Source organism: Sceloporus occidentalis, unplaced genomic scaffold (genome assembly GCF_023333645.1).
Source record: "Sceloporus occidentalis isolate IW3139 unplaced genomic scaffold, rSceOcc1.0.p SCAF_3, whole genome shotgun sequence".
In the NCBI taxonomy this organism is placed as follows: Eukaryota; Metazoa; Chordata; class Lepidosauria; order Squamata; family Phrynosomatidae; genus Sceloporus; species Sceloporus occidentalis.
Window position 1 is genome coordinate 61,440,342 of NW_028316983.1, and position 288,358 is coordinate 61,728,699.

Sequence of the window (288,358 nt, forward strand, 5' to 3'; positions counted from 1 at the left end):
AATGGCCCAGACTTGTAGGAAACCTGTCCTCCTCAACCCTTAATCACTGGAGATGGGGGATGTTTATTATTTTAGACAATTAATGTATCTCATGACTCATCTGAACTGTACAAAATTCCTCTGCTAACCAAACATTTCCTGTCGCTCGGACAGTAACTGTTTTCCCTCCTGTCTTTCAGTACGGGGCAGGCATGGCTTGTAAGGAACTTTGCACAGGGAACCATTTTGTTCCATTTCAATCTATTTTTTGTTCGTATGTTTGTTTTGATGCTGAGAATTCTCCACATAATTACATAGTATCAGGTCGGGACACCCCACTAGAAACCTTGCTCTGCAGCATATTTAATATGATGGTCAGTGTAAAATGAGCTCCTTAGATCGTGGCAACTGTAGGAATTCTTCATTCTTCTTTCAGAACCTTGAGGTATATGTACTTCCTAAGGGGTCCCTAGGTCCCAAATAGTGCTTGATGCCATTACTAATCCTCAGCCTACCACCTACAGATGTTTTGGATTTCAGCTTCCCAAATCCCTGACCATTGATTATGCCTGCTGGGCCTTCTGGAATTTGAAGGTCCAAAACAACTGGAGAAGCAAAGTTTGAGAATCAGCAATGTAGAGGTAGATCCTGTACCACTGGGAGGCGTACTTAGGTGGCATCTTCCCATCAAAGTGAGCACGCATGATGTAATGGTTTGAAAATTGGACTATGACTCTGGAAATCAGGGTACAAATCCTGGCTCTGCCATGGAAATCCACTGGGTGACCTTGGGCAAATCACACTCTCCCGGCCTCAGAGGATGGCAATGACTAACTCCCTCTGAACAAATCTTGACAAGAAAAGGCTATGATAGGTTTGCCATAGGGTTACCATAAGTCAGAAATGACTTGAAGACACAGAACAACAACAACAACAAATTTCCTATCATGATGCAGTGAGGAAGAGAATAGGTACAGAACTACCATCAACTCTGCAGAGAAAAACAGCTTCATCAGCCTTCTCCTTTCATCAGCTGTCATGTAGCTGCAACCATTTGAACAGAGGGAGGCTTAGGAGGAAAAATAAACAGGGCCAACCTAGTTTTTGTGGGGTTTTTGGGCGATGTGACCATGTTCTAGAAGAGCTTATTCCTGATGTTTCACCTGCATCTGTGGCTGGCATCTTCAGAGAAGAGGCCCACCCTACTCTGTTTGGCTCACAGACTAACAACCAGTGGCTCCTCCCTTTTTTGAACTCTTTCTGTTTCATTCACTAACCCATTAATTTTTTCCTCATATATTTTAATTATTCTCATATGTTTTATGTAATTATTATTTTCATAATTGTTTATTCTAAATTAATTACTCTCATGTAGTTTTACAGAATCATTATCCATTATTCTCATAATATTAATCATTCTCATTTATCTTTTTAGGCTGCCTTTAAGAGGAAACTCACCTCAAGGAGGCTCTTAAGAATTTCATAACGGGGAACTAGTCAAAGACTGATGCTCAACATCACTTATCACTCCTCTGTTGTGGATGGCTTCAGCAGGCCAGTATATTAATTCCCCAAAAAGCCACTTTACTAAACTCCAGTTCAAATAGGTTGGATATAGGTTAGAGTTTAGTGACTTAGGCCTGAAACAGATGGGCCAAAAGGAGTGGCTTCTGGCCACTTCAGTGGCATGGCATGCAGATGGTGCACACCCCCATATTAGCTGGAAGCCACTCCAAGGCTGCCTCAGGCGGCCTGAAGCTGCCAGCAAAAGGAGTGGTAAAAAACTGCTTCTGTTAATGGCTCATTTGGATCATGGCAGTGGCCTGCTTTGAGAGTGAGCCATCTGGTCACTGTGGTCCCTGACCAATTGGGGCCTGACTTCAAGCCGCCTGTCTGCTTCACCCCTTAGTGTTTGTAGATTTTAGTCAAATTAGCCCACCGAAAACTTAGAGGTTTATCACACTATACTCTTAACGAGCTATGATTCCAGTGTGACTCCTCTAGCTGCCTCCTGCTGCATTCTGGGATTGGCAGTTTTAAGGAGGGGTATTTAGAATTCTCAGGCAGAGAGCTCTCAGGCCTCACCAAACTACAAACCCCAGAGTGCCATGGAAGGCAGCCATAGGAGTTAAAGTGGAATAATAACACTAACAGTGTAGTGCAGTATTGTCCAATGTCTGCCAATTGTGCTGTTCTTTCACTGTTGATACAGGCAGTGGCTTCACTAGCTAGAGTGTCACCTGGTGTGAGGGGTGTCACCTGGGAAGTTTTCATGTTTCCACCTCTTGCTGCTCCATCATTAGCCTTCCTCCCCAGGAAGGAAGCTCAGTGACAGTGCAGCCAGGAAGGGTGTGCATTTGCCCCTCCTGCACCAAAATGGGGGAGGAAGGCCCAACTAGGTGTCACCCCTTCTCTGGGATATCACCCAGTGTGGTCAGCATCTCCTGCACCCCCCAGTGATGCCACTGGATACACATGATAGGTTCCTCCTGAAGCAGTTCAGATATGCAGGCAGTCCCATGGTATGACTCCCCCTCTTCCTAATTCCCCCTTGTTATTCCCAAGCAGGTTATTTTTCTTTTCTTTTCTTTCAGTTTCTTTTCATTTCTTTCTTTCTTTCTTTTAATTAATAGATGGCTGTGATTGGCCAATTGGACAAAAAGTAGAAATAATTACAGACCAAAAGGCATACCTGGGAAGGGCACCGGGCATGGAGGCAGCACTATGGGACTCAATAAGCAGAAGACAGAGGCTGGGATAGAAGCAGCACCATGGTGATTTAGGAGAGCTGTGCGATACTGATTGTTCACAGCCCTGTTCTCGATGTTTGCATTTCCTAGACTAATGTGATTGTAGTACCTTCTGAGTCTGGTGTGATAAAATTTCAAGAGAAAAAGAAATTTGTAGCATGAGTTTTTGTGGACTCCACTTCATTAAAGGATTCATTTACATCTTTTAACACAGAAACAGACTAAGGACTTTATCACACAAAGGAAAATTGGGGGCAAATTGGTTAAATCCCGTGCTGAAATGGGATTTAAAAGTCCACAAAACATCTGCAAAAGTGGATTGTTTTTCAGATGCATTGATGTCAATGAGAAATAACGTGACATTATGGAATGGAAAGTCAACAAAAACCCCTCCCCGAAGTTCCCCGAAAGTAAAAAGGAGTGGGTTTTATTGACTTTCCGTTCTAATTAATGTTGTGTTATTTCCCATTGATGCCAATGTCATCTGAAACACTACCCGCTTTTGCAGGTTATTTTTACTTTCTGTTTGGGTTAACCCTGAATGTTATGTGAAAAACAACCAACTTTGTGGTTTGTTTTCACTTTAAATCCAGTTTCTCCATGGGATCCCTCCTGTGTGATAAAGTCCTATCACTGGTATGTCTTTTTAAAAAAGCCTGATCCATCTTTAAAAAGATAGCTTTCCAAATCTTGTCTGTATGCAATATTTTTGTAGGCCTGTGGGCTTTTTTGCATGTATGTGCTACTGCAAAATCTTACATCTATCAGAATCTCAAACCTAACATGAGTGGCAGCACACTCTCCACTTTGCATCTTAGCACAAAGCACAGCTGTAAAGTGTTTGACTAGGGCAGGAGCCACAACTTTCTCATCTGTCTAGTATAATTACCATCTCTTACTGATGCACAAAAAAATCACTTTAATAAAAAACAGGATCCTCAAATCATTCTGTTCACGGGGAGGGAAGGGATAAAACCTGGTGTGGTTTTCAAGTTTTCAAGTGAATGGCCCCAGTGTTTTACATTTTCAGCTAAAAGATTTGATGAGTCACAAAATATTTCCATAAATATTGAAGAAGAAGGGAGAGAGAAAAGAAACAGACATCACCATCAATGGTTTGGAAAGGACTTTTTTTTGGTAGTGTCCCAGATAATATCGATCACCGAAAAGGTTTTTTTAAGCTACAGGGGAAAAGGACAAATTTATGCTCCAGTTACAGTTAAAAGGAACATTTTTTTTCTAAGTCAGGAAAAATATAATACATAATATTAATGTATTTGAACTCAAATTTGATTCCATTCAGATATTTTTAAAAAGAAAAATCTCATTTAATTCAATGTGTCAAGTCTTATTAAATGAAAAATGGGCATGACACTGGATGTTCAGAAAATACAAGAGAAGTAAACAAGACTTTGTCATTTAGGAAATTTTGCTTGTATAGTTAGCTAAAGTGGTTACCTGGAGTTCTATTCCCGGTTTGGCCACAGAAACCTACTATGTGACCTTGGGCAAGTCACAGGTTCTCAACCTCAGGGGAAAACAATGACAAATGTCCTCTGAACAAATCATGCCAAGAAAACCCCATGATAGGGTCATCATAAGTTGGAAACGACTTGAAGGTACACAACAACAACAAAATGTATGGCGAGCCTATGTATGGCACAGGTGTGCTGTATTGTTCTGTTTTAAATTGTAATCTGCCTTGAGTCCCAGTTTGGGGAGAAAGGTGGGATACTAATAAACATAAACAGAATAGAATAGAATAATAAATGAAATATTACAAAACAGAGCATATGAAAAATAAATAAATACAATAATATATCAAGCAAAGGAAAAATTAATATAAAAGTGTATGTAGGGTCTTGTAGCATACCCACCACTCTACTTTGTTGCTGTGTGTCTTCAAGTCATTTCTGACCTATCACAGCCCTAAGATGAACCTGTCATGAAGTTTTCTTGGCAATATTTGTTCATTTGCATTTCTTAGAAGCTGAGAGTGTGTGATCTGTAGGTTTCCATAGAACTCTGGTCTCCTGGAATCCTAGTCCAACACACAAACCACACTACACTGCAGCAGAAATGGTGGGTAAATGTTAGAAGATACAGAACTGTACAATCTCAAAAGAAAAAGCAAACAGGTATAGTTGCCAGAGAATCTCCTAATGCAAAATATGGAGTGAGAGTTGTATAGTGAGGTGAACACATTTCCTGATGACAATAAATTATCTGGGATGGTGAGAACAAAAAGAGATTGTAAAAAGCCCCAAAAGATCTCTCTAAAATGGGACAATGGGTTTTAAAGTAATAAATGAAAATTAAGTGGAAAAAATAAAATGATAGTATTAGGACAAAATCAAAAAAATTAAAAGCCAAACTTTATGTATACATTGATGTGAACTTTATGTATACATGAGATGTGAACTAGCGCCAACAGACCAAGTGATTTGGGTGTTGTGGCTGGAATCTGAAAATGACAACCCAGCACATCAGACATCATTATAAAAGGAATAAAAAATAAATCTGCCAATATCATACTGCACTTATATACAAAGCGATGGTGTGACCACATCTGAAATGCTATGTCCACTTTTGGTCATTGCACCCAGAAAAAGAAGTTTATTGAAGATAGGGAAACGTTGCAGAAAATGGCAACCAAAAAGACCAAAGGACTGGAGCAATTTCTCTATTAGGACAGACTGGAATGTTTAGGGCTCTTCAGCTTAGGAAAAGGGAATCTAAGGGGAGACAAGATAGAGATGTACAAAGGTATCCTAGAAACTGAATGATGAGAGATTCAGGAAAGATTAAAAAAAAAGTACACAGACCATAGTTAAACTGTGGAATCCATTGCCAGAGGATATGATGAGTGGATAAATTAATGGAAGATGGGTTCATCAGCGGATACTAATCAGGACTGCTGCATATTACGTCTGGTAACAAAGCCAAGAAATAAGAAGAAAACTAGGAATGGGAAGGGCAGCTAGGAAAAAACTAGACAAGAGAAAAGATAGACAACTGAGCAATAAAGTTAGACTTGTTCGAGGCTATTGTATACTCCATCACCATCTACGGATGTAAAAGCTGGACAGTGAAAAAAGTGGATGAGATGAAAATCAACTAATTTAAAATGTGGTGCTGGAGAAGAGTGTTGAGAATACCGCAGACAGTCAAAAAGACAAACAAATGGGTCCTTGAAGCCTGAAATCTCCTTGGACATCAAGATGATCAAACTGAGGCTGTCATACTTTGGCCATATCATGAGAAGACACAGCTCATCAGATAAGACAATAATGATGGGAAAGGTGGAAGGTAGTTGAAAGAGAGGAAGGTCACATGTCAGATGGATGGAATAAGTAAGGGAGGACACAGTATTGAGTTTCCAGGATCTGAGTAGAGCAGTGGATGACAGAGGATCTTGGAGATGTCTCAGCCACAGGATCACCATGAGTTTGGGTCAACTCAAGGACAGTTAACAACAACAACAGAGACAATACGCCTCAGTGTATCAATTGCTGGAGAGTGAAAGATGAGGGGCATAATTGTACTCATCTTTTGTTAGGGAGCTTCCCATAGTAAACAGGATGACTGTGTGAATAGATTGGTTGACTTGATTTATTTTGTTACTGTTGTTGTTTAACCACCTTTGAGTCAATCTTGACCTATGGTGAACTTGTGAATGACTCCTGTTCTCTACTGCACTGCTCAGTTCCTGCAAACTTATACTTGTGATCTTCTTAATAGAGTCTATCTATCTAGCGTGTGACCTTCCTCTCTTTCTACTTCCCTCCTCCTTTTCTAGCATTATTGTTTTTTTCCAATGAGTCATGCCTACTCATGATGTGTCCAAAGTACAACAGTTCCCAGTTTTGTCATCTTAGCTTCCAGGGAAATGTCTGGCTTGATCTGTTCTAGGACCCATTTGTTTGTCTTTTTGGCTGACCATGGTATCCTCAGCACTCTTCTCCAGAACTATATCTCAAATGAATTGATATTCTTTTCATCCGCTTTCTTCACTGTCCAACTCTCACATTTGTACATGGTGATGAAGAATATATCTCAAATGAATTGATTGTTTCCCTATCTTCTTTCTTAACTGTCCAGCTCTCACATTCATACATGGTAAGAGGGAGTCAATTTGTCTTTTTGGCAATCCACAGTATCCATAGAACTTCTCCAGCACCGTATTTCAAATGAGTTGATTTTCTTCCTATCCACATTCTACACTCTTCAGCTTTCACAACCATACAGAGAAATGGGAAATATGATGGCATGGACAATCTTAACTTTGGTGTTTAATTATATATCTTGAAACTTCAGGAAACGTCTAGTGTCTTAATAGTTGCCCTTCCAAGTTCTAGCGCACTCCTCATCTTCTTCTGATTTCTTGACTGCAATCTCCATTCTGATTAATGACTGACCTATGGTGTGGGCAATGTTGAATTGTTTCACTGTCTTCATCATCTACTTTAAAGTTATGTAAATATTTTGTGGCCATTATTTTTGTACTAGAATACAGGGAAGTAAATAAATTCAGGGACCCTTTCACAGTGCCCAGTTCCCCTTCCATCACACAGACTCCTAGGATTCGCAGTTTAGGGAGGGGCATTTAAAATTCTCTTCCAGAAAGCACTAGTGCCTCCTCAACTTTAAATCTCAGGATTCCATACAGTACAGTCATGGCAGTTAAAGTGGGAACATGGTGGTACAATTATATAGTGTGAGAAGGTGTCTAATAACCATTCATGATACTTTGGCAGTTCATGTTTAGCATAGAAAGGGAACAGTACAGAATTCTGAAAGTTACATTTAAGGAGAATAAATATAATAGCATTGTGAAGCTATCCAAAGCTGATGAGTAGTAGGTTGGATGATATGCTGGATCCTGATTATGCACAGTTAAGCAGATCTTCAACATGTCATTATATCCTTTCGTCTTCAAATAACTTTACAAGCTCTGCATTTCTTGTTAGGTCCCTTCTGTTTCTGCCTTTATAAAGAGCAGATGCCTACAATTGGTGGGTCCTCACTCATTGCTAGTATCATAACTGGGAAAGACATAAGAGGTGTTGTTTTTTCCTCCTTCCCATCCCCAAACACTCATGTTTATGGAATTTTACAAGATGTAGCCACTTGGCTGCAAAACACACAACTTTCACGCATTTCCCACATGCTCAAAGTGAGAAATTTCACTCCAGAATGAGACCAGCATTCCACACATTCACCCCTCCTCATTTCAGCTAAGAAAACTGTATTGGCTTTAGGGAGACAGCTTGCAGCTGCTCCAGGCCCAGCCCTTGCCAAGAGTAGTGATGTAGTGCATCAAAGCCTGGCATAAGAAAATGCATGCTTTCCAACAGGGCAAAAATGGATATATTGCTTTTACATTTAACTTATGAGGTTGACTGATAGTGTGGCTATGAGCCAACAAGAAGAGAAAGTGCAATTTTCCATAGCTGCAGGTGTTAATTTCCTGTCAATAATAATAACAACAACAAAGGTTGAAAGATTAGTTATAGATTTAACTTTTTTCTCTGGATAGTGCTTTTGTCCTGTGGAGAAGCATTGCTTGACATGCAATATTCCCAGTGTCTCCAAGCTGCACTGAGAAATACTGCTTTCAGAAAGGGGTCTTTCCCAGTTCAGCTTGGAGACAGGAAAATAATAATAATATTTATTTATTTATTTATTTATTTATTTATATCTTGCCTCCCCCTGTATTGGATCGAAGCAGGTAACAAAATATCAAAGACAATAAAATCAAATAAAAACAAAACAAAAACAAAAAACAAAACATGGAAACAATAGTTAAAAGACATATTACATTTCAAGTTCCCAAACTCCCTCCCACACTATAAAACAATAAAACAATTCCCAACCGATGGCCAATAAAATGAATCAAGATTATTCAATCCAATAGGAACAATTAGGTAAGTGGGAAAATTGGAAGTCAATTTGGGAAGGTTCGCTGGAAAAGATCCATTTTTATTGCCTTCTTGAAGGCACCTAAAAATGTTATTTGGTGGATCTTGTCTGGTAAATTGTTCCAGAGTTTTGGAGCGGCAACAGAAAATGTCCTCTGGGAAGTGGTTAATAGTCTAGTTCTTTCTGATTGCAATAGATTCATCCCAGAGGACCTGAGAGTGCGAGAAGGATTATATGGGAGGAGGCGTTCCCTCAGGTATGTTGGACCCAAGCCATTTAGGGCTTTATAAGTAATAACCAACACCTTATATTGTGCCCAGAAGCAAATGGGGAGCCAGTGTAGGAATTGTAGGTGTAATGGATTCAAATTTTGAACTCCCTGTTACCAGTCTGGCTGCCATATTTTGTACCAACTGCAGCTTCTGAGCATGGCATGAGGGTTGCCCCAAGTAAAGCGCATTGCAGAAATCGAGACGAGAGGTTACCAGTGAGTGTACAACCATTTCTAGGTTTTCCCCTTCCAGGAAGGGTCGCAGCTGGAGAATCAGCCGAAGCTGATAACAGGCACTCCTGGCTGTCGCATCCACCTGAGATGACAGCTGAAGAGATGAATCCAGGAGTACCCCCAAGCTACTAACACAGTCCTTTAGAGGAAGTGTGACCCCGTCCAGAACTGGGGAACAGATCACCATACCCGGATTGGGATTGCCTATAGTGAGTACCTCTGTTTTATTTGGATTCAATTTAAGTCCCTCATCCAATCCATTACCGACCTCAGACATTCATTCAGAGGGGAGATGCCATCCTTGGTCACTGAAGCAGTCCGAGACATAGAGAAGCCGATTTGGGTGTCATCAGCATACTCATAACACTGCGCCCCATGGTTCTGGATGATCTCACCCAACGGCTTCATGTAAATGTTGAAAAGCATCGGTGACAGTATCGTGCCCTGAGGGATGCCCGATGTGAGCTCCTCTTGGCTGAACAACTGTCGCCAAGCAACACTACCTGGAATCTGCCCGAGAGATAGGACCAGAACCACTGCAGAGCAGTGCCCCCAATTCCCAATTCCCTCAGGCGTTCCAGAAGGATAGCATGGTTGATGGTATCGAAGGCCGCTGAGAGGTCCAAGAGCACCAACAGGGCCACACTTCCCCTGTCGATGCACAGACGGAGATCATCAACCAAGGCGACTATGGCGGTCTCCACTCCGTATCCTGGTCTGAAACCGGTTTGAAATGGAGCAAGATAATTGGTGTCATCCAAGACTGCCTGGAGTTGGTTGGCAACTGCCTTTCGATCACCTTACCCAAAAATGGTAAAAATGATACAGACCGATAATTAGATCTTTCAAGGGGGTCAAGGGAAGGCTTTTTAAGAACTGGTTTGACCACAGCCCGTTTTAGACTGGCTGGAACACAGCCTTCTCTGAGGGAGGCATTAATTATGGATCTTAAGAGATTCCTAGTAGCCTCCCCTCCCTGGATGGCTAACCATGAGGGGTGGGGGTCGAGAGGGCGTGGTCTTTTTGACCTTTCCAAGCAGCTTGTCTACGTTATCAGTACTCAGAGATTGAAATTGATTCAAAAGAATCTCATTAGTGGAGTCACTGAATACCTCTCTTGTCATTTCCGTATTAAGGCTGGTGTCTAAGCTGGCCCTTATCCGAGAGATTTTATGTGCAAAGTAGTCATTGAAAGTGTCACAGCAGGGCTCTGTAGGTTGCAGTAAGGTGGGAGGAGTCTGAGTTAACTTCTAAACCACCTTGAAAAGCTCTGCTGGACGAGACATTGCAGACGCAATAGATGCAGAAAAGTAAAATTTCTTTCCTGCATTTATTGCCACTCGATAGGCTTTAAGAGAAGTCCTATGACGTGTCTTGTCGGATAATTAACACCTGCAAATATGGAAAATTGCACTTTCTCTTCTTGTTGGCTCATAGCCACACTATCAGTCAACACAAGAAAGCCAATGTGTTATCTAAATTGCAGGGGGGCTCCTGACAGGGCACCCACAAATTGAATTTAAAGGGGAAATGAATTTATCTCAGTAGGAAGCAGTGAGAAGGCTCTGGTAACATAAAGCTGGAGTTTCAGCTTTATGAGACCCCCAGAGGTGGTTTTCCAGATTAATTGCCCAGAGACCTCAAGAGGTGGGTTTTCCGGATTAATTAATTATTTTAAGGGAATTTACCCACACAAGCACACTCTCTTACACACACAAATAAAGCCCTAATGATGCAAAGGTAGAAGGTAATAGCAAGTTGCAGGGTAGCTAAGAGGCAATGCTGTACCTATCTGAAGCATAGCTCCAATTGCAGGGTTACTGGAATGAGGATGGCTCAGCAGCCACCTGTGACACATAGGTGTCAGCTATTGAGATGTCTAGCTGAAATTGAACAGAGATTCTGTCCAGCTTCAAACTAGACTGGTTTGGTATTGTCTGAGCACATGTATATATACCAAGAAACAGGTCGTGAAGGAGATGAAAGGCTTAAGTGATTTTCCCAGGGAAAAAGACTGGAGTGTGATATGCAAGAATGTCTGGACAATCAGCGTGAATGTCCTCAGGCAAAACGAGTTTCATTCTCAGAAGGAAACTCCCTTTGTCTGCTGTATGCAAACTATCTCCACGTCTAGCTCACCATCATCACTCTCTTTAGTGAAGGAATTATGCAAATTCCAATCTTAAGTGTCTCTGGCTAAGTGCCTCTGGCTTCTCCCATGCTGAGCCATCCAGTGCCTTTATAGTATAGCTGGCTTCCTGCGCTGGGGAACCCCTAGAGGCTATTCCTGGCAACTTCCCTTCTTGATGCTGATTTGATATCAAGAGTCACAGAGGTGTGACTGAGGGCTGAGTCCTGGAGCAACAAATTCTGGTTGGTGTAAGTGACACACAGTTAGATAAACCAGTGTCTGACTTTGTATAAAGGTAATGTTCACAGCCTATACTAGAGAAGAAAACACTTTTGAAACAAATTGGACAATCAACTCAGTGTCAATAAGGCTCACTTTTTAAAATCTACTCAGTATTGAGCTTATCACCAGGGAAAATCATCCAAGGCCCCCTTCCGGATGCTGCCTTGAAATGAAGGGAAACAGTAGGGTAGGTGGGTGGCTCCAGTGTTACTGGATAGTGCATTCATCCTAGGTTTTAGTCTCCAGGGTCCTAAACTTACCCCCCACCCAAGCAAGCTTGGTACTTCGGATAGCTCTTTTAAAGTTCACACAAAAATCTGCAAGTTCTTCCATGGGGCATGAAGTAACAATGTCCAAAGCCAAAGCGTACCTTAAATCCAGGGAGCTGTACTGAGAGAAGGAATTTTGCCATTCTGGTGAGTGTGGCACTGAAGACTGATGTGTCCAGATGCCACTTTCCAGTGAGCTGTGGTGCAACAAGCAGAAGCAGGGACCTCTGTAGGGTCCTGTTGCAGTTCCTCGTACCACCACTTACTAGCAGGAGGTGCTGGATGCATCATCCATCAGTGCCCTTCTCACTAGCACTACATAATTCCTTTGCTCATTATAGCTGCCTTGATCTTGGGGTGGGCTTTAGGCGGTCAGACATCATAGCAACATGTCCATGCAGGATCTTGGTCTCTTTAAAACATTTTTAAAACCTTTTAAAACTAAAAATGGGGTGCGGGGGATGACTAGTATAGTGGCCCCTTAGTATCTGCTAGGGTATGGTTCCAGGACACACACACACACACACACACACACACACACACACACACACACACCAAAATCCATGGATGCTCAACTCCCATTATTTACAATGTCATAGTAAAATAGTGCCTTTTACATAAAATGGTAAAATCAAGCTTTGCTTTTTGAAATATGGGTGGTAGGGAGGGGAGAGGTATTTTCAAGCCATGGAGGGTTCAATCTGGGCATGCAGAATCTGGAGAATGAATAGAATTTTTCTGGGCTCATGTACACACACTCACCTCTACAAAACAGATGTGCTGAGGGGGAGTCTTGATTGGAGGTATACAAGCAAAATTAATATGAATATAAACCTCACATTAATATAAACAACAAAGGAGACAAATAAAGGCACAATATGTTAGAACATTTGAAAGCTTGAAAGGTGTTTTTGTTGTTGTTGTTTGCCTAAAACTCCCAGAGTTCACCAGTCATTGTGGCTCAGTACGCCAAAAAAGTAATTCCTTTAAACTCTGCAATATGCCTGCAAAGAACCAGGATCTCCCTCTTCCCACATCTCCTATATAGGAAAGTCTATCAGCTTTTCAAACACCAGAAGAATTTTCCCAGGTAGTCACTAGGGAGAATGTTTCACACTGAGACTACAGAAGTGATCAGTCATTTTAGCCTTTTTACAAATTCCAAACTAATCTAGCTGGGCAATGCACAAAGCAGAGGGTGTTGCCATTTTAGATTCTTCCATATGCACATATGGTATAAGTATATACAAAGCATCTAAGATGGTAACACCCATCAGATAAAAACAGGCATACTGTCTGGGAAATTTAGGAATAGGAAAGTAAGAGCAATGGAAATAACAGTGAATCCATATTTGAATGCAAGCATTTAGGTGTTCAACCCTTCATAGTCATGAATAATTTAAAGTTAAACACAATCCTGTTTTCAAAGACTACCTTTATTAGAATCTATGACTTGCTGGAGGTGAGAAATATTTGGCCCTCCAGATCCTTCCAGACTGCAATTCTCATCAAATTTAGGCAGCATAGGCAATAGTAATGGATGATGGGAACTGCAGTCCACACACAGCTAGAGTGTGAAGAAATTATCCACCATTCTTGGTGTGAAAAAACACCTTGATACAATGTTAAATTTAGGGTGGGGGATTGTTTCTATTGTGCTTTTCTGTCAACATGGGACCTAAGCCAGCTCACAGTATAGAGGTTTGGTTGTATTGACTGACAAACTTCAGTGGGAAAGTTATCAAATATTCATTTAATATAGCGTGCAGCCCATAGTGTTTGAATAGCTGCAAACCTACAAAATACGTATGAGGGGAGCCAATAGAAAATATGATTGTACACAAACCTCGTACTCTCACAGAGCATAGGTTAAAGATAAAGGGTTTTCTTTGACACAAATGTCTAGTTGTAATCTACTGTAGGGGGTGGTACTCATCTCCATTACTATGCTGAAGAGCCAGCATTCCCTGAGGACTGCTCTGGTGGCCATGTGGCCAGCATGACTGCATCAAACGCTGTTACCTTTTCCCTAAGAATTGGTACCTATCTATCTACTTGCATTTGCATGCTTTCGAACTGGGTTGGCAGAAGCTGGGACTAGTGACTGGAGCTCACCTCATTGTGCAGCACTTGGGCCTCCAACTGCCAACCTTTCAACCTTTTGATAGTCAGAATTGGCATCTTAACCACTAAGCCACTACATCCCTTACCCAAACATCGTATGCTCATAGACCATAGCAGCCAATATTTCACAGATGAAAAATGGGAGCATGTGCAGCCAAGAAATATCAAAATGTGGTGAAGATGGCAAAAGTTATTAACGAGGAAGAACACAGGAGCTAGGAGAGGGTGCAGCAGCTTGATTTTGCCTGAATCTACTGGGAAAGGCAAGATTCTGCCCCCTCCTCTTTTTCCCCCTTCTATTGAGTTAATTGAGTTTTCTCAGTTTGAACTCAATTTGCAGCAACTGAAGTAAGCTGATGACCAAGGGGGAAGTGGGAGAAGGAGAAAGAAATGTGGACATTTTAAAAGCAGCTGAAAAAGTTGGACAACAGTAAATTGACTGGGATTGTCTCTGCTAGTTCAGAAGAGTGAGAGCATGACAGATTATACAAGGTCTCTCGCACCTATGACAGTGATGAGTTGCCTACCTTTCTTGTTCCTATGGCTGCTTGTTCATACAGCTCCTGCTGGGAGCAACTGGGACAAATTCAATAGTAGGCCACTCAGTTTTGATATGAGGTGTCTCTGTGGAGATTTAATTTGGCAATTTGTTGCAACAGGAGCTTTCCTGTCTTTTGTTTCCTCAGTAAAAACTGAAAGAATGTGCTCAGAAGGCCCTAGAGAAAAGACAGCAGGAATCCATGCAGATTTGCTCATAGGCCTTGCAGTCAATGCCTCAACCATCTGTGAGAGAACTGGATTTGGCTGCATGGAGCTGACAGACGCTTTTTTTGGTCTTCAGTCAAAAGTATTCAACAGAGAAATGAGGCTAACAGCCCCTTCTGTGAGTGAAATGGAAGGAATTAAGCAAACCAATATTTGACTCAGGAAATACCTTTGCAGTGTAAGGTAGGGAGGAGGATTGGGACGGAATGCAACAGGGCTGGGGGCTTCCTATAATTTGGGCCCATTCTAGAAAGGAGGAGCAGGGTCCTTTGTGCGCTGAAGGAACCACAGCTGCTCTGCTCTTCTCCTAGTTAACATCAGGTCCCAAAGAAGCATGTTTGATCCCTTTCCTGCAACAATAGACACCCTTCCATGCAGTCTGCCCTGTTGCACCTGGCTCCTCTAAACCCATTAACAGCACAGCCTGCTGGGAGGTCTAATACTAATCTAAATTTTAAACTACATCTTGGCAGTGTTTGGAAGTGGACCATTTTTAGGCTCATCTGGATTTTGAGTGTATTACTTCTCATGGACAAGAAACTGCTTGTTCTCCAGCTCTTTGCTATGTGTATTATAATGTGGCTAGTACTGCTAAAGTTTATTTTTGTAGCTTGCCTTACTTGTGCTTTTTGTGAATGTTATACTTTTGAAGTAGGTTTGGTAAACTAATGTGCTCCCCCGTTTACATCTTTTCATTTCTCTGTCTGTATGTGTGCATATGCACACACACATTTAACCTAACTGAAAATAGTGGTTCTTCTTTTGCGGAATCTTTCTGCATCTAAATATTACTCTGTAAATGTTATGAAGAAGCCAATTAGATTCTTCAGAAAGCAACACTGAATAGTAGCTGAGGGATCTGATGTCAGTGAGGTGATCAATCTACTCCAGGTTTTAGCCTAGAAGAATCTATCAAAGATGCTAAACCTGTTTTAGAGATAGGGTTCAGCATTTTTGATGATTACTCGAGACTAAAACCCAGAGCCGATTCCCCACCAGACTGACTTCTGAGCCACTAACTGCCCATAACAGAGTTCTCCCTTTCTATTATCCTCCGGCAGCTGGTATTCAAAGGCATGAATGGGAAGGTCTCATTTAGCAATTAATGAATTAATTCATGAAATAATGAATTAAAAATAATAAAAGGTAATTATGTGCTTTGTGATATCCTTTATTTTGTTGCTCCTTAATTTACTGCCAATCAGTTTCATTGGATGACCTCATGTTTTAGTATAGTAACAGAAGGAATAAAATGCTCCCTGTTCACTTTCTCTGTAGCAGGGATAATTGTTGCGTATTCCACCATCTCTCTCCATCCCAAATCAGTTTCTTTCCCTCTTAAACTCATATAATGCCCATATAATGTCTTGAGAATGAACAGGCTCAGTAATGCACTGAGTAAGGGATTTAAAAGTGTGGCCTATGGACCATGTGCACACTCTACTTTAATTCTGGACTTCAAACTCTCTTCCCCCACAGAATTGGAGAAATCCTACTCCAATCCACAAAGAATCCCAAAATTCCATGTGGAATTGCAGTTTGCTTATTAAAGCCCATCCCTGCAAATTACCAAATCATCCTCAAATTAACTTGAAACCCCAGAAGCAGAAACTAGAAGTAGGCATCCCAGGCATAGGTTCGGCTGATTTCCAGCCCCAAATATGGCAGTGTGGTCCACTAAAGGGATGAGAATTAGCCCTATCTCCTGCCATATTTGACTACCCCTGTACTAAGTTTAAGTATCCTTATAAAATACATTAGTTGTATTGTACTGAGCCGCTGATGAAAATGCATACCCTCCAAAATTTCACAGATGTAAACTGGGACACATGTGGCCAAGCAACATTAGGATGTGGCCAAGATGGCAAAAGGAAGGACACACAAGCTAGAAGAGGCTAAGTTGAGTGCAAACTACATTTGCAATTTAAACTCAGTTTGTAACAATGGCATTAAGATGAGCACAAAGGGGGAAAGCATCTGAAAATATGGGATGACAGAAGATTAATCAGGACTGTCCCTGCCAAATCAGAGTAATTTCAGAGTATGCAGATGTCTTCAGTGACTATGGAGTTTTTACACGGGAGGAATTTCTCTTAATTTTGAATGAAAAGTTCAGTGAATTTACGTGAATTTGAATTGCGTTCGAACTGACTTGCCATTGCCTGAAAATAGCTTGCCATTGCCTGAAATTGCATGTGATCACCTCTCAGGCAATAACGTGAAACCCCATGATTGCGTTCGGACTGACTTCCCATTGCCCAAAATTGCGAGTGGTAGTCTATCACACAATAACATTAAACCCCATGATTGCGTTTGGATTGCCATTGGATTATACTTCCAATTTTCCTTGTCTGATAATGTCCATGGAGAAAATACCAGGATATATCATACTGCTAGAAAAAGCTCTATGGACACCCATGAATGGCTGTTTTTGGTTGCAAAGTTTCATTTCCCAAATAATTAACATTTACAGATCTGAGCCTAGAAATACTGAACTCTGAAAAGAGTGCCAATATTCAGCTTTGGGTGTGGTTGGGATTTCATCTTTGATGTGTGCTGATTTGAACAGTCTTATACATGCTGGAATGCTTGTGGGTGAGAGAGAAAATTCTGAAACATGCATCCTACTAAAATATTTGTTCTCATGATGATCTCAGTTTGCAGCCGGGGACCTAGAAAATGAAATTCTAAACTTCACAGAAATAATTGACCATTAATCTTCATTTCAAACTGAGCTCAAAAATACAGATTAACAAATAATGTCACAAAGATGCAGCCACCTGAGGGCAGCAAATGAGTGTCACAACAGAGCCTGTTGAGAAACTTGAGGTGAATTCTAGGCTATGAGATAAAGTATTATTTGCACACAGATAAGTCTGTCTTTTTTTCAAAGGGTAACTTATTGTTCCTGTTCCCTAAACAGGAACCAAAGGGGCACAAAAAGTGATAATAAATCTTGCTGGAGAAGTTGGAACAAATTGGAACCCATCAACCAGATCTTGGAAAGTTAATTTTTAAAAAAAGTTATTTGTTCCTATTCCTTGTTAGAGTATTGGAGAAGAAACATGTTATATTCTTCATTTCTCTATTGGAGAAAAGTAACTTCTGTAGTACTTGTGCTGCTTATTGATCTTCTAGTATGTTTGGAGAGAAAACCACTAAGGACTGTTAGAATGGCATAAAACACCTTTTTAAAAAATTGGACCAAACTGCTTCTAAAATGACTTTAAAAGTAGCTTTAGAAGGTAACTAGAAGGCTTTTCTAATTATAGCAGTAATGTAATCTCCCTGATTCTTGCTGGTTTTGTTAGTTTTTGAATTGTTACTTCTTTGTACTTACCCTCCAAAGTTAGCTGCAGGTATCAACTTGTGACTTCTTACATCCCGTGGCATCCACAGTGCAGAAATAATCCAGGTTGACACCACTTTGGAGTTTATCACATGGGAGGAAATTCTTTTAATTTCGAATGAAAAGAAAGTGGGGCCAGAACGCTTCCCAGAATTCTATAGCATTACTCCATGGCAGTTAAAATGATGTGAACCTGGATTATTTATGCAGTATGGATACAGCCCAAGCTCTGCTGCCAACCTGCATCTATTTGCTCCTCAGCTAGCAGAACCGGTGTCTTTGTCATAAGCCTGGTTTCTCTTATCTGCACAAAGAAGAAACTGGGGACAGTTGTTTCTATATAGAAACTTTATCCTTTTGGTTATAGTTCCTGTTTGCTTTTGACAGAAGCCAGTGTGTTTATTTGTGGGCTTGGGAGGATTGATGTGGAGGTATTTAAAATTGTCAAAAGAACATACTGGCAACACTTTAGTTTTAGCCTGGGCCCATCATGATATAATCTGCTTCAGGATCTGTCTAAAATGTGATATGAAGTGATGATAAGTCCATCTGACTCCACACAAGTTGCATTTCAATCTCCATGGAGAAACTACTGTGCAGCAGGAAAAAGGGAAGGGCTGAGAAACATATAGCCTTCCAGATGTTGTTGGATTGCAATTCCTATTAGCCCTAGCCAGCATTGCCAATGGTGATGGATGATGGAAGCTCCTCCCTAATTCCCATTCTACTTAATACTGCTATCTGTCATCACTTCTTCCACCATCAATCTGATGAAAACAGTATTTATAATTGTACTCAGGAGCATCAGGTTGAGCAAGATCTCTTTTCATGAATGTGAATGTAGTAAATAGCTACATGGAAATGTTTGCAAGCCTACAAGGACACTTTCCAGAGTGCCAGGCTGCACATGTTGACATACAGGGAGATTTCCCAGGGAACTGGTTGTAGTTCCTTGTTTAATGTGCACATAGAATATAGGAAGCTGTCTTATAGTGAGCCAAGACATTGGTAAACTTAGCTCAGGTCTGTCTACACTGCCTACCTGGAGATGTCAGGGATTGAACATGTGACCATCTGTGTGAAAGCATGTGTCCTGCTCAGAGCTTTGGGCTCTCTTGTTCTTATTCCTGTTTTAGTTCATATTGTTAGTTGTGAAGTTTAAAAAATAGGTTTTTCAAGGCTAAGTATAACTTCAAAAAATAATAGACAAAGAATTGGCCTGTAGGGGTTTGGATTGGGGTAGTATGTGCTGTTACACTCACTGGTGACCCAGGCCTTCCTTTACTGATGTTAAACTTTTGTCTCAGGACATCAGCCAGAGGGGTGTACTTTTGATGTTTCCGTTCTCTGGCCTCCCTCATGGCTGGCTTCCTGTTTTCAAAGGGGATAGTGACATCCACAATAGTAATCTATTTGTTGCTATTGGATGCTATTTGTTGCTGAACCTGCCTACTGAAGTTTTCTAACATTTTCAAGAACATTGTAATTTGACATCTTGCCATACTGGGTACTTGCAAAAGAACACATAGGCGGGTTACAGACCGCCCTCAAGTGGCCATTTTCCCGCCGCCGCCATTCGCTGCGGAGGGAAGCCCCAGGGGCCAGACCGCGAGGCTTCCCGGCGCAGTGAAAAAGGAGCGCCGAAATGGCGCTCCTTTTCAAAACGCGGAAGTGGTGCTGTGAGGGGCGAAGCGCGCCCTTGTGGCGTCACTTCTGCTGCAACACATCTGGACACTATGTGTCCAAGACATCAAAATGGCGGCGCCCATGTGGATGGGCGCTGCCATTTACAACGCGCTCTGCGCGTACTACGGAGAAGGGCCGTGAGGAAGGTAAGACTGTTCCTAACCCTAATACGGGCCTTCCTAACCCTAGTATGCACGGAGCACGTACTTTATGGTGGTCTGTAACCCGCCTTAGGGACAGAAATGGGGAATTCTATGGCCCATCAAATGTTGCAAAACAGATGTCGTATGCCCAATTACCCTGGAGAATAGGTTGGTAGTATACCAGATAGGGCCTTCTCTATAGCAGCAGCTCAGTTGTGGAACTCTTTCCCTAGGGAAGTAAGACCAGCTCCATTCCTACTGAACTTGTAGCCAAGACTACTGTTCCACATGACCTTTAGTCCCTATAACCAGTTTGGTGATTGACTTTTGGAACTGTTTTAAGTGCATGGATTTTACAAACTGATTTTTAAAAAATGTTCTAATTTTTAAATAATGTTTCTATCTGTTGTGCATCTTCTTGGGAACCTTAATGGGCTGAGAAGCAATAAACAAATACTTTTAAGAAACAAAAGGCTAAAATGAACTACACATTCCCAATATTCCTAAATATACACTGGCTAGGAATGGTGGTAACAGAGGTCCAATAAGAATTGGAAGGCCATGGGGTTCCCCACTCCTGCTTAAGGGAAAAAGAAAACAAAGGAGTAAGTCTCCAGCCATGGATGTCTATCTTCTCTCAAAATAAATGGCTGTAATGAAGCCTGGACTTAGAGGTGTTCTTGGAAGAAAATATCTGTCTCCTCTTGCCTACGGCACAAAGGTGCACATTTGTACAATGCAATTTCATGGCAGATTTTAGGATAAGAGCAGACAGGCTTCTTTCATGAGGCCATTGACTGTCATGAAAGGAATATGATTTGGATTGCTTTAACACTTGCAGAACAGGCTGTTCAACTGCTTCGAGAAACCGTAAAGCCTGACCTTGCACATAATGTATACTTTATGATTCTTCTCCATGATCTCTGTGACTAACACAAATGGGTTATCTGCACCTGTGCACGGCATCATTTGGAACCTTCTAGAGGCAGGAAATAAGCATTTTGGTGCTCCCCTCCTTAGCGTGCCTGACCAACGTGATTCTTGCACAATCCCTAGTTCCTTTTCGTCTGCCACCACAACAGCATCAATTGGAATTTGCTCTTCTAGGTGTTTCTTCTCTTTATGTACTTTGGATTAACAGAACTGATTGCAAACTTATTTGACTTCACACTTCAAGCTTGTCACCCAGACTTCACTTTTCTTGGCCAAAACACACCCCCAAGTGCACTTATAGTCTTAGGGTAAATTGCCAACCCAGACCTAGTCCGCTTCCAACCTCATCCTTGAAGAGGTCCTCCTCAGCTAGCAGATACAGGTCTCAGCCTGTCAGGAAAAGACAACATGACTCAAGTAAATGGTGCCTTTGACTTCCATGTCACTAGTCACAACACCTTTCCCCCACCCCTTCTTCGTGACATACTGGAGTGGTTTCTTCATATGTAGGTATCCTTCTGTGTCCTGCTCTTCTTAGGTCCTTTGCTTCCACTTCAGCATCCAGGGAACTGATCAGGAATCACGTAACCATGCTCAGCAAAGAGGGGAAGGGTTCCTGACAAAATGGTTATTTCCTAGGTCTAGCACATTCTGAATGATGCATTGTGCAGGTGCAGATAACTAATTTCTGTGAGTTCACAGATGACCACTTAAAGAACTGCAGTTATAGATAAACAATCTGTTGTTACTAAGCCTCAGACAAAACTGCAGACTATGGCCGGTTACAGACTGGCACTTTAGTGCGTGACGAGCACGCACTAGGTTACAAAAGGGCCGTGCTTCCGCACCGCCCTAACCCTAGTGCGTGCTCGTCACGCACTAAACGGCGGCGGCCCTTCCATAAGGCCGCCGCCGTGAGGACGTCACGGCCACGCCGCCTCTAGACAGGGCGGCGTGGACGTGACGTCCTTGCTCCGCGCCAGGGCACTTAGTGCACCCTGAAAACGGAGCAGGAAGGAGCTCCGTTTCGGAGCTCCTTCCTGGTTTAGTCCGCTGGGCGCAGCCTTCAGACGGCTGCACCCAGCGGACTAAAAGAGAAAGGGGCCAAGCGGCCCCTTTCTCTTCTCCCCGCCGCCGTGGGGTGTCCTTGGGGCTTGAAGCCCCAGGGACACCCCTTTTCAAACTGCGGGGAAGCGGCGTTTTGCTGCTTCCCCGCAGCCTGAAAGGGGCGGATCGGGGCCTCAGCGGCTGCCGCTCTGCACACTGAGGCCCTGATACACCGGGGAAAGGGGCGGGTGCAGACTGCCCCAAATGGGCGGTCTATAACCCACCTTAGTGCAGTTCCATTTTTGCTGCTTGTGTCCACACTCATGTCTGCCATCACTAATAAACAAGTGGAATCATATGTATGAGCCCACCAGAGTACTGAGATCATCTGGAGAGGCCCTTCTCTCTGTCCCACCACCCGTCAGGTGCTTTTGGTGGGAACAAGAGAGAGGGCCTTCTCAGTGGCTGCTCCCAAGCTTTGGAACTCCCTCCCTAGAGAGACCAGGATGGCATCATCCTTACTATCTTTCCAACGCCAGGTGAAGACGTTCCTGTGCAGTCAGGCCTATTAAGCTGGGAAGGACTGGGTTTTTAATGTTGGGCTATACAAATTTTAATAGTTTGTATTTTAATATATTTTAATTTATAGCTGTTTTAATCCTTATCATTATTTGTTTTTTTTAATTTTATATTTATGTATTTTAATTTTGTATTGTTTTTAAATTGTATTGTTTCATACTTGATGGCTGCCTTTAATCCCTGTATTGGGAGAAAGGCGGGATATAAGAAAATATAATAATAATAATAATAATAATAATAATAATACGGTGTGGGGGATGATCATTGTGACTTTTAAAGAAATCTATCCTTTATTATAAAACAAAACCATATATTGTTGTTTCTACTCCTTTCTAATTTTATATTTATTTTTAAAAACTAAAATCCATTCCTTTTATTTTTAGTAATAAAATTTATTTACACATTAATTCAGTTAATTGTTTGTTACCATTACACAGTGGTCTGCTTTGTAACATTATCAAAACATCTGAAAAGATTTCCCCTGTTCTATTTCAAGCATCCTGTTCTTAACCAATTCAAATATTTTGAGATTTATTTTTTAAAGCATACTACTTCAACTATTCATATTTAGTTGCAGGTTTAGAAACCTAGCATAATGTTTCCAGGGCCATATTGTAGGTTTGCCTTTCCACCAACAGAAGGGCTCCGTCTATTCACAAAAAGGATAGAATCCAACGGAGATGCCTGCTGGGAACGAGGCTGAGTGATTTCCACCTGATTCCCCCCCACAAGGCATGCTATGATTGTTATTCCAGAGGGTCCACAACCCTCCAGAACAGACTTTGATGAAGCTGAAAAGAGGAGAAACGGGGGCTGGGGATCACTTGCCTTTCTTCTGTCAGGAGTGTACCATGACTGGCATTCCACTCACAAGAACACTGGATCTGAGTCATCATATACACTAGACTGCACAGTGCTTCAGTCTCTTTGTTGATACTCAAGCAATGCATTATCAAGCTGGCTACTAAACCTGCCCTAGTCTCTTTCAGAGAGGAGGTCCCCGTGCAGTCCATTTAAATTTTTTTGTTGAAAATACTATTACAAATATCTGATTATTAATATTTTATGGGCTCGTGTTAATTGAAAAATCATTAAATTATATAAAAATGATACATACAATGACATTAAAGGAGATTAAAATTAGGAATTTTAAAACAACTTTTTTTAGTTATGTTAAAATAATCTTAAATTAATAAAAATATGAAATCTGTTTGAGTGCTGATATATATCCCCAGTACATGAAGAGGCAGTGGTGTGATGAAGCCAGGACTCAGAAGGGTGATGTGCTGATACTTTTTGATTAGCTGGAGTGATGCTATCATCCTCTACTTTTCAGACTTCCCTGTTCCTTTTCAGCTCTTGACTGATGTTATCTATAGTTCAGGATGTCAGTATCCAAAAGGTACACTGCATAGTAGCATACATTTATAAGAATGAAACTGTTGCCAATGGTCCTCAAACCAGAGTCTCTTGAGGCATTATCAAGAACAAAGCATACTTCAGGTAGGAGTATCTAAAGAATTTGATTTTTGAATTTCATTATGAAAGGTGCAGACTTGCTCTTCACCTGTAGGTATAATAAGTTAACTATTATAGATCCATTTATTGAATGCTCTGATTTGGTACTCAGTTAAAAAATTAGAGTATTTTTTAAAAAAAATACATGTATGAAATCTGCATTTTTGTGTGATTTTTTAAAAAAGAAAATTGGAGATTTGTGTAGAGGTGAAACTAAAGAGGAGAGAAAAGCAGCAGTATGATTGAAAGAAAAAAAGGTCAAGAATATGGGATGAATATGATTCATTTGTTTGGGAGAGTTACATTATTGGATATTCATTTGAGGTGTGGTACTGGGGAAAAGTGCTGAGGATCCTGTGGACAGCCAAAAACAAACTAACAAATGGGTCCCTGAGCAGATCAAGCCAGAAATCTCCCTGGAAGCCAAGTTGACAAAACTGTGGCTGTCATACTTTGGACACATCATGAGAAGGCATGACACATTGGAAAAAACAATAGTGCTGTGAAAGGTGGAGGGAAGAAGAAAGAGAGGAAGGCTGAATGCTAGATGGATGGACTGAATTAGGGAGTTTATGGGTATGAGTTTGCAGGAACTAAGCATAACAGTAGAGGACAGGGAGTCTTGGATATGTCTCTTCCACAGCAAGGGTCGAAATCAACTCAAGGGCAGTTAGCATCAAACAAAGTACCCTCCTTATTCCTGTTCAGATGACTGGAGGCAGTGCTTGCTCATGACAGGAATCCTATACCTCCCTCTGGTGGCCAATGTTGGAGACATTCTGGGGTCAAGAGGAAAACATCAATAAGCTTTTTGGTAAGGGGGAGGCAAAGATGACAGATTTGAAACCTTCTTGTTTAAACTAATAGTATTTTTTTCTAAAGTTTAGCATATAATTACACATATATACCAGTATTTGCTATCAGAACAAGTGCCAGAATCCTTTATGACCTGTTATGTTACGTAACTTTGTTTTGTTACTGTTAATTGCCTTCAAGTAGATCTTGACTCATAATCCTGTGAATGAGACACTCCTAAGACATTCTGTCCTCAAGAGCTCTGCTCAGGTCCTGCAGACTCAGAGCCATGTCCGCTTTGTTTAAGTCTACCCCTCTGATATGCAATCTTCCTCTCTTCCTACTGACTTCTACCTTTCCAAGTACACAGCTTAGGTCCAGACTATTTGAGAGACCGTATCTCCCCATACAAACCACTTAGAGCACTAAGATCCTCAGGAGAAGGCTTTCTCTTGGTCCCACCACCATCCCAGGCTTGCCTGGTGAGGACATGAGAGAGAGCCTTCTCAGTGGCTGCTCCCACCCTGTGGAACTCCCTTCCATGTGCCTTTTAATTTTTATTAAATATTAAAATTAAATATTTTTAATTTTGTATGTTTTAAATTTATATTTGTAATTATTTATATTTTTCAATTTTAATCCTACAATTTTAATTGTTGTTTTAATGTGTTTTATATGTGTTGTTAGCTGCCTTGGGTCCCACTTTGGGAGAAAGGTGGTATAAAAATAAAATAAAATAAATGTAATATGATCTTTTCTAGTGAGTCAGGCTTTCTAATGATATGGCCAGAGCATGACATCCTCAGTTTAATTATCATGGCTTTTGTTGTTTTATCTTTTTAGATGTCCATGGTATCCACAGAACCCTTCTCCAAACCACAATTCAAATCAGTTGACTTTCTTTCTATGAGTGTTCTTCACTGTCCAGCTCTCACAGTCATACATAGGGATAGGAAATATGACGGTATGGACAATCCTAATTTTATGGGAGGGTTTGGGATATAATGAAACATTATTGTATTATTGTATTGTATGGACATTTTTAATGTAAGCCGCTTTGATTGTTGTAGAAGCGGGATATAAATAATAATAATAACCTGGTTATATAGCAGAGGCACAATTTCAAGGATGTGTAATGGAACACCACTAAGAGTGTCCTCTTGTGCATGCACTTTGCTGATTCTGCGTCTTAATAATGTAACATTAGCCCTCTACTGGATATGGACTTTACACAACTGTGCAATTCTAATTGCTGCATACATAAGCCCCCTTACAAAGACATAAGTTCCCCAACAGGATTCTGACTCTACTTAGTACTCAAACTAGAGAAATCTAAGTGGGTGGAAATGACATATTTAGACAAAGACAGTTAAACATTACAAGACGATTGATCTATCCATCAGCCTACTAGCCCTTTAGTAATGTGAACAAAAAATTAAGAGCAGCCCAGAGATGAAGTACATCTTGAATAGAAATGTCATCATACGTAAGTGCATTCCATTTTGGAAGTGAGTGGCTTGGTCAGGGAACAAGTAGAGCTAGAACCCGTGTATGGAGGAGTGGAAGGAATCATGGAAACATCCTTGTGAACCTTTAAACTCGTACATTTCCAGGAGGATCTTACTGGATGGAACCAGCCATTTACAACAATCTTGTGGGAGTATTGTGCTGTGGAATGTCTCTTGGCTGAAGGTACTGCAGCCTATTTTTGCATTTTTGGGTAGTGTTTGGGGATAAGACAATGTCGTAGGACTGTCTCTTCACTGCTGTGCATTTATTGATTTTGAATGTACTGTGCTTTGCTAATACAACTGTAATCAATATTTGCTACTATGTTGTTTTTTCTTACATTTTTGCTGGAAATATATGGGATTATAGGTTACATGCACCAATGTTATTCTGCCATAAACATCACAATTGGGGCAGAAGCAGTGTATTACCCTGTACATGGACAAAATGTTGTGTGAGGGTTGATACAAGCCTGGTGACCAAATGTACTACTGTTATCCCTCAGAAAGGGGACAAGATATAGATCCAGATGTGGCAGACCCTAGGAAGCTGCCTTATATTAGCTCAGACTCTTCTTCATCTGGCTCAATATTGTCCTCTCTAACTAGTAGCAGCTTTCCAAGGCTTCAAGCAGAGATCTTCCTCAACTTCTGCCTATTTGTCATGTTTTCATGTATATGAAATTCTTGTTCTTTACATATGATCTTTTAAGATTCATCTTAGAGAACTGGCTGAATATGGGGAGTGAAGAGGGGCCATTCAAGCAAGAGGTTTTAACTTGTAGTGAAAAACAGTAAGAAAGAACACTGTGATGCCTGAAAATATAGCTATCACCAAGGGAACAAACATGTGATTATCTCCTGTTCTTAATGTTGTTAGCTGGATCATTTATCTTACCTTTCAGACTATCCAAAAATGTTCTGAGCTCCAAAACTTCTTGTCAAGGTCCTGACATTTCTATCTTTTGAAAAACAATGTACTTCAGTTTAGCGGGAAGAGCAGCAAAACTGCTTGTAACAGTTTTGAATTTTAGACATGTAGATGACATTTTTAACTGGAACAGAAGCAGCTTGGGAGGGGAAGGAATTCCTCTTGCCTTGGAATCTGAGGAAGGACCAGTGGCTTTGCTGTGTGCTGAAGACTTTTTTGTTTTTGTTATACTTTGCTCAGGATTTATCAGTGAAGCAATATTATCAGAGGCACTATGAGCCTCCAATGCTCTTTCTTTGGAAGGAAATTAAACCTTTACATATTGTACCTCATAGTGCTACCCCTGGGCATCTCACTTTTGGGAAAAGTAGAAAGAAGTCAGGGAAAGTACCAGAGCAATCTGAAAATTACAGGTTACAAATACACAGCAATACTGTCTGCTGCACACAGTGGAAGCAAATAGAAGTTTTGTGGCAGAAATGAAGCATCCATGTGTGTACTGTACATACAGGGAAGGAATACATATTAGCTTGGAGAAGTCATAAGGGCAGGTGAAATATGAGGGACCATAAGGTATGTCAATACCTCAGGATAAAAAACAGTATACATTGGGGCCTTGTTGAATCAATAAATTGGGAATCAATAAAAAAGTCCCCAATGGTGGCACATGAATGCAGCCACATTAGTGGCTGCACACACATTGGGTTATCATTAGGGACAATGGTACTTGAGTCTTGTGTTTTTCATATCCATGGGGGATCTGGAACTGATTCCCCCATAAATACAAAGGTCTGATTGTAGGTGGTTTCAAAATTTTGTTTGCATCATGGAAACCAGGCTGGGATGTCCAGTTTCCATCCAGAATTTATGTTACTGATGAGAAGGTGACATTGAGCAAAAAAAGTAGTCAGAATGCTAACTAATTATATGGATGACAGTTTAAAAAGAGGCAATGAAACAAAAAAGCAGCCAAAAAGCACAGCTCATTTAACCTCTAAAAACAAATACATCAACGTCCATACGTGTTTTTAATGCAAGATGGCTGCTCTATCATCTATGTCAGGGAGGCTTCACACGTACCACTGTTTGCCTTGATGCAGTTTTCCAGAAAAAAAAGATCAAACTCTACAGACCAGTTGTTTACACAAAGCAGATCAACATAGGAAAATAGGGAGACACTGCATATGGGGAAAAGCAGTTCCTTGCTGCTAATGTATGCAGGAATGTTAAAAGTAACAAATGAAGGTGAGAATATAATCAAAATGCTACAGAAAAGCAAATGAAGCAGGTAAGAACTATATGGAGAAAGGAGGATGTAATTTTTTTAGATGAACAGGGTGTTGTTTTTTTCTAAAAAAAGAAGGCACAGCCACCTCATAGGTAATTTAATTTTATTGCATTTTATAATGCCATTGTCCATACAGATTACATGCAGCTAGATCTACTGTACAAGGGTTTACCGTCTGCCAAAGCAGACACACAGAAGTCCAGAGTACAAATACACAGCAATGCTATTTCCTTTATACAGAGTGGAAATACGGCAGTGTGAAGCAGTGAGAGGAGGATGGATCAAAGGTTTACAGACATCCTTTCCCCCTCCCTAATAACCTTTCCTTTCACACTGACTTGCCACCTGCTAAAAGGATGATCACATCAAACCAACAAATGTGAGGAAGAAAAAACCCACAATATTAAAGGTCACTGCATGTCTTGCCCCCTTTCTTGACCTTTCCTATGTACCAGGAGAAGGAAAAGACAACAGGGCAGAGTGCTGACATGCCAAAGTCCCCCACCCTCCCACCATATGTTGGGTACTATGATGAGGGAGAAGAGATCCATTTGCAACAGAGAAAATTTAATTAGAAGAAGCCCCTGAAGGCCAACACAAAATATTATAAATGAACAAATCAGGTCATGCCAGGAGACATGTTAACCTCCCATTTTTATCCAGTGAGATCAAATGACCTACCTGGCTCATGCTGAAGGGCTAAGCTGATATGGTTTGAAAGTCACTAGTCATTGGTTATTGGGTGTTTTCCTGCCACCTGAGATTCAGTGAGAGATTTGGAAGACAAGAATGCCAAGTGGTGAAAAACTCAGAGAAGCAGAGCCTCAACTCTTTGGGAGGATCATCAGGAAAACTCCACATAGCACATGCTCAACAAGAAAGGGGAGAGTAACTGATCTCCAATATTCAACTCCTACAGTAGCAGAGCCCCATTACAATGAACATTAAGAGAACTCAAAACTGATAAATGCTTCAGCATTTTGGAACCATCTAAATGTGGGGAAAAAAATTAAACTCCCAAACCAACAACCTTCACTTGCAAATTCTGGAGAGTTTCTATGTTTAATGTGGAGATGAACACCTGGAAACTCAGAGTATAGATAAAACAGAACAGGATTTTAAAGAATTTTCCAACTGGGATCTTTGTCTTTCTCCTGGAAAAATATCTATATTAAAAATTATGTAAACAACGTACAAAACTGAAACACACACACCTTTGGTTTCATACAATGTGTTTTGCTTCTGTTCCTACTGCTCTAACTGCCAGGAAGTGAGAAGGGAAGGGAAATGATTACATCAGTGTCTCAGTTTCTTTTCCGCAACCGTCTCTCTCCTCCCATCCTCACTGTTTCTACCAACCAATTTACAGAAAGAAAACAAACCAAAGACAACATAAAGAATTGGAACAGCATCCAAGTCAAGAGTTAGAGATACAAGAATGGCTTCCTAAATTCCAGAATAAGGGGAAAAAAAAACCTTTCTAAAATATTCCCTGCATTAGTTTTATCACAGGATAGTTAAACAGACAACAATAAACTAATTTTAGTAGGTTTTCAACCAGCATATAGATCAATATATACATATACTATCCTGCCATAAGCTGTGTTTGGTCTTTTCCTCACTACCCCTTTAAAAGCCATTTTGAGGTAACAAAAATAATAAAATATTCTTAAAGTTAAGTACTACACGGAGTTTGAGTGAAATAAAGTTTCATGAAAAGTTCTTTGTGCAAAAACAGATGTACCTAATGTAATTGAAATTCAGGGAAGGCCAGTACTGCCAAGTTACTTGTAGCCAAAGAAATGGACCCCTCTCGTCCAGACTCATAGCAGCCAGTGGAGAGGCATGAGGACAACTGATCAGAATCACAAGAACTTCCATTAAAACAAACAAAGAAAAACTCTTTACTACCCTTCTAGGTGACACATGGAATAACAATAAGCAGGCACCTTAATGTAGTAGGGAAACACCCCGCTCACATGCTTAAGTTGAAATAAGGTTTTACAGGTTCCTTCTCTGTGTATATAAGCATATAAAAGTGGATGTTTTGATTATGTATTTACTGAAAACTGAACGGAAGGAAAAAAAACCAAAAACATTCAAGTCTTTAAGTCTACCAACAACAACAATGGTCTAGAGAACCTTATCTGATATTTGAAAAAAGACCAGGGCATTTGCAATCTCAGAACAGAGAGCAAATGCCACAGATGAAATCAAAGTTTCGGTGCTCATTTGGTACAGAGCATCCAGACAGGGATCAGTTTTGTAGGAAGGAGGTAAGTGAAACACTATGGATGGCCCAAGCTTATTCTAAACACACTATTAACACAGATGAACTATTTCTTGGCACTGTTTGGACACCTCCTCCTGATCATTAATATTCTCTGGACTTATGCCAATGTAACAGAACAAAAAACTGACACCCACAACAGTGGTAGGGTAAACCAACTACTACCATTTGCCTGATAGTTGCTCACATCCTAACAGTCTTCACTAAGTCCATTGTTATCAAGGTTTAGAGATTCTGTTCTACACGGTTAGAAAGCCCCTTTGTAAAGAACGTCTCACAACAAAATGAACACTACCCTCATGGGAATCCTTCTCTGTAATTCAGTAAAAACAACAATAAGACACTCAAAGCCATGGCCTCGACATAAGATTGGACAGATCAGGGAACTTGAGCCAGATTTAAACAAAAAGCAGAGCTAAAGAAAATGTTGCTAACGGAAGTCTTAGCAGTTCAATCAATAAGGAAGATCAGAGCAAGTTTTACACTTCAAGCTGTTAAGAGGGCAAAACCCACCCCAAACTGAATAGCTTTAGCAAACAGCATATTGATTCAGTAATACTGAATTATGTTCACTCTTCAGTATCCTTTTAAGGACTGTGTCAGTGTTAGCCAAATATACTTTAAGCCCTAGGAAATAATAATCTACTGATTATTAATCAACCACAATGTAAAATTCTTACGGCTGTGGCTATAGGGAATACAACTAGGGCAGGTCTGGATCAATTGCCAAGTGAAGTTAGCGGGATCCTATTACTGGCAGGAATACATTTAGGATTTGCTTCTCTCTGTATAGCATCTGCCATTTTCCAAGTTACTACCTTTTCAACTTTATCCATAGACAAACTATGAGAACAATCCTCTTATTGAAATGGGAATTCTTTTCAAGTACATAAAAGATGACCTGAATTTTAAAGCAACAGAACCAGTCTGATGTTTTGGTGTCACTTCTTTCACTGGGATAGTGCAGTGTCACTGAACACTGAATAACTGTAGAAGTGACCAAATTAAATTTAAGAATTGCAGAGAAAGCTGGACAAGGACACACACACACACATGGTGGAGATAATAAGTTTTTTTTTTGAAGTTATGGAAATACCTACAGGGCATGCCACTTTGAAGGACAGACTAAACTTCCAAAATGTCATTTATTACTATTAGACCCTCAAATATGTGTTGGATCCCTGCAGGGCCAGGAGTAGATTCAACATCCAAAAAAGATTCAAAGCAATGTCAACAACACAATGACAAAAACACATATAAACCCTGTACTGGACAGCACATTCAATGTTTTAGACCTAGTGGGCTACAGTATGAAGCAGTGAGGAGAAGAGTCCTTCTGACCTCTGATCAGGCAGGGATCACTTGCCTGAGAAACAGAATATTGTAATAATATCTAACACAGATTAGCACACAGTTTCCCTTCAGTAATTAGTAACTTCCCAGAGGGTTTATAAAATCAACGTCTGAGGCATATCACGTTTGATTTTAGGTAACAGTGAATGTGATTTATATGCCCCACCATATTAAAACAAATGAATAGACAAAACTTCAAGGAGAGCCCTCCTTCCCAACAACTGTCTTTTTACAGGGAGAGAATAACTTGCTCAATGTGTATGAGATGGAATTCAATCACATGAACACCCAGACCTCAGATGCAGGTATATTATTTCAGCAAGAACTACAACTAAAACTATCCTGCAAGGATACACACCTTAATACTGTCCATGAAGAAAGAGAGGAACTCTAATTAGCAGGAATGGATTGGAGTGGAATACAATCCAGAGATGATCCATTCTGGGAGAAAATTGAATGGTACAGAGTATATCTTATGGCAAAGACTGAGCCCTACTTTCACTTGGGCCTAATGAAAGAACTTGTTCAGTTTTGGTTTTGCAACATGTTTTGAATGTTTAACACTCAGAATCCCTTGACCACTTGCCATATTAGCTAGGGCTTCTGAGAGCTGATATCCCAAACATCTGGAAGACCAATGCCAATGAATGAGAACCACTGGATCAGATGGTATGGTATGAAGAGAAAGTCAAAGTTCTAAAAAAAGACAGGAAGATTCCAGCACAATAGCAAGGCAAGCTACTGATGCTGTATTGTCTGCTCATAATCTAGAACATAGTGCCAGTTTATACATTTAAACAGGAGAATAGTTTAACTTTTCTTGGACCAAGTTGTAGTCATGGCACTATGATTGCCAGGCACTCCAGTTTGTGGATGGGGAGTTCTGGTATTGGGGGAAAACGCACAACCACTGGGAAGCATAACAGGAAAGTAGTTCAGTCCAACAACTTGACTTTTTCTACAACTGCTGTCTTAACTAAGATAGTACAGGAAAGGTTTGGTTATTTGACTGTACCAAGGTATGGGTTTGTTCTCATATACCCAACACTATGGCCATAATTTCATATTATATCTCTCTCTAAATTGGTTTACAATAGATGGATGATACATTAGCTGATGCTACTATGATCCCTTTTCCTAGGCTTCTTAATTTAAATGGGTCAAAGCAAATAAACCGCCAAAAGGAGCATTGGTTTGGGTTTAAACAGAGACAGTTATAATATCTTTCTACAAGCAAGGATGCTTACAGTTCAGATCTTGACTGTGCAGTACTAGGTGTAAGCACATTTAATACTGGCAGAACAACATATAACTTGGACATCTCAGGACCAGCTGTCGATGTCAAACACACAAAAATGGGTATTGTAGTGGCGGGAGACAGAGGTCAGTGAATCAGGGTGGTAGCATCTTCTTGCTGAAGATTGAACTGACAATAAAGCAGCTGCCTTAATAGAACTTGCTAGAAAAGAAAGGGTAAGGTTGTAACTACACAGTTCTGGATTTGTTTGCAAAGCAATTTGACACAATATAGAACATAGCTTGTGAGACAGCTCTAAGAAGCATTTTACTGCACACAAAGAGCTGAACCTATGTGTTACAAAGAATGTGGTGGGTGAATCCCAAAAGATATATTTTCAGAGTTAATGGGATCAGATTTTTAAGAAATGCTGCCCCATGTAAAAAAAAAGCCCTACCTTGCACATACTTATTCAGAAACCCGTGCTACCAAGAGATTGTGTCAAACAACATTTCCAATAATTTTGTAGGATAAGAATAAAGAGTTAGGGCAACAATCATTTAGAAATCAAAGGCAAGGGGAGGATAAATAATTCTAAAACCAAAGAGAAAAATCCTATTGTGTACAAACAATAGCTGAGAAGTTAAAAAGACAAAATGAGGGTAGTTATGATTTGAAAAAAGAGAAGATGGAACCAGTTCAAAAGAGATCCATGGAATGCAAACCTTCTCTGGATTCCATAGCGCACCCTCAGTTTGGCAAACAACAAACACAAAGCAGCAATCCATGATTCTGGTCTGCCTTCATTAGAAGTGTACAAAACAGCACCTGTAAACTTTGGTTTAAATAATAACTTAAAATCAAAAGAAAGTGACAAAAGGGCTAAGAGGGATGCAGGATCTTTGTGAATTTCTCTTTTTGGCCAGCGCAAGTTTGGAACACATCAGGATAAAAGCACCAAACAAAAATTAAAATAAAGTGTTTTGGTTTATGCTTCTTGTCTAAAAAAGGTCTTTGGTTAATGGTTAAGCCAATTGTAAAGCATTCTGTACTAGGGAGGCATTTAAATATGACCCCAACAGGAAAAGTGAGGTGTGGTGTGTCAAAGGATGGGAAGAGTTTCCCGAGCTGCTTCTGGAATTCAGCAGGGTCCTGAGGGAAGTACAGAATCAGAGGGATTTGAGGTATTCTCAGCTCCAGCAGTCCTCTTCTTCCTGCTTTTGTGAGCTTTAAAGAACCAGCCACTTTGCTCTTCAACTGATAGTTTTCTGTGGGGAGGATCTTAAAAAGCTCTTGTAGTTTGACTAACATCTCTTAGACATGAGCACTTCCAAATTACTGAAGTTTAGAGACTGTCCCTCTTTCCCCCACAAGTATAGTCTGCTTCATGTCAAATCAGAGCCATTCCCTCAAATCATCTAAATAATACACTTTGCAATTTTGCTCAGCCTGTTGAAATTAGAAATCTGAGCAAGGAAGCTACATGTTTAGTGGAGCCCTCTAGTGTAAACTCCAGGATCCAAGTATCAGTCATTTCAGAGTGAGAGCTCTGGCCTTCTTTTATTCTTTAGCCATGAATCACAAAGGGAGAGTATTTTTCATTCCTACTGACTGTTTGTCTAGATTTGAAACAATGTGAATTGTTTCACTTATGCACGCTATTTAGAAGGAAAGGATTAGAAACGAAGTATGATTTGTGTGCTACATTGACATCAGATAAAAGAACCTCTCAAGGTTTATCAAAAAAAGAGACAACAATATGTATGGAGGGATACAGTTCCTTCTCCACCACCACCATCAAAATGATTTGGAAAACACAAAGGGGTGTGGTCTAGACTGGCTAAGGTGGTGAGAGCTCATAGGGCACATCATATCAGAATTTAAGAAAAAACATGGGATTTGCTAGAATCACCCATCAGAGACCCTTCTAGGGGATACCTTCATTGGAAAAAGACAGGCTCAAAGCATTCTGACAGGTGACTTTAGGGTTGCTGCTGAGGTTAATCAGGGACCCCACTGCAAATCACTTATCACTTTGTTTCCCAAGAGAGGTGGACTTATATAAGAGAGATAAAGACACACACACACATAGAGGGAGACAGAGAGAATGAATTTGATATTGGCCATGAGACTAGATCCCAACTTCCATTCATATATAAAACAGAAATTTAGGGTTGCAGAGAAATAATGTGTCTTTTTATATAGTGCCAACTGATTTACTATAACCCTCCAAGTTACGTCTGGAAATTAAATGTGTGTGTGTGTGTGTGTCTGTGTGTGTGTGTGTAAGGGGATAATAGTTTGCCAGCTGGTGAACAGGGGACTTAATACAATTAGAATGCACTGTATTGGAGATAAATGGAGCAATGCTATGTGCCAGGGGGAAAGACAAGATTCTGAGTAGGTTAATGCCCTCCTTACCCAAAAGACTTTGGCCCTCACTTCACCCTGTTCCTTGAATTGCATGGTGCTTGGAGCAAGGGGTAGGCATAATCCAATTATGAAACACAGAATGGTGTGAAGAAATCCTAAAATACGTTAATCGTGTTAAATACAGTGCCATAAAGTCCCTTGGAGCCTTAATACAGAGATAGGATTTGGCAAACTCATGGATGTTGCACTTTATTCTTTAAGCATAGCCGTGGCAGTTTATGCTTCTAACACAAAGTGTAGGAGTACAGAAGAAGATCCGTTACTGTTTTGGAAATTATCCAGGTTGTTAAGGATGAGCTTGTCTTCCAAAATAACTGCCCTGCTGTTTATATTTTGGGAGCAATTTTTGTATCCCAATTAGGCCCTGTATATAAGCTACTAATATTTAATGATGGGAACAGGAAGCACACATTAGTTCGTGTCAAGAGACTCTTCAGAAGCACAGTATCCACCATCCTTGATCCACTGTATCTGTGGCCTCAAAGTGACCCAAACAATTTCTCTCACCAGCAACTGACAGAGTCTCAGTTCCTCAAGAGAGTTTTTGGATTGTCCTCTCATGGAAGAAGAGGCAAATACCCTTTGGAAACCTGTCTTCTGTTATCAGAACAGCCTATCATATATATTTTTAAATCTGAATTCTGATGTGAGGCAATGAGACATTGAGCTGACAAAAATCAAAGGATGTTGGAATGGTTTTTGGTTAACACTGTTTGTTCACCTGGAAGAGGTACACCTGTCACACTATAACATTTGGGAAAGTTATTGTTCCCTCCAAGTTAGCTGGCATCTAATAACTAATGACTAGCAAACCAGTTGTGGTATTTGAGTTCCACTGGGCAATCTAATGCCTAGAAGGAGCTGAAACTTCACCATAACTTTGCTGTGATTGGTGACAAAAGAAAAAGTGTGGTTGATCTCATATTTATCTATATTGCTTTTGAGTTTTTGCATGGTAAACCAGGTCTTGGTTTGTTTTCTACCACCACATAACACTGGTCTGTCCCCTTCCCCACCCCATTCCAAGTGCTTCAAATTTTGCCAGCTTTGTCAAATCAGCTTCATTCATATCTACTAGTTATTTTCATTTAACACATCTCTCCACCCACACATAAACAACCAGTGCTTTCTGGCCTCATCCACAGTTTTGTTAAAACAGAAGGGACAGAATATGACAAACTAGGAGGAACAAGCAAAGGCTTCCTTTTGTAGAAGTCACAGTCTTTCCTTGAATTCAGTCTTATGCTGGGCAGCATCAGCTTGCTTTCCAATTGCCCAGGTGTTGGCTTCTGGAATAAGTTTCACAGTATGTGATGGCACGGAATGGACATTCATCCCTGGATTTTGTGACAAAGTTTGTGGACTGAAGACCGGCTGTCAAGCATGATTGGTTAAACAGGAGTGATTCTTGAACTTGCAGGAGCAGAAACACAGGTTGGAGAAAGACTAACCAGTGGTTTTATATGTGGCAGTGAGAAACCATTTGGCTGCTTGCTGAACTACAGTGTATTCATTATATCCAGCTCAGTTTTTCCTTTCTTTCTCAGTCGGGAAATACAAAGAAGTTGGGATATCAGGACTGCAGTAAGGGTAATGTTTCCACCTGCTGTTCCAACTTGTTGAAATTGTGTTTTTGTGTGTGTGTTGTGTGTGCCTGAAAAGATTCCTCCTAGTGCAACATTCTCAGTGGGATTAACTGGCAGGTTATTGGAAATACTTTCCATAGGAAAGTAGGGGACATTCACAGAAGCCCACGGCTTGAATGCTACCCCTTGTTAGACTGGATGCTTCCAAACTCTTTTCTTGTGGAAACATGGCATTTAAGCTGAAAATGACAGAACACAGAGCAGACAATACGAGACACCGTCTTTTTATCCCCATGATGGTGGGGTGATGGAAAACCGGGGAGGCAACAAAGAAGTCTTCGGACAGAAACAACCTACCATCCTCGTTTACCAATTACAAAATAAAAAGAAATTAAGAAAAAGAAAAAAACTCAACTCTGGTTTTTGTTTTTTTTGCACATCCCCCTCTATGAATGTCTGTTAAGAGTCAGTGGGATGTAAGGAGGGGAAGAAGGGTGTGCCTTCAGCAATGGGTAGACCCAAGGAAACCCTTTTGCTTTGTAGAAGTGCCTTAAACAAGATAACGCTGAAGGTCACCTTGAGGAGGTGGGAGCCATTACTTTGTCTCTGGGGAAGTGCTGGGCCCAAGGTGAGGAAGGAGGGCCCTTAAGACAACTCTTCCACTGGCAGCTCCTCCTCCAGGTCTCTGTCATCAGGAATTGTCACATTCTGATTAGTTGTTCCCATAAGAGAAACAGGTCTGCTGTCATCTTCTGTCTCAGCTGGTTCTTCCTTCACATGGACTTGGTGGCTAAAGTTGGAGAGAACAAGTAGAGTCAGCACAACATTTTTCAATGACAATAAGAGCACTTGGGAGATGTAATGAGCTTTTTGGTCAACCTGCCTAACAAATTTCACCGCAGGAACTGAATATCTGGCCCATGTAAACACATTCTCATGTAACAGAGAGTTGGTAGCATTTGGGTCAGCTAAGTGAACTATGGGATTCAACAGATAGCTCTGAAGGGAGGGCTCTGTGCTGTCCCTTTCCTGGGCAGATCAAGCCCACAGCAATTGCACGCCATGGCCCTGATCTGGTCTTTCCGTGGTGCAAAAAGAAGCAGCAAAAAGTGGCTCCTTTTCACACCGCATAAAAGGTGCCCTAGAAAGGGCATCACAGTGGCAGCTTTTCAGCACAGCACGTTTAAATGCTACACCAACGGAGTGCTGGGAGGCTGCCTGCTGTGTGGATGAGTGTGTGGCGTGGGGGCAGCTGGCGTGCATACACCACACCCCCAACCGACGTATAATGCTGGTCTGTAGAGGCTCTATGTAGTATATTTTGTAGAAATTTTAATTTTTAAGTCTATTTTCTCATAGCAATTTCTTCCAACTGCCAAATTCCAATGAGGCAAAGTGAATTATTTCACCAAATAAAATAATCTTCTGACCACTGTTAACTGGAACCTCTTCTGAACATAAGTAATCCTACCATGTCTCCCCAAACTGTTATTTGGTGGCCTGTAATAAATGAATTTGTAGCTCCTTGTGATATTTACCCCATCAAAACATCTTAATAAGGCTCAGCAGGGCAGTGACCAGTCAGACTACAGCTGTATAGTGGTTTTGAGACAGTACTGTACCATTTTAAAAAAGACCTATGTGCACATTTCCACTGTACTGAAAGTCAAATCTGATAGGAAAATGAAAAAATGATTACCTTACATCCCTAATCTGTTAATATGCTTTAGTATTACTAAGAATTCCATTTAAGACATCAGTGTCTTACTAACAATAGGAGCAGGCCAACCTCAAGTTGCAGATTTATTTGTCAATGTGTTTATCAAAAATTCCATAAGGTACAGCCTTGTGTCCTACTGACTGGTATTTACAGTCTGCTGGTCATTCTTTTTGTATGTCACAGCAACCAAGAGCCAGGGAAAGTGATTCTGGGCTCACCTGTACTGTTGTGGTGAAAGCCGGGGGCTATTGCTGCCATTGCTGTTGACTTGTTCCACAGTGCTGCTCACGTCATCATGGCCAACATGTAGCATGCCACTAGTGGAGCTTGTGTTGATCATAGTGGGACTGTTCAGAAGCGGAAAGTTACTCTCAGCCAGGGCTGCCTACAATTTGAGTGCAACAAATAAAATTCGTAGATACTCTCTGCAGAGAATCATGACGGTTTACTAGGTAACACAAACACTGAGAAACACAACTTTATTTCCTCAAGTACTTTCCACAGGTTTCCACACTCTGTAACTATGTTATCTGCCTGAAAAGATTGACAAATTAAGGAAACAAATAATTTTTTACTTGATTAAGAATATTTGTGTTTCTTGCTCAGTGAGTTTAATAAAAATGCTTTTTATCAACAGACTTTATTAGTCTTGATTTTATTCCATAAGAATATTGGAAATACAATCCTGGTCTAACTGTTTAAGATACATGTTGGAAAGATGAGCTTTTCCATGAGTTCTGATAAAGCCTGTTGGCCACCCCCATCTTTGGCAAAGAGTGATCTGTAGCCTAATCTAGTGGGACTACTTTGATAATGCTAGATCACTAGCTCCCCCCACACTAATCTTGCCCATGCCTCGACTTCACCTCCTGTATCACTTTCCACATCTGAACCCTCTCCTCATCTTTCCCATCCTCCTGTTTAACCCAGCAAGAGAGAGGAGACTGAAAGGCTCATACTATGAGCAAGACTGCAAAAACACTTAGATGTAAGAAAGCCAATCTAAATATTTTGCAATTTGCCTTCTTTCATTTCTTCTCACCCAAGCCAAAACAGTCAGGGCTCCTGGATTATTATAGGAGATGGGCTCTATCAGGTTGTCCAGTACAACTTACGGAAAAGCTCTACTGTTGAAGTTTCAAAACGAATTACTGAATTGCTTCAACCACGATTGACCAATTTTGAATATTAATTCTAAACTGAAAGTAAAACTCAGAACCAAGGAACTGCATGCCCCCTGGGTTCCTGTATTCAGAGTTCTCCTCCCCTGAGCCCTTCCCTTGGTATTTTGAACTTTAAGCACTTTTCTCAAACAAAGATGGCACTCTCAAACTGCAGTAGGGTGCATGTAAACTTGTTCACTAGTGAAGTCATACCTGGTAGCTGGCATTAAGTGCTCCATAACTAAGGCCAGAAATCATATTTTTGACTAAAGTTGGACTCCTGCAAATAAAAAAGCAGCTAGTTATTGTTACTATCCAAGCACAAAGTAGAGGAATAATGATACAGGATAAGGAGCTGTAGGAGTCCCTCGTGATGTTCCCGATTCCCCCTTTGCCAATAAATTAAAAAAAAAAGCACAGACAGCTGTTGTATTGTTAGAGGTGGAAGACTTGAGTCCATGTTTGCATTACAGACTCCTATGTGTATTTTTGTGTGATAGTGCAAAAGTGATGGTGAACATTACAGAGCTATGTGGAAAATGGGAAAACTCTAGAAAACACAAGCAAGATACTCTATGAAGTAAAGCTGGGACAGCTAAAGTGTGGCCTAGGGGCCCCATGCAACCTTCAGGGGCCCTCAGTGATTAAAAACAATGTTTTTCAAATGCCCTCTAGTGGCCTTAGGGTAATTTTTTGCCATGTACCCCCCCCCCCCCCACCCTGCCTTTTTAGACTCAGGAGAAGCCATTTTCCCCTCTTCATAAAAGGAACTAATGTCTGGTCACTAACATATGGTTATAAATTATGCAGACCCCTCAGAAACTTCATAGCCTACACTAGGGATAGCAGATGGGGATTGTACCTCAGCCATTTTAAAAAGGATCGTGAAAGAGATAACTAATTTACAGAATTTGTACTGACAATGTGTGCCAATCTTTACTTATTACAGCTTGCCCTCCCCAAACGCGGGCTTGCCATCTGCAGATTTAAGCATCCGTGAATGGTAAGCCTATTGCCGCTTATGGCATGTATGTGGTTCCAGCAGAACAGCCTAGAGCACCAACATACAAAACCATGGGACTTGAGGTACTGAATTTTTTTCATCTGTGGTGGGGTCTTGGATATGGCCACTGTACATTCTCAAATACAAAATAAAACAATTCAAGGTTTTCCCTTCCCATGTCTTGTTTGAGATTATGAGTTTTTGCACATTTTTCTATACTTTTCAAAATGTTCAGTCTTTCCCCACATAATTTTGTCAAGTAATTTGGACAAAAACTTTGATTTGCTCAAAATATAACCTTTTGCATGCAAAAAACCTTTGTGCCAAAACAACTTTTTTGCTGTTTCTGATGTTAAAAAAGCATTAATCTTTTTGTTCTCCTACAGGAATGAAAATAATATCTCATAGATATTGACAACTTTTCTGGTACAATCTGTTGAGACATCATTCCTGCACAATGACAAAATTCATGAATATTCTTTACATTTGTAGTTGTACTAGTTCTTTGCAGCTGCAATTATCTGCTGTAAAAACTTTTTAATACAGATGAAGTAATAATGCTTTAGAGTTTGGGCATAACGAGGCATCATCTTATTGTTTTTACATATTTTATCTTTATACTATTTCATATAAAATGTTACAGATATGGCATTGAAAAAGTTGTTTGTTGATAACTGTATAACTATGCCAATGTTTTAACTTTTTTTCTAAATCTTGAAAAGGTTTTGAGGAATGAGGATGTGGTATCTGACTGTTGACTGTGCCAACGTTTTATAATATTTGACTATGCCAATGTCTTATAATAATGTGTGAATTTTGTGATGCTATGGGGGATGGGACTGTGGGCATTCTCCCCTCCTACTTGGCTATATAGAGGATATACATCTCCGTTGAAGTAGAATGTATATACAGTATATTTCTGCTACGGCAGTACACCTGATGTTATATGTTTTTTATTTTTGCTATATTTGGTGCTGGCCATGTGCCGTAATAAATTCATTCATTCATTCATAGTTGTACTACCTTATATAGTTTCTTAAGACAAATTTGGGGAGCAAACAATTCTAAACAGCTACTACCCAAAGCTTGGGAAGATTACTGGTTATGTTGGTAGGGGGATCATGGGAGGCTCAAAAAGGTAACTTCTCTATGCTTGGCAATTATCCGTAATTATAGATTTATGTGCAATGCATTATACAACGAAATATCTGATGACACCAGGAGGAACCTCTTGTCTTAACACTTGGCTTATGAATTCCCTAGAAATGTGTGGCAGGATATATGTGGCAGTAGAATGCCGAATTGGAAGGGCCATAAATACTATCCAGCTGCATTTATGGTTTTGTTACACTGAGTGTGGAGTCCACATAATACTCTTTCTCCTCCTCCCTTTCCATGATGTTCCTTCTGTTCTGCTCTGTTTGGCTCCTTTCCTTCCTCCTTCTTGGGCTTAGTGAAATGATATGGGTCAACTACCTACAGCTTTTGCTGCTTATCTGGTGATAGGCAGGTTTATTTCACTGACTGTTGAGATAGGTAGAGGGAAATAGTGGCTTAACTGTGAGGTGGTTGAATGCACAAGGTGACCACCACTATGCATTCAGTCTTCTCCTACTGTATTAAAAACGACTGACAACAGAAACCTTCCCCACTTTCCTAAGTCAATAATTGAATGGCAAACGCTATACCCATTTTTTTTCAAAGTCCCAGGTAGGACCCCTAGCTCATGGCATGGCCAAAGTCTTCCTGTCTGTGTGGGGACTGGTTGGGGTTAGCATTTGTACTTCTTGTCCCAGGGTCCCCAGGCACCAAACTATTCCCCAGGCATTTGCTGAAAAACTACATTCATCTTCCCAAGGGGGCTGGTGAACTATCAGACACACCCTGTCATCTTTGGTGGCCTTCTCTTTTGGTACTCGTGTTCATCCACAGTCCAGACAGCTCCCTTGACATTCTCCACTCGCACAAAGCACTTGTGCAGGCTCAGGTTGTGGCGCACGGCATTCTGAAAGAAAGACGGAGGGAAGTAAAATAATACCTTCAGAATGGTTGGTTGATGGTCCCACTTAGCAGCTCTGTTTCCCACACAATTCTCTCAAATGACTCCATTATTAGCGACAACTGACCTTGCAGCCTCTCTGCAGTGTGTTGTCAGCAACCTGCTATTGATAGCCTTAAAATCTGTTTTTCAGCATAACAACTGTCAAGGAGATAGTGCTTTTAGCTTACTATATGCTAAAGATAACAATATGTTGATTGTAATACCTGTTTTTGTTGTATTGTACAATATTGTATATGCTATATGATATTATTTAGTTATATAATACATCAGCTATCAGTCCTACCTCCAAATTAGGTGCATATATGTTATCACCTCTGCTGTATATTGCCTGATCTTAATCAGTTCCAGCTATCATGTATCCTTAGGATAGTGAATACACATGTATGTACCTGGGGACTATCCTACAGAAACATGAGAGGGGGAACTCATGTTAGCCAATGTCAGCAGCAGGGAAAGGTTTTGGTGGAACAGTAATGGGAGGGGAATAATATCCCCCCTCCTTTGGCAATCTACGGCATCAACAAGCACTGGCAGCAGGTGGAAACCGATTGTTGCTTTGAGATACAGGAGGATGGGAACCATCAAGTGACATTCCAATAGTGTACCTTATGGAGAATGCATCAATTCTGCAGTCACATTGAAAGCCAGCAGGAGTTCCTCCAAAGGGGAACACATTCAGGCTTTGGAACACTTCCAAACAAAGCGTCTATACAAGAACCATTTTGTGAACATGTGCCTTATTCTCACCTCCTAGGGATGTCAACTGAGAATGGTTGCTGGAGCTTCCACAAACCAGCTTATGTAATCCCTCATTATTGGCTAAATGTAGAGGAAAAGGAAGGGAGAGGGAAAGCAAGCTAAATATGAAGAGGGGCAGTATGTTTCCAACACCATCTTTTTGCTTGGAGCTCTTCAGATTTTTCTCCCTCTGAAACTCACAGCCCACCCCTCCTCTTTATCCTGTGTTGCTCATCTTTACATTTCTAAATGTAAAATAAAGAAAACGCACGTACACAGGCAGTTTTGCCCCGAGAGATACTAGTTCCCTTTCCCCCCTTCTAGCTCCCTGCCATTTGCTACTGCCCCTATTTCATTACCAATTTTAATTTGCCTCTAATTAAATCCTGTGTATTTTTCCGACTCACTTGCTAATCCATGAGGGAGGCAGGAGGCTGGAGTGGAATCTCTCCGAGCTATAATTACAAAGGGCCTAATCACGTCGGGGCTCTGCCTTTGAATAAATTTCCTTGCATTAAGGTTCTCAGATTCTCTGCCTTGCAAATGAGAATGACCCCAATTTCAGGATGTTGGCCTCGGAGGTTTTTTTTTTTTATTTCGAGTCCTGATTCGTGATGAGAGACTAATTCGTTACGCTAAAACATTAACAGCAATTTAAAAGGTCGAACGGGGGCCGTATAAACAAAAGAGCCGGCCAAGACAACAAGGCAAAAGAGGGAAATGGGAAATAAAGCCCCCGCACCATAGAAAGTCTTGCAGTTCTTGGAGACAGAATGAATTAGACTTGTTCCTCCAATTTTTGGTTACAGTTCATTTTTTCAAGCCCCTCCTTTCCTTCCCCCCTCCCTATTCTTTCTATTATTTATCCAATAGAATGTTTGTGATTTTCCCTCCTCTGTGCCCTTGTTCTCCAAACATGGGAGGAGAGGTCTTTCTTTCCACTCTTGTTATAATGGATTGATGTTGTTCAGACACTACTTGAAAAACTGTTAGCTACTACTACACTTTTGCCGCTACATTTAGCAGCGGAGGAATCTACTTTTCTAAAATTCAGTAAGACCATGTTGATTGACAGCAAGGCTAAAGACCCTCTTAAAGTAGATGTCTCTGAACAGGTTTTTTTTAAAAAAAGGAGAAAGAAACAAGCACTGCACATTTCTTATTCTCACCACTCCTATCACAACACTGCCCACATTTTAAAAAGCGAAGGGTTACGTCAGTACATTCAAACTGAAGGCACTTTTACATGGCACTGTTTTCTTGTTTCACAGGCCTAGGCTTTGTAACAGCCTCATGGAACTGACATGACACTATGGTTTGAGTACAATAACACATTTGGGGAGCCAGGAGAAATAGCTTGTATAATAGCTTTGCAGTGTATTGGTACTTTTACAGAGTAACAAACAGACCATATTTTCCTGCGCCACCTTTTTGATGACATCTGAAATGCTTATCACCCCTTCTCTTTCTGTGGCATTGATGTTGCTTGTACTATGAGGTGCAGATAAGCTCCAAGACTTTGTGGCAGATTGTCTGTGAGCACCAGATCTGCCTCAGGGTTTATCTGGGACATAGGTCATGTGTGTGTGTGTGTGTGAGAGAGAGAGAGAGAGAGAGAGAGAGAGAGAGAGAGAGAGAGAAAGAGAGAGAATGTAAAGGAACAAAAGCCTAAGAGATCCACAAAGAGAGTCTCAGGAAGTGATTTTTTTGTCTCCCAAGACAATATGAATGCAGAAATCAAGAGAATAAGGCCTGTTTCTCCCTGTAAAAACACTGCAGCCTGATGTTTTATTTTGGGTAGAGCAAACCCTGAACGGGATCAGGCGCTGCAAGAAACATCACATTTTCTTCTATTGCAACTTCTTTATTGAAACTAACTTGAAGGCAGATGCCCTCTGGTGCTGAAGTACACAGATTATCCAGAGGTTTAGCCTTTTGGAAACCTGTGTTGTGGGAAATTCAGCCTCTATTTCATCAGTGAAGTCCTGGTTACTACTGGCCAGACGACAGAGTCAGTCAATGGGTGGGAGTGTCTGCACATTTTACCCCTTACCACGTTGAATCTGAGACCCCATGCTGAATCTGAGAAATTCCTGGTGGGCTAGTGACTCCTAACCAGATGGCTGTCCTGCTATTATTTGCATTCACTTTTATACCATCTTCTGATCATCAGGGTCTTGGGTCCAAACTCAGGATTAGTACCAACTGGGAGTGCTACAGATGTTTATTTTAATTATTAAAATTTTTCCATCCCTTCCAATATAATGAGGTTCTGTGCAAATAAAATCCATTTAACTAATTAATACAATTTAAAACAATAAAAATAATATAAAGGGATTAACAGCATATTAAATAATTAAAATATGGTTCAAAGATTAAAACAATTTAAAACCAAGTACACGGACATTTTGGAGGAAGCCAGATATACCCAAATGGCTGTAATAAACAGCCATCTTTTTGCTTAGTTGGTAGACCCAACCAAGGAGGCCATGGGAGTTTGAGTCTGAATAATCTGAGCAGAGATAATAGATAGGGATTTTTGGAGATGTTTCATCCATAAGGTTGCCATGAGTTGATGTTGACTCAAGGGCAGCCAACAACAACAACAACAACAACAACAACAACAACAACAACAACATAAAGCCAGAATTGGTGCCAAGTGGGTCTCTAAGGAGATGGCATTCCACAGTTGGGGTGCCACAGCTGAGAAGACCCTTTCCCATGTCAATTTACACAGAATTGTTCCTATGGTGGGACACCAAAGGGGTCACCCACTGCAACCTTGGTCTGGGCAGATGTATATTAATGCTGCACTGCACCTCCCATAATTTCTTGTCACTGGCTATGCTGGGTTGGACTGACAGGAGTTGCAATTCAGCATCATCAGGAGGGCCACTCTTCCCCACCACATGTATGGATATTGCTGTAGCTGATAGTGTGAACTTATCTTGGTATATACAAAAAGCAGGAAAGGAACTGAGCACCAGAATTAAGGAACTTAAGCTTTCTAGCATTTTATGTGGGCTCCACAACCTTTTACCCACCCCAGTGGGTGGTAGCAGGGTGCTGCCAAGCATGTCTTTGCTTTTTGCTTCATTTCTGTGGTCCTTTGCTCCATGGAGCCCTTCTTGCATGATTTTAATGCAGCTTTTGTATTTTACAGAGTATTTATTTAATGCCAGGCTTGGCTGCTCTGTTTGCTTCTTATCTTTGTCTTTTCTAATGATGTTTGCTTTATGCCCCTGGCCCAGCATCTCTCCTCAGCTCCTACCCCAACCATTCAGCATCTCTTTTAGCTGTCTGTGCTGCTGCTGTCATACCAAAAAAATCCTCCTCACATCTGCCTCTTTACAGCTACCTCTCACTTTACCTCTTGGTCCTTGTTTACTTTTCACTCACCCAATGCCTACTACCTGAGTAGCTCAAAGTGCTCCAGAAGGATAGCTAAAGATTAAAACATCGTTTTTTAAAAAATTAAACAGCCTTTTTTAAAATCATTTTTGAAAACCTTTCTCTAAAGTACCATTAATTTGATCAGAGGTTTTCAATCTGAACAAATACATTTGTTCTTATTTATATTGAACGTAAAGAGTATAAAGAGTATAGCATCAATAAAGCATGCAGAAGTAAGCAGCTTTTGGCTAATGCATGCTTCATCTCCTCTCCTGGAGCAAAAAAAATCTGACTCTCAGCTTTTGCCCTAACAACTATTTCCCCCCCATTTTCCACTAGGTACACAGTTCTCAGTATGAGACACACTTACAATTTTGGTCTCATATTTCTCCAGGTCACCCCTCCCCTTTCCTTTTCTTTCCCTTCCATGAGACCTTGGCTATCAGCATTCACAGGACTCTTAGTGCCGTTGTTCGTGTCAGTGACTGTACAGGAAAAGCATATGTACTTGCAATATTCCACATGAACCATTAGGGGGACTCTATGATTGGTGCATGAACAAACAGAGGACCCTTGAAATGATTATGGTCCTCCATAGTTTGCTTAAAATTACCTATTCACTGACATCCATGCTGGTTAATATTGTGGCTCTTACTTCATATTAAGGAGGAAAAATAAAAAGGTTATCTATCCACAGATGGTTGTCTCCTGTCTTCCCCCACCCTAACACACAAATGTTCCCAGGACACTTGTTCAAAGGGTGATGCATTTAAACGTCAAAGTTAAAGACTCTAAATAGAGCAAAGATAATTAGCTTTATAATTGTCCATGTCTGTGGGAGAACAAGTTCTGCATTCATTTTACTGGCATGTACCAATTTCTCTGTTAGAACTACTATAGATTTTTTGCTTTGTTTTAAAGATTCAAGCACCTTAATTTTTATGTTAAGCCAAAGGTGCAACAAAAAGTGTGCCAAAGTCAATGTGCCAGTTTGCTACTGTTTTGTGTGTGTGTGTGCATGATTGTTTTTATTTTAAAAAAAATTCTCACATGCTGACATTCATACAAGTAACACATTTTTACCAAAACTATTTTTTTAAGGAACAAAACACAGTGTAGCTTTTGGAAGGTTCCAAAAGGTTAAGCAGACAACATACAAGTGGTCGAAAATTCAGTGATGCAAACACTACAATGAAAGAAAGGGAGATGTTACTGGAGCAAAGTTGCAGACAGAAAATGAAATTGTGTATGAAAGGACTTTATCAACCTTGCAAAGATCCCTCAATGATGGTTTATGCCTGGGGGGGGGGCACTTAAGGGAAACTTGGAGGATGTACCTAGCTGAAGAACTATAAACCCTACTAAAATAAAATACAAGCAACCCAGTGGACAGCAAGGCACTGGATCTCACGCTGTAGATAGTAAAGTAATAAATTTCCTTTCCCTAATATCATTATTCATGTGCATTTACTTACAGAACAGTAGGCATGCAAATCTTTGCTTTACTTCATTCTTTAATACAAGAATTAAAAAATCTTATTTTATCCCCACTGGATAAGATTATGAGAGGTTTTGTACATTGTTTGGACTTCAGGAATTATTTTGCAAAAAAATCCCAAACAAACCATACACGTTCTTTTGTGCAAAAATTAATGATTTTTGTGCAAAACACTTTTGGATTTTGTACAAAATCTTTCCTTTCTTTGCACAAAATATTTTTTTTAAACACACACCCACCCATGCATTTCCCCCCCCAAAAGAAATCCTAAAACACAAAAAATCTTATGGAAGCTTACAATTTTCTTGACTAAATGTCTTGAAATATTGAGGTACTCATTCTCACTGAGGATTAAAAAAATAGTGAATAGTTATTACATCCCATACAACAAGTAATTTGAAAGTAGGAATGTAGAGCTGTAATCAGCCTTCCCTGCAAAATGGGACTTGCCACATTTGCAGGTGAAAGTGCCAAAAATTAATAATAATACACAACTAGAAATCTCCTGATTAAGCAACTGTAACATCTCTACCTCTGCCATCAAATGTTTGTGCTTTTATGAATTGTTAGTGCCAGAAAAACATGACATAAAATAAGCACAGTTACTATGCATTCATGCAATAAGGCTAGATTTGATGAGTTTATGAAGGCTGTATGAAAGCTGAATATGGTGGAAAACACCCTGAACTCAAATGACTACATCCTCCTTCCGAATTAAAGATGTTAGTAATACATGAGCAAATGGTAAAAAGGGTGCAAAACAGATAAAATAGTTTATTCTATAATTAGCAAGTAATAAAATACTTGATTTTTGTTTAAAAAACAAACATTCCATGTCACTCTTATATTATGTATAATACAAGATATTATATTATACTGTCCCAGTGCGAACAAGTCAAGGGCACAATTCAGCCAAACATGCACATATGTGTGTCATAGTTAGCAATGGGACAGCAGTGTTAAGGATTATCTTCTTTAATGAGGAGCTAATAGACCACTGGCTAACATTCCTTTTATCAAATACTTGCTAAAGTTTTCTTTCTGGAGAATCCCAGCCAGTTCTTAATTTTTTCTTTTAAAAAAAGATACATTAATAAATTTTTCTACTGAATTTTAAGCAAACTGACAATCTTCCTCATGTGTCAAGCCACTGTGCATGCATTCAAGAGGAGTGTTTTACTATATTAACCACTGATGGGCATTTTTTGCCAATTTTAATAACTAGTATTTTATTTTCAATTAATTCTGTTTTGTTCTCATTATCTCAGATTACATAACCTGTTCTCTCTCTGCATCACTTCAGGTGTCTCAGCATCCAATCTCTCCCATGCCTTTCCACCAACTGCATGCTCAGATGTCACTCCACCTGCAGTTCCTTCTAAACCCCTATCTTGGCCATATATTTTACTCAAATCCTCACTTCTGTTATCTTTTCTTTCTGCTTCAGATATCAGTCTATTACCTCAATCTGCACTGATTTTTGTTTCACGTCAAGTCTTTCTGCATCCTCATCTGTTATTCCTTTTTTTCATTTGAGTCTTTTGAACCTCATTTCTGACCACCTGCCCCCCTTTGCTAAAGATGATGGTAACATGACATAAAGGGTTCACTACCGACAGCATTCACACTGGAAGAGTTTGGGAGATGTTGGAAAAGTAATATCAGCTCCCCTGACTATGTCCAAATCCAGAGAGAAGATGAACAATATTCCCAAAGTCATCTTTGTGTTTCATAAGTCTATGAGGTTCCTAGATGTTGGTTCCCACAATGAGCTGCAAACAATACATGTTTGGCATTCTTTTCTGCAGGGTTGCCTAGGGATAGGAGGATCTGTCAAGCTCAGTTTCATTGAGGTTCTCATGTTTTTTTTTTTTTTTCATTTTGAAGTTCATTCCATCTCATTTTACATTACATCATCTTTTCCATCAACACAGAAATATACAGATTTCTTTGTATATTTTAAAAGTACTTTTACCACATTTTAAATATGTGAAATTTGTCTGTACTTCTGCAAATATTTATTCTTAAACAATTTCCCATATATTAAAGCATCTATGTCCAAACTTCAACTTTTTTTTTAAAAAATGTATGTATTGCAAAAAGAAAAAAGAAAAAGGCAGGCTGGTATAGTGGTTTGAGCTTTGGACTACAATGCTTCAGATCAGTGCTTGATTCCCAGTGACCCTGGGAGTCACACATTCTCAGCTCCAGAAATCCCTGTGATAGGTTCACCTTAGGGTCGTCATAAGTTGAAAACAACATCAGCAAATGCATTGTGTGTGCATATTTAAAAACATACAAGTGTTGTGCAATTTTTCATTTTTTTCAGAATGACATCACAAACTTGGTAATGTACACATTTTTGCAGCATGCATATACTAGTTCGAGTATCAGGAAGGATACATTTGGCAATTTTACACTGAAAACCAAATCAACGAAATTTCTCATTCATTTTAGGAATGGAATACCTACACTGGTTTTCCAGTAGGATGGGTGTGTGTGTGTCTGCATTGTGACTTTTCCTAGAATCAAAGGCTTGCAGTAGAATTGGCAGTAAAATTTTCTCAAACTTTTGAAACCAGAGGGACTTTCTTCAGGTGAGAATAAAGAATTTCTATATTTTTCAATATATATACTTGGCCAATTTTTTTTAAAATGTGTAACCTAAATGCTATAATATGCACATCTAGAAAGGTAATGTGCCACAGTCAGACATATATTTTGACAGCAGTCATTAGGTGCTGTGGCTCCCTATCCCATATACTCAATCACAAAACCAGGTTTGCAACCATGTAATAAAAATACACACAGCAGTCATGAGGTACTGTGGCTCCCTATCCCATATACTCAATCACAAAACCAGGTTTGTAATACATAAAATGGTCTTTAAAAGTGTGGATTTGTTTGAAAAAACAAATGCCTTGGTTGCTCTTTGCTGTTTAGAGGATGGTGAGGATGAAGAGGACAACAGCAGGTAGGGAAAGAAACAGCATTGAAACATACTCCTTTTCTATAACCAAATCCATTTTGTTTCATTTTTAAAACCTAAATATGGCAAACAAGTGCTCCTAGTAGGGTGGCACAATAGCTCCACTATAGTTTCAACACTGCCACATAGGCGGGTTATAAACCTCTGCTTTGAGGCAGTCTGCTGCCGCCGCCGTTTGCTCCGTGCGGGAGCCGCAGCAGCCACACCGCGCGGCTCCCGCACGGACCGAAAAAGAAGCTCCAAAATGGAGCTTCTTTAAGCGGCGCCTCTATGACGTCGCGAGGTGCCAGGGGTGGACTCGCGATGTCATAGACGCCGCAACACGTGCGGATGCACAGCGTCCGATACGTAAACATGGCGGCCCCCATGTGGAAGGGGCGCCGCCATGTTGTACGTATGGAATACGTACTAGGGTTAGGGGGGTGCGGAAGCATCGCCCCTTCCTAACCCTAATACGTATTCCATACGTATTTTTTGGCGGTTTGTAACCCGCCATACTCTGTCAATGAAAGTGCTATTTTTGTACTGTAAGGGGAAAGATGGGAAGTCCGTTTGTTTCCCAAAGGCTAGAGATCAGAGGTAAATGTAAAGAACTATTGTAAAGAACGTGTAAAGAACTCTTACATTTGGAGAGCTGTATTCAATTTATGGGTTTTTATATACAATTTGTCCAATAAAAATCTCCCTTTCATTTATCAATAGTGTGAGTGCAATGCCATTTCATCCAATCAGATTCATTGCAAGCAAAGCGCTATACAGTCATGGTTACTCCTGCCACTAAGGTCACATACCTTCTTGTCCCACTGACCACAAATTAAGAGAAGGTGTCTACAGTGGAGATGCATGCAGGCCTTCCAAAAAGGTTTTCACATGTTCTGGAATTCTAACTGGGGCTGCAGAGTGCATAGACATACTCAGGTTTTCCTTCTGAGACATCTATGTCTAACGTGGGCACCACAGATGGGACAAGGAAGCTAGTGCTGGGGGAGCAGGGCTAATAGTGTAGCCTCGCTATCCTTTGATAATGTGGAATTCTCTTCATATGATCAAAGCATGAGTCAGGACTACACTCAGTTGACATGGTTAGGGAAATATATAATGGTAAAAGAAGGTCTATTAGTGGGGCACCAACTCACTTTTGGCTTTCTACTTGTAGCCTGCTCGACCAGAAAGTCCTTTTTGAGGTGCAGACAATAACATACATTTTGTATAAAACTATACAAATGTATAAATGTGTAACTATATAAAATATACATTTTTACAAGAACTGATTTAAATGACAATGGATGACTATTAAACTGAAGGCTTAATGTTCTCTCATCAGAAAATTTCTAGAAGTACTCCATCTTTGGAATAACTGACAGACTTTTCATCTACAAGTGACTGTGGATTACTGTAAAAAAAAGTAGAAGACAAGTAGCACAAGTGTAGAGAATTAATGTGGATCTCATTTTGCTAATAATGGTTTTTTATTTACATTATAGATATCAATGAATGCAGACCTACTGAAAAGGTCATGCTTTGTTTTGGAGGTATTTTTTGAAGTGCTCTGGACTGCCCTGAACACTAAGAAAAAGGACAGGACAGAAAAGCAAATGAGCATTAGCATCAGAAATAGAACTATGCTAATATATATGCCTACATACCTTTGAGTTCAACTGCATGCAAGCACTCTTTTGTACCTGTGTTCTGAAACTGTAAGCAAAACATAAAAGCACAAGGCTATATGCTGTTAGTATCATAGCTAAAGACATCACATGCTGCTTGGAAATTTCACAGCAGTTGTATTCCCTGAAGCACTTTCATATCTGGTGTTTTGAGAACACGATTATAGCATAGCATAAGCTATTATAGCTAGAATTTGTTGTATTGTAAATAATTACATAGTAGGAAAAATTCCTCCTCTGGCAGGTGAATTGACTAGGTGTCAGCTAATAATTGTTTTCTAGACTCTACTGACTAGGATTATATAATTCTTGAACAAGCAGGAGTGAAAATTCTTTCAAGTCTCTCATTTTGCACTTGAATAGGTTAACTATCTGCCTTCATCTATGGACAAAGCTTTGTGATGAGGCAAGCAAACATTGCCATCAGAGCTTCCAGCAATATGTTATACAAACACCCTACTGTACAAGGAAGCTTACATTAACCAGAAATTAAGAGATCTCTTTCCTCAGGTGGGTGGCAACCAAATAAAGGCGGAAGAGAAACTCTAGAAATGAATGACAAAAATAGATTCAGAGCTTTTAGAGACAGTGAGCTATTATATTCAATTGAATTACAAAGAAGAACTTCCATCAGGATTGGAGTGCAAAACCTAAGGCCAGACAACCAACTGCTGCAGTCCTCCTCCTAATCAGAAAACTAAGATCCTCCAACAGTCTGCACAACTGAAAAAAATTATTAGATATTCCTCTCCCTAGTATTAGAGGCACAACAAGGAGTTTGCAGTAAAGTCCCCCCCATGCAATAAGACACTCTTTATGGGTCTGTGACTCTGAGAGATCTACACACATTTTTAGATCACGTTCAAAAAGATTTTATTGAAGTGGAATCTGATCACTCTAAAATATACATTTAGAAATGTAATGTACATAAATGCATGTGTCATAACGCACACAGTCAAGAGCAAGGACAAGCTTTAGATTCCCATTACACATACAGACTTGCAAACCCAGGTTTGCTGCCGTTTAATACAGGAAAAGGCTGTTAAGTTGTGAAGTGTTTGAAAATGTCTTAGGTGCTCTTCACTGTTTGGGGGGAGGAGAGCTGGGGAGAAGGGGGAAGAGAACTGAAAGTGGGAATAGAAGCTGAATATTAAAAAGGAAAGAAGAAAATGGAAGGATAATAGAGATGGGGTGAAGAGAAACCTACAGGTGAGGCAACAGAGAAAGGGAAATAACAAATTAGAGTGACATGTAGGATGGTGAGACAGAAAGTAGGGAGGAGACATAGAGGGCATAGAGATACCTGCTGCAATTCAAAAGAAAAGTGCGAATGCACAGTGTATGGGGTAGGGAGTGATAAATGGACCAAAGTGGATGGGCTACAAAGGGATTGTGTGGGTAAACAAGAAAGAGAGCGAAGAGATTGTTATCATGCTGGGAGAAAAAGAGATGGAGCGTTAACTGAAATAGGGGTGCAGAGAGAAAAATGTGTGTTTCCCTGAGGATAGGTTTCAGGAGGAAACAGCCTGTGGCTCTCTAGAGATTTATAAATTACATCTTCTATCATTCCTGACCATGTGACCAGCCATGCGAGCTGGGGCTGATAGGAGTCCAACAACTTCCAAAATGCCACAGGTTCCCCATACTCGATAAACAAGGGCAGTGTTCAGGGGCAGTAGTTTTCAAGAGTAATTTATGGATAGTGATGCCCATCGCCCAGACACAAAAATCAGCCTACATGTATGGTTTCCAGTAATGATCCAGCACTTCTCAATTACGCTCCTCAGACCAATCTAAGTTGTGAATACTACCTAACTGTAAAAGAAGAACTGGGGTAGAGGGCTGAAAAGAATTAAACATATAGTGAGAAACAAAGAAAGAACTTAGCAGAGTACTATCAAAGCACAGAACCGTCCCAGGTTCCTGTTGATTTTAGCACATAACCAAAAATAGAGGCAATGTAATCACAAAAAAGGAACAGGTACTGTTCTGTGTGCAGGTTGAACACCTGTCTTCTTTGGATATTCTCCAACTGAGCGACAATTTTTTTTGACAGTGTCATACACATGGTGGGAAATAAGCATTGAGCACTTTGGGCACTATGTGGCTCTCAGGGATCAGCTAAGTCAACATGCACATTCAAAATAAAATAAAACAAATTAACTTCATCAGAATGTGCCCCTGTATATACATACTGTATGCTCACATATACAGTGCACCTCAAGGGACTTGCTTCACCTGCAAGTCACCCAGTTTTCTATCTACATGTAACTTTAGATAAACCATGGCCATATCTTCATATTTTTATGTCCACTCATTAGAGACAGATGACCAACAAGTTACACAAAGGATCCTCTTCTAATTTCCTTAGGGTCACTATAAGTTGGAAACGACTTGATGGCATACAACAACAACAAGTTACCCAAAGATCTGGCTTTTTTCCTACTTTACAATTCATTTTGTGAAACTGTAGTCTCTAATACAAATTTCACAGAAACTGAGGCATCATAAATGAAACCCATAAATGGTAACGGAAAGGCAAAAATGAATAGGCCATACACAATTCAAGTATTTTGAGATTCTTCTCTCTGTTTTTTCTGCAGGAGCTCGGGACACAGGCTGCCACCTAGCTTGATATCAGGAACAGCTGAAAGCAGAAACGATCAGATCAACCATAATTTTGTCTGGTACTCTCAGTCATGGGGAGCAACACATCAGAAATTCAAGAAGAGGTCTTTGCCTACTTTGCTATCCAAAATTTCCTAGTGGGGATTCCATTACTGAACTTGGGGGGGGGGGGTGTTAATTCTAGCCAAACATGTATATTACAACAGAAGGAATTTAAAGGAATTTTATAAGCAAGCAATGATTTCCAAAAGCATTGATCCAAATCTGTTCACTCACTGAACAGTTTGATGTCATTATTGCCTTTTTGCTTTCCAAACGTAACTTGCTTGTTTCAGGCTTGCACTTGCTTAATGGGCAGCAAGCATTGCTAGGCTGTTATCAGAATTTGAGGGCTACACAATGACTCTGGCTTCCCGTCTGAGGGGGTGATTGTATCAGAGCCTGCGTGTGACAGTAGCAGAATTATGTCATGTCTGGAGGAAGAAATCTTATCAGGACTCTGGCTGAAAGGCAGAGATGTCCAGCTGCAGGAACACAACACACACCCCACTCTGGAGATAGCACTGCTCTGCCTTCCTCTTTTTCCCATCCCAAGGAGGAAGCAGTTCTTTTGGTCTCCAAATCTCACTGAACACACAACACAAGGAAGATATGGGAAAACAGAAGCAGAGATAGCTTTAAATTCAAGAGAGCAAGTGAGGACTATCACACAAAGCAACACACATATAATACTCTTCAGTAGGAGGAGGGGTGAACACTTTGGGTGAAATGGCCTGCAAAAATGCATTCAGTATGTCTAATGCATTCATTGGAGTTGGGTCATTTTATATCAAGAGCAAGCAGAGGCACCTATGTTTCTAGACTCCTTCTCTCCTAAACACAGTGGAAAGCATGCTTATGCCTGGTTGAGGAACACAGAATGTAGGTAGATGCCTTGTGTCAACTCAGTATAAACTATTATCTGCACTGACAGAGTTCTCCAGGGTTTCAGTATTCATGGAGATGCCAGGAATTAAATGTACAGGTGGATAAACTCAACCAAGAAAGCCATGCCTCTGAGTTTGCAAGACCTGAGCAGGGCTGTTGGTGACAGGTTGACTTGGAGGTCTCTCATTCATAGGGTCACCATAAGTTGAAGCTGACTTGACAGCAGTTAACAAAAACTTCTGTATACTGAGCGTATGGTTAACCACCAAACTTCAGCACTTTCCCATTGTTTTTTACACTTGGAGTCCCTGTCCTCTTTTAGATCCTGACAGGACTGAAAAATTTCAAAAGAGTAACAAATGTGATGTCTCCCCATTTGTGTCAGAAATGTATCTAGATCATAATGATGATAGTAGCTGTCAAGGCCTCAGTTATTTTACATATAAAAGCATTTGCAATGGAAACAGACACCTCCCTGTTCTCACACTTTATTGCTGGTGAAACAGAGATACTCACCAATGGTGACCTAGCAAATAACATATGGAGCCTGAATAGAATAAGGATGAGTCTGACCAGGATAAGGGATGGGCTCTGGGTTCTTTGAACATGTTTCATCCACAAAATATTTTTTTGTAAAGATTAAGTTACCTCCTCATAGTCTTCTTTCTCAAGGCTGACAAACACTATAAATTCCCTCCCCCCTTACACACACACCCTTTCCTATCAGAAGACTCTACATCCTGGGGAGAACTCCCAATACTCAGGAAAGCCAGCTTGAGTAGCAGTAGCTGAGGCATCTATTTGCCACATGCAGCGAGATATCAGCCCCCAGGTTATCATTAACCTTATTTTCTATTTCTAGCATCTCTAACTCCCCTTCTGCTTTTTCTGTAGCCAAGCCACGTGCATGCAGATACAGACCTATTTCTGCAGCCTTATAACGGAACAGATTGGTCACATGCTGTTGTCACCCACCCACACTTGACTGCCCCCACCTCAGAGGCTGAAGCTGATTCTTCTGAGAGATGGAATACAGTTCTGTATTTTGTATCATCATCTCTGTAGCTTGACACATTTGAAGCTACATTCTCAATTTGTCAATTGTGTTGAGGATCTGTAGCTTTTCCATCAGGATAGCCACAGAGATTAGGACAAAAGCCATGGAAATCAGGGGCATTTTTTCAAAAGTATATATTGTGTTGATGGCATTTGCATCCACTCACCCCAACACCTCCTCCCAACAGTCCCATATTAACTGGGAGTCATTAAAATTGATATGCACAACATTCATGTATTTTCTCATTTGGATAATGACTGAATATGGGAATTGTTCATCTTACCTGTGAAAATGAAATGTTGCACTGCAAGGGTGACTAACATTTTCCTTTTCTCAGTTTTTTTGCAGGAAAGGTAAGATGTGAAAATTGATTATGGACCATTTTACCTGTTTCCAACAGCATACCGGAGGTTGGTGTCATCCGGTGCAGTGGGGGGGGGGGGGGGGGAGGCAGACTGCCTTGGCCCCCAGAATTTTGTTTGGGATCTGGTGTGGCTGCAACCATGCCAAAACCCAAATGGAATGGACTGCTTCCTAGCATCCACCTATACGGGAGGGGGCAGTACCAGTTCCCTGGAGGTCTGTTTGGGCTCTGGCATGGCTGCAACCACACCCAAGCCCAAATGGAAGGGAATGCCATGGTTGCTAGGTAAAAAGGGATGTGACACCCTTTATCACTCACCCAGCAGCTGAGCCGAGTGTACCACCCCACAGGGTAACACCCCCTCTGGGGTGTCATCTGGTGAAGTCTGCACCCCCCTAGTGACACCACTGCCTGTTTCGTGCTAGTATCTGAAGTACTCTTTCAGTATACAGAGCATAATATTATAGGAAACCTTTCTTTATGGATTTCTACTTTAATACAGTATCTGATAACCTCACTATTAATGCTATCTAACAGTAAGTAAACTTTCATCTGTAGGTTGATTTTATATAAAAGCTACTACAAAATTATCCTTCCTCCACAAACTTAAGCAGGATGTCAATATGTAGAATACATCTTGGACAATTATATCATATTGCAGACAATGAAATCATTAGCAGGTTGCTGATCCATTAATTCCTCCACAGGCCACCAAATATTTAATTTTGGCATAATTCCCAAGACCATCTCCATTATCAGGATATAGTCATATTGAACTCAGAAATGGGCATATAAAGTTGCTGAGCAGCCTGTCCCAACACTTTACTAGAGACCACCTTTGAACAAGTCATGTTGACATCAATACTGTTTTGTGTCCTCCAATTTTAGCACTTGAAACCAAGGAGAGTATTGTTATAGGGAAGCAGGATGTCCCGAGTGCATTTAAATCTAAGGCTAAACTTTACCTTCCAGGTAGCTGTGTTTCTCCTGAAATAGGCAAACATCCGTGTGAACCAATTGTAGATTTCATTCAATGTTAGCTGCCTGTCGGGCGTCTCAAGGATAGCCTGTATTTTAAGAACATGAAGTGTTACTCCCAAGCTTCAGTCCCATCATATCATCTTGCCTCAGTGTTAAGTCAACAATTATGAAAAGACACCAGAAGTTTTGCAAAATATTAATGCCCTGTTAGCACTTTTTTCCAGCTTTGTGTGTCAAACTGCTAAATGTAGGGCAAGTTAAGACATCCATATTTATTACATGATATGCACAACATCAGGAGAAGACTAGCAGCCATTAAAGAGCCATCTCCAATCCTACACTGGTTTCATGCTGTAAGACGTTACCATCTGTCTAGTACCAGAATTGGGTGGAGTTCTAGGCTTCTCCAAGTGTTCGCTCAGGGCCAGACACTGGCATACGTTACTGCTGTAGAGTAAGGCTTACTGGTGATAAATGATGCAGCAAACAGTACACAGCAAAGAAGTATTCCAATCATTTCACTGAGGGGGCCCAGCACCTCTCACAGTGGGTCCAATTGGGCCCCCAAACAAATTCTACCCAAGCTATCTCTTGGTCAGCAATATATGTGAGGGACCCTTGGGCTGGGGTGAACCCCTCCGAGGTGAGGCCAAGGGAAGATGAGTTCCCAAAGATTACATAATGCAGAAACTAACAAAAAAAATCAAAGTGTGCAAGTGTGACCCATCTCCCCCCAATAGCTATGAGAACTGTACAAGTAGGTTGGAAAAGTTAATTGTCCTATTTGTTCTTAGCCATCTTATCTTTTCCCTGCCACAGACTACAAAGCAAATGTAAAAAGTATCCAATAAGATCATTAATACAAGTTAATTATTTTACACCACTGCACAGCTATTGTTTGGCTGTGATGATATCAATGATTCTAGAGCCCATCTGCCTGGTAACAGAGACCCAACTCACTGTAGCAATATATTTAGCAGATAGTCCATGAAATCATTAAGAATCAAATGAGTTGGACTACTCTACACATCTTGCCAACTTCTGGTTCCTATGCTTAAAGTCAGTGCTAACATATTTCTCTCATGATGCAGAAAACAGTGTTGAATGACTGAGGGAAGTGCAATAACCACGGCTGAAAACCAGGAATTGTATAGGAACAGACCTAGACAAGTTAGTTTGACTTGAATTTTGTGGTTCTGATCCTATATAAAGATCACCATGAACTGGCTCATTTCTTCCTTGCACCATCTTTTTCAGGACCTCTGATTCAACAATGGTAAATGAAAAATGAGTTTCCCCTTTATCAACCTGACTCAGATTCAGCCATCTGGTGCAATTATAACTAGAAAAAGAATAGATAGCCACAGCGTCAACAAGTTATAAATCTTTCAAAAAGAGTTTGATACAACAGGGTTAGGCAAATTTACAGGATTGTGAGCTACACTGGACTCTGAGGATTCCAGCAGAGAGGAGTGTGAACTACTGCTGAATGTGACACCAGTAACACTGCTGCCAAAAAAAGCTGCAATTACTGTTGAAACAGAGGTATGTAGGGTAGAAGCATTTACAATTAAAAACAGTATAGAGAGAGTAAATTATTATCTCATAATTTGGGTAACTCAATAAATCTGGTAAGCAGTAGATTCTCAACAAGCAAAAATTAATGTAATATTGGCTGCCTGAAAAAACTATTTTTAAAATGTTTACAGGATTAACATGTGGACAATTGTTTCTCAGCCATGGAGGCCTAGAAACAAAGCTCAGATTCAGAGGTAACATTTTTCTGAACTAGCTGGCACAAACAACAAGCAAGTCTGGTATTTCATCACACTGTGCTTTATGAAAGCTCCAACAGCATCAGCCTGACCCCAGCAGGACATTAGAATATATGTGATTTGGTCTAATCCAGCATTTTTACAGCTATCACTTCATGTACCAGGATGCCTAAAACATGAGGAAGGATGGACAAGAAATAAGCACAAATGCATTCCACACCTTGGCCTGATTAATAGAGGTGACACATTTGCATTTGAATACATTGGCCATTGACAGGTTTTAGAAAAACTTGCCAGGTCTTGGGTATCTAGAAGAAGTTTACCAGAACGACCTGAAATAGCAGGAAGGGATCCCCAGAGTCATTCTAATTCAGCCTTTTTTGCATAGGCTGTGAAAGACTAGTGCCACCAAAGAGACAATAAGAGTAATAACCTTAGCATCTCCTCTTAAGCATATTTTTAGAAGCAGAATAAAGGCATGGAGAACAGGCAAGCAGGTCACACAGACAAGAGAATATCATAGCTATACACCAAGCTATAAGGCCTACTTCAATTCACTGGGAAGTGCCCACGCAATGAAGTGCCACAAGGGAGCAATAGAAGCCAACTACCCTAGGGAATTTAGCTTTTGTCAAAGATGTGCTTGTTGGCAGCTCTGGAGACAAGAGGCTGCAGTTCATCCAAGAAACTGTGACACAGAAAAAATCCACCTGCTGTGCCTGAAAGCCAAGGCTGAAAGGAGATTTCAGTTGTTATGGATCAGTAAGGCTGATATCTATGAACTCTACTGCTTATATACTGCTACAACAGGAAATGTGTAGTTAAAAGTTATACTTTGAAAATCAGGAATGAAGTAGTGCAGGGTGACCCCAGTGCTCCCCATACCATGTAAATCGAAACAGTGTATTTTAATGTTAAATGCAGTCGCCACCAGCCAATAATTTAATTACATCAAGCTATGGATGACCACTGATTCCCACAAAGACTACAAACTAGGAAGCGTTGTTAGTAAAGTAAGCCTTTAAATGGAGTCTTCTGTTATTAATTACTAGATTAGTGATTCTGCAGAAATTACCTCAAAATTACTTATTTTACTGGGTAAGTTTTGAAAATCCCTGAAGATTGTGAGATGGCAGATATGGTTGCCATTTTTGTTTCTAAAAATTTTCCCCACACACATTCTTTGTATTTGTGGTTAATACACCATTCACCCAAGGGTCTACAAAAGCACCACGTCAGTGCCCTTGTAATATGACTGATAAAAGTCACCCATGAGAGGAAGTCAAGGAGATGCTAACTTGATTATGTAAAGTAAGGTAAAAGCATTAAGTTCATAACACTGCCTTCTCTAGCCTGAAAACCCTCTAGAATTTTTAGATTTCAGCTTCCGTTTGCTCTAGTCAGCATAGCCTAAAGCCAGTCTAAAACATCAGGAGAACAGTAGGTTGAGAAAAACATTCTCATATCTTGGGGAAAAGGTGGAATATTTAATCAATCAATCAATCAAGACTGCCATGATGTTAAGAAATGATGGCTGGAAACAGAGTAAGGGAACACTTATCTCCAGGCTCTTCTCTACACAAAACAGGCTATAAAAAAGGGAACAAATATCCATCTGCCTTTCCTTTTACCTGTAATACTGTAATGCGTAGTATTAATTTTAACAGGCTGACTTGAAATGCAGATCCAGAGCCTACCCAGACATTCAAAACTACAGCAAACTTTTGCAGTTTAACAGATACAGAGCACCATGTTTTACAATAGATTGCCACCCATCCCCCCACCCCGATCCAAGTTGCACTTCCCAGATCAGCTCAAAAAGCAACATTCTAGAATGTACCACTGGCAACCTCAGGTTTATTTTTGCAGTTGCATTCCTGGTAAATGTAAACAATTGCTCCAACTGGCACTCTTTTACATGCCTCAAAAATATGGGACTTTCTCACCTGTCGGATAAGTGAGGCATATGTGAATGGGGGACGAACATCTGCATTTTTGTAAAACTCATGATTCTGTGCAAGTTCTGGGGAAAGACAAAAAAGTCATTAAGTAAATAAAGTGAGGCATCACCAGGGCAATGAAACAAAGCATTCTAATGCCACTATGGCCCTCCCCAGCTACTCTCACCTGAGGAGATTGGCGTGCAGAACTTCTCTGAGTTTCTCCTGCGAATAGGCCCTACGCTGTGTAAAGTGGATGAGCTGATGACAGAAGGACCCTGTCTCAATGGAGTAATGGGTGCAGTAGCAGAGGTGGGGGGATGAGGTAATCCATCAGGGAAGGTATCAGAAGTGCTCTTTGAGAGGGTGGCACTGGAAACCAGATTAAGCTGCACAAAGAGGACAGAGAAAATGACCATGGTTAGGACCAATTCAGAAGACAAAGATAAAGAGGTTAGGTTTTGTTTAGACAAAACAAAGAAAGGTGATCATAACGTCCTTATCGATAAAATCAAGTGCTGAGATCCTGCAGCAGACAGGCAGTCACAATGTTGCAGCTATACTACATCTCCAAATCTGATTCCCCAAATCCACCTTAAATTCCAGCCAGCTGCACCAAGGTGTGTGGTGCACATGTCAAGCCTGCTCCAGGTGACTGTAGGTTGAGCAGAAGCAAAGACCTCTGTGGTTCTGTCACAACTTGTCGGCACACTGCTGACTAGTGGGAGGGGGCAGAACGTGTCATTTTCAGTGCCCCTCTCATGACTTCCACATAACTCCATCCCTTGGTATAGATGGTTGGATTTTAAGCAATAGCAAGTACATTTCTACACCACTTATCAGTGAACTAGCACTCTCTAAGCGGTTTACAATGTGTAAGCCAATTGCCCCCAACAAGTTGGATATCTATTTCACCAAGCTACAAAAGGATGGGAGACTGAAAGGACCTTGGAGCCCTCCTCTAGGATCGAATTTACAATGCTGTGGCTGCAGTACTAGCATTTAACCACTGCTCCACCATGACTCCATAAGGATTTTAAAGTGGATTTCAGGAGCATTTACAATTGTGAAAATGGGACCATGGTTAGAAATGAGATCAGGAAACAGGTACGAGGTCGTAGGTCTAAGCCATGACATCATAACTGACAAATAGGATGCCAGTCCATATGTATGAGAACTAGACAAGTCTGGTTCATCTTTATTACGGTCATAGACCAGTACAGGTAAAAAGGGTATACAGAATAAAATAAGGTAATGTTAAAAAGAATGGTAAAATCAAGGTAAAAACAGGGTAAAAACCAGGTAAAAACACAGATTAAAAACAGTATAGACACAACATGATTCCCGCTATTTGCTGTTGGGGATACAGAATAAAAGAAGGTAATGATAAAAGCAAGGTAAAAACAAGATAAAAGCCAGGTACAAACATTATTTCTTTAAAAATCTGGTGTGGCAGGGCAACATTAATACTTGTCTTCTGCGGAAGTGATTTTAACTGCAGCGGCACAGAATCTAGGGACATTATGTGTTATATTCAGATTGGTGTCTGAAAGCAGTAAGGAAGAGTAGACTTGACTGGTGTGTCCTTGGTGTTTATACAATAGAGAAGAGATAAGGCTGACACGGATGTCCCTGTAGTATGAGCATTGGAGTAATATGTGCTCAGTTGTTTCTATTTGGCCAGAGTCACAGGGGCATAGTCTGTTTGAGAAGAGAATCTTCTTATAATAAATAATAGTAAATAAAAGCTTTATTTATAACCCGCTTCTCTGTCTAAAGACAATCGAAGTGGCTTACAGTTAAAAATCCATATAATACATACATGATTACCCAATTATTCCCTCCCTCCCCTTAAAATATCAATTAAACACAATAACAGTTAAAAACTATACATTAAAATAATCAAAGAGGGCTGAATGGGGTTTCAGAAAATTCATAAAGTGGTGGGTTCAATTGAGCGGCTGAGAATAATATTCAGGAAAGGCGTGCCGGAAGAGATCCATATTGATGGCCTTTTTAAAGGCATCCAAGCTGGTAATCTGATGGATCTCCTCCGGCAGGCCGTTCCATAATCTGGGAGAGGTTGAAGAAAGGTCCTCTGGGTAGTTGCAGTCAACCTGGTTATTATAGGCTGCAATAGGTTTCCCCCAGAGGACCTGCCTTCAAGAACAGCTGAGGGGGAGGCATGGCATCATGCCAAAGTAAAGGCTCCCCTGTCTTTAGGTATTAAAAGAACTGGCAGGAGTAATATCGGAGCCATTGGCAATGATCTTTGAGAACTCCTGGAGAACAGGAGAAGTCCCAGCAGACTGGAGGAGGGTAAACGTTGTCCCCATCTTCAAAAAGGGGAAAAAAGAGGATCCAAACAATTATCGTCCAGTTAGTCTGACATCGATACCAGGAAAGATTCTAGAGCAGATCATTAAAAAGAGAGTCTGTGAACATCTAGAAGGCAATGCCATAATCACAAAAAGTCAACACGGGTTTCAAAGAAAGAAGTCATGCCATACAAATCTAATCTCTTTCTTTGATAAAATTACTAGCTTGGTAGATGAAGGGAATGCTGTGGATATCATATATCTTGATTTCAGTAAGGCTTTTGACAAAGTTTCCCATGACATTCTTGTTAACAAGCTTATAAAGTGTGGGATAGACAAGGCAACTGTTACATGGATTTGTAATTGGTTGACTGACTGAAAGCAAAGGGTGCTGAACAATGGCTCCTTTTCATCCTGGAGAGAAGTGACCAGTGGGGTCCCACAGGGCTCTGTCCTGGGCTCAGTGCTATTCAACATCTTTATCAACGACTTGGATGACAGAATTGGAAGCATTCTTATCAAATTTGCAGATGACACCAAATTAGGAGGAGTAGCTAACACTCCAGAGGACAGGATCAACATTCAAGATGACCTGAATAAACTAGAAAGTTGGGCCACAGCTAACAAAATGAACTTCAACAGGGAGAAATGCAAGGTACTACACTTAGGGCAGAAAAATAAAATGCACAGATATAGGATGGGAGACACATGGCTGAACGAGACGATGTGTGAAAGGGATCTGGGAGTCCAAGTAGACCACAAGCTGAACATGAGTGAACAGTGTGATGTGGCAGCTAAAAAAGCCAATGCAATTTTAGGCTGCATCAATAAGAGTATTGTATCTAGATCAAGGGAAGTAATAGTGCCACTCTATTCTGCTTTGGTCAGGCCCCACCTGGAATAGTGTGTCCAATTCTGGGCGCCACAATTCAAAAAGGATGTTGAAAAACTGGAACGTGTCCAAAGGAGGGCAAGTAAAATGGTGAAAGATCTAGAAACCATGTCCTATGAGGAACGACTTAAGGAACTGGGGATGTTTAGCCTGGAGAAGAGAAGGTTAAGAGGTGATATGATAGCCCTGTTTAAATACTTGAAGGGATGCCATACTGAGGAGGGAGCTGACTTGTTTTCACTTGCTCCAGAGACTAGGACCCGGAGCAATGGATGCAAGCTACAAGAAAAGAGATTCCACCTCAACATTTGGAAGAACTTCCTGACAGTAAGGGCTGTCTGACAGTGGAACAAACTCCCTCGGAGTGTAGTGGAGTCTCCTTCCTTGGAGGTCTTTAAACAGAGGCTAGATGGCCATCTGTCGGAGATGATTTGATTTGGATTCCTGCATGGCAGGGGGTTGGACTGGATGGCCCTTGCGGTCTCTTCTAACTCTATGATTCTATGATTCTATGATTCTAGGTACTTCGAGTTTTGCTAAATATACCACAGGTGATGCCAAATATCTGTTGGAGTCACTGACAATAAACGTTGGGGCGCTAGCTAGGTCTAGTTGTCACTCTATATCTATCACCTGCTGTTTGATGGTCACTTTAGCCTTTTCATATCCAATGCTGATACTAGACAAGAGAAACATCACTGATGCCCAACTAATTAAGTCAGCTGTAATAAACTGATACAAGCATCCCAAGTAAGAATTTGAGGCCCATTGTTTGCTGAACCCAAGAGAAAAGTCTACATTTGGATGGAAAATGCCTCATGTTATGCAAAGCTACATCCTGAAGCTCTTTACCAGCTAAAGCAAAAACAGTTTTATGAAAACATATGTAACTATGTAGATATCCAGAATAAAATATAAGATAAACTACTCCCCGGAAAGTCCGAATTCCTGTTTCTGTGCAGTAGAAGTTTTTAAAGCAAGAAAATGTGGAAAAAATGAAGCCAAACTTCTGGATGAATAATTTTCAGTGAAGACAACTCCACTGCCCTGCAAGGTTATTCAGTATGATTAACCTCAAAAATGGGGTGATGAATTTATGAGACAGTGGCCTATATATTGACAAGCAAGCATGCACAGATATGACGCTCATGACTGAAGCAGGATTATATCTAAGGACTTTCTTGTCTATATCACATATTTTTAACCACTACAGTATACCATTTTCTAATGGAATGCCCAAGCTGTAACTTAACTATCCCCATGAAGTGCAGTTGGCTTCACTAGTTTTTCCCAGCTGCTAGAGCTCTTTTATTTTTGCAAGTTTTTGTTGTGTATGGCAGATAAAAATGTTGAAGTTTTAACAGCTTATCCTCAGTCCTGGGTTAATTTTTTATACTGTTCTTTTTATAAAATTGTAATTTTAAACATTATAAGCCTATGCTTCTCAGGTTATTGGCTGTTGTAAGGCACTCTATGGCACTTTTTCTAAATAAATACATAAATGATGATTAGAAATGAAAGCTCCAGTTTCTAAAAAAGTTGCTGTCCTCATAAATACGAAGGATTACCTACCTGGGGGAAGGGATGTGGTGGTGAGGAATACAATTATTATTAGTGATGCAAGGTCTTTCAGCAGGATCACAGACTGACATGAAATAGAACCCCAAGAGAGCACAGATTTAGCATGCTGCTATCAGGTTTTCTTGCTATATATTTATCTTAAATGAACTGGAATGGTTGATAAGACTGTCAAATGGACAAAGGATCAGGAAGGAGCCAATGGCACACCCTACACAGTAGGAGAATCTGGGGTGTGTTTGTGTCAGTTTTTTTTTTTATTTCAGGATAGTGTGTACTGTTTCAACACTTCCAAATTTCAAATAGGTAGTGTTTTTTCAGTAGTTGCTAGTCCCACCAGTCCATGGCTGACAGGAGCAGCACAACAGTTCCAGTCTTTCTATGTGGCTGGTTTTTCCAAGCTGAAAAAAGTTAGCACAAGTATGGGTTGGGCATGGCTAGCTTTAGCTGTCCAGACATACTGTATGACCTATCAAGGCTTCTTCTATCTGACTTAATTTTATGACTATGAATGATTCTACATATCTGAGGAATCCACCTGATCTGTGCAGTGTACGTCTCTGTTATCTGACATATGGAAATGAAAATCTAAGCTCAGAAGAGGAACTGGGGACTGAAGAAGGATATTGTTATTCTAAGAGAAGAATAACAAAGTGGTAGTCTGTGACACTTTCAGGCCAGTGTTATGATTTTTCCAGTGTTCCATGATTTCATTTATAGAGAGTGATTTTGTGGATACACAAACAAGAGTTTTACTACAGGAGAAAGATATGGCAAGGTGAAAAATTAGTAGTTACTTTAGCAACTTCAATACTTTGGCTTCCTCATATCATCATGCTCTCTACTCAAAACCTGATGGTTCTTATGTCCTCCTTGGGAATAACCTCTTTTACCTTTAGCCTAGCAATGACATCAGTCAGGGGCTTTCCAGTCCTAGATAATTCTGCCAGGATGATAGGAACCCAAGGTTTGGGAAGATGGTAATCCATGTTACAAAAAAAGAAAATAAGTTAAAGAATGTAGGTGGTGGATAGATAAGGTGCTACTTACAGGCTGACTGAAGGGCTTTGGCTCTGAAGGTCTCATATGGAGATGGGCCATCATTGCCTGGAGACGTTCACTCTCTTTAGCTAGCTGTGGAGAGAACCACACAGAAAATCATTTGTCTGAAGGATGTCCCCCTCCCCTTCAGTGGTCAATTCACTTGGCCTACATTTCATCAGTAAGTTGACCCAGAAGATCAGTTGATAATCTTGCCCTTGAATAGCTTCTTCTTTATCCAGAAGAATCTCCCCCCCACACACACACCTCCTTTCACTTGCACAATTGAGCCTCAGTGTGCACATGCCATCCTCCTGTCTTGACTAATACTTCCTAAGTACAGTAATGTGACAATACAAGGCTGTTCCCTTTAGCTCTCGCTGTGGTGCTTAGCTATAGCCCTCCTGAAGGAAAAAACTGCCATCTTCCCTAATTCTACAGTAACACTGACTTTTTCTGAGAGCCACAAACCCAGCCAGGATATCACATTTCCAAGACGGTGAGAAGTGCCTTTTCCTATTGGATATCAAAATCTGGATGTATGGTTATGTTTTCTACTCTAGTGCATCTGCTGTGCACTAATATTAGCTGTAACACTGACCTCACTATAAGGGCTTTGGGCATACAGAAACAGAAGAAGCTACTATTGACAAAAGAAGCCACAATGTACATACAATCCTGAACATCCAAAAACATATTTCGTCCATTGCCTTTCCACTCAGCTCTTCTTCTTTTCATCCACTATGCTACCTAAACCTTATGCGATGGTCTCTTTACACATCTGAGGTATCAAGGTCGTCATCCCCCAAGTGGAGCTGCTGGATCACTTGTACAAGCTTTCTTTTTTTTTTTTTTTTTTGCAACTGTCTCAGATTAGACCCTTCCTTATGTTTTCCTTTGCACATTCCAACTTGTCCATGTTTTGCATCTCTTCTTCCCCCAACCACAGCTTCCTCTCAGCCATCTATCATGCTTTTCCCAACCCACCCACACACCTGCCCATCCATCTTTCCAGATGTGCAACATTGGTTTAATTGCATGCTTCTGGGGTGTGTGTTTATTTCTCAGTGTGCGGAGAAGGGTGAAATATTCGCTGTGGCACAGGGAGAGAGTTTGAGTGCTGCAGAAGCAATGGGATCTGACACCATCTCCCTTTGTGTCACCTTCTCTTTCTGAGTCCTCCCCTCAAACTTTGCCTCAGTTCCTCCCTGACCTGATTGGCCCCTGTGCAGAATGTAGGACACACCCAAAGAGGGTATTTCTCTCCTCTCCCACTGGGTTTGGAATCCTTGCCCACAACAAAAGGAAAGGGCCAGTGAGGCAGGAGTTAAAGGCAGCAGCCAGAGTGGAGTTTGCTGAAAGTTTGAGCAGCTCTGACGCAAGGACGCTCTGGCACTGTCATGGCTCTCATTAGAGATGACAGATCCACTCTCGTGATGCAGACACTCTTGCTGCCGACACAGCAGGAGCTCTGTGGTGAAAATGTTATAATTGGGAGCTCTGGTGGCAGGTTCTCCTTTTCATGCATGGAGCTTTCTGCTCTCTTAAAAGATTCTCTCTCCCACATTCCCTCTTTTAAGCTTCAGTAATTGCTTTCAACCTTTTGCTTTAGTGAATGTTTGGGAACAGGCTAGAATCACACGGTTTGACTCAGAGTATGTAACAATCTTAACTCTGATCTTTTGAGTGCTGTATTCCTTTCTAATTTAATACTTCTCTTCTGGCATGTCTCTACATTCATTCTCAGGCACCCATCTGCAACTACTGACCAAAGTTTAGTTTCAACAGAGACTGCCTGTACTGTGTATTATAGCTGGCTGGCTCTTCGGTACTCTCTTTCCTCTGCCACTAATCCTGCTGCTGCAGAGAGTCATGTTCCAGGGAACACTGGTCTTTTCAGTCATGTGCTCCCTTATACTTATCAAATCTAGTAACACAGATGCCCCTGCCACACAATCCCTCCAGAGTCCATCAGACCAGAATCAGTACTAGTAATCGCAGAAAGCTGGATGGTAATGAAATAGAAAGTATTCCCTGTTTATTTCCCACTCTGGGCAATAATTATATATTACAGACCATATGCTGCATTACCTGGCCCTACACATTATACAATCTTTTATCAGTATCACTTAGGTACCAAAGTAAAATCCATAATTCCTTTAGATGTGCCTTCCAATTGACCAATGTGTATTCTCATGTTAAATATACTCAGCTTCTCTGTGTGCCTTACCAATTCCTATAGGAGATATGTGATTGCTACTCTGATCACAAGCAGCATATAACCCCACTCTTACTCCTGACAGCATCTGTTAATACAGGGCTGGGGAAGGTGATACCCACAGGCTGCATGCAGCACCAACCCTATTTTGTGGCTCCCTAGACACCCTCAAAGCTCTAGACACTCTGAAAAATTAATTGGAGGAATTAAAAAACCACAGAGACTTTGCTTCCCTTACCCCTTATGACCCACCCACCATCTCCCAAATGGCCTCAATGAAACTGAAACAAATGGAAGTGACATCATGCCATTCTGATTTGGGGAAAACCCAGTATTGCCCTCTGCCAGTGTGTAGGGGCAAAGAATAGTCCCACCCTTAGTGCAGTTGCCTAACCTTGTGTTAATAAAAACCAAATGTTATAATGTCAGCATCCTGGATGTTTTTTCTGCTCCTCCACTACTTCACTATCAAAAATTCTACTTATGGTGACTTATCATCATGATTATTGGATATTTCCAGAATAGAGGCAAAGATGCTCTACTATTATTTTTAGTAGTATTCACATATTTCTTGTTAGCTCTTGGCTGTAAACTAATTCAGTGATATTCCAGAAATATTTTCCAACCACAGAACTGAAATCTTTGTTTATGGAAGCAAGGTACATCTCAGCTGATTTTCACAGTGCTTGCCAATTTCAGCAGCATCACTGGATTCATCTATGATTGATTCGCATGTCCAAGATACTGTCCCAAACTGAGAGTTGGAAATATCAACACATGAGAACACAAAATGGGAACAATGAAAGCCATGAAAAGTTCATGGTCTGCCTGTGTTCCTTGGCAATGGTCCAAGGATACCAGATAAATCTATTCACTAAGTTTTTAGCTTTCTTTATTTTAGCCTTCTAAAACCACCTTTTTCCACTGCAGGCCCCTTTGTGCCTTGACAAGTGAACATATGGTGAGAAAACCTGCTGCAACAGAACAGATAATAAAAGCCTTAAACCACTAAGAGTATTTTCTCCTCCATCTCAGTTGTTCTCTAACTCATCATCAGGTACATATTCACTGACAGGTGGAGAAGTGAAATGTGAACTTAGTTGTACACAGATAAAAGTTGTAGTGATTGCTGTCCTTGCAACAATAAAACAAATCCTGTGGTGACTGTGGAAATTGGCACTGTCAGTATTCAACTCACACTTCTATTCATCCAGTTGTGGGGATGCATATGGCATATTCCGCTCAAAAATTACTTCAGGAAAAGTGGCTGAGGGGGAGGGATATGGGAAGCAACCCTTAGGTATTCCGTAAAATAGTGTAAAGGAATTCTAAATTAGTCAGTAAGGTACACAAACACCAAAAGAATATAGTTCCTTGATCTTGCTATGGTCAAGAATTTTAACTTGAACTAAATATTGCATACATTGACACTCACCTGTATTTCCAGCTGCTGTACCACTTGCATTTGAACTCGACACTGAGCCGTGCTCCGGTCATCAAGTGCATGTTCTGTATTGAGGTGTCTAAAAAACAGAAGACATTGTTTTCCCCTCTTAGTGAGTTAACATGAGCAATGCTTGAAAAATCAGAGCTCCTTTTACTTTTTTCACCAATTTATTCTAATTCTCTAATATGCTGGTTTAAAGCTGAAATCCAGTCTGTGATGGCCTAGACAATGATTTTTTTTTAAAAAAAAAGATTTAATTGTCCTATTTCTATCCTGTTCTTCCTCTCAAGAACTTAATCCAGCAGACATTCACTGAACATCACTGCTACACAAGGACTAGAGATTAGGGTTTCCTGATCCAACTCTTAACATTCTTATTCACTCCTCCATACATATCCACAGCAAATTGTCCAATGATATTTATGACAGTCTATATTATCATAGCATAACAATCAAAAGATTGGGTGAATATCCTGAACTATGAATGGTGAATCATCATACTCATCAACTAATTAGAAATATAGCTCAACATTCTTATGTTCCTATATTCCCACAGATTTTGTTTTCACTCAGCAAGGATGGGTTATAAGGACAGAATATCTATCTCTCTTTCACCCATTACATCCTCAGTATTCCCACTGTGGGCTCATGGTTTTGCCTGAAAAAACTGTCCTGCCCTTCATTTTAAGCCCAGTTCCAGTGGGCAAGTGACGATTTGAGATAGAAATATTTTGCTATATCAAGTTTAACAAAACCAGAGCAAGTCTGGGCTTTAACTTACACTGCAAAGCTTGTGCATTTAAACTGTGTGTGCTAGGTTTTTTACTGTCAGCCAAATGAATTAGACTGGCATAGTGTGGAGAACGATATCCATTTTATTTCAAGAGCCTTGCTTTAGTTATTAAACAACATCCAATGTAATCTTACTATTTTAAGCAATGTCAAGACATTTTCATGTGAGTGGGTAGTTGGGCATGGCTGTCTAATGCTAGGAGGCTCCATTTGGGCCAGAATTACATATGGTAGTGCAGGTGGAGGAGATTTTACCTCCAGCACCTTCGCCTATTTGCATGCAAAAGACTAGGATGGGCTCTGAAGGAGCATACAAGTGGCCCCTCCATCTGCTTCAGGTCTGTTTGTTTGGCACCTGTTGGCTAAGAACAGTGATCTTTCGGTAGCAAAAGGCAGGTGGGGCTGGCAACATTTGCTGAAGTGCTTACAGAATAAAGCTATACACACACTGATTAGGCACACAGCCTGTGTTTCCTAACTTTGCCATCCCTTCCAAAACGTCATTTCAAACCCCCACAACATTCTGTTCGAAGGCAGTGGAGTGGGAGGTTGAAGCAAGCATGGTGGGGGGAGAGGAGAGAAAATGAGGAGAAGTATATATGCATGTGGAGGGATGTAGGGAGCATGTTTAGTAGAAAAGCATAGAAGGGTGGTTGGGGGGGGGGGGGAATCCTGAACAGGCAAGAAAAGAAAACCCGTCAGTTTCATCTGATGTCTTTGCTAAAAATCTTGGCTACAAAGAGATCTAATTGCAAATGAACTAATTAAGTAAACCTCTGACGAAGCGTGAAAACAATTTGTTTGACCCTGACGCTAGCAGAGGGCTCTTAGACAGCGGAGTTAATCAGTCAGTGACAGAGCCCACAAGCAGTGTCAGCAGGCTGCCGTACTGCCATCTGTTTCTCTCTAGTTCTCCTCCCCCCACCTCCTTTTTTCCTATCATGGGCAAGCTATAAACTTTACTGTTATGTCTCCTCTTTCCCGCCTAAGCCTTCACATTTATGTAGGTCTCAGTCAGCCTCTTTCTCTGTTAGCATATTCTTGCCTGCAATCCCCTTGTTCTCCTTTCTTTCTACACGCTGCATAGTGCCTGGCACCTTCTAAGCTCTTCCCAACAAAATCAATGTCAGGGATACAGTTGTATTTTGCAGAAATGTAACAGAGCAACCTAGCTCCATTTCACAGAAGGGGAAGTAAAGCACAAGTATTGTGGCCAATGTTTCTAACTCTAACAACTCCATATGTCTCTGCTTAAGTTTTCTAGGATGGGGGAAGAGGTGTTAAATATTGTGGGTCACATATTCTATAGAATGAAATTTATTTTTGAAGTTCCCAAGCTCACTATGCACTATCCCCATCCCTAGTGTGGTGAGAATGCCTCTAGAAATAAAGCAAGCTATCTTTATGCTCCAAAGCATCAGTAAACAGTAAGAGGGAAGACAAGGGGCAAAGAACACAGTTGCAGTAGAATGCTTTTCACAAAGAAGGGGGTTACCTACTTGATAAACTGTCCCAAGTCCTCACAGAGGGTTTCACAACCAGGCCACTTGCACTCTCCATGTCCATACAGAGGATGAGAACCAGGGGTCTCCTCATGAGAAGAGCTGTGAAGGAGGGGGCAAAATAAAATAAAATAAAAGGCATTAGCATCAAGCTATTAAAGGCAGCTCCAGACATGTCTCCTAGATATTTTCACCAAGGCCTGATGTTCTAATGAATGGTTGGAATAAAACTGCAGAAGGGAGATTCACCTTATATAGACTTTCACATCTCTCCTCTCCAGACCATAAATACATTATATTGTTCAATAGCACTGTTTGGTCAAAAGGCAAACCCATAAGGGAGTTATGGTGGATCAGATATGCTCATTCAGAACATCCAACCTCTATAGAATCTCCATTACCTGCAGTGTGCACATTGGTTTCCCACCCATTTAAACACATTACTAGCATGGGCAGCCTGATTCTAAATGGCTAAACTCATAATAACAGATACAGACTAGAAGAATGACATGGTTCATCTTCATTCATCTTTTTGATCCTTTTTGCAGCTGGATACTCAAATGTCATTAGTGGCACAAAACATAAACTGCTGCTCTGAAGCTATGAAATGACCTGCCAGAGAAGATCCGCCACATTTCTACTCTTACAGCCTTTAATAAGGCTCTTAAGATGGATCTCTTCCAGCAGGCCTTCCCTACCTAGTTCCTCTCCCTATTTACTGTGACTTACGTCGCTCTGTCACCAATTTTTCTCTTAAATTTAACGAGAAGAATTAAATTAAAATTAATTAAAATAAAATTCTTGCCTCAAGAAGATGAACCCTCCCTCCGTTCTTACTGTCATCATCAGACCTGGGAGGGAGTGAAAAAGACAGGCCCAATTCCATCAGGTCTAACTGTGAATTCTGTAACTCACATCACTCTCTTTTATTTTATTGTATTGTATTTTATTTATTTTTTGTATTTTATTTTATTGTGTTCTCTGTATTTTTATTGCTGTAACCTGCCTGGATTCCTTATGACTGGGCGGGATATAAATAATAATAATAAAAAATAATAAAGTAGATGTGAATCTTCTTGGGAAAATGTGATTTGTCATAGTTAGCCACGTCCCTTTATCATCTAAGATATTACAGTGGACTGTAAATGGAACTGCTTATGTTGGTTTGGAATACAGTGGCCAGTGAACACATCTCAACAGTATTTAAAGCCTACTAGATTATTTCTCAACATAAGGTACTAAAAAGTCTAGAGTCAACAGAACTGATAAAATGTCTCTGGAAAGCTCAACATTTCTGTCATTTGCAAAGCTTCCTTTCCAAAATATTTTATTTAATTTTATTTTATCCATCTTTCTTCCAGTATGGGACTCAAGTCAGCTAGCACCTACTCTGTTTAGCACCTACTCTGCTTGTCTTCATTTTAGTACCTTTTAATGTAACTGACCAAATAGTTTCCAAACTTTTAGTGGATGACCAATCTGTTGCTGTTTCATTTGGGTTATGATTTTGTAAAGGTTTTAGTAAAGATTATCTTTTCCAATATTTTTTAATATGTGACAATCTGCCCAACTGAAACATAAATACAGTGGGCCCTCAGTATCCACGGAGTTTGGTTCCTGACCCACCCACCCCAGATACCAAAAACCATGGATGCTCAAGTCCGCATTTAACATTTAAAATTACCTGGGTGACAAGCACCAGGAAGGCATTCCCCCTGCACATTCCCATCACAAAGGCTCTGCCAGAATTTAAACCTTTTCCTGACTCTATTTCCCACCTTCTCAACCTTTTCATCAGAAAGCCTCTGCCAGATTTGCTACTGGTCCACTTCAGGGAGAGGAGGCAGAAGGAGTTGGGCAAGGAGGTATATTGGCAGGAAAGGGGGTTTAAATTCTGCCAGAGGCTTCCTTGTGTGGAGGTGGGAAATAAAGTGAGGCAGTTTAAATTCTGGCAGAGGCTTCCTTGTGAGAAAATGAGAGTGAGGCAGGAGTTTAAATTGTGGAAAAAAGAGGCTTCCTTGTGAGAAAAGTGGGAAACAAGTGACTTTAAATTCTAGCACAGGTTTCCTTGTGTCAAAGTGGGAAATGAATAAGGAAATTTAAATTCTGGGAAATACAGCCTTGTGAGAGAGTGGGAAATGGTGTGAGGCAGGGATTAAATTTTGGCAGTAGCTTTGTAATAAGAAGGTAGGAAAGAGTGATGAAGAGGTTTAGGTTCTGATTGTAGCTTTGTGCTGGAATTGATTTTCATGGGGGCAGGAGGCACTGACTTGCCAGGGTCTAGCCTCAGCCTTTGCTAGTGTCCTGGGATTGCTTCTCAGCCTGGTCATTGCAGCTTAAAAAAATAAATAAATGTTTCTTCATTTCAACCCATGGTTTCTCAAATTCAATCAAATGACTAGAATGTAGTCATAGAGGGGTATAACCTTTTTAAAAGTAATAAGCCAAACCGGAAAGGAGGAGGAGTAGCATTATATGTCAGGGATGTCTACACCTATGAAGAGATCCAGGACTTAAATCCTGGAAGCCAGGTGGAGAGCATCTGGATAAAAATTAAAGGGAAAGGAAACAACAAGGATGTTATTGTGGGAGTCTACTATAGACCCCCAAGTCAGATGGAGGAATTAGATGATGTCTTTCTAGAACAGATGACCACTCTCTCAGATAGGGGAAACAGAGTAGTGATGGGAGATTTCAACTATCCTGATATTCATTGGAAATCATATTCAGCCAAAACATTAAGGTCTAGCAAATTCCTCACTTGCCTGGAAGACAATTTCATTGTCCAAAAGGTGGAAGAGGCAACAAGGGGATCAGCCATTTTAGATCTGATCCTAACCAACAGGGATTACCTGGTTAATGGGGTGCAACTGGTGGGATCCTTACGTGGGAGTGACCATGTTCTCCTGGAGTTTGTTATTCAGTGGAAAGGAGAAGCCAGGCATAGTCAGAGACACTTTTTAGACTTTAAGAAAGCTGATTTCAATAAACTCAGGGAAATACTGGGGTAATCCCACGGTAATCCCATGGTTAGGAGTAGTAAAAGAGAAGGGAGTTCAGGATGGATGGGAGTTTCTCAAAAGGGAGACACTGAAGGCACAATTTCAAACAGTTCCAATGAGGAGGAAAAATGGGAGGAAACTGGGATGGGTGACTAAGGAACTTTCAACTGAGCTAAGTTTTAAACGGGACATGTACAAGAAAAGGAAAAGGGGGGATCACTAAGGAGAAATTCAAAGAAATAGCTAGCACATGCAGGGGTAAAGTCAGAAAAGCGAAAGCACAGAATGAGCTCTGGCTTGCTAGAGAGGTTAAGAACAACCAAGAGGGCTTTTTGGGGTATGTCAGTAGCAAAAGGAAGGAGAAGGATATTGTGGGGCCACTGTGTGGAGAAGATAGTGAAATGCTAAAAGGGGACAGAGGAAAGGCAGAATTACTCAACACCTTCTTTGTCTCAGTGTTCTTAGAAAAGGAAAAGGGTGCTCAGCCTAAGGAAAATGGAGCAGAGAACACAAAATGAGAAATGCAGCAAAGAATAAATAAAGAGGAAGTACAGTAATGCCTGGTTACAAATTTAAATCTCAAGTACCAAATGACCTACAGCCAAGGGTTTTAAAAGAATTAGCAAATGTAATCTCAGGGCCATTAGCAATAACTTTTGAGAACTCCTGGAGACCAGGAGTAGTCCCAGCAGACTGGAGGAGGGCAAACGTTGTCCCCATCTTCAAAAAGGAAAAAAAGAGGATCCCAACAATTATCGTCCAGTTAGTTTGACATCTATACCAAGAAAGATTCTAGAGCAGATCAATAAACAGAGTGTCTGTGAACAACTACATGGCAATTCCATAATCACAAAAAGTCAACATGGGTTTCTGAGAAACAAGTCATGCCAGACAAATCTGATGTCTTTCTTTGATAAAATTACAGGCTCGATAGACAAAGTGAATGCTGGATTTCGGTAAGGCCTTTGACAAGGTCCCTCATTATATTCTTGTAAACAAGCTAGCAAAATGTGGGCTAGACAATGCAACTGTTAGGTAGATTTGTAATTGGCTGACCGGGTGCTCCACAATGGCTCTTCTTCATCCTGGATAAAAGTAACAAGTAGGGTGCCACAGGGTTATGTCCTGAGCCCACTGCTATTCAACATCTTTATCAATGACTTGAATGAAGGAATAGATAGTATCTTATCAAATTTGCAGATGGCACCAACTTAAGAGGAGTAGCTAATACCCCAGAGGTCAGTATCAAAAGTCAAAATGACCTTAATAGATTAGAAAGCTGGGTCAAAACTAACAAAATGAACTTCAACAGGGAGAAATGCAAGATACTGCACTTAGGTAGCAAAAATGCAATGCATAGATATAGGATGGGGGACACCTGCCTTAAGGACACTACGTGTGAGACAGATCTAGGAATCCTAATAGACCACAAATTGAACATGAGTCAACAGTGTGATGTGGCAGCTAAAAAGGCCCATGTGATTTTAGACTGCATCAATAGAAGTATAGTGTCTAGATCAAGGGAAGTAATAGTGCCACTGTATTCTGCTTTGGTCAGGCCCCACCTGGAAAACTGTGTCCAGTTCTGGGCACAATTCAAAAGGGATGTTGACAGACTGGAGCATGTCCAAAGGAGGGCCACCAAAATGGTAAAGGGCTTGGAAACCATGGCTTAAAAGACTTAGGGAGCTGGTTATGTTTAGCCTGGAAAAGAAATGGTTAAGAGGTGATATGATAGCCCTGTTTAAGTATTTGAAGGGATGTCACATTGAGGATGGAACAAGCTTATTTTCTGCTGCTCCAGAGACTAGAACATAGAACAATTGATGCAAGCTACAGGAAAAAGAGATTCCACCTCAACATTAGGAGGAACTTCCTAACAGTAAAAACTCTTAGACAGTGGAACACACTTCCTCAGAGTGGGGTGGAGTCTACTTCTTTTGAGGTCTTTTAACAGAGGCTGGATGGCCACCTGTTGGGGATGCTTTGATTGTGAGTTCCTGCGTGGCAGGGGGGTTGGACTGCATGGCCTTTGTTGTCTCTTCCAACTATAATAATAATAATAATAATAATAATAAATTTATTTATATACCGCCCTTCTACAAAATCAGGGCTGTGCACAACATTCCACAAATTACAATAATACATATAAACAAATTGTACATTCAGTTAAAATCCAATAAAATAATAAAACACTCCAGCCAGCTTGCCATTGCTGACGAAGAGAAGAGGGTAGGGTTATTCGGGGCTCATATCAGGGTATGCCTGTGTGAATAGAAAAGTCTTCAGCCCCTTTTTAAACTGGGCCAGGGAGGTGGCCGAGCGGAGCTCAATGGGCAGAGAGTTCCAGAGGTTGGGGGCCGAGATGGTGAAGGCCCTCCTAGAAGTGGAAGCTAATCTAGCCCCTGGAACCCTTAGCAACTGCTGCCCAGTTGTTCTGAGTGTGCGAGGCGGATTGTATGGAGAGAGGCGGTCCTCAAGGTACCCTGGGCCCAAGCCATTTAGGGCTTTATAGGTAATAACCAACACCTTGTATTGCGCCCGGAAGCGAATAGGCAGCCAGTGCAAATCCTTAAGCACTGGTGTTATATGACTGGCCCTGGATATGCCAGTGACCAGTCGGGCTGCCATATTCTGCACTAGTTGTAGCTTCCGGGTATGGTACAAGGGTTGCCCCATGTAGAACGCATTGCAGAAATCCAAGCGAGAGGTTACCAGAGCATGTACTACAGTTTCAGGGTCCTTCTGGCCCAGGTAGGGGTGCAGCTGGCATATCAGCCGAAGCTGATAACAGGTGCTCCTGACCGTCGCATCCACCTGAGATGTAAGGTGGAGCGACGAGTCAAGAAGCACCCCCAGACTGCGTACTGAGTCCTTCACAGGAAGCGTGATCCTGTTCAGGACAGGTGGAACCACCACCTTCCCCGGGCCAGGAGAACCTATCACGAGCACCTCCGTTTTCTCTGGATTCAGGCTGAGTCTGTTTTCCCTCATCCAGCCCATTACCGACTCCAGACAGGCCACGAGAGGAGAGATGCCATCCCCGGTCACTGCATCAGTCGGAGACATAGAGAAAACTATTTGGGTGTCATCAGCGTACTGATAACCCCACGCCCCATGTCTCCAGATGATCTCTCCCAGCGGTTTCATGTAAATGTTAAAAACTATATGATTCTGTCCATGGGTACTGAACTTCTGGATACCACGGGTCCACTATATTTCAACATAAAAATGTTAAATAAATAAATAAATAATTTTTATCACCCAGTGGCATAATTAAAACTCTTTTATTGTGAAACTTACTTATCAGCAAAGTTTTACTAGAGCTATAAAATCATTTTATATGCACTTAGGTCTCCAACAATGATTTGTATGACTCTAGTAAGCTGATATTTGCAGATGCCTTACTCAAAAAGGCTCTCTATTTGGAGCTCAAGGAATGCTGAGAGCTCACTTTCATAGTTTTATATCCAATTTTGAGGATAATTCTTTCAGAACAAGAGTACCTTTATGAATATGGTACCTTTGGATTAGATAATAAACTAACAGTGATACACAGCATAATCATAGGTCCAAAACACATTCCAGAAAAAAATGTGGTTTCAGACTGCTTTAACTGCCCTTGATTAGTGCTGGGAAATCCTGGGAATTCTAGTTTATTGTGGCACCAGAGGTCTCTGATACAGAAGGCTAAATGTCTCATAAAACTACAGTTCCCAGAATTCCCTAGCAGTGAGCCAGGGCAGTTAAAGTGGTCTCAAACTGGATGCTTTCTCCAGTGTGTTTTGGACCATAGTTCAGAATTCCCCTGTACTGTATGACACCTGCTTTTTTCCTCAAGTGGATGTTCTCCAAATTCACCAAAAAGACAGAAGTAGTAGTTCCTGTGCATATCAGCCTGAATGAACAGTGTTACCAGGTGGCTGTAACTGCCTAGACTGGAGGCACTGATGCAGAGCTTCCTATTCCTATAGCACAAGTCTGTGTAATATTTCTTATTGGCAGACATACACACTGTGTGTTTAACACAGCTGCCTTCTTGTCATTAATGGGTGGGGCTGTCCCAAGGGAAAATCTCAACCATTCTGCAAGATCTTTTATGTTCCTGGCAGTTCATGCAGGAGTGTGGGAAGTTACTGACTGGACATTCTCCAACACTGCAGCATCAAAGTCTTTCCCCTGATGTTTGTAAATATGAAGAATTCATGTTTTATTAGTAAGGTAAACTGAAAAAATCAAGGTAGTTTCTGCACCAGCACACCAAAAAAGAGCAGCTGAGCCAACATGAAAAAAATCCACTTATCAGAAGCTAAGTAGTTATGCAATTCCATTTTTCCATCAGCTACTATGCTGTACAAGTAACAACAATTAAGCTTAGGCTGTAGTTGACTGGGCCTGACCTGAAAGAAGCCAAGTCCCCCCCCCACACACACACACCTTCCCATTGTGGCTTCAGCAGCATCATGTTACTGAAAGCAGGAGTAGCCATGAATCTGACTCCTAGAAAATGAACCTTGTGTCAAACTGCAGTAGCAGAGTCATAGGTCTGAATGTAGGAGAGGAGAGCAGAGGCTAGGGCTCTCCGAATTATCACTGTAGAATTTATCCAGTGGACTACTGCACCCTCCTCTGGCATAGAACCTCAATTCTTGGCAAATTCCATACGTCTTACACATATAAATGCCCATCAGCTTCTACCTGTCCCTCCTTTGTGCGAGCATGGCGTTCTGTCCATTGGGGAGAGGGTGATGGGAAATTGGAGGAGAGACCTTGGCGGCCGAAAACGAGGTAGAATTGGAGGTGTTGGTGCTGAGGTCAAGTCCCTCTTGCTTGATACTCTCTTCTACAGGCTGAGTAGCTGTAACCTCTTTCCACAGCTGCTGAAGGTCTGAGGGACACACAGCTTCTCACACATTGGAAAATGTAAAAAGAAAAAAGAGAAAGGGTAAAAAAGAGTCAGAATGCATAGCAAATGAGCCTTAAATAATTGAAGATGTGGTTTTCCAGTTTAGTTTAGTGACACAAAGAGATAATTTATGTAAGTCTCCAACCCACAGATAGTTCTCCTCACAACTATTTATGTAATGTTCTTAATTGTGGCATCCAAGTATCTCACAGGGCTTACTATGTTTCAGAGCAAGACTGGAGATATTTGAGAGTTCTGTGGTCTGTAACTAGAATCTCCATTGTCCTGGGGGATTTGTACAGTGGACCCTTGTTATATGCTGGGGTTTGGTTCCAAGATCCCCTGTGGATAACAAAACCCATGGATGCTCAAGTCCCATTAAATATAATGACATAGCAAAATGCTGTCTCTTATAAAAAATGAAAAATCAAAGTTAGATTTTGAAATTTATACTTTTTTTAACATTTTCAAACCGTGGATGCTTGAATCTGTGTATAAGAAGGGCTGACTGTAATTTATGATGCAAAATGTATATTTAGGATCACAGAACAATTAAGGTGAAACTAATCTCTCTTGCTGATCACAATTGTACACCTTTGCTTAAGAACACAAGAAGTGCCTGACAGAGTTGAAACAAACTAAACTTAGTACACCATTATTTAAAGCAGGGATGAGTTTTGTTGGAACCCTCACCTATTGTTGGGCTGCCATTCCTAACTGTTCTAGCCAGCATAGCCAATGCTGAAGAATGCTTGGAGCTGGAGTTCTACAAATTCTAGAGGGCTGTACAGTTTCCACTCCTGATTTAAAAGAATAGTTAGGGGAGACATACTAGAAATTTCTTGGTGTACTGCTCTCTGCTTTCTACTCGTTCCCAGAGTGGATGTTATAGTACTTTTACATGGGGGGCAGGGAACTAAAGGGATATACAAGCCAGATGTTCAGAATAAATTTCAATGCTCATCAACCCTAGCTTGACAGATGATGATGATGATTCTGACATAGCTAAAGTTTTAATTTAGCAAAAGATGGACACTGATAAATTAGCAGATGACAATGTTTTTATTTCCTAATTTTACATTATATTCTGTTTTTCCTGAATTGTTGTTTTAATGTTTTTTTGTGGATTTTTTGGGCTATGTGGCCATGTTATAGAAAATTTTCTTCCTGACATATCGCCAGCATCTGTGGCTGGTATCTTCAGAGAAACATTTTCTCTGAAGATGCCAGCCACAGATGCTGGCGAAACGTCAGGAAGAAAATTTTCTAGAACATGGCCACATAACCCAAAAAACCCATACAAACCCATGGATGCCGGCCATGAAAGCCTTCGACTTCACACTGTTGTTTTAATATTATCTTGTTTGCTTTGGGTTATTACATAGCTCTGATTGTTGAGCATATGACATGCTGGAGCGTGTCATAGAGGACGACAACCAAAAATGGTGGAAGGTCTGGAAACTATGCCCTAATGAGGAGTGGCTTAGGGAGTTAGGTATGCTAGCCTGGGGAAGAGAAGTTTAAAGGGTGACATAATAGCCACGTTTAAATATTTGAAGATATATCTTACGGATGATGGAGCAAATTTGTTTGTTGCTGCTGCTCCAGAGACTAGGACACAGAGCAATGGATTCAGACAACAGGAAAAGAGATTCCACCTAAGCATCAGGAAGAACTTTCTGATGGTAAGAACAGTTCAACAGTGAAATAAACTGCCTCGGCATATGGTGGAAATCTTCTCTGGAGACTTTTAAAAATGACAGACAGACATCTGTCAGGAGTGCTCTGATTGTGTATTCCTACACAGCAAGGGGTTGGAGTGAATCTCTCTTATGGCCTTCTTCCAACTCTATGATTCTAATCATAGAGTTGGAAGGAGCCCATAGGCCATCGAATCCAACCGCCTGCTCAATGCAGGAAATCCAGCTAGAGCATCACCAACAGGTAGCTGTCCAGAGCACACTTTATCCACTTCATGTTACAGTACTATGGAGGTATAATATCTGCCCTCTCCCTGCTGTCTTTCCATGGGCAGGCAAGAACTTTTTATTCAGGCAGTCCTTTAGCAATTGGCTGACTGCTGAGGAAGGGGCATTTAATGAGTGTGCGCTGAACTTTTAAAATGTTGTGCTATTAATTCAACTATGCTTTAATTTTATAATGTGCTTCACTGTGCTTTAATGTAATATCTTTTTGTGGTTTCATCTCTACATTTTTCATTCCTTGTAATTCCTTTATAAGCTACCTTAATTCCCTGTTAAGACAAAAGTAGGGTATAAATAAGAAAATAAAGAAATACCATTACTGAGAAAGGAATGGTAAAGCTGGGAAAGTGCTCACACCCATTTATTAAGAAAAGGAATACATGGGCTTAAACTGCAGCTCCAACTATTTCTTGCATTTATAAATATGTGGATGTGGTAAGTACTCTAGATTTTAGCAGAAATATGAAAGTCAATTAGCCTATTCTTTTCTGTTTTAAATGTTACTTCAAGGGATGACCTGAGTGGCAGGGGTCAATTTTCAAGTTGATCAGTGGTCCTTTCTTTTTTTTTTTAAAAGATGTTTATAGTTAAAAATACATAAAGTCAGCTACAAGTAGATAGAAAATGAACCTAAATTAATTCTTCATTAAATATTATCTAGTTCATTAGAAATCCTCTCAGATAATTAGCAAATAAAATTCCCCACTCATACTTGATTCATTATTATTTAACATATATAAACTGATCTAAAATGTTCTTAAACTGATTTTAATAGGACACTGACTATGATACTGACTACTGAATATGAAAGAAAAAGAATGAAATTGACAATGATATTGATTATAGTGTGTTCAGCTCCTTTTCACACTGATTATAAGACATGCTGGGATTTGCCACTGAATTTCCACAGCAAACTGTAATGTCAGTTCTTTAAAAAAAAAAAAAGTTGGAGGAGCACAAGGATTCCAAAAAATAGGGAGGGCCTGGGGCTACTTATAGCCTGTGGGACTGAATTTGCTCACCCCGATGTAAACTGTAGTTATCTAATAATGATCCCTCAGTTCATGGAATCTGGTAATAGTGTTCCCTCATCTCTTTGGTATGAGAAGGCCTGAAAAGAAGGTCTGAGATTTACTCAAATCCAAAGGGCGCTGGATTATTCTGTTCTATATGCATGTCTGATGTTATATACTATGAGTACCTTTGATATCATTTAGAATTCAAGGTCTTTAATGCAAGATGCATTCATTTTTGTATTTATTTTGCTACCTAGATTATCACACTACTTTTCAAGTAGGTAGGATTGTTGAAGTTTATGACACAGTAACAGACTGCCTTTGAAACTGCTAAATAATTCAACTATATAATTACTGGTAGTTGTTCATTCTATATTTTCATGTAGTGATTTCTTCTGCAAAGGATGAGACTGGGCTTTGTTCTCATCATCGAGTCAAATGCATCTAGGATGTCAGACTTAAAGGGAGCACCCAAACTACTTCTAATTTGCTATCCCAAATACCCGTGGGCAGTGTGGTGTAGTGGTTTGAATGCTGAAATACAACCCTGAGGATCAGGGTTTGATTCCCCACTTTGCCATGGAAACCTATTAGACTGGGTCACCTTGGGTAAGTCACACACTTTGAGCCCCAGAAACAGTATAATAGGCTCACCTTAGGGTCAACTTGAAAGCTCACAACAACAATTCTAATAGAAAACCAGACAAGCTTGGATAAGGTGGTAGTGTTAGGGCCATAAGCAATATCTAAGCATTCCTTTCACCACAATCCCTGCCCCCCACCGAATCCTCCCATACAAAATCAGCTTAGACCAAGTCATTTAGGGGAGTAGACCTCAAAATGTTCAAAGGATGCTGCAACAGTCAGACTCTGTTGCTTTCTTCAAGGATAATCTCTGGTGGAAAGGAGCATAAGATGTCTACATAAAGCAAAGCTACTTTATGTACACAGCCCCTCCTTGAGACGGAAAGCATCATCATCACATTGGAGTGTCTAGTGTCAGGCAATTACTGTGTTTTGCATTGAAGATGAATAATGAAATATTAAGCCCCCACTCTTTCACATTAACATCAGCAACACAGCTCCAAGGCATTCCTTGAACAAGAGGTGGATCAGGCACATTACATTCTGGTCTAATAATGCTTTATTGATGTCTCTTTTATAGCAAAACCAAAAGCATGCCAAATGTTAGGCCCCAAATGCACTGAAAACATCCAGCTTTTTAAATTAACAGACAACCAACTGGCTATGCTAATTGCTGCTGGGGGGGGGGGGGTCAGTTACCCCCGACTGCACTTAAAGAGCAAGGAAGCTTATGTGCATTACCTTGTGGAAGGGTCTGCAGAGGAACGGTGCCTTGTCCTGGCTGTAAACTGACCAGCCCTTGTCGCTGGAGGTTTAACAGGTGCTGCTGCTGCAGCTGCTGCATCTGCAGTAGCTGTTGTTGGAATGCCAGCTGCTTATTCCCTAATGGCTGCTGGAAGACAAAAGGAGAAAATCAAAACACATTATTTTCAACCCTGTAGCACAGGCCTACGGGATTCTCCAGGGTCTTGCATAAGCAGCCCAATCCTAGCTTTAGCCTTGCTTGCAGCCAACACAGCTCACAGTCCTGATCTCTTGTCCTCAGTGGCCACACAGCATATAACCAAGACAGAAAAGCCTTTGATCTATCAGAGCAGCAAACGGAGGGAGGGTGGCAGAAAAGAAGAAGAGAGCGAGCCTGCTTGGCAGAGCACTGAAAATGCTGAGTCTCACTGTCAGATGAGCATTTCCACAAAGTCTGGGCGTTTGATTTTGCATAAAGAGACAGAATTTCATTTCTTTGCTGAATCTACCTTCTCTAAACATACATGTATCAAAATACAGCATGTAGAGCTTGCGCAAATGTGCATGGTAACCTGGGAGATCTTTAAAGGAAATATGTTCACCTTCATGAACTAACTCAACACGTCTTGGCAATGTCTAATCCAGAGACCTCAATACTCAGGACCTGAGGTCTCTTACTGCTCTCAATGCTGGTTTTTTAAAAGTATAGTTTACTGAATTGGTAAAAGGGATTATACACTTATATGACATTATTTCATGCACTACTTTCCTCCCACAAGGATTTACACATCTGATGGTTATGTAATGCTTCAGGGAGAACAAGGTAACACATTGGATGGGCTACATTTTAGTGAAGGTTTTGCAGAACTTGTCACGGATACTGAACATGATTATGGACAGGAAACAGAAATAGCTGTCCATCCAATTCCCCCCGCAAAAAGGGTTATGTTGAATAACATGGTTATAATTCATATCTTGGTCCTGCAGAAATTAACAGCAACAGAATTCATTTTATAATTAAAGCACTGTAACTTGACTGGCTTTGTAGACAATCAAAGTAACATTCATTTGCAACTGTTCATTCTTTCTAGGTATCCTTAGCCCATTAATTTCTGTGGGACGAATACTGGGTGCGATTTGCCCTTGTTTATATCCTTTGCAAATATGCTTTTTGGTGTTGTTTAAAGGGGCAAAAAGGCAAAATAAGGGGTTTAAAGTCTAAGGCACATGGTTGTCATATCAAATTATTATAACAATAAAAATGTTATAAGACTTGTATAGTACAATAATTAGTACATTGATTTTCCAAGAGATTATTATTACTTGGAAGTTGGTTTGTCCCCCCCCCCCCCCAATCTGATGAAGATTTTATTATCTAAAAATCTCTAGAAAACTCCCAATAGACATTACATTAAATAACTTAATGCTGACTGAGCAATGATGAAGTATCTCATCTGCCACCAAAAAAGACAAATTGATAATTGGCCCCAAGGCATGGTCTGAGGATACCTGATGCCTATACCTTGGAGGACCTGGTCTGGTCTGGATCTTCTAAATGAATGGAGCAGACGTCTCCTAGGATTCTTATATATGCCACCCTGAGTTATGTAACAGCAAAACATAAATGCCCTAAATAAGAAAGATACAGCTATAATACAGTACATAGCCATAAACACAGCTCTCCTCACTTCTGTCAGTTATCACAAGCTAACACCAACAGGTGTTCACTTTGTTTACATTTATATATTTGAATGTTATAGGTCTGGTGCAAATCTATTTATCATGACTTAATTCAGAATTAAGACACACTCAGTTCAATGACGTTTACTCTGGTAAGAGGTATATAAACTGCAGCCCCAGACATGGGAAATATCCAAGGAGACCAAAACAGGCTAAAATGGCTACTTTTTCATAGCAAAAGAGAAGAGAATTAAGCAGAGTTGAGCTATGAACGAACCAGCAGACTGTAATAAGAGGATAGCAGTGGTAATCTTCACATTGTTTTTTTTTAAAATCAGTAAAGAAAACGTAATTCTATGGGTACATCCCATACTTTCTCTTTCTATCGCTTTTGTGATTGTTTTTTATCAGACTTTTTTTATCAGGTTAGGGGCAGTACAGACTGGCACTTTGTGCCGGTCTGACTGCGTACTAGGGTCGAGCGTTTACATGCTCAGAGCCCTAGTTCCGCCGCACGTGCGCCATAATGGTGTGTGCCCATCCACACGGGCATGCCATTATGACGCAAGGGCGGCAAAGCGCCCAAACGGCTCTGGCTGGAAGTGGCATCATCATGGCACATAAGCACCACTATTCCAGGAAGCTGTTTACAGCAGCTTCTTTTTGCTCCCAAGAGGAAGTGGATAGTTGCCGCAGTGTGTGGTTACCACGGCAACGATTCAGGGCTAAAAGGGGTGGCATTTAGCTGCCCTTCTGTTGAGCCCCTGATCATGTGCCTTCCACACATCCCTATTTGCACCCTAAAACATTTCCCCATCTCCTGTCTTGCAAAAAAAAAAAAAAAAAAAAAAAAAAAAAAAAAAAAAAACCCTCATGTAAATTGGCTGTTTTTCTACTGTGACAATTCTACAATTGTCACCACAGTTTGCCACAAAATTTTGCAGCAAATCATGGCCTCCACTACATGCAGCTTCTAAAAACCTGAATCTTAACTTTAGAACAGTTTAACCCATCCTCTTTTAGTTGAAACCTCCTACTTTTTGTCATTTCAATTGCTTCTACCCTTTCTTCAGCTCTTCTTAATCAACTTTCAATTCCTGTGGAGGATGCTCTTTCCAAAGTGCTCCAGTGTTCTAAGGTCTCTTCTTTGCCTCAATTTTCTAGTTCCTGTGTATTGCATGATGGTCTTGCTTATATTCTCAACCTGTTGGCGCAAGTCATGTGCCCCTAGGCCACTGGGCAAACGGAAAAAAAAAACGGCCCCTGGAAACATGAAACATGCCCTCCTTTGCACAAACAAAAGGTGCCAAATCATCATCACCTCTACATATCTTCTATTGTTATTTCACTTCTACACCCCAAGTGGGGTAATGGATGCTACTTCTTATATTTAAATATAAACTTCATCTTTTTCTATTGGAGCTCTTTCCTTGTAGTCTTATACTCTCTCATTCCAGCCACTGCTAAAACATAATAATAATAATCATAGACTCATAGAGTTGGAAGAGACCACACGGGCCATGCAGGAAATCCAAATCAAAGCATCCCTGACAGATGGCCATCTAGTCTCTGCTTACCTCCAAGGAAGGAGACTCCACTACAACAACAACAACAACTATTATTATTATTATTATTATTATTAACCTTTATTTATAAAGCGCTGTAAATTTAAAATAATAATAAAATGTAAATAATAAAATGTTATTTCTATTTCCCTCCTCTCCCTACGGATCGAGGCAGGATTACAGCAATCAGCAAATTACAACAATAAAACATGTCAAATGCATAGCATAGAAATACATCACTATCTATACAATACAATACTATACAGTTGGTTGACTCCATGAAAGCATGCAATGCTGACTGGGTAGGTGGATAGGCTTGCCGGAAGAGATCCGGCTTCAGTGCTTTTTTTAAAAGCGTCCAGGGTGGTAATAAGATGGATCTTTTCTGGCAGATCATTCCACAACTTGAGGGCCACAGCGGAAAACACTCTGTGGGACGTGGTCACTAGCCTGGTATTTATGTAGTCTAGTGATTTCTTCCCAGATATTCTGAGGGTGTGGGGCGGATTGTGTAGGGAGAGGCGTTCCCTCAAGTAATTTGGGCCCAAGCTGTTTAGGGCTTTAAAGGTGATAACCAACACTTTGTATTGCGCCCAGAAGCTAATCGGCAGCCAGTGCAGAGATTTTAATATTGGTGTTATGTGGACAAGCCTTATAATAAAATAATAAAATAATAAAATTTATTTGTATCCCGCCCCACTGAGAACAATCTGGGCGGCTAACAAACAAAGTTAAAAATACAAAGTTAAAAAAGCCTTGATGCTCCGGTGACCAATCTGGCTGCTGCATTTTGAATTAATTGAAGCTTCCGAACTTGGTACAAAGGTAGCCCCACGTAGAGCATGTTACAGAAATCTAAACGAGAGATTACCAGTGCAAGTACCACTGCTTCAAGGTCCTTTCAGTCCAGGTAAGGGCGCAGTTGGTGTATCAACCGAAGTTGATAGCAAGCACTCCTAGCCATTGCATCTACTTGAGATGACAACTGCAGAGACGGATCCAGGAGTACTCCCAAACTACGCACTTCATCCTTTAGGGGAAGTGCAACCCTGTCCAGGACAGGTTGACAAAATTCCTTGCCTGGGCCTAGGGATCCTATCGCTAGTACATCCGTTTTCTCTGGATTTAACCTGAGTTTGTTTTCCCTCATCTATCCCATTACCAACTCGAGGCAGGCATTTAGAGGAGAGATGCCATCCTTGGTCACTACAGGGGCGAGAGGCACAGAGAAATAAATTTGGGTGTCATCACCGTACTGATAACACTGCACCCCATGCCTCCGGATGATCTCTCCCAGCAGCTTCATGTAAATGTTAAATAGTGTGGGGGACAGGATGGCGCCCTGAGGGATGCCAGATGTCAGCTCTCTCTTAGAGGAGCATCTGTCCCCCAGCCTCACAATCTGGGATCTACCTGAGAGGTAGGACACTGGAGCGCAGTGCCCCCGATACCTAACTCCCTCAGGCGTTCAAGAAGGATACCATGGTCTATGGTATCGAATGCCGCTGAGATGTTCAAGAGTACCAACAAGGTCACACTTCCCCTGTCGATGCCCAGACGGAGATCATCGACCAAGGCGACCATGGCAGTTTGAACTCCATAGCCCGCCTTGAAGCCGGTTTGAAATGGGTCTAGATAATTGGCTTCATCCAAGACAACCTGGAGTTGGAAGGCGACTGCCTTCTCGATCATCTTGCCCAGAAATGGTAATAAAGAGACCGGCCTGTAGTTGTTTCTGATCAGAGGGTCTAGGGAGGGCTTTTTCAAAAATGGATTAACCATCACTTGTTTAAGCTTAGATGGAAATTTCCCCTCCCTGAGGGATGTGTTAATTATAGCCTGAAGCAAAGTTGTTACTGCATCCCCTCCTTGAGCGGTCAACCAAGATGGGCAGGGATTGAAGGGGCATGTCATCTTCCTTACGCAGCCAAAGAGCTTGTCAATTTCATCGGTATTTACATGCTCAAAGTGATCCAGTCTAACATAGTCCATGGAGTCACTGGACATCTCTCTCATAGTTTCTGTTGTAATATTGGCATCAAGATCATCCCTTATCTGAGAGTTTTTAGCTGCAAAAAAGTCATTGAACATGTCACAGCAGGCTTTTGATGGTTTTAAAAGAGGGTTCTGGGAGGGAACCAACTGAGTTAACTCTTTAACCACCCTGAACAGCTCTGCTGGACGGGACTGTGCTGATGCAATACGGGCAGCATAGAATGAATTCTTTGCTGCATCGATTGCCACTCCATAGGAACCAAGAAAGGTCCTATGGAGTGTCTTGTCAGATAAGCGATAGTGTTTCCACCAGTAGCACTCTAGTCATTGCGTGGCTCACTTCATTTTCCGAAGATCTTGGGTGTACCATGGTTTCTTATTTGAAGCAAGTCGGAAAGGAGCGATAGTGTCTATAGCCCTGGTAAGGTCGTTATTCCAGGTATCAACCAGGGCATCGACAGAATTGCCGTCGTTCCCAACCATAAAACCCTCTAGGGCTTCTTGGAACCTTTTAGGTTCCATCAGTCTTTGAGGGCGGACCATTCTAATAGGTCCTCCATCCCTGAGGGGGGTATCGGTAATAACCTTCAGTCACACCTTGACCAGAGAATGATCCGTCCATGACAGGGCAAAGGTTAGAGTTATGTCTGCCCATGGATGTTCCTGTTCCATACTGAAGACCACATCAAGTGTATTACCCGCACAATGTGTTGGACCCAAGACCAATTGGGACAGGCCCATGGCTGTCATGGAAGTCATGAACTCCCGAGCTGCACCTGACATAGTCTAATGAATTTAAGAAGCTTTGTTTTATGGGCAGCAAAACAAAAATACTGTATATGTATGGTCCACCAAAACTCCTTTGTTATCTCTGAGAATCTATGTGTATTCTAACTGACAGACAGAGTTTAAAGGGATGGGAGAAAAATGCTGCTAGCTAAATATGAAGGGGCTTCTGAGAAATGGGCAATAGGAAAACATGGGGTAGATTCAACATTCAAAATGTTAATTTAGTTGTCCATCTAATCTTCAAAGCATTGACTCAGTAGCCTTTTATAGAGACGAATACATCTTTGAAGAGCAGGCCTGTAGCAAGACAAGTCCATTCATTCTGGGAAGAAGGGTAGGAAGAATTCCTGACTAATGAATCACCAGGGACTCTGGCTCAGCTATGGGACATCAAAACTGGGAAGAGTCATCTCCTACAGACTGTACTGCCAGCAGAGGAGCAAAGAAGGGTTAGTCATTCATGTTAAATCATTTTATGGGTGTGAGAGATGCACTCTGAGTGGCCTGCAGGGGAGGGAGGGATCCCAGAGCTCTCTTGCAAGAATCTACAGCATCATTACACTGTCTAGGGTTTGCTTTTTCTCTCCCTTGCTTCCTCCTTTCCCAATAGGCCTTTTTGTGAGCACAGGTTTCTGCCTGTTACATCAGGGCAGTTGAACACTGTCCTATTCACTCAATTTCCAGCTGTAAAACAGAAGGAAATTAGGGAAGGATTAAGTCATTAGACTCCCCAGGGCATATTGTTTTCACATCATAACTCAACAGTGCTCTATATCTTTGCTCATCTACTTGTTGCTGAACCCTAGCAGTAGCTTTTGGGAATCTGAAGTACAAAAGATGAAAAGAAGGGAACAGTAGGTGAAATGTCTTCAGCAGCGCCGACTCACTATAGGTCCTCTGCAATGGAATTTTATACCACTAAAAGCTAAATGACTGAAAAGCGTAGCCATAATACAAGTGGTGATACACTGAAGATACAATAAAGGCCATGGTCATGTAAGGGAATGGTTAAATAGGCTTGTTACAATCTCTCCTTAGAAAATGCACTGGTGCCATATAGCAAATATCACATCAACATACTGTTTTTTGGAACTCTTACAAAGGCATGGGGGGAAGAACATTCCCATCATATACAGTGGACCCTTGTTTGACATGGCGATCCGTTCTGGGGACACACACACACCCGCGTAAGGGAAACACAGTTCACAGACCTCAAGTTCCATTTATTTTAATGGTAGCATGCTCGCATGCCATGAAAAGGGCCAGGGCTCGCCGTCTGGTGCAGGCACACTGTAAAGACTTTTTCACCACTTGGAAGAAAGCTGATAGTTAAAATGCTTGTTTAAACCCTACAGCTATTTTTGTTTCTAAATTCACAACAAAAGTCTGGATATCAAAGTCCTTGTTGTAGTAGGCAAGTCTGCAATTCAGGTTCACAAGAACTACCCTACCCCAGCCCTCAGACACCTTTCAATTCAGGGATCTGGGTGTTTTTGAAACCAGAGGAAATGGAATTTGAGGTGTCACAAGTATCATCACAAAATGTCCAGCATGGGTGTCTGCTGCGGGGTATGTAGCCTGACGAAAACACCAATTCCCCAGAAAGGCCAACTGGTGAGCATACAAGACAATTTGTTCAAGAATCAGTGCAAAGTAGAGGTGGGATCTCCGCTACAGGATAAAAAAAAAATCACTCCTTTGAATTTTCCTGTAACAAACCACTCATTTCACAGAGAGGCAAGTGAATTATTTTCCCTAATTACCTCTTAAGCTAATTTATTATATCAAGTGCTTTTCTGTGAGTATGAAAGCCATCCCAAACTATACACTGAACACTACAAATACACAAGAGCCTCTATCTTTCTGTATCACTCCTGAAACACACAGTGCTCCTCCTGATCAGTACAACTTTCACTTCCATTCTCTCTTTCTTTTAGACATATGCAAACAGCCACAAAAATTATGCAAATTCATGCGTGCGCACACACACCTCTTCTTCTCCAACACAAACCATTTAAGACCTGACAAAAGTTTAAAAAGAGAAAAAAAATGACAAGGGTCAGGAGTTCTTGGCCAGGATCTGACAGTGGCAGTATGCTTTGCAGCCCCTAGTGGTATGAGCAACTGTACTTTTTCAAACATCACACCAAGGAGGTTTTCAAAGGCCTCTTACCACATGCTCCTGTACAACCTCAGATATCCACCAAGAGTGTCCCCTTGCTGATGTCATCTATACATTAAGTTTGGGTACCACGAGTGCTGCTAAGAAACACATTTCTGGTGGCTTTCCCAATTTCCCAACTTGCTACCACTATGTTTTCATCAAGATCCAAACCTGACCCCAAAATGATAGAAATGGAATACCTAACCAATTTGTGCCTTGGGAACCCAGTTTAAATTAAGGAAAAGTGAGGAAATATTAGTGAATGACTATATTTTCAGCTGCTATGGCTCCCCCCCCCCCTTTCTTCTATATTTATTTATTTACTTTACTTTTATCGCTAACCCCAAGTAAATATCTAGGAAGGCACCAGTTTCATAATGTGTTTCCCAGATGGACACCTCCCAGGCCTACCAATCAAAAGGCATCATACAGCTCTTCTATGTTTTCTTCTTTGCATTAATGATGGACACCTCCCAGGCCTACCAATCAAAAGGCATCATACAGCTCTTCTACGTTTTCTTCTTTGCTATGGGCATTATCACACCAGCCTCTTTCTCGCTGCAGTCACGCCATTTTAAAAAAATGGCAAGAGACCAATTTTATAGCAGCCATCATCACACTCTTTTTCATTTGTGCAACCAGGGCTGCTGCCCCCATCGCACTTCTCCCTTAATTCCTTTTTTGCACAATTCCAGAGCTCTGCACCCCTGATTTAATCGTTAAAAAAGTTTTTTTAAAAAAAATTCAGAGGTACAGAGCTCCAGAATAGTGCAAAAAACTGATGGGGGGGAAATCCAAAAATAGCAAGGAAGGGGAGGGAGTAGAACAGTGACACCATGTGACTGTTAATCATGCAACTGTCCCAAGAATGACTTTCTGCACCTGCGGCATTGTGCGATTAGCAGTTCGTTCATGGGATTCTCTTATGAATGAAAAAGGATGGGTCAGGGACAGGGCAGCTACAGGAGGGAAGTGGTGTCATGTGATCAGCATTGCTGATGCTGCTTCCTTGCTAGGGGAATCATGGCTTAAAAGCCATGTGGTAATTTTCTAGATTTTTGTGATAAGAATAAAAACCGAAGCAATAGGAAAACATGATGCATTACAAATGAAAGAGAGCACTGGCTAGATCCCCTATGAAATATCATGAAAGAGTTCATATTATTGTTATGTGAATTTTACTCCAAGTGACAAATTTCCATTACCAAGTTTTATGTGTAAAACACTAACAAATGGATGGATGAGAATTTTCTGAATGTGGAAACGGTGCTATAATGCTCCATGAATCTTAACTTAGCCTACTTTCCAAAGGTTGTACAGCCAAGTGGCAAGCTGCAATCTCATTATGCAATTTATTATGAATGTAGAAGAACACTTCATTATAGTGAGAGGCAAAGTGAACATTGTAAAAACATATCAAATGCTTCAAGCAGATTTCTGAATGTGGGGCAAAGAAAGGCATGTAATTCAATAAAAGGCATTATGTTTGAGGAATTATTGTTAGAAATTGAATTCAGGTTACCTTTAAGAGATTATTAGTTTGCCAATGGATTCTCAGTGCATAAAACTGCAGAGTCCTTTAGAGACGCTTCAATTTTAATTCCAAACTATTTGGAATGAGCCACATATCTCAGAGAGCTCTCTCTAACCATCACAAACTAAAACAATAAAGTTTCCTTCTGATGTTGCCGAGTAGCTCTCTCTCCCCCTCCCCCAGCTGTACTGCTGCCAGTCTGTGGGCTTCTCTGGACACTTTCACTTTTGGAGGTCATCAGCTGTGTACTTTTGATAGAACCAATGAAGTATGAAGCTTATCTGCCCACCGATAAAAATCTTAAACACAAAGAAAGTAATTACTGAACCTTACTCTGCCAGTCACTAGCACCCACTGGGCCTCTCCAATCTTTCCTCTTCTCTGAGGTAGAGGCACAGATGGAAGGTTTCCTGTTAGGGTGTAGTCCAAATTCCCATCCTCCCTCTTCCTGAGCCAACCCTCTACTCCCTTGATCCCTGATCTTCTCCCTAGCGACAGGGTTTGAGTTCCTTAATGCATTTTGTCTGCGCTCTGTTTACATTAGACGCAGCTGAGCGGGTGCAGCTACCGGGGTAACAGGCCCCATCACTTTGATTTATGAGCACATCAAGAGGAGTTTCAGCGTGACACTCTGGACTGACAGGAGCACTTCATTAATCTGACGCCTAGGTTACTGGCTGGCCAATCCTCCAGCATTGCCCCCCTCCCATATTAACTGTGTAGGATCAGCTGGTACACCGAGACAACTTCCAGCAAAGAGAGACTCCATATAAAACCTCTTCACTCTCTCAAGTTTTCTGGAAGTGCAGAAGAAGCTATGTTAAGAAAAAGGGGCAGCTGGCTTAGCATGCCAAAGAAACTACCAGACAGCAGCAAGGTATCATTTTTGGCTTGGACACAAGGTGTGGTTTTAACTGTGAAAAGGTTATTGTCAGGAATAAGATTTAATTCATACCAGTCTTGATGGTGGAAAAAAGGCTCATCAAAATCTTCTAAGATTAATTTAGAAAAAGCCAAATAAAGAGGAATCACGAATCTCAGATGTCAGACTTTAACTGAGAGGAGTTGAGTTTGACTTGTGCTGTGCAGGTTTTGGCAAATCACTGGGGTGCCTCAGTTCCTATATTAAAGAAAGTAGTTCCACTATCTACAGATTTTTTGGGCTGAGAGAGCAAGTATACAGACATTACTGATTTATTCTCAACAAATATCAGGGACATGCTATAGACAGGTACCACTTAGACTGATCTGAGATGTTTCACTGTATTCAATTTCACTGCTCAATTACCTAAAGTAAAAGATGAAGGTCTAATCTGCACTGAAGAATGAATGTCTTTTAACTGCCATGGCTCAATGCTATGGAATTCTGGATTTGTAATTTATTGTGGCACCAAAGCTCTCTGTCAGAGAAGGCTAAATATACCACAAGGCTACAAATCCCAGAAGTCTGTAGCACTGAGCCATGACACTTAAAGAGGTGTAAAACTGCCTTATTTCTGCAGTGCAGATTAGATTGAAGATTCTGTTTATGGTCAGATAGCGAATCACAGGTGATCACAGAGGTTCTCCTTTGCTATTCTGTTAATCTATCCGGAACACAATCTTTGGGGCAATTAGTGAAACTGCTGCTGTGGTTTAAAGCATTGTCAGTACTGTTTAATGTTTTATGTAAAAATTGCCACTGTTTCAAATGCTGCAGTGTTGAACACCTTGGCGTTCTAGATGTTTTGAAATGCAACTCCCATCATCTCTCACTCTTGGCTAGAGCTGGTAGGAGTTACAGTCCAAGTAATATATTGAGGGCCACAGCTGCCCATCCCTGATATAATCAAATCCAAACCTAGATGGAGCTCTGGCTACTCTGGGTTAACATTTTGCAAAGGTCAGTCTCAGGTCCTCTGTTGAAGCCAGTACATGAGGTCAACTTTAAATCACAGAGAGGTGTGCTCCTCACCATCTCAGTATGACAGAAAGGCTGGCAGAACTAATTAGGTGAGTGGAATGGAAAACTATCTTGTTTACATGAAAGAGAGCTGTTGAATTTTCTGTGGCTGGCCTGCCTGAGCATAGTTCTCAGTGTGGATCTCATTCTGCACAGAGGCCATATAGATTAACCTTTCCTTTTCACCATCTGCAGTAGTGTGGCTAAATCACATGGTGGTTATAACATGCAAACTAGACCTTAACAATGTTCAACAGTTCCAAGCCAAACAGAACTGAGCTGTTGGTAATTTTGGTCATGACAGATGGCTTTGCAGAGCTATTTCAATAGATAATGGAACAAACTAACAACAAAGAGATTAAAAACCACACACATCATCTATGACATGACAGCGTGATCAAAATCTGTTTTACGGAGCAAACAGAACAGCACTGCTATAGTAGTGCCTCTATCAATCCAACACCAACTGAAGAACTTGATAAACACGCATCTTTAATATAAACAGTGTCAAAGAGAAGTTAACCACAATAATTCACAACAAGCTGACATGAGGAGAATGTTGTAAGTACTGCAGAGAATTCCTTGACATTCGGTACCTAGCGGGTGAAATGAACTGCATCTCATATCACAAAGGGTTTGTGGAAGGATTTTGTCTAACAGAAATGTTTGAACTCAATATAATTGAACCCATTTCAGTCTGTCCTTATAAAAACCTGCGTTGAACAAGTAAAAATCATTTGCAGCATATAGAATCTTTACTGTCTGGCTCATTTGCAAGGCAGTTAAGTATGCTAATAAGTGACTGAAAAATATTTCTTAGAAGTAATTTCTTTGAGATCTGCATGTCAGGCTATTGAAAAACTGTATTATTTTCTAGTTCTAACAGGGCAAATAAATAAGTTGTATTTATGGTGCTATTGCAGCATAGCTCTTAGATTTCCAGATTTAGCAAACCATTTAAATGAGCACTTTCAGAGCACTAGTACAACTGACAAATAATACTTTTAGTGTACTCCACATTATAATGTTGATTCTGGAGGGAGTGTTAATAGCAGGAATACTGCAAATATCTATGATTTTAGATTCCTAAAGTAGAAATCACACATTTCCTATCAAAGATAAGCATCCTGAACAAGCAACAGGTTTCTAACAAACCTATTGATGATCCATGAGGAAAAATTTTGTGTTTGTTTGCAGTGGCTTTTTATGAAATTAAGCCTGTGTACAGAAGTATAGCCTGGTTTGTGTTTTCAGACAGCAAAAGAGCACAATACGTTAATCGAGCCTTCTGAATGGGGAACAATTTGCAATTATGCTATCTCCCCTAGAGAGCTGCCTGATTTTTGTATTTTTTTTACAAAGAGGGAAAGTCTTTATTTCTGCAGAAATGTTTATGCAACTATGAGAGGTTATACCCACCTCTTTGGCTTGCTGCTTTCCAGCTTGCTGCTGAGTCAGCAGCTGCAGGTGAAGTTGCTCCTGCTGCTTCTTGTAGTATTCCTGCAACTGAGGAAAGAACGGGACAGAAGAATATAGACATTATGTGAGATTCAAATGTCCAAGGCTGACAGCAACTACTTCCAGCTACTTTACTGTGCCTTACAACTATCTAAAATGTGAGCACATTACACATTCAATTATTATTTAAAAGGACTGAGAACCAACCACAAGATTAAATCACCAGAATGTTGATGTTCACCAGAAGATGAATTTTGAAGTCCATATTATGGCAATACCCTTGTTAGGTCATTCTGACTTGGACTTCACATTGAAGGTAGAGTCTGGGGAGATAACTGAGGCATGTACTTGTCTAGTTTTGATGGATGAGTTTCAGGCTGGTCAACATGATGATGTGGACTAGTTGCTTAGAGAGGTGGGGCCAATAACTTGTCTCTGCTGGATCCAATTAAAGCTGCCAGAGCAAGACTGGCCAATTGGGTGGTGAAGCTTGTAAATGCTTCTTTGAAAGAGGACTATGTTCCAACCTCTCCAAAAGAAGCAACTGTAAGACCTTTGTTGGGGGAAAAACGTTCTTTGACTCCACCTCTCTGGGTAATCTTCCCATTATAATTAACATCCTAGAGTGAGTGGTGGCAATAAAACTCAAGATTTTTCTGGATGAAACTGAATGCCTAGACCCATTCCAATCTGGATACGGGCCTAGTTATGAGATAGAAACTGCTTTGGTCACCTTGGTAGATGACCTGCATTGGGTGCTGGACAGGGGGAACTGATTTATTTATTTTATTTCTATTCCGCCTTGCTCCCCAAAGGGACCCAAGGCAGCTCACAATAGTCTCCTGGATCTTTCAGCAGCATTTGATACCAGAAACCATCTGAGTTGTCTGACTGATATGGGACTTGTGGGCATTGCTTTGCAGTGGTTCCAGTCTTTCCTGGCTGAATATTTCCAGAGGGTGATGCTGGGAGACCTTTTGGCCAATAGCCTGTGGGGTTCTACAGGGGTAAAAACTATTCCCTATGCCAGTCATGGCGAACCCATGACACACGTGACAGTCAGTAAGCAGAACCCTCTCTTGTGGGCACATGAGCCTCTTGCCGACAGTGAGAGGAGGGAGGGAGGGGGAAGCAGCAGCTGCAGTCCCATGCTACCTGCCACCACCTGCCAGTGAAAGCCATGAGGGAGGGAGAAGGGGAGAAGGAAGCAGCAGCAGCGACCCCATGCCTCCAGCCGCTCACCTGCTACTGGTGAGAGCCTGGAGGGAGGAAGAGGAGGAGGAGGAAGCGACAGCAGTGGTAGCACTCCCATGTTGCAGCTGGTGAGTCAGGAGAAAAGGAGAGAGAGGAGGAGGAGAAAGAGGCAGGAGGAAGAAGAGAGGGCATGGCATTTCGTCAGAGGGGGGTTTGCTATTGCTAGCCTGAGGCTGAAAGAGTATGCCCTGGGTTCCCCCCCCAGAAGTCCCACCCCCTGAAGTCCCTCTCCCTCAGCACCGGGTGACACTAGGTGCAGGAACAAAACCCCAAATGACTTGGGGCCAAGATAATTGAATATTGCCTCCTTCCATGTAAGCCTGCCAAAAATACAGGCAAAGTAAAATGAAGAAATTGCAGTTCAACAGGAAACCGATAACAAATAAATGCAAACAAATGGTAGAAAGCTACTAATGGGGGCAGCAACCCTACTCTGAAACACACAAAACCCTCAGAGTCTCAAATGCTCTTTCTGAAAAACAATAACCACAGAAAAAGAGAGTAAGAGATGTAAAGACCTAGGAACCTTCTGGTGATAAAAGAGAAAGTTTCAGGAGCAAACAACCATTAATGCACGTGGAACCTTACAACAATTAATTAGGAAAAGAGATAGGTCTCTGCCTCCAAGGTGCTTAACAGACTAAATTTTGACAGTAGAAAAGACAGAAATCTTCAAAGGGGAGGAACAGGCAAAGGGTAACAAAGGTTGAATGCAAGTGCATGAAACTCTTTGTATTAAGATCTTGATTATAAACTGGAATGAGGATTAAGAGGTTAAGTCAAAGATATGTAGGATAAATGACATTCCACAATCTCTTATTTGGCTAGGGGACATTTTCATCAAAGGAAGCGGGAATCATGCAACCCTCTGAGGTTTTGGAGGGTGACGTCCAACATTCCTCCCTAGGCTATGCTGGCTATGAATACTAGGAATTGATATCCAACATTTGGAGAACTTCACCTAAGAAGAGACACGAAAGGAGATATTCTGCCACTCCTTCATCGTCTCCTTTCCACTTGAAACTTCCCCCATAGCTGTTTTCATCCCAGCCAATAGATTTATTCTAAGAGAGATGGCTGTCCAGAGCTTGGTACTTGTGACTTCAGTGTAACATGTAGGCCTGTTACAGACTGCCAAAATAAAGCTGCTTCGGGTCTCTTTGGAGGTATGCTGTTTAAATGATGCATGCATCCTAAGAATCCGGAAGCTGCACCAAAGCTGCCCTCCAGTGCTTAGGTATGGAGTGTGGCTTTGGTGCGACCTCCGGACTCTTAGGACCCATGTATCATTTAAATAGCATACCTCCAAAGAGACCCGAAGCAGCTTTATTTTGGCAGTCTGTAACAGGCTGTAGTCTCAGTTACTCTTTAGACAGGGCACTCTCCAAGACAATAGCATACCCCTCTGTATATAAAGAACCATTTAACTGTGGTATATGGATCTTCAGGGCTGCTGTGGAATCAAAAGTCACTTTCCCTTAGTACAGTGATGGTGAACCTTTTGCAGACCGAGTGCCCAAACTGCAACCCAAACCTCACTTATTTAGTGCAAAGTGTCATGTCCCTCTGGCTTTCTAGTAGTGAACTCTGGCAAACTTTGTGCTGGGGCGACAGCATGCGTGCCGACAGAGAAGGCTCTGAGTGCCACGTCTGGTACGTGTGCCATAGGTTTGCCACCACTGCCTTAGTACCTCAGTTATGCTGTCTGCAAAATAGACATGTCATTATATGCAGCACAGAAAATATTTACACCTGGCAATTTATGATCCCTAGGTAAAAGATGCTGTTCTCTGTGTGCCAGTGAGTGGCATTATACTTCATTTTCAAGAGAATGCCAATTCTGGTTGCATATGCTATATCCTTCCAGAACAAACTTTGCCAATTTAATTTGTTTTCCACTGGAGGGGGCCAGAACTATAGGCAAGGTTAGCATGGGTTTCCACAACCCTAGGGGAAAATGCTGACTCCTGAGGAATGCCCATGGGGATTCTGGGAGAATCCTTATCAGCTTGAGGTTGACAGTGTTGACAGCAGAAACTTTTCTCTATGTCTGCTGAACAGGTTTGGAAAGCCTCCCTGTTTACCCAAAAGTCAATCAAAACCAGGTCTCTATATGGGATTCTGAGAACATTGGGTCAAGAGGTGAGAGGTGTGATGTTTGGTTTTCTTCTCATAGAGAATGCCAGCTATTCCGGCTGAGGCTGTTTAATTTGCAGTCAAACGTGTTTCTCTATCTGGCTCCAAAGAGACTGGGAGAAGGAAGGACCCACCCAAGTTAGTGTTTACCCTTTGTTCTTTCCCTGGGGCCAACCTTGACTCCTTATCAGCATGTTTGAAGTAAACAGGTATTAAAAGCAGGAGGAAGGGTGTGAAGGATGCTGTAGGTTTTCATATTCAACCCCCCCCCCCATATGAGTGTTTGTCTAAACAGTGTGTTTTCATCGAGAATCTTATTATATCCTCCCTTGTTCTTATCAGTTGATATTTGAGAAAGAGTGAGAGAGAAACAGAAAATACACATATTTACCTTTTGCTAAACAGCGTGTGATATGTGGAAGAGCAGAATCAAGCTGCTATACCTGGCTTTTACTCTAAATACAGAATCCAAAATACAGAGCTTGGAAACATTATTTTTGAACTACAATTCCCACAATATCAGTTAACAAAGCATATTTGTAGGGAAATACAGCTCTCCAATAATGTACAGCTATAGAAAGACATAATGTAAAAAGCCATTCCCTAGAGGTAATAATGGTTTGCTTTAGAATGAAGGTTTACTGCTTAATTCACTTTTTAGGGCCACAAGATGTTGTGATAACAATCATTCACAGTCTCAGAACTCAGATGAAACACCAGAAGTAGAATTCAGGCTTCTAGAATACAAGAATATGCTCGGACAATGAAACCAAAATAAAAACTTTTATCTAAATTGTGTATATATCACTCTGTCTATTATGATCCAGAGGAAAAAATATACAGCATACTCCGCCACCCCCCGGTAAGGAAAATTCCATGAATGTTCGAGCCCGATTAAACACAATGGGGCTCGTGCACATGGCGCAGTGCATGCACCATTGCCTTTTCTGGCGCATGGCTTTCAGCATAAGCTGAAAGCCATGTATGACATGGGTGCACTGTAAAGCAACAGCAGTACAGGACATAAGTTTAATTTCTAGATCACTATATAAAAATTCTGGAAGTAAGGGCTCTCGATAATACAGTTGGCCCTCCATATCCTTGAATTATCCACGAATTCAAGCATTCACAGATTGAAAATATTCCAAAGAATATAAATTCCAAAAAGCAAAAGTTGATTTTGCCATTTTATATGAGACACAATGTATTTAATGTATTTAATGCCACTTTTTACTATGCCACTGTATGCCACTATATTTTATGAGACATGAACATCCATGGATTTTGATATCCACGGTGGGTCCTGGAAGCAAACCCCAGTAGATACCAAGGTGTACAGTGGATACCCACTGTACACCTCATCTGGCCTGTGAAGGGTGCCATGTCTGGACACCACTTTCTCTTACCCACTCTCAAATGACTTCTGCAACTGCCTGCTGAAGATGCCTCACACCTCCTCTGCCCTGCCATGCATAGGCAAAAATAGAGGAGGAGCAAAGGAGGACACTTATATTTGGCATTTATTAAGGACTGAAATGACCTCAGGGGCAATGCTTGCATGGACTGACTGCTGCTGGCAGGGTTCCAACAGTGTTATGTGGTTTGGCCATGTCCTAGTGTCACAAAGTTCACTGAGTATGGGGAGGTGGTGGAATCTGGCTTCAAACCAAATATGGACACCCGCTTTTTAGGGCCACAAAATGTCATGATATGAATCAATATCCCCCGGATCTGGGCATTCTTAAATGAGGGCTTCTTTGTTCTTTCTTGATTTTAGCAACAGAGCTTTATTTAAATAGTTTCCCTTTAGACTTTCAGTCTTCTGTGATTTGCAATGATACATAGTTAAGGATCTTAAGATATCAAAAGAACAGCCAAAGGAAAGAGAAAAGTTGATGTTATTAATACTGGCTCATCCAAATGTGAAGTTACATTACTGAATAGTTGTAAGGAATTCAAACATCATTAGGAAAGGATTGCAGGAAATTTTCCCAGTACCAAATTAGTGTTTTTGTTGCTGGAGAAAAGGGTAAAAAAAGAAATTCTTTCTCCATGCATGGCAGGGGATTTGACTTGATTGCCCTTGTGGTAACTTCCAACTCTATAATTCTATGATTCTGTAAGATACCCACAGCTCATCATTCTGCAGCAAGGCTTATCTCACAAAACCATTTTGTGGGAACAGTCTTAGTGCTTGAACAGTGTAGTGCTAGGATTGCAGTAAAAAAATAGACTGCAGGTTTAGGGCTTTACTTTGGTGGGGGAGCATAGTGTAGCACTGCCCTGCAACTGAACAACTCCTATTGTATTCATTTGCAGGGCAATTCAAGCCCTGGTATCCAAAATTAAAAGGGGGAAAAAAGGAGTTGCCTTTTACAAATTAAAACTGAAACCAGGTGTACAGTCCTCAAGATACTAGACTAAATTATGTTTACAGGCTAAAGATACAGAAGAAAATAAGTTCTTAAACAGCAGAATGTTGGACTTGGCTGTTGAGGTTTCCCATCCTGATTCAACTGTGATATATCAACCCTGGGCAAGTTAATTTCTTCCAGCCTCCATTCCACTATGTGTAAAATCAGAACACTTTCCTCCCTTACATAGTACAAACAGGAAGCACATTGTATTTGATTGCAAGAAGTGCAGACACAAGTACCAATCCTGTGACTCTCACATAAACATCTGCAACAGAAGAGTGCTCAAAAGCAGGCTACCTTACCTGTTGTAGCATAATTGCTTGCTGCTGCTGCAGAAGGGCTTGGAGCTGAGGAGGAGAAAGGATCTGTTGCATCTGCTGTGGGGTGATCATCTGCGGAGACATCATGGCCACAGACACTGGAACCTACAGAGAGAAAGAAATAACACACAATGAGCTACCATGCATGTCAAATGTAGCATTGTGGGAAACCTGGACAAAAAAGTACAACTTGCACGTGGATTTTTATGCCCACTTTGTAACTTTTCCTTACTCAGGGGCAAGTAGGAGACATATGTGTTGCTGAGGCTGACCTGTGAGAATGGATTACTTTCTGAATCTACTGTATAAGAAAAACAATAATTCCTGTGCTACTTCTAAAAGTTTACAAGGACATGTCTCAGAGTTTCTAGAAGAGCTACTATATTAGTCTATATTGTAGCATAGGTAACAAAGATTCTCGTGATACCTCAAAGGCTAACATATATATTATGGCATAGTCCCAGGGTAGCATAGTGGTTTGAGCATTGAACTATGACCAAGTTTTGAATCTCCACTCAGCCAAGGAAACCCACTGGTTTTCTTACGGTTTTCATAATTCAGAAAAGACCTGAAGGCACACAACAACAACAACAACAACAACAACAACAAAACAACTGTCCCTTTTCTTCAGAATTGAGATAAAGTGGTCTATGCTAACCTGAATCCAACCTAAGTTGCATCAAACACAGTGATCACAGTCGACATTGGGACAAATATAGGTGCCAACACCAGAAATGGAAAAGGATTAGCAGAAACTCAAAATGCTGCTCCAGCTTCTGTGGGTAATTCAATATGCAGCATTAAAGAGACCATCTCACTTTAGTCAGCTAGAACTGAAGCTAGGGAACAGAAAAGATTCAAAGAAGAATATATCTGTAATGTAACTTCCTTCTTTAGAGGTCTCTAAACTAAGATTGGATAGCCATCTTTCGCAACTGCTTTAGTTGTGTTTTCCTGCACAGCAGTTCAACTAGATGGCCCTTGGGGTTCCTTCCAACTATAGATTTGTATCCAGAATCATAAAGGATAAGAAAATATTATTTTGAAAAACAGTGAGCATGTAACCTGCTGAGGAAGTGCAATTTCACAATATAACCCTCATCTGGAGGCACCCTTGTTTGCAGACTGCAAGCCAGCAGACCTGGTAGGATTGACTATAGCCAGAAAATGGAACAGTTTTCAAGAAGCCATTATTGCTGTGATCTGCATAGCTGCCAAAACAGAGCAAGCACAGTTCCAAAACTAGGTCACCATAACTCATGGGTCTTGTAAGTGGGTCAGAAATTACAGATAAACTTCAGCAGATTACACCTTTACTGGGGGAGGTTCGGAATGATTCTACTAACCACACTGTGGTTGACCACTACTTCCATTATGTTTGCAGTAAAAGTCATGTGTAAAGGAGTCTCCAGTCAACAGACTATTTGAATATTTTGCCAGCCATATATTTATATACATCTGTTCATTCTACTTTTGTACTGGCATATGCAATCATACCTCTGCTCACAGCAAACTATTTCCTGAACCTGTTCACCCTGAGCAAGGAAAGGGAAGTATCAACTGTGAACTGACTACAGTATTCCAGTTGAGATTCAAAATGCTTCATCTTTAACCATCTCTATGTGAGATGGTTAAAAAAAGGAACAGCAATCATCTTGTTACAGGTGCAGGACAATGAAGTGGGTTTTCCAGGAAAATGTTTATTTGAAATTTTTCAAGGATTTTTTTTCTCTTTTAAATTTTTTTGACATATTTAGTAAGCAAAATGTTAAACAAGAGTATGTCGTGTTAATTTTATCTACTGTATGAATGTCTGATTTTTTCCAATAGCCAGAAATACTTGTACTGAAATTGATTTAACCCATGGCACAATGGTCCAAAGCACACTGTAGAAATAATCCAGTTTTGAGACCGCTTTAACTTCCCTGGCTTGGTGCTAGGGAATCCTGGTACCTGTAGTTTTGTGAGACATTTAGCCTTCTTTATCAGAGAGCTCTGAGGCCACAATAAACTACAATTCCCATGATTCCCTAGCACTGAGCCAGGACAGTTAAAGCAGTCACAAACTGGATTATTTCCGCAGTGTGTTTTGGACCTTAGTGTAGTTGAAATCATTACACAAATAAATTTACAGCTTTACCTGGAAATTATTTTTGCTGAAATACTTGTATTAACGCATGGCAATTCAATAAAATATATAGGCCTAAATCCTATTAGTCCTAATGAGAGTAAATCATTGAATCAATCAGATTTACCTACGGATGTCTTAACTTAATATTCAACAGTTTGATTGTAAGGATCTATTGTAGCTGGGGACTCAACCCCAAAGATTCCAGCCATGCTGTCCTTATACCAGATTTCAAGGGGGAAAGTAAAGTAAATATTCTTTTATGCATTTTAGCTATCAGCATTAATATGTCCTGATCTGAGGGAAACTAAACTGAGGGAAATTAAGATTAATTACAATTTTAATTTTTAGAAATATATGTTATTGTATCTATTCCAGGCTGCACCTGCACTGCAGAAATAATATAGTTCGATACTACATTACCTGCCATGGCTCAATGCTATGGTATTCTGAGATTTGTAGTTTTCTTCCGCCATTACTAATGCAGTAGTCTTTGGGAGAACCCAATCTTCCATGGGTCACTGGGCCTGAGCATGATATGCTGTGTGACAACAGCATTTTATTGCAGTGGTTCCCAAACTTTGATCCTCCAGGTATTTTGGACTTCAACTACAGAAGCACTAGCCAACGTGGCAAACTATTAGGATTTCTGGGAGCTGAAATCCAAAACATCTCTAGGACCAAAGTTTGGGAATCATTGTTTTAGTGTATTAGCATGTTATTTTAGTATTTTTATTGTGTTTTATTTATTTTTGATTATATATGTTTGATGTTCAGTGGAAGGCGTTACAAATAAACATCATCATCATCATCATAATCACCACCACCACCACCATCATCATCACCAACAAGCTAGCTCAGATAGCCCCTCCCCATTGCTGCTCCTTTTGCTAGATTTGCTTTGGCGATAAGGGACGATGGTATAATTCCCTGCCCAACTGCCATAATAACTTTATTTATAAATAAGTTTATTTCCCAGTCAATCTAGAGTCAATGGGGCAGATACTCCACTATTTACTTGCATGAATGCACTATATAAAATATACCATCTAACTGATCCTACATCTAATTGATAGTCCCAACTGTAATAGATACATTTAATCAATGGTAACTTGGTAAGTCAACATTTAAGTAAATTCTGTTGATTTAGTGGATTTACTCTGATTAGGACTAACAAGTGGATTACATATTATGATACAATTGTTGTGGCTTCCTCCATCTCAAGATGCCCAAGAATGAACTACGGTATGTAAAATATACTGCTAAATAAAATGTGCATGCTGAGATAGCGAGGTTGTGGTTTGAGTGCTGGACTACAACTCTGGACATCAGGTTTTGATTTCCTGCTCAAGCATAAAAAACACTGGGTGACCTTAGGCAAGTCATACTCTATCAGCTTCAGAGGATGGCAATGGAAAACCCCTCTGGAGAAACCTGCCAAGAAAACTCTATGATAAAATCACTTTAAGAGTTGCCCAAAGTCAAATATTACTTGGAGGCACACAGCAGCAGCAGCAGCAGCAGCAGCAGCAGCAGCAGCAGCAGCAGCAGCAGCAGCGCTAAAGCATCATTCTCACAACAAAAGCTTTAAAATAGGGATGGAAAGTATTTTCAAAAATATTCAAAAATGTAAATATATGTTTCTTGAGTGTCAGGAATCTCTGAGGAGAAGCGTCCTGGACTAAATTTGCACAGTTTGGGATTTATTCTCCAAAAAATTCACCAATAAGGGTGGAGTGGGGCAGAAAACAGCATTTTCTGTTGCGTTTATATTTCTACACAGGCAGTGGTACTTATTTTATTATTTTACATCATTATTATTATGACTATTATTACTTGCTGAGAAAATATTTTTATTATTTTTTCACAGAATAAGGTCCCAACACCAGCATTGTTTGGAACATTTACCGCGGAAAGGAGAGATTGGAGCTACAGTGTGCGGTTGCCGCAGCTCTTATCCAGTACAGCCCCAAAGACTTTAGTTTTCAGATACTTTTTTTTTTCAGGAGAAATAAAATTAGAAAATTCTTAGCAAAGAATTATATCCATGCTCTAGTGTCAGTAGTTCTTATGGCTTCAAATCATTTATAACTTTATCTTAATAACTCACACCATTTTAGTTAACTCCTGTAAATATTCTTAATGTATGCCTGCTCTTTAAAAAAAAAAAAGACTGAAAATAGAAAACAGGGAAAGCTATAAGAACCACAATAAAAATGGCCCGCTCTCCACAAACCACTGCTAAGTGATCAACCGACCACAAACCTCTGTTCTAGCTGTTGTCTTATAGCTCAGCTGAGGATTCAAATGTATATGTATATAAATCCAAGTACTGATGTCAGACTGTTTGAAATATTTATACCTGGAATTTCCACATGTGCTCAAGGCAGTGCACAACATATAAAATACCCATCCTGCTATGATAATATCATAAAAACTAAAAAAATCCAACAGCATAATTTCCCTTTACATTCCAGACAATGACACAATTCCTTCTCCTATGATTCAAAGCCTTTTTATAAGTGTCAGAAATATAGGACAGAGGCAAATGCACACATTCACTTTTGGGGAAAGATTAATCCACAGAACTGAGGTTGGTTTTGGTAGTGTGGATACCAGTATCTCACTGACTGACAAGCCTTGCTGAAATAAATGGATCACAGGCTCTTAAGAGCTTGAAATGTCAATATTAGCACCTTGAATTGGACCTAGAAATTCACCAACAGCCTGAGAAATTGCCACAAAACTGACTGTAGGTATTCTCACTTATCTACACTTGCAAATAGCTAGGCTAAATATGCTGTACTAGTTATATCTTCCCATCAACCTAAAAGGACAGTTGCTGTCCTCAGCCAGTACTTGAAAGTTTCCACAAGTTTGTAAATGTTGCCATTTTGGACTTTTGGGGTAATCAAATGTAAGGCTGGTTGTCATGAGTTTATTAGTAATTACCATCTTTAAAGCCAACAGCACTCCCCTGGCCCCCACCAAAAAAAAACCCTTAATCAGTTTTAGGTGTGATGGTTTAGTGTTAAAGAATTAGTGCAACAAGATACCTTTTACGTGTGGTTCTGCATGTGTACATAAAGTTCTGATCCACCCTATCATGGATTTTCTTCAGTCTATTAACCATAGTGGTGATTATCTACATCTATATGGCAGGAGGAAGAGAAGGGGGACAATTAGGTAGATAAATGGATGTGAAAAACACTACTACCCTACTATTAAATGGAAAGGCAGAGAGAAGTATAGTTAGGCAACCTATTCCAGCCTTCTTTGCTCCTTTCCTCTGTTGTGGGTCTACAAGAAAAATGAAGTGGAACAAAACCCACACAGGCAGGAGTAATCTGGATGGTTTAATAATACCACACCATGGGGTCACAACAGGCTTATCCGCATTCCCTTCCTAGAAGGGAAAACAGGAAAAAGGCACAGGAAAGATGCTGGAGGGTCTGTTCATGTCAGTAAGCTTACAGAATAATCCAAGTGAGTGAAGTCTGCCTATTGTAGGTTCAGGGTGAAAAGATCTTGTATAAAAAAATTCTGAACAGAGTATCGAAGTTACTGACTCTAGCTGACCTATAATTCAGGCAACGTATTGTGTTGAAACATTTGAAAGTTCTATTTCTGAGGAAGAACACTCAGGTGTTAAAAACACCCATCTCTCATGATACTCATCCCTTAGCCATCTAAGATATGTGGATGATACCATACTACTAGTGGAAAACATCATGGACTTGGAACAATTAGTAAGGAAGAAAGTGCAAAGGGAAGTTTGTCACTGGACATAAAGAAAACAAAAATAATGACAATGGTGGATCTACATACATTAAAACTATGCAATGAAAAGATCAAAATAGTTTAAAAAAATTTCCCATACCTTGGATCAAACATTGATCAGAAAGGAGACTACTGTCAAGAAATAGGAAGACAACTAGGACTGGAAAGGGCAGCAATGAAAGAACTAGGTAAGATCCTAAAGAGTAAAGATATACAACAGTGCACTAAAAGTTCTCAGCACATGCCTTAGCACATGTTCATTCCATTATATTCTTCATCACCATGTACAGATGTGAGAGTTGGACAGTGAAGAAAGCGGATGAAAAGAATATCAATTCATTTGAGATATGGTTCTGGAAAAGAGTGTCGAGAATACCATGGACAGACAAAAAGACAAACAAATGGGTCCGAGAACAGATCAAGCCTGAACTCTTCCTGGAAGCCAAGATGATTAAACTGAGGCTGTTGTACTTTGGCCACATCATGAAGAAGAATGGCTCATTATAAAAAGCAATAATGCAGAAGGCAGCAGAAAGAGACGATGAACCCACGCCAGATGGCTAGACTCAATTAGGCAGAACACAGGCCTGAATCTACAAGACCTAAGCAGAGCAGTTGAGGATGGGGGGGGGGGGGGGCTTGGAGATACCTCATCCACAAGGTCGTCATGAGTCCATGTTGACTTGAGGGCAGCTAACAACAGTGACAACAAAGCTGTCATTTCTGTTTTAATGCCAAAAATTGTGTAACAAAATTAAGTCTGGTTCATCTATTCTGTATTACTACACACACACACTACATCATGAGGGAAAAGCACAAAAAGCAGGTTTTCAGATACAAGTAACAATTATATACATGACTATTTCACTTTGAATAAAGTCCTCAGAAGCTGTACATATATGCTATATCTGTAGCAGCAAGCAACTAAAGAAGCACAAAGGAATATTTAAGCAGAGGGAGAATTTAAAAATGAAATAATGTGTTTAAGTTCTCAGCACATGTCTTAGCTTCAAAGAACATCAGAACCCACACCTGAAATATAGTGGGTCCTGGCTAGCTGCTGGGGTTTGGTTCCAGGACCATCCACAGATATCAAAATCTGTGGAAGCTGAAGTCCAATTAAATATATTTGCATAGTAAAATGGTGTCCCTTATATAAAATGGCAAGATCATGGGTTGCTTTTTGAAATTTATATATTTAAAAATATATATTTTAAAAAGTGGATTGTTTAATCTGTAGATAAAGAATTTGTGGATATGCAGGGAAAACTGTATTGATCTTCTTGGAAGCACAGTTGAACAACTTTCAAACACAGATGATCAAAGAATTAAGTGTTGGAACCAAACATCAAAATTAAATACAGTGGGCCCACTGCATCACTGAGCAATTTATTTGCAGATTGAAGTGTTCATGGCTTGCCATGTCCCATGTTATTTATTCAATGGTGGTGCGTGCTTGCAGATGCACACACGTCACTGCTCATTGAATAATATGGGGCTTGAGCATCCTAACTTTTTCTTATTCATGGGGAGAGGTGTGGAACTGCATCCCCACAGATGGGAAGGGTGCACTGTAACACGTAGCTGGGAAAATGGAGATCCTATGTTCAGTGGCAATGTTCTTTGAATCACCAAATCTGCAGGCAAGCATCATGGTGGAGATTTAAATTTTCAATGGGTTGCTGGTCTGATACAACAGTCTATTTTCTATAACTGGGCTGGAGGAAATTAAAAAAAACAAACCACAGGTGCGTTACAGACCGCCCCTTTGAGGCGGCCTGTACCCGCCCCTTTCCCCGGGGTATTGGGGCCTCAGTGGCCAGAACGGCAGCCGCTGAGGCCCCGATCCGCCGCTTTCTAGGCTGCGGGGAAGCGGCAAAAGGCCCCTTCCCCGCAGCCTGGAAAGGGGTGTCCTTGGGGCTTCAAGCCCCAAGGACACCCCGCGGCGTTGGGGAGGAGAAAGGGGCTGCTTGGCCCCTTTCTCCTTTGCGTCGCTGGGCACAGCCGTGTGAAGGCTGCGCCCAGCGGCGCAAACCAGGAAGGAGCTCCAAAACGGAGCTCCTTCCTGCTCCGCGCAAAGGGCGCACTAAGCGCCCTGGCGCGGAGCGACGACGTCACGTCCATGCCGCCCCGTATAGAGGCGGCGCGGTCGTGACGTCGTCATGGCGGCCCCCATGTAGATGGGGTGCCGCCATTTTGTATGGACTCAGTCCGTACTAGGGTTAGGGGGGTGCGGAAGCACCGCACCTTCCTAACCCTAATACGGACTGACTACGTACTTTCATGGCGGTCTGTAACCTGCCAGAGTTTAGAGGTTGGGGGAACCGAGTGGTGCTAAATGCTGCAGTTTGGATCTCTACAGATTTGTAGGGGTTGGGGGGAGAGGTGGCCATGAATCTATCACTAGATGCTGATGATAAATTCTTAAGCAAAAACTCTTGTGACAAAAAGATTGGTTTGCATATGAGGACTAAAGAAACAAATGACCAGACTGCCCAGTCTGCCAATTGCATAAAATGGGCTTACATTTGCTGTATATTTGAGGCAGGTGTGTCCCACATACCTAGATATGTATTGGAAACAGTTAAAAAGAAAAAGTCATCTAATTTTATTAGTATCACTTATCAGGGGTGATGAGTGCCTTTCCACTCAGTAACAATGCAAACATCTTGAAGACCTGGCAGTGAACATTGTCTTATTCTCACATGGAATGAGAAAAGTTGGTACATGAAGCAGATCACCTACCACAAGCAGCTCAGCAAATCCAACAACCTAGAAGACATTCTTACCTTCAGTTTTAATGGTTCTTGAAACAGAGAAAATGCCACTAGGGAATTTTTACCCCCTAGTGTCTTGTCAACTCAAGCAAACAGGAGCGTGTTGACCTTTGGGTCATATTAAAAGGCTTATCTGTTGACTCAGGTTGCTGGCTTGAGGGAGGTGCACAAAATTTCATTTGTCATTCCAGAAGTCATTTTGTGTTAACTTATGAAGTTATTCATTAACTGCTCTGGGCTTGCTTCTAGGCTGCTGAAGAGACATTGCCAACCAGAAACAGTCAATGAATCAAAGCTATGGGTCCTTTGATTCACCCAAGCAAAATCCAGACTGCTACATCTTCCTCATATTGGAAGAGGTTCTAATCCAACAGTGTAGGTAAGAAACTATGGATCACTTTTAAAGAAATGAGTGTGCCACAACATTTGATAGTCCTGATGTATTACCTGTACTCAGGACAAGAGGCTACAGAGAAACAGAATCATTTCCAATTGGAAAGGATGTCAGGCAAGGCTGTATTCTATCTCCCTATCCATTTATCTCGTATGCAGAGAACATCACATGAAAAGCAGGATAGACTCAGAAGAGAGAGGCATGAAAATTGGAGGAAGGAACATCAATCTAAGATATGTAGAAGACACCATAATACTAGCAGAAAATACCACAGATATGAAAAGATTATTTAAGAAGGTCAAGGCAGAAAGTGCAAAGGCAGCTTTACAACTTAACATCTAGAAAACAAAAATTAAGACCACAGACTATCCACATAATTTTAAAGACGATGATGGAAGATATCAAAATAGTTCAGGATTTTCCATGTTTCATCAACCAGAGCAGAGACTGTAGTCAAGAAATTAGAAGAAGACTAGGACCTGGAAGGGTTGCTATGAAGGAACTAGACAGAATCCTGAAGTGTAAAGATACATCATTAAATACTATATGCCATCGTATTTCCCATTTCTACATTTGGTTATGGAAGCTGGACACTGAAGAAAGCTGATAGGGAAAAAATCAACTCATTTGAGATGTGGTGTTGGAGGAAAGCTTTGAAAATGCTGTGAACCACCAAAAAGATCAATGGATGAATCCTAGAACAAATCAGGCCTGAACTCACCCTAGAAGCAAAGATGACTAAACTGAGCTTGTCCTATTCTGGCTATATCACAAAAAGAAAGGACTAACTAGAAAAGACTATAATGCTTGGGAAAGTAGAGGGCAATAGGGAAAAAGGAAGAACTCATTCCAGATGGTTAGACACAATCAAAGAAGCCATGGCCATGAGTCTAAGGAGCTGAGCAGAGTGGCTGAGGATAGGACGACTTGGAGGTCTTTCATGGGCTGAAAAGGCTTGAAGTCGGCTCTAAGGCACACAACTACACCACCAACAAGGTAAGTTATAAAGCTTTTTTAACACCCCATCTGCAAGAAGTGGTTTCTACCACTGGGATAGAAACAGAGAAGTATCCTTATTGTGTAACAGAGTAATTACTATAAAGCTTTGCTATCACAGCAGAAGCAAGGCGGCTGCAATTGGTATGTCACTGATGTACATCACTGATAGTATTTTGTCTTCTGCCTATCCAATAGGATGGGTGTTCAACATACAATAAGCAATGAAAATCGACAGAGAAACTCAGGCAGCAGCTCTGAGTGAACAAGAAAGAATGGAGTTGATGGCCACTCACTAGGCGACAAGCATCACACTAATTTCCCTTTGCTGTTCATCAGCCTGCAGTGTGCTCTGAATGAGAGCCTGTAATTAATTGCTCATCTGCATCCTGCATCTGAACTCCCTCCCCACAACCCCCACTACTACACTGTGCATCCAGCTTGATACACATTGGCTGGCATTTTCAAAATCGGAGGCATTCTAATTACTGGAGAGTTATAACACCTTCCATTTTGCGCCAGTCGGACTGACACCCTGTCAAGAGCAAAGAGACTTGCCAGAGGTTTTGACAACACTAATTGCCCCTATAATCTAAAAACACAAAGGAGAGGCGATTAGTCGTGAGGGCCGCAGCTCTCGATCCGACATGAGGTTTTCACAACGTTACAAGAAAACAAAAGCGGTGCCTTTTAGAGTGTGATGGCTGCTAACAAAGCAGAATTATATTTTCATACAAACCTTTGTCTACATCAAATAGCTTTCCCCTTTCTCTTAAAATGCTATGCTGACACTGAGAATGGTTGGGGCTCCTTAGGAAGAGGAGCAGGGAAGAAGATCTATTTGTACATACACAGGTTCTCACATTATGGAGTATTTTTAGGACTTTAGCCTTCGTGTTTCCTAGTTTACAACGAGATGGTGAAAAAGGTAGGATCTCAAGGCCAATGCGATTTTAGGCTGCATCAATGGAAGTATAGTGTCTAGATCAAGGGAAGTAATAGTGCCACTCTATTCTGCTCTGGTCAGGGCCCACCTGGAATACTGTGTTCAGTTCTGGGCATCACAATTTAAATAGGATGTTGAGAAACTGGAACGTGTCCAAAGGAGGGCGACCAAAATGGTGAAGGGTTTGGAAACCATGCTCTATGAGGAATGCCTTAGGGAGCTGGGGATGTTCAGCCTCGAGAAGAGAAGGTTAAGAGGTGATATGATAGCTCTGTTTAAATACTTAAAATGACTTCACATTGAGGAGGGAGCTAGCTTGTTTTCTGCTGCTCCAGAGACTAGGACCCAGAGCAATGGATGCAAGCTCCAGGAAAAGAGATTCCACCTCAACATTAGGAGGAACTTCCTGACAGTAAGGGCTATTTGATAGTGGAACACACTCCCTCAGAGTGTAGTGGAGTCTCCTTCCTTAGAAGTTTTTAGACAGAGGCTGGATGGCTATCTGTCGGGGGTGCTTTGACTGAAATTTCTTGCATGGCAGGGAGTTGGACTGGATGGTCTTTGGGGTCTCTTCCGATTCTACGATTCTATGATTCAAAACACTGTTCCCACAGTACCTCCAGACCTGGCACCACTTTATCTTCAGTTTCTCTCAATATTATAGAAGCCATCTGTATCTCATTATGGAAACCATTTGTTCTCATCATGTCCATGAAAAGCATCTTCAGCGCAGCAAAACCATAGAAAAACTATGTGAATTGCTTACTGATATAACCAAGCAGACAAATCTATGTCCAGTGTTTATAAGAAATTAGAACTATGTTAGAGAACCAGGATGGTGTAGTGGTTTGGACACTGGGCTATGACTCTGGAGATCATGGTTTGAATCCCTACTCAGATATGGAAACCTATTGGGTGACTCTGGGCAAGTCACATTCTCTCAGGCTTAGAGGAAGGCAAAGGCAAACCCCGTCTGAACAAATTTAGTCACAAAAACCTTGTGATAGGGTTGCCTTAGAGTTACTATAAGTTGGAAATGACTTGAAGTCACACAGCAACAAGAACAGTACTACTCAACATGGTGGTCCAAATATTGATGCTGGTCTGTGAGTCAGCCATTGGTGGCCCATGGTACATTTCCAGGAAATTATGTCTTGGAAGCTTGACTACCCTACGTCCTCCTACAAATGGACCTTGAGCTTGTTTGGAGGTTCTAGCAGGGGAGCGCAGCTATCATATACCATTGACTGAAGAACGGTACACTCCTTCTATCTGGGATGGTCGTCCTCTTCCACCGAGTGTGCAGCTTCGGGAGGGACGCACATGGAGCAGTGAGGGAGGAAGGGGACACCCGCCTAGCCAGCCAGATCAGCCGAATCAACCCTGGCGATCAATGAGGTGACAGTTGTCACAGCCAGATCGCCCTCACATCTATGTCAATGCAATAAGTAATTTGGCACAAATATATTGGTGCCAGCCATCATCACTTGGATGCTTTATTTTGTATAAATTTTGCAACATTTAAGGCCATGGTGCCTGTATATTGAAAGAAAGAATGGCAATAAACATACTGTGTGACAGGTGTCTTCAGAAAATACAGTACAGCTAGGTGTGGGTGTTTAGCCACTTAAGTATGAACAATAAGATAAAATAAAATAAATATAGAATAGTCTAACCAGGAAGGGAAAAAACCATAAATATATACCTAATTAGTACAATTGTATTTAATAATGCTGAGCCATATTTGATGCAGTCACTTGATGGCAGGTAGACAGAATAATGGTGGCCAGTGAAGTACTTGAATCTAATTGGTGGCATGCTGAAAGACCAGTAAAATCTCATTTACAAGTGGATAATAAGTGACCTTGAACTGATAGATTATTGAAAGTCTTATCTAATTGGTTGGTAAGATCAAACCAATGAACAGTCACTACTAATAGGTAGAGATCAACAGACAAAAAGAGACTAATATCTATAGTATAATGCAGGCCTAAAAGAGAAAAGATACAGCTATATATAAAGAGTTGCCTACTCTGAGTAGTCCTTCCCTAAGAAATCCCTTGAAGTTCATGGGTCAGCATAAGTCCACAGGCAACTGGAAGGTGTGTGCACATGCACACACGCATACACACACTATGCTGTTAACACGCCTGAAAATATAAAGTATACAAAGGAATCCTACAGCACCTTTGAGATTGAAGTGATACAAAATTGTGGAGATCTGGCAATGGAACTGCAAATCCCTCAACTAAAGATATAGGTTGGAAGTAGAGTCGCCATAACTGTCTTCCACAAAACCAGGATGAAATGGTCAGACATCCCACCCCTTCCCACCTCCCAACAGGGAGGCTTCTGGCCGGAAGAAGGGGCGGGACTTCCAGCTGCAAAGGCCGCTGGGGCTTGTAGTCACAGGAGGAACTTGCAGGTGACTACAGGCCCCAGCAGCGGCTTTTTAAGGCCAGAAGTCCTGCCCCTTCCTCCGGCCGGAAGCCTCCCTGATTGGTTGGGAGGCCAGGAAGGGGCGGGACGTTCAGCTGCACTTCCTGCCGATTGAGACAGAGGTAGCAGGATGAAGGAAGAAGCATGTGGGCTGGAGGACGAGGCAGCATTGGGGGGGTGGGGGCAAAACCTGTAAATGTCCCGGCCCGATTTGGGATATGACAATCCTAGTTGGAAGGAACCAAGCCTGCTTTATGGCACTTGTGATTGGGGAAAACCACAAGTGATTGCTGGTCCATCATCAGATAAATTCAGGAGCACTGAACTATAAGAGCTTCAGCCTTTCTTTTTTTGCAAAACAGATTACAAACATCATGCACTTGTATTCAGGAAACATGGACAAATAAAAATATTGAAAGCTAATGGCCTTCAACAAAGAGCAAGGAAGCTCTCATATAGGAAGTGGTAGATGAAAACCAGGGGAGATTTAGAATTGTTAAGTAAAACCTTTCTAAGGGGTGGGGTATAATTTTGCCATTTTTCGTGGGACTTTATGGGCCATTTTAATTAAGAAAGTTTAGTGTTTTATCATGTGCTTGCTAATCAAGCTGAGTGTTCAAACACAGGCATTTAAGAAAGAATGGATCCAGAATGGGGAAGCTAATATGTAAAGTCATTTCATATAGGCAGCTGAGTGCAAAATTCAAGCCTGATTAAAAACAAAAAAGATATACTAATAAGATTTCCTTATAATGAAAACAATTCAGCTTTAAAATTTGTCAAAACAGATCTTCCATGAAAACACACAGCGAGATAACTACTACATAACTAGATGCTATATCCATCTATTTCTTTTCTTCTTCACAACTCTTACCATACAAATAACAAAACAAAAACAAAACAAACTTATCAGAATGTATGAGGCAGGGGTAGCAACCTGAAAAGAAATAGCTTTTGCCCATTTCACACAGATGCACAATCTATGGTAACCAACAACACTGTGAGGAGTAACTATTCCTGGTAACCCAAATAGGCCCATAAAAAGATAGTTAACAAAACTCATCCTAAAAGTCCTTAACAGTAACATCATACAAGTGTAGGTCCTATGACATTTAATGTGGTATACTGAAATATAAGACAAGCACTGCCAATATGGCAGCAACTGATGAAACACTCTAGATAAACAGCAAAAGCCTGGATTTTTTCCCCAGTTTCTGTTTAAAAACAGGCTGCTTCAAAATACCACATTAGCCTCTCAGATAGGGTGGGCAAACTGTTGCCCTCCAGATATTGTTGCAACTGCAACAGCCATTAGTTCTCACCATCATCCATGCCTGATGGAATTTACAAGCCGACTAGCCGACTAGCCGACGAGCAGGGGTTCCCAACCTGGAGGTCGCTACCCCTTTGGGGATCACTCGACCCTTTCTCAGGGGTCACCAAGTTGGGAATCCCCCGCCTCCCCCTGCGGGTGCCGGCGCTGGCGCAGACACTGCGCGGAGAAAAGGGGACAGGGACGTGTCTGCCTCCTGTTCCTTCTCCCCGCAGGTGCTGGCGCAGGCACTTGTGGGGAGAAAGGGAGGAGGAGGGAGCCCCGACCCCGTCCCCTTCTCTCCGCAACTGCCAGCACCCGTAGGGAGAGGGGGACAGGGTCGGGTCCCCTTCCTCCTCCCCTTCTCTCCATAGCTGTCTGGCAGCCACGGTGAGAAGGGGACAGGGTCGGGCCTCCCTCCTCCTCCCCTTCTCTCTGTAGCTGCCTGGCAGCCGCGGAGAAAAGGGGACAGGGTTGGGGCCTCCCTCCTCCTCCCCTTCTCTCCGTAGCTGCCTGGCAGCCACGGAGGAAAAGGGACAGGGTCGGGCCTCCCTCCTCCTCCTCTCCGTAGCTGCCTGGCAGCCACGGAGTAAAAGGGACAGGATCGGGGTCCCTTTCTCCTCCCTTTCTCTCCGTAGCTGCCTGGCAGCCACGGAGAGAGGACGACGGGGTCGGGCCTCCCTCCTCCTCCCCTTGTCCCCGTGGCTGCCAGGAGAGGGGGGCGGGACTGCAAGCCCCAGTGGCCTTTGCACTGGAAGCCCCGTCCCTTCCCCCCGGTGGCCTCCCTAATTGGTTGGGAGGCTGGGAAGGGCCGGGACTTCTGGCTGCAAAGGCTGCTCGGGCTTGTAGGCGGCCAAAAGTTCCGCCCCTTCCCGGCCTCCCAACCAATCAGGGAGGCCGCGGGCAGGACTTTTATCGCCAATAGGGGTTGCAGCCCAACAAAGGTTGGGAACCGCTGATCTAGAGGACTACAATTTGCTCACCTCTGTGCTCTAGGAAAAAGTCAAAACTCTCATAAAATTAGTTCACCTAGGTTGAAAAGACCTTCATTTTTTGGCCTAAGCTTTTAAATCTTTGATGAGAATTATACCAGCAGTAATGCCAAGAATGGCTTTAGCATTAAGCCAGTTAATTCAGCACTTAGCACATCTCCAGCTGAACAAGACAGAAATAATAAATGATGTTAACTTTAATTTAGCAGCAAAGGAAACCTAAACTGCCATGAAACCTTTAACTGACTAGTTGCACCAGGCCTGCTTTTTGACTTTCACATTCTCTCTCTCTTCATTCTCTAAAGATTAACACTCCTAATAACAACAGAAGCATTGTGCCTGCAAACAGAGAGGCTGAATTTCTCTCTCCAAGAATGGTTTGTGTGTGTGTGTGTGTCTGAACTGGCATCTGGCAGACACTGAGCTAAGGCAGGCAGTGACTCACTCGCTGGCTTGTTGCCATTCCACGAAACTGCTTACTAACAGCTCAGGCCTCCTAGCAAAGCCTTGACAGTGCATCTGAATGGATATGCTTTTCTGAGATGCTTTAGCCCAAATCCCATACCTAAGTTAAAGGTGAAGAACAAAAGAATAGCCGACCTGCAGGTGGAACATAGGTCTCCTGTTAGAATATGTGTCTTGGAGAAAGTTCACAAGTGACGTCCTATACAGATACATAATAAAAAGCAAAACTTGGTAGCACAGATTCTTAGGACATACTTGCAATACTTGAAGGAAGAGGAAACAAACCCAAACCTCTCTTGGAGCCCAGAAGTCAAAATTCCATCTACATCAAGGTGAGATGCATTAATGAATCATAACACTGTAGGGCTTTCAACTGAATGGTCTTGCTCAATGAACTCCCCTACTGCTTGGAATTAGGTAAAAATGCCTTTAGACTTGGCGGGGGGAGGGAGAGTTACCAATATTTCTTAAGGCAGAGGCTGACTGCATACCTAGTATATCAATTCATCTTTGAGGAACAGAGGAGGAAGAAGTCACATGACTGAATGACCATGACCGGAATACAGAATACTGAATGCTGCTGCTCCAGTATTGGCTTGGTGTTAGCTTCAAACTCTTGTTATTCTGCTTGCATTACACAGATACATCTTCTGTGTGGAAGTAAAATAAATATCCTGCACCATGTAAAGAGATTTAGACAGAGCAAGCAAGTTGCAATACAGATGCATGAAGAATATAGTTAACAGTTAAGTCTGGGTATCTAATTGCATATTCCAAGATAAATGTTCCATGTGCCATGCTCTAGTTAAGAGATGGGCAACCACTTAACTGCCCCAAGATCTTCCAAAGGCCCTATGTTGATTGTTGATGATGCTGTTCTTGCTGTTCTTATGTACTTTCAACTCAACCTTGATTTATGGAGACATCATCATAGGATTTTCTTGGTGAAATCTGCTGAAAGTAGGTTTCCCATTGCCTTCCTCTTAAGGTGAAAGAGTGTTACATGTTCAACTACTGGGTTTTCATGACTGAGTGGTGGTTCAAACCCTGGTCCACTGCCAAAAAACTGAACAAACCTGGAAGTGAACTTATGTACATCTTATGGTTATGAAAATTAACTGTGCGCCGGGGGGGGGGGGCAGCAACTCATGTAAGTGGTGGCCCACTGCTCCTAGAAGCCCCTAGGAGAAGTAATTCACCTCCTTTTTGCCAGAAAAAGGCACTCTGGAAGGCTGCAAGAAAAATCTTGGAGCAGCAGGCAACCACAGGGGCATATTTTGGCACCCATACTCTAGTACTTCACCTGTGCTGAGATGCCAGGCTGCAGTAAAGAAGAAAAGGGGTCAATGTCACTATTAGCCTTCTACTCCTTCAACTGTTTTCCAATCTAACAGCTGTTCTGAAAACGTTGTAACATTAAGGACTTGATGCCTGAGTTTGCTTCTCCTCTACTCTTTCCTCCCAACTGCTTTTCTGTTTGTGCAGGACACATTTAAAATGAGTACTGTATTGTCCCCAATTGCAAACCCCACCACACCAGGCAAGAACAAGACAAGAGGGTAGCACATAGGAACACCATCAAGACAGAGACAGAGCGAGAAAACCTAGTGCACTAAGACTAAGTTTAGAATAACTCTGCAGCAGACACATAGGCAGCTCTCTCTTTTTCCCTTGAGTGAGGGAATGTGGAAGGGCCAGTATTGATCTGTCTTCATTACCCATTTCACTCAAGTTCAAATCAACAAAATACACTTTTCCACACCAGTGCCCTCCCTGCCACAGCAGACAAAAGAAAAGCAATTTCCTGCAGTTTGCTCCAAACTTACTACTTTTTCCTTGTACTAGTCCTTCCTCTTCTGTTATAAAAAATATCTTCAGATGGTGAATTTCCCTCTCAATCTTCCTTCAGAAATGGACAAAGAGAAAGAATACAAGATTCTATTGTTGCTTCCTCATTGCCAGAAATTTTAAAAATGGCCACAATATTGAAGAAAATTTCATCTTCAATCGAGGATCTAGATGGCTCTCTGTACCCCATTATTCAGCAGATCTTCAAAAAATATCTAGTTCATATAATTGTGAACAGAGTTTGGAAGTAACTAATTACAAATAACAAGTTACAACCTTTCCCCCAATATATAAAGGTATAACTAAGTTATATGATGACTATAACTTGATAATTGATAACTTTGCTTCTCATACAGAGTACAGTGGGCCCTTAGTATCTATCTGGTGGGGTTTCTAAGGCCCCCATGGATAACAAAATCCATGGATATGCAAGTCCCATTAAATCAAATGGCATAGTAAAATGGTATCACATACAAAATGGCAAAACCAAGGTTTGCTTTTTGGAATTTTTATTTTTTGAATATTTTCAAGCTGTGGATGGTTGAATCCGTGGATATAGAGGGTGACTCTACCTGCAACTTTATATGGGGAGAGGGGTTGTCTTATTTCATGGTGGAGGAAGAATATCACATATTATTCATATTTGTACATGCTGCAACATGCTTGTTCCATCTAAATCCCCTTACATGGTAGTGGATATCTGTCTTTTGCTGCTTCCTTTGTGTGATTTTCTTAAACTATTTAATGTAAATATTTTAGCTGAGCTAAAATAACTTTAGAAATGGTAAAGTAAAGCACTTTAAAAAAAAAAAAGTATGTAACTGTAGCAGCTACTATCTTTGGGGTCCTTGGAATTGTTATGGCTTACTTTTTTAAAAAGCAACTTTCCAGGCTCTGGTTGCAAAGAAGAATCAAGAATTAGAGTGGCACAGCTGCAGGAGTCCCCAGTTCAAATTCTCACCCAGTTATGAAGTTTACTGAGTGACCTAAAGGCTAGGGTGGGCAAAATCTAACAACAACATCCCCCACCACCCAACTGCTATTTTTGCATCTTAGGTTGACAATTTTCAAATCCTAGAATAGGATAACAGGAGGTGGGTGTATGGAGCAGCTTTTTACATCAGTCCAACTTTCTTGAAGTTAAAATGAAATAAAAAATATAAGTAAGTAAATATAAACAAACAAAAAATGACAGGAGCTTTGAGTTTTAGGGCTACTTTATGCAAGCCAAAATTCCCATCACAGGACACAGTTCTATGTAGGAAACATTAGAAATCACCACTTCACCTATTGTTACTGTATACTACACATCTATAACGCTACAGGAAACTTAACTGGGAATCTGTTGCCAATATAGCATTTCAAGGTATCCATGTGGATGAGTTTCTGTAACATGTACCAAGATTTACAATGCAACATTGGGGATTTACAATGCAACAAACAGATTGATACATGCTGTACTGAGTTAATATCTTCAATATTATTTCTGCTCTGATGGTGGCTTATTTGTTTTGCAGGCCGATTCAAGATATTGGCACAGAAAGTTTTAGACTGTTTTATAACCAATTCACAATTCTATGCTGTATATCTACTTAGAAGTAAGCCACAATGAGTTCAGTTGGCAAGTACATAGAGGACTGAGTCTTCATGCTCATCCAGACTGGCCAAAAGCCTTCGGATTTGGTAGACTATTCCGTATCTGGACAGCACAGATAACTGAGGTTCCCATACCAATATCCAGATATCCTAAATATACTGTGGCTTCATCTTTTACATTTTATATAGCATAAAATATAATGTGGGTGGAGTTCCTCACCTCCCTGGAGATGTTTTGTAGAACAAAGATCAGAGGAGAACCTCAGTGGAAAAGGGCATACCTCCATTCATCATGTCATCATAGTGACCACCCAGATGTCACAATGAAGCTGACCACAGAAATTAATCATTGCCTGTTGCAGTATCTTCCAGGAGCTTTTTTAAAAAAAGACTTGTGTTTAAAAAGTTGAGGCTAGTCTCAAAAAGTCACCTGCAGTGGGCCAGGTCATAAAGTATGCAATTTAGACCCTTTAACATCTTCAGCGTGGGCACTGGCCCATAAAGCCTTGGGCTCCTCATTCCCAGCCATGGAATTCCCAGGAGGAGAATGTGGGACGAGCGAGGGAGGCCCTTTAACATCTTAAGGGCCCCCTCCAGCTCTGGACCAACTCAGTGTGGACGCTGGCCCATAAAGCCTTGGGCGATACTAAGAATATTATTTTGTTGCTAATTTTTAGTCTCCTCCTTTTTAGGGTGTTAGATTGTAATCTTTTAATTGTAACTTCTTAACTGTAATCTTGTAACTTGCTATGCTGTATTTGTTTTATTATTTCATTGTTTATTGGCATTTGCTTCGTTAAATTTTGAATGAGGGGTTGGAAATGGGGATTTCCTTTTGATAATTATTGATTTGAATGTCATCTTTTGTGTTATCCTTTGTTATTATTGAATTGTTATGAAATTATTATTATATGATTTACTATGTATTGCTATGTTATATTGTTTTATTATTTTGAAGTTTATTGTTATTGCTTTGTATTATCCCCACTGTTGTAAGCCGCCTGGATACCCAGTGACTGGGTGGGATATAAATAAATCCTATTATTATTATTATTATTATTATTATTATTATTATTATTATTATTATTGGTCATGGGAGATATATACAGGAACAACTCCTGCCAAATCTCAAGACTTTGGCCAGACTGGCTAAGCTAGTAGACTTGCAACTTGTTTTTCATGTGAGTTTAGGAATGCAGCTCTAGCTGTTTCTGTTTGTTTTGTAAAAAGTTGTAGCTCTTTCATATGCCCATGAAACAATTTTTATGTTTATCTACAGGAACAAGTACAAGTGACATTCTCGGTCCCGGTATACCCCAAGTATTTTCCAAGGAGCTCAGGTAAGCATACATGGTATAGCCCCCATGGATCCCTCATATTTTATCTTTGACAACCCTGTACAGTAGGCAAAGCAGGATAAAAGATCTTAGTGAGCTTCATGGGTGAACACACTTGAACTTTGGCCCTGCTGTTATGCTAGCCTTTAGTATTTTCTTCCTTAAGTAAACCGATCCCTTTACTACATCTACTACATGATAGATAATAACTGACATAGACTTCATTAAGTCACCATAAGTTATCAAAACAAGTATAACACAATGAACTTAAAGATGGCTAACATTTAACTATTTCAAGTTAGTTGATCACTGCTGTCACTTGTTTGGAACCTTCACACAGAGCTACTTCAAAGCTCAAGAAGAAACAGACACTCTCCTAAATATCTAAATAGTTTTTCAGCCATCTGAACAAAGGAAAAATGAAGGCATTCCACTAAAATTATTCTATGGATGAACAGAATCTCTTCTTAAATAGCCACACCTCTCTTGAAAGGATTATAAATTTAAAAAGAAATCAAAGGAGTTTTATTTTAATAATAATAATAATAAAATTTATTTATATACCGCTTTTCCAAAACTGATCAAAGCGGTGCACAACAAAGAATACAAAATACAATAATCAAAAATAACAACACGATATATACATAACATTAAAACTTGACAATAAAAATTCAATCGCAATTTAAAACCATAAAAACCATATCAAAGCCAGCTGAGTTGATAATCAATGGTACAAGATACATATCAGGGGGGAAACCACACATATCAAGGCACATGGGGGAAAGCTTGACGGAAAAAGAAGGTCTTGAGTCTCTTTTTAAAGAGATCCAGGGAGGTGATGAAGCAGAGCTCATCGGGAAGGGTGTTCCAAATTTGTGGGGCCGAGATGGAAAAGGCCCTTTGCGAGGTCGACGCATATCTCGCAGTTGGCGATTTTGAATCATTTGATGTCACAAATGCTTTGAACTATAACCAAGAATCCTTGATTTGTGTTTGCATATGTGCCTTCAAGTTGCTTGTAGACTTAAGCGATACTGTACTGTAGACCAAGGATCAGAAAGCTGGTGGAAACACTTTGAACATCTAGGCTGCATCTGCACTGCAGAAATAATCCAGTTTGATACCACTTCAACTTCCATGGCTCAGTGCTACAGAATTCTGTGAACCTTAGTTTTTGTGATACATTTAATCAGCTCTGTGAGAGCGCTCTGGTGTCACATCAAACTTCAGTTCTCAGAAATCCACAGTATTGAGCCATGACAGTTAAAGTGATGTTAAACTGGATAATTTCTGCAGTGTGGATGCAGCCCTAGTTACTCTAACTCATGGACATGATGACTATAGTCTTGATTTGTACGGTTTCTCAGAAATGCTAGATCATGGCTGCAAACACTTCAAAGATTGATTATCTTGTACTGGGAGGAAAAATTTCAGGAGCAGCTATTGATCTGAACCTATGACTGAAGCTACCCAATTGGAAAATAGCACATTAGAAAACGTAAGAAATCAAGGACAGGTGATGTAATACTCACCTGTGAATAGACAAGAAAAGATTGTACCTTTTAATCTTGTACATTATTGGTAGAGGAAAAAGGAATGGAAATATTGAAATGCCAATAGTTAAAATGAATTTTATTAATATTTAATAAAAATAAATTGATTACCTTAATATTTAAAAGATTAAAAGAAAATAAAGGATAATAATTCTAAGCAAATATACAGTAAGTAAGAAGCAACAAAGCTTAATGTCTTATTGCAAAAACCTGGTCACCTAAAAATGTGAAAAATAAATTAGTTATCGCAATATGCTGCAAATCACCTATTCAAGAATGATTTAAAAACTGGTATCAGTTGTTAATTTATTCCTGGCTCATTTGAAATCTCATAATCCACACTATATTTAAGGTACTTTTCCTGACTTCCAATGACCACACACTAAAATGCTTGTGGTATTATCATCTCTCAGGTGTTCGATAAAAGGCATTCATTTGGATGGTCCATGGACTGAAAGATGATGCTCTATTCATGAAGCCACAAACAGACAGGCCATTGTTTTCAGACTGTCCTGATTTTGCATACGACCATATCTCGTTTCCATCCCATTTGTGCAATAGCATGATGTTTGAAGAAAACAATGCATAAATAATGTATATAAATATGAACTTAATTTTCTAATTTTGAATGCGTTTTTTCACAAACCTTTTTGTCAAGTAGATACTTCGAAAATAATTTATGGTACAATATTCATACTTGAATGCTTATTGGTACTTCTTGAGAGAAAAACTCAACATTCTGTATTGCCAAATTTGAAAAATTGTGAAATTTGGAGGATAATTGAAAATGTGGATTTTTCCAATCCATGCTGCAGTCTAAGTGGTATGTATCTGATCATTTCACACTGGAATTTAGAAAACATAAATTCAACAAGTCAGGCCTATTTTAAGTTCTACAATTGTATGCAAGATATTCTATTCCACTTCTTTCTGTTCAACAAAAACTATGTTTTAAATCAGAAATATTCTGAATGTTGCACTATAGTCAGTGATAAATGGAACATGTTTTTAAAATAGGCACGTAGCTCACTTGGATAATTGAAGCACATTTATCTATAAAGTTATACTTTGGGAAAGCAGGTCCGTTATATCACTGCTTTCCAGTCCATGTTGCTTAGACATACAAGCTAGACCTCAGTCTGCGCTATACTCCCTTTAGTCTACAAAGGTGACAGGGATCAGTGTGGACTGTGCAGACAGCTTAAACTTCGTGAATCATTTCGCAGGAAACATCCTGCTTTCAAGTTGTGTACACCAGAAATAAATCAAAAGTTTAAGAATTTACCACCTACATGTGATGCTGAAGACAAGCTAATGAACTAGGGTCTAATTCTGGATCCAGTAAGGCAGGAGTGGACAGGAGTTAGGTTATTTGCAGTAGATCAGCAAAGGCTTCTGACTTCCAATAGTTTTAAGGTATCAGGAGAAAAGGCTCTTTGTCTTCTTAACTTAGACTGCAGAAATTAAAAAAAGAAAAGAAAAGAAAAGAAAAGAAAAGAAAAGAAAAGGGGGGGGGTTGTGTGTAAAAGGACTAAGGCTCCAGTGCCCACGCTGAAAATAAACTCTTAGGCTGAGCATGTGTTCACACACACCATGTTTGGGAATTCTGTGTCTGCCTTCTCGAGCCACTACTGTGCACCTGGGTCTGGTTGGCAGACCTCAAAGCTTTTAGTGAAAAATAAGGTAGATCTTATCAGCTAAAATCTGCCAATCCCTCAATAGGGGGCAGGGGCCCCTGAAGTCAGAGGGCAGGCAGCCAATTGAGTCCTGTTTACCAAAACTGCATTACAAGACTAAATTAGGATACATACTCTAATTTTTAAAAGAGAGGTGCAAGCTGAACTTGTTTAACTAAGCTTTGAGTTAAAACGTGGGCAAAATACTGATATTTGACATTGTGCCATTTATTAAGATCTACAATCAAAACAAAAAGGTTTGGCATGCCTTAATATTCATGCTGGGCACTGTAGGCTGCAGTGAGGTGCTAGCCAAGCACCAATGGTCAAGAAACTTTTTCCTGTCAACCACTACTACGTTCAGTCTTGAGACCTCTGCCATAGCACAGTCCCAGGTTGTGTTTGTTTGTTTTTTATATACCCAACTCCAGGACATTTTTCTTGCACCCATCTTTACTTCTCACCCCTGGTAATTGAAGAGGAAATCTAACAATTCACAGCATTCCTGAAAATTTTAATACTCTCTCCAAACATCGAAATTGCTTCTACCCGAGTTCTATATGTAATTGTACAATTGATTTAAGTCTCATGCCCTTATCTTATATCCTTGCAAAAGAAAAAAAAATGTCAGCGGGGATCACAGTTGACTAGACTGCAAAAGAGCTGGTTTTTTTTTTAAAAAATGTGGGTTGGGAGCAAGGTTGGGAAGCAGACTTTACAGCCCTGGCAAGTAAATTGGGGGGAAAGTGAAGCATTTAGGTTTTGCTCCCATTAGAAGTTAGAGAAGTATTCTTGCTACTCATGAGCCCTGCTGTGGTACAGAATTTATACATAAGTGAGAATTCAAATTCTTTTGACACACATCCTACCATCACTTCTTCATACTTCTTCAGGAAGAGCAGACTTTGGCCTAAGGAACTTTGCTCTATACATCCTTCATTCTTACCAATACATTCTCCAGCCGTGTGTGTGAGCGTGCGCGCGCGCGCACACACACACACACTGGAAAAACCCTCCTGGTAAATCTCATCCACACCATTCCACTGTTAGATAAACTTCCTTTCAAAGAGAGTCTGCTTAATCCCATATCTCCCCTCATTCAGATCCTCCTCCAGTTGTAATGCTGGGGCATGAGGAGGGGAGAGAGGCTGCTGAGTTATGAGCTATTCCTGACTCATGTCTACAACTTTCACAAGTTCTTTTGCAACACAAAAGGTGGGGAGGGAGGCTGAAGGGCACGCTCTGTTAACTCTGAGAAAGCCACAGGAACAAACAGAGTAGAGACTGGGAAAGGCTGGAACAGGATTGTGGTGGAGGGGGGCAAAGAGAAAGGAGATTGAAAAACAAAATGTAAGAAAGAAAACAGGCCATGAATGAGTGAGGGTGAAAGGGAAGATAAACAGGCAATGACAGAATGAGACTAGGAAAGACAGAGCCATGCAACACACACACACACAGTTCATAAACACTAGGAAAAGAAGCAGCAGGGGGACAAAAACAATAGATGAAAAAGTCAAAGAGATGGGCATGCATACACACACAAATAATAAAGGAAGACACTCACAGATTACAGGAATCTGACTTCACCCTCACTGCCTTTGTTCTTTCAAGATATTTTCCATTTGGTGACTGCATTTCCTTCCTGAAAAAGCTATTGGAAAAAGCTGTTGGCTCAAAAGAAGCCCTGATGAATTATTGCTGTTAATATCAGCTCTGATTTTGCATTTTTCACTTTCAGTTAAACTCATTAATGGAGACGATGGCTTGTCCCTTCCTTCCACAGAAAGGCAAGTTTATTCAGGAAGGTATGATGAAGGCCTGAGAGGGAAAGAAGGTGGTCATGGTAGGGTTGAGAAGAAGGAAAATATGTTTCGAGAAAGCTCTGTATTCCAACATGTGGCAAAAACTCTTCAGAGACAGCAGTTTTACGGTGCATTTTCAAGATTAAGGTCCATTAGGGAATGAAAAGTTATTTCCCGGCTACCAACATTTTCCTCTATCACCATCAAATCTTTCTAAATTTAAAGCATTTCATAGAATTGTATTTCATAGATATTGTTCCAATACATGAGATGCATGGGACTAATCCAACTCTCATTGGAAAACAACAAAGTAAGTGGAAAACTCCCAACAGGACTTTATTTGGAAAATCTTGGAATAATGCAAAGTCGTCTCACTTATTACATGGAAATTACAGTCATTCCTGATGGAAGGAGAGCAGAATATATAAACCTAAACTATTTTGTGGAATGGGTTCTGATGCTACTTTTCCTGCTGAGGTTTGGAAAGTTTGTGTGTATAGGCAGGCAGAGTGGGATACTGAGATACACATGCCTTTATTATACTGGAAGAGTTCAAAATGGCTAATGTGGTATAATGGGAATGTTCCCTAAACTGGACTCAGGAATTTTTTTGCCAATGATTATACTCTTAAATCACATTGCTCTGAAGATGCATTTCTTCCACCATCAGAAAGACATGAGTTCAGAATGAGTGTTGCTGGGCATCAGATATCAAGAGAAGAAGGCCCACCACCTTAAAAGCAATGCTATCCAGATTCAGTTCAGTAGGTTTAGAGATAGGTAGCGAAGTTAAAAATAAATGGGACAAACCTGGTTTAGAGGAAGACAGTTTATACACTCCAAGATCATACTGCAGGTATGCAGTTCCAAACAAAACCAGAAAAATGAAGGGAAAACAATGTGAAGTTGAAGGGAAAACAGCAGGCAAATAACCACATTGTTTTATGCCAGATGTATATCAACAGACAGAAAATGAGAACAAACATTGCCAAGATCATTGCATGGATCTGGCTCTCAGGGACATCCCAAGATACAGAAGGAAGCCTCCCCCATCTCCATACCCTCTTCTACTAGGTCTCTTCCATTTCCAGCAGACTTTGGAGACAATTCAGCCAGAAAGAGGCAGGACCTTTAGCTCTGGGAGAGCACATACTAATTACTTTCCTTTGTTAATTAAACCCACGTGGCTTTAATAAGGTAACCTGCTGTTCACCGATAAATTGAATTAGCCTGAAGGGAGAGCCCCTCCACATAGCTATTTAAAATTGTCACTTTCCATTCACTTGGGCTTCCCCCTTCCTTTTCTATTCCTCCTTTAGACCTGAATTTATGCTAATTTTCCAGCCCTTTTCAATATCCCAATATCCCTTTGCTGGTGGTCTGTACATGTGCAATGACCTCCCTCTTGGCTGCATCTCTGGGGAAACCCAAGTTGAAATCAGGACATGTGTGTACACACACACACACACTTATATAAATATATGTGTGTGTGTCCTGCTTTCAACTTGGGTATCACCAGAGATGCTGCCAAGATGGAGGTCATTGCACATGTACACACCACCAGCAAAGGTGGCAGGCTTGGGATATGAAAAAGGCTGCAAAATGAGCATAAATTCAGGTTCAGAGCTATTATCTCTTTATTTCCATTCCACATTCTTCCCTGCAATATCTAGATCAAAACAATGCATACTGGTGATGTTGTAATCATTCTATTCATTGCCCCCTATCATCACTTATTACTGGCTATTTCCATTGAGGAAGAGGCATGTGACATATCACCCACATTCAGAAATTTTGAGGAAGAATGGGAGACAGAAAATAACAACAGATCTGCTATTCTGCTAGCACTGAGCTCTGTAGTCACAAAGACTACAGACTAAGTAGACAAGGAGTACATCTATATTCCTTCTGAATTTTGCAGAACCAGTAATATCTTTCATGTGAAATTCTGAGCATTCTTTTGGGCAACAACTGGAGAACAATTTTTGTTAAAAGTTTCTAGCAGGAAAAAAGTCAACAGTGTTAAGAAAGTTCCACTTCCTAAAAATAAACGCTTGTTTCTGTTAAGAACATTTTAATTAATAAAGTATTCTTAGTTAATATTTCCCAACAAAATCTGTGGTAAATCAATAAATTGAGATCATTAATGAATAGTGCTGGGAACTCCAGTGACTTTTGCGTAATCTCATTTGCACATTTTAGGGCACCATGACTCAACAAACCATTTGTATCCTACTACATCCACTTGATACTTGTATATGACCAGATACAGTCTAGCGGCTTTTTTAAACTTCAGTATCAGAGTCACTACCAACAAAGAGTGTATAGGTGGAAATCCCCATCAATCCCAGCCCTCACCTGTGGAGGTGAATCATAATTGGTGTATGAGTCTTTGGGCCCTCTAGTGGCTGCTCTGTATGAACATTTTGGATACTGACGCCCATATTGTTCACTTAATTGCTTCAACAGCATTAGTATGGGATCTGCTTATTTGTAACTGCCACTCTTTAAGCATTGAGACCAACTATAGCACACATATAAGACAGAGGTTGAACAAACCTTCTAAAAAGCAATACAAGTACAGGTTCCTGCTGCCATACAGAGTAGCACTCAATTTACTGTTGGTGCACGACATCCGTGTAACTTGGCTGACGTAGGCTCTGTTGACTGGAAGGAAAGGCCATGGATGCAATGTAAGAAATAGTCTGCCCGAAGTCAGGAAGGTTTAGTCTTTTAAAATGATTGTTACTGTATACATTGTTACTCTGCTTTAAATTAGTCAGGTCAGTTTTATACACTACCCTGAGATCTTTAGAGAAAGAGTGGGATTTAAATATTTTAATAAATAGTAAATAATAAATTACATAGGTGTTCATCAGAAATAATAAGTATAATAGGAATAATAACTTACTGACTATATATGAGTATCAACAGTGGTCACTCATTCTATCCTCCATCACTCAGAAGAAGAAGAAAGGCTGTCCAGTGTCATAATTTCCTTTATAAACATCCTAGACAGTCAAGGGGTAGAATCACGTGCCCTCCTAACCACAGGCAGTAATAGTTACTAAAATAAGAATATACTAATTATTGTGACCCTGTGATCTTTCACCTCAGAGCGTCACCCCTCCCTTCAATTATCAATCCAGTAAAAACCAACCACTTTAGAAGTAAATGGCAGTACTGATGGTACCAACTAGACTCAAATTTCCCACAGTTCTATTTTCACACATATGACTTCAGTCAATCCAACACTTCTCAACCTCTTCACTATAAATCATGAAGAAACATGGAAAACATGGAGCCCACAATGGATATTATCCAGATAAATAGTGTATATACTCACGTATAAGGCTAGTAATTTTAGTAAAAAAAACTGATCCCAAAAGCTGGGTCGACTAATCCATGGGTCATTTTAAGTACTGTACCTTAACTTTTATCAAAGAAGGAACCATCTCCTCCTCTCAGTAGAGGGGTGAACTGTAAGAGCTTAGTCCATCACAGGAGAACCTAAAAGCAACACTGATCCCCTCTAGTCTCTCGGCACTCTTGTGAGGGGACTGGAAGGAACTGACGTGCACTTGACAAATGTAACCCACACTGAGTCTATTGTTTTCTACTCTAACTACTACAATCAACTGACTCAGGAAGAGAGCTTCTGTTATACAAGATTATTTAGCTGGAGATAGAGGAGACTGAGACTGAGACTGAGAATTAAAGCTTTGCAGACTTCACTAACAAGTTTACGGTTAAATAGGACTATAAAAGAGGAACGTAAGGCAGTATAGGACTGAAATGAGGTCTCAGACAAGAGAATAGATAGAGGACAGGGTTTAAATGGAAAGAGTACATATGTTCCAAGATTTCATTCAGTTTGCCTTTGAAAGCAAACTGACATGATTTGCACTTCCCTCTGATCTGCAAATTATTTCAGGAATCCATCTGTGTCTATATTTTTCTGAATGTTACGATATAATAGATTTATATTAAAATATGCATTTTACCAAAAAATTACTACTTTTTAGAATAAATGTGCATACACATTCATATACATTTTTTTTAAAAAAACAGATTATTCTGGAAACAGGATGAAATAGGTTCATTGATAGTGCTAACTGAAAATGACATGGACAATCTGATCCATACATCGCTACATGACAAGGCAGAAGCTAGTGACAAATGAAAGAAAGGGAGGGTGTTACCCAGGTTAACTAACCCAGCTAAGCTACAGCCCAAGATTTCCACACACATTTCACATTACCATCATAAATGGGTGGGTGGGTGGGTAGGTGGGTAGATAGATAGATAGATAGATAGATAGATAGATAGATAGATAGACAGACAGACAGACTGATGGGCCATCTCAGTAACACTCAGGTTGACAAGAGGTCCTCACTACTAAGAAGGACAAGGCACTGTAAAATATAGGACATTCAAGACAAATGTAGAGTCTTACCAAATAAAAGTTTAAAATAGTAATGTAATATAAATTCATGGTTCTTAGGCGTGGTACAGACTGCCCCAAGGGGCAGCCTGCTCATGGTCTAATTCCCTCCAGAGGGAAGCCTCAGCCACCAAACTGCGTGGCTTCCCTCCAGAGTAAAAAGAACCCGGAAAAAATGGGTTCTTTTTGCACCACAGGGCCGACGTCACGAATGTGCCAATTGCACACTCGCGATGTAAGCGACGCACAGAGCCATATGGACGGCATGTGGCGCTTACATCACAATGGTGCCACCCGTGTACACAGGATGCTGCCATTGTTACGCTGCCACTCTGTACTAGTTAGGGACTGTGCAGTTCCTGTGCGGTCCCTAGCCCTAGTATCGCTGCTGCCATGCCTGTGTTGGGCCTTAATCATGTTCAAAATGAAATTTTAGAAGATTGAAACTTAGGATATGTCTTAGAAAAGGATAAAGCCTGGTCACCCTGGTAACACTGCAATACCAAGTTTTAAATGTCCCAAACAGATTTAAAGCCCTTGATTGGTGGTTATCGATTCTCTTTTGATCCTTTTCATGTGAAATATTCCGTCATGTCAGACTGATCCTTTGCCTTACCAGAGTAGATATGTAAGAAAGTGGCAGATAAACTGTACCATGCACCTGTGATCACAGCTGCAAGCTACTGGTCTGCCATGATACAGTACAGTCCCACCTCAGAAAGGATAACATGTACTCCTCTGTTTAAAGGTTGTGCAAATTAATTCAGTTTTAAGTCTTTATGTGAGAACGTTCAAAATCAGCTGCTCTCAGTCATTTGAAAAATATTACATCAGTAACAAGAACCAAATGGACAAGTGTTGCACCCAAGTCTTTCCTGGCCTGGTAACTCTAGATCCAGACTTCTTCATCTTCATCCTAAAAAATTTCCCCAAAATAACTCAGTACAAAACAAGTCTGTTCCAAAATTTAAAAGAAAGAAAGCTATTCCTATTCCTATATTTAAAACCTATTCCAAAACATAAAAGTAAAACAATGTTAGTCCCGATGAATTAAATTAGTTCAATGTAATTCTATATTAAGTATTCCATCTCCTGTATAAAACAACAATTGAAATTATTTTTTAAATGATACATAATCTTGTGTGGGTGTCATACCATTGTTCTTTCAAAAGAAAAAAAATATACCAAGAAGATATCAAGGAATGAAACCTCATCAAGCACTCAAAACAAATATTACCAAGTGAGTAACTGACAACATGGAAGATAAATTCTCAGTATATTACTATCAAAGATACTACTTGTCCTGTCAGGCAAGAGGCTATGCTGAAGGCAGCAGTGCTGCTCCTCCCATGTCAGACAGCTTTTTCCTGTGGAGTTAGATTCAATATGCCAAACAGCTACTGGGTAGCAGCAGTAGTGGAGGGTGGCTCTGGCAAAAGATCTCTCAGAGACATCAGCAGTGGCACCATAGCTAACACTTCTTATTACTGCACAAAAAGAGGAAAGGAAAACCTGTTTTGAATGTCTGTTACCATGAAAACACTATGATGAGATAATTCAAAATGAAACATGAGATAGTGCAGAAAGATGAAACTCCATGGTAGAATGGCACTCAATGAGCTACTGGGGTACAGCAGAAAAGAGCTATGAGTAGCACGGTGGCTAATGACACAACTGGACTCAAGCCGAAAAGTCATTCAGCTGTTGAGATGCCCAGAGATGAAAGGGAAGTCCAAGGCTGCACAACACATATTACAGAAACATGGAATGTGAGAGGCATGAATCAGGGAGAGCTAGATAAAGTAAAACAAAAAATGAAACATATAAACATTGAAATACTTGGGGTAAGCGAGCAAAAGTAAATAAGAATGAAACATTTTGAGTCAGATAATTACAGTGTTTTACTCAAAAAATTAAAAGCTTAAAAAGAAATGGGGTGGCATTAATAAAGAGGAGAGATGCAGCAAAAGCAGTCAAAGGATATAATTTAAAGTCTGACCAAATCATATATGACTTCAAATAAAATCATAATCAAAATTTAGGCACCAAATACAAAGGCAGAGGGAGAAGAAATTGAAAGCCCTGGTGGCGCAGTGGTTAAATGCCTGTACTGCAGCCATTCACTTGAAACCACAAGGTTGCGAGTTCAAGACCAGCAAAAGGGCCCAAGCTCGACTCAGTCTTGCATCCTTCCGAGGTCGCTAAAATGAGTACCCAGACTGTTGGGGGCAAATTAGCTTACTTGCTAATTAGCTTACTTGCTGTTCACCGCTATGATCTTTGGAATAGCGGTATATAAATAAAACAAATTATTATTATTATTATTAAATATCCTATGCTGGAGTTCAGGAGGAAACTGATTACACACCAAAACAAGACTTTCTGTTAATCATCGGCAATCGGAATGTAAAAGTATGAAACAGAGCAGAATAAAAATCGTAGGAAAAGTTGGTCTATGATCAAGAAATGAAGTAGGGGAGTGACTGATAAGATTACGTGAAGTCAACACAGCAACCAAAGAAGAGACAGTGTAATGGGCATTGCCTGCACAGAAGCAGACCGGAAGCAGATTGTGGCAGAGATCATGAAATATTAGCATCAAAAATTAGAGTAACACTAAAGAAAAATACTATACCAACTCTCATTCAGAAATACAACCTGAAGAACATCCCCAATGATTGTAAAGAAATAGATCTACACTATTAAGCCTGATTAACAGTGAGCTAGAAGAATTCTGGACTGAAGCCAGGACATTATCAAGGAGGAAGGCAAAAGGGCATTATCTGCAGCCAAAACTAAAGAGACGGCTCAATGAATGACAGATAATACTCTTCTGGCACTTAAGGACAGACAAGAAGCAAAAGTAAAATATGACATAAACAGAATAAGAACCCTGAATACAACTGTTTAAGTGACTTGTGTGCATGGACAGTGAGAACTATTATCATAGTAAAGGTAGAGAAATAGAAGATGGCAAAAAAAGAGGGAAGAACAAGAAACTTCTTCCACTAGATCTGAGAAATCTAAGGGCCCATTCACACTGAAAAAATAACCTGGTGTGGGAACTGGGTTATTTCCCAGAAATGCCACAATCGAATCTCCCCGTGGTATTGATTGACAGGATCGATTCTACCCGTGGCATTGATCTGCCACGATCATGGCATTTTACCCCAGGATTCCATTCCCATTTGGCAACGAGATAAAATGCCATGATCCTGGCAGAAGAGAGGAGGAGGAAGGAGCGGAAGAGTGGAGGTAGCTGAGGGAGAAGAAGAGGAGGAATAACAAGAACAGAGGGGGCAATCGGAGGCAAGATTGGGGGTGGCGAAGGAGAAGAACGGAGGGGGCAAAGGGAGGCAAGATCGAGGATGGCGAAGGAGGGAGGAGGAGAAGGAGGAGGAAGGAGAAGAACTGAGGGGGCAATTGGAGGCAACATTGGGTGCGGTGAAGGAGGAGGAGGAAGGAGAAGAATGGATGGGGCAATCAAAGGTGGCTGGGAGGAAGAAGAATGGAGGGGGGGAATGAGGGTGACTGGGAGGAAGGAGAAGAACGGAGGCAAGATTGGGTGTGGCGAAGGAGGAAGGAGGAAGAAGAAGAAGAACGGAGGGGGCAAATGGAGGCAAGATTGGGGGAGGTGAAAGAGGAAGGCAGAGGAGGAAGAAGGAAGAAGAAGAAGAACGGAGGGGGCAAATGGAGGCAAGATTGGGGGAGGTGAAAGAGAAAGGCGGAGAAGGAAGAAGGACAAGAATGGGGGCAAACGGAGGCGAGAATGGGAGTGGCAAATGGAGGTGGCTGGAGGGAGGCAAGAACAGGGGTGGCTGAGGGAGAGGAGGAGGAAAGAAGGAATCGGATCGGATTGGTTTTCAAGTTCCCATTGGCAAAAACCGGTTCTTTTGAAAAGAACCACAAGAAAACCCATGGCAAAAAACCACGGGTTAAGGGGGATTTACACCGCAGCCCCCCAATTCGGGTCAGAATACCCCAGCACAAGTATGAACGACCCCCGATTTGCGCCAGGAAACCCTGACAGAAGTGTGAACGACCCTCACTTAAATCAAAATGGAGCCCAGCTTAAAATGCAGTGTGAATGGGCCCAAAGGGAAACCTAAAACAAGGGTGTGGATGCTTTATGGCCAGGAGGGGGTCAAATTACATAACCTAGTAGAAATAAAAGGATGGTGAAAACAATACATTGAAGAACTATATAAAAGAAAAGGATGACAGATTCATTCAAGGCAGAACCAGCTGAAGATGAACCTACAATTTCTGAAAATGAAGTGGAAGGTGCACTCAGAGCACCAGGAATAGAAGGCACACCAACAGAGATTCTGTCTCTGTAGATTCTATTTGAGTTTTAACTAAAATCTGTTAACAAATATAGAAAACAAAACAATAGCCCACAGGTTTGAAATGCTAATATACATACCAATCCTCAAAGAACACACTGGGGTTGCAGTAATCACAGGACCATTGTAGTAATCTCCCATGTAAGAAAAGTGATGCTAAAAATTCAACAAAGATTTTGACCATATATGGAGAAAAAAATGTGAGATGTCCAAGTTGGGTTCAGGAAAGGAAGATGTATTAGGATCATACTGCAAACATATGTTGGATAATTGAACACACCAAAGAATTTCAGTAGAAAATCAGCTTGTGCTTTAAAAGCAGAAAAGCCTTTGTGTAGACCACGAAAAACTATGGATCCCTCTTAAAGAAATGGGTATTCCACAACATTAGATAGTCTCAATGCATGACTTGTGCTCAAGACAAGAAGCTACTGTTAGGACAGAATATGGAGAAACAGAATGGTTTCCAAGAGGGTCAGACAAAACTGCATTTTATCACCTATATGTTTAATTTTAATGCCGAACATATCACATATATGGCAGGATTAGACTCAGAAAAATGAGGCAAGAAAATTTAAGATATACAGACGACACTATACTGCTAGCTGAAAATAGCAAAGCTTTGGAACAATTACTAAAGGAAGTCAAGGAAGAAAGTGCAAAAGTAAGATTACAGCTGAACAACAAGAAAACAAAAATAATGACCATAGATGATTTACATTACTTTAATGTACATGACGAAGACGTTGAAACAGTTCAATATTTTTTATACGTTGGCTTAATTAATCAGAATAGAGACAGCAGTCAAGAAATCAGAAGAAGACTAGGCCTTGGAAGGACAGCTATAAAGGAACTAGACAGAATTCTGAAGTGTAAACATATATTGATTGAATACAGTCAGCTTTCTTTATCTACAGATTTTTTTTATCCACGGATCCAAGTATCCATGGCTTGAAAATATTCAAAAAAGGTATAAATTCCAAGTAGCAAACGATGATTCTCCATTTTGTATAAGGAGCACCATTTTACTGTGTCATTTCATTTAATGGGGCTTGAGCATCCACGGATTTTGTAATCCATGGGGGTTCCTTGAACTTAACCCCAGCGGATAACAAGGACCCATTGTACTAAAATTAGGATGCTCCATGCCATTGTATTTCCCATTTCTATGTATGGTTGTGAAAGCTGGACAATGAAGAAAGTCTCCATTTGAAATGTGGTGCTGCAGAAGAATTCTGCAGATATCATGGACTTCTAAAAAGACAAATAAATGCATCCCAGAGCAAACCAAACCTGAACTCTCCCTAGACTAAACTGAGATGGTTGTACTTTGGCCACATCATGATAACACATAACTCATTAGAAAAGTCAATGGTGCTTGATAAGGCAGTAGGAAAAGGGAAGGATTGCATTGCTGCATTGCAGATGGATGGACTCAATCAAGGAAGCAATGGCTCTGAGTCTACAAGGTGACTTGGAGGTCTCTCATTCACAGGATCACCATAAGTCAAAGTTGACCTGATAGCACTTAACAAATTTTACTGTCTCAATTATCTTGTACAAAGCATCAATTTCCACCTGCATAGCATCCCTGTTCTTCATCTATGTAATGAGAACAGCAGTGTGTTACCTCAAAAGAATGCTACAATGATAGCCATGCCAATGAGACTAGTTTGTCTCCTTAACAACAGCAATTAAAAACTAAGTAGTTGATCCATATGCTACACAGTGCTTCTTGAAATCACAAAAAGTAAAAGGCATTCTTTGTAGGAAATCTTCTTAGCATTATACTTCCTATAAAGGTTTCAAAGGAAATATTGAAGTTTTTGCTGCCTCTTACCTGAACGGCTGGCTGCTTATTTTCATTGCTGCTGGGAGAGGTCAGCCCTGTTGCCTGCTGGAGAAGGAACTGCCGTGCCACCTGAAGAGCCTGAAGGGATATAGAACAGGAGGAAAAGAAAAAGAAGTTAATCAATCTCTCTTTTTCAGACTCTTTCCCATGCAACCCGCTGCCAACATTAGGTACTCTCAACTTTGAAGTATGATCACAGCTCACGTGTTCAAGACAGCAGGTCAAGTATGACTTGCTAATACTTTGTATTTAACATGCAATATTGGCACTGAAATAATGCAAATAGTAGGACATCCTCCCTCTAGCCCATCTTCTATGAATGTATGTGCTTCCATTAGCATTCTCTTCTGCTTATGTAAAGGAGAAAGAAATATATCTGTAACACCAGAAAGATTTGGGTCCCAATGAATGATCTGAGAATTCCAAAAGAAAGTAAACCGAGGGAGCCTGGAATAACAAACTGAATGGGAGATCAGTGAACTGCCGTAATCCCAATGCAAGAACAAGATTAATGTCCCTGGAAAGATTTAAGAATATCAAATTGATTTTCCTGATCTGCCAGATTTCCATTCTCTTCTCTGTCTTTGGGCCTATTTCCCAGTCAGATCCCATAGCAACAAATAGATGAAATAGTGTTGGATACAGAAAGGCAATAGCCTTGTTTGCATATCACAAAAAAGCAGGATTCCAAGGGAACCCTGTCTTATTGATTAGAAGTCAATTCCTTCAAGTGGAAGCAGCTTTCCATTCATGACATCCAAACCTAGCATTCTGGCTTGTCTCTTCACTCACAAGGCCACATCATAAACTATGATTTCTTTAGTTGTGCCTGCTTGCAATGGGAGTAAATGGGCATTGTGAATCATCTCATTGGCTCATTCACAATAAGCCAGAATTCTTTAGAACTTTCTGCAAGCTATTGTGTGAAATTACTTTTGCACTATGAAGGAGGTAATTTTTCAGGAAAAAAAAGCTGTTGTTCTTAACTCTTGGCCATCTGAAAATTTTTAGAAATAAGATACCACTGTTAACAGAACTGGATTGTTAAAATGGGCAAAGCCATAAAGGATCCCCAAAGCCACATGGGCAATGGGTGGGGCTACCTCTAAATCTGAAAACACTTCCTCCCCCACAGTCTCAGATTAAAAGGATGCTGATATTTAAACTACTTTTCCAGGCGCACTAAGGGGCCATTCAGACTACAGAAAAAATGGGGTTGAAAGCGATTCTTGCACGTGAAGTTCATATTGGATCCGATTCCGTCACAATCCATGTCGGGGCTTGCACAAGGAAATACCCCTTACACCGAGGTATCCAGATTCGGGCTAAAATCCGTCTTTTCTCAAAAGACTCAGGTTGCGCCAAATTTGAACTTGCCTTCGAACATGATCGGGGCAAATTAGGGAGGGATTGGGGTCAGGGGGCGGGCAGAGGTCAGAGCATTCCCTCCCATCATCAGAAGGGAGGGGGAGGAGTAGGAGTAGGAAAGAGCCGCAAAAAGGGGAATCTGGATGCAAAGGGCGACAGGAGGAAAGGAGGAAATCAGGGGTGACTTTTGAGCTGCAGAGGACTGTCAGAGAGAGGTGGGGCGGGTGGAGAAAGTGATGAAGGAGGAGGAGGAGGAGGAGGAAGGGGCCGTGGGAGGAAGGGAGCCATGGAGGGGATTCTAAAACGGAGCAGGAGGAGGAGGAGGATGAAGGAGCTGGGGGAAAGGGTCAATGGGCATCCCCGAGGAAGGAGAGGGTCTGAAGGAAGGAGGAGGAGGATTTCCAGGGGGAATTGGGTTGCGGGGCTACGCTGGGGCATGTAGGGAAATCAGGCTGCTTGTTCTACTTTCATTCCCTCTTGCTCCTGGATTATTATTATTATTATTTGTGTTATATGAGGATGCTACAGGAATGCCTGCGCTGCATTTCCATTTTATTCCCAATTCATTCCATGGGTCTACTTTAGTTGGAACTGACAGGTCACGCTCTCTCAGCCTCAGTGGATGGCAATGGCAAAACTCCTCTAGCAGGAGGAAAAGGGTCAGGTCAGGTCAAAGGCAGGGCACGAACAGAGCTCACATCAGGCACACACCCCTTTTCATATTTTTTTAAAATTATTTTTGACCAAATATGCGCATGATTTGTTTTCTTGAGGCAGATAGAGCAGCGCTAGCAGCTTGTGCACTTTCCCTTTCATCTGCTCGCTTCCAGCAAAGGGGAATGTTACAAATGTTGCAAAGGGCTAGACTTACAATTGGAATGTTACATTTTTTGCTCTTGTCAGTTAGACAAAATGATACATGCTTTTGCTACTGAAATCAGAGGCAGTCCTGAATTGCTTTTAAAAGAAAGAAAAAAAAAGAATGCATGGCAACTGCATCCTTTACTGGCATTTCTAAGGTGAGGAATTTATTATTATTATTATTATTATTATTATTTCATGTGTAAGAGGCATTCTGGGGGGCAAGGAGAGGGGGATGCATTAGCTTGCATGGGATTGAAAATGGGGACAGGGGCAGATCTGACCCATTTGCCCACACTTACACACAACACACAAAAAGAGGTTTTAAAAAAACTGACACTTTGGGGCATTTTGTGCATGGCTCTTTAAAAAAAAGGAGGGGGGAGGACACTTCCAATGCCCCTGAAAAAACATCACCATGACGATCGCTTGATTGACAGCAGGCACCTTCACAGCAGGCACAGAATGCATTCGATTTAAAATGCCCCTCTTTTGTAGTGGGCACTTGCTAACAGAGAGATTCGGGGGAGGGGCATCCGAATCAGCCCAGTTCCTTCCAGATTTTTGATGCCAGTCTGAATGGGGCCTAAGTTCATACTTCTTCCTTCTCCCCACACATTACTCAACTGAACAGGAAGGGGAAAGTGCAATTTTCATCAAACACACTACAGACTAGCAGTGTGACTGTACCAAGGAACTAGGCCTACTGTTCCAATACGATCATGCTTCTGCCAGACTTCCAGCTATCTGTTTCTCAGAAGCTCAACTGAGCATGGAGAAAAGGACACACAATAAGTGTTATATCCATCTGGCATATTCCCCAACACAACTGTGATGGCAGTGTGTGGGGCAGATGTGGATTGGAGAATCCAAGGACAGGAATTCACAGGCAACTTCCAAGGGCCACAGGTTGTCCACATGTGAGTAAGATGATTAACCAAGTCCGTTGATTTTATAGACGCACATTAATTTTTGTCTCTCACTTACAAAAAAACATGACCACAAGTGTCCAAAAGAGAAATGTGCATGATTAAGGCACAACGCTTGTAAAACAACACAAATGGGGAGTGAGGAGAGAAAAGAGAAAGAAATGCACCCAAGTGTGTATGATCAGAAAGGCACTACCACACGGGGGGGGGGGGAGTGTGCGCTTGTATAGAGGCAAGGCGATTCATTCAGGAGCTGAATGCAAGCAGAGAATAACCTCTAACACAAACAATCCTGTGGTACCAAAAGCAGCTGCTCCCAGAGCCCCACTTCCTCATACGTCCCTTATTTTTGCTTTGAGAAGAATTTCAAACCCCCTCAAAAAAAAAATTGGTACATTTCTGAACAACAAAGTCATTGTAGCCTGCCTGCAAGACAGGTTTTTATTACAGCATAGAGACAGGAGGGGGAAGCTCAGGGGTAGAGGTCGCCAGGTCATAGCCCAGCTTGGCAGTGCTGCAAACAGCATGTGGGTTCCACTGAGCTGTCAACACTGCAACCGTAAATCAAGGCTCTGGCTTCCAAAGGGCGGCTGTTCTCTCCCCAGTCGGCAGAGGCACTTGCAGGGTGTGTCCCAGAGAAAGAGCTGCTTGTTAATTTTCCACATTTCCAGCTATAAAGAACAAAGTTACTTTCCGTCAGGCATTTAAACCTTGCATACTGTACCGTACTTTCTCTGTTAGGAGGAGCAGCTGATTTTCTACAGATGGATCAGATTAGCATGTGCACACTTATCTGTATGCAGTAAAATTGCATACATCACTGTGTGCAAAGGCAAGACAGAAATCATATTGTTGCAACTTTGTAAAGATAGATGTAGAACTTTAAAAGTGTATACAATCTAGTTTGGTAATTTAAACAGACGTGTGAAATACAGCAGACACGCTGTACATTTTTATGTATATAATATATATACATAAATAATGTAAAGACATAAATAGCAGTCTTCTAACTGATCATATACACATAACCTATGTACGAAGCAGCACAGTATTAAATTTGCCAGTTATTTCATGTTAGTAATTGCATATGACAAATTATAAACAAAATCATATCCATTACATAGGTATATAAAATGCATATGAAATAGACATTTTTCAATAGGTTTTGCACACTATGTGCAATTCATATATATGGTGAAGTTAAATATTAGAATAACTTGGTAAGATGTCAATAGGGTATCTCGCCTACCAGAAGCTACTTCTGCCAATATAATTAGTGGTGGAGGGGAATCCACCCTCCCACAGATTTCCATTTGTCTTAACTACTGTACTCTGGAGGACCAAGAAACTCTCCAGGGCAGATTTTCAGTGCCACAGACAGTTTCACAGCAGAACAAGAGAAGTCAAGTCCCAATGTCAGGGTACTATTGGATTCAGGCCCATGACACACTTCCAAGCACAACATTGTATGTACATGTATTTTTCAGACACTATTATTTTCCAGATTGCTTTAAATTAAGCATAACACAGATGTCCAAAGGAAAGGAAATGTTTTACTTAAAAGTTTCACTAAATGCTAAATTTAGCATCCTGAGATGTTCAGATACAGTGCTGAGATCTTCGGATAAAGGGCAGGATATAATTTTTTTAATAAATAAATAAATAAATAAATAAATAAATAAATAGAAGTACAATGTAGTTTTTACTGTTATTTACAGGTTTTAGAAGCAGCTGTCTAGCTAAAAAAGCAGAAGTTGCCTACACTACTGTGGTTCTCACAAACACCTCTAAAGCTTGGAGCATAAACTTCTTTCTCTCTTCCCCATTCCCCTCTCCCCAGAATTACTGGACACTTTACAATGTACACTAAACATAGTTCCCAATAATGCAAAAGCAAAAGTCAATAGTGTATTTATCAAAGACACAGAAAAGAAAACCCCCAAATCATGTCATGCTTGTTTACAAAAACCTGCAATAACTGTGAAAGATACTGCATAAAAACTATTGAAAACACAAACACTAAGACTTAAAAATTCATGCATCTACATGTCAATACATGAAATCGCAACAGTCCATTTGTGTATAAGTGGTTCTATAAATCACAGGAGACACAAGCCACCTTCTTCTGGAATGCAAGCACCATTTCCTTAAATTTGTCTATTACAGCAGCACCAGTGTAAAGGACGAAAGATAACAGTTACAATAAAATCCTATTCAAAATTCAACAGGTTTAAAGTTTCAGTTGTGCCACCTGGCTTCCAAGTACCTATGACAACAGCTCAGACAGCACTTTCATGCACTTCCAATGTGTGCAGAATAATCGTTTTTTCTTTAACAGCTTCCATTTTGCAGTAACTTTTGCTCAAGAAGAGTTTCTCCAGGGAAGGAGAGCCCTGATTTCAATTCAAAGGGGCTGGATTTTATTCATACTGACCTGCCGTATGACCTGGATTGAATAAATTGAGCTCTGTGGCCTCATTCACTAAACTGTGGACTCTTATAATATCACTGACCCCACAAGGAAAAACATGCAACTGCAAAGATAAGTTCAAGGATCATTGTAAAGTACTTCAGACAATGTGATAAATGAAGAAACAAAGCTCAGAAAGAGGTGGTGACTTTTCCCAAAAACACAGGGTAAGTACCAAGCCCCAAACAAACAGGAGTCTTGCTTTGCCTGTCTCTCGAAAGAACGCTCTCCAAGTCTTTAACACTTCACACAGCCAATTCCTCGCTCTTTTAATGCTTTGCTGTTTTGAATCAATTAATTAATTTCTCAAAGTTCAAGAGGAGACCTAGGCATATTCAGGAAAGCAAAGTGGTAAGCTAGCAGCACAAGTGCTATACTGATCAGAAGGCCAGCTTACTAGAGGAAACTGTGATGCCCCGGCCAGCTGTATGAAGTCTCCAATAGACCCCATTTTAATTGCATTAGCCACACAACAGGAGCTTTGTTCACAAGGGGACAGTAGGGACAACCCCCTGTTTTATAGGCTTTTGGGAACCCTGTAAAGTCTGTGTGAGTTTATTAAGCTGGTAATGGCTTGTGCAAGAAGAATACGGCTTGTGACGGGTGCCAGAACATGTCAAGAGGGCACCAAGCCAGGCTGGTACTCAGGAGGCGGCATGAGACCTGCTGCTCGATTAAGGGGATACACAGCATGGTGCATGAGAGCCAAGGGAACTGCAGAGAGAACGCAAGATGCCCACCCCACATGAGCTCTCATGGGGAATTTAATTCACTCCCTGCTGACTCTCTCACTTTGTTGTGCTCTGAAGCACGAAATTACAAGATTTACAGGAAAAAATGACATGGCCTTACAGTCTCACACTGGGGCCTCCCTGTGACAACTATGGAGCTCACCCACAGAAGCTTTTACACCCCCCACCCCGCCTCAAAAAAACCTCCTAGCTACTATGAGGGAAAGGAAAAAAATGAACAAAAAAGTTAGAACTCTCACTGCTAGGAGGCAGCAGTATATAGATAGCTCCAGTCCCCAGGAGGGGTGGGGTGATGGTTGTTTTTCCAAGATACATTAGTTGCGAGTACCAATATAGTAGCAACACTTGCCCATAACTATGTAAACAGAACACGCACGCCTAAACAACAGATTTACATTTTTATTTTATTTTTAACAAAAAGCTGACAGCACACTCTTGACAATAAAATGGTTGTTCACGCTCAGTCCTAGAAAGAAAGCTTTCCTTTCCCCCAAATTCAACACAGTTCAGTTCAGCAAGTGAGTTTCAGCAAGAACCTGCCCACCAACAGTGCTAACTTATGGTCCCAAAAAGGCAAGGTGCTAATTTCCTGCTCCAACACCTGCCATTGGACAAGTTGCTTTCTTTTCAGTACTACACAGATAATGGCAGGAGTGGGTATTTGTGAAGCAAAGAAATATGCCATCATTGCTAAGCCAAGCAACTTTCTCTCAGTACAACATAACATAGGGGAAATTATCATTCCCTAGAAATTAAACTATAATTTGATGTTATTGGGAGAAATTGTACTCTCACTACCATTGAGAGCTCCTTCCCCACTATTTTTATGCTATCTGGAATGTTGTTGTGCCAGTGTCATAGGCAGAGATGTTGTGATATCATAGATGACAAGATACATTCGCTTCTTACGTCAATATATACGTTTTCTTCAAAAGGCTTTAAACATTGCTAGATCTCTCCACAGTGCTATCAGCATGTGACAGTATACTCACACTTTCATTCTTATGTATCTAACACTAAAAATAAAATAAAATAAAATAAAATAAAATAAAATAAAATAAATCTATAGATCTAGAGCAATGACTTGGTCATTTCTCTTTTCCACATTTTCTTATAGTTTTATCAAAAATGTAAATAGTAATCAATATTGAAAAGAATATAAAATACAAAGAAAACATTAAAAAGCAGCAACAATTGGTAACTAGGCATTAATTACCATACTGAAGTCCAACACTCATTAGTTTTTATATAAGAAATTAAGAGATGTCATTACTATAAAAATGTAATTATTAAAAACATCAATAAACACAGAACAAAATTGTCAGTTCTTGGGTTTTTCTGCTTTTCGTTAATGAAGTCTTATGTGCCAATATAGTTGAAAGGAAACAGTCTTTGTTGCAGCATAAATCTCCTTGTAATAATTGTGTGGGTTGTTTGGTTTTTTTTAAACCATAAACAAACTAGACTGCACATGCTACACATCCTGTCGATTTATACATTGATTATGCTGACAAAATTCTGCAGCATAAATATTTGATTTCTGTTTCTATTCTATTTCTTTGGAAATTTATTCAATGCTAAGAAAGGTTTGGAAAAGGGCACACAGCAGCAATAAATTCATAAATAAATAGTAAAAGATTACGAATGTAACCTATAAGTCACAGATTTGGTGGGACTTTGCTTAGAAAACAGCCAAAATTAAAAAAAAGGTCATTATACTGTATGTATGTTTTAGGGCTGGCTTGGCTTTTATATTTGGAAGAACAAGAACTCTTGGGGCACCAGAATGCAATCTACAATAGTTCAAAAAAACCAAAACAAAACCCTTACTTGTTAGTTTTTAGGTTGCCACAGCAAGACACTTTGTTATTTTTGCTGCTATATGTTGATATGCTGATCCCTCTAAATATTAAGAATTTTTAAAATGGAAGTAAAGAAAAACAAAACAGTAGTAGATAACTTAAGCTTGAAGTAAACTTCAGGTGAGCTTCAAGTAAATCACAAGGATGACAAGGTGTCTTGGGTTACTGAGACTCAAGGATATAGAAGCCACCACCATGGTTCACGTAGACCTATTTCGCACGCTGCAGGCACATCTATACTTTAAAACATGGAATGTGTAGGTGTTGGTGCACTCCCATCAGCCATCATAACTAACAATTAGAAATTATGCACATTTTAGTCCTACACCATCTGGAGGACCACACAGCCTCCATACTTGCTTAAACAGCATATTTAATATACTATTACATATATAATATTTGTGAAGAACATATTATTATTATTATTATTATTATTATTATTATTATTAACCTTTATTTATGAAGTGCTGTAAATTTACACAGTGCTGTACATACAATCTTTTTAGTTAGACATACTGTATATATTCAACTATAAGTTGACTTCACATTTAAATTTAAAGGCAGGTTTTGGGGCCATAATTAAGGATTTTGATATGACCTGTGGATAAGTCGAGGGTAAAACTTAAGGGCAAAAACAAAGGATCTAAAGGATGAAGCAAAGGAAAACACACTGCCAAAAAACTTACAAAAATCTAGCAGGCATGCTTGTGCTCACATCAAAGGCTGGAGAGATGGGGGGGAGTCAATGCTTCTAGGGCAGATTACACTCTTGCCTTTCACCAGGGGATGATTCCTTCTCTAAGAGTTAAAGTACAGCACTTACACTGACCTGTAGATAAGTTGACTCAGTTTTTGGAGTCAATTTTTTGACTAAAATTTGTACTTCTACATGAGTATTTACAGTAACTGTATATATGCACTGTACAAAATACCAAAAAATACTTATAATTTAATAGAATTATCATACAGTATACTTGACTATAAGTTGACCACATGTATAAGTCAAGGACAGGTTTGGGGGGCAAAATTATGGATATTGACAGGACTCTTGGATAAGTTGAGGGTAAAACTTAGGGACATGTAATGAAGGATGTAAATAATGAAGCAAAGGAAAACAATGCCAAAGAACCTACAATATTATGGCAGGCATAACCGTTTTGGCTCACACTAAAGGCTGGATGGAAGAGAGAGTAGAGGGAGGTCAGTGCTTCCAGGACAGATTGCACTCTTGCCTTTCAGGAGGGGATGGTTCCCTTTATAAAAAGAGTTAAAGTATAGTATTTACATTGACCCATGGATAAGTCGACCTAGGTTTTTGGGGTCAATTTTTTGACTAAAATTTCTAGACTTATACATGAGTATATACAGTAAACTTGGATGAGGTTACTAAAAAACACAGTGATGACTGCTAACTTGGCTGGCTTTAAAATGGAGTCAGGCAAATTCATGGAGAATAAGGCTACTTGGGCTGCATCCACACTGCAGAAATAATTCATTCTGACACCACTTTAATTGCCATGGCTCAATGCTGTGATGGTAGTTCTGTGAGACATTTATCCTTCCCTGTCAGAGAGCTGTGGTGCTACAACAAACTACAATTCCCAGAATTCCACAGCATCGAGCCAAGGCAGTTAAAGTGGTGTCGAGCTGGATTATTTCTACAGATGTAGTCCATACTAAGTCCTTTAAATAATAATTTAAAGAAATAGATGTGTGTGTTTTTTAAATATATATATATATTATTTACAACATTGGAATCAGCATAAAATGAGCATTTCTCTCTGTTCCACCAACTCTGCAGGCTCACTTGGTGGAAAGAAAAGAGAAGGCTTTCTTGGTGGCTGCTCCCAGACTTTGGCATTCCTCTTCTTGAGAGAGCCCCATCTTTGCTCTTTTTCCAACAACATGCTAAAACATTTTTATGCCACTAGACTTTTACAAACTGGCCATGATTGTGCTTTTAATGCTATGTGGTGCTGTTTTTAAGGTTTGTATATAGTCTTTTAACAATTTTTAATATTAGTGTCTAATGTTTTAACCTCTTAAATTGTTTAAATGCTTTTAAAAATCTTATACATTCCTCCCTCCATTCTCGCGGTCTTTGGATCCGCATCCCTTGCTTATGCGCGAAGGACAAACGGAGGGACAATAAATGGGACATGTGCTCAGCATGCACACCCACGTGCCCCCAGACGCCCGTGCCTATATTCAAGCCAATGGGACTTGAATATAGGTGAAATTCCATTTTCACAAGGGGGTCCAGAATGGCTGTGATCAGGATCCAACAATAAAGTATAGGATCCACACATTAAGAGCTCTATTCATAAGCAGCCAGTTAGCTGCTGAAAACCATGGCTGAAAACCCATGAGAACAGAAATGTCTTTCCATGTCAATGAAAGGTAACAAAGAAAGTCTCCCTTTAAGTTGCACAGCTTTGGAAGCAGTCACTGAAAAGGCCCTCTCTTGCATCTTCAACAATGTGTCCCTTAGTGTGGTGCGGCAAGTGGCTTAGTGATACAGGTTTAATGCCATGCCATGATGCATGCCCATGGGTCTTTGGCCCGCCTTGGGAGAAGGGCCATGCAGATAGCAGGATTTCGACCCGCTTTTGGAAAAAGCAGGATCGAGCCACTTTTTCCTGCTTGTCTGCTCCAGCTCATTGCTCTCTCCTTTACATGTTACTTCAATATTAGTCTTCAAACCTTATTTTTATATATTCATGACGTTCTGTTCTGTTTGGATCAATCACTGGATTAGAGGCTGAATGAATAAATGAGTGAATTTAAAGAGTAAAATTTCCCCCACATACATTAATAGAAAAGTCTTGAATTACTTTTCTCTTTGTGTTAATGATGTATTGAATAATATCTATTTTGTGTTGAAGCATGCATGTCATCAGTGTAATACAATTTGAAAGGAAAGCAATTCAATGTAGCTCTCATTCCCCTCTGAGATTATTTAGATGCCCCCTTATCAAATCTCAAACCATAACTAATAAAAACTATTACTGAACAATTTAAGATGTACTGTATAAAAAGGGTAGACATTTTGAAAGGTTTTAAGGAGAACTTCATGGTAATTTTTTAAAATTTTTATTTTTCAAAAATCATAACCTGACAATTTATTAGACAATGTTTTGCATGTTTTCTATTGTACATATTTCACAATAAATATGTGTGAAGATCTGAAGCAATATATTTTTGCTATGAATTATTGTTTAAAAAAACTTTCTATTTCAACGGTCTAAACCTAAAATTAGCAATATTTCAAAGTATGCTCTATGCCCACTGTTTTAATCTACACCAATCAGATTCATTTCTTGAGAAAGAACTAGAGCTTTGGGGTCTTACTGAGGTGGTCAGAATAAATTCCTGTTCCAATTTATCCTCTGGATTCAAAGTTACTCTAGTATATGGATCTAAGTAGTTGGCATGAGAAATGTATTCTTTCTGTATTTCTTGACATTCAACTGCTATTTAGCTACAAATATTAAGAGAGAAAACCCTATGTGTGCACACACATAAAGCAACAAGAAAAGCCTAGAATTGATTCCAGGTGCATGCAGACACTGACAAAATCTTGCCAGTATCAGAAGAAAGGGGAGCTGTAGTTGTGAACAATCCCACATAAAAACATTGAGTATAAAGATACCTGAAAAAGGATATACTTTCCCCTGTAAAGTTTCAAGCAGGCCAAAAATATATTATTATTATTATTATTATTATTATTATTATAGTTTATTTATATAGCACCGTAATTTTACACAGCGCTTTACATAGTCATCAACCAAGATACAGATAAAATCTGCCTACGGCGTACAATCTAAAATCAGAAGCAGCAAAAATTATAAAATAACAATTTATAATAATATAATATATTAAAAACACATAGCAAATAACAATAAGAATCAAATAACATGGCAAATCACACTAACAATAAAAAGCAAAGAAATAGATAGCAGTTCACAGCAACAGTAAAAAATGCATAGCAATTAACATGGCAAAACAAATATTATAGGATATTAATCCCCATTCTTCCCTCCCCCCCCCCCCCCGGCCCCATCCCATTCCGGTCTTGAAAAACAATATTAAACAGCCTCAGCTGTTGCCTTGATGGATGAAGGCACAGGCAGCCTCCCAGTTTGGCCAAACAAGAGTTGGGGGCAATTCCTGGTAATTTCCAGCACCCATGATAGATGTACCCATTGTATCTTAAGTTGTACAAGAAACTCAGTTCTCCACCCCTCAAGAAAATATTTATAAGGAAATCATTTCTGTGGCTTGGAGTGGCACTATTTTGAAATAGGCTGACTGAATGGAGCAAGGAGTTAGAGCACATAGCGGTGGGGAAGGTGCAGCAGCAAAAAGGAGTTTTCAACTTTGAGAACCTACTTAAGCTTTGTGAGCTTTGCTGGGACTTGGCTGGCAGGTTGGAGCTGTGCTTTCTTTCACTGGACAGGCTGAGAGAAGAGGTAGCAGAAGAAGCAATGTTTGCATGTTGGGAGGGAACACTTGAGGTTGTGTGCAGAAGACATGTCAAGGATGGGGAAGAATATCCATGGTTGATTCGTGGAAAGAGCCCTTTGCTTTGAAGCAGCTCATGTAGTTAAAATATCTCTCTTTCTTTGTCTATGCCAGTCTCCAGTCCAGAGCATGTGGTCTCTGTAAACCCACTATACACACAGTGACTGTGCCCTTCTCAGCCCCAATGAAAAAGGATTGAGAGTCCTTCCTTGATAAGGAGAAGCTTTTCCCTTTATACCTGGTCACCTTTTACATTTTACATACATCTTGTCTTAGGAAAATAAAAAAAGAACTTCCCTGTATCTAGGAAGGTTACAAGCTTTAACCACTATTATAATACAACTATAGAAAATACTTTCAGAGAAAGATGAAGGAAGATAGATATAAAATATTCCACATTTCCCCTCTTATTCCAGTCAAAACAGAGTTTATGAGAAAGTCTGCCTATTATGTTTTACTCACCTCATAAAAACAACATTATCACATTCCAGTTTAACAGTTTAAAAGTATTAAAGGACTGGCATACATTTTTTGGAATGGCTATTATCAATATTATTACCATACTAAAAGGCACTCTCACCTGTCCATTTGGCACAAAAGCCCAATACATATGAGCAGATTCTTTGTATGTATGCATATGTTTAGTCACTAGAAAAACAGACGGATCTATCTTTAAGTCAGTACCATCATTACATAGGTGACTCTGCAGAAGTTCCTTTTTGTGAACCATTACTTAGGGGCGGGGGGAATCCACTAAGAAAGAGCAGAAGAGACAGGTTCAGCTTGAACCAGTTAGCTCTTCCTTCCATATTTTTTTTTAAATAAACAAAATATTTTCTGTTCAAATTAGAATTATAATTCAAATAAAGTAATACAGAGATGAAGTTGACTTAAGTGCTCTGGCCTATCATTTTTATCTTAATACACCGCAATAACTATGTATTACACAATATATTTGAAATGTGATCACATGGTTCTTCTGAGCCAAGTTTTACATGCTCAAGTTACTCCCCACCCCATGTACACATGCCTTAACTCACCCTTAAATATGAAACTGCTCCATTTTAAGAGTCTATTTTCATTTAATATTTGAACATTAATATAAACTATGTCTGTCTTTAAAAATGGTTCCAAAAATACAAAACAAATATTGGACTGAATGGATGAAATGGCTTTCCCAGATGGGGTGCTATTATATGACTACAATGTGAACGGATAGCTATGAAGAATCAACAGGATCAAAAGAGAAGGGTGTTCTTTTTAAAATGAGATAAAATAGTCCTATTCAGTTCCATAGCTGATTAGAGCAACAGGGTGCCCAACCAATACCAATGGAGTTTATTAAGTAATCACTTCCTTGGGAAATCTACAGCTATTACAAAGAAAGGAAGAAATTTCTAAGTCTCTCAACTCCAAAACGGACACTGAGAGAGTTCTAAATATTGAAAGCAATAAATCTTATGCTTATGTACGCAAACAGTAGTTTGGACTGTGGATAGAAGGGAATATATCAAACACTCCCCTTAGGGGCTTTTAACATTTATTTATTTATTGAGTCTTTAGGCTACATTTCAGCAGCATTTTCAAACTTGTCTCAATAACAAAAAGGCAGCTATGCAGCTTCTTTCTTTAAGTTAAAAATCAGAGCGTTCTATGACTGCTAAATCCAAAGCTTTAAAGAAAAGTATAGTAAAACCTGCAAATGTGTTATAGGACCTGATAACATTGTCTTACTACTATTACTGCTACTACATTAGTAAGCTCTTGAATTATATAGAAAGTTTCTGCATAAATCACTTTAGAGGAAAATTTATTATAATTTATACAGAGCAAGGATTTTGATAAAGTGCAATACTACAGTCAAAATATATTCCCATTAGTCCACCAACCAGTATGTTTTCATTTGTCACCCTTCCTCATCCACTCTAGATGGAACTTCTGTTTTGCAGAATGCATGCTACTCACATTGCAGAACAGCATGTTAATTTGATGTTTCCCTCCTAGAGCCTGGGCAGATGAGCAAGATACCACAGGCCAAGCCTAGCTCAGCACAGCAACAGGTGGGTATTTACATGCCTGCCTACCATCGTGCCATGAACCCACTGCCCTCATACGCTCCTTACCTGCTGCCACCGTTGTGTCTGTCTTGAAGGCCTCTGTCGTGGCCCTTAAGGGTGGAAACAGAGTGCCTAGCTAAATCCATGTTACCAGATGCCCCCTTCTGATGTCAGAGGCTGCAGCAGGAGCCTTCAAGGGAGACATGATGGCAGCTGCAAGCAAAGAGCGCACTGAGCTGTGTGGTCTGCTGCCTGTCACCACTGAGTTTCCTGGAAACCCCACCACAGATAGTATTTTGGGACTGAGCCCACCTTTGGGCTGGCATCAGTCCAGGATTGCCAAATCAACGTCTAGACTGGCTGATCCGAGCTCATGGCCTGTGTTGTCCAAACCAAATGGCACCTGGCTGGAGGGAACATGGACCTTTTGGGCTTTGCATACAAGTTCCTAGATTAACACTTCTAGTATTTTATAACTGCTAAGGGTAAAATGGTTGTGGGGCTGGTCACTGGCATCTAAGTGATAATGCCCACAGCACAAATGATAAAGATACTTCCATACAACTATGATGATCCTGACATTTTTGATAATTTTTACAAGATTTTTGTTTTGCTTTGCTTTTTTGGTCAATGCTTCACTTCCCACAGTACAGCTAGGGTTATATAGGTCAGCACACCAGTGTCAAATACTGTCAACCAAATCCATTATTTGAGAATGGAAAAATATGCCATTAAATCACAATGCTAATATGGTGCACAAATAATTGGCCTATTGCCAATTTAACTGAGGCCCTGTACAGATGGGCCTTTTTGCACGTACTGAGTACGTGCTAGGGTTGCCTTGGAGCATCCTTTACAGATGCTCCCTAACCCTAGCACGTAATCCGTACGTCAAAATGGCAGCGCCCTGTCTACAATGGGGGCCGCCATTTTGACGTGACAGCCACGCTGTGACCAAACAGCATGGTGCAGCCGTTACGTGCTGGCACCACTACAGGGCGCTTGTGGCGCCCTTTCAGTGGCGCCGAAAGGAGCTCTGAAACGGAGCTCCTTTCGCAATGCGTATCACTGGCACAGCCTTTACATGGCTGCACCAGCGATACAGAAGAGAAAGGGGCTGAGCAGCCCCTTTCTCTCTCTCCCCGCCATTGTCGGGTTGTCCTTGGGGCATGAAGCCCCAAGGACACCTTTCCAGGCCGTGGGGAAGCGGCGTTTTGCCGCTTCCCCGAGGCCTGGAAAAGCGGTGGATCGAGGCTTCCGGGGCTGCCGCTGTGGCCGCTCAGGCCCTGCTCCGTCAGGGAAAGGGGCGGGTGCAGGCCACCCCAAAGGGGCGGTCTGTATCCCGCCTCAATTGCCATTCAGAAACTGGCTTCATTTTTGCCTTATTATTCTTGTAAACTGTTCACATCTATAGAGACCTTAACTAACACTGACTGCTTTCACATATTCTCTCATGGTTTGGAACAGCCTTCCACAGCAAGACTCTTACTACTACCACTAAACTTCATCATTAACCATTCTGGCTGGAGCTGACAGGAACTAGGAACTAAAGTCCAAAAAATCCATTAAGTGCCAATTTGGGGAGAATTGTTTGGAACCAGCCATGTGTTCTGTTGTAGGGAAGGGAAAATATTTGAGGGAAAATGGTTCAAAAACATGTTTTTCAAACATAAAGAAACACTGAGAATAATCCTGGACTGATGGAAAAAAATGGCAGTTCAGAACGTCTACGCCAGTGATGGCGAACCTATGGCATGCGTGCCAGAGGTGGCATTCAGAGCCCTAGAGGGACGTGGCACTTTGCAATAAATAAGTGGGGCCTGGGTTGCAGTTTGGGTACTCGGTCTGTAAAAGGTTCACCATCACTGGTCTATGCCAAATCTGGAAGTTGTTGTTTTGCAGTGCAAGAGCATTTTCTGAACATGAAACAACATTTCTACCACAGCAAAGAATGATTGTGTGCAGGAAAAATATGCAGAAACTTTACACATTTTTTGTGTACAACTGGTACAAATTAACTACAATATAAGTGAACTACTAATGTGATGAAATGATATTAAAATGCAATTTCTGCACAAGAGATGGCATTTTCTGTGCTGCAAATAATATTTCTGCACAGAAATATTATTATCTGCCAAGGAAATATTGTTTTTTTCACAGACAATGCTGTTTTCTGCCCAGAAGTACCACATGTGAATTTTGTACAAAATACCCAAACTGTGAAGTCTTCAAAAACTGCATTTTGACTTTTTCACAGCAAGAAAGGGGGGGGGGGGGGAAGCACTAATACACTGTTTCACAATTTGAAAGTGATCTATAGTATATAGTATAGTATAGTATAGTATAGTATAGTATAGTAGATTAACTTCATGAAATGGCAGGTTGTATTAAGTTGAATGCCAGGAAAGGAATACAGTTTCAAAAATTATCTAAATCATTGTTTGATCCTAGTTTGTTGCTTAATTTGAGGAGCTCATGCCAAATTATACTTACCTATTCCGCATGGAAAGCCATACTGTACCTTGAATAAACCAAGAACTAATGGATTAAGTTGCATGGATTAAGGAAAGAAGTGCAAGAATTAGAGAATTTTCTGAATGTAGCAGCAGTTTAAAAATACAATTTATTACATTTAAAAAATACATTCTTCATATCTTTTTGTCACATTAATAGTTCATTTGTTTTGCAATTGTTTGTACCAGTTGATTAAAGCAACATTTTTTCAATATGTCATTCTTTAAAAAATAGACAGTTTGAATATTTTTTCAGATCCTTTCTGACCATTCAAATGTTCAAACTGTGTTACAGCAAGCCCTTTCTTTGCTTAATCTAGACAATTATGACCATTATGGAAGAGCTAAGAGAAGTAAAAACTAACAGCAATAGCAAAAGCATTTACAAGTCTATACCACTTAATAGTGAACTCAGCACTCTCTAAGCAATTTACAGTCTGTAAACCAATTGCCCCTAACAAGCTGGGTATTCATTTTACCAACCTATCAAAGGATGGAAGGCTGAGTCAAGCTTGGAGCCCTGGGATGGAACTCACAACCTTGTGGCTACAGTACTAGCATTTAACCACTGCACCACTGGGGCTCCTTTTCTAACATCTTACCTATGAACAGACTAACTGTAGCTGGCCCCTGCAATTTTTAAGAGTAAGCTCATACTCCTAGCCAAAATTGGGAGGCAGTACAGAAAACAGGCAACTTTAGTCACAACATTTAAAAAACACAAATAATGTAATGTACAGTGTGCCCACATCATATGCAGGCGCCTTTTACACGGCTTTCAGCTTACACTGAAAGCCGCACCAGTGGGGTTGCAATGGTGCGCACGCCCGTGGTGCACCACACGTCATGCACGAGACCCATTATTTTCAATAGGGCTCGAGCACACGCGATATTTGCCTTAAGCAAAGGGGTCTGGTACAGATCCCCCACATAAGGCAAGGACTGGATTGTCTGGTGACACCAACAATAGCTTTTGTCCTAATTTCCAGGCATGTGTCAGTAGAAGAGAAAGAGATTGAGATTGACTGGTTGAGATTACAAGTGGGGGCTGGAAGTAAGTGGACCATAGCTATACCTAAACATGGTAACTGGAGTGAAACACAGCCACAGCTTCTATTTGTAATATCTGTCAAAACTCTGGTGCAGCATAGGGCACAGATTTGGGCATAAGGCAATCCAACCACCATCAAATGAAGCCATACTCCCCTGCCTGCCTGCTGGGAAAATGGCAGGAGATTGGGATTCACTGTGTGTATCCTCCCTGCCACCAAGGAATGAAGCAGACGTTCCACCTCCAACCCCACAATCCTGGCTTGCTCCTGATTGGATTTATTTTAAAGAGGATTATCAAAACTGGTCCTCAGCAGTATTGCACAAACTTTCATCTATACGGTCAGGTTCAACCATGGCATCTCCAGTTAAGATAAAGACTCACCATACAATGGAAAGGACTTTTGCTTCAGAATCTGCATGGATGCTAGCATTCAAGACAGAAAATACTTGGCTGGCTGATCAGGTATAAAAGTATTTTCCTCTATTTTAGAGTTATTTAATTACCCTTCGTTCCTACACCAGTGTAATTTTACAAAGCTTGTGACTAAACCTTCCTAATTCTGTTGTCTCAATAGAAGAAGCAACCTTTGAATCTTTAAAAAAAAACCACAACTGTCATGCCAACTAACCTCACAGCCAGGGCCAGACCCAACATGAAGCAACATGAAACAATTGCTTCAGGCAATTTCTTCCAAATGTCTTAAAAATATGAAACTGAGAAGGGGGCATGCATGGCTGGGGGGGAAAGTAGGCTAAGTCAAGACTGAGGTTCTGCCTTACAGTACGATTACCAATATATAGCAACAGGGTTACATCCAAAGTTTTCACATTCAATTTCAATGTACAGTTTATACATTAAAGACAATTCACTGTAACAGCAGGCTCACACATGACAGAATGGCCACAAAGTGCTCAAGATATTGGCATAGCTATGCCTGGACACATCTAACCAGGAGGCCTTGTTCTGGGACTAAAAACCACAGTAACAGTTACAGTCAACCTAAATAACTCATAGAGAAAGCCTACTCTCCACTTAATATTTAAATTCAGGCTTTACAATGGAATTAGGCAAACCCATTCTGCTCCTGCTTCCAACCAGTTGTAAGCATCAGGCAGCAAGTGAGAGAAAAATAGTAAAACTCTGAATAGTAAATCTCTCTGCCAGATATTTTTGGCACCAGCTGCTATGCAAGCCAAGAGAAGTAAGTGGGCGGGATGGTGGAGTTCTGAGCAAATACGGAGTTCGTCATGGGTTTTGGAGGATTTTTCCTCCATCCCTGTTTCCCTTCCTCGAGTAGGGCAGAGGGTGATTTTTCCCCCCCACCACAGTGTCTTGATCTCTACTTTCCAGCTTCTGAAATGCTCCCTCTACCTATGGATTAAAAAGGATCCGCATTGGATACTGGTGAGGAGGACTTAGCCTAAGTTAAAAACTCATTAATGTGCAAAGACTGGAACTCTTTTGATTCTCGTTACAGGATGTTAGCACACTGGAGGTCTCTTGATGTTCCCACAGCAACCGCTGTGGGAGTTCCCAGACGCTAGGCAACCCTCTCATGACCCTGGCTGACCTTTCCCCTCCTATGACCCTTGTCACAATGTAAGCGCATGCTATTGAATCCCAGAACATTTTTTTTCTTCTGGGCCCCTCCATTGAAACCTAAGGATTTCCCCCTAACACCATCAAATTTGCTAGAGAAAGCTAGGAAGTGATCCCTCCATTCTTTCCACTCTTCAGAAAGGGTCTGCAGAAGCCTTGCTGGAAGTTGTTTCTAATGCACTATTCCTTGGAAAGAGGTGGGAGTTGTTCTCTCCATTTCCCTAGGGCACATTCATAGCAGCAAAATTACAATATAGCAACTGTATGTTTACTGTAGACTAAAACAGTCTTCAGATATACAGATATTCAGACCCTTCTGAGCTAGGACACCAAGAGGGAATATAAATAGATACTCCAAAATGATTTTGATACTGAACACATTTCAAAATGAACAAGAGACAACGAGCTGTAGTAGGAACTACATTTCCAAATTTAGATTCCCAAGAGGTAAGGACTCTTCACCTAGCCCTCTAAAAAGTATGAAAACCTACCACAAAATATGGTTGGGTGTTAAAAATTATTGTAATAGATCAATTGATCCTAAGCTACCCAATAACTGTGGCCTGTTCACAGTCACAAATTGCTCAGGGTTGTATGGTAGATCAATCTTGGCAAATTTAACAAAAAGAATTAGGCACTGTGGTTGAGTGCACTTCCTATGCAGTGCCTGTATTCTGGATGACTACGTGGGTAGGTGGCAACATCTATAACGGCCTCAAGACATTTGAAGAGTATGCTATTACATTTATATTTCTAGTGAGCAGTTTTGTTATGTTTTGGCAGCCAGAAATGAAAAATGATAAAAGTTGTTGTTTATAAGATTATCTAAAACTATCAGGTGCCCCACATCAGTTCAGCAAAAACAAAGGTTCAGGCTGCAGATGAGCTAGAACCTGGACATATTAGGGAGAAAAGGGAAGTAAAAGAAAAAGGAAAACATAACATGGCTGTTCTATTTTCCTAACAGTGTTTAGTGTTTTCTCAGAGTTTGCCTTGTATCAAATTAGAGAGCAGAGCAGGCAGCTTTCATAGAAGAGAGGTTACATGGTGGCAGAGAAAAAGATGGAATCCTTCAAAAGATGTAATAATCACAAACAAAAGAATTTGGGTAAGGAAGATATGTTAAATGAACAAGCTTTCGGAAGACAGTGGTCTGGGGTTTTCAGTCGTTTTCCACTGAAAGATAAAAAGTTCCCAGTGAACAATATTATTAAGTTCTAGTTCACAGCATGTTTTGACACACTCCTCCTAACAAAATCTGTATGTTGAAATCCTAAATTAATAACTCCTTCCTGTAAACACAGAACAGTAACAGAGTTTATCAAGTCAGTGGTTACTCTTGAGACCTGCAATGAAATCATATATCACGTTCTGCTTTGTCCTTTGTAAAATGGAGCTCTTTCTGCAATTCCTAAATGAAACAGCCCTAGGTATAGCCAAAAGGTATAGCCAAAAATTATAGCCTAACACATCTTCATGAAACTCTCAAGGTGTCTGCTTGCCCATCCCAGCTTTCTTTCTCCAGCTATCCTGAATACAGGCTCAGCAACTCTCCTCTTCCTTTTCCTACATCCTCTGCTCTTTTTCTAGCCTCAGGACTATATGCTGGCTGCAGGTCACACAGCCTCCTTGTTCCTTTCATCTCTATTTAAACAAGCTCTTCAGCTCTGCCCGTTGCATGGAAACAGACACTTCGTCTTGTTCAAAAGTGACGTGTGCTCTCTTGCCAGTGCTGTTTGTTTCAGTCTAAACTCCTGTCAGATGCCTGACTTCTGACTCTCTCTGTTTATCTCTCTCTCCTTCTGTCACCTCATTACTCCAAAGCCCAGCTCACGTTTTCCAGGCCTTGTTTACCATAAGCTCAAGAGGTGGGCATTTTGACTGGCTGAGAAGAGGTGGAGAGAACATATTATACCTGTACAACAGCTGGAATAACCACAACAAAATCCTCTACTGTGATCTTGAGAAATGTGGTCTTGAAATGTGTGCTCTCTTCAATGAAGCAATTATACTCATCAGCAGGATCCTGGCTGAAGCTTTTTAAAAAAATAAATGAAAAATCAATAAGAGATCAAGAATTTTTCTAGCAGAGTAAGCAAAGACCTGGAAACCACAGCTGTGTCAGTTTTAAACCCAGCTCTTACTATGGTATAGGCACAGCATTCCAACATGGTGTGTAATCACCAAAAGTATGACATATTCTGTTAACTTATTTTGCTTTTCCCAATGGAGCATAGATTGGATTTAAGATCATTTCCCCCTTCATTGAAATAGCAGGATGCAGTTTTGAGTAGATGCCTCAAAAAGAAGACTTAACTCACTGTGTAAGCTTGAAGCTGAACATCTAAGGAAGGAGCTTTGCTGAAATGTCTTATGTTCTTGGCTGGACACTGTCCTATGTAACCAGAAACACTCCTGAGAAAGACCACCTTCATCTGGGACATTCCCAGGCAGAGAAAAGGAAGTCAGCTACTCTGATAATCAACCTATTAGGCACACAGACTGGCAGGGTCACTGATGCAGCTGCAGATTTCCTATAGACCAGGAGTGGACAACTTGTAGCTCTACAAGTGTTTTTGGTTTACAATGACAATTAGCCCAAGTCATCACAGTCAATGTTAAAGGATCAATATAGTTGGACACAAATCGTCCAGGGATCAAGAAGATGGTCACCACTGGGGCTATAGACAGGTGGTTTTTTTTTTTTAGGGGGAGGAACCCTGAAGATTCAAGAAATATGTACAGCAGGTACATACTGCTGGGCTAGCAATCCAAAGATTGGACTGTCTCAGATCACCATGCCCTATCTTATTCACTGAATAATATGGAGAGTCTGCATTTTCCCCATCTTCTGTGGACCCTGGAAATGAACCACTGTGGGTGGGAAAGGTCCACTATACTGTGTAAACTAGCGGTAGAGAAACTGTAGATAGGGCGTGGAGAAAATGTGTCCCTGTGGCTACATGACATCCCAAATCTGTTTTTGTACACCACTCCTAGTCACCAGAACAGCCCCAAAGCCCTCATGATCCATTTTTTAAACAACAACAACAAACCTTGGTGAAACATTGCCAGAAAATCAAAACACATCAACTACAATGGTTGGGCTTTATTTGCCTGCCACACAACCCACAACCCATGTTCTAACAAACAAAAGAAAAGAAGACTGAAAACTAGCCAAAATTAAAGGCAGAATGACACCATCAAGAGTTTTATTTTAATTTTGTACTAGGGAGGCACAGGAGCAAAAATTGGTCCTTACCCATGGTGCAGTGGCCCACCCCTCGTATAGACACACCTGTGAAAGCCTGCCCAGTAGTCCATGTCTTTTTCCATATCTTTTTTAAAAGCTCAGGTCCAAGGTGTTATTTTCCCTACTCAAAACTTTAAAGAAAACCATGATGCAAGCGTTACTTGTAATGTGTCAGAAACAGATATTTCCACATGTGTAGGACTCTACAGCATAAGCACACAAATCCAAACACACTTATGAGCACTTCCTTTAAATTTCTATACTGCAGTAGGAAGACATATGCACATATAGGTGGAGCATTCAGCTTCACAGATACAGGTGGCTATTTGACATAGAGAGTTCTTGTCCCAACACTGATTAATCCTGAAGGAAAATGTTTTGATCTATTTTCCCATATCTGGTAGCAGTTGTCATCATCCTTCTGGAAATATTAATTGATAACTTTTTTCCTCGAGTCTTCACTTCTTATGTGGCAAGGAGTTTCACCAACTGATCATAAATATGCAAATTATTAATATAATAATATTATTTCCTTTCTAGACTTTCTTTTATAATCCACTTAATTTCTTTCACAGTCATCCTCCAGAGAATCAGTATTGGTCTTTGCATTTGCTTTCTTAACACCAGTGCATTTGGGGTCTAAAGCACAAGGCAGAGACAAGAATTGTCAGACAGGAACAAACCAATGGCTCAGTAGCCTCTTTAAATAAGGCCAGACATGGGATGCTACTGGAGAAGGTATAAATCCTTCATGAAGCACCTAATTGTGCAAAACTCTATATATGGGGACATTTATTACTGACCCCAGCTGCTGCTCAGCTTGTTCCTTGAAGCATGAAGATTGATGGCACCAATGGTTCTCATCTGAGCTATTGTCACTGCAGATGCCATCTGTTTTCAGAAGTTTCCTTTGCCTTTAAGTACTGTCTCGCACTGGTGCGTTCCACAGGTTAATTATATGCAGCATCGGGAAAGGCACTCAAGTGAAGGCAAACATTATTTGGGATAATGATCCTCCCCTCCTCAAAATTACCTTCTTTTAGAGTTAAGGTATGTGACAGAGGAAATAGTTCTAATAGATTATTTCTATTACTGACTTTCTCAAAAAAGGGGACACAAAAAATAATGTTCCTTCTCTTTTCTTCTTTATCCTTTACCACAACCCATGGCACAGAGATAGTACCTTACCTTCAGTCGCAGGTGCTGAGGAAAGTGAGGTCTAAGGAAAGTGTGGTGAGATTTATTTAAACTACAATGCTAATGTGCAAATGTGTTGCTTTGGTGCACCCCCAGGGGACTTGAAACATGTTAACTGCTCCCAGGTATTCATCTTTGTCTGTATCTGCTTGTGTATATGCCTTGTATGTGTGGAGGAAAGTATAAATATACAGTGCAATGGTATATTTCAAGTCTCCCAACTATTTCAAGTCCCCAGGAGACAACCAGACCACCACAGGAGTACATAGGTAATAGCAATTTAAAGCAATTCTCCCTCTCCCTCTCTCAAGCCCTTTCAAATAGGGGTAAGGGGCTATGCTTTTACAGCCAGATCAGGGCCACGGTAACCACATGCCACGGTCCTGGTCTGGCCTTTCCAGGGCATGAAAAGGAGCTGCAAAAAGCAGCTCCTTTTTGCACCCTGGAAAAGGTGTGATAGCTGCAGCGCCGCGGCTTTATGGTGTTCCTTCAGCGCTGCATCATGTAGATGCAGTGCCAGGGGAGCACCATGACACCGCCCTGGGGACAGAGCTGGGGTGTGCGTCATATGGCCTTTAAGGCCAGTCTACACAGGACCAATTATAGCAACTTGATATCACATAATATAGCAGCAGTAACGAAGACCACACAGAAAGAGGGAGCAACCATTTTCAGTGTGTTGTTTTAAAGCCTAAGCAAACAGCCTTGGTGTTAGAAAAGAAGCTGAAGCTACTATTGTTACTTTTCATTCTTTAATTTTGGAAGAGAAGAAAATGTAGCCCTCAACATGTGAAAAACAACAGTGTGAGATCATTTTTGTGGCCTATTCACTGGATTCCTGCTCAACAGCATCCTAGAAAAATCCACACTGGCAAAACAATTCTGACAGATTCTTTATATGTACTTCTTAAAGACTGTGTCTGAGATCAGGACAGGATACTTTGTGTGACCTTGTGCAAATAGGTGGATGAATATGTAAGCACGGTATTTGTTGCCTCACAGTGGCATGTGCTAAACTTCCTTACCTGTCACAAATTCAATCCCATCCCTAGAGTCTTACAAGTCCTGCATGGAAATGTTTGTGGCAATCCTCAGCATTGGTGAAGGCAGGCAATATATGAAAATTGTCTTTAATGATTCCACATACTTTGCACCCCACAATGTCCTGAGAAATATCAGGTAAGGTCTAACAGCTTTTACATGCTCTTAGAGTGTCTCAGGCCAAACACCATAAGTCTTAGCAGGGAAGCTTCTACTCATGGAACATGCTAGTATAATTAATCTGGATGACAAGGGAACACATGCTATAACCCACAATGTTATAAAGTGAGTGGCAGTGCCAGTTCTCAAGGAACTATCAACACACGCCACATATAGTCACATACGCATACCACGGAAGGAAGGGAGAACGGTGTCTCTTTCTTTCAGCAAGGATGACTTCAAGAAGCATGACATGTATGATTACCCTTCAGATCAAGGGAACAGTGGCTTAACTGTGTGAGAAATGGATGTTATTCAGATAATGGATTTACGGTGCTTGCTACTAAAATATCAGACACAGCAATTTTTACAGCATTCATGCTGGAATTTATGACTTAGAAAAGTGATCTTCATATGAGGTTGGGCTCACTGCCTTATCTAGCATTTGATAAAGATATAAAGTTTTCTTTTAATTGTAAATTGCAAGCACTTTCATACACACACACACACAGAGAGAGAGAGAGAGAGAGAGAGAGAGAGAGAGACGTAAGTACCCAGTAAAAATATGGTGCATACATTGTACAACATAACATTGTTGTTGTAATTATGTCAACCCTTTGGAACTCCCTTCCACAGGAGGCTAGGCGGCCCCTTCTCAACTCTCCTTTTGCTGGCAGGCAAAAACTTCTCTTTTCAAGCAGGCTTTTAATATATAATTGCACCCAGGAAGATTTCTTATTGGGATGTTGCTTTGGTAGTTTTTTAACAGTTTTAATTTTTAAACTAAGGCCTGGAACAGACAGGTGGGAAAGAGTGGCCCAAGGCTGCTCCTGCCACAAGTATGCCATGGCAAGTGCACATCCAACATGGCCAGAAGTCTCTTCTTTATGCCTATGTGTTTTGGGCCTTAGTATTTTAAAACATTTTTTTATTTTTTTTATTTTTTACATCAAGGTGGTGTGTTAGTTGTGTTTTAAAATTATAGTGTTTTATCGCTGTTGGTTTTAATTTTCCAATTTTGGAAACAAGTGGCATATAAAATAAATAAACAAATATGTTTTCAAGTCAACTCCAACTTGGCAAGATTCAGTCAGAAGAAGTTTCCCACTGGCTTGCTCTAAGATTGAAACAAGCCCTACCCAAGGATATTCAGTGGATATCTACTCCTTCCCACCTGTCTGTGCTAGGCCTTAGTTTAAAAATTTATGCCCCAAAATGGACTCCTAAATTATGGGTAGACTTATATATGGGACAATAAGTTAATACTGCTTACGAAGTTCCTAAAAGAAGTACCCGCCTTCTTCTGAAGCTTTAAACACCTCCCCAGTTGAGTCCCCGCACTCTCTCTCTCTCTCTCTGTTATCCCTCAGCCTTCCCTAGCAGCCAGAGCTAACAAGCAACAGCTGCAGCAAGGGACGGAGAGAGAGAGTATGCCCAGGTTTATACCCCTTTTTGCAAGCCATGGAAATCCTGGGGGTGAAGAGAAGAGGGAGAGAGAGGTCTGTCCTCCCCTTTTGCAAGCTATGAGCCTTGGAAATCCTGGGGGTGAAGGGCAGAGAGAGATTTCTACCTCGGTTTGCAAGCCATAAGCCTTGGAGATACTTTTGGTAAAGGGGAGGGGGGGAAGAGAGAGAGAGAGAGAGAGAGAGAGAGAGAGAGCACGCTGAGGTTTGTTTTCCCATTTTCTATGTCGACACTGTGACCCTTGGGAGAAGTCTAGAGAGGAAGATACATGGAGGGAAATGGTGCTTTCTTTCCCCCTTCAGATCTTTTGTAACATGCCCAGTGTTTGACTCTTGACTTATACACGCATCATATCAAAATCCATGATTATAAATACATATAAGTATCTTTGTATTGCTTGTGGTTCATTTTTTTTTATTTTACACACAGCACATGTAGTAAAATATCTAACTCGCTAGAAGTATTCATATAGCTTTCCAAATGTTGGAATTCAACTCCCAGCATTCCTCACTATTGGCTATACTGACTAGGGTTCCTGGGAGTTGCTGTCCAACAACATCTAGAGGGTTGGTTATCTATTGCAACTCCTAAATGTACACATGCTCATGCACACCCCTTTATATATGTGCAGGTCCAAAAGAGGTACATAGGCTGAAGCTAAAACAGACAGATTAAATAGATGGATACTGAAGCATATATATGCATGCACTCGAAAATTGAAAGATGAATTCTTCCAAGTGCACTTGAAGTCCGATCAAAATACAATGGCAAACAAGACAGCAAATCAGGTCTATCTGTAATTTGCAGCAATCTGACCTTCGACATAATAGGCAGGATCCATAACTCAAAAAGTCAGTGAAATCAAAAGGCAGCATTCTGGTGCACACTCATAAAACTACTTTTGGGGTTTTGCATGGACCGACTAAGTACACAGTGCTATGATTATGTAAACATGACCACTGTTGCAGTTACCCTTGCAAAGCAAAGGAAGTGTAAGGGAAGAGAGTTGAATACTTTATATTATGTACAAAATAAGGTTGGAGCTTGATAAACCATTAAGGTGATTTCCTTGCAAACATTTTCCCATTATTAATCAAACGTACAACTATGATGGAATGTCCTACACTGAGAAGAGAAGCTCTTGAAGTGTTTCCCAGAACTCAAGGCAACTTGAAGCTGTAAGCTTGAAAGTGCCAGAGAACATATAAACACGAACCAACCTATTCACATGATTCCAAGCATGGTATCGTGCCACAACACATAGGGGATGGGGATAGACAAAAGAGCAAGACATATTCACTAAACTAGGATTCCTAATAAGAAAAGGATTCCTAATAGGAAAAGATAGAGAGCAACTATTTTTCATGGTGATTTTGCTTTAGTTATGTAGATGTCCCCCACCCACCATGAATAGAAGCCTCATGATGTCATGCCAAGCACTATGGCACAGGCAAGAGAGGGACGTTCAAAATTATCACAGCCTTGTTGAGAAAACTGGAAACATTTCTCTTATTTACAAATGTCATTCATGGGTCAAATTATTTATAATGTTATGACTATAATTTTGATTTTGTTTTGGATTAATAACTACATTTGTTAAGAGGCTAAGTCCAAAAAGCCATCTTGGACACAGAACTGCTGCTTTATACCTTCCATCCATAGCCTGCTTCTGGAGATAGACTGTCTAGATTAGCAATGAGGTCATTTTGCCATATGCTACATTAACAATTCCCACATTGTATGGCAACTCAAAATGTGGACTTTGTTAGCAGCAATTTGTGAGACTACTGCTGGATGCCACATCTAGACAAACTGAAGATCTGAAAAATGCCATTGACAGTTAGGAATCTGAAATGATTCTTCATACACTTCTCATGGCTGAAGACTGCCTCCTCACACCAGAGAAAAACAGCATTACTGCAATTCTTGAGTTTCATATAGGCAGACTATCAGATGTATACTGTATTACAGACAGCACTACAATTAGGCAAGTCTTACTGAAATTGTTGCTGTCAAAGGTACAGACCAAAAATAACTGAACAGAATACTTGGCACACAAAATCATTAACGAATATGGCAAACACAACAATGTGTCACTACATTATGGAGAACAAGGACATCCAATGGTCAGCCAGTCACATAGAAAGCACACAACAGCAGCTGATACTATAATACTATTTCAAGCAGTTGATGTACACATGCACTTACCTGTCAGACAACTACAGATACTAACACCATAAAGATTTTGTTGACACTCAAACAGGGATATGGAAAATTCCTTTTATGATATTCTAGGATGTGGTGGACAAAGTGCAGCTCTCCAGGTGTTACTGGACTACAATCCCTGCACTTGTCACTATTGAAGATGCTGGTTAGGGTGTATGGAAGTTGAAGCCCAACAACATCCAGACAGCCAGACTTTGCTCAATTATCAGACAAGGATAGATACACTTGATGGTTTTCATGCCTTTATCAGTTGCAATAACACTAGTGATACTTTAGTAAAGGCAAACTTTCTTATTGAAATATCTTGCTCCAACTTGGGGGGGGGGGGCATAGCTGCTGTTTTGTTAATAAAATTGTATAATTTAATAAAACAGATCCTTTGTCTCCAGAAGGCATGTTAAGGATGTGAGATATCAAAAAATAAGAAGCAATTTTGAACCCAAAATGACTACAGTCACCACCTCAAGGGGCTATTTTACTGTCAGGAACATGTTCACATAAGACTGGATGTGCATCAAAACAAAATGAAAGCAAATGAAAGCAAATTATGCAGAGTTGCCCTTTTCTATAACTATCAGAAAGCCACATGGAAGTCAAGTAAAGGAACACGAACCATTTTAGAGCATTCTCTTCCTCAGCTATCTCTAAAAGAAGCACTCAAAATCTAGCTGAGTAAAACAGAATGTAGCAGAATTAAGTTGTCAGTACCTGCTGCTGCTGAAAATGCAGAAGTTCCACTGGGCTCATTTCTCCATTGGTTTCCCCACTGGCTCCTCCTTCTCTTCCACAGCCACCACCACCACCTCCGCCACCGCCTCCACCTCCTCCATCAGTTGGATTGTTTAGACTGCTGACACCATTCTGGCTGGAGGGAGTGGAACGTATTGTCTCCGAGGCAGATTCAACCATCATGACTTGCTACCAGCACCTGCATAAAAAAAAATAAGTAGCAAGATCTGTGAGCAAAGATTTCAGTTGAAACTTGTACGCTACATTAAGTCATCAGTCTGCTAAATCTATTGCCACAACACAAGCAGAACCATCATCCCTCTTGCTCATGGTCTTCTAACTTTTACCAAACTACCCCCACCCCCAAAATATTTGCATATGCTTTAAAGTACTCCAGTAGCAGAAACCAAGATGGCATTTGCCAATCAACACCTCTCTCAACAAGGCTAGTATGATAGACAAGACTTTTGTAAAAATACTAGATTCTTCTTTATGCCAGTTCAAAACTGTAAGAACATCTGAACAATTTAAATATCAACTGCTAGGGGTAGTTTTCACAACAAACTAACTATAAGTTGCTCCAGTTCACAGAGGCTAGCTTAGCAAGTCCCAAGAGGCCTAACAAACAGAGTTGTAACTCTATGATTTTTAACCATTACAGTGTGCCCACGTCATATGCAGGCATGCTTTCAGCGGCATTCAGCATATGCTGAAAGCCACGCTGGAAGAAGGGGCAGTGTGTCTCATAAGGGATAATGGGATGTGTGCCTGTGGCGCATGTGTGCCGTCGCACCACCACACTGCTGTGTGCATGAGCTCCATTCATTTAAATGGGGCTTGAGCATAGGCGGAATTTCCTTTATGTGGGGGAGTCCGGAACAGATCCCCCGCGTAAAGGGCGGGCAGACTGTACTTATTTTTCTTGCAACTGGCTTACATACTGTAATAACATCCATGAACTGGTAAACAAAATCTTACTGGAGTACAGTCCTTAAGATAAAATCTCATTCCACAACTCTAGGCAAAGGCATGAACATATTTGTTGTTGTGTTCCTTCAAGTCATTTCTGACTTAGGAGGAACCAAGCACTTACTCATCAAAGGTTTTTCTTGGCAAGATTTGTTCATAGGGGATTTACCACTGCCTTCCTCTGATACTGAGAGTGTGAGACTTGCCCAAGGTCAGTCACCCAGTGGGTTTCCATAGCCAAGTGAGGATTTGAACCATGGTCTCCCAGATACATAGTCCAACATAGTACTGTTTTTAAAAGGAGAGCTAACAAATACCAAGGCAGGATACTCTAATCTCTCTTCATTTCTTTCTTAGTTAAGAATTGACAAAAATTATTCCAACTTCAGCACAAATGTGCTGAATGTTTATATCCTTTCTTCCAGGAGAAGTAAATTACTGTTTTGCTTTGCTTGGCTGTAAGACTCAAAAGTAAAATAGCAGCTTTTTAAAGTATTATTTCATCTCAGTATTTATTTGTACCATTTTTCCCTGCAAATTGTATGCCCAAACCAGCCAACATCTGCACGCTAAAGTCAAACAATAATATCAAGACAAACAAAATAAAAAAAATTAAAATGGTACAAATGCCAAGTTTCAAGTTAACAGCAAAGGAAAAAAACCTATTAACAAAGAATACAAGATTCATAAATGTGATCAAGAAAAAAGAGGATAATAAAAAGAAAGTTCAGCCAAAATTTATATGAATGTCTCCAGCAATTATTGGGACATACCATTAACGGGGACAAATTCACCCTAGAACAAACAGGCACTAAAATAAGAATGAGATATACAGCACAACACAAGATACTGGGGTAGAAGGGATGGGAGGGGGCTCAGGTAAAGCCTCCCCCATAACAGCAATTTAATAGAGAGGCAGGTTAATATTCTGTTAATTCAGAGGCACATTAATATGGATGAAACTGTTTTCAAGCATCCTAACAGCAACACAACTGAAATACTTCCTAGTCAAATACAGAAACAAGAACACATCCTGCAATAATCCAGTGACACACTACTACAGGGAAGGCACCTACAGTACATTCTTCACTTACATTGTCCAAGGAACAAAGCAAATGAAGGCTAGATCTGTTTAGAAGACAAAGAGATTTGAATTTCACAGAAGCTGCTAGATATGTAATGACCTACTCTACAGGCATACCTCCATTAACAAAGCCTCTGTCAAAGAATCTCCTTTGTATGAAATCTTTTTACACCCCCTCACCCACTGCCCTTTATATCCCAGTTCTCTGTATAGCTGCAAGTTTTTTTAGCAGCGTTCAACTTGAAGAGGATGAAGGAGGGCTGGACAGACAGACTTTCAGTGTCAAGTTGCAGAAGAACGTCTTTGGTAATCAATGGAATCATGCTTGAGCTGAGAAAGAATGGGATTCTGCTCTAGCCAATACTATTTTAGCTTTGTGTGCCCTTACACAGAACAGAAAAGTTAAGCAACAGCTTTCCAGAATTCCTTACTGAGCATGCATAAAGAGTAAAATAGAAAGAAAAGGGGGGGGGGGGGGAACAGCTGGCTCACAAGGTACACATAGCATGTTTAAAGAGTACAGACCTGTATGTATGGCCACCAAAACAGAAATAATAAGAAAAGTGAAAGTTGGTGAAAGAAAAAGTCATCCCTGGAGATATTTTGCAAAAATACTTGAGGGGTACTGAAAATCATCATACTTAAAAGAGTTTATCGCACTGGCCCTAAAACGGGCCCAGTGCGTTCTAAAATGTGCACGTGCGCGGTGCGCACAGAACAGGATGGGGCCAAGAACCCCATTTTAGTGCACAGTGGAATGCCACCTTTGCCGCTAGGTGTTCCAGTTGCGTCCCTGTTCCGTTCCAGAGGGTGCCATTTCTGAGAACGCTTTAGAACAGTTCTCAGAAATGGCGCCCTCTGGAACGGAACGGGGACGCAATTGGAACACCCGGCAGCAAAGGTGGCGTTCCACTGTGCAGTAAAATGGGGTTCTTGGCTCCATCCTGTTCAGTGTGCGCCGCGCGCGTGCATGTTTTAGAACGCATTCGGCTCGTTTTAGGGCCAGTGCGATAAACTCGTTATATTCACCACTCCCCTTGTTTTCTTCCCTCTCTCATTCAGCCTCAGGTTGACTGGAAGCAAGCTTTGGCATAACACACAAATAACAAAGGCTGCATCCACACTGCAGAAAGTGATGCCACTTTGACTGCCATGGCTGAACGACATGGAACTCTGGGAAGTGTAGTTTGTTGTGGCACCAGAGTACTCTGACAAAACTACAAAATCCCAGCACTGAACCATGGAAGTTGAAGTGATCTCAACCTGAATTATTTCTGCAGTGTGGATGCAGCCAAAGTGAGCTATTTTGCTTTGCTCTGACCCCATGACTGGTGCCAAGATTCAATGATGTCAGGAGGATAGCAATATTCATATTCACTGTCTTCTCTTTGTTTTTGTTGCATGTGTCCATGCATATGGACATGCACCAACACTCAAAATTATTATTTTTTTGGCATACTCAGAATGTTTTGCTACACTTGGTGTGGGGCTATTACACTATTAATAAATATGGCCATAAGGGTAATGCTCTTGCAAAGAAGCTGGAAACTGATTTGAGCATACTCCCTACCTGCCAGACACTTTCAGAGAAGTCAACTTTAAGAAATAAATTAAAATCTCCTATTTTTCTCAAATGTTGAATAGCCTAACTCCTAAATAAACTTATTTGGAGCCAATGCTACCTCAGTTCAAGTCCAAATCTAATGGGACATGGTTTGAATCTGACATGATTGATGAATAAACCTGCAACAAGCTGTGGGTACTGGCAATGGACAGGCCCAACAGGTGCTTAATGTTTTAAAATACCAAAAAGCTAGATTTTGGGTGGGGTGGGGATGCCCACAGAGAAGATTCTTTTAAAATACTGCTGGGGTTCACTTTAGTGTAAGATTCTTTTAGCCTGAGATCCCTGAAAAACCACAACACTGTACAGTGTTGTGACTACAGCCATATTTTCAAGGCATCCCCTAGAACTATAGCTGCTAGCAGTTTGCTTTATATAGGAAAGTGAAAACAGATTCTAATATCTCTTCATATTATCTCCAGCAACATAACAAACGGTTATATGCATTTAAAGGACAAAACACTGATTATCTTTAAATGGATAACACCAATTCTGGTAAAGATCAATGGGCAATGTTTTGCTACCATGATTCTAAGCCATTTCACCCTAATAAACCTATCAACAATCTAACAGTAAAACAAAACTACTTACATGCACCACACACACTAGGGTGTCTCATTCTAATTTTGTCTCTTGACAAAGAAAACAACAGTAGTCATGCCTCATTCCAGGCAGCATCTTCCCCAGCAAAGAAGTGAAGCACAAAACCCTCAAATGGGCCTGAGCAGAGAAGCAGTTAGCAAGTTTGAAAGCAGAAGAGGTGCAGGAGAGAGATATTTCTTTTTCCTACCTTTTCTTTCCTCTATATAGGCTGTCCCCCCTTCATTTTTGGCACGATAGATCGACAAACTGGGAACAACATAATTGCTGAAATGTGGCGTGTAATAATAGCTATTCAGAAGCTGATCATTCATATTAAACAGGGTGAAGCAAGCTTCTCATTTGCATGTTTGAGATTATATGCATTTCAAAAGTCATTTCCGCAGGGTGTATGAATGACATTAATTCCCATGTGGAGTTGTCGACTCCCTCCTGTAGTCCCTCACACTATCAAGCATACACACACACACATACTTGTAGCTGCAGGAGAATTCAAGGGCAGAGAGATTACAACATTCTGGGTTTTACTGAAAATATACACTCAGGTTAGTGATGCCAGGGCACAGGATGAGAGGACATCGAAAGAACAACTTTCTGAGGTAAAGATTGTTAGGTTTGGGAAGCAGAAATTTCAAAGTTACCAGGACAAACAAAAGAGAAATCTCATTCAACTTTTAAAACAACATGCTAATTGTAAAAAGCTGTATATGATAAAGCTTTCAGAGTATGCATCCTTCTATTTCATGAAGTCCACAAAACACATATACTGTATACCCCTTTTCTCCAAATAGGTTGTTTAAAACCAGCTGACACAGAGAGAAAACTTTTGCTTTCAGCATAACTATCATAATCATTTCTCTAGATCTAGCTGTTGTTGTCATGCACCTTGAAGTTGTTTCTCACTGAAGCTAATGGTAAGGTAAACAGCAAACCTATCACAGGGTTTTCTTGGCACTATTAATTCAGAGAGGGTATGCCACTGCCTTCCTCTGAAGCTAAGAAAGTATGACTTGACCAAGGTCACACAGCGGGTTTCTATGGCCAAGAGGGGATTCAAACTCTGGTCTCCAGAGTCAAACACTCAAACCACTACACCAAGCTGGCTCTCTGATCTAGCTGTACACATTGTGAATACTGTTTTAAAGTAATTCTTGGGGCTGCAAGTCCCTGTTCTGTTCTTTACTTTTTAAACATTCCCAGTTTTCTTTCCTTCAAATTTATCAGCACCAACTCCATTCCATCAAACCAGCATGAGGAACATTTCCAGTGGCTCTTTTTGTATAGTTTATGAGTGCATGTAGATGTTATTCATAGTAATACAGATAGATGATTTAAACTAGGTTAGTCAACTGGACCACCCACCTCAGTGCTATCTACATTGACAGGCAGTAGCTCTCTGGGGTTTCGGTCAGGAGACTTTCACAGCTGTACCTGGCAATGTTAATGATTAAATCAAAGACACTTTACGTGCAAAACATGTTTTCTCTAATGCTAACCTATAGACCCCCTCTTTTCAATAAAATGGTGAAAGGGAAGAATGGAAAGGAGGAAACTGGTTGTTAAATCACTTACATGTTTTAGGCATGTTGGCTTTGCTATTACAATCATGGAAACACAAAAGCAGATTTTAGTCTCTTATGTTGAAAATACAGAAACAATTTGGAATAATTTCTTCTTACTTGCTCTCCCCTTACATTAATTCACAGTTGTCAACCCTAGGCATTAAAAAATAAAGTTAGAACTATTTAATTTACTCCTAAATTCATGAGATTGGGTTGTCTGGGGCTGAGGAAAGAGAAAAGATTAACTCTGGCTTGTTGTATTTCTTTTTTTAGATTTACCCCACTACTTTATAAGGACTAGCAGGTAAGATTAAGGTAAATAAAATCAACCAGAAAGTATATTTTGCATATTAGTCTTAGAGCTACACATGTTTTTAATGTACCAGTAAAATTTTAACATTACAAACCTGTTTACAGCTATATAAATTATGCAATTATTATTTAGTTCTAAAGAAGCACTTGGAAAAAGAGACATTCCCTCATCTCTCATATACAAAATAGAAGTCTCTTCCAAGAGAGTATCTGCCACAATTAAAGTATGTATCTTCTACAAACAAAGCAGCAACTTTTCCTTCCAAACTATTATTTCTTCAAATGTGCATTTAACCGACTGATCCAAAATCACACATTTATCAAACAATATTTCATCAGACAACACCCTTGTGCTTTTTTTGTTACTTATTAATTACCGATGGGTGCCACATCTGCCCAAGGCTGAACCCCAAGCAACAATAACAATTTCTGAATGAAGCACTGACTTCATTCATGTGCAGAAAAGCTGTACCGACACAGATTCCACCATGCTAACATTACTGGTATCACTTGTGATTCAGGTATGATTCAGGTATGTCATTATCACATGAATCATGTCTTGAAACAATTTTTACACATTTGCTGGACCTGCAACACAAATGTGAGTACAGTATAAAGTTGGCTAGAATGTATATTCAAGTTCAAATTTGTTTTCTAACCACAGGCACATTTTCATGGTCATACAAACAGTATGAGACAAGCCCAAAGGCATTTTTGGTATCACATATCAAAATGCCTTGATTAAAAGAACTATTAGGGCTAGATTTAGAGAAAATTAGATGATATTGGTGATGTCCACCCTATGAGCTAACCAAACTTTTATTTTTTAAAAATCAACAAAATAAGAGCCCCAAGGCCTGTCATAATAGTTCCTTCTATTGTCCTCTAAGTATGCCCATTACCCCCTCTCTCAGTGCTCTTTTAATTCTATTTCTGCCTGTCAAGAGAATACTGTGATGGGAGACAAAAAAGTGGTATAAACTATATATACCAATTAATCTCACCTCACCAGACACTGTACTATACATCGGTGCTGTAGATTTAAAGGATGAATTATAGTTCAGTGCTAGGCATACAAAAGATGCCAGGTAAAATCATTGGCACCTCCAGTTCCCTCCTCCCAAGGATTAAGTAGCAAGTGATGTAAAAGAATTCTGTGAAAGTCGCTACCAGTCAGTAGACAAAGCTGAGCTAGATTGATACATAGCTAGATTAGGTATAAGGCAACAGATTATGACGCTTTCAATATAAATTTCTGTTATACATGCACATATTAGGCACAAGCTCCAGCTCAAGCTCCAGTCTAAACCAAGTAATGTGATGTGATATTTTCATTAAGAAAAACTGTTTTAAAGGTAAGTAGACTCAGTCTCCACTGAATGCCCCCAGAACTATTGTATTACAAGAATCCTAAAAACTTTGAAGTGCAAAATACTTATTTTTTCCAAATTGATGAAGACATGCATCCTGACTGTTCCCTACATAATGATACACACTTGCACTCAAAGTCTCACTTGCTGTCAACATGAAAATAATTTAATCACCAACAGGTTAAGATTGTATACAGAACATATTGACTGTATTTTGTATGATTATATCATTTTTACTGATGTAATCCTTCCTTGATTCTTGGGAGAGGCGGGAAATATGAATAAACTATTTGTTGTTGTTGTTGTTGTTGTGAGACAAATATTACCGTGTGCTTTCAGACTTAATGCTGGCAATGGCTAAATGTTTCTCTGAGCCAAAAAACAGCAATACCAAGAACACATCAGACAAAATAAGTACTCTCTGCACGCTTCTCAAACGTTTCTCTGCCTTGCAGCTTACGTAACAATTCTGCAAGTACGTAGTAGTCAAACCTATCACAAAGTTTCCATGACAGGTTTTGTTCAGAAGAGGGTTGTCTTTGTCTTCCTCTGAAACTGATAGAGTAAGACTTACTCAAGGTCAGTGGGTTTCCATGGCCAAAAAGGGATTCCAACCCTCATCTCCAGACTCATAGTTCAACGCTCAAACCACTACACCATGCTGGCTCTGTAGGTCAATGACTTTTCTTCAAAAATAATTTTAATTAAGTTGTCCCTTTGAGCTACCATATTTCCAACTCAATTCAGAACTTAATTCATTTTATTTACTAAGTTTCTATCACTGTTTTTTTAGGACATTTGACAGGAAATGGAAAAGAGCTGTAGTCACCTGGTGACGTAACTGCAGTCTACTCCTACAGTATAAGCAAACATATACCCTTAAACAACTACTATGACAGGACACATTATTTTATTTTAGTTCAGAGATATATGGGTACAAGCCAAAACCACATAAGGATGCAGTATATACCCAAGTGGCACCCAAGAGCACCCCACTTTCCTCTGCCCATTAATGTGGGCAGACTGTCTGGCCAAAAATATAAAAGTGCTTCTACTATCTACTCTGCTGTCCTGAAACAGAAGACATGGGTGGAATGAGATATCAAACTGGCACCCAATAAGAATCACTAACTGGGTAATTTTAATAAGCCTCATAGGCTTTGTTTACTGCAACAGCCTAGCTTCATGCTATACAACTTTTGAAAAAATAAAAAGATTAGTAAACTCTAAAATATAAAATGAGCAAAGGCACTTTCCCCAATCTCCCTACAAGCAATAATCCCACATTCAAGTAAAACATGGAAAAGAGCTATGAGGAGGGGGTACTCATCCTTTAATAATGAACTGATGTGCTGTGAATGGATCAGTTGTTATTATCCATTGCAGCCAGAATTTGAAAAAGTGTCTCAAAAACAAAGTCACCTACTTTTATCTCACTTTCTATGTTTGTTTCAAGATCATCTCCTATTTGGCAAAGAAAAAGACAGAAACAAAGGCCACAAGAGTAGAAAGAGACAGAGAAAAAGAAAGACCAATACCATATGGTAGATAGGCATATTAATTACTGCTGCTTTTTAATTAACAATTGCTTAATCTGAGCAGTAACATTTGCCTTGACATCTTTTGACTCTCTGCTAACCTGTGAAGTGTGCATGCCATGCCAAGTCATCAATTAATTTTTATTGACATTTTCTTCCCCTAAACAGGCACAAAACCAGGGCTTTCCAATTAACACCTCCACACTCTCTAATTAGTGCAATTAACAGACTGATGGATGTCTGGAGTTTCCCTGGAAGGGAGAGCACAGAGATCAGCTGGTTTTGCTATGTGGACAGATCACCCATAGAGAGCAAGCACATATAACAGGTCATATATGTTATTCTTTCAAATTTTAAAATTGAGCATATGCAGACCTAGACATATATTATATGCACAGGTTCAGAGAATAAACTTTTATTTGTGTGATCACAAAGAAATTATAGTTTTAAGGAAGAACTTTTATCGAAGCATTCAGCAGCAACATGCATTTTCTCCACAAACATTATTAGTTACCATGCACAAAAACTGCCAAGTCCTCAAACATATTCTTCATGCTTCGCCTTCCACATCTTGTTCTTTTAACTATGGAGAATATGTTTCACTTACTTCATCTCAGCTATGGTAGCAGGTGGAGGAACGGCAGCAGGTGGAGGAATGGCAACCTGAGTTTTTAACATACTTCTTCTTTTCTTCCTACTATATACAAAATTAACACCTCATGCTCTCTACCTCAATTCAATTTTAGCATTCTACCCTTATATACAGTCAGCCCTCCCTCTCCATATGCACACATACAATCTTCCATGGCTTGGAAATACACAAGAGATATATATAAATTCTAAAAAGCAAACCTTGATTTTACCATTTTATATAAGGGACACCATTTTTTTTAATGCCACTATGTTTAATGGGACCCGCATATCCCCCGATTTTGGTATCTACAGGGGGCCCTGAAATCAGAATCCAGTGGATACTAAGGGGCTGCAAGACTTCATAGAATCATAGAATCGTAGAGTTGGAAGAGACCACTAGGGCCATCCAGTCCAACCCCCTGCCATGCAGGAAATCCAAATCAAAGCATCCCTGACAGATGGCCATCCAGCCTCTGTTTAAAGACCTCCAAGGAAGGAGACTCCACTACACTCCGAGAGAGTGAATTCCACTGTTGAACAGCCCTTACTGTCAGGAAGTTCCTCCTAATGTTGAGGTGGAATCTCTTTTCCTGTAGCTTGCATCAATTGTTCCGGGTCCTGTTCTCTGGAGCAGCAGAAAACAAACTTGCTCCCTCTTCAACATGACATCCTTTCAAATATTTAAACAGGGCTATCATATCACCTCTTAACCTTCTTTTCTCCAGGCTAAACATCCCCAGCTCCCTAAGTCGTTCCTCATAGGGCATGGTTTCCAGACCCTTCACCATTTTTGTCGCCCTCCTTTGGACACGCTCCAGTTTCTCAATGTCCTTTCTGAACTGTGGCACCCAGAACTGGACACAATATTCTAGGTGGGGCCTGACCAAAGCAGAATACAGTGGCACTATTACTTCTCTTGATCTAGACACTATACTTTTATTGATGCAGCCTAAAATTGCATTGGCCTTTTTAGCTGCCGCATCACACTGTTGACTCATGTTCAACTTGTGGTCTACTTGGACTCCTAGATCCCTTTCACACATAGTTTCATTCAGCCAGGTGTCACCCATCCTATATCTGTGCATTTTATTTTTCCGCCCTAAGTGCAATACTTTACATTTCTCCATGTTGAATTTCATTTTGTTAGCTTTGGCCCATCTTTCTAGTCTATTCAGGTCATTTTGGATCTTGGTCCTGTCCTCTGGGGTATTAGCTATTCCTCCTAATTTGGTGTCATCTGCAAATTTGATAAGTATGCTCCCAATTCTGTCATCCAGGTCATTGATAAAGATGTTGAATAGCACTGGGCCCAGGACAGAGCCCTGTGGGACCCCACTGGTCACTTCTCTCCAGGATGAAAAGGAGCCATTGTTGAGCACCCTTTGGGTTCGGCCGGTCAACCAGTTACAAATCCATGTAACAGTTACCTTGTCTAGTCCACATTTTACAAGCTTGTTTGCAAGAATGTCATGGGAAACCTTGTTAAAGGACTTACTGAAATCAAGATATACTATATCCACAGCATTCCCTTCATCTACCAAGCTGGTAATTTTATCAAAGAAAGAGATTAGATTTGTCTGGCATGACTTGTTTCTCTGAAACCCATGTTGACTTTTTGTGATTATGGAATTGCCATCTAGATGTTCACAGACTCTTTGTTTAATTATCTGCTCCAGAATCTTTCCTGGTATTGATGTCAGACTAACTGGATGATAATTGTTGGGATCCTCTTTTTTCCCCTTTTTGAAGATGGGGACAACGTTTGCCCTCTGCCAGTCTGCTGGGATCTCTCCTGTTTTCCAGGAGTTTTCAAAGATTATTGCCAATGGCTCCGATATTACTTTTGCCAGTTCTTTTAATACCCTTGGATGGAGTTCATCTGGTCCCGGAGACTTAAATTCATTTAGATTAACAAGGTGTTCCTCTACTATCTCTTTACTTATTCTGTGCTGAAATTCCCCTATTCTGTCCTCTGCTCCATTATCCTCAGGTTGAGCACCCTTTTCCTTTTCTGATAAGACTGAGGCAAAGAAGGTGTTGAGTAATTCTGCCTTTTCTCTGTCCCCTGTTAACATTTTGCCATCCTCTCGACGCAGTGGCCCTACCATTTCCTTCTTCTTACTTTTGCTGCGGACATATCCAAAAAAGCCCTTTTTGTTGTCTTTAACCTCTCTAGCAAGTCTGAGTTCATTCCGCGCTTTAGCTTTTCTGACTTTACCCCTGCACATGCCTGCTATTTCTTTGAATTCCTTTTTCATGATTTCCCCCTTTTTCCATTTCTTATACATGTTCCGTTTCAAACTTAGTTCGGTTGAAAGTTCCTTAGTCATCCATCCTGGTTTCTTGAGACACCTCCCATTTTTCTTTTTCACTGGAACTGTTTGAAATTGTGCCTTCAGAATCTCCCTTTTGAGAAAGTCCCATCCGTCCTGAACTCCTTTATCTTTTAGTATTTCTGACCATGGAATCGGCCTCAATACTTCTCTAAGTTTACTTCAAAACAAGGAAGGCAAGCTAGGATGCTTGTAACATGTAAAACCTAGAAAAGAGCTACGAGAAGGGGGTACTCATCCTTTAATAATGAACTGAAGCTTTGTCAATGGATAGGGATCTCGTACCACTCTGAGTGGTTGTAAAGTACAAGCTTCAATCATCCTTGACCACTGTCCAAGCTGGTTATGGCTTATTAGAGTTGCACACCAACAAAGCTGAACAGGCTACAGGTTCCCCTCCCTTATCAGAGCACTTGCAGACTGACACATCAAATCTGCACATATTTTACAACAGATTCCCTCTCCCATTGTAAGTTAATTACCTCACACCCCTGCGCTTTGCTCTTGCAAATACTGGGTAAATAACTTCTCTTGCCAAGTATGTAACAGTCACAGAAAGCAACAATAAACTCCATGGCTTCAAATCTTCCCCAATGTCACAGATCTTCCGTCCAACTGTCACAGAACCTTCTTCCATTGAAGGTTCTGCAGTTGCCTTCCCTACACAATGGATTCTGCACAAAACACAGCAGACAGACATATATATGCATTATATAGGCTCATGTCTTCTACTTCATAAACAAGTAACACTTTCATTTGCTAAAGAGGAAATCAGGGGCCCTCTGACATAATACTTCATACTCCAGAAAGCAGCAGGAACATCAATTGTTTCCCATGGTTCCTGCAGGTGTGAGGCTGTCTCTTCATCTTTCTTTGGAAAGTGTTGAGATACCTGAAGACAAAAGAAAGTATAATAAAGTAACAATGCTATGCTACTTCTGGTATCTCATATCTGTGGGTCTGCTTTTAAAACAAGGAAAATAAGGGAAAGTAAAAGATAAGAAAATTTACATAACTCTTGATTCTGTGACCAGCACATGCACTAACAGGGAGAAAACATTCCAGTATTCCAGTCCTGAATGGCCAAAATCAAGACCATTCATGCACTGGCCTCCCACTCTGCCAGTAAACAAAAGCAGCATTACAAATAAGATCTGGTGTGTGTGTGTGTCTGTGTGTAGTGTAGTGTGCCATCAAGTTGTTTCTGAGTTATGGCAAACCTAACACGAATTATCACAGGGTTTTCATGGTAAGTTTCTTCACAGAGGATTTGTCATTGCCATCCTCTGAGGCTGAGATACATCACAGTTATAGAGTCTACAGAGCAAATTATTCCTGATTACTCAAGGATGCAACCCAAACAACACACATCCCAGAAGGGACTATCCATACATTTGTGTATGCACAGAAATAAGTTTTCCTGTGTCCAAATCCACGAGTGGTTTGAGCTGAAAGGTTCCTTCAGATATCAAAAATGTACTAAATCACGCTAGAAATTTATTATGGAGCAGAAATCCACATCATCACACACAATCTCCAAAAAGAACTGGAGTAGGGTTCAAATCCTGGCTCAGCCATGTAAACACATTGGGTAACCTTGGGGAAGTCACACTGTCTCAGCCTTGGAGGATGGCAATGGCTCTACAATTCTATGATTCTATAATAACTCCCTTTGAAGAAACTAGCTAAGGAAACCTCATGATGGGTTCGCCTGAGGGTGACCATAAATTGGAAATGACTTAAAGGCACACAAAAACAAAACAAATCTGAAGCCTAAGAACCTCCTTCACTGAAAATCTGAGGAACAGATGCAAATTTGGGAGCTCTTTTCTGAATTTTCTATACATTCTATCATCTTAGCAGATGAACTTTTTGAATACTGTTACTAAGCTCAGGCAAGAGCGTACCTACAGTTAGAAGCTGGAATATCCAAATACACACAGATCTCGGGCAATTCACACTCAGTAGCCAATTCTGCAATTTCAGCATCTCCTAATATTTCAATCAAATTTGTTTCTCCAGTACATTCTTCAGTATATTCTTCCAACATACTAAAAAAGGAAGTGTCAAAGCCCAGGAACAGCACCAGATTTACCACCCCAAACGAAGTACAAAAAAGTCTTTCCCCAGATGTTTTAGAGGTCAGAAATGAAACACATCAGCATGCAGCTAAGAAAATGCATCAATGCCATTTAACTTAGGTTATCAGGATTGGCTAAATAAGACACTTCTACTTTCTCATTATAATGGTACACCATCACTTTAAACAAGTGAGTCAACAGTTTTGCTAGGTATCCTCCAGATCTTTTGTAGCACAGCAGCCATACCCTATATCCAACACAGTATAGCTCTAATCAAAGACCACTACACTGGTCCCTCCTTATTCGCTAGGGTTAGGGGCACAAGACCCCCGTGAATGTGGAAAAACCACAAATAACAAAAACACCATGTTTTTACTTGAGAGGACACCTCTCTAGGAATCTCTAGGTCCTCCATTGCAACTCTGTGGTCAACATCGAACAGACACTGACCATAGAATCTCACTGGAGGAGCTACATATGCTTAGTAGAGCATTCTCTCTAGGAATCTCTACTTTCAGTGCAACTTTTAATTAAAGTTGACCATAGAGTTGCACTGGAGGACCTAGATTCCCATAGAGAACATATTAATCAAATCCATGAATAATCAAAGCCGCAAATATGGAGGGATGAGTGTAGAGGGCACCAAGTTGCCTGTCCTGAAAAAGAACAGTATTGTCATACTATCACTGTGAGTTATCCTAAGCCCTTCTTTAGAACAGTCAGAGCAGAACAAGACCAGTCACTCTTGCTCTTATTTGGGCACTAAATGTTCACAACAAAAGGAAAAGTTCACAATGAAATGAAAAGATTTCATGAAGACGAACTCTTTATTGTGTCTTTGTTGTTTGCCTTGAAGTCATTTTTGATGGATGGTAACCCTAAGGCAAACCTATCATGGAGTTTTCTTGGCCAGGTTATGTAAACATAAAAAGTAAATAAAGAATTAGTTGTTCCCAACTGACAAAATAACTTCATGTATCTATATTTTTGTTTTCCAAATTTTAATTATAGGATTCAGCAAATGACCTAAAAACATCTGAAGCCCCATAGCTGAGGAACTGACAGGTCCCATTTGGTACCTTGATTCTGGACTGGGAACAGACTGACAGGAAAAAGTGGCTTGAACCTGCTTTTTCCTAAAACATGTCGAACCCTCACTCCCCACATGGCCCACTCCCTAGGCAAGCTAAATATACACAGTTTGATTGTATGGCACAGTGTCAGGTTGCACCGCTGGGTAATTTTCTGTTGCCTCCTTGTCATGCGTGCATGCTGTCACACAAACACACTGCTTGCAACCTCTAAGTACCCCCCAGGTCCGACAAGATACCATCCTATTGGATGGCTACCCCTTGGATCAGCCACACAGTCGCACATGCGATGCTCTGCCCATACAGGGCATTGGTGAGTGAGTGCTACATTGGCAAAGTACAATCATGGAGGCCCCCCATAAATGACCCTTTCACACACCCTTTCATTCCATGCCCCCCATTGGAATGCATGGTTTATGTATGTTGTAGTTATATACATTGGAATTGTCACACTTTCCTTTTTTTTGCCTTGCCGCAGCCCCACACTCACGCCAGATTGTTTACATGCAGGTGCGGAGATGTGCATTTTCCACCTTGAGTTGTAGATGAAGTATCCTGGCTCCTTTTTGTTCCAGTTTTTAGCTCCAGCATACAGCTTCATTTCAGTTTCCAACTGCTTTTGAGGCATGTGTCATCTAAATACCCTTCCTTCAAAGTGTCTGGAAACCATTTTCCTTTGCCCATCTGTTTCACCCATTCCCAAAATCAGTTTATACTATACTAAATGTAGAAAAGACAGTTCCTATGCTTTCTGTATCCCATAGAAGCACTTCTGATTGTCATTTTCTCCTCATTAAGTAAAACTAGAGCCACCCCAAAATTACAGATATCTGGAACATAAGTGTCTTCACAAAAGTACTGTTATTTTCTCCTGAACACTACTTTCAGTCGCTCCTTCAGCACATGGAGGGCTGAACAGTATTCTTCCTCAGGTCTAGGAACTAGAAAGACTTTTGAAAACAGTTCTTTAATCTTAAAAGGCTTTGGGTTCAGGAGGAGAAGAAGAACCTGGGATTGCTCAGAGTGGCTTTTTACCCTTTAATTAACGCATAAACACATGGAAATGTGGAAAGGGATTAGAAAATAAAATCTGCAAGAGCTAAAATGAATTTAAAGCATTATAGTAAATTAGAAGAGATTTAAGGAAGCAAGGATTGGCTTAGTCCAGGCACCTCCTTTAATGGGATCACACCTATGGATGCTTTCATCTACTACTTTCATCTAACAGAAACTTTTTTTATTATTTTGGAAGAAGTCACCTTTGAGCCTTCCTCATGTACTTAGTACAGCAGTTAAAAGAACACAGCTGGTTCCATTCCAAGTCTCATGCCGCTACACATCCTCCTTTGCCATGATTTTCATAAAAACTTGGAAAACAGTACAAGAGAAAAAATGCATGGGCTTCATCCCTCTCCTATTTATTTTACAAAAGCCTTGATTTTGCAAAGTTCTTGGAAAATTCCATTATTTTTCCTGCAGGATCAAGAAGTTGTGAAAATAGGTTACCTGGACAAACATTTCACATTGCCTCTTTCCACTCGTGAGGGTAGAATTCAGAGACATAGTCATATTAATCTGGAATATCAGTATACAAAGGGATCTTGTAGCACCTTTGAGACTAATTTAGTGAACAATGTCATAACTTAAACTTTCAAAGACTTGGTCAACTTCCTAAGATGGATAGAGTGAACTGATGCCCAGGAAGGACCTTTATAATCAGATTGTATGAGTACCACTGAAATGCAAAACTTGTGGGTATGGTGATGAGGTGACAGGTTCAATTTTAATTATGGTTATTAAGGGACAAAAGCAGGAGGAAAGATGTTGCCTAAGGCCAGCGTGGGTGCATGAGCATATGAATGGTGGAAAGAGTTTTGGAATGTGTTGTGCAGACTGAGAACCACAAAGGAGGTATGATAAACCTGCCAAGAGCACCGTCAAGAAACTGGATTGTTAACCATTGTTGTAATTAATATATGTAATCTGCGAGGAAGCCATTGGAGATGATCAGACAGGGGGGAGGGGGGAGGGAGAGACAAAGGACGGGAGCAAAGCAGATCACTCCTGTCCTTGCCGTGCAAAAGACTATCACACATGTCACACTTATCCCATCAATAAAATGGAATTGTCCTGTCACTTTTGAATAACAGAAACATCCATTAATGAAAAATCACAATTCCACTTCACTCATGGGATAATGACCAGATAAGTGTGACATCATCTAATATCTTTGGTGCAATGGCACGATAAGGACAGGAAAAGAATGACCTTTTCCCCACGTGATAATATCCATAGTCTCTGTACAACCTAATGTTGATGTAGTGGAGTCTGTGGATATATTCTAATTCAGTTATTTCTCTTTCAAATCTTCATAGTTCTTTTGTTCAAGGACCACTGTCCTGAAATCAAAGATGGTATCCCCAGGAAGACTGCAACAGGTTTTTTGTGTATTCCCATTCCCAATATCTGATTTATGTCCATTTATCCTCTGACACAGAGATTGAACTTTTTGCCCAATGTAGAGTGCTGAAGGGCATTGTTGTCAGAGGATGGCATATATCATATTAGAGAAAGAGCAAGTGAAAGTGTCTCTAATATTGTACGTTATGGGATTAGATCTTGTGATGACATTTTCCAAGTAGATTTGTGGGCAAAGTTGGCATCTGGGTTTGCTACAAGCCCTTGCTACAAACTCAGATTAGTAAAGCACCACTATATTCTTAATTCAGACCTGTAGAACTGTCCCTTTTCCTACAAAAATATGAAACATACTCATAGCACATCCAGGGGCCATTAAGTTAGCAATGAGCAGACTCTCCAATATATTTCTTTGGCCTCCTGGAGCAGGACTACAGCTCAGTGATAGAACATGTGTTCTGTATAGAAAGCATCTTATGCTGAACATATAATATATCCAACCAAAGCTGAGAAGGTATATAGTCAAGTTAAAAAGGTAAAGGTAGTCACTTGACATGAATGTCTAATCGTAATCAACTGTAAGGGGCACTGCTCATCTCCATTTCTAAGTCAAAGAGCAAGGGCTGCTCTGGTGGTCATATGGCCAGCATGACTGCACCGAACGCTGTTACCATCTACTTGCATTTGCATGCTTTCAAACTGCTAGGTTGGCAGAAGCTGGGACTAGTGACAGGAACTCACCCCATCATGAAGCACTCGGGCCTCAAACTCCCAACCTTATGATCTTCCGATCATCGGAACTGGCATCTTAACCACTAAGCCACTGGCAATGTTAATCACTGTAGACAATACTGAACTAAACAGACCAGTGATCCAATCTGGTGTAAGGGAGCTTCCAATCTTCTTTTCACCAGGAAGAAATCAGCCAACTTTTAAATAATTCTACAGCTAACACAGAGGCTTTAGCCAGTATGATACTATATGAGACTGCCAGGTTAGAACTGGAAGCCTTCCTTCCTTCAGCAGAATAGAGTGCCTGGATAAGGCAACCAGCATGCTTTTGCTGCCTACAGTGACAGAAAAGGTGTCAGCCACTGGCATTACAGTTTCACCCACTGCTTGCTTTCTGCTGAGCTCTTGAAAAGATTAAAAAAAGAGAGCCCCACTCCATCTCATTAAGAAAGTAAACACAAGAGCCATCTAAGTGTCTAATTAAGCTTCTAATTAGTCCCTGCTTGTTACTAATGCAAATTAGATTACGCCGCTTAACTACAGCATGTCCACAACACCCTTGTTAATTGCGGCCTTTTGAAATTAAATTACTCCCTAATTAGCATATCAAAGCCATTGATTCGAAGCCAGGAAAGATGAGGGCAGAAGGAAGCTGAACGCTAAGTTTTGTTAATCAGGGACGACTAATTAAATAGTGACGTTGCACACTCAGGGGCTCCTGCCTCACTGTTTGGGAAATTCAGGAAACCATGCACGTGCGCAGCTAGGAAGAAGCCTATGGTAAGGGTGGTGGGACCTTCCTCAATGCATCCATCTGCCAGAGTAAGAACGGAGGGAAAACTGCTATTTGCCAACCCCACTCTCTTCAGAAATGGCCACACTAAATTTCCAAAGTGTTTAGGTTGGGAGTATCTCTCTCTTCTGGTAGCTGGATGGGTATTTCGTTGTTTAATAAACCAGCATAATCTCCAAGAAAAAAAAAGCTATTATTAAGTCACCTCAGTAACACAGAAGATCAGTAAGGCACACATAACCTAAAGTCAAACCATGTGTGCCACCTAGTATATGTTCAGCAGGAAACTAGACCAATTCACAACTTTTAATTAGGGAAGGAAAGAATATTCATAATTATCTGTCCCCAAGTTGAAAAATTGGGAGCATTCGGAAAACCCAGTCAGGAACAGGCCAGTAAGAATCGTGCACTTCTACTGGTATTCAATATCCCAAAATGTTGGGGGGAAATTATTCTGCAGAGAAAACTAGTGGTTGTTTGCACAAAAACAAGCTATGCAGAAAATGGAAGGGAACTATTTTTTATACAAAAAGCATGAGGTTCGTGCAAAATAAGTATACATTTTTCTCTATAGAATAACATCTCTGCATCACTTTGGAACATTCAAATATGGGGAGGATACTGTGGAAAAATATCTGTCTTCTGCCACAATAGGGGAAAAACAACTGTAACTATTGAAAAGAGTCAATGATTTACATCCGTACTCTCTAGCTACTGGTCCTGTTTTATACTGGCTTATCCCATTTACACATTTCTAGACATTCATCTGTATCTTTTTTGATGTACAGTTTACCTAAGACTAGGATTTAAAGGGCTGGAGAGTGTATCACTGTTCAAAGCAAAGTACTTTCAGTTTCCCACCAGAATTTACAGCATTGTTGCTGTATAGCAAACTGTGTATCAAACAGGAATACACAGCCAAAATTACTTTGCTTAACTAATAATCTGATACATGTCACAATAACGACAGATAGATTTTAGCTGAGTTATTAAATAGGACTTATTATAATAAGTCCTAAGGGACTCCTTAAGGAGGAACTTTTACTTATTATTTACTTACCGTAGTTTATTTAAAGCATTGCTAAAATCTTGCTTTAATGCAAAAAATGCTCCCAGAGTGGTGCACAGTCAATAAAAGGCAGGTGCATTGTGGTATATAAGTCCACCTCATCAGACACTTGAACTGTTATCCTGAACTGGCAAAACAACACAAGTATGGATGGGAGGGGTGCGGAGGGAAAGGACACAATGGGCCTAAAAGCAAATGAGATGGAAGGCAGTGTGGCCTGTGAAAGTTTGCTTAGAAGTGAAATGTATAAAATATACATACAACGTCCTTTCTTATTCTCTGAGCAAGAGTGATAACAATGGACAACTTTCACATACATTTTCACTTGGGTTCTGGGGACTGCAAAATAGAAAAGAAGAAGAATTATGGTACCTGAAAGTGACTGTGTTGGATGCAACAATCTTTACATTGTGGACTTACATCTGACCCTTTTCTGAAACTGAAGCCCAGGAATTTGGAATGCTGACGTCTACCCTTCTACTGAAACTAATACTCTAGTGTCTTTGAAGGAACAAGGGGATCCCTAAGTATTCGATTAAGGAAAGAAATAAAGTGGTAATTCAGAAGTACAACCAATCTGACACTGCTTTTCTTTATGTAAATAAACCAAATATTATGTTTTTTTAGTAGCAGAATTTCTTGAACACTAAATATTATCTTCATTCATTTGCCAGATCTAAGCAATAAAGGTCCAAATCATCACTATAGGAACACATAAGATCTTAACACAATCCTGTAAATAGGCAGTAATAAAAATGTTTTTTGCAGCTAAATTTTAAGGAGTCAACATGTCCATTCAAGAGTTCAACGTTAAGTATATTTTATAGGGAAAATATTCAGGGGTACCTGTATTGGCCATGTAGCACAATAAAACAGAATACAAAACCCAGATGTATCTTTATAGGTCAACCAAAATGCACAAACTACATCATGCAAGCTTTTGAAGCTCCACTGGTTTCTTCATCAGGCAACAAATGTTAAAAATCAAAGAGGAGAAGAAAGGTGATAATAATATAGTCACAGGCCTACATTTCGTATTAGATAATGTTTCTGTTGTAGTTCAGTTTTGAGGAGTCTCAATGCAGACAAAGGCCACTCTCCTTTCTGGCCATGTGGGGACTAGGAACAAATGACAATAAAAGACAAGTAATAGAATTTCAACTTCATTAGCAAAATAAAAGTAACTTTCATTAATATCCAGGTTGTCCCTGTGCTATGGGAAGCTATTTTTCCCCACTTAGGTAGAGGACATTGAATTTCTTAAGAAGTCCTTGTATTGTTACATCAAGAAAAATCTTTAGGTGCTATACAGTTAAAACTTGCCCACTGTATCCCAAATGAAAGAGTTTTACCTTTGTTCAGGTAAAAACCTTAAAGGATTAAGTCTCACTCCACTAGCCTCCTCCAGTGGCATCTTTAGAAGGTGCAGACTGCACCGGGTGACACCTCAAGGAAGGGTGTCACCCAGTGGGGCGGTACCCCCAGAGGGACTGGGACAGCTACTGGGCGAGTGAGAAAGGACACTTTTCCACTTGTCCAGCAGCAACACAGGACCCTAAACAGGCCCTCCGGATACCACAGCATTGTCCCACTCAGTAGCAGTGGCTGCTGGAGGGGGCAGTGCCTTTAGGATCTGAAGTGCCTTTCTGAAGGGGCTGCCTTCAGGGTAGGGGGAGGTTTGCCTTCAGGTTTGCACCCTGAAGACCTTTCTGGTTGGAGGCTACAGCACTCTGAGCTGGTGGCTGAGGGGGGGGGGGAGGCAGTTCACTCAACCCCCCCCCCCCAGTGCACCAGGTGACACCAACTTCAGTAATACTATTGGCTCCCTCTTCGAAAAGTTTCCCCTGTTGCAGCAAAATTCACAATATCTTCAAATCCATAAAACACATGCAGGATTACCTGAGTTGACCATGCAGCAAAACCCCATAAAATCTAAACTCCACAAACCCAAAACCAAAAATCACAAAATGCATCATGTAAAATGCAAGCTTTGTTGGAGGCGAAAACCTCAAGGAGTACTCCATTCGCTCCCACTTCTCAGAGTTCTTAAAGTGACAGGGGAAACTTTAAGAAGAATATCATCACCAATTTTCTAAGTGGAGGCTTAACTGTGTCACCCTTTAAAAAGAAATGTGTTTTGTTCTATAGAAAGGTTCATATTGCAATAATGTTTTTGCAGCACAAACCTATGGAGCCCTATCCTTAGTTGGCACTATCATAAGCCATCATTTTTCCACAGTGGAAAAACCAAGACTGAGTAGAAAAGCCATATGACATTTCTGTTACATTGGCCTGATACAGACAGCCAAAATAAAGCTGCTTCGAGTCACTTTGGAGGTATGGTGTTTCAATGATACATGAATCCTAAGAGTCCAGAAGCCGCACCAAAGCCGCAGTCCAGTCCTAAGGACTGGAGTGCAGCTTCGGTGCAGCTTCCAGACTCTTAGGATGCATGTATCATGTAAACACCATACCTCCAAAGTGACTCGACGCAGCTTTATTTTGGCTGTCTGTATAGGGCCGTAGACTTGATGGTAAGCTTGATGCTACTAGTATATGGGCTCTATCTGCTCCTCCATAGTTGCTTTGTATAATTATCTGTGTTTTTTCATCAGTATCATTTTTAATCTTATGTGTAAGTCTTTTTAAAAGCTGTCTAACCTTGAATATATGTTAGTATGCATATAAACATAGTTGAAAAAAATACTGTAATTTGAAAACAATTTGGCACAGCCAAATCAACAGTCCTGCAAGGGAAAATGGGTGGATTAAAACAATAACCTTTAAGGTGAGCAGTGCATACAAGTTTATATCCTTCTTAAAACAGCAAACATTTTGCTGCTGAAGGATCATGAATAGGAGTGGCTTTCCTAAAGGAGGGGGACTGAGGAAGAAAGAATTCTGCCCTCAGCCAACAGTATTCTGTTTCACTTTAAAACTTCCACCTTCCACTGCCTGATGAGCACATATTATTGCACAGGGTGTAACTGAGCTGGAAAGGTCTTGAGTTCAAACAACCCTAGAGCTTCACAGTAATATGGAAGATAATATATACACATATATTCAAGGGATTTTTATTATTTCTTTAAAATTTAAATATACTTGTGTGAAGAAGTCAGTACCATTGATTTCCCCCGTTTTGTCTAAGAAAGCAGAAAAAGGGACAAAAAGTTGAGAAGTTAATAAAGTGGCAGAAAAGTCTATTCACCTAGAGGAAACCTGTCTCGTGGGAAGAACCGAAATTTGCAACATAAAAATTACTTCATCAGAGAAAAGGAGCAGGTTTAAGAGAAGGTGCAGTATGTTTTTAATTGAAAAGGAGATTCAAATGAAATATCCAATATCCCCATTTGAAAGAGAATGAAATCCAACCACATTGCCAAGAAACTGCTAACATGCTAACAATTCCACCCTTCAAGTCTTCTTAGGAATTAGGGGGAAGAGGACATTTCCTTTCTATATAACGACAGCCCAAGAAATGGTAGAGGAGGGAGAAATAAGTTTTATTCATTTATTTTACAAGAAGAGTAAAATAATAAAAAGGGAAAGTTTTATAATGTCACAGTGTTTGGAAGAAGTGGTAGAAGAGGGAGGAAGAAGTGATAGAAGGGGGAGGAAAGGAGTGTTTTTAAAAAGCAGCTAAGAACAGAAGGACCAACTCTAACCACCCGCCGTACAAGCCTCCTTCCCAACGAGATTCAATTAATTGATAACAAGAGGCATCAAATTAATTTTTCAAGGATGTTAGATTTTGATGAAGGAAAAAATCTCTCTGATTTTAATCGGGGCGGCGTTTAAAAGGCATAAATGAATATCCCTTTCTAATCATCTGAGGCGCCGAAGAAGCGCCAAGCGGTTAACGTGCAAATTCAAACCGTTTAATTAGGGGGGTTGGGGAGATGGCAGCACGAGGAAGGAAAACAGTTTCTCTTTTAAGGAGCTTTTATGAAGATTTTTTAAAAAAATTATTCCTCCTGTCATTATGTACTCAAGTAACATACAAAATTTCAGCTTGGGCTGAAGTCAGGAGTTTCACTATTGAATAGAGATAATTTCCCATCACAACCTAATTACACACAAAAAAATTACAAAGGATGGAAAAAATTAAACTATGGGTGGGAAAAAAAAAGAATGATACAGAATTCCCCCAAACAAATTATGTTTTAATTGCTTCCTGGTACAGAAAACCTACCTTTCACTCTTGCACAGGGATACAAGTATAAAATAATTCTCAGGAAATTAAGAAAGCAGGCATTACACACACAAAAATGTAAACTAATTAAAAGGAAGTCACATCTCCCAGCTTGATTTGTATGTTTACACTTTTACAGGCATAAAGAGACTCTAGGATGACCACATTGCTTCACAGGTGAGAATTTATAAAAAAATATCATGTAGAAATATTAGTAGGAACCATCCAATAAATCCAGTTTGCTTGTACAGTGCCAAGTTCCCCTCATTCATAGCTTATACAAGATATTACCAGTAACAGAGCAAATTTATTTGACAGGATTTTCAGTTCACATCAGCCATGAGAACTAAACATTTTCCCCCCATGCATCGTCACATTTCGTCTCACCACGTAGATTTCATTTGCAAATTAAAATGTACTGCTCCACCACTTACAAAGTCGGATATATTCATTTATTTTAAAGTTGTTGTCATTGCAAGCATTAACCACAGCTAATGACTTAATCAACATCAGACACAGAGATTCCTGCCTCCACTACAGATTGATTCAAACCACAGTAATCTTAAAACTTCAATATATGTTTCTACAAAAGATTGATTTTTGGACCCTAGAGACAGAAAAGAAGAAGTCAAGTATCTGAAAGCAGCACCCCTGGCCCACATACAATACCCAAGGGTACATTGTTGCTATTCTGATCAGTGATTAGGAAAAGAGGGGAATGCCCAAAAAGCTATTATACATCACCCCACTTCATATTCCAGGCTAAAAAGTGGGGGGAGGGATCTTTTCTCCTAAAACTGTTGAACATCAGGTACAAAGGAGAGGGAATAAATTAAGCCATGGCATAATTCAACAGCAGACTTGGATAGGCAACAATTGTGAGCCCTACTACCACAGCCATATTTTCCTCAAAAGGAAAGAATCTATAATTAATTTTAAATTTAATAGTCAAGACAGGTTTATGGTTTCTAAATCCTAATGGTGTTTTCTGTGGGGTTTTCGGGCTATGTGGCCATGTTCCAGAAAAGTTTCTTCCTGACGTTAAGCCAGCATCTGTGGCTGGCATCTTCAGAGATGCCAGCCACAGATGCTGGCAAAACATCAGGAAGAAACTTTTCTGGAACATGGCCACATAGCCTGAAAAACCCAGAAAAAACTATGGATGTTGGCCATGAAAGCCTTCGACTTTACATCCTAATGGTTTGTTTTTCATGGCTTAAGCATCACTTACTCTCGATATATGGAAAATGTTACAATGAGAGTATACCACAGAATCTGTGAAGAAATAATGCTTGCACTACTTAGCATGATTTGGTTTCGCTGATTCAAGTTCTGCCCTGAGTCACAGACATGAAACATGCCCCCACCACATCATAAAGCTTATCCAAAAATGTTTGCAGCATTCACTCTGTACTGTCAACAATTCAAAGTACAAGAAAATGCATCTTAACAGCTAAACTGCCTAACTGATCAAATGCCGGACACCTATCTACCGTATATACTCGACTATAAGTCGAAAAATTTATGCCCCAAAATAAACTCCAAAATCCTGGGTAGACTTATGGAAGGGTCAATGAGTTACTGCTAATAAATTTTGTGAAAGAAGAAGTGCCCACCTTCCTCTGTAGCCTTGTAACGGCTCCGTTTGAAGCCCTGGCGCTGGCTCTCCTCTCCTCCTCTCTCCCTCTGTGTATGTGTGTGTGTGTGTTTCCCAGGCTCTCAGCCTTCCTGCAGAGCCAGACCTAACAAGCTGCTGCTGAGAGAAGGAACACAAAGAAAGTATGCCCAGGCTTGTACCCCGTTTTGCCTGGAAGTCCTGGGGGTGAGAAGGAGAGAGAAAGCCTTGTCCTCTATTTCTGAAAGCTATGAGTCTTGGGGGTGAGAAGGAGAGAGAGAGAAAGCCCTGCCCTCTATTTCTGAAAGCTATGAGCCTTGGGAGTGAGAAGGAGAGAGAGAGAAAGCCGTGTCCTCTATTTCTGAAAGTTATGAGCCTTGGGAGTTCTGGGGGTGAGAGGCAGAGAGAAAGGCCTGTCCTCCATTTCTGCAAGCTATGAGCCTTGGGAGTCCTGGGGGTGACAAACAGAGAGACAGTGGGGTCTGTCCTCCTTTTCGCAAGCCATGTGCCTTGGAGATGCTTTTGGTAAGGGGAAGTGTGTGTGTGTGTGCGCACACGCTGAGGTTTGTTTCCCCTTTTCCATGCTGAGACTGATGCTTGGGAGAGGTCCAGAGAGTAAGATATAGGGAGGGAAGTGGTGCTTTGTCCCCCTCCCCCCCCCTTTTAGATCTTTTGTAACATCCTCCAGTGTTTGCCCCTCAACTTATCCACGGGTCATATCAAAATCCATGCTTTTGGATCCAAAAACTGCCCTCAACTTATATATGAGGTCGACTTATACATGAGTATATATGGTAGTGGATGTTTAAAATTTTGTCTGATTTTACAGAACTTCAAATTAGATTGTTCCAACAATAAGAACTATAAAAGAATTGTGCATAAATCAAAGATACTTCATGCCTTATATATCTACACATTGTAAAATCTCTAGTTCTTCTGGACCAATAGGTAGATATATTCGTATGTAATAAGTGTAAGGTAGAGAAAGTGGATAGAGAGAACATTTTATCCATCTCTTACTAGAACTCAGGATCATCATTAGATCCTAATGAAATTGAATGGAAAATTCCAGAGAGATAAAAGTAAGTATCCATATAGCGCAGAATTAAACCATGGTGTCACCTGCCACATGGCACTGGTCACTGGCTTACATGGGTTTTGACAGAATAAGGCTACTAATGGCTATGTAACACCTTTAGTAGCAGAGACAGCATGTTTCTCAGTACCAGTTTCTTGGAAACACTGACAGTAGAGTACTAATGCAACGCATATCCTCCTATTTGTGGATTTCCTGATTATCTATCTGGTTGGGTCACTTTGGAAATTGAAAGGTTTTGGTCCAATTGTGCATGCCTTTTTATGTTCAAAGACAACTACACTGGCAGATATATGGACCACAAAACAGATCATTGTAATTGTGGGCACTCTTGGATGAAATTCATGGGGTTTTTTTAAAGATCAATTTCAATCAGATCTCTGACTAGGTTCCAGAATTAAAACTGACGTGGTGATTAAAAGGCAAGGTTGGGACTAATATGGCTCACAGCTTGTAGATAGACTACAATTCCCAGCATTACTCACCGTTAGCTGTGCTTGGTAAGGCTGTTGAGATCTGAGCCCAGCTGCACCATTTCCATCCCTGAACTCTTGTGTCAGAGAATAAATTGATCTCTTCCTTGGCAATTATTCTATTGAATCAAGAGGACTCTTAATTTTATCTCCCCTGCTATTTAACATCAACATGAAACCACTGCAAAAGTGTATCTGGAGGTGTGGCTGAGGGGTAGTCATGCTGATAATTCCAGCTTTTTCTCTCCTTTTCATATAATCCAGGTGAGGTGGTAGATGTTCTTAGCCATGTCTAAGAATTAATGGACTGGATGGTGGCCAATATACCATTTCAGACAAAATGTAGGCACAGTTAGTGAGTGGCTTGTTTGCCCAATCACAGGGTGTTCCAGCTGGTTTGAAGACAGTTGCATTCCCCATTCCCAGCCACAAAAAATAAGATTCGTATTTGTCCTTAGTTGTTGTATGTGCCTTGAAATGCCTAGCCAAGACAACCTGATGTCCTCCAGATGTTCTGGTCTTCATCCCTATAAACTCCCATTAGAGAAGTTGAAGCTCTAAACATCTGGAGGGCAATTATCTCTTTTTGATCATGGAAAGTTACAGAGGGCTGCCTTTGAAAACAAAGTAGAAAGTGTCGATCTTTAGAGCATTAGGTGAAGACTTTTCTTTCCCCAAGCTTTTTAGCTGTTTGGTTTTAAAACAGTATCAGTGTTTGGTAGATCTCTGGTCTGCTACTGTCTTCTGTTGCTGGTTTTATTTTGTAGCTGATTCAATTTTGTTTTAAATGGCATGCCTGTTTTATTTATTATTTCTGCATTTTATGTTTTTGCCCTATTTTGTAAACAATATAGGGTTTTGCCCTATTTTGTAAACAGTTACAATATTAGGTGGTGCATTAGAATAGTAAACAAAAAATATAAATGACAACTATGTACAATTTCACATCAACAAACAGAAGCCTGCCATACTACAGGAAGAAACTCTTGCCAGTATGGAACTGTATGCTTGAAATATAAAATATAAATATATCATATGTTATTTTACAGGGAATGTTGAAACTATACCGTAAAGTATGCAGAAGAGATCTGCTCAACAGAACAAAGAGAAAGAGAAAGATCAATGGGAGAAAAGCAAAGTCTAAGAGTATCTGAGCAGGAGAGGAAGTCTGAGGAATGGAGATATGAAAGTGACTTTTTCATGGATTGCTAACCTAGTAGCAGGCTGACAGGAGTAAACAGATGAGAAAATTCCAGTGCACAGACCAAACTGGTCCCTGTGTTCAAATTCAAGTATACTTTAAGAGAATAGCAAAAGAATTGAGATTATTTCACAAATTACAGGAGGCCTAAATAGACAGATTGTTACAGACATGCATGACAAGAATACTTGGGAACTCTTGGTTTAATGCTAGTCCTAAAGATAAGAATCCATGTGTTAGTAATAATTGAGGTAAATTATGTTTTGAAGGTAAATAATTAAGCCAGAACATAAGATACTCTTTCTCCAAACAGTGTAATGTAGGGCTTTGGGGAGAAAAATATAGAGCTGTGTTCCACTAGCTATATTGTCCTGTCATTACCGTCTTCCATATTTGAGTTTTTCACTACATCATGGGCAGCAGCCATGAAAGGCAAATTCATAGAATCCAAAAGCTGGAAGAGACCACAAGGACAATCCAGTCCAACTGCAAGTATGACAGTCAGCCAAGAATAGGAAGGCAGGAGGGAAGAGCAGGTGGAAGTCCATAGTGTGGAGTTGCTCATTGGAAAGGATGCCACAAAGTGAAAAAAGGGCGGGAGCACAAAGAAAAGTAAGAAGAGAGAAGCACAAAGAGGTATGGAAAAAAGAAAGCAACAGATTTGAATGAAATCATGCAGTGGAGGTGTGAAATCATCAATGACATTTTTCACCTGAATTTCAGTAAAGTTCTTAGGGCAGCAAAGTAATATTTAAAAAAAACAAGTCAAAATGACCAGAATAAAAATAACCACTTCCATTTTAATGTGAATACAATTAACGTAAGGTGTAATTGTAATTTAGTGGTACTTTTTCACTAACTTTCCCAATTGTAACCAGTACTGGCTTATTATTCAGGTAGACTGATTGGTATTAATTCTGGATGGGGTTACACTCCCTCTGGAAATGTAGGTTCATAGCTTGGGTAGACTTCTGGATCCAACCCTGACCCTGGAAACAGAGACTAGGTATGCATTTGCATAGGTAAAGCGTGTGTTCCAGCTGTGCTCATTCCTTGAGTCGTCAGATCGGGGCATGGTGACACATGCCTTAGTTATAACCCAGATGGATTATTGTAGCATGCTCTACATGGGCCTGCCTTTGAAGAATGTTCAGGAACTTCAGCTGATCTAAAGAGCCGCAGACAGGCTTATAACTGGGGCTGGGAACTGGGAGCACACAAATCCCTTGTTGCAACAGTCCCACTGGGTGCCTGTCCATTTCTGGATTCAAAGTGCTGGTAAACCCTATATAAAACCCTATAAGGCTCAGATCTGGCTTATTTCCAGGACTGTATTCTTTCTTATGAAATTCCCTGTGCTTCGAGATCTACTGGGGAGGCCCTTCACTTTGTCACACCACCTGTAAAGGTGTATCTGGTGGGAAGATGGGAGAAGACCTTTTCAGTGGCTGCCTCCAGGGTCCAGAAATCCTCCCAGAGGTGTTAGACTGGTACTTTTCATACTTTCTTTTCATAAACAAGTAAAGCCTTTCCTGTTTCAACAGGTATTTGATGACTGATTGTATAAGGTCCATCACACCTATACAACGTGCTGATTTTTTCTAATAATTGTGCTGGTGTGTGAGTGTTTAATTGTTTGTGTTTTTAACTCGTTTTAATTTGTTATTGTTTAATCTTTTTAATTTTTATATTTTATGAATTTTAATGTGTTTTTTAATCAGTTGTAAGCCACTTTCAGCCTCAAAATGGAGAAAAGACAGGATATAAATAAACAAATGCAATAACAGTAAGTTAAAATATCTCATGCAAGACACAACAGAAAACCTCTGGTTTAATGCAGGCCAGAATTTTTGCACCAAACCCAACACAGAAGTGATAAGCACACAGCTGTATCTTCTTAAATGGCTTATGAAGTCATGAGCAAATGTTCAAAAATGATCAGAGTGGCTTTTCCATGATCTTAATGCAGGTATCACATTCAGCAATATAAGTATCACAGCTTCATAAATGAGCCCATGACACAGGCCCTCTCCACAATTTGTTACAATTTGTAATTAGCAATATATCTGCCATAGGATTAAGCATGGTTAAAGCCAACCGACAAAACTCAGATCACATGGTTAGCAAACCATGATTTGAAGACTGGGCATACAGCTCTAGAATTAAATAGCTGATTTGCCCCTAGCCTCAGTTCCTGAATCCATCCTCCAACAGGTTCTCTTATGAATCCTTTACATAGAGTATTTTATTCAGAAGATACAGCTTGCTTATTTTAGCAAGTGGCAACCATACTGAAGAGGGTTCTATTGAAGTGTTTGGCAATTACAATAGCTCCTTTATCCCTCAGAGAAGCTGCAGCTTAGTAAGATGTGTGCGCGCTCATGCATGCTTGTGCATGCACATGTCTGTATTTTCACAATATTGAGAAATTGGAAACAGTCACATTATTGGCACCCAAGAAAACCAAGAGTTCCTCTAGAAATAAATGTGTAGAATATGCAGGAGGATGCAAGTGCAATGCAAAGTGAATTTCATCAGTGGCGGTCTCAGTGCAAAGGCTACACATCTGGGAACCCCATTCTCTTCACCTAATTTTTCTTCCAAATTCACAAGGATTCAAACCAGTCACTTCATTCACCAAAAAACAGCTGAGGGAATTGGTTTACTAGACTCAGTATATGTTATTAAGTGTTAACTAAATAGCTAGCATCACTAAGGCTTATATGTGTACACACTGAACAGCACCTCCTTGGACTTTAAAAAAAAACTGTAGTGTCCACAAAGCCAGTTGAGTCACCAAATAACCAAATTTAATCTAACACAGTGGCACCAAATTCAAGTATTATTTCTCCTTTGAAATATTTCCATATTCTTTTGCTAAATTCACAGTAAAGAGTGACTAACTGGAGAATTTCCATAGCATATGAGACCTCAAGATCAGTTCTAGTGCTTCAAAATCACTGCATGATTCTTAGGATAGGGTCAACACAGCCTAAAACCAAGTCAAACTATTCTTACAGCTCTGAAATTTAAGATCCTACATAGCCATTGGACATACTCAGAACAAACAGAACAGTTGCTTTGTTCATGTTTGGCAAGTGAAAAACCCTTTGCTGTGCTTTCGCTGCACAAAGTCTTCACCAACCCAGTCACTAACCAGTAGCAAGAATGCCACATAATATCATATTAAATACCAATTATGACAGATCAGTCACTCACAATGGAAGCCAGAAAAAGACATGGCACATGAATAGCCAAACTGTGTGGGACCCATCTGTGTCTATGGATCATTCTAGAGCTTCTCCTCAACCCACTCTTCCTTTCCATTTCAACATGTCAACTAAATATCCAATGAGAATGTTAAGTTTTGTTTATTGTTGTTGCAAACTACTCTGCTCAAATATTTGACAACAGATTATGGACTAGTAAACTATATCAACCTGAAAATATCCCTATTTTTATATCCTCAGGTGTCTCCATTCAAATGGGGAGCAAAGTAATTGAACTGTTTCAACCACTGTGGGGAAGTGTGTGTGTGTGTGTGTGTGTGCATATATATATATATAAACCAACTGCCAGGAATACTATAGATTATATAACCATACCTGTACAATAGCTAACATGGCAAATCTGCAGGGCAGAAATTATAAAAAGCTGTCATTCTTTCAGTGTAAAGCTGGTACTGCTTTTTGGAGGGTGGGGGAGTTTATAGAGATAAAGACATGCAACAGCAGATTATGTAGGGTCAGTATACTATCCCCAAGGCTAGCTGTATAGGAATACCTAAGATGGGCAATAACAGTTCAAAAGCAATAGGCCATCAGATGGCAATAAGACATGTTTGACAACTGAAGTGCAACTAACATCTCAAGGATTTATTCATTTAGCCATCAGATTTCTCTACCTTCTTTCAGTATACAATTATGCAGTGATTTACAAAAGTTAAAAATAAGTAAAAATAAAACAATTCTTTTTTTTTTTTTTTTTGGTAGAGAATGTGACTTAGAATTTAAGATGTGGGGATCCTATAATGGCCTGCTTTAGACATAAGTAGCACTAATGGTATATTTGACTGCCAGCCTAAATATCCTCAAGGCACAGATCCCATCTGACCTTGTAAGCTAAGCCAGGTCAGCTCTGGTTAGTACTTTGATGGGATTCAACCAATGAATACCAGGTGCTATAAACTATATTTCAGAGGAAGAAATTGACAAAACCACCACTAAGTACTCCTTACCTAAGAAAACCCTATGAAAGTAATGGGTTCACCATAAATCAATAAGCAATTTGAAGGAACATATATACACGCTAGACTGAGAACAAACATTATGCCAATGCACCTTTGTTCCCCCTCCTTACACTATGCACCACAATGTAAAACTACTAGGATTTGTTAAACAACAGTTGTCCACTACTTCCACTACTTATGAAATGGGAACTCATAAACCTTGCTTAGATTAAACCATAGTTTCTTGATTGTAACAGGACAATTGATTATGTTTCAACAAAGTCACTGAGGTTTTTTTTCATTATAACACAGCAGAGAAAGGAAGAGGAGGGAAGAACTACATGGGCATTATTTTCATTCTCCATCCAACATTGCATAGCCTTCTTAGAGTTCAGCTTAAACTAAGTGTCCCTAACTTTGCTTTATCGACATGGGAGCCACTAGTCATGGTACATCCAAAAGTAGACTATAAGCTTTATTTATGTAGGATAGTTTCCAGTGATGGCGAACGTTTTAGAGACTGAGTGCCCAAACTGCAACCCAAAACCCACTTATTTATCGCAAAGTGCCACATCCCTCTGGCTTTCTAGTAACAAACTCTGGCGAACTCTATGCTGGGGTGACAGTTTGTGTGCCCACAGAGAGGGCTCTGAGTGCCATCTCTGGCATTCGTGCCATAGATTCACCACCACTGCACTAAGAAATGTAAATTATGCTTATGAGGGAATGTTAAAAGGAAATATATAAAGTATAACCTGAAAGATTTCAGGTACAAATCTAAGCAATTATTTAAGGCATAGTTTACAAAACACTCTAAATTTGAGTGTCCAAGACACAGCACAACAGAACACTGAGGCGCTGAAATAATAGATCGAGGATTTAGACAAATTATCAGGACTTAATTAGAACAGGCATAAATCACTAATAAAGTTTGGTCAAGGGAGAATCAATAATCAAGGACAGTAAGATTCATGACACAGCCAGCATAGTGTAGTGGTTTGAGTATTGGAATACAAGTCTGGAGTCTAGAGTTCAAATCCCCGCTTTGCCATGGAAACCCACTGGGTGAAATTAAGTGAATCAAACACTCTGGGCCTCAGAAAATCTTGTTTTCTTAAGTTGAAAACAACTTGAAGGCATACAACAACAAACAAGATTCAGAGGCAATCTGGAGCCCGAGCAGTGTGATTTTCCAAACGTATGTCTTTATCAGCAAATTTCACCACAGTTCAGCCCCAGTGTCATCTTACTACAGTCCTAGACCTAAAAAGGAAGCAAACTTTAAAACTAGATATGTCAGTTGATATACAGTAAGCAGTGTTGACATCAAGGCAAGTACTTCTTTATATTAGAAGCTAATCAGACGACAAAATTCTTCTAAAAGGTTGACAAAGAAAAACCTCTCTTGCTCTCATCTCTTTCATGCTTGTGCCATGATTACCACTTCATTTGGTGTAAGTACTGTAATGCAATGCTGGCTCAAACTCATTAGATACTGTTTCCTGGTGCAGCTGAGGGTGTTGCCATGGGGGTGGGGGGGGGGAAGTCTAGTGTGGCTCTATGAATCAGGGAGAGGGTTTAGCCTAGCCTAAAGAGAGTCATTGCCATAGGGAAGCTTACCACCTGCAAACCTGAAGCAATCATGAAGTACAGCCTAGGAAAAAATGTACCACACAATTTCACTAATGGATAGAACTGCTTGGAGAATTTCAGTAACACTGAGCTAGGCAGATCCTACCTACCGTTCCTCTCCCCACTCTCTCATACATGTGCGAGTGCGCGCACGCACGCACACACATACATACACACACCAGTTAAGGCTTGTAAACTATAAACACTGAGATACTATCCTCCCACAACACTGTAATAGCCCCAGGCGGTGTCAACTAGATATGAACTGGGCATTTCCAATTAATCCATCACTATTTTCTGGCGCAAAAGCTATATGCACAAGCATTCACTTTCAGTAATCAACAACTAAACCCCAGTGTCATCTTAATATAGTCTTAAACCTGAAAAGGTTTCAAACTGGATATGTCAATTGATATATCTTATCAATTCTTCTGACTTATAAAAAAAAAAGCTAGAAACATTCAGAAACAAGTTGTTGTATTTCTTACCATTCGGAAAGAAATCCAAAGTATTCTTGTGCTATTCAGAAATGTAAGAAATACTTATAATACTCAATGAAACTTTCTGTCATTTCTACATTGCAACAACAAAATCAGTCTAAATGGCTAACTCACTCACACACTCAGTATCTCACACACATACACACAGAGTAAGCAAGCCTGAATATTTCTATGTAGACACTCACTTTCAGATATTCACATTTCCCGGAATTCAATGAACGAATACAGAAGAGGGATTTACATTTGAATTCCTATTCTAAAGTAATAGTACATTCAAAAGCCCTTTTCACTGGTTATACTTTATTTCCCTCCTGTTGATACTTTAAAAATGGTATATCTAAAAAGAGATAGCCAACAGCAATCGCACCCCTGTTCTGCCTTCCACTGGGAAAATTCTTCCTTCCTTCCTGAGAGGAAAAGGGATTGCAAAATTATTGTCTCCTCCTGAAAGAAGAAAGCAAAGGAATTATTCTACAACTTCTCTAGAATGTCTTGCTATTTGCATTTGCCAACCCAAAAAGCAGCTAAGTATCATAATCTGTCTGTTGCTGAACAACTAGTATTCCACGTGGATGTTTCAACAGGGAACAGGTAACAAGGAACACATGTAAAGATTTTCTGCAGCTTTCCCATGAGAGTCAACAACTAAGCAGCCAAGTGTCAAGCTAGTTAAAATCATTTAAATCTGATGAAGGTGATTTACCTACTCTGTTATCTATACTAAAGTGAGAAAAGACACAAAACAGACAATTATCTTCAAAAACTAAAATGGTGTATCAGAGTGACTTGATACCAGTTTGTACTCCCACATCAACACGAGCCAACTGCATATTTGCACAGGAAAAAGTCCACAGCAAAGTGTGCAACCAATTGTTTTCCATATTGCCTGCATGTGGCAGTCACTGACACAGAAGGATGGAATTATTGAAAGTTCGAAACTCATTTGACCAAGTCACTCCTTTCAGCAGTCAAATCAACGGTTCTACCTAAGCAACTGCAGTGCTATGGAACACAGTCTATGGAATACAGTACTTCTGCTAAAGAATCCACCAAATATACTTTGCTTCTAGGAAACTCACTTCTCTTACCTCTACAACTATTCCACACAGCCCAGTAAAGCTTCTTTTCCATTCCTGTGGGAGGAAAGATACTAATTCCCTCACAGGGGTCATTTTTAATACAGATATCTACAAAAAAACATAATAGCACAGGGACAAGCTGAGAATATCTGAAACAAGCAGGATGTTCTTTTCTATATTTTTAAATGAAGTGAATAAACCAATAAATATATAGCCACGAATATCCAACCTTCTCTATTTTAGGGTGCATCTACACTGTAAAAATAATGTAGTTGGACACTACTTAAAGTGCTGTAGCTCCATCCTATGGAATCCTGAGATATGTAGTTTTATAAGGTCTTTAGCCTTCTCTGCCAAAGAGTACTGGTGTCTCACAAAGCTACAAATCCCAGGATTCTGTAGGGTGGAGCTGTGGCAGTTACACTGGTGCAAAACTGCATTATTTCTACAGTGTAGATGCACCTAAGTTTACATAAGCATTACAGAAACCTTTAGGATAGAGCCTATGACATTACAGATGCCAAATATCTTATCTCCTAACTATGCCCAGGATAATTTCTACAGTGTTAGATGCATCTTTAAAGGCACACAAATATCAAGAGTTTTGTGTAGCAAAGAAACAGGGGATAGAAGTATGTCAATACAACAGTGCAGTGATCACTAAGACTTTATTCAACACTGAACGGCATTAAGAAGCAACACTTGGCTATATATATTCCCTGGGTAACCTTAGGAATCTCAATTTTCCACCCATAAAACAGGAACAAACATGGTCTACCAAACAGAATGCCATGAAGACAAAGGATACAGGGATTTCAAAAGTACTACAGAAATTAATACATCACATATGTCATTGGAAAATTTAGTGAAACTAAATTTATTTTTTAAAAATGAAATAGGAAGTTCTCTACCATATGCAAGACCAACAGGGAATGTTTTAGATATGCTACATGATAGTTGAAGCAATTCTTAAGGACAGTACAGCATTTTTTTTAAAAAAAAATCTGAGACAGGGAAGAAAAAAAATTTCTAGAGATGTTTTGCCAAACATCTCTAGAATAAAGAATGGGGGGGGGGGGGTCCTTAGACTAATACTTGGACAGGCATAATCATCAATATTAGTGTGCTGAATACAAAGAAAAGCGCCCACACAAATACCATGTTTAATTGATGAATTGTCACTTTATCAAAATAAGCAAGGAAAGTGGAGGAAAATTAATTCCACTTTGTCGAATTGTTCAAAGCATTTTGATTCACAATGACTGTTCAGAAGAAAAAAAGAGGTCAAAATAAAAAAGTAATGCATAAAAGCAATTAAAAGTTTTGCAACCTTTTTAAAAATCAAAATCTTGCCTTCCTACACACCTGCAAATTCCAATTGAAAAGTAAATTATTAAAAACAGGATTAAAAAATTTAAGTCCACTCTTTACTGCATAGTTTCAGCTCGTTAAAGCAACACGTATTATCTAGATACTATTTGTAGATCAGTGTTTTTTAAGGATTTTGGTAGATTGGTTTGTTTCTTTTTTAAGTTATTACATTTGTTGTTATTTTTTCTCATAGTTCTCCGCCCGGCAGTGCCAACCTCTCCCTTCTACAAACCAAAGAAGTCAGCCTGCAATTTTTCCTGAAGGAAGAGGAAAGACTCTGCTAAACTTTGTTTGCTAAGAAAATATCTTGGCATTATAAACTGCCATCCCCTTTCAGATTAATGCATCCACCCTGGTAATAAACAAAGGCAGAGAAGAAAACCAGGGCACCACGTATTAGGGAACAGACGCAACCGGCCAGATTGGCTTGAGTCAGAGCCTCAATCAAGTCAACAGAGTAGTGGGGGGGGGGGTGGCTAGGGGACTTGGAACAATTAAATATTTAGTATTACTGTAAATGTTTGTCACTAGCTGTCAAGCACCACTATTCAGAAACATAAGAAACCATGACAAACAAGTTAAAAGGATAGAAAAGCAAAATACCCCCTAAAATAGGAACAGAGGGATTATGACAGCACCCAGATTATAATTTGAACATGTCCAGTATTTACACTAAAACCTCTGTACAAACTATCTGGTATCTTTCTCTATGCCATGGAGAAGGGGAAAGACCAAAAAGGGAAGAGAAGCCTCAAGGAGAGGATTTTAAAAAAAAGAATATTGGGTTCAGTGGCAATGTCCCAGGCTTTTTCTGCCTTTTTAACAATTCCGTGTCTACACCTCCATCTTCTTAAAACATTTCCCAGCCAGATAACCTGGCTCATAGAAAATGTTTGATAGATAGTTAATTGGGCTCTTTCTGTTCTGGCCAGCAGCCACAGGTGATTCAAGTCAAAATCACATACACACCCCAGGCATCAACACAACCTCAATAGGAAGACAGAGTAATCTTAATGGTACTGTTTCTATTGTCCTGAAAACAGAAGGCGACGTTGCTTCAGTCTGAACCAGAAAGTGATATTCTCTAATTCCAACACTCTTCCTTGCAGAGTTAAAGAACTGCATTTGTCATATAGCAGCACTACATACTACAGACAATCCAGTCACTTCAAACATCTAATAGTTACTATTACACTGTGATAGTTACTGTCAGCGCCTTTAATCCCTCATCACACAAACCAGGACCTAAACCATTTTCAAAGCAAATGTGGCCTTCCACAATATACTAACAGCCATGGTCAGCCTAGAAAGGCACTGCCAAGTGTTAGAAGAACATCTTTGAGACAGAAAATGGACTGAACAGGGATTAATTCAAAAGTATGGAAAAGCAGAGGCTTCCACACAAAACAAAAACAGGCTTATGTTTCAATATTCACAACTGAGATACAAGCAAAGAATAATACATAAACACTATGGAATCAAGCAAATGTGAACAGCAAGTATATGAGACAATGAAGATTTTCACATGACATCGTTATATCGTTCCTTTATTGTCCCAAAGTGTAGTGGAATCGTCATAACAGACAGACGATTCCAAAAGATTTTCACATGAGGCTGTTAGTGTTCTTAAAACGTTGCTATATCAGAATTCAGCAATTCAACTGTTTTGAAATCGTTTTGTAATCATTTATTGCTGAATTCTGATATATCAACGTTTTAAGAACACTAACAGCCTCATGTGAAAATCTTTTGGAATCGTCTATCTGTTATGACGATTCCACTACACTTTGGGACAATAAAGGAACGATATAACGATGTCGTGTGAAAATCTTCATTAACATATCCCTAGGTGGGCAGAGGCAAAAAAAGGATCAAGATCTTCAGGATTTTACCACAGATCATTGAAGATTCCCAACTCTCAAAGGTTTAATAATGGCAACAATAAAATCACTTTTTCTATGTTAGACAGACTCCAAAATGATAAAAGCTAGCAGCAACCAGGAGAGGTGAGGCCTCAAGTGAAAGAATTGCAAACTCAGTTCAAATTTGGTACTGAAAACCTATTTGTAGACTCAAGAATATGCTCAGATGCACTTTGTTCTTTAATTCTAACTGTATCTTTTGCCCCTGGATATGGCGGCATGTGTTTTGAGTTCTACTTTTAAAAAACAAACACCTAGATCAAGCATATTTAACCCTCAGGCTTCCAATAAAAAAACAAATGCACATTCAACAAGCCAGAAGTCGGCCCTCCCCTATATATAAGTAATCAAAGAGATGCCACCTAAGCATTAAGAAGAACTTCCTGACGGTAAGAGCTGTTTGAGTGTGGAACTCAGTCCCTCGGAGTGTAGTGGAGTCTCCTTCTTTGGAGGTTTTTAAACAGAGGCTGGATGGTCATCTGTTGGGAGTGCTTTGGTTGTGTGTTTCTGGATGGCAGGAGGTTAGACTAGTTGGTCCTTGTGGTTTCTTCCAACTCTATGATTCTATGAACTGGAAAAGAAATACTTCGGCAGCATCCCCAAATACTTTTCCTCCATGACATCCACAAAATGCATTTCTACATCTAAAAAAATGGGGTCTATCCTGTAGGTGACATACCTCTATTTCACTATGCAAGCACAAAAAAAGAAGATCCTCTACCTCTCCTAGTATGCATTTTCAGTCCCATCTGTACTGCTGCCAGAGAACAAGTCCTAAATATACAGTATCCCAGTTCTAAATATACACACTTCATATCTAATACTTCCTCAGACTTTCCACATTACTGGGTACTTTTTTTACTGCAGCTGTTCTATATTACCCTAAGCAAAGTAGAATCTTCCTTGAAAATCTATTCAAAAGCTGAATTTCCCACCTGTTTCAATTAAGGAAAGCATTATTCCATGTGCTCTAAGCAAAAGAAAAGTACTTGAAGCAATGGTTATAGCTGACTGGTCCAAGGCAATGCAAGGTGTGCTAATTTGTGTAGGGCAACCAACACCTGCACTAGACTGTGTCCAGAATTAGGAAAGAATGATGTCTTCTAGCTAAACAATTACTGGCTTTTTAAAATAAAATATTAGTATTACTATGTTTTAATTGAGTATGTATGACATTTACTAGTTGTTACATATCCGAGGTTTTAGGAATTGTATGCGTTTTAAACATAGTTAAAATAGAGCAACAAAAGCTGTGAGTTAAAACATAAGCTGTTACTTTCAGCTGTATTATGAACAGATCCAGCTTACAGAAGGCAACACAGGATGTTCTAAAAAGTTTGTGTTTGGAGTTTATTGTCCACTAGAAGAGACTGTCAGTTTTCACAACAACAGTTTGAGGCAGCCAAGTAAATTTGCAATCTGGCATGCAGTGGAGCTCTCAGATTCCTACCTTGCCAAATCCTCATTCAATCCAAGCTTGGAAAAAAAAACAGTCATCATGCATGACAAATCAGCTTCAAAAGTGCTTGTGCAAATCAACCCTTTATTATTTCAGCACTGTCTGAAAATATGCAAGTAATTCATCCACTCTTCTTTGCTGCCTCCTTTTTTGTTCTAGTTTGGATGGGTCATGAGGAAAGATAACAGCTTCAAATCCTGGACCCTTTTCCTAGGCTTAAAAAAAAGACTGACCAAAATCTAACTGCTTCTGCAGAGATGGGATAAATTCCCTAAAACTGCTTTGTTCGCTCGCGCATGTGTGAGTCATTACACAAACAGTTTCCGTTTGAAAAGATCAAGTACTGCCAGATAAATCCAGAAGCATGTTAGCTCCCATCCTGCCCTCAAGGAACACACTATATACATGCTCTGTTGCTTAACACCCTCTGCACACCAGCCATTTCACCTTTTTCTGTATACGATGAGTGCATTCCATAATATGCTCTTTATAATAGAGGTTAGCAGGGCAGTTCCCTCGTGCTATGTTTATATAGGCAAGTAGGATTTTCTTCTAGATCATACCAGCATAAACTCAGAGTACCAAACAAATTAAAGGGCAATTCTAGAGTGGCTACCCCTTTAGATGGCATCCCTACTACATGCATTCAAACTGTTGACCCTGTTATATACATACATACATACATACATACAACACCTCAATACCTCTCTTTGTAAATAAGTACACAAAGTACACTCATATTTCACAAACTAATGAAACACAGCTGAACTTTTCACATGGATTCACACCTAAGGAAAGATCACCTCTCAGCTTGAAAGTCTGGCTGTCTAGCTGCTAAGAGGACCAGCTTCTGTCCCAATGGCATCATGTGGCAGAGTTTTGCCAGCAAGGTGGAAAGAAAAGCTTATTTAACTGACATCAAAATGAGACACAATGGCTTCTGTCTCCCACCCCAAGCAGCATAAAAGTTTGTGGCTTCAGAAAATCTTTTACAAAAATTTTATACAGCTTAAATTTAAGTAAATTTAGTTTGCTGGGATTTAAAAGGCAGCAGAAATACTGACATAGATTCCCATTTATTACTGTAAGAGCTGTAACCAAGGAAGAGGGTTTCAGAGAAAGGGACACAGTGAAAGGATTGAATTTTGTCTCATGGAAAGAACATGATGGCTACAGGCATAAATAAGCTAGTAGATGCAATACTGTTTTTTCCCCCAACATAAAAACCAACTCAGCAGAACATGAGGTAGGATACAGTTTGTAAAATCCACAATGCTAACCTCTCATCTAGGTAACACTACAAATCTGATGGAATACTTACAGTGGATCATCAATAACTGCCCTGTCTGGATATTGCAGTCTTCATAAAATGGAAGTCCAGGTGTGGCCAATGAATCCTCACACCATGAATATCTCATTGCAAGTCACGTTATATACACAACTACAATGCACCTTTGCACATTTTAATTTCTCACTCTTCCCCACCTCAGCTTTTTAACCCTTCCCATAGATATGACGATTTTAGGAAAAAATGCCTCTTCACATATGGAAACACAAAAGATCATCTATCAAAACCCACACAAAATCCAATGTGGAAGAGAAATTCAGTTCTGCAAATATTCTATCAGCTGTATTCCCTCTTGCATTTCTTCAAAATCCTTCTCACACAATGAGTAGATTTTTCCAAAAAAATAAAAACTGTTTTAAATTCCATGTACAAACTGCCTGCACTGCAACTGAAAGCCCAATGTGGATAGAAGAACAAAGTAAGATGTCAAAATTGTGTTTCCAACTGAAAAACAAAACAAATAATTCAAGAAGCTATCCTTTCCACGATCATGAAAATGAAAGTTTATGTCCAGCAAAGAAGAGAGATGCTAAAGAAATCAAGAATCACAAAGGATGGGTAACGATAATGCGTTAATATGTATATCTGAAGCAAAGCAAAACTGAAATTAACAAAAGGAGGTGGATGATGTTGGATTTTGTGAAACAGGTATCAATTCCAAAGTTCAATTTCAAATTATATCCTCTTTACTTTAGTAATACTGCATGCAAAATTTGAATAGTTTTATTTAAAGCTCAGACATTCTACTGTTACCTATTTCCTGGGTATATATTCTAGCACATAACTTTCAGTCATCACTCCCTCCTATCAACAATAATTCTCAGGGTGTGTTTAACCTGTTATGTGGCAATTACTCGCAGTGTAAGAAGGAAATCACTCAACCCTGGAGGCAAGTGAATTAGCCAAGATTTAAAAGTGGCATCCTGTTCTATTCAAGAATACTACAATGCTAACAGAAAATAATTAAATCAAACCAGGCTTCATGGAGGATTTGTTTTGAAGCTGTTGAATTTAAAGCATCTTAGAGATCTTATATTGCTCACTCTTAAAACAACTGTGATAAAACCTATATATTACTGACAGCAAAAGCAAGTTCCCTCCACAAGGAACCAGTAAGAGAATCTATTTCTGCCCTGAAGGCCAAAGCATACATAGGCACAGTTTGAGAACCACTGATAATGAATTTCTTGTAAGATCTCAGTGCTTCTTAATAAGTTGTCCCCTTAAAACACAGGATGCAAATTAGCAGCTTTAGATATATCTTCACAAAACTTTTTGGGAAAGAATGTCTTCACTAGCCACAAACACACCTGCTACCAAGGAAGAAAGAGTTGGAGGAAGAAACACCATTGCTCTCTACTTCAACCTTGGGAGGAAAAACAGTTTGTTGTGGGCAGGGAAGGAGAGCATTTTGCTCCAAAGATACTAACAACAATCTTCCCTTCTCTCTTTCAGTATGACATAAATATTCTTTCTCCCTCTTCCTTGTTTTCACACAGATGTGAAGACTTTACAACTGCAATCCTATGCTTGATTACCTGGAAGTAAACCCTATTAAATGTAGCAAGATTGATTTCCACCTAAACATACTTAGGAACGGAGTGAGTACTACAAAGGCAAAATGCTAAAGTATCTTTTGCATCTCCAATCTCCCCCCAAGTGTAACAGAAGGAAAAAAATTCAGCCCTCCCTCCCCTCGCCATTCCAGCCCCACAACGAGACACACACAAACATTATCAAATTCAAAAGCATCCCCTCTGCCATGAGAAAAGAAAAGCTCCTAGGCTTCTTTGGGCAAAAACTTCACAACTGACTGCACATAGTTCCCGGCTTGGTTATTAGAAAAGAAAAAGAGAAAGCGCCTGGAGTGGTTATTTTATTTGCTCTTTGTTTTATAGATTTTTCTTCTTCTTCTTCTTCTTCTTAAGAAACCTTTCTTTCAATAGAGGGGATCTGAATTAGGGATCCACCAGATTTGTTTGATGGTCTTGATTTTAATCTTCTTGAAATAAGTAAAAAAAGAACATTAGGATTTTAATATATTAGGACTATATTAATCCATTGCAGACTTAATAAGCTACCTACTCAAACTAGTTTCTCAATTATGACATCCATCCTTTAGCCTTAGACACAAACAACATACTTTTCTTATTAAAATCCTAAATTGTGACATTTGAATATCATATGAGCTCGACAACTTCATGATCTAGAAAGTTATCAGTCTCGGAAGAAAGGAATTCCATGGCTATTTATCCAGATTTCCTTACAATATTACACAATGGGACCGTGAAAAGGCAGCCTACTGTATAAATCTCACTCTGTAAGGTTTTCCCCTAACACCAGTCCTTGGTGACTGTGAAACAGGACTACTTTTTTTTTACTCCTTTGTAGAGAGGAATTCAGGAATGGATAGGAAGGGGGAGAGTACAGGCTTTTAATCACATTTTTCCATGAAAAAGAACTTACAAATAAATCAGATGAAATGATTTATTTTATTGGACCAACTTTTTGCCCCTTTTCATTACATTTCTGGTTTTAAAACAGAATTATCTGCTACAATTCTAATTCAAACTGTATTCTGTCTACTTATGATTTTCAAGTTAACAATGCACAATCCCAAAAAGTATATTCATTCATTTTTTAAGGATGCAGTTAAACTTTCAGAAACTCTCTGTGAAACCAATACAAAGTACAAGCAGCATTAAAACTTAGCGCTCCACACCACCTTTAATACACACACCCATACCTAAAAGGGAGGTTTTAAGAAAAGTGGTTTGGAACCAGAACCATCTGACCACTACCTATCTTCCTGGCTTGGTTTGCACAACAAATTATTCATCTGGTTTTGACAGTCTATTTCTCAGTTTCAAGGTGTCTGGGTTTGCTGTTTTTCCCCCCCAAAAGCTTCACGAGAAAAAAGGATTAAATAAAACCAAATTAACAAAGCACCACTTTTCAAGTTCCATCTTGTTTTAAAGTACCATTAATAAAAAAATATTTTGAATCCTTCACCCACTTACTTCAGGAGTAAGACTCAGTGCACGCATTAAGACTTACTTCTGAGTAAACAGGATTGCACTGTAAAGAAAGTTAAGTTTGTGTAAAGATTACTTATACTCCTCAGTACCATTGTAAGTAGCACACACAACTCTCAGGGCTCATTGCCTGAAGTAGTAACACACTTAATCTGACACAAAATGGCCTATTGGTTGCACAAGCTCTTTTTTTTTGTAAATCTTTTCACACATATCAACTTATTTACACAGTTCATGCTATTCCAGTTGTGGGATATAGCCACCTTTTTACACAAAGCAGTAATTCTTTTAATTGTACATTCCATAGTTTTCCTGGGAGTATTGAAAAGAAGATTTAATCCAGTGCTAAAAAACTGGAATTGGCTATATGGCTTCACATTTTTCCCCTCCAAAGGACCAGTTTTGAAGAGTGAACATTTGAATGAAGTCAGCAATGAACCCTGGAATGGGATCTGTAGCGAAATTCCTTAGGGCTAAATTAAGAAGACACAAATCTCACATTGAGTTTGTCAAACGCATTCCTCTTAATACGATGCTTCAGAAGAATTTCAGATCCTAAGTATTCTCAAATGAATTATTATCCTGTTCTTATCCACTGGAAATGTATTTTAAATCTGAGGAAGGCAATTCAAAAATGCCAAATTGAGGGAAGAGGAAAGAATTTATTTCCGATCACACACTTAAAAAGTGCTGTGGCTTTTTCAAGGGAAAAAATCTCCCCTGTGGTATTTGAACTCCTCTGCCTTTCATGGCATTTTCAACACTTGGCACAGCGTTAACGTAAGAACATTTCTAAAAGAAGTGAAAACTGCATTTTAATCAATGTTTGGATAGGGAATTTATCTCAAACTATTTGTCCTATTAGAGGGTGGGAGTGAGGACAAAAATGGATTGGACTGCTTTACAAATGTCACTGCTGCTTGCAAGTTTTAAAAAGCATTTTGCATGAAACTACTCAATGAAACTCAATGACTACTGTGTTCCTTTTATGCAACTCATTGCTAGCTAAAGTTCAGTAGGCATACTAAAATATCTAATTCCAATCAATCAGAATAAATATGGTTATTTGTGTTTTTAAAACTGAAGTTTTAAAATTTCAGAGTTTTTTTTAAAAAAAGTTTTTAGCAAAATCTATTTATCTAAAATAGAATGTCATTTTAAAATGCAAAGGGCCTAAATATAGCTCCTACCTTTCAGATTTTTAGCACTCCAAAGCATTTAATTTTAGAAATCTTCATATTTCCTATTTTCTGCATTTACACAGGTTTGCCCCCCCCCCTTTTTTTTTTTTTTTAAAGAAGGGATTGGCATCACACTAAATTTACTGCTCCCAATGTATACAATGGTTTCCCAACTAATTTCAGCTCATGCTTCATGGACCAAGAGATGAAGGAAACATTTTAAATTCATAGATGGCATTAGGAAGGAAGGATGGAGGATCCACTTTCAAGAACCTTAGAAGACACTGACTGGAAGATTGATCTGGGTCAAAACCAGCCACAAATCCATCCTGATCATTTAAAAAGATAAAGACCAAGTTCCTTTAAGACACAACAGAATGCAGTGCTCTATTTGAATCGTTATTTATTACCGCTACTCAATTAGGAATCAATAATTTAAAGAGGGACTAAAAGTTGGGTCCCCTTTTTTTTAATTAACCTATTTAAAATTTACAACATCCAGGACATGAACCGATAGGCATGTCCTGAACCTATGTGACGGGGGGGGGGGGGGGGGGGATATTTTTCTACCCTGCCAAAGTTTTGTTACCATCAAGAGTAGACCTAACACATCCCAAGAAAGCCGGTCTTTTTGCTCTTCCCGGCCAACTTGTATGCCAGGAAAAAGTTATTTCACAAAGCGAGGAATGGCAAAGAAGAAGAAGCCAGATGGCAAATTAAAAAACCCAGCAACAACCCAGACACAGCTGTCCCAATTCACCTCCATCATCTGTACTCAAGAAGACCATAAATGCGAATACCTTGGAGTCGCCTCATCCTGTCAATCACAATAAACTGTAATTCAGGACTGAGTGATCCACAGAGCTGCCTGCTGACCCCTCTTCCATGCTATGGAATTCTGGGATTTGTAGTTTGTTGGGGGCAAATTATCTCTCCAATGATGATGAGGCCTCCCTTTCTCCTTCTATCACTTTCCCCCCCACAGTACTAAAAAAGCATAGGAACAAAGAGAGGCTCCTCTGCCGGCCCTCCATCTTCATCCCTTCCAAAAAGTTCCTTCTTTCCCAACCTCTCCTTTGTCTCCCTTCTTCTTTTTCCCAGCCAACTTTTTCCCCATGTGGCTCAGTGAAGGAAAAGGCAGCACCAAGAAACCAAACAGGACCAGGAGGGAAGGAAGAGCACAACTCCTGGCCACAGGTTGATGAGTCCTGTCCCCATAAAGGCCCCCCACACAAACACACTCACTTTGGACATTATAAGGAAGAGGAGAGGGAAGGAAAGAAGGAAGGAAGGAAGGAAGGAAGGAAGGAAGGAAGGAAGGAAATCTGGGGAGCCTCTTCCTCCCTCACACCTGTTCTCCCAAGATGCACCTGAGGAAAGAGAGGAGGAGGAAGAGGGGGAAGAGAAAGAAGGGGAGAGAGAGAAAGGAGAGAAAACGAGAAAGAGGGGGAGAGAAAAAGAAAGGGGGAAAGAGGGAGAGAAAGATAAAGGGACAGAGAAAAAGAGGGGGAAGAAAGAGAGGGAGAGAAAGAGAGACAGAAACAAAGTGGGGGAAGAGAGAAAGAGGGGGAAGAGAGAGAAGGGCAGAGGGAAAGAGAGGGAGAAAAGAGGGTACAGAGAGAAAAAGAGGGAGAGAGAAAGAAGGGACAGAAGGAGAGGGCAAGGAGGAGAGAAAAAGAGAGAGGATGAGAGTGAGGAAGAGGGGATGAGAGAGAGGGGTGAGAGTGAGGAAGAGAAAAAGGAGAGAGAGAGAGAGAGAGAGAGAAAGAAGAGGAAGAGAGAGAGAGGGAGAAAGGAAGGGGCCACCCCATACAGACTCTCGGGGGTTGCTTCTTCCACTTTCTGAGGGGTGCCTCCTTTGAAGCGAAGCCTCCTAGTCTCTCGCCTTTAGACCCGCTCTGAGGTGAAGCCAAGGCGGGAGGCGCTGGGGAAGGTCCTCGGGGAGCTTCCAGAAGACTGCAGCCAGCGAAGAGAAACTTTTCTTGCCCAGGGAAACTCCAAGGAAGGGAGGGAAGGAGGCGCCGAGGGCGGAGGGGAGCCCCGCCAAACACCAACCTGTTTGGGGACCCTCAGCGCCGGGGCCCAGGCGGCGGCCTCCCCTTCTCCTCGCCCGCCCTCCCTCCTTCCCTCTCGGCCGCATGGGGCTCCCTCCCTCGGCGCTCAGGCTCCTTCCTTCCGAGGAAGAAGAAGAGGAGGAGGCGATGGCCCCGAAGAAGTTCAAACACCCCGGAGACAAAAGAGAGGGAAGGAAGGAAGGAAGAGAGAGAGAGAGAGGAGGAGAAAAAAAGAGAGGGAGGGAAGGAAGAGAGAGAGAGGAGGGAAGGAGGGGGAAAGTACGGAAGGAAGAGGAAAAGAAGGGAGAAGGAGGGAAGGAGGAAAAGATACGAAGAAAGAGGCAAAGAAGAGAGAGGAAGGAAGGAAGGAAGGAAGGAAGGATGAGGGAAAGAAAGGGAAAAAGAGGAAAAGAGCGGAAGGAAGGAAAAGAAAGGGAAAAGAGGGTGAAAGAAAGGAAAAGAAGAACAGGAAGAAGAAAAGAAGAAAGAGAAGGGGAGGGAGGGAGGGAGAAAAAGAAAGGCAAGAGAAGGAAGGAAGGAAGAGAGGAAGAAGAAAGAGAGGAAGAGAAGAAAGGGAAGGAAGGCAGGGGCGCATGGTCATACTTTTCCTCTCTTGCTCCAGGCTTGGCCGCTTCTCCTCTGCTCTTGTACTGGCGGCGGAGGGGGCAGGCTCCGGGCTCCTCTCTCTCTCTCTCTCTTCCTTCCTTCCTTCTCCCTCCAAGGGCCTTTCCTGGGGGGCGGGGGCCGGGGGTCCTCCTCTCCTGCTCCTGCTCCTGGCCTGGGCGCCTTCCTCCTCCTCCTCCGCTGCTCTCTGTCCCATCCAGACGGGGAGATCCGCGCCTCCTCCTCCTCCTCCTCCTCCTCGCTCGCCGGGGCTGCTGCGTCTGCTCCTCCGGAGATGTGACTCTTTTCAGAGAGAGAGAGAGAGACGAGGAGGGAGAGAGAGAGAGAGAGAGTTACTACTTCCACTCCTACCATAATTCATCTAAAGCAGGTGCAACGCCTTTTCCCTTGCAGCCTAATTCCAGCCACTTTGGCTGCATCTGCACTGGAGGAATAAGACACTTTGGTGCCACTTTGGCTGCCATGGCTCAAGGCTAGGGAATTCTGGGAGTTGTAGTTTGTTGTAGCGCCAGAACGGAGCTCTGGTGCCACAACCAACTACAACTCCCAGAATTCCCTAGCCTTGAGCCATGGCAGCCAAAGTGGTGAAAGAAAGAAAAGAAGGCCACATGCCAGATGGGTGGACTCTGTTAAAGAGGTCACAGGTATGACTTTGGAGGACAAGGAGCCTATATATATATATATATATATATATATATATATATCCTTGTCCCTCCATGTTTGCTAGGGTTAGGGTCACCAGACCCCCATGAATATAGAAAGACCACAAATAACAAACACACCATGTTCTTACCTGACAGGACACCTCTCTAAGAATCTCTAGCTCTTCCAGCGCAACTCTGTGTTCAGCGTCCGACAGACACTGGCCATAGAACTGCGCTTCAGGAGCAACAAAGGCCTACTATACTCTCCAGGAATCTCCAGGTCTTTCGGTGCGACTTTTAGTTAAAGTTGACCATAGAGTTGCACTGGAGGAGGACCTAGGTATTCCTAGAGAGAACATATTAATCAAAGCCACGAATATGGAGGGATGAGTGTATATATATATATACACACACACACACACAGTGTTTATCACACAGGGACAATTGGAAGTATAAACGGTGATTAACCTATGATAATCCCACAATTGCACTAATGGTTTTCACACAACGTCGAGGTGAAAAGTGATCAAAGTGCAATTATCTTGTGAATAGCCGTGCAAGAAACAGCAGCAAATGTTTCACGGGATTTTTCCCATGAATGACTTTTTGCTTTTTATTGCCTGGTTATTCTCTGGTTATTCGCAGGATAGTGGCTCTTGTGTTAATCTCATTTTAATCACGTTTTACTCTCAGTTGTGCAATTTTCATGGGTTAATCAGTTTAAACTCCACATTTTCCCCGTGTGATAAACTCCATACATACATATGTACTTGCATACACACATATATATACACACGGTGAACCCCTAGTATCCACTGGGGTTTGGTTCCAAGCCCCTCAATGGATATCAAAGTCCATGCTCAAGTCACGTTAAATACAATAGCAAATGGTATCCCTTATATAAAATGGCAAAATCAAGGTTTCCTTTTTGAAATTTATATAGTTTAAAAATGTTTTCAAGTTGTGGATGCCTGGATCCATAGATAATGATGATTTTCTTATATCCCATCTTTCTCCCAACATAGGGACTGAAAGTGGCTAAAAATTTGTGGATATAGAGGACCGACTACACACACACACACACACACACACACACATATATATATACATTTGCAAAGGAGGTCTCTGCCTTGCCTTTGCCTTTGTTTTATTGTTTTGTTGTTCACTGGTTCTGAATAGCTGTTGTGTTAAACTAATACCTTTTGGAATGACTTTTACTAAAGACCCTCATTTACTAGTTGAACAGGTGCAACTAAAAGAGGAAGCAAACTCACACATTCATCATCCTGTGTACCACACATGCACTGCTCCTCTCTTCATGCGCAGGCAGTGCGAGACCTGTGTTCAATACAAAGCAGTGAGCTGCGAAATGATCTGTAGAAAGTTGCTCTGAATGAGACTGTTTTCACACGTCAGGCTGAACCTACTAGTTGGGTTTCTCGCAGCTGCAGTCTCAACATTACCCAATATCAACATTACCCTGAACATAGAACTTCTATTTGCTGACTTCCATTTTCAGTGGTAAAAGTGTTCACATGAGGCAGACACACTGATTGTGAAACTCAGAAGGTTGAGTATCAATCCATGAAAATGTCCACAGACTTGCTATTCTATGCAGAAGGTTGAGCTGTATAAACATAATACATTTTACACAGTGCATATGCGATTTAAAAAACATATTTATAAATACATTTTGTTGAAACTAAAAAAGTGTAACAATTTTCAATAATGTTATTGATAATGTTAACTTTTGCTAAGGCTGCAGTCCTATGCACATATATGTCTCAGTAAATTCCATTGAAATCAGTGAACATCCCTTAATTTTAGAAACCAAATTTTCAGATAACTATGTTTAAGATCCAGAGCTACAGAACGCATTCAAGTATGTGTATGAAAACTAAGTTCTTTAATTTAAATTTTTAAGTAAAATAGTAAATACTAATATTCTGAAAGAATAATTTGGGTAATTGGAATATAAGCATGTGAATGCTACTATTAATCAATTCTTTTACTAAGTACATTGTTAAAGAATATATATTTTTTGTAAATGAATATGATTACTTTCAAATATGAACATTTATATTCCACTCGCCAAAAAACAAAACCCAAATCCATGCATTTAATTTTCACCTAATAAAAACTAACTACACTAGTCTGCCCAGGAAATAACAGATTTTGCTTTGGCTCATCCCTTACAGGCATTTCTCTTTTGTTTACTGGATTGTTTTCTGAGGGTGGGGTTTAGCCAAAGCAAAGTACAGCAGAAAAGAGCAACAGGGGAAAGATAACAACAAGGCCCAGTGCACAGGTTTTATTTTATTTTAATATTTTCTATCCTGCTTTTCACCCAGTTTAGGACTGAAATGTAGGAAAACATGAATTAAAACATAATCATAACAGAGATGCACTATTAAAAACAAAAAGCAAATAAGTTACACTAAAACCAAGCACCAAGTGTAAATAAATAAGTTATACAAAACCCAGAGACTAATTTTAAAAAGCAAAACAAAAAAGCAGAGGAGGCACACTCCTCCAAAATCCCTAAGGGATGAGGCTGCCATTCTGAGCAACCAGAAGTGATGCATCCAAACTCCCAGTTGCTGAAGGGGGCATATGGGACTTTCGGTAAAAGTGCATTTTGGGGTGGAACCTGGGCACAGTGAGGGAGGGGTGGCTGCAAAATATTAGTTTGGGAAAGCCAGTGGGAGAGAACCATGGTTTGAGTTAGCCAGAAAGCCTAAACGCAGAAATATAATCTCCAAGGGGCACACTTATTTGTTTTAGATCCCACCTTTCTCCCAAATGGGACTCAAAGTGGCTTAAAACACAACAGCTCAAACAACATAAAATACAAAAGTTTTAAAAGCTTTAAATCAGGGATCAGCAACCCCCGGCCCGCAGGCGGGATGCGGCCCGTGGAGGCGGCAGGACCAGCCCCAGCCCAGTCCTGCCACCGCCGCTGCCACCTGGGCCACGCAACTGCACTGCCCTCCTCCTCCTCCACCGCGCAGAGGAGGAAGAGGAGGGCCACGCGGCCTGGGGCAGAGGAGGCAAAGGGGGAAGCCCCGCGCCGCCCTCCCCACCTCCCCGTGCAGGCCTGCACCGCCCTCCCAGCACCGCCCACCTCCTTCTCCTCTGCCTCCTCCGCCCCACCCCCAGGCCGCACGGCGCATGGAGGAGGAAGGGGAGGAGGGGGAGGAGGAGAAGAAAGAAGAGGAGGAGGGGGAGCAGAAGGAGGAGGAGGAAGAGGAGGAGAGGGGAGTAGAAGGAGCAGGAGGAGGAAGAGGAGGAGGGTGGAGCAGAAGGAGGAGGAGGAAGGAAGAGGTGGTGAGTGGCCAGAGGCCTCAAGGTTTTTTAAATTTTTATTTTGGGTGCTTTTAATGCTAACAAGTCTCCTTGTTTTGACAGTGATAGTGTGATGATGATGCTGATGATGAGAGTCAGCTTGAGAGGCATGCACGCACTGTTTCTGAAGCCAAGAGAGTGTGACTTTCCAAAGTGCCTTTTCTGTGTGTTTTTGGTTCTTTAATGGTGATATTGATATCAGAAAGCCTCTGAGGCAAGGCCAGTGTAAATTGCTGTGATTTTTACAAACTCATGTGCAGTGAAGAAAAACCACAGTCCCTTGACCAAGTACACACTTCTGAGAAGTACACTTGGTGCAAGAACTGTGAAACCACCTTGACATGTTCAATAGGCATAGCCATGTGAACCCATGTTCAGTGTGAAACCCAAAGAGTTTGGTTATGCAATAAGCCTCTGAAATATGCAAGAGGCCATCTTAAGTAAAGCCATGTTCAATGCCCAAATGTGCTGTTTGGAATGGGGGGAGGGGGGGTGGCCAGAAAGGGAAAGTACATTTTTGCCATCTGTCTAGGAATAATGCCCAAATGTCCTCCATTTTGATCATGCCTAAGAAACATGCATTTATATTAACATTTTTAAAAAATCATCAATTTTTTTGCATGTCCTCCATTTTTTAAAAATGTGTCCTACATTTGAAAATGTTGTCCTATGTTATTTAATTATTTAATTATTTGTTTTTTGGCTCCCCCCCCCCCGTTGTCTGGGGGACACCAACCCGGCCCCTGGCTCAAAAAGGTTGCCTACCCCTGCTTTAAATTGTCAGTTTCATTAAAACACTACTTGGAAGACATTAACTTAGAAAGAATGGAAAAAGACATGGTACATGTTAACATGTTCCTCTACCCTGATCAGTTAAGGCTGAAGACCTGTTTAAACAGGAAGGTGTTAATCTGCTGGGGGAAAGAGAGCAAAGGGCGTGTTCCCACTCACTTATACACCGGTTTAAAAAGCGAATCCATGGTGTATCATTCTCACTCAATCCCAAATTAACTCTAGAACAGTTCTAGATTTACCCTCTATCGTTCCCATAGTGATTCGAATTTGATTCGATCCAAACATTTAAACCGGATCAGAAGCCTATAAATCAGCGCAAAAAAATAGTAGGTTTTACCCCGGGTTATCCCTTGTGCCGATATAAGAATCGCTGTATTTAAATGGGAACGTTTCGGCGTCTGTTTCGGGTTCCACAGGATGGGAGGAGCGGAGCGCGATGGGCTGGCTCGGGGGAGTCGCCCTTTCTTTGTCCCCATCCGTTGTCGCCGCCGCCATCTTTCACTCCCTTGCCCCTTTGTCCGCGGAGGTCTTTGCGATAAGAGGTAAGTGTGTTAAATGCATAAGCGCTTAGTCGCTTAGGACTCTTAAGAGCTTAAGTGCCTCCTCATTGGCTCTTTTTTTAAAAAAAAACCCGCAAAATTTAATACGAATTAAAAACGTCCCCATAGTGGGAACACAGGTACAGGCTACATCGATGCAAGTTACTCCGAAGTATTGTGACGTCACGATGACGTCGCTTTGATTGACATGACATTCATAGCCGAAACAAGTGAATGTGAACGAAAAAGTAACAAAACCAGTTTAAATATACATCGATTCATCCATGAATGGGAACGATACTGTGTCAGTTACAGCGAAACAAAATAAAATGTTACGTAAATGGAAATGATACAAATAAAGCGATTTGAAAAGCGGGATAACACTTGCTGTATTTTGAGTCGTTTTAAAACAAATCGCTGTATTAAATCACAAGTGGAAACGCCCCCAAAGAGGGCACAACTGAACCTCTCCCAGGAGGGAGTGCTATAGCCAAAGAGCAGCCACCCAGAAGACTCTCTCTGAGATCCTCACCAGAGGGGCTTGGGAGGGTGGTGGGATGAAAGCCTTCCTCCTGAAGATCTCAAAACTCAGCCAGGCTCATACGGGGTGGTCTGGTCCTATGTTCTCATACTTAAGAAACAATGCTATAGCTCGGTCCCTAGGAGAACATCCTAGCAGCCACAGAATATAATGGCACTTTTGCTCTATATAGGAAAGAAAAAAGGTCATCTTCCTTGGAAAGTGAGGTCTAGCATCAGAGGCCTCCTATAATAGTTGTGGGACAGTCTGCTACAATACTCTTTCCCTATTCTGATGGTAAAAAGGGCGAATGAGATATGTTCAGGGCAGGGTGACCAGATGCCCTCCTTTTCCAGGACATGTCCTACATTACAGCCTCCTGTCCCAGAAGTATTCCAAAATGTCCTCTATTTTGAGCATGATGAAGAAGCATGACTTTATATTTGTATTAGTGTGTTCGGCTTTTATTTTGGAATGCCCTACATTTTTAGAATGTCCTACATTTTTCAGTGCCTTGCCCTCCTTTGCAGTTATAACATCTGGTCACTCTGGTCTGGGGACATATTGGAGGCAGATGGTGGGAGGATTCGGATCTACCATAGCCAAGTCCTTCGGTTCTTTCAAGACATATATAGAAGCAGAGGAGTTTTCCTGATTTGATGCTAGTATAATTACTTTTCCAGCCACTGGAATCATAAAGTGGGGGAACCAAGCAAAAAACAAAACAGACAAAAGGTAAGGAAGATGGAAAGGACAGCCTTGCCCCCACAACCCTCTTCCCTGCCAAGAGTACAGCTGGGCTTGGATGGTTTGTCCTACATAGCTTCCCTCAACTCCACAGAACTGTGTAGCTTACCCAACAAACAATAATGACGAGTCCTTGTAAGAAAGACCCTATATGGTCATATTGTAAACATAGAGACCTAAATTCAGGTTCTGTTCCAAAGCACATTAGACCCATTAAATCTATTGATGAATGGTGTCGGCACTTATGCGATTACAAATGTCTTAGTAGACCTATTCTTGTTGGAACTAGCAAGTGAATTTGGTTGTTACAAATTGGTGGATAATTTTTTGTTTAAGTGTAATGAATAACATTTATGTATTGCTCCTAGGAAGCTGCTCTGGAGAGGTTGTTTGGGGAGTGTTTTTATCCACTTTGAACATTTTTAAAATAGGTTTTAAAGTAATGAAAAGGTAACACAACAGAAAACTCTAATCAGCCGCTTAAAATCAAAGTGGAATAGCAGCAAGATTTTAAAATAAAGTTCCAAGCACGCAAAATAAGTATAAGATTTTAAAAAAGCTTGCAAGGCCACATTGCAAGAATGAAGCTATAGCATACATAATACTCCAATTTAGTGGTGAATTAGTATAGTTTAGTGGTCAGGTTTGTACTGTTCAGGAAATATTTAATGTAGTATCAGTGGGATTTCAGTCAATCATTTAGTCAGCCTTTTTCTTCCTGATTACATCATTATTTACTTTATTAATTTTATTAAATCCATCCTGACCTTAATCATGTTTACTTTTTGAATTAAATTCTTCTATGTTCAGTTTTTCTTATTCTCTTAAGGCTTCAATCCTATACTTTCTTACCCAGAAGTAAGTATACATATACGTTATTGCAGTCTTTGTACTACATGATGCTTTTCTAACCTAATTCTTTAATAATCATGATCCAAGTTGATTTAGAGCACATATATACTAAGTCCAATTACTAGTCCCAACTACAGCAGAAACTTTGAAACAATGGCCTGTTACAGACTGCCAAAATAAAGCTGCTTCGGGTCTCTTTAGAGGTATGCTATTTAAATGATGCATGCATCCTAAGAATCCAAAAGCTGCACCAAAAGCTGCACTCTGGTGCTTAGGAATGGAGTGTGGCTTTGATGCGACCTCCGGACTCTTAGGACCCATGCATCATTTAAATAGCATACCTCCAAAGAGATGCAAAGCAGCTTTATTTTGGCAGTCTGTAACAGGCCAATGAGCCCAAGTCTTACTTTACTACTCAGAACTGATTCTGTGGATTTATTTTAGTTGAGATAAGCAATTTAACTGAGGTCTTTACATTTTATGCATAAATTATTATTTTTGAAAAATTCTGTCCTTCTTTGAAGTATTGAGAAAAGACTCAATATATCAAGGGCTATCACAGAGAGGGAGACCCAGGCCTGTTCTCTGCTACCCCATAGAACAGAACCAGTTCTAATGGTTTTACATTACAGTAGATACTGACTGAACATTAGAAGGAACTTCTTGATAATAAAAGCAGTTTGCCAGTGAAACCAATTGCCTAGAGAGGTGGTGGGGTATCCTCTGGATTTCTTCAAAAAGAGTCTGGACAGCAACTTGCTGGGATGCTTTAGCTGGAGATGCTACCCTAAGCAGGGGGTTGAACCTGATGGCCCATGGGCCCCCTTCCAACTCTAAGATTCAGTGACCCCAGGGGGGCAGGGGTCAAATTTCCATTCTGGAAACCTACTTGGACACATCAGCATCTCACTCTCAGAGGAAGGTAATAGCAAACCTTCTCTGAATAAATTTTGCCATGGAAACGCTAGGACAGAATCACCAGAAGACAGAGTTGACCTGAAAGGTACATAACACCTCCAGCATTCTGTTGAATTCTACTAGAAGTGGCTTACCCCAAAGATTAAAAAAGTAAAAAATAATGAAATACCAAACTGTACAGTACAGGAGACCAAGCTGCAATAGCTCTGCTGTCTGCCGGTTTGTTTCCAGGCATTGTTCAATGGTTGTTAATGACATACAAAGCCCTGTATGGTCAGATCCAGGTTATCTGATGGACTATATTCTCCCATTCAAAGATATAGCCATGTTAGTCTGTAGAATCAGTATGTAGAGAGATCTTGTAGCACCTTTGAGGCTAACAGAAAGAAAGAAGTTGGCAGCATGAGCTTTCGTAAAATTAAGTCTATTTCCTGCAAACACATTTGGAGGAATGTATATGAGGAAGTAGACTTCAAAAGCTAATGCTGCCAACTTCTTTCTTTCAGTTAGTCTCAAAGGTGCTACAAGTCTCTATACATATTATATTCTTTCATATGAGCTTCCTGTGTTTTCTCTTCCACTACCTTCCCTTACTTATACATCTGATGGGCGCAAGAGAAAGGACCTTCTTCGTGGCTACTTATGCTGCCTTTCTCCCAGAAGGGGACCCAAGGCAGCTCACAAGATAAAAACATTTTTAAAAACTTTACAGTAAAATTTTTAGAACATTTAAAATAATCTAGTTAAAACAGCATTAAATTAATAATTAAAACATACAGAAAATAAAACATACTGTATTTTCTGGCGTATAAGAGTACTTTTTAACCCAGGAAAATTTTCTCAGAAGTCGGGGGTCGTCTTATACGCCGGGTGTCGTCTTATAGAGCTGAAACTTCCGAGCCGGACTGGAGAATCTGCGGTCGCTGCATATGGTGGGGGGAGCTCAAAAACGGCCGTGGCCACATACTCTCCATAGGTGGTGACCATAAGAAAGCAGCAAGGGCGGCGCTATACAAGTATGGTAGAAGAAAATCTTGGAGACAGGGAGGGCTGGGCAGGCAGAGAGAGCTGACCAATCCAAGTAGGCTTTGTATACAACAAGTTTTCCTGCTAAGTACCTGCATGTCATAAGCATTTGAATTAAAATTACCATGTTGAAATCAAATCTGATTTTGTGAAATTTTTATTTGTTGTTCGTTGGAAGAGGGGTAGTCCCAAACTCTATATTTTAACTGGAAAAGTTGGGGGTCGTCTTATACGCCCAGTCGTCTTATACGTCGGAAAATACGGTAACTAAAACACCCCATAGAAAACCACCCTGTCACGATTATTATGTTAAAAAGCCTGCCTAAATAAAAACATTTTTGCTTGCCGGTGAAAGGCAAGCAGAGAGGGGGCCAGTCTAGCCTCCCATGGAAGGGCGTTTCAGAGGGTGGGAGCATCATTGAGAAGCTCTCTCCTGTGTCCTCACCAAGTGAGCCTGGGATGGTGGTGGGACTGCAAGAAAGTCTTCCCCTGAAGGCTTTCCTTGCTATTCTTCTGTAGGCAGGAAGACCTTTGGGTTTCAGCAAGCCTTTAAAAGCTGATTGCTTGGGCAAAAAGGCCTTTCATAATGTATTATTTATGTTTGGGGTTAATTGTTTACTTTTTTCTGGTCATGTTTTAACTGTGTTTAATTTTATTGATAGTTAAATTATCATTTTTAACTTCTACATGATGTGAATGTTTTAAAAGTTGTATCTGTTTTACGTTTTGGAAGCCACTTTGAATCCTAGATGGGAATAAATACTACTACTACAACAACAACTGATAATAATAATAATGATAATATAGAATCATAGACCCTATATTTAGCTGAGTTAGGGGCGAAACAGACTGCTCAAAAAGGGCAGATTGGGGCCACCCCAGCACCACTCGTCATGGAAACCACATGTGCATGGCTCCAATCCGACCCAATGCCGTTATTTTAAACCAGCTTCTGAAAAGGAGTGTTTTTTTCCTGCTCCTTTTCAAGATGGTTTTTCCAGGATGCAGCAGCATCAGGGCAGCTTCAGGCTGTGTTCGGAGCATGCGTTATCTAAATGCCATGCCCTGAACACAGCTCGATGACGGAACTTTTGGCCTGTTAGGCCTTAATCTTCCTGCAAAAATCAGGGTAATTAAAGTCTCACATAACTACTAATTCTTGCATCTTTGAGATTTCTGAGTTTTGTTTCTGAAAAGCAACATCCAGCCCCTTGTCTTGGTTTGGTGCCCTGTAGTAAACCTCTACCACAATGTTACATTTAAAAAAAAATCCATTAATTTTTACCCAAGTTCTATCAATTGGTCCACTCTGATCGCTCTCGTGGATTTTTTATACAAGTGAATTTGTCTTTGACATATAATGCTGCTCTTATTCCTCTTCTGCCCTATCTATTCATTCTGAATAACTTAGACCCCTCAGTTGTAATATTCCAATCATGGGAATCACCCCAACAGCTCTATGTAAAGTCAAGCCTATAAAGTCATATTTTCCTTCTTGCACTAGGATTTCAAGCTCATCTTGTTTGGTACTATAGACATTTGAAGCACTGTTCTTACCTAGGAAATTACTGTCAGTTTTTCTGTGGATCCAGTTCACATCCTTGTGTTTAGAGTTTGCCTCTAGGCTGATATTTGAGCTATCATCTCCAACCCACTAAAGATTTAGTTTAAAGCCCTATTGGTCAGGCTTGCCATACCATACAAAACACATTCTTTCCAGTCTTTGTGAGGTGCAGCCCATCTGCAGGCAGTAGTTAATACCAGAGAAAATCAACTTGCTTTTACCTGGCAGATAAGATATTGAAGTCAGGACCAGAGATTTAGGTTTAGGTTTAATTGGGACAGGTGTTTTGCAGTCAGGGTGCAGCAGTTCCTGGTAGTCTCCCACCTGAAATCAGGAGTTCATCCAGGTGAAAGAGAATGATGTAGACCAAAATATTTCAGCATACCTGGCTAGCCAATACAAACCACCCCTGGTGAAATCCCCTCATGCATAACTATTAAAGGAGCAAGACCCTTATCCTATTTTTCACCTGGCCACTTTGCATGGGACTTCAGAACAGGGCCTCAGTTGAAGATCTGAGCAAAAGGGCATGTTTACAAGGACAAACAGAGTCCATTGCTGTACAAAGCTAGGCATGTCTATTGGGGAGCAAGTTTAATTTATTTTGATACAGAAAAAGTATGAATCAAATGGGTTTCCAGATGTTGGACTACAGGTCCCAGCAGCCCTAACCTGCATAGACAATGGTGAGGAATGCTGGGAACATAAGTCCAACAATATTGGGAGGTCTATATGATCCCCACTTGTACAGCAAGTAGACTTACATATAGGGTTTCACCCTCATATTACCCATGTTTGGGACTTGTGGTGCACAGATTATTTAGAGAGTACATGTGCTGCTATCACATTTTCAGCCTCTTCCCTGCAAATTATTGGAGTTCAAAACAAGTTTTTAAAAAGTTATTTTGCATATAACAAACATATGGATTTTATACTTCTTACTAAATGTAGTCCTTGTTCCACTGCAATCCCAAGCATATATAATAAAAAGGTAAAATAAACTACAATTAACTGATCTTACATTAAGAGTCGCATTTTCAGGACTGGGCTTCAGAAGTAAGATCCACTGATCTCTAGGACTTATTTCCAGGTAGGCACAGTCAGGATTACGGTTTAAAATTACCAATACTGTGTGCATATATCATGGAATTACGTGGAAGCAGCCTGCTGTGTGAAAATGAAGTCTGAACAGACAACTATAGAATTGGTCAGCAAGCAAATTATTCTTCATGGAATTTTCTGCCACAGTTAAGACTTTTTGGCTTTTATGAGTTCTGAGAAACTCCTATGTACCCAAAGCCTGACAGTCAACCGTTCTAATGATTTTAATAATTCTAAATTGAATCTGAAGAACATACAATAAGAAACTTCCGCCATGAAATGCATTTATTGGAGAGGATATGGTGTTGATTGCCATTGACACACGTACATATACAATAGCCCCTCCCAATTCACAGGGATCCGTTCTAGACCCCAATCCTGCAAATATTCGAGTCCCATTGAAAATAATGGCATGTGTGCCTTAGGCGCGCACACACACACGTGCTCACCGCTATTTTGTCTCTCACTGCCTGTCCCTCCTGCGAAGAGCAAGACCGTGGAAAGGGAGGGACGACTGTACATATAGTGCTTGGAAAAGTTAAATTATTCAACATTGTATATAAAAACTGGGGTGAACAAGGAGGTGCCACTGTACTGAGAGAAGTCAACCAGATGTGTTGGCAGCAGTACTTGTAATAAGAGTATTTGGTATATGATACTCTTGAACCAAGATGAGGCATGTTAGCACAGAACTGGACTGACAATTATTGTCTCCTGAACATTTTCTCCTAAAACATTGTCTCCTGAAAAATTATAAACCTGTCTCCAAGTTTCAACCAATTGCAATGTACAGGGTTTTTTTTTTTTTTTTTGCTTTGTTTTTTGCTTTCAAATAAAAAAAAAAAGGCTAGAACAGAGATTAATTGTAATTTGTCACTGAGATACACATATCCGCCAAAATTTCATGAATGAAAACCAAGACACATGGCCAAGCAACATCAGAGTGTGGTCAAGATAATAAAATGTATTAATTTAATGAGGAAGAACATACAAGCTAGGAGTGGCTGTATCAGTTTGCTTTTGCCTGACTCTACCAAGAAGGAAAAGATTCCACACCGGCTTCTTCCTGCTATTGAATTAACTGAGGACAAGCTACCTTTTTACTTTGAACTCCATTTGCAGCAAATGAAATAAACTGAAGACAAGGGGGTTGGAGTGAGAGTAAGAGAAAGAAACTGGGACACTTCAAAAGCTGTTGGAAAAGTGAGACAGCCAAGCTTTACTCAGAACTGCCCCTGCCAAATCAGTACAGTTGGAGGGTACACCCAGTATAAAATGTTGAAAAACAAATACATTTATCCCTCCATATTCACTAGGGTTAGGGGCACAAGACCCCCATGAATATGGAAAAACCACAAGTAACAAAAATACCATGTTTTTACATGAGAGGACACTTCTCTAGGAATCTCTAGGTCCGCCAGTGCAACTCTGTGGTCAACATCCAACAGACACTGACCATAGAACTCCGCTGGAGGAGCTACAAATGCCTAGTAGAGTATTCTCTCTAGGAGCCTCTAGGTCTTTCATTGCAACTTTTGGTTAAAGTTGACCATATAGTTGCACTGGAGGACCTAGATATTCCTAGAGAGAACATATTAATCAAATCCATGAATAATCAAATCTGCAAATATGGAGGGATGAGTGTAGTCACATATTGCTTTTTGGCAAGCCATGATGCCAAGTAGTAATGGCATATTCTGGTTGTCTTTAGGATTGTCAAAGGAAGAGGTACTGGGATTGCTAGTGATTTCAAGAAATAGACAAATTGTACATTTAAAGATTACCTCTAATTTCAACATTAACTTTACTGCTAATCTTCAATACAATGAGAATTTTCAATGAGGTCAGAAATAGCCCTTAATGCACTACAACGCGCCTGCATTTTACGCTGAAAGCCGTACCGGAAGAGCCCGTCGCGCACCCTGGAAGAACTAATGGGGTGTGTGCCCATAGCGCATGTGTGCCGCTGCGCCACCACGTGCCATGGGCACAAGCCCCATTACTTCCTATGGGGCTTCAGCATACGCTGATTTCCCCTTACGCGGAGGGAATCAGAATGGATCCCCGCGTAAGGGGGGAGTGCACTGTATATCCAAGCTTATTGTCTCTTGGTGCAAGACAGTTAATTATTTCCCCTAACAGAAAGTTATGTATGGGCCACTACTCACTCTCCCTTGCAGCAATCAATAAAATTTTTGGCTTATACATAACTCAGCTGTAGTAACTGTTTACTCAACAGCCAAGCAACAACATTCCTCACTACACTCACATCATGTGTCCTCCTGGCATATATTATTTTCACAGGTACAAAATTACTGTTATTTGAGTGCCATATATGCAATATAGCAACAAAAGAATTGAAGCCTCAAGAGAAACTGTACAGGCTTCAGATAATAAATAAGAAACAAATGCACATTTACTGCATAAAAGCAATTGGTACAGAAAGGACCTTAGACCCCAATGCTACAAATGTTTGCACACTGCTAGACACGTCAAAGTAAATGGCACTAAACGTGCATTGCCAACATTCTCAAGTGTTCAAAAGAAAAGAACAAGTGCCTTCTTTAATACAATGCACTTTTCCTCAAAGATAAAATATGTTCTGTTCAAAATGTTCTCTTTTTAAAAATATTAGGAGAAATACAAATTAGGACCTTTTGATTATGATTGTACATTTAATCCTCCTGACACACCTTTTAGCTGGAAAAATAACATATGTCCTCTCAACTTCACTTCTTTCAAGATGCAAATCTATACCCACTTTCCCATGAATACATCTCCTGAACTTGATGAGATTTACTTTTGAGTAGACATGTACAGGATAGGTTTGCCAGTTTTTCATAGATCAACTTAATGTCTAAGTGTCAACAGATTGTTCAGTATTACGTACTTGCAGTCATAAGTGTTTTTGATAACCAACTGTGGAAATAACGAGACCAAATACAGACAATTGGGTTAAACAAAGGCCACCTAATTTGACCTAAACTATTTAAGATGCACTGGCCTGGAAATGAAGCAAGAGGAGGCAACCTGATTAGGTCTAGCTGAGGCCAGGTGTCAACCCCTTGACAACCTTCTCTGCCTTCCCTTGGGCAAAATATCTCAGCTCCAAAACCAATCCAAAACTTGGATTGGTCCTTGGCTTTTGGAATTGGAAAGTAACCCAGGGGACTCCCACTCAACCCTTAGAACTCTACAAGTGTGAGCCCAGATACCAGATTAATGTCAAGAGTAGCCTCCTTCCCTAACCCCCCAGGCCTCAGAACCTTACAAGAGAGGTTTTCAGCATCCTACCCTACACTAGAAGTGTAAGAAAGGTGATCACCAAAGACTTATATTCACCCCTATCTGCACAGACAAGGGACAAGCATGGGCTTAGTCCCTTTCCTCCATTAAACTGACCAACATGGACCTTATCCTTTGTTGCATCTTCCCCACGAACAACATATTCCCCTCTTCTGACAAATGAACTTCATCTGCACATTACGTTGCAGATCACAAACTGAACATAAAGCCAGGTCAGAACACAGTCCCAACTGTACTTTTGCCCTTACCCCCTTCTGATCAGTTTTGGAATGGCTAATACACAAAACCACACTCTGATTACCAAATTCCAAATCTCTCAAGGCCAGAGTTCTGACAGTAACATCCCCCTTGACTGCCACAACCAATCTGCCAATATGTAAGGCCCCTCCCAAAAAAATGCATATAATGCTGCAGCATAAAATAGGGTCATCTCATAACCAGAACTACATATGGCAGGCCAAACAGTGCCCAATCCTTTAAGCGTACGTGGAGAAAAAAGCTCATGCCCACCAGCTACCTGACCACACTCCCTGGTCCAGCCTTCGAAAGCTTTGTGGATTCTGAAATCATATGCTGAGTTGTTATAATCTTGTACCCTAGCCACAAAACCTAAATTAGTCCTAATGGATTTAAGGGGCATATGTCCCTTAAGCATGCACAATATTGCGAGACATGTTCAACTGGAATAGGCCAAGACATCTCCATCCTGTTAACCTTCCTAAAATGTTCAAATTATTTCCCAGCCTTCTGGTAACCATGCCTAGTACGAGGGGCTAACATGCAACCTTACCCCTCCAAGGCTCCATAGATCTACCAACATAGGAAAAGATCCAGAGTCTGCTTCCAGGGCCAGTTGTCTGAAGCACTCCAACTGTTGGCACAAGAGAGTGTCAGCTATCCCATTATCCATACCGGCCACATGGATCACTGTGAACAAAATGTTGTATTGCAAACGCTGCAAAACAAAGGCCCTGACTAGGAGTATAATCTGGGGGATTTGGAGGACATAATATTGATAACACAGACAACAGCCATGGTATCATACCAGAAATGGACAGAGGAATTTGCCAGCTCCTCACCCCAAATCCAAACCTCTACCACAATTGGAAAAAACTAAAAAAAAAGTCAGTTTAAACAATAAGGCAGCCTGAGCCCATTCCTCTGACCAAGATTTTGCACACCTATGTCCTCTAAAACAGACACCAATGCCTATAGATCCTGCCACATCTGAACACCTTTAAGGCATCACGAGTGTGCCACTCATTAACACCATTAAAGGCTGAAAGAAAATTGTGCCATACTTCCAAATCTTCCCTAATCACCTGACACAATCTAATCCTATGATGCGGCTTCCTCTTGCCAAAAACATCACAAGAGATGCCTTTAAAAGGCCCTACCAGGAGCAGCCACCCTATATACAAATTTAAGATCGCTAATAAGCTCCTGAAATTCCCTAGAAGTGGCTTTCTGCAACCCCCCAAAAGACTGACACCCTCCCGTTTAAGTCATCCAATTTCCCCCGCGGCAACCTACAATGCTGCCTTAAGGTATCAATCAATCTTGATACCAAAAAAACCAAAGAAGTGTCTGGTCTTTTAGTCTTTACATGAGCCAAAGGAACCACCAGTTCCCCCATTAAGAAAGCACTTTGCCTAGCAGTGGCCCTTCCAACAAACCAAAAAACCATTGAGGTAATGAACTACCCCTTTTAATCCTGACCTAAACCTCAGCCCACTCTAGAAAAATGCTGAACTTTTCAAATACAGGACAAGACACAGAATACCCCCATAGCAATGGCCTGATCCTGGAGTTTGTTATACAATGGAAAGGAGAGGCCAAGCGTAGTCAGACACACATTCTAGACTTTAGGAAAGCTGATTTTAGTAAACTTAGAGAAATACTGGGGGTGAGCCCATGGTCAGGAATACTAAAAGATAAGGGAGTTCAAGACGGATGGGAGTTTCTTAAAAGGGAGATACTGAAGGCACAATTTCAAACACTTCCAATGAGGAAGAAAAATGGGAGATGTCTCAAGAAACCAGGATGGATGACTAAGGAACTTTCAACTGAGCTAAGTTTTAAACTGAACATGTATAAGAACTGGAAAAATAGGGAAATCACCAAAGGGGAAGTCAAACAAATAGCTAGCATGTGTAGGGGTAAAGTCAGAAAAGCTAAAGCACAGAATGAACTCAGGCTTGCTAGAGAGGTTAAGAACAACAAAAAGGTCTTTTTTGGATATGTCTGCAGCAAAAGGAAGAAGGAAACGGTAGGACCACTGCATGGAGAAGATGGCAAAATGCTAACAGAGGAAAGAGAAAAGGCAGAATTATTCAACACCTTTTTTGCTTCAGTCTTCTCAGAAAAGACAAAGGGTGCTCAACCTGAGGAAAATGGAGCAGAGGAAAGATTATGGGAATTTCAGCACAGAATAAGTAAGGAGATGAATATAAGTCTCCAGGACCAGATGAACGACATCCAAGAATATTAAAAGAACTGGCTAGTGTAATATCGGAGCCATTGGCAATATTATTTGAGAACTCCTGGAGAACAGGAGAAGTCCCAGCAGACTGGTGAAGGGCAAATGTTGCCCCCATCTTGAAAAAGGGAAAAAAAGAGGATCCCAATAATTAACATCCAGTTAGTCTGACATCAATACCAGGAAAGATTCTAGAGCAGATCATTAAACAGAAAGTCTGTGAACATCTAGAAGGCAATTCCATAATCACAAAAAGTCAACATGGGTTTCAGAGAAACAAGTCATGCCAGACAAATCTAATTTCTTTTTTTTTTTTTTAATAAAATTACCAGCTTGGTAGATGAAGGGAATGCTGTGGATATACTATATCTTGATTTCAGTATGGCCTTTGACAAGGTTTCCCATGACATTCTTGCAAACAAGCTTGTAAAATGTGGGCTAGACAAGGTAACTGTTACATGGATTTGTAACTGGCTGACTGGCCAAACCCAAAGGGTTCTCAACAATGGCTTCTTTTCATCCTGGGGAGAACTGACCAGTGGGGTCCCACAGGGCTCTGTCCTGGGCCCAGTGCTATTCAACATATTTATCAATGACTTAGATTAAAGAATTGGGGGCATACTTATCAAATTTGCAGATGACACCAAACTAGGAGTAGCTAATACCCCAGAGGGCAGGATCAAAATTCAAAATGACCTTAATAGATTAGAAAGCTGAGCCAAAGCTAACAAAATGAATTTCAACACGGAGAAATGTAAGGTACTGCACTTAGGGCGGAAAAATAAAATGCATAGATATAGGATGGGCAACACCTGACTGAACAAGACTATGTGTGAAAGAGATCTAGGAGTCCAAGTAGACCACAGTTTGAGCATGAGTGAACAGTGCGATGTGGCAGCTAAAAATTCCAATGCAATTTTAGGCTGCATCAACAAAAATATAGTGTCTAGATCAAGAGATGTAACAGTGCCACTGTATTCTCCTTTGGTCAGGCCCCACCTGGAATATTGTGTCCAGTTCTGGGCACCACAATTTAAAAAGGACATTGAGAAACTGGAGCGTGTCCAAAGGAGGGTGACTAAAATGGTGAAGGGTCTGGAAACCATGTTCAGTGAGGAACAACTCAGGGAGCTGGGGATGTTTAGCCTGGAGTAGAGAAGGTTAAGAGGTGATATGATAGCCCTGTTTAAATACTTGAAAGGATGTCATATTGAGGAGGGAGCAAGCTTGTTTTCCGCTGCTCCAGAGACTAGAATCTGGAGCAATGGATACAAGATACAGGAAAAGAGATTCCACCTCAACATTAGGAGAACTTCCTGAGGGCTGTTCGACAGTGGAACAAACTCCCTTGGAGTGTAGTGGAGTCTCCTTCCTTAGAGGTCTTTAAGCAGAGGCTGGATGGCCATCTGTCGGGGTGCTTTGATTGAGATTTCCTGCATGGCAGAATGGGGTTGGACTGGATGGCCCTTGCGGTCTCTTCCAAATCTATGATTCTATGAAAAAAATGTCCATCAAAAGAAAATCATAACAACTCAAAAATCTAAAGGATGAACCAGAAGGAGGCAAAATGTAGGCTTAATGTCACATTTCGCCACTCCTCCCTGTCCCATTTCTGTGCACTAACCTAATGGCAGGAGCAAATTATACATAAGGTACTGTACATAAATCAGCAGGAATTGCATGATTAAGTGAGTTCCTTTGGGGATATATGGTGAATAAGCCTGAATTCACCAGGTGTCCTCCTGGGAACCACACCCACAGGAGACACTCTTAGATTAACAACTGGAAGATAATAAAGATTCCCCTTGCCCTGTCTTCAGCTACCTCTTTCGCAATCCTATTACTAACAGCCTATTCTAAATCAATAACAAAATGCAGTTTCTTAGCAAAATAAGGCTTCTGGACTTCTTGAAATGGATTCCAAAACTCTTCCCTAAAAACATCCCACACAAAACGTACAACCTCACTATCCAGATACACATGCAAAGCCTGCCTAATTTAATTGGAGTAGGTCCCTTTAGCAAGTGCAGAGGAACCTTTGTATCCTCACTTACCGCCCTGCTGCTCTCTGTCATCACCCATGCCCTTCCCTTTTGGGCAATTACTATAGGGATATGTGTCCTACTACACATAGCATACTCATGTCAGAATAGAGGCCTAAATATGGCCAGAATGCCAGAGCGGAAAAAACAAAATGGCAATGCCCACCTGCACCACACTCAAAATGACCGCCCCATAACTTCATACAAGATTGTTACCGGTAATACAAATGGAACCCAAAATGGCTTCCCCCACAACCGGCAGACAAAATGGCCATACACCATACAAATGTAATATACTGTAAAATGAGGGCATTCATGTGCAGCACACTCAAAATGGCCACCCCCAGAAGCACCACACAAAATGGCCACCTGCAATATTAAAAGAAAAGAAAATAGCAACAAAACTCCACAGGCCTACAAGTTCACAATACAGCAAGACTGCAACCACAGGCCTGTAATTCCACCACAAAGAAAATAGTTTTCACTAGGCACCCCAGCCTTTAAATCCACCACCAATAATCTAAGCCTTACTAGGCCGTTTCCCCCCACAATGAGCCCACACTAGGCTGCACCAGGCCCCATAGGATCCAATCATTATACAATGGGAAAGGAGCCCAACCAACCAATTAATAAAAATATAGTGTCTAGATCAAGAGAAGTAATAGTGCCACTGTATTCTGCCCTGGTCAGGCCCCACCTGGAATACTATGTCCAGTTCTGGGCACCACAATTCAAAAAGGACATTGAGAAACTGGAGTGTGTCCAAAGGAGGGCGACTAAAATGGTGAAAGGTCTGGAAACCATGCCCTATGAGGAACGACTCAGGGAGCTGGGGATGTTTAGCCTGGAGAAGAGAAGGTTAAGAGGTGATATGATAGCCCTGTTTAAATATTTGAAAGGATGTCATATTGTGGAGGGAGCAAGCTTGTTTTCTGCTGCTCCAGAGAACAGGACCCGGAACAATGGATGCAAGCTGCAGGAAAAGAGATTCCACCTCAACATTAGGAGGAACTTCCTGACAGTAAGGGCTGTTCGACAGTGGAACAAACTCCCTTGGAGTGTAGTGGAGTCTCCTTCCTTGGAGGTCTTTAAGCAGAGGCTAGATGGCCATCTGTCGGGAATGCTTTGATTTGGATTTCCTACATGGCAGGGGGTTGGACTGGATGGCCTGTGCAGTCTCTTCCAACTCTATGATTCTAAACCAGGACTGAAGACAAAGGAGTACTACACAGTCTCCCCATAATAATCAGACCAAATAACCAGGAGGGGCAACAGTGATTAACTATTCCATACACTCTCACATTTGCCTAAGAAACCTGACAAAAGAAAGAAAAAGGGGGGAGAAAAGGAAGACAATCTTACTAACTACAGTTAAATGGGTCTAATACAAATGCAAAATGGCTACCAGGGCCCAAAGGGGCCACCCCACAGCCACCCCACAAACAAACAGAGATAGCCCCAACCCAAAATTTACTAAACTAAATCCCAATTAATGAATAAATTGAGTAAAATAATCAATTGAGTAAACCACTGTTCCCTCCACCAGATAATTAACAGCAGCCGCACTGGACAAAAGCTTCTCGTCCTGCTCCTGTCAATTAATGAAACCTGGCCTATTGATTATCCAGCAGACACCATGTCCTTGATTCCTACACTATGAAGATCCGAAGAGGCAGGTGAGGGGGCAATCAGGTCTTAAATAGCCTCTCAACCCCATCCCCATCACAAGCAGCATCTTGGCACCCCATGCAAAATGCAAAGCACTCTCTCACCATGAAGGATATCAAAGTCCTACCTTCCCCTTCAGTGTCATTCATTGTGTGAGATCAGTTAGGTACAAAAAGTAGTTTTTTTTTTAATATCAGAGATCACATTCAAAAGCACTTTTATATACTCTTAAGGTACACAGCAGTAGCAGCAGCAACAACAAAGCCCACTGACATCAATGGAATTCAGGGATGCTGAACTCTACAAAGAATTTCAGCCCAAGACTGCAGTCCAGCAAAGATGCTGTGCATGACCAAGTCTCACTGGTTTGCATGAAAGGAGATATAAAACAGCTAATTTAAAATATCTCACCAGAAAGTTCTCTCAGTACCCTTCCATGCTCTGACTTGTGGGACTGGCTCTTCCAGAGTAAACTTCTTGTATCACAAATCCTGGTACAAACAGGATTGCCATAAGGCTTTCTGTGATAGGGCAACTCGACATTTCCTGAAGAGTGTGTGTTAGCTGAAAACATAATAACATTTGTTGGGGGATTTTACATTTACACATATTGCTTTATTTAATTTCAGTTTAGCTGGATGTTATATATACTATTTCTATGGTCCAGCAATACTAAACTGTTGGTGGGCTCATCCAAACTGTCAGCGGGCTCATCCATTGCAATTTAAATTGCTTTTATGTTGGAACTACAGCTTTTCTTGCTGTATTTCTCAGTAATTCACATCAGTTACTACATCTTTACACTCATTTTACTTCAGCACTTTTTCCTGGTCCTTCAGTACATTTTTTTTTATTCCAAATCCACATGTACACCTGTTGTTGTTTTTGTGTGCCTCCAAGTTATTTCTGACTTATGGCGACCTGAAGGCAAACCTATCATAGGGTTTTCTTGGCAGGTCTCTTCAGAGAAGGCTTGCCATTGCCGTCCTCTAAGGCTGAGAGAATGGGCTTTGCAAGGGTTACCCAGTAGATTTCATGGCTCAGCAGGGATTTGAACCCTGTTCTCCTAAGTCATACTCCAACACTTACAATTCATTTTATTTTGTTTGGAGCAGGACACATCTGTCTGTGGGCTGTGGGTGTTAACTTTCCATGGTCCACAAACAACCTAGCTTTGATGCTTGATTTGAAAATGAGGTGTATGAGAGGGAACTTGGGAGCCCTTCTGTGATATGAAGAGAGCTGACAAGGGCTGCTGAATATAGCCATTCCCCTAGCAAGACATGGAGCAGTTGTTGCAAAGAAAAAGAGAGAACTGGGGAGTAAATGTATGCCATACTTCCCATCTTTGATTGCAAACGATACTTTTGCAGGCTACCCTGACTTTTCTTCATTTCTTCATGCCCCAACCAAAACAGGGAAATGTTTTTTCTCCTCCCTTTCTAAGTTTTCAACTTCTGATCCTTCAGCTGTTTTATACTAGAAACCTCTGTTAGCATAGTCAATGACGATGGATTCTGGGAGTTGAAGATCAACACATCTGGCCAAAGGTTGAGAACCACTGCTCTACAACATTGCCACTAATTTTGTAAGCTGCTGTGGAATTACACTGTGTCCAACCTCCCATCTCTTTTGCATTTTGACTCCAATGTGTTTCCATTTTGCAATCTTCATATGATCTCCTGTTTATCTCACAGGGTAGTGTTAAAGGAGTAAACAGTGGAGTTTATCACACTGGGGCTAATTTCAGCAATAAAGAGAGATGAAAGCACAATTAAAGCATCCTGCAAATAATGCGAAAATTGTGAGTAATTGCACAAATGATTATCACACGCAATTGTGTAAGTAAAGAGATATCACAAATGCATTGTCACCGAAAACCCAAAAGTAAAAAGATGTGTGTTAACACTTCTTTGTGACCACTTTAATGGCGGGTTTTGTGCAATGTCGTGTGAAATCATTTTATGTAATTATGCAATTTTTCTGGGATATTCACAGGATAAACTCCCAATCCCCTTCATGTGATAAACTCCAGAAATGGTGCTATTGCTTGGTTCACATCCTTGGAATACAATCTCTCTCTCTCTCTCTCTCTCTCACACACACACACACACACACACTGTATGAATAGAGACACTGAAGGAAGCTGACCATGGAGGGAGAAGGAGTATTGTATGTCTGTGTTGGGGGGGGGATTGTTCAAGCAATTTCGCCATTACACCTTTGTATTATGTGTCTATAACAAGGAGGTTTATCACACAGAGATTTTTAGAGCTTTTGCAGCTCAGTTCCGACGTGAGTGTGGGTCCAGCAATGCGAATTCACGTCATAACGTGAATGTGTTTTCAGACACAATTCCTTTCTATGAGAACTCCTTCTGTGGGGCTTCCACAGTGAATCCAAAGTGACTCCTCATGTTGATGAATTCCAAAAAAAGGGAATTCATAGAATTCGCATTCAAGCTCACTTTGAATTCACTTCAAATTGGTCTGGTGTGGAAGATCACTCCAGTGTTGCCCCTCTTGGCCCCCTGCGTCCTGCTCCTTCATCCCCCTCCTTCTCCTTCATACCATCTCCTGCTCTCTGCCACCCTGCCACCCATCCCATCATTCCGTGCCTTCTCCTAGACCTCAATCTGCTCCCCTCCTTCACCCTGCCCCCTATCCCATCATCGCCTGCCTCCTCCTAGACCCCGATCTGCTCCCCTCCTTCACCCTGCCGCTTATCCCATCATCCCCTGCCTCCTCCTAGACCCCGATCTGCTCCCCTCCACCCTGCCGCCTATCCCATTATTCCCTGCCTCCTCCTAGACCCCAATCTGCTCCTCTCCTTCACCCTGCCGCCTATCCCATCATCCCACGTCCTCCTAGACCCTGATCTGCTCCCTTCCTTCATCCTGCTGCCTATCCCATCATCCCCGGCCTCCCCCTAGACCTCAATCTGCTCCCCTCCCTCATCCTGCTGCCTATCCCATCATCTCCTGCCTTCTCCTAGACCCCGATGAAAGATGACAGCAAAGGAGAGGGCAGGGAAGGAGGACAACGTCCAGAACCTCATTGAACATGCACAAGGGTGCCGATTTGAATTGCTGAACCCTCAAATTATGTCCCGGTGTGGTAATACAATGTGCACACAGTCTGCTTTGCTTGAATCCGCATCACGTGACTTGCTTGGAATCGAACTGATTCTGCTTCCCCCTCGATTCGGAAGGGCAACCAGGTGTGGTAAAACATCATGTTTTAATGTGAATTCGCACTGCTAGACAGGAGTGACTCTGGATCTGGTGTGAAAAAACATGATGTTTCGCATTGCTAGAACAGGAGTGACTGCGGATCTGAGCTGCAAACCCCCCACATGTGATAAGGGCCAAGGTCATGTTAACCAATGTGTAACAGTTACCTGGGACCCTAGGGTTCCATGAGAGGTCACTAGGGGTTCCATGGGAGATTATGTTTGGGGGAAAATAAGCATTTTAAAAAGATGTAGCTATAATAATTTTTATGCAGAGGATTCCCAAGGCCTTGAAGTTATTTCAAGAGTTCCTCCAAGTTAAAACGTTTGAGAAAGGCTGCCCCAGACAATTTTAAAAAGTGAAAGAGGAAGAAATGGGGGAAAACAGGTGTAGCATGAACATTTGCAATACATTTGGAAACACATCTGGAGAGGGCTGTGTGGGAATGGACACGTCCACACTGAATGTTACAACTGACATAACAAGCAGGGTGCCCCCAAATGAACCAAAATGTGTTGCCTCTCTATTGAAGTTCTTTAAAAGCCAAGAGAGCATTTGGACAGGATGAGAAGTTATATTACATAGTAGGGCATAAATCACCAATCGGGAGGAGTCCAGTGTTTAATCATAGAGGAACAGTACTGCCCAAAATTATTTCTTTATTATCTTGTTATTTGCCTAAGAGCATGCTTAGCCTATGAAATCACAGGACTACAAACTGCGCAAATAGTGAACAAAGTAAAAGCATTAAGAAAGGATCACATAGTTATTTTTATTTTCTTAAAATTTAACCAACTCTTTTCTTTTCCTCTTCTGTTTCAAGTTTATCTTTATTATGCCAACGTTTACAAACATTATTTATAAGGCCAGTTTGGTTAGGGTGACCAAACTTCAAAATGGGGGAAGGGAAGAGAAAGCAACATAGTGCTAAAATGTTAGGATATATACCCTCCAACATTTTAAGACTTAAAACCAAGATACATGTAGCCAAGCAACATCAGAGTGTGATTACGACTATGTGACTCGCAATAAGTGACTGCCCCAGTAGCAAAGTTTCACACCTGGGCTCTAGCGCTATTGACAACTGATTGATAGGTTTCCCCTGTGAATGAAAAGGGACACCCCAATTGTGGTTGAGGGATGCAGCAACTATAGGTCAAAGGCATCATTGTGCTATATATATAACCAAAATCACTTTTTTCTAGGTGTAACCACAGTTTAAAAGCCATGTGTACTAATCTAAATGCCGTGGGCCCTTGTTATCCGTTGTGGTTTGGTTCCAGGACTGTCTGTGGACACCAAATTCTGTGGATGCTCAGGTCCTATTAAATACAATGGCATAATAAAATGGTGTTCCTTATATAAAATGGTAAAATCAAATAAAAATCCATGGATATGGAGGATGCACTGTCAACATATTTGTTCCTGAATCCTATACTAGTCCCTTGTCATTAGTGTGTGTTGCCTTAAGAGTATCAAATCAAAAAATCCCATAAACTTCAACAATTAGTACTACATGACATGCCAGTTAACATTACATATTCTGCCAATTACCACCTCATATTCCATTGTTGTTGTTGTGTGCCCTCAAGCCATTTCCAACTTATGATGACCCTAAGGTGGTTTTCCTGGCAAGATTTGTTCAAAAAGGGTTTGCCTTTGCCTTCCCCTGTCTTTACGCATTATTGTGTTATGGTCCAAGGTACCATAGAATGTGACTTGGCCAAGATCAGCCAGATGTGACATTGTTGTAGTCACAGCCTGCAAATCTAAATGATGTTTGTTTTGTTGTTACAGAAAAAGTATAAAACAACCACCACCAGCAAAAATGTGGCAGAGAAGCGGCAGGAGCAAAGACAGTAAAAGAAGGCTGTGAAATTGCAGCCACAGCACTCTGCATCCTCTTCCCTTTATGAAGAAACTGTGAGCTTCAAAAGTATGTTTTGCATCTTCTGGTTGGCCTAATAAAGGTATCGCCAATGTACATTTTGAACCCTGGAGTTGTCAACATGGCTCTCCCTGTATTTCCATAACTTAACCTTCTATCTTTCTTTATTTCTTTCTCAACATACTTTTTTCTTGTTAAAATTTTATTTAGCCCAATGCCTTCTTCCTCCCTGGCATCCTTATCCCAACAAAGTTTCACAATGATGGTTGCTTGCAAATGTTACTGGGACAAAATAAAATGTAGAGGCTGTTGAGACTCTCCTATTTTACCTGGCCCCAAATGAGAAAGGGACCTGATCTTAGTGAAAATAAGGAGGGTAATGAACTACTCCCTCTAAACTGGCTGTCAAACCTTTAAGGCAGGGATAGGGAAAGAACTGCCCTTGAGCAGTGGCATCACTAGGGTTGGCATCACCCAGAGCAGTAACTCACGTGTCACCTCCCCAATGACCTTTCCCCATACCACACCATATAGAATAGTTAGTAATGTTTTTTGCACTATTGTTACTCATAAATTGTAATCCCCACATATCGCTGAATGTTATGGTAATAGTTTTGACATAAACAACTAGCACAATTAAAATTATAACTTTAAATTACAATATCATATGTACAGCCTAAATGTATGTACATATACATAGTTTCATGTACTTAAAGTGAAAATTTGGTAAAATATCATATTTTTAAAGAATTTAAAAAACAATCTTACTTTTTTTAATTAATTTTTTTTTTTTGAAATTTGAAATTTTATTTTTTTAAAAACTGGGGCCACTACTTTCTCCTCCCACTGAGTGTCACCCACTGACACCACCACTTCAGCATTTTAATGGGACACAGGTAGGTGCAACAGCCTATTTCTGCCCAAAGGCAGATGTGTCTCCCCACCTTAGGGTGTCACCTAGTGCAGTTCACACACCCTACACCTCCCTAGTAACACCACTGCGCTGGAGATGTGTGTGGTTACCAAAGCAGTTTTTTGTGGTCCTCTAGACTCCTTGGACAAAGTGCTTCTTCTGGAAACCTCTGGGAATAGCAATTCACCTTTTAAATAGGTTGCAGTTTCAACTGTTTCAGGTATTGTTGTTTTTAAAACAAACAAACAGTTTTTTAAAACCAGTGATGAATTACTGGCCATATCCATGGGGGTAGAAACCCAGGTGGACCTCAGAGGGCAGAACACTGGCCAATGGACTCACCACATCCTTGTTTGATGGGCTTTAGCTGGAAACCATTTTTCTCTTAGCGCATGTCTACCCCAGCTGCTTAACCCGCAGTCAGTCTTGAGCATTATGCCCCAGACTGGTCCCAGACTGACCACAATGGTGATCTCACACAGTAGGCTAAATCCATTGCAATGTTGCATTGTTGTGCATACAGGCCAGCCAGGCCAACACCTGTAGAGATCAGAACTGGGCACCCCACCACATGATCAACAAGAGGTCACTTACATCTTCCTCAGTGACCACATGGGCACCCCCTTCTGACCTCAGCAGAAACAATGGCAACAGCAAGGCTCTTACAGGGAGCTGTTTGGCTGGCAAGGCAGTGGCAGCAGCTACTTCGAGGACCCATCCCCTTCCTTGCACTATTCAGCAAAAGGTAAGGGAGCTGTTACTGAGTTTACTATTTGGATAACTGGACTGGGCTAAATCAGACCTGATCCAGCTGTCCAGATAGCCAAGAGCACCAAAGGCACTCCAGAGTTTCCTGGAATTCACACCAGGGTGAGTCTGGTGTATATCCTTAGTGCACAAAAGCCCTTAGCCAGATCTTTATATATAACCCGCATACACCAAAGGATCATGAGATGCTTGGAGTATCCTGGATTTGTAGCAGCTAGTTAGTTCCATGGGGGTAGAAACCCAGGTGGACCTCAGAGGGCAGAACACTGGCCAATGGACTCACCACATCCATGTTTGATGGGCCTACTCCCAGCTACCCCTTGCAGAAGCTTGAACCTGATTTAAAACCAACCTGGAAACTCCAGAGTAAACCGTAGAGTTCACTGCTGGAAACTCTGGAGTAAATCGAGAGGTCTCTTAAACCAAATTAATGGCTTAAAACAGTGGCTTTGCTGCACATGTGGCCATACATCATCTGGACAGATTGCACCATGACCAGGGTGAGTCCAGACAAGCCCTTAGCCAACTCCTTAACATTATAAAATCACAGACATACACTAAAGAATCATGAGATTCTTGGAATATCCTGGACTTTTTGGCAGCTCCGCTGCAATAATTTGGTTCCTTGACCACAAGCCTACACCCAGCTACCTTTTGCAGAAGCTTGAATCTGATTTAAAATACAGTACTTATCTACATGTTTTCTGAACACTTTGTTGGCTTAAACCATTTAGTCAAATATCAACTCTTCAAAACTTTCAATCAGAAAGAATTTTGTTCCATGTGGATATAACTTCATGGATGTAGCATAGCAGGATCAGTATATTGGAAGCTTTGAGGTGGAGTTGTGTGCTAGAAAAATTAAAACAGTTTAGTATAAATGCACAGCAAAAGCAGTGCCCAGCATTATATGGTTAAGAACTAGTCTGCACAACCTCCAAACCAGAGAAAATGCTCTATACCTCTCTAATTGTGTTCTTGGTCCATGGTTTCTGGCTCAACCTTCCTTGGCTAGATGGTTGAGAAATTCTCCAATTAAGACAAACTGGTCAGGTGGGTGGCCATGACTTTGTCAGTTGGCTACTACATTGTAGTTGTGTAAGACATAAAATGATGTGATATATTTACTGTAAGTGATGAGAAATCTCCTGGCTCAGCATTTAAAAACAACAATCTCCTCTCAGCACTGGGTTAAAAGCCAACCCACTACCCTTAGTCAACAAGAAACTGCATCATGTTTTCCTAGAGAAATATCCACAAGGGAATGTGGTCCTTCTTACTGGCTCTAAGGCCAGGGAAGAGGGTGTATGGAGTATATGAGGAATATTCATCTTGGATTCCCAGAAAATTGTGAGGCATATGCAGGGTAATTTTATAATAAATGGGTGTGTAACACAAATGGGTAGATTCAATAGGGGTCAAACAATGCTAATTTTTAGGCTAGCATCATTGCAACTAGTTTTCCACAGTCCAAGGGACATTTTCCAAGGCCCCAAAATAATAAAAAAACTGGAGTTTATTCGAAAATTTATTTTCTTATTTTTAAAGATGCATTCTCCATATAATGAATTAATAATATAATACATATGGGGAGAATGCATTCTATTTACATTGGCTAGTTGCTGCCTATGCTGTGAACTGTATGTTACATGACTATCATATCAACTTTTTAAACCAGTGTATCTCTTGAGGTGGGTAACACCACTTGTCCCAAGGTTGATCCACTATGGACTTTATCACACGGTGAAAATCGGGGGATTAAAAAGTCCCAGCAAAATCATGTGATTGCAGTGAAGATTTTCACACACATCATGATTAAAGAGCACCAGGAGTAACCAGGAATAACCAGGAAATAACCAGCAACAAATCATTCATGGGGAAATCCAGTGAATGATTTGTTGCTGGTTATCCCCTGGTTATTCCCGGGGTAAGTGCTCTTTAATCGCAACGTCATGTGAAAATCTTCACTGCAATCACACAATTTCCCCAGGATATTGACTCTTTAAACCCCTGATTTTCCCCATGTGATAAAGTCCTATGAGAACTTTAAGTCTACATTTTGTTGTTTAATGTCCTCAGTGGTTGGAGCAATCATTCAGTAATAGTTGTGAACAAATTTTTCAATTGTAGCAATTCTACTTTTTCCTTCTTATGGATCAGGAACAGAAGGAAGAGGCCCCTCTCTCCTTAACTGTCACCTTGGCCTCAGAGGGAGCGATCAGGCAGACCCAGCAACATCAGGGACTGCCTGAAGGACGAGACTTCTCCCTCCTTTAACTGTCACCTTGTATTTTGTATTGTATTACAATTTTTACTGTACACCGCTATTATCATCGCGGAATAGCGGTCTATAAATAAAACATATTATTATTATTATTATTATTATTATTATTATTATTATTATTATTAAAAATTTGTTTAAATCTTAAGCAATAAGAAGAGCCACGCTGGATCAAATGAAAGGCCTATCTAGTCCAGCATCCTGCTAGCACAACAGTCAGCCATACACTTATGGGACATCCACAGCAGGACATGGATGTAACAGTGCCCTCCTCCTTGTGTGCCCCAGCAACTACTAGTCAGAGGCATATATATCTTCTTCTTGATTCTGTATTCCCCTGTTTTGGAAAGCCAGCCCAGATAATGTTGTCATTTTTGCTGTGTGCCTTCAAGATTTTTTCCCTAAGGCAAGCCTATTGCAGGGTTTTCAGAGATAGTTTGTTTTTTGTCTTCCTCAGAGGGTTTCCCAGTGGGTTTTCATGGCTGAGCTGGGGATTTGAACTCTGGTTTCCAGAGTTGTAATCCACTATACTATACTGGGGCTCCATTCCGACTGGGCATGTAAAGCGATGTATATCGCTGCGAGTCTGGATCAGATCAAGTTTCTGAGTCGTATTTGAATCAGGTCCATCGTTCCCATTACAAAAGGGAGCAAACGTACTCGGTTTTTCTTGACTCATGTTCTCGTTCCCACTGATATTTCTCCGTTGTATTTTTACGCTGGTTTTTTTTGTTTCCTATTCCCATTGCCTTTCTGGAACCGTTTTTTTTTAAAGCTGTAAACCAAGTGCTTAGGTGATTAGACGTTACAGTGACATCTAATCCCCCCTTCTTCTTCTTCAAACCACCCCAATATCCAGCAGCCAGCCATCCCTTTTCTGTCTCAAAAAAGGAAACAAGGCTGGATGCAGGAGCCATGTTCAGGGTTTTGGGTCCCCCCCCCTCTCTTTTTCCTTTCCGTTCACAAAAAGTTTTTGCCAGCCTCCCTTTCTCCATATCTTTCTCCTCTTTCCTTTTTTTTCTCCCTTCCCTCTCAAAAACAAAAACAAACAAACACCAAAACCAAAAAAAAAAAAAACCAGTTTAACTTTCTTCTTTTAAAAAAAACGTTTTACACACTCGAATATTTATTATTATTATTATTATTATTATTATTATTATTTGAAAAGAGAGAGAGAGAAAGATGTCTCTGTGGGGAATTTGAAGAGAAAAATAGTTGAGGGGTTGGATAGGTACATAAAGAGAGAGGGAGTTGTATTTCCTAGCATTCCTCCCTTCAATTTTTTTGGGGGGTGCTTAGGCAGCATAAGGCCCTTTTATTACAGTTGAGAGCCTCGGGGTTTTCCAAGGCGGAAAGAAGCGCCCAGTTGCAATCCAATGGGGCTCCTCGTGAGCAAGAGCCTCAGGTCCAGCATTCCTGCCTCAGGAGGATTTCGGGGCAGGCATTTCCTTCCCAGTAAGCCTCCATGAAGCTGAGGAGAGCCTGAGTGAGGAGGCTCCTGGCCTCCATAGGTCTCCTCCCAGCAGGAGGACCCTTCTTCTTCAAACCACCCCAATACGCAGCAACCAGCCACCCATTTTCTGTCTCAAAAAAAGAAACAAGACTGGATGCAGGAGTCATGTTCAGGGTTTTGGGGTTTTCTTTTCTCTCTCTCTCTCTCTCTCTCTTTCCTTTCCACTCACAAAACGTTTTCAACAGCCTCCCTTTCTCCATATCTCTTCTCCTCTTTCCTTTCTTTTTCCCTCCCTCTCCAAAAAAACCAGTTTAACTTTCTTCTTTAAAAAAAAAAAGTTTTACACACCAGCAAGGAAAGGCTACGCGAATGGGGGGAAATGGCGCCAGGAATGCCAGGAAAGAGAACAATGCTGGTGACACCCCCGGGACAGCCCCTTGAACATTGCTCCTCCCCCGATTTGGACACCCTTGTTGTTCCCATTAATTTGCCATGGATCTGACATGGCAGCTGCAAAAAGAACAACAACAACAACAAAAAAAACCTGCTGGAAAAGTGGTGCCAGGATAACCCGGGTTATCCACCACTGATTCAAGTTTTAGCTAGAGAAATCGATCAAAGTTGGATCGAATGCGGATTCAAGGGAACGATTTTCCTTAAACAAGGATCGAACACAAGTTCAAATGGGAACAATATTCCTATAATGCAATTCTTGATTCAATTTATAGCTCAGTGGGAATGGGGCCTGGATCTCCACAGATAGTATAGGTGAAAAGAGTAATGTTCCTATCAGAGAGAGAGAGTCTGAGATTCTTCCCAAAGTTTATTCTCCTAGTCATTGTGGAGAAAGAGCTAACAGACTGTTGACCATGGGTCAGCATTAGTATTACTCATTTTCTATAACTTAACTATGAAAAGCTTGGATTTATTATTATTTTTTAAACCAACTCAAAAGTTTTTGGGTGTTTTATTTTCTGCTCCTGACTATCCCACCACCCCCAAAGGACTTGTGGACAGTGGTAGGGTATTTTCAAAGGGAATACTTTGTTTTTGAAGAAAGGCTAGCAGCAGAAAAAATACTCTACTCCATTCCCTGCATTTTGATTTCCCTCCCTCCCTCTTTTCACCTGGGAATCTTCAGTTCCAGATGGGGCTTACTCAACAGGGAGTCTGCATCACGTCTCTGAAACCTCAGACCAAAAGGAGAAAAGCTGTGGGCTCAGAGGCTGTGTTTGAGCACGAGAGAACAATGTAATTCCAGACTGATGAACAGCTGACCTGTACGTATTGCTTTCTTTATGCCAGGTGGAAAAAGACCAAGGCTCTAGTACCACCCGCCCAGAGCCATGAACACTTTACCACTCACTTCTTTAGACACAGCAGGTCTGGGTTTCATTTTTCATTTATCTGCTTTTCAAATAATGTTACTCATACAGATCAGGCTGTCTGTACACATCACTCATGGTGCTTGTCTGCATTGTTTCCTTAGATTTAGATTCTTCTCTCCTTACTGCTACAGAGTCAGCTGTGAGTAATCCTTCTGAAATTGAGGGAACAACACAGAGACAAAATAATACTGTGTAAGATATTCCTCACTCTGAAGTTTTAAGTTTCTCTTGTTGTTTTTATTTTTCCCTTAGGATCCAGTCTTCATCCGCCCGGGGCTACTGAAAATTTGCATGAGACCACTGTTCGCATTTCATTTCATTTCATTTCAATGCAGTTCTCTGATTCATTAATTCCCTGAATTTTGTTTTAATGGATCCAAGGCACTGATAAGGGCAGAATTTTCACATTTGTTTCTTTTTTGTTTCTCTTTTTTTAGTAGCTTCTTCATTTGATCCTTTCTTTTCTTCTATTATTTTCTTTGGCTGTATCTGCGCTGCAGAAATCATTCAGTTTGACACCACTTAAATTGCCATGGCTCAATGCTGTAGAATTCTGGGAATTGTAGTTTGTTGTGGCATCAGAACTCTCTGACAGAGAAGGCTAAATGTATCACAGAATTACAATTCCAAGAATTCCCTAGTATTGAGCCATGGCAGTTAAAGTGGTTTCAAACTGGATTGTTTTTGCAGCACAGATAAAGCCTTCATCTCTATATTGCCTTTCTGTTTTGTTCAGCTTTCACCCTTTTCTTGCTGCTTTTACGCCATTTAAGATATTATATTCCAAGATCTAGTTCTCATGTAAATGCACAATACCAAACACCACACAAGCAATACAGAGAAGCTGAGTGAGTTCAGTCTCTCTGTAATAGCAATGTAAATTTCGCATAAAATATATCACTAGTCTGTTACATTTTCTTTCTGCTTGTCTGTTTCTTGTCATTTGCTTTTCTCAGAAGAAGACCACAGTCTGGGATGTAAAATCTCAAGAATCATTAGGCATACAGGTTGTACAGCAGAGGGGGAGAAAAATCTTTGTGTCACCCAGGGGTCTTGGATGGACTCTCTGAAGGTCACCTGACAAGGTCTGATGTGCGAATTACCATGTTTGTAATGCTGGGGCACAATCTTCTGTTTTAAGTGCGTGCTTGGGAGGACTCAACAGAAAAGCATTTGGGACACAGCCTGTTCCTTTCTCAATGCAAAGCTGCAGTAGATCAATGAATATTCTAACAAAGAAATATTTCATTAAAAGGGTTGATTGCTTAATGAACTGTCCCTGTGAGCCATCAAAATGCAATGGTTTTCCCCCTCTCTCTTTAACGAAGGCAAAGATTCATATCACGAAGAACTGGCTTATCAAATTACCGTAATAGCTTGTGTAGCATATGCACTTCTTAAAAATAGCTTAAGATGTAAACAAGGTACTAGAAATGGTTCACATGACACAGTGGCAACTGGTAACTTTGATCTCCTGCATGACATTCTAATTGGAGAAGTAAAAATTCCAGAATTTTTGAAACCATGGGGAAAGTTTATTTCTTCCACCTGGTTTAAGAAAACAAAAATAACACAGAAAATTTTCTGAAAAATTGAAAAATGTGAATTTTACAAATTGAAAGTCACTTTGTTACTTTAGGAACATAAAATATATTTTCTATGACTAAATTTGGCACTAAATTATAATGATCAGTATATATTAAAAGTACATTTACATTTTATTCAAAATAGAATTACAAATTGAACTTAACTTTTTAAAAAAAATTTTTTTTTTACAAATGGAACAAAGTTTGACTCTATTTATTGAACCATTTCCTGTATTGCTATGTACTGTATATGTATTATCCTACTTGAGAGTATGTATTTTCCCTGGAAAATGATTAACCATCCATTATGAAGCCTCGCCCTCCCTCCAGTCCATCTGCCTTGGTCCAGGCCTTGGAGGTAGAGAGGAACTGCTGGACCTCTTACCCTTTCCCTCCACCACTCCCTTCTCCTTCTGTGTCATGTCTTTTTATATTGTAAGCCCGAGGGCAGGGAATCGTCTAACTAAAAGATTGTATGTACAGCGCTGTGTAAATTTACAGCGCTTCATAAATAAAGGTTAATAATAAATAATAAATGATGTACGCTCCTCGATTTGAATTTTAATAATAGTTAGTAATTGTGTTGTACAATTATTATTTTATTGGTTTTTATTATTTTATATTGGTCAATGACTGAATAAACTGATTGACTGATGGAACTACAAGATCTTGAACCATAAGGGCCACTTGAACTACAAGGAACCTCTTTAGTTTATTTAGCTGAGGAGTAGGCAAAAGACCTTAATTAAACATAGAAGAAAACATCACCATTAGTAAAATAGAGAAAATTGTTTTGTCCTCACTAATTCTCCATAGTATCAAACAAGCATAACACATTCATTCTCATAAAAAGAACATAGACAAGGAAACTAAGACCAAGAACTGTGATTACCTGATATTGTACATAGAGTCTTTCTCTTACATAGTTTTTAGAAATTATTTTGAGCCCATAAATAGGTGAACACCTTGGCCACATCCACATGGGTCAGAATATACCAGGAGCAGCCCAAAGTATTCTGGCCCCAAAGCTTCCCTGAATTCCTCCTGTTACCTGAGCACTCTGAAGTGATGCTGGGCAGCTGTTGGCATGTGTGTCCCACTATGCTACCTGCCACTGCCACCACTACTGATGGTACGAGTTGCTTCCTCTGAGGCTGAAAACAAGGCAACCGATATCAATCAAATGGCTAGGTGCCTTGTTCTGACCTCAGAGAGAGCGACTCGTACTTGCGGCAGTGACAGCAGGCAGTGCAGTGGGATGTGCATGCAAACAGCTGCCTAGCATCACTAGTCTGGAGGGATCCGGATTTTCTGGGAAGATCCAGAGCAAAAGGTGAATTTTTAAAAACCATTTTAAGGGTGATATAATGTGGGTTGAATGCTGAACTGGCCATACATCATCAGAACAGTTCATACCGGAATCAGAGCTTGGGTCCTGCTCTGTCTGAACTGATCACCATGAGGGTGGGTGAGGGGGGGGGGGAGAATGTGTTATTTGGCTCATGCAGACACCACCCTTGTCTTAAACATTTTATTCACCATTATGAAAGAAAGTAATCCATAATCCATTCTTCTTCTTTAATAAAAAAGCTTCAGGAAAAAAATGTGGAATATCCCCTGAATTTTTGTGCCCCTCTCCCAGCATTTACATCTTAAATTCTGATAGCTCATATCAGTATATTGGGATGTCCAATGCAAATGTTTGTTGAGAGCCTATTAGACTAAACCCAGGCTTTAGGGAGTGCCATTTCTGTCCCCTACCCACAAAGAAACATAGCACAATAATAAGGAACATGTAGGCCTCTACATGCTGGGAGCAGGACATATAGGTATATTTCCCCCCACAAATAACATTATACCACAAATCATCTGTGTGTTTTTTATTTGACAAGTATTTAATAATAATCTCTCATTATCAGCTTTCAGCTGTCTATGGCGCAGTACAGACTGCCTGAAAACAGCAGTCTGCAGGAACCTATTTTAACTCCAGAGGGCCGCCACCGCCGCAGCCACTAGACCGTGCAATGTCCCTCCGGAGTTAAAAGAACCTGTTTTTTTCCAGGTTCTTTTACCAGTGCGTCGCAATATACAGACGCTATGCATCCGTTACATGAAAATAGCAGTGGCTGTGCAGATGGGATGCCCCCATCAAACCGCCACCATTACATACTAGGGTTTCGGACCATGCAGTTGCTGTGCGGTCCATAACCCTAGTATCGCCACCATGCCCCTTTCAGCCCATCTGTCTCAGGCCTTAAATATGATTTATACCATTTCTCCTTTCTCTGCTTGATTAGAAAAGCCTCTGACTATTGGGGGATACTCCACTAAGAGCCTGCATGGTGTAGTAGTTTGAGTGTTGGACTAGGGGCCTTATCACATGTGGAGGGTTTGCAGCTCAGATCTGCAGTCACTCCTGTTCTAGCAACGCGAAATGTGATGTTTTTTCACACCAGATCCAGAATCACTCCTGTCTAGCAATGTGGATTCACATTAAAACGTGATGTTTTACCACACCTGGTTTCCTTTCCGTTGCCCTTCTTAATCAAGGGGGAGGCGGAGTCCGTTCGATTCCAGACAAGTCACGTGATGCGGATTCAAACAAAGCGTGGTGAGTGCACATTGTATTACCACACCGGAACATACTTTGAAGGTTCAATGATTCAAATCGGCGTCCTTGCGCTTGCTCAATGGGGCTCTGGACACTGTCCTCCTTCCTTGCCCCCTCCTTAGCTGTCATCCTTCATTGGGATGAAGGAGCAGGCAGGGGATGATGGGATAGGTCACAGGAGGTCACTGGGGCCAGGATTGGGATGAAGGAGCAGGCAGGGGATGATGGGATAGGTCACAGGGGGTCACTGGGGCCAGGATCGGGATGCAGCAATCAGGGGATGATGAGATAGGTCGCAGGTGGGTCACTGGGGCCAGGATCGGGATGAAGGAGCAGGCAGGGGATGATGGGATAGGTCGCGGGGGTCACTGGGGCCAGGATCGGGATGAAGCAGCAATCAGAAGATGATGGAATAGGACGCAGGAGGTTACTGGAGCCAGGATCAGGATGAAGGAGCAGACAGGGGATGATGGGATAGGTCACAGGAGGTCACTGGGGCCAGGATTGGGATGAAGCAGCAATCAGGGCATGATGGGATAAGTCGCAGGGGGTCACTGGGATCAGGATCGGGATGCAGGAGCAGGCAGGGGATGATGGGATGGGTGGCAGGGGTCACTGGGGCCAGGATCTGGATGAAGGAGCAGTCAGGGGATAATGGGATGGGTGGCAGGGTGGCAGAGAGGACGAGATGCGGTGAAGAAGGAGGAGGGGGATGAAGGAACAGGACGCAAGGGGCCAAGGGGGGGCGACATTGGAGTGATCTTCCTCACCAGACCAATTTGAAGTGAAATCGAAGTGAGCTTAGAAGCAGATTTTGGTGAATTTGCTTGTTTCCAAATTCACCAAAATGAGGAGTCAGTGCAGATTGAATGCGGAAGCGCCTCCTAAGAACCCCCCATAGAAAACAATCATGTGAGATGACACATCACGTTTTAGTGTGAATTCGCATCGTTGGACCCGCAGTTACATCGGAACTGAGCTGCAAAAAGCTCCAAAAATCTCAGTGTGATAAACACCTAAGATTCTGGAGATCAGGGTTTGATCCTCCACTTGGCCATGCAAACTCACTGGATGCTCCTGGGCAAGCCATAGTCTCTTAGCCCCAGAAAAACTCATGATAAGTTTGTCATAGGGTTTCCATAGGTTGGAAACAATTTGAGGACACAAAATAACAACAAGAAATCCACTAGATACTGCTGTTGTGCAGCTTTGATTCATCTAGCTAGGATTGCATGTCAAAGGTTCATGTAACCTTCCTAAATGAATGCAGGCTTTGTCTTAGTAACATTAGCTAAATGATATAATTCAAAGGTGCATTTGGTGGAATGGAAAGCTCAGGGATAGATCTGTATAGGAATGGAAAACTTCGTAGGTGTGAAAAAAATGGCAAAATCTTGGCACACAAGTCAGGTGCAAATTCCCTGGCGCAGAAAAAAGAACCCGCAAAAAGGTGCCAATGGCACACTTGCGGCATCATTTCCGCCCTGAGATGTGCGGATGCTAAGCGTCTGCTACGTCAAAATGGGCGCCACCATTTTGTACATGCTTGGCACGTAATAGGATTAGGGGCATCCGGAAAGCCGAGCACGTACTTTTGGGCAGTCTGTAACCCGCCTCAGTTTATGTTAATTGAGTCACTTTCCCTAGATGCAAAAATATGCAATAATAATAATAAATAATAATAATAATCCCAACATAAATAAATCAAAGGTATTGTTAGTTTTCATAGATGAGTTCTCAAATGAAACACAGAGTTTTAATCATGTATCTTTGCATTAGTTATTTAATGGGAATTTGGATATATTTTAATTTACTACTATTTATTATTTACATGGCTTCTCCAGCTACTTAAAGGAAAAATCTCTACCACTACCACCAAAGTATGGTTGAGATAGAGTTAGGATGGAGCAGAAGCACCACTCTGTCAAGAGAGAGAAATTCTGAAACAAGGTGACACATCTATCCTGAAGACCCTTGTTTAGCTTGGAGAGCACTGAAAAATGATATGATGGCCATTTTCCAATATTCAAAGGCTTTCATTTGGCAGACAGAGTAAACTTGTTTTCTGGAGTTCAGTGGAGTAGGACCCAAACTGATTAGTTCAAATTACAAGGAGATTTCAACTTAACATTAGGAAGAACTGTCTGATGGTATGAATAATGGAATAGACTACAGTGGATCCTTGTTATCTGCTGGGGTTTGCTTCAAGGATCCCCGTGGATAACAAAACCGTGGATGCTCAAGTCCCATTAAATACAATGGCATAGTAAAATGATGTCCCTCATATAAAATGGAAAATCAAGGTTTGCTAGTTGGAATTTATACTTTTTAAAAAATATTTTCAATCCGTGGATGCTTGAATCTGTGGATTAAAAATTTCTTTGATAAGGAGGGCCAACTGTACTTCAGACAGTGATGGAGTCTTTTTCAGTGGAGCTAAACAGATATTTGAATGGTTATCTGTCAGTAATGCTGTGGATTTCCAGCATCAAGATCGGGTTGGAGCATGTTACTCTCAATTTCTCTTCCCGCTCTAAAAATCTCTATCTGTCTATCCATCTGAAGTCTGGTATGCCCATTAAAAGCTCTATGAGATCAGGAGTGCAAGTCAGAATGTTGCCAATGATAGTAGGGCAGATGCAGAGTAATGAGAGAGTCAGGGTGGCCTTGATCAACCAGATTCAGAACTTCCCCATTCCCATTGGCCACATGAAGCTGGCATTCTTCCTCCCATTGATTTCAATGACAGATGGAAAGTTTTATTTTAAATATGTGGGAGGAAAAAACCAAATACCTCCCATAGTGGCACAGCAGACCAACAAGACTTGAAACTGGCAAATATCCCACCACATAATTGGGGGAGGGGAGATTTTAGAGTACAACTCCCAGACATACTCAAAATCATATTCCCCCAAAATAGCTTTTCCAAGCTCTTCTAATAAACACACATGTAGGGTATGTGCCCAATAAAAATACAATATTTTATTGTACTGTATATCTTTATTCTCTCGGCCATGCCAACGGATTCATATTTGTTAAGCTGAGATGCTTAAATCCAATTGTTAGCCCCATGTAAAGTAGGCCCACTGAATCTATAGGAAGATAAGAAATCAACCCTTATATAGATTACATTGATTAATTAGTTCCCCTGTAGTTTGGATTAATTAACACTTGCATATGCTGTAAGCCTGGTGATTTTAGTAGTTTTTCCACTCTGTTTTAAAAATTATTTTATTGGGTTTTTTCTATACTTTCATTATTGTTTTGGATTCTTAATTGTATTATAAACTGACATTGCATTGATATTTATGAAAGTTGGTGTGCCTCTTCTAATTTTTGCATTTTCTTTTGCTTATTGCTGTGTGCCTTCATTTCTGACTTATGACAACGCTAAGGTAAACCTATCACAGGGTTTTCTTGGCAAGACTTGTCCAAAGGAGGTTTGAATCTGTGGCTCTGAGGATGCGAGAACTTGACCTCCCCATAGTCACTCAGTGGGTTTCCATGGTAGAGCAGAGATTCAAACCCTGGTCCCCAGAGTCTTAGTTCAACCCTCATACTGCTACACCATCCCATATTGCCCCCAAAATTAATGTGCCATTCTTGCCCAGAATCTGTGCGCATGGTAAACAGGGCTTTCTTTCTCCTAGGAACAGTGGCTGCACAACAGGCAAAGACCAATAGGAGATTTCCTTGGCACCATAAAGTAGTGCTAGGAACAGTTTTACTTCTTGATCTTTGTCTAGTGACTGGTATGGCAACAAGAAGGAGAAGAAGAAGAACAACATAGGGCAATTCACCATAAAAATCAGCCAGGTTATAATTTCAGTTTAGGTGCTCCTACCCTATCCCACCCTTTTTTTAGTAACTGGCCAAATACCTATGGTTTATTTCCTGTTTCTTTGTACGGTGCTATTTAGAAACCTGGAAAAATGGATATTCTGATCAAGATATGTTTCAAATGTAAATTTTGTTTGCAACTTTTCTGCCAAAGGTACTTGCAGAAAATAAATAGCCCATTTTAAATGGCAATGCTGCACCAAAGGTCAATAAACAATTTTTGAAAGGTTACTTTAAAAAAATATTTGTGCTGAAATGTATTTATAAACCGATCTAATGTCATTCAGAATATAGGCCTTTTTAGATGGAAGTATTGATGTTAAAGAGAGGGGACACTTCACTGGAAGGAACGGCTTTCTATCTTTTCTCTCTCTTTCTCCCATTTCTTATGTCTGTAATAGTGAAGAAGGGATTTGAGGATGTCTGTGCAGGAAGTTTAAAATAGGACCCTTACTATGCAATTCCATACCTTCCAACATTTCACAGCTTGGGCATGTGTGACCAAGATGGCAAATTTTATTAATAAGGAAGAACAGACAAGCTAGGAAAAGTGGCATCAGTTTGCTTTTGCCTGAGCCTAAGAGGAAGGGCAAGATTCTGCCAGTTCCTCTTCTCTCTTCCTTGAACTGAATACAAACTACTTTTGCATTCTGGACTCAGTCTGCAGCAAAGAAAATAAGAACAAAAGGAGAAGTGGGAGGAAGAAAGAGAAACAGGGACATTTTAAAAGGAGGTGAAAAAGTGGGAGAACAGAAGATTAATCAAAATTGTCCCTATCAAATCAGGATGGAAGGTATGCAGTTGGAGGACCCATTAAGTTGAACAGAAGCTGTCTAGAGGCCTGTGGCACTCTATGAAACTTCATTGTGGTTTTCAGAGAGCTTTAAGTGGATTGCATTCAGGAGTAGTAGTACCTCCTGAAAATTAAACAGTGGCCTCTTCTAAATACAGTTGTCTCTTCTGATTTGCGGAAGACTCTCCCACCCCACGTGAATTCGGAAAATTGCCAATATTGGAGCCCAACTCCTGTGCACAGTGTTGCATGCACACCATTATGTCTCTCCCAGCTTGCCGTCCACGAAAGACAGAGGGCCGCGAATGGCAAGACCGCAAATTGGGAGGGACGACTGTATAATACCTACTGCAGAGCTTGGTCAGGTTACTTTTATGGATTACAGTTCCCAGACTCCCTCACCAAGCTTAGTCAGTGGACATTTTCCAAGCTCAAACTGACAATCCATATCTCCATACCATTTTTTAGAAAAGCTTTATGTATATTTGCTGGTGCAAAACAAGCGGTTAGAAAGGAGTTAGAAAAATGATGAGAACAGGCCTCCCCCCCCCCCTCCTCATTCTTTTCAAAACCTACCTAGAGGTGTATTCTTAACCACACCACAGCTGTAGTCTCATACACACTTTCTTTAAAGTAAACCCCACTGAGCCCATTGTGTGCACTTCGGAGTCGACACGTACTATATTATACTGTCAATCATTCCTATGTTTTTGGTCACTTCTGGCCAGGTCTTAATTTTCCCTCACATTTCTCCACTACTATCCATCCATAAGTACACCACCCTAAAAAGCAAGTTCATTGTTTTGGCATTGTTGCTTCTCATTTTCAGGTGGCATTTTAGCATATTCAGTTCTTTTTCTGATTCAGAGGCTATAAACAGGTGGGTCCCAGTGTAACTGAGAGTTACTGAGATACAGCTGTCTTTTAAGATGTGTGAAAAGGGAGAAAGGTTGACACTTGAGTGAATGGAACTTTGGCACCATTTATTTCTTGTCTTAGTAAATGGGGATTTAAATCACACACATATACCCTGTATGAGGCAATGGTGAAGAATTTAAAGCCCTGTGAGTCTGAGATAGTGAATATTAGGGGTATTTGCATGCAGTTTTCCCCCATCTCTAAATTGACTATAATAATGATGAATTTATGGAAGAGAGAGGCATATTTAAATGAATGAGACAAGAAAGGAAGGTTGGGAAGGCAGGGAGGGGGAGAGAAAAAAGAAAAACCATCTGGATCTCAGTCGCCTTCCAGCTCTGAACACATTTGTGCTACCAGTTCCTAAATGCACAAATTATACAGCCATTTCACGGGACACTTAGGACTCAATTTGCAATGCGGCAGTGGGGGGAAATTGGGCACATAATTCCCCCTGAACAATAACAGGGAGTCGCGTGGTTAATTTAACTCAAAGCCTGTAGCCAGTTTGCACTCCATCAGAGAACACGGAGGCAGGCGCATTCCGGTGCACGGCCATGAAGCAGGCCTCTGGATTGAGATGCACTTCAGGCTCCATTTCCAGATTGGATCTAGAACAAAGCAAGCGTACCCTGTATTCAATGGTTTAATTTGCTGGGGTGGGGTGGGGAAAATGGAGGGCATTCCCACCCCAAAAAAGAATTCTGTCTCTGAAGTGAATTTTTTCTCCAGTCCTCAAATTTCTAGTATTGCAGTAACTTAAAACTTCAGCTCAGCATCTAGAAATACAGTTTAGGCATCCAAAGAAAAGAGACAGGCAAAGATTCCAAGGGAATGCAAACACATTAAATATAAGAGGTCTCTGTATGAATGATTTTCTGTGTCTGAAATGCTAGAAATGTGGGTGCTGACAGAAAATGTTCTTGAGGGGGCAGAATTCTTATTCATGGGGGGCAAAGCCTTCATTTTGTAGATATACCCTGCTGTATTTTGATGGAGTAAGGGCCAGTGGAGGAAAGAGAGAAGCACAACCTGAAAGAGACTTCACCTAGGATTTGCCTGTTCAGCTACAGGCAAAACATGAGAGGTGAGCACAACATGGTGGGCAAAATGTTACCCTTCAGATGTTTTTGGAGTGCAACTACAAGCATTACACCATTGTCTGTGCTACCTAGGGCTGACAAGGCTTGCAATCCAACAAAATCCAGAGGACTATATGATTCCCACCTCTATTCTAAGTTCTCTTTGAGAACATATGTCTCATGTGCATATAAGCCACTCCACATGTTTGTCACGGTAAACCTGGAAGGAAACGAATGCCTAAAACACAGGGGACTTCTATACCAGGATAGCGGGCAGCCTCTTAGACATATATCTTGACCAAAACCAAAATGTGCCAAGGCAGCCAAATGAAAACGGGAGGAGGAAAAAAGTAAACCTCAGTAGCAGTGATCTGGAGACAAAGTGGATGGAAATTTGCTTATGTGGTTCCTGTTTACTTTCCAAGACAGTGGCTAGGTGAGGTCACTTGCATGTGTGCGCACACGCACACATACTGTGACACACTGAGACACAAAACTGCATCTCACACCATTGGAATCCAACAGCTGGGAGCACAGTGGCAGCAGGCTGTTCTCATTACAGACCAATGAGGCTGTTTACTCACCCAGCTGGAGATGGTTAGAGAGTGATAAATAATGAAAGAGAAAACATGATTTTCCCCTCTGTGGTTTCTACTTGTGTAACCATATGTCACAGCTCAATACGTCGGCATTTTTTTGAATTCCTTTTTCAGGAAGCAGTTGATTTTTCCCATATAGTGGCTACCCCCCTCTGTGTGTATTTTTGTGTGTTTGTGTTTGTGTGTGAATTTTTTTTCCTGGTTCAGTGGCAAGTGTTTTTTAGGTTTGGATTTTCTTAAGCTCAGGCTTCTGTGCGCTTCAGGAGTTTACTTTTCCCAGTGACAACAGTCTTTTAATAACCAAGTATGTTGCTGCTATGTGCCTTCAAGTTGTTTTCAACTTATGGCGACCCTAAGATGAATCATAGGGTTTTCTTGGCAAGATTTCTTCGGGGGAGGGAGACTGACATTGCTTTCCTCCGAGGCTGAGAGAATGTGACTTGTACACAGTCAGCCAGTGAGTTTCCATGGCTCAGTAGGATTTGAACCCTGATCTTCAGAGTCATAGTCCAACGCTCAAACCACTTTATCATGCTGGCTCTATAGCAAAGCCTGTACATTCTTTTAAAAATATTTCTCCCTTCTCTCACTAGTTCGAGTGCTAGCAGTCTAGGTGTCAAATTATCAATCCCCTGAGCACTGAAATTATACTGTTCTTTGTGAAATAGGACTCAGGATGACCTTAATGTGATTTCAGTGCTGGAGGAAATAGCACTGCTAGCCCAGAGTCCACCACTCTATATTTGAAAACATCCTCTGTCCTGTTGATATGCAAATGGACTTTAAATTTGCTGGACTTTGAAAAACTCCCAGCTCCCACATGGCCAGAAAGAGGAGGAGGAGCTAGCCTGCAAAATTTACCCTCCTCATACCATCTTAACTAAGGACAGAAACAACCAAATGCAGGCATCTAACTAAAATCTCCATTTTTTCTCCTGTTTGGTTTGTAGCATCTTGCCTGATGAAGAAGCCAGTGGAACTTGAAAAGCTTGCAACAAGTATATTGTGCATTTTGGTTGGTCAATAAAAGTATCACTGTTTGGTGGATTTTTGTTTGAATCATCTATATGAAGACAGAGCAGTTTATAAAGGGGGGAAATCATAAGAAGGTATAGCAGGGGCATCAAAGTTCCACATTAGCTATTAGCACCAAGAGAGTAGCCTAAGCAAGCACATAGGTTACTGCCACAGTCTCCCCGTCCCCCCCCCCCCCATGATGAATTGTAATTATCTCTAAATTTGCACATAGCCAGCCTAATTCACTGTTAAACACAAACTCATATATGGCAAAGTAAATGATATGGGGGGCATATTCCCAAATAACATTTAGAATTGCACAATAGAATATGATCTTTTAATTCACACACATGGCATATATTGATACTATACCCCTGTGTATTTTTCTTGTGTGCATGCACACATTGTTGCTGATAGTATATCTACCCTACATAGGCTTAGATTCTCCATTCGTAGATACATCTGTGTAGCTATGAGCCCATAAAGATAGGTGGGATACCACAGGCCAACCCCATGGTACCCTGACTGCGATTTTGACCTGGTTCCATCACTATGCTGGTGTAGCAATGGGTTCACATACCTGCCTGCCAGCACACTGTGAAGTCTCCACTGCCACATACCCCTTATCTGCTGCCACTGTCATGTCCTTTGGAGTGGTCCCTGCCGTGGCCCGTAGGGGCAGAAACAGGACACCTGGCTTCACCCCTCTTCACCAGGTCTTCCCTTCCACTGTCACAGACCACAACTGGAACTTGCACAGAGAATGTGATGGGAGTGGCAGGTAAGGGGGCACCAGGCCATACTGTCTACTGCTAACAACCAGTCTTTTTAGACCATGACAACAGCCTTTTTGGGTTGGGATCAGAACAGAACTGTTAGATTGGCATCCAGCCCAAGGTTACTGGCCTGCATCATCTGTACAGGATGACATGAGGCCGGGTGAACAGAGGCCTTTTGGTCTGTGCATTCAGCCCCTTAGTCTCCCAATGCTACCTCCCAAAAGCTACCTTTTAAGCAAAGCAGTACAGCTCCCCCCAACACTGCCATTTCATTGTTGCTGGAGAGCAGAAGGAGGAGTGGAGATGCATCCAGCTGTTTTCCTGTAGCTCAGCATATTGGAACAGATGCCTTTGCGTTGCTGGGTAATCACAGGAGAATTGCAACTTGCACAATGAACATAAAAATATATTGTGATGACATGAGTCAGCCTTACAATATCATAATTCATGAACAGGGTGGCACTTTCTGGTACCACTTCAATTGTCAGAGCTCCGTCCTATAGAATCCTGGAATTTATAGTCTGATGAGTATTTAGTATCTTGGGTACTGTAGTTCACGTCCTGGACTACTGGTCTCTACCAGGGTTTGACAGCTCTGATGCAGGAGAAAAGAAAGACCTTAAGTGTGTTGCAAGGTTTGCAGTCTACAATTCTAATGTGGCTTTTCCTACTTCTAATAGGCCCAGGCCCAGGTGTTTGGGAGCCCCAAAATATTTCCAACTACATAATTTGCTTCCCAACCATCCAATCACAACATATTATTAAGTTCCTATAAAGCATAGGTGAAGAAAGCAGATTAAAAAAAAAAAAACAACAGAGAGGTCACGGGAATGAATTTGCATGACCTAAGCAGAGCAGTGGAGGAAAGGGGACTTGGAGATGTCTCATTCACAGGGTCATCATGAGTTGGGGATGACTCCAGGGCAGTTAACAACACATAACATAGGTGGGTTTGTGCCTATTGTCTGTTTATCTACTTCTTTAGAAAACCCTACAAACAACTTAAAAAGTCTCCTTCACTTGCTCTCATAGCAAACAGCAATCACTGATGTTCAAATCTCCAAACCAGGTTTGGACAGGCCAATCACCTTCTAGTTCAACTGCCTGACTGAGATCATGGACTAGGTGGGTCTGTTCCATCCATACAAGTGCAGGGCTTAGCCATGCAGACTACACCATTATAAAGCACAGTTTAATAGGCCTAAGGATCAAGCTAGACATAATTATTTCAGGCTGTTTTCCACCCTTTTTAGTGAAATGCAGGTGGTGGGCTGGGAAGTGGTTAGTAAAAAGTGCTCAGGGCACTTTTTGCAATCAAAATCCTCCAGCCCCACTACAAGAGAGGTTATTTTTCCTCATGGGTGGGAAAGTCATTTACTACCCCTTCAGCACATCCACCACAGTCAATTTCACTGCTCCCCTCCAAAAACCAACCAATCAAGAGCATGGGCAAATTCATGGGCCAAGGAGGGGAGAGACACCTTTCCTCAACTTTTCAAGATAAGGAACACCCCTCTCCAGCTTGGTCCACAAGCCACCATTGACTGGGAAAGTCAGTAACAGCAGAGGTTTCACATCACTGTGTGTATGGGCCTTGAAGTCACCTGTCAACTTATGGTGACCCCATGAATTTCATAGGGTTTTCTTAGGCAGAAAATACTCGGAGGCAGTTTTGAAAGTTTCTTCCTCTGAAATATTGCCTACAACACCTGGTATTCATTAGTGGTTTCTCATCCAAGTAATAACCATGGCTGACCCTGCTTAGCTTCCAAGATCAGATAGGCTCAAGCAATCACAAGACAACTGAAGTATCTTTATAGTATACATTATAGCTGTCTGATTCTACTTTAAATGCCATGGCTACCTCCTATGGAATCCTGGGATTTGAAGCTTAGCATGGAAGAATTTAAAATACTCAGTCCGAGAGCTCTGGGGTTGCATCAAACTGTAAAACTCATAGGATGGAACCATGAGCCTTATTGCACAAGAAAACAAAGTGGAAGTGGAACCAGAGACTGGCAGCTTTCTCTGTGCCTTTCCACATGACAGCATAGCACTTCAGTTCTCTTCCCACAGGAGACAGTTTAAAAGAACACCTTTTGTCTAGCTCCTGTGGGAAGAGAACTGAAGCACTACAACATCATGCAGTAAGGCATGGAGAAAAGTGCTACTCTCCAGATCCACTTCCTCTTTGTTTTCTCATGCAATAAGGCTCTATGGTAATTAAAATGGAATCATAGCATTATAATCTGTGTAGTATGAAAGCACCTGTCTCAGGGGGCTGAACAGACCACCCCTAAGGGGTGGCCTGCAGCTGCCTCTTTCATCACGAGATCAGGGCCGTGGCAACTACCTGCTGCAGCCCCAATCTGGCATTTCCATGATGCCACAGAAAGGGTGCCCTAGTCATGGTGGCGGCAGCTTTTCACCGCTTCTTTGGCGCAGCTCATGTAAGTGCTGCGCCAAAGATGCAACGTGAACCAGCCTCCATGTGATCAGGCAGGCAGCATGGGGGCAGCCTCTGGGTGGCTGGCGTGCAGATGCCACACCCCTGCTCTGCCTCCACACTGCCTCTTTATACTGGTCTGTTGAGGCCCATGGATACAACAATGCTGGTCTAATGGCAGGACCCATGATCTCTTAGCTATAACAACACCTGCTGTACAACAGGGCCAAGCAACATGTTGCTCTCCAGGCATTGCTGGATGGCTATTCTCATCAAACCTTGCCAGCATAACCAATGGTGAAGAAGAATAGTAGCTGCAGTACAACAACATCTAGAATACCACAATTTGCCTACTTCTGCCCTACCATCTAGGTGTAACAGTGGATTTTGTTTGCATTAGCAGGAGAAACTCTTTATATTCACAGCCTATATTCCTCACCCACCCTTGCAATAAGACCTGAGCTAGAATGGGTAGACTCTAAAGCTGCTCCTTATCTTTTGTTTGAGGATGGATGTACTGCCTACAATTACAACTGCACTAAAATTTCAATTTTTTCTATAGACAGTAACCAAGAAGACTTCCTCGCCACTACTCTACTTTTAATGTGCAGTTCTACAACAATGGTGCCATTGTTATTATCCCTCCCAAATGTCAATCATAGCTGAGACTTTATTCATTAGCTAAATGTTAAAAGGACAGAAATGATTGGACAAAGTAGGCCCCGGAACTTTGTTCCATGCATCTCAGATTCTGTAACATCTAGAGGGGAAAAGATAAGAAAAAAGCTGAAAAGTCTAGCCAGCTAATGCTGTAAATGGGCATCAGATGGAATGACTGGATTCCAGAAGCTCATTCACATTACAGAATTTAAGCATTGTTCTTCAGTGGTTCTATCGTGTTGTATCCTGCCTAAAACATTTTAAAAAGAAGAACTAGTTTCAACTCTTGGGGCAGAGTGTTAGAAATCAGGGGTCCTATCTCACTACAGTACGCTTCCACTTTAATTAGCATGACAACATGATATAGAATCCTGGGATTTGCAGTTTAGGAATGGATATTTAGCATTCTCAGACAGAAAGCAGCAGTGTCTCATCAAACTACAAACCCCAGGATTCTATAGGATGGAAGCATACTCGTTTGAGTGGAATAATCATTCTATAATTCTATATGGTGAAAGGATCCCTGGTAAGGTTTGGCTGGCTTAACAATATAACAATCTTAGCCTAAAATGCTAGTAACCCGTTAGCCTATCTTTTGGTGTTAATGTGACTGAAAACTGAAATACCTAAATCCCATATTTGGTATTGGTTGCATTGCTACATTTTCCACACTGTGATTGAATGCTGTTCCTTTTATAACTCCATGCCAAAAAGAAATCCAACAATTGTTGTGTTACTTGCCTCAGTATGAGAGAAGCAGTGATGGTGGGAGGTTATACTTGGTGAATTTCTTCCTGTACTACAGCATTTAGAAGCACAGATTCTCTCATAAGGAATTTGCTCCACCAGTAACAGACCCTATTTTTAAACAGCATAACTACATGAAGCTATTTCAAATTAATTTAAATTCATGGGTTTGCTCTTGTGGCTGAAACACCTTCCTTTGGGGCAGCTGTGTAGCAGATGACATATCTTCAGTTCATCAAACAGCTGTTAAAAGCACAGGAACCCTGCCAGAAAAAAAGTTGGCACTCCCAGTTAAACAACAGTAGAGACTAGGAAGCGATGTTCCCCTGAAATCTGCTTCCTGCAATGGACTGTTCCACATTGCTTTATGGTTACTCCACCTACATCCAGTTAAATTGTCACAAACGCTTTATGTTTCTCTGTGTGCAGAAATCTTCAAGCAGACCTGTTCACCTCTAGATAGCTCACCTTATGCAAGGGTCCAGTTTCAATTGCTTAGTGTGTAATGATTCCTTGGGAGGGAGGGATCTGACACCTAATCTATGTAACTAATATTCAGGAGCTTGTGCTGTGTTTGAATTACATCTATTAAGTTTAGCAAATACAGTTCCATGTGGAGTTGATAGAATTTTAAAATTTATGGGGACAAAAACACCAATACTTCTTCAGAGACTTCTTGAACATTATTACAGGACAATCTGAATATAAACCACACCCTTATAGCAATAGCAGTGGCAAGTACATTTCTATACTGCTTATCAGTGAACTAGCACTCCCTGATCAGTTTACAATGTGAACCCTCCTGAATCACTGGTAAACACATAAACACGCAAGTATAGTATTTCAGGCTTATTGTTTGTTTCTGACATCTATAAAGCTCCCCACTTTCTGTTATAAATCTTCCACTCTTTCAAGGTAAATATCCCCTCCATTTTAACTCCACAAAGTATCAGTCCCAGATAAACACAGAGGCAGATCATAAAGATTGACATGGATGTCAATCAGGGTCAGAATGGTGTTAGGCTATATATGATTGTGGTGATAAGTGTTCATCATTCACTGTCACTCATTTCTGGTCAATTAAAGCAAAGAATAATAAATCCAGTCCAATTAAGATAATGTGTGGTATGTGTAACACTGTGAGAATCAGTTTGTTCAGCACAGAATAGTACAACAGTCAATGACAATCCTGTCTGTATCATCATCCAGTCCAAAGAACAAAGGTACATTGTGTCCATCTTCACTCTCGCAGCTCATCAGCTATGTCATGCTAGGAGAGCTAATGTTTGTAATACATGGAATAATAACGTGATCCAACCAGTATGCAAAGGGATCTTGTAGCACCTTTGAGACTAATTGTGTGAAAGAAGTTGTAGCATAAGCTTTCATAGAGCTTATGCTACTTCTTCTGAGGAAGTAGACCAAGTCTACAAAATCTTATGCTACAACTTCTCTCACGCAGCCTGAAAAGTGCTACAAGATCCCTTTGTATTCCAGATTAAAATGGCTATGTCTCTGAATGATCCAATCACTTATTGGCAGCACTGTATATATCCCATAATATCATGCAATCATGGGATTGTGCATTTGGACTCAGAATTTAGCTTCCTGACAATCTCAACTCTTATCCTTCTTTCATCTTCTCTTTCCTTCCTTCTTTCTTTGCCCCTTTAAAGATAGACTGGTGTATAGGAAGGGCATCATAACATGGCCAAACAGAGGTACAATGTCTCTTCATAATAGAACAAATTATGCAAACATGAAGTAGGCAAATCCACTTCATTTACATATTTTCCTCTTAGAACCCATTTATTGGCACCTACCTTGGGCTACTGATTTAGCTTTTTTAAAGCACAGAGTATCTACAGCCCTAGTAGTTACTTCCAAAGTCAGCTGATGTTTTCCCATGAATAATAGAAAAAGCAATCTGAATTTAAAAATCCCAAACCAAGACAGAGATCCTGTAAAATGCTTGTGTTATTGTACTTATGATAATGGTAGCTGTTCAGCACCTCCAAATACACAGACCACTTGACATGCAAGATTCTTGTACAATCACTCTGAAACTCAGCAAGTAGTAACATCCCAGTGCTGCAGGTAGAGGTGTTGTGGCTGGAACAGGAAGGTGCTCACTAAGTACTACCTCATGAATGACAGAGATAAGATACAAGCCATGACTTTCTTTATTTTCAGTCAGGCTTGTAGTCACTGTGCTCCAGTGCCACATCAGGCAGAGAACGGCTAGGATCAGCAAAGGGTATATGTGTGAAGGGAGAAAGGGAGAGTTTTAATAATAATAATAATAATAATAATAATAATAATAATAATAATTTTATTTATATACTGCTATTCCTTTTTAGATCATAGCAGTGTACGTAGACGTTAAAAACAATATAAACAGCAAAAACAGTATAAAAACAGCAAAAACCCTCCAACCCCCAGAGTACTATAAGAACAGTTAAAAACATCAATATTAGCATCTTAAAACATCATAAACTAGCACAAAATCCCAATATACAAACCCCAATACACAAAATGACAATATAACAAACCATAACAAACTCATACTCTTGGGGGGAAAGCCTGGTGGAAAAGGAAAGTTTTTAGAGTCCTTTTAAATACATCAAGGGAGGTGGCTGTGCGGAGCTGGTCGGGCAGGGTGTTCCAGAGTCGAGGGGCTGAGGTGGAAAATGTACTCTGAGTTGCACTGTAACGTGTGTCTGGAATGATTAAGAGATGTTTCCTGCCCGACCTGAGAGTGTGGGGTGGATTGTATGGGGAGAGGCGGTCCTCCAAGTACCCTGGGCCCAAGCCATTTAGGGCTTTATAGGTGATCACCAACACCTTGTATTGGGCTCGGAAGTGAATGGGCAGCCAATGGAGATCTTTCAGAACAGGTGTTATGTGGCTGGCACTGGAACATCCAGTGACCAGTCTGGCAGCCATATTTTGCACCAGTTGTAGCTTCCAAGTTTGGTACAAGGATTGCCCCATGTAGATCGCGTTGCAGAAATACAAACGAGTGGTTACCAGAGCGTGTACCACGGTTTCAAGGTCCGCCCGGCCCAGGTAAGGGCGCAGCTGGCGTATCAGCCGAAGCTGATAACAAGTGCTCCTGACCGTCGCATCCACCTGAGATGTAAGGTGGAGCGATGAGTCCAGAAGCATCCCCAGACTGCAAACAGAGTCCTTCACAGGGACCGTGACCCCATTCAGGACAGGTGGAACAATTTCCTTCCCCGGGCCAGGAGAGCCTATCACCAGTACTTCTGTTTTCTCTGGATTCAAACTGAGTCTATTTTCCCTCATCCAGCCCATTACTGACTCCAAGCAGGCATTTAGAGGAGAGATGCCGTCCTTAGTCACTGCATCAGTCGGAGACACAGAGAAGACTATTTGGGTGTCATCAGCGTACTGATAACACCGCGCCCCGTGACTCTGGATGATCTCTCCCAGTGGCTTCATGTAAATGTTGAATAGCATGGGGGACAAGATCACTCCCTGAGGGACCCCAGATGTAAGGGCCCTCTTATCGGAGCGACAGTCCCCCAGCACCACCATCTGGGACCTACCCAAGAGGTAGGAACGGAATCACTGCAGAGCAGTGCCCCCAATTCCCAGCTCCCCCAGGCGCCCCAGAAGGATACCATGGTTGATGGTATCGAAGGCCACTGAGATATCCAAGAGCACTAACAGGGACACGCTACCCCTGTCCATGCCCAGACGGAGATCATCGACTAAAGTGACTATGGCAGTCTCAACTCCATAGCCCGCCCAGAAGCCAGTTTGAAATGGGTCCAGAAAATCAGCCTCATCCAAGATCCCCTGGAGCTGAAAGGCAACTGCCCTCTCGATCACCTTCCCTAAAAATGGTAACAGCGAGACAGGCCGATAATTGTTCCGAATTAGGGGGTCAAGGGAGGGCTTTTTCAACAAAGGTTTTACAATGGCTGTCTTCAAAATAGATGGAAACTGCCCTTCCCTGAGAGATGAATTAATGATGCGGTGTAACATCTCTGTAACAACCGCTCCCCCTTGAGCTGTCAACCATGAAGGGCAGGGATCAAGAGAACAAGTCGTCTTCCTAACGCTCCGAAGAATCTTGTCCACATCCTCGGTACTAACAGACTCAAATTGATCCAGTGTAACCAAGTCCACGGAAGCTTTGGATGCCTCTACTCTAGGATCTGAACTAACACTGGCGTCGAGATCAGCTCTTATCTGAGAGATTTTATCCACGAAGAAGTTATTAAACTCATCACAGCAGGCCTTGGATGGTTCCAAAATAGGGTTCAGGGAGAGGGGCAGTTGAGTAAGCTCCCTCACTACCCTGAACAGCTCTGCCGGACGCGACTCCATGGACGCAATACGCGCAGCAAAGAACGAATTCTTCGCTGCACTTATTGCCACTCCGTAGGCTCTCAAATGAGATTTAAGGAGTGCCTTATCGGCTAAGAGATGATGTCTTCGCCAGTCGCACTCTAGTCGTTGCGCAGCCCGCTTCCTTTCCCTGAGATCTTCCGTATACAGTGGATCCTTGTTATACGCTGTTCCAAGATCTCCCGTGTATAACAAAATCCATGTATGCTCAAGTCCCATTACATATAATGACATAGCAAAATGGTGTCCCTTATAAAAAATGGAAAATCAAGGTAAATTTATACTTTTTTGTAACATTTTCAAACCGTGTATGCTTAAATCCGTGTATAAAAAATCAGTGTATAAGAAGGACCGACTGTACCAGGGCTTTTTATTGGAAGCAGGCCGGAAAGGATGCTTGGGAGCGATGCTGTGTATAGCCCTGGAGAGATCAGTATCCCAGTCAGGGCATCAACAGAGTCGCCGTCAGTTCCAACCATATACTCCTCTAGGGCTTCTTGGAACCTTTTGGTTTCCATCAGCCTTCGAGGGTGGACCATCCTAATAGGTCCGCCACCCCCGGGAGGGATTCAGGTAGAAGCCTTGATATTAGCCTCAACCAGGAAATGGTCCGTCCATGACAAGGCGGAAATATTAATAACCTCCGCCCACGGAGAGTCCATATCCAAACAGAAAAGGACATCAAGTGTATTACCAGCTGAATGCGTGGGCCCTGAGACCAGTTGGGACAGGCCCATGGCTGTCATGGTAGCCATGAACTCCCAAGCTGCACCTGTTGGACCATGACTGGCCTCAAAGGGAATGTTGAGGTCCCCCAGAACAAGAAGCCTGGGGGACTCCAACATTAGCTCCGAGACCAGTTGTGACAGCTCGGCTAGGGAATCTGTTAGTGCATGGGGTGGCCTGTAGACCAACAGGATCCCTAAACTGTCCCTAGCCTTCAGGGTCAGGTAAATACACTCGATGTACGCAGTCTGACGGAGATGGTTCCTGGTCAAGGAAAGGGTGTTCTTATGGATCAAGGCGACACCCCCCCCCACCGCCCACTTAGCTTGCACTGGTCCTTAACTGAGTACCCAGCTGGGAGGGCCTGTGCCCACACCTCTTCACTCTCAGGCCCAAGCCAGGTCTCAGTAATGCAAGCCAGGTCATAGCTCTTATCCTCTATTAGATCTGAGATGATATGGGTCTTATTCCTAACAGACCTGGCATTGCACAGGAGCAGGGACAGGGTTTGTGGTACAGTTGGACTGACCCACAGGCCTCTTTGGCTAGGAGAGTGGATGGAAGGAGAGATAGATATTACGCATCGATTCCACCTTCCCTTCCAGTAAGTCTCCACTCTCCTACCGCTATATCTCCCCCTGCCCCACACTACTCCAATAGGAGCTCCGCCTAATGAAGCACCATCACCCATCCCCTCGCCAAGCTCTCTACCAGAAAAAAAAAAAGAAAAGAAAAGAAAAAGAAATACGCCTGATGAAGTTGGGGCTTGGGCTGGCGTCTTCTCAGGGGCTGCTGGACCGGCTTTTGAGAGGAGCCACTCTCACTGGCCCCTCCTCCCTCTGAAAAACGCCGCAGATGCGGCCAAGGTAAAACAAACAAACAGCACTTCTGGCAAGTTTGTGTAGGATCCCAGAAGGAAGCTGTTAATCATTCTCTCTCCCTATCTACTGTTCTTATGTGCTGTCAAGTCCACTTTGACTTATGATGACTCTCTGAATAAGAGCCCTCCACAACCTCTGGTTATTAACTACTCTGCTTAGGTCTTGCAAACTCAAGGTCATGGCTTCCTTTATTTAATCAATCCGCCTGTAATATGATCTTCCTTCTTTCCTACTGTCTTACTTTTAATGAGAATTATTGTCATCTCATATATGTCCAAAGTATGATAGCCATTTTAGTAATTTTGGTTTCTAGGGAGAGTTCAGACTTGATTTGCTCTGAGATCCATTTATTTGTCCTTTTGTCAGTCCATAATAACTAGAGAACTCTCCTCCAGCAATACCCTTCAAATGAGTCCATTTTCTTCCTGTCAGCTTTTTTCATTGTCCAGCTTTCACAACCATCCATAAAAGTCAGTAACACTATGACATGGGTGTTTCTGACTTTGGTATTCAAATATATATTTTTACATTTGTGGATCTTCATAGTTGCCCTTTCATGTCTTTGCCTTCTTCTGACTTCTTGACTACAGTTTCCATTTGGTTTATGACTGAGGTAAGCTAAATTTTTCATAATTTACACAATCAAATGCTTTGCTATAATCTATAAAACATAGATTGATTTTCTCCTGAATTTCTTTGTTGCACTGTATTTGCCAACATATGCTTGCAGTATGATCTCATGTGCCTCCTTTTCTGAACACTGCTTGGACATCTGGCATTTATTGTTTCCCCATATGCTAAAAGTGTTTGTTTTAACATCCTGAATATCACTTTGCTTGCAAGGAAGTTTAGTGCAATGCTATGATAGTTACTACAATCTCTGCTGCCTTCCTTTTTTGGAGACTGAAATGTGTATTGAGTGATTCCAGTCTGTGCACCATTATTCCCCTCCCCCCCATGTTTATGGCAGATTTTTCTTAGAATTTCTTACATTTTTCTTACAGTTCAAATGGATTCTTTCTCTGTAGTCTGAAACATAATTAATTGCCCCCTGGTAAATGGAAAATACTGTCCAGCTCCAAGTCTGGTCAGCTTCTATGTGTGAATTAGTGAGGGGATGCCATATTGTCTTTTGCCTCAGGAAGGTAAATGTCTTGAATTAACCCTGGAGAACTGTCCCAAAGAAATTAACTGCAGGGCTTACTGGGATATTAGGACAAGGAGGGAAGAGCTGGCTCAAGTAGGGAGAAGCTTGGATAGTGGAAGGAAAGAACTCCCTCCACCAAACATAGTATGGACCTTTTGTTCTCTAATAATAAATAGAAGAGTGCTTTGGTTTTACCATTCTTATGAAACATGTGCCTACTTGCCACTAGAGATTAATTCGAAACATCTGTTTAGTTTGGCATGCTTAGACTTTGCAGCTGGCATTGGCTTGACTTACCTAGCTAGCCATCACATAATTGGCATGTTGCTGCTGCTGCTGCTGCTGCTGCTGTTGTTGCTGTTTTTAAGTCTGAGTATAAATGTATAGAACAAAGAAAAAAGTTTGTGAAAATGGGCCATATATTCTGAACACTGATCATTTCATTCTCTAGGGAAGCTCTATTTAAAGTGCTTCCATTTGTGTACAAAGTGATACTTTAATACTCCCCTGATATATATAGTTCTCAATGAAGATTGATGTTTAATTAGAGAATTGATTGATGTCAGCTCCTATCTTTCTGGATCTGAACCAGCGATTTGGAAAACGAAAAGCTCCACTAGTCCATTACCAAAGCACTGAACTACCCCAGCTCTAATCACACATGCCTATAAACCGTTTTAAGGACCAACTTCTTGGACACAAGAAGAATGGCATCATCATTACATTACATTAGGGTGAAGTTTGCCTTTTGACTGAAATGTGTGCATAACACAGTAGCAAAGAGCCTACTGATATGCTTGTTAGCTTCAATAGGAACTCTGCATATGTATTAAGAGGAGAATAAAAAGAAGCTTTGGTGTAAGGTATGGGGAGCACATGGGACACTTGTCACTAGATCAAGACAAAACCATCACAATCAGAGCAAATCAAGGGAAACAGTATGCCTGATAATAACTGTTAGCAAGGGGTTATGACTACATAAGTATCCCGTCCATGCTTATGCTGCACAGAAAACTTTTCAAGATTCCATATCTCAAGGAGCAAAGTCCCACCAGATTATATAACAGAGGCAAAGAGGTCTAATTTTTGGCCTCTAAACAGGGGCATACTCCTTCTCACATCTATCACCTGTCAATGTTGTGTCACTTTATAGTCCTCTATTTTCTGAACAACCACAGATGGCTTTTTCTTCTCTGCCAGTCTTTTCCAGGGCAGAGCTGATTTAGAGGAGAAATGACTCCAAACACAGAAGGATGAAGGTGCAAAGAACTTGGGAAACAATGTGCAAAAATATTCATTTTGTTTTAAAGCTTAGCTAGAATGTTTACTGGGGAGTTTTCATGTTCAGCTTGGCTGATTTTTATTGAGAAAATCTGCTTAACCTACGAGCCTGGTACTTTTTGTAATTAGAATGGCTTTTGACTTTCAGTTTCCAAACATCTAGTATGCGTTCAGTCCACTAATATATTTCTCCTGGGTCCCAAAATCTACCCACTGGTGATACCACTGAAGCCCACAAACAACTGATGATGTACATCCAGTTAAACATCTCCTAAAAAAGAGATTTCCCCGATAAAACAAATAGCAGCTTCATAGAAGGTATTTTTGTCAAGACCAAAGCAAAGGAGGAAAGATTAAATTTCCCCCTCTATATCAACTATAATCCCAATAATCAACCACCACCAAGAGCAGCTGATACTGTTTGCATTTGTCTGTGTTAAGAGGGGCATTCAACCATGTCTTAAGTCTAATTTGGCCCTCAGGTGAAAAATAAAAATTTGGTCTGTACCTATAAACCACCACACAACTGCACAGCCTTCAACATTTCATGGATGAAAACCAGGATACAGGTGGCCAAGCAACATTAGAGTGTGATCAAGATGGCAAAAGTTTTTAAAGAGGAAGAACATACACAAGCTAGGAGAGGCTGCAGCAGTATGCTTTTGAGCATGACAAGAATTCACAGAGGGTGTACAGACTAGCATTTTATGCTGGCCTGCACCTGAACTAGGACTTAGATAGGGCTAAGTGTTCACAAGCTGAAAGCCCTTACCATGTGCCGTGGGCGTCATCTTGGCGCATGCCCGTCCAGATGGCATACACCATGATGACAGCCATCATGCATAGCACCCAAATGGCGCTACGCATGAGGGGCATCATAAGGCTACGCCACGGCACTTATGGTGCCCATTCTAGGGCACAAACAGGAGTCACATTTCACGGCTTCTATCTGCACTGGGTTGGAGGTGTGGCATGTGGCTGCCATGTCCCCAACCCAGCACTTCCAGGGGCGACATAGAGCTGCCCCTGAATGAGCCATCTGTTTAGCCTCACCCTCTCCTTTCCTCTCCCCCTCCTGTGTTAAGTGAATGCAAACTACTTTTGCACTTTGAATTTAGTTTGCAGAAATTAAAGTAAGCTAAGGACAAAGGAGGTAAGTGGGAGAAGGAAAGAAAAACTAGCATATTTTAAAAGAAGCTAAAAACATGGGAAGATAGGATTAATTGGGACTGCCCTGCCAAATCAGGACAATTGGAGGGTATGCAACTAATAAAACTTCACCTGGACCAAAGCTCCCTTGACTAGTATCATACTATAACTGTTGATGGGGCTGTGTTTACCTCTGGAAGTGACATAGCAATAGTCAGAATCAGCAATGCCATTTCATCAGTTGTAACTATTGTGTGTCATATTGCCCCAACTGTGCCTGTAGAAAAAATAAAGAAAGCAACCCAGGTATAGCAAGAATTCCACTTGTACTTGCTTCTTCACTATTATTACATTTGATTTCTGAGTTCAAATTTATGCACCCCTCACTTTAAAAAAAAACAGAGTGCAAAAGATTAAAAGCTTCACAGGATTGTTACTCTCACTTTTTAAAACTATAGGCGAGACACACATTTTTCACACGCACAGCAGATGCATCTCAAAGGTCATAGGCACTTGCAGCTCTCTGTGCCTGTCCTTCACATGTCCTCAAGTACTCAGCGTGGGTGTTTCTCTGTAAACACTTTACATGTTTATCTTGGGAAACAATAACCAAACACTGGTATACCCACAAGGCCACATAAAGGACAAATCATCTGTAACATGACAAGTGATGAGCATAAATTTGGTTGAAAGGGAAATAATTTTCTCCCTTTAAGAAAAAAAGTTTCCCATCCTTATACACAAATGCTGCTTGAAAGCAAAAGTGACTGAGCATATATTTTTAAAAAAATCAAAGTCAACACTAATAGCAAGGAGGCAGGAATGCCCAAAGTTAAGAATCACAGACACAGGCAAAGTATCAACTGACAACACTGGTAGTATACAGTAAGTGATCTGCCAAGAGAGCTCCACCTACAAATTATTATTCTAAAATGGGTCAGAACACCAGTCCTGTACTCTCCTTTTTTTCTCAAGGGAAGAATAGGGCAAGCATACCAATGGGATCAGGACACAGTTACATATATAGAACTCCACCATCTCCTCCTGTTATTCATTTTTGTAAGGCATGCAGCTCTTCTATGGCAGATAACCTGCCTTCCCTTCTGTGGGATGGCACCGCATTTGCTTCCATTCCCCTCTTTCCCTCCTCCACCCCCCCACCCCCAGGGAACCCCAGTGCTTTGCTTGAGGGCACTGAGTGAATCATCCGGTAACACAGAAATCTCCAAGTCCTCTTTAGCAGTCCCAGGAGGAGGCAGATCTGAGGGAAGTCGGCAGAGAAGATGCCTGCAGCAATGTCAGTTCTAGAACTGTCGGGCTGACAGGATTCTGAGCGGGGATTAAGGTTGGGATCAGGGATGCAGGGGAAATGAAAAAAGATTCTGGCTTTCAGGCATGCTTCTGTTGTGTTTGTCTTGCTGTTTGTTCTTAAGGAAGATTGACTCCCCGGACATTTGACTTTAAAAAGCCTGAGATCACCTTCATGAAAGGCCATGGTGTTTGCCTAAATACCACATAGCTTCTGCCCCAGCCAAAGACTTATGTTAACAGAACAGGGCTGGCAAAACTCAGAGACTTCACAGCTTCTGAGTGGCTGGTTCATACATGATGCACATACATCACATTGATTAATGTATACATAGTGCCTGGCAGCGTAAAGTGCAAACAGACTCCACTGAACAGCAATGCATTGGAGGTGACATGATCAAATATTCAGGTTCGCTCTGTTTTGTTTACAGTGCTCGATTCACATGTGCAAGTCATTCCCACTACTGCAGCTGTCATTCAGAAAATGCAGTTGTTTGAAACCAATCCTCTCAGCTTGTCTGCAGCTGCTGTCACAGCTGCTTTTCAACACCTCTCAGGTTTGGAAAACTCTCAGACTTGTTCAAGAAAACATATTCAAGGGTAGCCAAGTTGGCCATGCAGCAAAACAAAACAAAATCCAAAATCCACAAAAGGGCAATACCTTATTGGCCAACCAAAATGCACAAAATACATCATGTAAGCAGAGTTTTGAAAGTTTGCATGATGTATTTTGTGCATATTGGTTGGCCAACAAAATATCACTCCTTTGTGAATGTTGGGTTTTTGTTTTATTTTGTTCTAGAAAAACCCAAAGTAAGAGAGGGAAATCAAATTATCCCTGGTTGGATTTATCTGAAAACACTAAAAGGAACTGCAAGTATTATCTTTATTATTTTCTATATATTTATAACTTACCATTTGGTCAAGGTGTGCAGAGCAGTAGTTTGGCCACTTTCATTTCTTGATTGGATTTATGTCCCATTTTTCATTCAAAACTGGGACTCAAAATGACACAGAACAAGATTTTTTAAAAAGAACAGAGTGTGTGTGTGTGTGTGTGTGTGTGTGAGAGAGAGAGAGAGAGAGAGAGAGAGAGAATAAAAATAAGAATTAGAAAGAGAGGATGAATGAATGATTTGGATTTAGGAATACTGGGGATGGTTATCGAATTTACAGATCAGACCATGCTCACTGGGGTAAATAATACTTTAAAAGAAAACATCAGGATTCAAGATGATCTTAACAGAGTGGAGAAGAAGAAGAAAATCAACAAGGATAAATGTAAACTTCTCCATTTAGACAGGAAAGACCATATGGACAAATATAAGACAGTTGGCATTTGGCTTGGCAGTAGTATATGTTAAAAGAATCTAGGGGTCTAAGTAGACCACACTCTAAACAGGAGTCCACAGTGCAGCATGGTGGCAAAAAATCCCAATGCAATACTACAGCGCATCAACAGAAATATAGTGTCCAGATCAAGGGAAGTACTGTAATAGTGCCACTCTTTTCTGCTTTTAACAGGCACCATGACTATTGTCTCTAGTTCTGAACACAACCATTTAAGAAGGATATTATCAATCTAGAACATGGCCAGAGAATTAAGATGGTAAAAGGTCTGGAAACCAAATTTATGAGGAAAACCCTTATCCAAAATGCTTGGGACCCAGAAGTATTTGGGATTTTGATTTTTTTTAGATTTTGGAAAAAAACTGCATACACATAATGAGATATCTTGGAGATGGGACCCAAGTATAAACATGAAATTCATTTATGTTTCATATCTACCTTATAGCCTGAAGTATTTTAATAATGTTGTGCATTAAACAAAGTTTGTCTACCTTGAACCATCAAGAAGTTAAGGTGTCACTATCTCAGCTGACTATGTGGACAATTTGAAATTTCAGAGTATTTCAGATTTTGGAATTCCAGATAAGTGAGACTCAACCTATATGATATTTGAAGGGCTATCTTGCAGAAACATAGCAAGCTTGCTTTCTGCTGCTCCAGATAGCAGGATTCAAACTAATAGATTCAGATTATAAGAAAATACTTTTTGATTAAACATTAAGAACTTCCTGTGGTTAGAACTGTCAGACAGTAAAATGGATTTCTTCAAAAAGTCATGGATTCTCCTTTGCTGGAGTTTTTAAAAAGGGGTTGAATGGCCACCTGTCATGTATGCTTCAGTGCTGGATCTCTTACATCAGCAGTGAGCTGGACTGTATGACTTTTGGGGTCTGTTCCAACTCTGCAATTCTACATTTCAATTGGTAAAATCCCACTGGAATAAAGAAGGCCAGAATCCTCCTGGGGACTTACATCTTTGTAAGTGGACTTACATATGCAGGAATTAGAATTGTGCAGTAGCATAATGTCCATATCCAGTAGACTGCTGGTGTAATGACTAGAGCACTATTGGCGGAAACATCGCCACTTATCTGACAAGACATGCCATAAGGTTCTTCTTGATTCCTATGGAGTGGCAATCAATGCAGCAAAGAACTCGTTCTATGCTGCTTGTATTCATCAGCAAAGTCTCATCCAGCAGAGCTGTTCAGGGTGGTTAAAGAGTTAACTCAGCTGTCTTCCAGCCTGAACCCTCTTTTAGAACCAACCAAAGCCTGCTGTGATGCATTCAACAACTTTTTCGCTGATAAAATCTCTCATATAAGGGTCGATCTTAATGCCGGTATCACAACAGAAACTATAAGAGAGGTGTCCAGCAACTCCATAGACTATGTTAGACTGGATAATTTTGAGTTTGTAAATACCGATGAAGTGGACAAGCTTCTTGGATGTGTAAAGAAGACAACAAGCCCCCTCGATCCTTGCCCTTCTTGGTTGACTGCTTAGGAAGGGGATGTAGTAACAGCATTACTTCAATCTATAATCAATGCATCCTTCAGGGAGAGGAAATTTCCATCTAAGCTCAAACAAACAGTGGTTAAATCACACTTGAAAAAACCCTCCCTATATCCCCTGATAAGAAACAATTATAGGCCAGTCTCTTTATTACCATTCTTGGGCAAGGTGGTCGAGAGGGCTGTTGCCTTCCAACTCCATGCTGTCTTAGATGAAGCTAATTATCTAGACCCATTTCAAACCAGCTTCAGGGCGGGATATGGTGTTGAGACTGCCATGGTCGCCTTGGTCGATGATCTCCATCTGGGCATCAACAGGGGAAGTGTGACCATGCTGGTGCTCTTGGACATCTCAGAGGCATTCGATACCATAGACCATGGTATCCTTCTGGAACGCCTGAGGGAGTTAGGTATTTGGGGCACTGTGTTCCAGTGGCTCCATTCCTACCTCTCAGGCAGATTCCAGATGGTGATGCTGGGAGACAGCTGTTCTCGTAAAAGAGAGCTGACATCTGGTGTCCCTCAGGGTGCCATTCTGCACAATGGGAACAATGTCCATCTGTCCTGATGTCCATGGTATTTGTCCTGATGTGCACTGGGTACCAATGTAAATTGGGCACTTTTGCTGATGTCCCTTTATGCAATTTCACAATTCAGTAAGGGGGTTTCTTAGCCCCTCTGCTATGTAGGTAGGTATACATAAGGTTGCATAACATAATAGGTCATATAGGATTCCAACAAAGATCTTTGCCTCCTGGAGAAGACCAGTCTACTGTCACTTAGGAGAAAATTCACAGCCTAAGAATGTAGAAATATATATGCACCAAACATGTAACTGAAAGTTGTGGGACCAAGCAAAGGGCTTCTTAAATGGGGAAATATAGTCCTTCAGACAGCTTGGACAAAAGACATACAATATTTGGGTGAAGAGAAGTGGGATACAAGATAATGAATTGCCAAAAGAATCAGCTACCCAGCCTATCAGCCACTTGAATATGAATTTTCTATATTGCATCTCAGCTACAGTAATGAGCTTTTGGCCCACACAGATGCTTATACAACTTTAATAAACACAGGAATAGTTGCAGCAGCATGTTGTAGATAGTATGCTTTCTCATAATGGAATAAATAAATAAATAAATAATAAAGTTTTTATTTATATCCCGCACCTTCCTTCGATCAGGGCGGCTTACAGTATAAAATTTCAAACAACAATACATACAATAAAATCCAAAATACATCACATATAAACAATAATAAAAAATACAGGCAAAAAAGCCCCAAAGCCCTTCCTCTTGGCCACGAAAGAGGAGGGAGGCCCACAGGATTTTTAATCGGGGAATGCCTGTTGGAACAGGAAGGTCTTCAAATCCTTCCTGAATTGGGCCAGGGTGGTAGTCGAGCGGAGCTCAGTGGGCAGCGTATTCCAAAGGGCTGGGGCAGCAGTGGAAAATGTCCTCCTTGTGGTGGAGGACAATCTAGCCCCAGGCACCTTCAGTAGCTGCTGCCCAGATGTCCTGAGGGTGC

The 288,358-nt window shown here is 40.8% G+C and overlaps 1 protein-coding gene and 1 long non-coding RNA gene across 5 annotated transcripts; one reads left to right on the plus strand and one right to left on the minus strand.

The window, feature by feature from the left end:
- The first annotated feature begins 26,344 nt into the window (after positions 1 to 26,344).
- Positions 26,345 to 58,491, plus strand: LOC149316035 (uncharacterized). The gene is made up of 4 exons (XR_016280434.1): positions 26,345 to 26,469; positions 41,236 to 41,372; positions 56,240 to 56,368; positions 58,086 to 58,491. It is a non-coding gene; the product is annotated as an uncharacterized LOC149316035 (long non-coding RNA).
- On the minus strand, positions 28,601 to 222,823 carry LOC149316036 (forkhead box protein P4-like). Of its 4 annotated transcripts, XM_089514650.1 has the most exons (18): positions 222,528 to 222,823; positions 173,309 to 173,528; positions 143,260 to 143,349; positions 106,571 to 106,693; positions 100,423 to 100,509; positions 87,332 to 87,482; positions 82,797 to 83,001; positions 75,094 to 75,198; positions 72,791 to 72,878; positions 69,148 to 69,230; positions 68,990 to 69,083; positions 63,496 to 63,697; positions 63,315 to 63,391; positions 59,578 to 59,679; positions 43,173 to 43,294; positions 40,500 to 40,566; positions 39,342 to 39,508; positions 28,601 to 38,193 (listed from the first exon to the last, which is right to left on the minus strand). In XM_089514650.1, the coding sequence occupies exons 2-18, from the start codon at positions 173,510 to 173,512 to the stop codon at positions 38,049 to 38,051; spliced, it is 2,112 nt and encodes a 703-aa protein (XP_089370776.1). In that variant the 5' UTR covers positions 173,513 to 173,528; positions 222,528 to 222,823; the 3' UTR covers positions 28,601 to 38,048. The 4 variants fall into 4 exon arrangements, with proteins under 4 accessions (XP_089370776.1, XP_089370775.1, XP_089370773.1 ...); XM_089514649.1 differs by lacking the exon at positions 68,990 to 69,083 and having other exon boundaries at positions 69,147 to 69,230; positions 100,423 to 100,503; XM_089514647.1 differs by lacking the exon at positions 68,990 to 69,083 and having other exon boundaries at positions 69,147 to 69,230.
- Between the last annotated feature and the right edge of the window lie 65,535 nt (positions 222,824 to 288,358).

Excerpts from the sequence above, each read along its gene's own strand:
- LOC149316036 (XM_089514650.1), bottom strand. The coding sequence starts at position 173,512 with ATGATGGTTGAATCTGCCTCGGAGACAATACGTTCCACTCCCTCCAGC. Across the intron at positions 100,510-106,570 it reads AAGCAATTATGCTACAACAG|TTGCAGGAATACTACAAGAA; the intron begins GTAAGGTAGCCT and ends TTCTTTCCTCAG. Across the intron at positions 39,509-40,499 it reads CACTTAATGCCAGCTACCAG|GCAGCCCTGGCTGAGAGTAA; the intron begins GTATGACTTCAC and ends CTCAAATTGTAG.